Source organism: Oncorhynchus nerka, linkage group LG11 (assembly GCF_034236695.1).
Source record: "Oncorhynchus nerka isolate Pitt River linkage group LG11, Oner_Uvic_2.0, whole genome shotgun sequence".
NCBI classification, from domain to species: domain Eukaryota; kingdom Metazoa; phylum Chordata; class Actinopteri; order Salmoniformes; family Salmonidae; genus Oncorhynchus; species Oncorhynchus nerka.
This window is the reverse complement of record NC_088406.1, coordinates 54,724,254-55,007,514: the sequence shown is the minus strand read 5'-3', so window position 1 is coordinate 55,007,514 and position 283,261 is coordinate 54,724,254. Positions and strand designations below refer to the sequence as shown.

Below are 283,261 nucleotides of genomic sequence, written 5' to 3'. Positions count from 1 at the left end.
GATTAGAAAGGCCTGCTCGCTGAAGTGTTTTAGGGAGCGTTTGACGGTGATGAGGGGTGGTCGTTTGACTGCGGACCCATTACGGGCGCAGGCAATGAGGCAGTGATCGCTGAGATCCTCGTTGAAGACAGCAGAGGTGTATTTGGAGGGCAGGTTGGTTAGGATGATATCTATGAGGGTGCCCCGTGTTTACGGAGTTGGGGTTGTACCTGGTAGGTTCCATGATCATTTGTGTGAGATTGAGGGCATCAAGCTTAGATTGTTGGACGGCCAGGGTGTTAAGCATATCCCAGTTTAAGTCACCTAACAGTACAAACTCTGAAGATAAATGGGGGGCAATTAATTCACATATGGTGTCCAGGGCACAGCTGGAGGCTGAGGGGGGTCTGTAACAAGTGGCAGAACTCTGCAGGCTGTCTCTGCAGTAGATTGCAACTCCACCCCCTTTGGCAGTTCTGTCTTGGCGGAAAATGTATAGACATACAAAGAGGCATTTTTCAGCTATGATTTTACCACTCAGAATCCAGAATGGATATGAAAATGGGGCCAGCACAGGATGTAATACACCCTTACAACAATCTACTTTTGATCTTCCTGACTTCTTATCTGGTAAACTGCTACTGTGTGTCAAGAAAAGAGCCCCGAATTAGGGGTTAGTGTACTCCAGTAGAAAAGGGCTGGTTTAGATTAAAAACTATTGCCCTGTGTCCCTGATCATAGGGGCATGAGAGACTAGTCAGTGGTAGAATTGAGTTGGCACTTTATTGGCCCAAACACCCATAGACCCACAAGGTTGAGGTTACTCATGGACAGTAATTAGTGATAAAAACATGTTTGCATTGATGCATTGTGTCTTCTAACTGTCCAAGAATAGGATCCAAAGTGTTAGGAAATATTTGTTCCCATAAATACAAAGGAGGATGTCTCTCCTCATACCTCTGGCACTTTAGTCAGACTACCAGACTGTGCACCACAGAGCCAATCAGGAGAGAATACATACAGGTCAACAGTGCCAATTGAAAGTCAAGGGGTGTGTCTGTGCCTTTTTGGTTCCTCTCTCTTTACAGAGAACCCCTGTGGTTCAAGTCTGCTCTGCGCATGTCTGAAAGTGACAGAGCCAGCAGCCAAGAGAGTTTTTCACTGTATGTCATAACAAAGTATTACACTTATGAATGTATGTAAAATGCTAATATGTATTAGATCAAGTACAATGGAATAACTAAGACCTGAATTTGAATGCAGCGTGTTCCAATTCCTCTCTCTCCTTCTGTCCAGCAGGGTCAACCAAAAACACTTGGCCTGATGGTTCATGCAGATACTGGGGAAGCAATATAGAAATGTATTGATCCTTTAAATGATTTTACTATTAAATCACTCATATCACAACCCTCATACCTCTTCACAAAAATGTACCTAAATCAATTTTGCTCAACAAGACGTAGGAATTTATTTTCCCAGTTAGAAACAGTAGGCCATGCATCAAATAACTATTTTCATCAGAAAAACGAACCCTCAAATGCAATATTGCATTTTGTAAGTAGTCTGCAGGTGGCTCGTTGTGAATGCACTCAAATATCAAGTCAATATCAGGTTATGTAAACTGGGTTCTAATACTCAACGTAGAAGGATTTGTCTTAATGTACAGTATATGAAAGTGATGCTATGAAAAGGATTCTTCCACGTTATCAAGCTCACTGTGACTGACAAATCACTGCTTATTACTGTGATTAAAAAGAGCATTTGAAACATTGTTTTTCATGAGGCCGACCTGTGCGCCTTCCTTTAAGCACCTCTGTTCGAACACCTCTCCTGTCCTTAATCCATTCCACAAACAGCCATTTGTGGATCTTTTCAGTGTCCATGTGAAAGATAGTTATTGCGAGGATGGAACATTTGTTGACTTAATTATAATTTCTTTAAACACCCATGTAAAATGAAGGCCTGCAAAGCTTACATATTTAAGTCTAATAGCATGAGATGAAAGTAGACAAACATCAGAGTGTGCAATATGAAGGTATAGTCAGTGGACATTCTGAACCTTGTTTGATGTCAGTAGGTCACATGACCAAGGAGCTATTGAAATTCTACATTTTGAAAAAATATTTTTAAATCTTGTGAGATGAAAAATGGACAAACTAAAGGGTGTGCAATATAGAAGGGTAGTGTCAGTGGACATTCCAAACCTTGTTTGAAGTCACCAGGTCAAAGTGATGAAGGAACTTTTGAAATTTGAACGTTTAAAAAAAGTTTGTACTTTGTTTACGCTCCTTAACTAATACAACTTGGAATACAAAATGCTGCTCACATTTGCATATGTTTATTATTAATGTCCAGATCTTGAAAATAAGACCTGTGCAATTGTAGCGGGTCTCTTATGTAGCACATGAGAACCAAGAAATGAAAAGTGACACCATGGCTGTCTTTTAGGCTTTTATGTTGATCTGCCATAGTATTGTGAAAAGACAGGACAGGAACACATCAGTCTCCAAAGCACCATCTGACAACTTGTTCTACACAGGAGCATGAAGAAAGGTAAAACACATATCCTGTCTCACATCCCCAATACATTGCTAGGTGCTTTCAGTGTTGACAGTACCAAAATACAACAACTCATGTACAAAAACACTGCAACATAAACAAGTTACAACGTGAAATCGCCTCTATTCCATTCAGACTGTAGAGGACCAAACTACATCTCCCATAATGCAACGCCAGCACCAGTCGGCAGCTCAGCTAACCGTCTGCATCACAGAAAGGCATGCTAGCTAGCAACAGCAGCACTTTTAGCACTCTGTAAACTATATTAATAACAACAATAAAACTCTGAAAGTTACATGTTTCAATAGTCTCTCACTCCCTTATAACAATATCCACGGCATTAACCTTGGGATGTTTTATTTATTTCACATTACTTCTACAAAGGAGTAATCTGCAACACATAGCTTTCTCTCAGTGTTTTCTCTGACTGAGGAGAACGGGAGCTACAGGGTGTTAGTAGGTGACGCAAGCACCCTGATGAAATAAAATACATTTAATGAAACAAAACCCGAAGATGTTAACATCATTCAGTTCCTGTAGCTGCCTACCTTACATCAACAGGCAGCACCAGTAGCGCAACAATTAAAAATAGACACCAAAAGTAAAGTTCCTGGCGATCATAGCGATCTGACTCCCCCCTTCTGTCTGAACTTGGAATATTCCTGTTCGTGGGCTTTGGCCACTGACCCTCAACCTGGTTGTTCTGTTCTGCGTTGTGTACTATTCTAATCATTTGAAGTTTGATGGAATAACCTTTTTTTATATTTTTATTTTACCCCTTTTTCTCCCCAATTTCGTGGTATCCAACTGTTGTAGTAGCTACTATCTTGTCTCGTCGCTACAACTCCCGTACGGGCAGTGGGCACAGCTGGCGCTGCAGTACAGCGCCCTTAACCATTTTAACTCTACTACACAATGTTGTGTGTTTTTTTCCAACTTCATGACACTTATTTGGAGTATGTGGCTCAAGTGGTTTGAAAAGCTATTGAGGTTTGAAAGCGCGAATATCCAACTTGAAACTGTCTTTACCTCGGTGCACCACTTTCTAACATTAATTTGCATATTTCCTTTAGGGAACCCATACTTTGTGAAGCCTTCCATCTTCTCCCACTACCGGCTATTGGGTAGTAAGTGGAAACGCCAGATGGATGCTTCACATTTTTACATTCTGTGAAATATCTGTCTAATTGTTATATCTGTGATGACATTACATTCACCAAAACAAGAGTTGTTTTGTGCTGTTATTGAATCCCACGATTAAATCGGGTGGGGACTGTGGAACTGTCTCCATCGGTTACGTTATTACTTTCAATATCTCAGACCTGGACCGATTTGGCGGAACCAGGGTGAATGATTCTATTTGTCATAGATGACTTAGCTGGCAAGTCACGAAAACGATGCCCACGCTTCAATGGGGAAGAAGTCCATGAGTTGTTGTGAATCTGAATAGCCAGAGAGCTACCAACAATGACGAGAAACTGCCATGTGGGGAATCATACTGACTCGTTTCAGACAGTTTCATCTTGTTATTGATACCATGTGTTGTTTTGTGCTGTTTTGACTGATTTCAGGTCAATGCTAATATTTCTAGATTTCTAAATTTACTAGCTAGCTAAACAACTGTAACGATGTATTTGAGATATATGTGCTCCTTGTGCAAATGTATTAGTTTTTAATAAATATTTGAGGCGAAATATAGTTATTCTTCTTTAAAAATTGGGTTGGCGGATTGCATCCAACGTTTAAGGTGCATACAGCGCCACCTACTGTACTGGAGTGTGAGGCCAGTCACAGCCTACCTCATTAAATTCTCTTCATTTGTCCTGTTCTAAGAAAGTGAAATAGAGCCCTAGACAACACTTCCCTCCCCCCACTACACCACCCCAACCTCTCTAACCCTTTCACACAATCTCACCCTATCTAGGCCATACCGTTCACAAAATATCAACACATGCTCCACTGTTTCCACCACTAAACACTCATCACACAGACCTGTTTCATGTCTCCCTATCATCCACGACGAGGCATTCAAACCTGTGTGCCCAAACCGTAGTCTACTCCACATAACTTCCTCTCTCCTACATCCCACACTCCCCACCTCTTCCTTAATTGACTGGTGCACGCAATAAAATTGCTTCCCTTTACTACTAGCATCCCACTCCCTTTGCCAAAGATTGAGTTATTTTGCCTGGATCAAGAACTTGACTTCCCTTCGGCCCAACGGGACCTGAATATCTACCCCCTCACTCCACTCTTAGTCACCACATCAGCCTTCTCATTATCCTCCACACCCACATGGGTGGGAACCCAGCAAAAGCTTACCACCACTCCCATCCTCTCCAATCCCATTAAAAGCACCATCATCTCCAGAAACTAGTCTCTCCTGTCCGACCTACCCGTCACACTACTCATCACTGCAGCTGAATATGAGCAGATCACCACTGTGAGTGGTTTCACCTCCTCCACCCATCTCAGACCTATAATCATGGCCATCAACTCAGCCGCAAACACTGACAAATAATCAGTTAACCGCTTACATACTCTAACATTGATATCTGGGATATACACCTCTGCCCCTGCCCTACCGCTGACTGGATCCTTTGAACCATCTGTATATGTCCTTAAAAAATGAATAAAAACGATTATCTATGTATCTCTCCATGCCCCGTCTCACGTCCTCACTCCATTCTCTCCTACCCTCAATCATTTCCACATCTACACTTGGTTTCGGAAACAGCTATGGAGGAACGTTCCCCAATGCAATTGCCGGTCCTATCTCGCTCTCCCCCAGTCCATATTCTACAACTTTCTGCTCAATTGTTCACCCGTACGCCCTCTGCTTACCCACTCCTCGCAGGATGTCCTTTTGTACTCCCTTTCAACCTCGCCAAGTACGCTAATCCAAGTTTGTCCCACCTTATTCTCAGTGGCAGTTCCCCACTATCCACCTGCAATGCCTCAACAGGTGTCGTCCTGAAGGCACCCACACACAATCTCAGGGCCCTTGACTGTATCCTACCGAGGCGCTGTAGTACCGTATTGGCTGTCGATTCATATAGAAAGCACCCATAATCCTTAAAATGACCTGATCAATGCCCCAATCATATACTGCCACTGCCCTCATGAGGTTCAGCACCTTCCTACACTTCCATGTAAGACTCTCCTCAAACCACATACCTACCTATATCAATATAATGTATTTTTAAAGCCCTTCTTACATCAGCTGATGTCACAAAGTGCTGTACAGAAACCCAGCCTAAAACCCCAAACAGCAAGCAATGCAGGTGTAGAAGCACAGTGGCTAGGACAAACTCCCTAGAAAGGCCAGAACCTATGAAGAAACCTAGAGAGGAACCAGGCTATGAGGGGTGGCCAGTCCTCTTCTGGATGTGCCAGGTGGAGATTATAACAGAACATGGCCAAGATGTTCAAATGTTCATAGATGACCAGCAGGGTCAAATAATAATAATCACAGTGGTTGTCGAGGGTGCAACAGGTCAGCACCTCAGGAGTAAATGTCAGTTGGCTTTTCATAGCCAATTATTCAAAGTATCTCTACCTCTCCTGCTGTCTCTAGAGAGTTGGAAAGAGCAGGTCTGGGACAGGTAGCAAGTCCGGTAAACAGGTCAGTGTTCCATAGCAGCAGGCAGAACAGTTGAAACTGGAGCAGCAGCATGGCCAGGTGGACTGGGGACAGCAAGGAGTCATCAGGCCAAGTAGTCCCGAGGCATGGTCCGAGGGCTCAGGTCCTCCGAGAGAGAGAAAGAAAGTGAGAAAGAGAGAGAGAATTAGAGAGAGCATACTTAAATTCACACGGGACACCGGATATACAGTGGGGCAAAAAAGTATTTAGTCAGCCACCAATTCTGCAAGTTCTCCCACTTAAAAAGATGACAGAGGCCTGTAATTTTCATCATAGGGACACTTCAACTATGACAGACAAAATTAGAAAAAAAATCCAGAAAATCACATTGTAGGATTTTTAATGAATTTATTTGCAAATTATGGTGGAAAATAAGTATTTGGTCAATAACAAAAGTTTATCTCAATACTTTGTTAATAAATACCCTTTGTTGGCAATGACAGAGGTCAAACGTTTTCTGTAAGTCTTTACAAGGTTTTCACACACAGTTGCTGGTATTTTGGCCCATTCCTCCATGCAGATCTCCTCTAGAGCGGTGATGTTTTGGGGCTGTTGCTGGGCAACACTGACTTTCAACTCCCTCCAAAGATTTTCTATGGGGTTGAGAGCTGGAGACTGGCTAGGCCACTCCAGGACCTTGAAATGCTTCTTACGAAGCCACTCCTTCGTTGCCCGGGCGGTGTGTTTGGGATCATTGTCATGCTGAAAGACCCAGCCACGTTTCATCTTCAATGCCCTTGCTGATGGAAGGAGGTTTTCACTCAAAATCTCACGATACATGGCCCCATTCATTCTTTCCTTTACACGGATCAGCCGTCCTGGTCCCTTTGCAGAAAAACAGCCCCAAAGCATGATGTTTCCACCCCAATGCTTCACAGTAGGTATGGTGTTCTTTGGATGCAACTCAGCATTCCTTGTCCTCCAAACACGGCGAGTTGAGTTTTTACCAAAAAGTTATATTTTGGTTTCATCTGACCATATGACATTCTCCCAATCTTCTTCTGGATCATCCAAATGATCTCTAGCAAACTTCAGACGGGCCTGGACATGTACTGGCTTAAGCAGGGGGACACGTCTGGCACTGCAGGATGTGAGTCCCTGGCGGCGTAGTGTGCTACTGATGGTAGGCGTTGTTACTTTGGTCCCAGCTCTCTGCAGGTCATTCACTAGGTCCCCCCGTGTGGTTCTGGGATTTGTGATCATTTTGACCCCACGGGGTGAGATCTTGCGTGGAGCCCCAGATCGAGGGAGATTATCAGTGGTCTTGTATGTCTTCCATTTCCTAATAATTGCTCCCACAGTTGATTTCTTCAAACCAAGCTGCTTACCTATTGCAGATTCAGTCTTCCCAGACTGGTGCAGGTCTACAATTTTGTTTCTGGTGTCCTTTGACAGCTCTTTGGTCTTGGCCATAGTGGAGTTAGGAGTGTGACTGTTTGAGGTTGTGGACAGGTGTCTTTTATACTGATAACAAGTTAAAACAGGTGCCATTAATACAGGTAACAAGTGGAGGACAGAGGAGCTTCTTAAAGAAGAAGTTACAGGTCTGTGAGAGCCAGAAATGTTTCTTGTTTGTAGGTGACCAAATACTTATTTTCCACCATAATTTGCAAATAAATTCATTAAAAACCCTACAATGTGATTTTCTGGATTTTCTTTCTCATTTTGTCTGTCATAGTTGAAGTGTACCTATGATGAAAATTACAGGCGTCTCTCATCTTTTTAAGTGGGAGAACTTGCACAATTGGTGGCTGACTAAATACTTTTTTGCCCCACTGTAACAGACTGATCCTAGCCCCCTGACACATAAACTACTGCAGCATAAATATTGGAGGCTGAGACAGGAGACAGACTGAGCCATTCCCACCTTTAACCTTCCTCCTAGAAAACACCAAGCAGGACTTGGCCACAGACATCCTAAAACCTTACGTTAGCGACCAATCCTCCACAGCTTCTTGAATCTTCCTCATCACATATATCACATTCCCACCTCTCTTCCATACAGCCCCATCATCAGCATACAAGATCACACTCACCCCCTGTCCCACATTTTTATATATACAGTGCCTTGCGAAAGTATTCTGCCCCCTTGAACTTTGCGACCAAATGGAGTCATGGTCAGCTTTTCCAAAAGGAGGGCGGGGGAGGGCCTTATATGCGTCGCAGAAGTTAGAATAACAATGATTTAGTGTTTTGCCAGCCCGGGTCGCGCAATCGATATGCTGATAGAATTTAGGGAGCCTTGTTTTCAGATTAGCCTTGTTAAAATCCCCAGCTACAATAAATGCAGCCTCAGGATATGTGGTTTCCAGTTTACATAGAGTCAAATTAAGTTCTTTCAGGGCCGTCGATGTGTCTGCTTGGGGGGGAATATACACTGTGATTATGATCGAAGAGAATAGCTCTCTTTCCTTCCCATATTTCTGGCACTGAAATAGAACATGTTCCACTGTCCTCCCGAATGGCACAGTGGTCTAAGGCACTGCATCACAGTGCACGAGGTGTCACTACAGACCCGGGTTCGATCCCGTGCTGTATTACAACCGGCCGTGACTGGGAATCCCATAGGGCGGCACAAAATTGCCCCAGTGTAGAGTGAGTTAGGGGAGGGTTTGGCTGGGGGGCTTTACTTGGCTCATCATGCTCTAGCGACTCCTTTTGGTGGCCGGGCGCCTGCAGGCTGTCCTCGGTTGTCAGGTGAACCTTGATTCCTCCGACAAATTGGTGTGGCTGGCTTCCGGGTTAACCGGGCGGATGTTAAGAAGCGTGGTTTGGCGGGTCATGTATCGGAGGACGCATGACTCAACCTTCGCCTCCCGAGCCCGTTGGGGAGTTTCAGCGATGAGACAAGATCGAAATATATTGAAAAACGTGTTCCATTGTCTCCATCTCCTCCTGACAATGAGCACCCTCCCAGTCGGATGTTTCTTCGCCAATTTCAATGTACTATTGAGCATTCTGGGTCCCAGTCTCAGCCGTGTGATTACACTTCTCTCTCGGCCTGATGACCTCCCTGACCCAACCTTTTCCTGAATCTTAAACAGGTATCTTCCCTTTCCCTCCCTTTTCCACAACAACTCTTGCCACTGTTTTTATCAACCCCTTGACTTTTCCTTTACTGATTGACAATTCCATCTTAACAATAGGATGTTTAAGAGCCTGCTTGGTGATACCATTCACCTCCTCCTTCCCTTCTACTCCCACATGAGCTGGTACCCAGAGGAACATCACAAATACCCCCATCTGTCTCACCCTATATAAGCACTGAAAAACCACATAGAATACATCCTGTCAAAAAGGCTCATCACTGCTGTACAGGAGTCGGGGCAGGTGACTACTCTGTCTGGCCTCACCTCCTCCACCCACTCTGCAGCCAAGAGTATGGCCTTCAACTCCATTGTGTAAACAGATAAATGATCCGTTTCTCTTTTTGTCACTGCCACCTTAAACTCAGGATGCATCAGTTTTGTTCCTAAACAACCAACCCGTGAATAGAAATCCTTGTCCATTGAGGTCATTTACAAAATTAGACTGATTGGCCAGATGGTGGCGCTATAATAAGAGATTGAAAATGCTTAATTTGACAGGTCAAGGGCCTAACCCCGTTTCACCTAAAGTCTTTCAATTTGGTAGATGTGTTCCTTGTCAGGTGAGGGACCTATGTTCCAAAGACCAGGGACCAATAAGGTTCGCCGTGATGAATTTTCCGCCATTTTGAATTTTGTGAAAAACACTTAAACCGCTACCAAAGATTTTTACAACTGTTCTGTCTGTGACGGTACTCTTCTGGCACCGAATGTCCGATCTGCACGAAAGTATTCACACCCCGTGACTTGTTCCACATTTTGTTGTGTTACAGGCTGAATTGAACATTTATTCACCTTTGATTTTTTGTCACTGGCTTACACACAATACCCAATAATGTAAAAGTGGAATTATGTTTTTTGAAATGTTTACAAAAAATAAAAAAATGAAATGCTGAAGTGCCTTTAGTTAGTAGGTATTCAACCCCTTTTTAATGGCAAGCCTAAATAAATTCAGGAGTAAACATTTGCTTAGCAAGTCACATAATGAGTTGCATGGACTCTGTGGTGTAATAGTGTTTAACATATTTTTGAATGACTACCTCATTTCTGTACCCCACACATACAATTATCTGTAAGGTCCCTCAGCTGAGCAGTGAATTTCAAACTGAAGTGCAACCACAAAAAAAATACTTTGATATCCTTTAGAACAGTAGCCTGGGTTTTTCTAATGACTGCCTTTGCCTGGTTCACCAACTACTTTGCAGACAGAGTTCAGTGTGTCAAATCGGAGGGCATGTTGTCCGGTCCTCTGGCAGTCTCTATGGGGGTTGTCGTGGAAATTTCCTCTATTTACCAAATCATGAGCGCAAACCACACACAAGTCAGAGTTAGTTATCAAAGTCCATCTTTAATTATATTTACATTTAAGTCATTTAGCAGACGCTCTTATCCAGAGCGACTTACAAATTGGTGCGTTCACCTTAAGACATCCAGTGGAACAGCCACTTTACAATAGTGCATCTAAATCTTTTAAGGGGGGAGGGGGTGAGAAGGATTACTTTATCCTATCCTAGGTATTCCTGAAAGAGGTGGGGTTTCAGGTGTCTCCGGAAGGTGGTGATTGACTCCGCTGTCCTGGCGTTGTGAGGGAGTTTGTTCCACCATTGGGGGGCCAGAGCACCGAACAGTTTTGACTGGGCTGCGCGGGAACTGTACTTCCTCAGTGGTAGGGAGGCGAGCAGGCCAGAGGTGGATGAACGCAGTGCCCTTGTTTGGGTGTAGGGCCTGATCAGAGCCTGGAGGTACTGAGGTGCCGTTCCCCTCACAGCTCCGTAGGCAAGCACCATGGTCTTGTAGCGGATGCGAGCTTCAACTGGAAGCCAGTGGAGAGAGCGGAGGAGCGGGGTGACGTGAGAGAACTTGGGAAGGTTGAACACCAGACGGGCTGCGGCGTTCTGGATGAGTTGTAGGGGTTTAATGGCACAGGCAGGGAGCCCAGCCAACAGCGAGTTGCAGTAATCCAGACGGGAGATGACAAGTGCCTGGATTAGGACCTGCGCTGCTTCCTGTGTGAGGCAGGGTCGTACTCTACGGATGTTGTAGAGCATGAACCTACAAGAACGGGCCACCGCCTTGATGTTAGTTGAGAACGACAGGGTGTTGTCCAGGATCACGCCAAGGTTCTTAGCGCTCTGGGAGGAGGACACAATGGAGTTGTCAACCGTGATGGCGAGATCATGGAACGGGCAGTCCTTCCCCGGGAGGAAGAGCAGCTCCGTCTTGCCGAGGTTCAGCTTGAGGTGGTGATCCGTCATCCACACTGATATGTCTGCCAGACATGCAGAGATGCGATTCGCCACCTGGTCATCAGAAGGGGGAAAGGAGAAGATTAATTGTGTGTCGTCTGCATAGCAATGATAGGAGAGACCATGTGAGGTTATGACAGAGCCAAGTGACTTGGTGTATAGCGAGAATAGGAGAGGGCCTAGAACAGAGCCCTGGGGGACGCCAGTGGTGAGAGCGCGTGGTGAGGAGACAGATTCTCGCCACGCCACCTGGTAGGAGCGACCTGTCAGGTAGGACGCAATCCAAGCGTGGGCCGCGCCGGAGATGCCCAACTCGGAGAGGGTGGAGAGGAGGATCTGATGGTTCACAGTATCGAAGGCAGCCGATAGGTCTAGAAGGATGAGAGCAGAGGAGAGAGAGTTAGCTTTAGCAGTGCGGAGGGCCTCCGTGATACAGAGAAGAGCAGTCTCAGTTGAATGACTAGTCTTGAAACCTGACTGATTTGGATCAAGAAGGTCATTCTGAGAGAGATAGCGGGAGAGCTGGCCAAGGACGGCACGTTCAAGAGTTTTGGAGAGAAAAGAAAGAAGGGATACTGGTCTGTAGTTGTTGACATCGGAGGGATCGAGTGTAGGTTTTTTCAGAAGGGGTGCAACTCTCGCTCTCTTGAAGACAGAAGGGACGTAGCCAGCGGTCAGGGATGAGTTGATGAGCGAGGTGAGGTAAGGGAGAAGGTCTCCGGAAATGGTCTGGAGAAGAGAGGAGGGAATAGGGTCAAGCGGGCAGGTTGTTGGGCGGCCGGCCGTCACAAGACGCGAGATTTCATCTGGAGAGAGGGGAGAAAGAGGTCAGAGCACAGGGTAGGGCAGTGTGAGCAGAACCAGCGGTGTCGTTTGACTTAGCAAACGAGGATCGGATGTCGTCGACCTTCTTTTCAAAATGGTTGACGAAGTCATCTGCAGAGAGGGAGGAGGGGGAGGGGGAGGAGGATTCAGGAGGGAGGAGAAGGTGGCAAAGAGCTTCCTAGGGTTAGAGGCAGATGCTTGGACTTTAGAGTGGTAGAAAGTGGCTTTAGCAGCAGAGACAGAAGAGGAAAATGTAGAGAGGAGGGAGTGAAAGGATGCCAGGTCCGCAGGGAGGCGAGTTTTCCTCCATTTCCGCTCGGCTGCCCGGAGCCCTGTTCTGTGAGCTCGCAATGAGTCGTCGAGCCACGGAGCAGGAGGGGAGGACCGAGCCGGCCTGGAGGATAGGGGACATAGAGAATCAAGGGATGCAGAAAGGGAGGAGAGGAGGGTTGAGGAGGCAGAATCAGGAGATAGGTTGGAGAAGGTTTGAGCAGAGGGAAGAGATGATAGGATGGAAGAGGAGAGAGTAGCGGGGGAGAGAGAGCGAAGATTGGGACGGCGCGATACCATCCGAGTAGGGGCAGTGTGGGAAGTGTTGGATGAGAGCAAGAGGGAAAGGATACAAGGTAGTGGTCGGAGACTTGGAGGGGAGTTGCAGTGAGGTTAATGGAAGAACAGCATCTAGTAAAGATGAGGTCGAGCGTATTGCCTGCCTTGTGAGTAGAGGGGGAAGGTGAGAGGTGAGGTCAAAAGAGGAGAGGAGTGGAAAGAAGGAGGCAGAGAGGAATGAGTCAAAGGTAGACGTGGGGAGGTTAAAGTCGCCCAGAACTGTGAGAGGTGAGCCGTCCTCAGGAAAGGAGCTTATCAAGGCATCAAGCTCATTGATGAACTCTCCGAGGGAACCTGGAGGGCGATAAATGATAAGGATGTTAAGCTTGAAAGGGCTGGTAACTGTGACAGCATGGAATTCAAAGGAGGCGATAGACAGATGGGTAAGGGGAGAAAGAGAGAATGACCACTTGGGAGAGATGAGGATCCCGGTGCCACCACCCCGCTGACCAGAAGCTCTCGGGGTGTGCGAGAACACGTGGGCGGACGAAGAGAGAGCAGTAGGAGTAGCAGTGTTATCTGTGGTGATCCATGTTTCCGTCAGTGCCAAGAAGTCGAGGGACTGGAGGGAGGCATAGGCTGAGATGAACTCTGCCTTGTTGGCCGCAGATCGGCAGTTCCAGAGGCTACCGGAGACCTGGATCTGGATATATGAGCTCTATCACAACCCTGTGACTCTCAGATCAATTCAGTGTCTATCCATGAATTCTCTGAGAGCCCCCTCTACATTGCAACTGAGATCATTTAATAGCAAAGAACACACATAGTCAGACAGCATAGACATAATAAATCGTTCAGCTTTGTCTCCTTACTCAAACCCAGAACTATAAACCAATCCTCCATATCAACAGGCATATATCAAATTGTCATTTAGAATAAACCAATTCTAAATACAACCAATCCTGGACAAGCTCACGGGGAGCATAGAATGATTCCAGACACTGCCATCCTCCTCTCCCTGATGGGAAAAGTAGGGAGTGACTGGCACACAGACACAGTGGAGCAAAAGATATGTTTACACATGATGACACCTTGACCTCTCCCCTCTCTGCGGCCCATGCAACTTAGTCTTGACATAGAACGGATAACTGCAACCCCGCCACAGTATTATACAAAAATAACATTCTGATGAGAAGTAACTTACAAACATATGATGAATATAAAACATCTTACCTATGTTACCAACCAATTCTGATTATTCCCCAACAGGGTGCCACAGGGTTCAATTCTCGGGCCGACTCTTTTCTCTGTATATATAAATGATGTTGCTCTTGCTGCGGGCGATTCCCTGATCCATCTCTACGCAGACGACACCATTCTGTATACTTCTGGCCCTTCCTTGGACACTGTGCTATCTAACCTCCAAACGAGCTTCAATGCCATACAACACTCCTTCCTTGGCCTCCAACTGCTCTTAAACGCTAGCAAAACCAAATGCATGCTTTTCAACCATTCGCTGCCTGCACCCGCACGCCCGACTAGCATCACCACCCTGGATGGTGCCGACCTAAAATATGTGGACATCTAAAAGTCCCTAGGTGTCTGGCTAGACTGTAAACTCTCCTTCCAGACTCATATCAAACATCTCCAATCTAAAATCAAATCTAGAGTCGGCTTTCTATTCCGCAACAAAGCTTCCTTCACTCACGCTGCCAAACTTACCCTGGTAAAACTGACTATCCTACCGATCCGCAACTTCGGCGATGTCATCTACAAAACAGCTTCCAATACTCTACTCAGCAAACTGGATGCAGTTTATCACAGTGCCATCCGTTTTGTTACTAACGCACCTTATACCACCCACCACTGCGACCTGTATGCTCTAGTCGGCTGGTCCTCGCTACATATTCGTCGCCAGACCCACTGGCTCCAGGTCATCTACAAGTCCATGCTAGGTAAAGCTCCGCCTTATCTCAGTTCACTGGTCACGATGGCAACACCCACCCGTAGCACGCGCTCCAGCAGGTGTATCTCACTGACCATCCCTAAAGCCAACACCTAATTTGGCCGCCTTTCCTTCCAGTTCTCTGCTGCCTGTGACTGGAACGATTTGCAAAAATCGCTGAAGTTGGAGACTTTTATCTCCCTCACCAACTTTAAACATCTGCTATCTGGGCAGCTAACCGATCGCTGCAGCTGTACATAGTCCATCGGTAAATAGCCCACCCAATTTACCTACCTCATCCCCATACTGTTTTTATTTATTTACTTTTCTGCTCTTTTGCACACCAGTATCTCTACCTGCACATGACCATTTGATCATTTCACTCCAGTGTTAATCTGCTAAATTGTAATTATTCGCCTACCTCCTCATGCCTTTTGCACACAATGTATATAGACTATTTTTTTTCTTTTTCTACTGTGTTATTGACTTGTTTATTGTTTACTCCATGTGTAACTCTGTGTTGTTGTCTGTTCACACTGCTATGCTTTATCTTGGCCAGGTCGCAGTTGTAAATGAGAACTTGTCTCAACTAGCCTACCTGGTTAAATGAAGGTGAAATAAAATAAATAAAATTAAAATAAAAACATGGTCAAGTTATTAATTACACTTTGTATGGTGAAGCCTAGCGGTTAAGAGCATCAGGCCAGGAAAGGTCACTGGTTAGAATTCTGCCATTCTACCCTTGAGCAAGGCAGTTAAGCCACAACAACAACTGTTCCCTGGGCGCCGATGACGTGGACGTCGATTAAGGCAGCCCCCCGCACCTCTCTAATTCAGAGGGGTTGGGTTAAATGCAGAAGACACATTTCGGTTGAATGCATTCAGTTGTGCAACTGACTAGGTATGCCTTTTCCCTTTCCCAATACACCCAGTAACTACAAAGATAAAGGCGTCCTTCCTAACTCAGTTGACCGAGAGGAAGGAAACCGCTCAGGGATTTCACGATGAGGTCAATGGTGACTTTAAAACAGTTACATAGTTTAATGGCTGTGATGGGAGGAAACTGAGGATGGATAAACAACATTGTAGTTACTCCACAATACTAAGCTAATTGACAGTGAAAAGAAGGAAGCATGTACAGAATAAAAATGTTCCAAAACATGCATCCTTTTTGCAACAAGGCACTAAAGTTATACTGAAAAGAATGTGGCCAAGCAATTAACTTTTTTTCCCCCTGAATAGAAACTGTTATTGTTGTGGCAAATTCAATACAACACATTACTCTGTGCCACTCTCCATATTTTAAAGCATAGTAGTGGCTGCATCGTGTTATGGGTATGCTTGTAATCATTCAGGACTGGGGAGTTTTTCAGGATGAAAATTTAACGTAATGGAGCGAAGCACAGGCAAAATCCTAGAGGAGAATCTGGTTCAATCTGCTTTCCACCAGACACTTGGGGAAGAATTCACCTTTCAGCAGGAAAATAACCTAAAACACAAGGCCAAATCTAATCGAATAAATAATACACTGGAGTTGCTTACCAAGAAGACAATGAATGTTCCGGAGTGGCCGAGTTACAGTTTTGACAAATCTACTGGAAAATCTATGGCAACTCCTGAAAAATGGTTGTCTAGCAATGATCAACAACACATTTGACAGAACTTTAAGAATTTTGAAAAGAACAATGGGCAAATATTGCACAATCCACATGTGGAATGCTCTTAGAGACTTAGCCAGAAAGATTCACAGCTGTAATTGCTGCCAAAGGTGCTTCTACATAGTATTGACTCGCATGTGACTACTTATGTAAATGAGATATTTCTGTATTTCAATACATTTGCAAAAATGTTGAAAAGCATGTTTTCACTTTCTCATTATGGGGTATTGTATGTAAATGGGTGAGAATTTTTTTTTTTAATCTATTTTGATTCCAGGTGGTAAAACACAACAAAATGTGGAACAAGTCAAGGGGTATGAATGAAAACTTTCTGAAAGCATCTATGGACAAAGGTCTCTCAAAACACAATATTTTCCAGACTTGTACCTAAAACAACATCATTCATGGGGGTCAACATGTTTACTGTTGACCAATAATAATTCACATGGTCTGGCACATAAATGCATATAAATCTGTCAAGGATATTCATATTGTAACAAAATTTGGTGCACATGTTGCAAACACTGTCAAGACTCAACAAGATTCATATCGACCACATGGTGGCGCATGGGCACAAGCAAGGGCACAGAGTGATGAAATTTTGGCTAACATAGCCCACCTACGAAATATCTCAGACACCACTGGTCTGATTTTGACTAAAAGATGTTGACTAAACGTCTTGTCATAGAGATCCATCATTTACAAAATTACACTGAGTGGCCCAACGGGGGCTCTGCATCATTCGTGGGGGACAACATGTTTACTGTTGCCTTGTTTTTTATTAACTTTGTAAACATTGTCTTATTGTGGTTATTCTCATTGATCATTTGAGCACTGACTGATACCTGTTGAGTAAACTCTGTATTGTTGCAATACAATTAATTAGTACTGTAGTGGGATAGTGGACAGTTCAGTGGAGAATGTTTTTATGTTTTGTTTGTTTGATTTGCTCTTGAATGTGATTTGACCTTGTTACCTTTTGGATTATAAAAGTTTCAACCAATCTAGCTGTTTTCATTAGTGGTTAGGCAGACCAATGGTTGGTCAGATACACTTGCATTGTTGGGCTATAGTATCATTATAGGTCATGACCTAAGTACTATTGCTGGGGTTCTCAAACGTTTCCTTTCTGAGGCCCACTACTTAGTTAGATTTATATTATGGTTCTTCTGTTTCATCTCTGCTTTTTCAGGGACCCCTGTAAACAACTCCTTTGGGCCCCCTATTGAGAACCACTGCTCAATATACATAATTTTTAGGCTATGAAATGCCTAATGATAGCCTAGTGAATAGCCTAGTTCAAAGTAACATTCACACAAGATAATTGTGAGAGTAAAATCCAAATCAGTCAGGAACGTCACACCAAGGGTAGATGATGTCATTCATATATCATTACTTTGAAAGTATGGATGGGATGGGGAGAGCTTACATTTGTATTATCACTGCGCATGGCCAATTCCCAAACTAGCCTCTCCCTTCTACGACCCTTCAGTCTGCGCTTGCGTATTATCAACCTAGCGGCTGCAGGGTAGGGAGAATCGGTGGGAGTTAGCTAGGTGTGTAATGGCGGCTTCGGTGTTGCTGTCTGCGGAGAACACCGGACCGACTTTTGCGGTCGGCAATTCTGGAGTGGTCGGGTCTCCCGGTAATGGAGTAGGGGCACCGGGTCCTGCGTCTTGGAATCGGTCTCTGGACAGGGCATTAGACGAAGCCTCGGCAACTGGTTGTCTCAACCTCAGCGGCAGGAAACTGAAGGAGTTCCCGAGGAGCGTCGCCAACCACGACCTCACAGACACAACTCGGGCCGGTGAGTGGGGATCGAGACTCGCGCAGTAGAATAGATGGAAATGTTTATAATAAATCCGAACAGGCACTTCGACGGTGGCTGTGGGTATCTAGCTAGCCAGCATAGCCTCGAAAATAGACTTGTTTTGACTTGGAGTAGCTACCAAGTTAGCCTGCTAGCTAACGTCACGACACTGTCCGGCCAACATTAGCAAGCTAGCTGACGTTAGCCAGCCAGCTAGCGAGGGTCCAGACGTCTCCAGACAGCGGAGTTGGTCAACACTGGTTTGAATGAGTTACATTTTCTGATGAACGATGTTGCTTGTTTTGGCTGCTAGCAAACTATTTAGCTAATTTAGTTAGCTTACTATTTGCCAACATTAGCAAGCTAGCTGACGTTAGCCAGCCAGCTAGCGAGGGTCCAGACGTCTCCAGACAGCGGAGTTGGTCAACACTGGTTTGAATGAGTTACATTTTCTGATGAACGATGTTTCTTGTTTTGGCTGCTAGCAAACTATTTAGCTAATTTAGTTAGCTTACTATTTGCTTTGGGAAGTTGGCAAAGCATCGCTCAACTAGCTAACGTGTTAAGCATGTCGCTATGTAACAATGCTCCTGTTAATTTGGAGAGTTACTCAGCTAGCTAACGTTAGCGGTAACCTTAAATTAGAGAACTGGCTAGCTAGACCATAACGTTAGTTATTTGACGGGTGGCTAGTTACCTAAGTTATTTACTTGACAGCCTAACTTTCGTCAGCTCATGTTTTCATATGGATGTAGGTAGTTATAACATGCTGAAAATACATTCCCAGGCGCACTCAAAACGTTATAATACGTGGGGCGATAATTGACAGATTTGCACCCTCATGGAATGTGGACTCTTATCAAGAACCAGTTTAGTCACCATTACCTGTTTTTGCAGGTAACTCGTGGCACAGAAAATGAGGGAGGGAATGCGGTGAACTATTTGTTATTGTTTGTGATACGACGTTCATCTTTGGCATGGTGCATTGCATCGTCCCTCACAGCTCATATGAGGTGGGCAGTCATTTGAGGGACTGTGGCAGGCCTGGGGTTGGGCTTTGACACGATGTCGCACATTCCTGAACTCGCTCCAGACTCACTAACGGCCACTAAACACACACATGACATGTATAATTTGGATGGCTCATGCCATACCAGTATTTCTGGCAAATATCGTTTTCCCCTTTTACCCATTTCACGTTTTTTTCTCTGTCTTCTATAGGCATAATGAATGCAATAATTAGCCTCTTATGAGATTTTTTTCCCTCCCCTGGACCCTTACACAGACCCCTACCCCACACACACTTGCAGGGGTTGACTCATAACCCGAAGTCCCCTCAGTTATATCCATGGGCCAGGTGGCTTTAGGGTAATTAACGTGGAACTGACATTATTTTATCAACTTAATCTTATTAAAATCGGTTCATATACACACCAAGAATAATATGACACTTAAAAAATATATATAAATATATATTTTCTGACAAGGGAGCACTTCGACATGGTCATTATCATGTTTTCATAAATTCTTACAATGTTTGGGAATTACCTATACTAAGACATTTGTGAAAATTCTGAAGCAATATAGAGTGGGGAAACAGCCTTGCTTTTGGACAATGAATAGACACTGAAGTAAATAAAACCTAATAAAAACATCTCTCTGGTCCAGCACCGTAGTCTACGCATTACCTGTGCACTATAGTAGGCCTTTATGAAAACAAGCCATTTGTCACAGGCCTGGGATAATTCACTTTGATCTGGACTGTGTGTTTACAGGCAGTTGCAACAGCGTGACTTTAGATAATTAGAAATCATTTGCCAAAAGCCACAAAATACAACTGAATGGATTTCTGCAAATACCAGGAGTCCCTTACATTTGGCAACTTTACAGTCCTTTTGAACAAACAACCATGAAAAGGCAGGCTCTCTTCCTCAGTTACAGTGGGGCAAAAAAGTATTTAGTCAGCCACCAATTGTGCAAGTTCTCCCACTTAAAAAGATGAGAGGCCTGTAATTTTCATCATAGGTACACTTCAACTATGACAGACAAAATGAGGAAAGAAAATCCAGAAATCACATTGTAGGATTTTTTAATGGATTTATTTGCTAATTATGGTGGAAAATAGGTATTTGGTCACCTACAAACAAGCAAGATTTCTGGCTCTCACAGACTTGTAACTTCTTCTTTAAGAGGCTCCTCTGTCCTCCACTCATTACCTGTATTAATGGCACCTGTTTGAACTTGTTATCAGTATAAAAAACACCTGTCCACAACCTCAAACAGTCACACTCCTAACTCCACTATGGCCAAGACCAAAGATCTGTCAAAGGACACCAGAAACAAAATTGTAGACCTGCACCAGGCTGGGAAGACTGAATCTGCAATAGGTAAGCAGCTTGGTTTGAAGAAATCAACTGTGGGAGCAAACATTAGGAAATGGAAGACATACAAAACCACTGATAATCTCCCTCGATCTGGGGCTCCACGCAAGATCTCACCCCGTGGGGTCAAAATGATCACAAGAACGGTGAGCAAAAATCCCAGAACCACACGGGGGGACCTAGTGAATGACCTGCAGAGAGCTGGGACCAAAGTAACAAAGCCTACCATCAGTAACACACTACGCCGCCACGCCAGGGACTCAAATCCTGCAGTGCCAGACGTGTCCCCCTGCTTAAGCCAGTACATGTCCAGGCCCGTCTGAAGTTTGCTAGAGAGCATTTGGATGATCCAGAAGAAGATTGGGAGAATGTCATATGGTCAGATGAAACCAAAATATAACTTTTTGGTAAAAACTCAACTCGTCGTGTTTGGAGGACAAAGAATGCTGAGTTGCATCCAAAGAACACCATACCTACTGTGAAGCATGGGGGTGGAAACATCATGCTTTGGGGCTGTTTTTCTGCAAAGGGACCAGGACGACTGATCCGTGTAAAGCACATATGTCAGAGTCAAGGCCCGCGGGCCACATCCGGCCCGCAAGAAGTTTTTTTACGGCCCCTGGGATGATCTTGATTTATTATTAGAACCGGCCCGCAGCAAGCCGGCAGCCCGCAGATCTTTTACACGCACCAATACTACATTTCCCACAATGCAAAGGTGACGCACCGAGCAGTAGGCTGCTTCATTTCAATATTTATTGGCACAGCAGTCGTCAGCATCACAGTAAAATTAACTTTCAGATACCCATCAAAAATGGCAAAACGGAAGGTGGATACTGAGAACCGGGGGTTTCAAACAAGGTGGGAGTCGGAGTATATGTTCACGAAGGTAGCTGGAAAACCTGTGTGTCTTCTGTGTGGAGAAAGTGTGGCGGTACTGAAAGAGTATAATCTGAGACGACATTATGAAACGAAACACGCGGACAAAAACAAGAATATGGACATGGAACAAAGGCTACAAAAGGCAGAGGAATTAAAACGAGGCCTCAAATCTCGACAGGCTCTGTTCAAAAAGCCAAATCACAAGGCCAGGCTGCTGTCAAGGCCAGTTTTATTTTGGCAGAAGAGATCGCTAAATCAGCCCGGCCATTTACGGAGGGGGATTTCATCAAAAACTGCATGATTAAAGTTTGTGACGAAGTTTGCCCAGAAAAACGGCAACTCTTTTAAATGTGAGTCTGAGCAGAAACACCATTGCCGAGAGAGTAGACCAGTTGTCCATCAATCTAAAAGAGCAGCTTGTGAAAAAGGGAAAAGATTTTATTGCATATTCCTTGGCTGTGGATGAGAGCACCGACATTTCTGACATTGCCCAGTTGTCAATTTTCATCCGCGGAGTGGACTCCAACCTAAGCGTGACAGAGGAGTTTTTGGCTTTACGTCCTATTACGGGGCATGATTTGTATGAAGAGGTGTCAAGATGTGTAAATGAGATGGAGCTGCCTTGGGAAAACTCGTGGGTTTGACAACCGACGGAGCACCTGCGATGTGTGGACACAGGAGCGGACTGGTGGCGAAGATACGGGAAAAGATGCAAGAGGAAAACGCGACAGGTGAGCTGACAGCTTATCATTGTATCATACACCAGGAACCGTTGTGCGGTAAAGCCTTGAAAATGGAGCATGTAATGAGCATCATCACGCGCACAGTTAACTTTATCAGAGCCAAAGGTTTGAATCACCGCCAGTTCAAGGCATTTCTGACGGAGTTAGAAACGGAGCATGGTGATTTGCCTTATCACACAGAGGTGCGATGGCTAAGCCAGGGAAAGGTGCTTCAAAGATGTTTCGAGCTTCGGAGGAGATTTGTCTGTTCTTGGACAGCAAAGGGAAAGACACAACACAACTCCGAGACGAAATGTTTCTGTGTGAAATGGCTTTTCTGTGTGACATTACGAGTCATCTGAATGCAATAAACTTGCAGCTGCAGGGTCGGGATCGTGTCATCTCTGATATGTACAGTACAGTGAAGGCATTTAAAACCAAACTGACTCTGTGGGAGACGCAGATGCGGAAAGAAAATTTGAGCCACTTTCCCAGCTGCCAGACCATGAAAGAGAAGCTCTCTACCAGTGCGTTCGAGAGCACACAGTTGGCTGATAAAATAGGTATGCTTGCCGCTGACTTTCGACGCCGATTTGCTGACTTTGAAGCACAAAAAGCAGGTTGGAACTGCTCGGTAACCCATTTGCTGTTGACGTGGAAAGCTCACCACCAAACCTCCAAATGGAGTTGATTGACCTCCAATGCAATGATGCACTGAGGGCAAAATATGCGGCAGTGGGTGCTGCGGAGTTCGCCCGTTTCCTCCCCGGCACAATGCCCCAGCTGCGCATCCAGGCTGCTCAAACGTTGTCTATGTTTGGCAGCACATACCTGTGTGAACAACTGTTTTCTTTGATGAACCTGAACAAAACATCACACAGAAGTCGACTTACTGCTGAACACCTCCACTCAATTCTGAGGATTTCTTCAGCTCAGAGCCTTACCCCGAACATTGATGAACTTGTGGAAAAGATGGGACACCACCAAGTATCACCTCAACCTCAAACAAGTGAACATTACTGTGCAATCACATATTTAGAGTTTTTACTCAGTTCAAGTAGAAAAGTTAAAATTTAATATTTGTTTTCACTGCATGTTACTTCTCCTTAAACAAAGTGTTGTTTTTGATTAATAGATTTTTGCACTTTATTTTTTTGTATTTCAATCCAATTATATTTTAAAAATATTTCAGTTGAGTGGATGATAGAAAATTGCTATTATTGTTTTTTCTTTGAAGTAAATTTAGCCCACTTTTGCTAAAATAGAAAATATAGTCTACTGATGGTGCCTTGAATACCGGTTTCTTTCATTTAATGTTCATGTTATGGGGATATTTATATAAAGGAAATTTGTCTTTTGTGTCTGTTGAAAATTAAAGATTACTGACAGAGCCATAAGAAAATATTGCTTTATTTATCTGATCATATTGTAATATATTTGTTAGGTTTTCAGTAGGTTCAATTAGGTTCACTAGACTATATGCGTCATTTAAAAATTTTTCAATGAACATTCGAACAGTCCGGCCCTCGTCTTGTAGCTGATTTTTTTATTTGGCCCTCCGTCCATTTGACTTTGACACCCCTGGTGTAAAGGAAAGAATGAATGGGGCCATGTATCGTGAGATTTTGAGTGAAAACCTCCTTCCATCAGCAAGGGCATTGAAGATTAAACGTGGCTGGGTCTTTCAGCATGACAATGATCCCAAATACACCGCCCGGGCAACGAAGGAGTGGCTTCGTAAGAAGCATTTCAAGGTCCTGGAGTGGCCTAGACAGTCTCCAGATCTCAACCCCATAGAAAATATTTGGAGGGAGTTGAAAGTCTGTGTTGCCCAGCAACAGCCCCAAAACATCACTGCTCTAGAGGAGATCTGCATGGAGGAATGGGCCAAAATACCAGCAACAGTGTGTGAAAACCTTGTGAAGACTTACAGAAAACGTTTGACCTCTGTCATTGCCAACAAAGGGTATATAACAAAGTATTGAGAAACTTTTGTTATTGACCAAATACTTATTTTCCACCATAATTTGCAAATTAATTAATTAATTAAAAATTCTACAATGTGATTTTCTGGATTTTTTTTCTTATCATTTTGTCTGTCATAGTTGAAGTGTACCTATGATGACAATTACAGGCCTCTTCTTTTTTTAAGTGGGAGAACGTGCACAATTGGTGGCTGACTAAATACTTTTTTGCACCACTGTATGTACATCAACAAGATAAAAATGAATGCTAGCCAGAGCAAGGTGTGCTAAAATCTAACGAAGTAACATCAGATAAACCCTTTCAAACTTTTTCAGCTAGTTGTCTGTCAAAATTTCACTGAACGATGTGGAATTGTAGCCTACTTGTCCTTCTGCAGCTTGCCTGCACCCAAGCCAGCTGGCTAAAGTTCTTGCTATAGCTAGCTACTTCGACACAAATGAGAACAACCTCACTCTGACCATTTTACTCGCCCTAGAAGAGTTGGTTAGGCTGTTTGTCATGAACTCTCTCGATAACATGTAAACTATTCCTTTTTTGCCTATGTTTACTGACATCGGTCATATTCAGCGGGTGTTTTGCATTTGTAAATTCATCAGTTATTCTGTGCTCTGGCACTCAGAGTGCTCTGAAATTGGAGTAGCGAGCTCGATAGCCAGAGTGAATTTGCAAACAAGATGCTAGCTAACTGGAAAAGTCTCAAGTTCTTCCTAGCTAACCAAATGACTCTTGCATCTCTAGCTGTGTATAGCCACAGAAAAAAGATATCACTTGCCCACTCCTCCAATGACATCTTCCTAGTAGCTCAAGAACCAGTCAAAAGTTTGGATACACCTACTCATTCTTTATTTTGACTATTTCCAACATTATAGAATAATAGTGAAGACATCAAAACTTTGAAATAACACATGGAATCATGTAGTAACCAAAAAAGGGTTAAACATATCAAAATATATTATATTTGAGATTATTTAAAGTAGCCACCCTTTGCCTTGATGACAGCATTGTACACTCTTGGTATTATCTCAACCATCTTCGTGAATTAGTCACCTGGAATGAATTTCAATTAACAGGTGTGTCTTGTTTATTTGTGGAATTTCTTTCCTTAATGCTTTTGAGCCAATCAGTTGTGTTGTGACAAGGCAGGGGTGGTATACAGAAGATAGCCCTATTTGGTAAAAGACCAAGTCCACATTATAGCAAGATCAGTCCAAATAAGCAAAGAGAAACAAAAGTACATCATTACTTAAAAGACATAAAGGTCAGTCAATATGGAACATTTCAAGAGCTTTGAACGTTTCTTCAAGTGCAGTCGCAAAAACCATGAAGCACAATGATGAAGCTGGCTCTCATGGGGACCGCCACAGGAAAGGAAGACCTAGAGCCAAGTTAATTCGTTACCAGCCTCAGATGGGCTCGGTGTTCTTAGCTTGGTACATAAATAGATACGCTAGCCCATTAGACACATTATTACTGACTTGTGATAATTTCCCTTGCTAGTCAGATTTAATTGATATTCCCAGCCTTAATTACATTCATCTGTTTTTGTCCAAAATATTGAGTCAGTGAAACTGAATCCCGAATGGAGGCAGTAAGCAATGTACCAGGCCAGCTGTGATTTAGTGTATGTCATGGAATGTTGAGTCAAATAGAACCTTCAGTACCAGTCAATAGTTTCGACACAGCTACTCATTCAAGGGTTTTTCTTTATTTTTACTATTTCCTACATTGTAGAATAATAGTGAAGACATCAAAACTATGAAATAACACATATGGAATCATGTAGTAACCAAAAGTGTTAAACATATCAAAATATATTTATTTGAGATTCTTCAAAGTAGCCACCCTTTGCCTTGATGACAGCTTTGCACACTCTTGGCGTTCTCTCAACCAGCTTCACCTGGAATTATTTTCCAACAATCTTGAAGGAGTTCCACATATGCTGAGCACTTGTTGGATGCTTTTCCATCACTCTGCTGTCTAACTCATCCCTAACCATCTCAATTGGGTTGAGGTTAGGGGATTGTGGAGGCAAGGTCATCTGATGCAGCACCATCACGCTCCTTCTTGGTTAAATAGCCCTTACACAGCCTGAAGGTGTGTTTTGGGTCATTGTCCTGATGAAAAACAAATGATAGTCCCACAGCGCAAAGATGGGATGGTGTATCGCTGCAGAATGCTGTGGTAGCCATGCTGCTTAAGTGTGCCTTGAATTCTAAATAAATCACTGACAGTGTCACCAGCGAAGCACCATTACTCCTCCATGCTTCACGATAGGAACCACACATGCGGAGATCATCCATTAACCTACTCTGCTCTCACAAAGAAACAAAAATCTCAAATTTGGAACAAAGGACAGATTTCCACCGTTCTAATTGCTCGTGTTTCTTGGCCCAAGCAAGTCTCTTCTTCTTATTTGTGTCCTTTAGTAGTGGTTTCTTTGCAGCAATTCGACCATGAAGGCCTGATTCACCCAGTTTCTGAACAGTTGATGTTGAGATGTCTTACTTGGGCGCCCGAGTGCCGCAGCAGTCTAAGGCACTGCATCTCAGTGCAAGAGGCGACACTACAGTCCCTGGTTCGAATCCAGGCTGAATCACATCCGGTTGTGATTGGGAGTTCCATAGGGCGGTGCACAATTGGCCCGGGTTTGGCTGGGGTAGGCTGTCATTGTAAATAAGAATTTGATCTTAAACGACTTGCCTAGTTAAATAAAGGTTAAAAATATATATTTTTTCGACTCTGAAACATTTATTTGGGCAGTAATCTGAGGTGCAGTTAACTCGAATAAACTTATCCTCTGCAGCACAGGTAACTGGGTCTTCCTTTCCTGTGGCGGTCATCATGATAGCCATTTTCACCATAGCGCTTGATGGATTTTGCGACTGTGCTTGAAGAAACTTAAATTTCCCGGATTGATTGACTTTCATGTCTTAAAATAATGCTGGACTTTCGTTTCTCTTTGCTTATCTGAGCTGATCTTACCATAAAATTGACTTGTTCTTTTACCAAATAGGGTCATCTTCTTTGTACAATTCCATTTGTGAAATATATTTCCTTCTTAATGCGTTTGAGCCAATCAGTTGTTGTGACATGGTAGAACTTTTAACAAGGCACACCTTTTAATTGAAATTAATTCCAGGTGACTACCTCATGAAGCTGGTTGAGAGAATGCCAAGAGCTGTCATCAAGGCAAAGGGTGGCGACTTTTTTCACACTTTTTTTAGTTGCTGCTTGATTCCATGCGTTATTTCATAGTTTTGATGTCTAAACTAATATTCTACAATGTAGAACATAGTACAAATTAAGAAATGCCTTGGAATGAGTAGGTGTCAATACTTTTGACTGGTACTGTAAAACCTCTTTATAAAGTGTGTTTTGTAGCGTAAACTATGAATTTGATATTTTTGACTGATATTATGATTCTATTTCATATATGCAAAGTAGGTAAAATGCTGTCAGTTCCACTTTTATAGCTAAAAGAGAAAACAATACCTTTTAAACAAACCAGAAATGTTTTTTTCTTGTGCAATTTATATCTATAGGCTTTTCTTAAATTATTTATGTTAAATATATCCTATCTGGCATTAGTGCGTACATCTCTAAGCTTTAGGGCCTATAACCGTGTGCATGTTAAATAACCTACACGCCAAATGCTTTGGGGAACAGCAGAAAAAGTGGACATCGTCCACGTCGGAAAATAATCTGAGTTTAATTGAAAAAAAGTAACGCTGCGAAATGGAGAGTTGAAAGTAAAGAGAAGGGAGGGCCAGACGTTGTTTGGGAAAGTAGTAAAAGAGGATGAGGCCAGTCCCAGCTATCTTATATGTGATGATTGTGAGGAGCTACACAAATTTGACAGTCACAAGACAGGGACTTCAAATAGGCCTATGACAGTAGCCTGCTGTTCAGAGGTTAAATGGAAACTGAAATCTGGACACTGACTGTAGGTCTATAACCTTTCAGAGCCTTAATATTAACTCCTGTAGAATGAACCATTTCTTGCAGTAAAATTATACACCAAATGTAGATAAGATTGGGACTTGGGAACAAGAGGTTGACCGATTTTAAAAATGATTTTTCAATACCGATACTGATTATTGGAGAAACAAAAAAAAGCAGATACCGATTAATGGGCCGGTTTATAAAACAAATACAAAAATAAAATATTTTTTTAATTTAGAGGTTTTAGGTTGTAGTTAATATAGTATTTCTAGGACTATTTCTCTCTCTACCATTTGTATTTCATATACCTTTGACTATTGGATGTTCTTATAGGCACTTTAGTATTGCCAGTGTAACAGTATAGCTTCCGTCCCTCTCCTCGCCCCTACCTGGGCTCGAACCAGGAACACATCGACAACAGCCACCCTCGAACCAGCTTTACCCATCGCTCCACAAAAGCTGCGGCCCTTACAGAGCAAGGGGAACAACTACTCCACTACTCAGAGCGAGTGACGTTTGAAACGCTATTAGTGAGCACCCCGCTAACTAGCTAGCCATTTCACACAGGTTACACCAGCCTAATCTCGGGAGTTGATAGGCTTGAAGTTATTAACAGCACTGTGCTGGTGAAGAGCTGCTGGCAAAACACACGAAAGTGCTGTTTGAATGAATGCTTACGAGCCTGCTGCTGCCTACCATCTCTGTCAGACTGCTCTAACAAATATCAAATCATAAACTTAATTATAACATAATAACACACAGAAATCCGGTCGAATCCGGAAACTATAATTACGAAAACAAAATGTTTATTTCAGTAAAATATGGAACCGTTCGCTATTTTATATAACGGGTGGCATCCCTAAGTCTAAATATTCTTGTTTCATTGTACAACCTTCAATGTTATGTCATAATTAAGTAAAATGGGAGCTTGGGAAGTTGAGTCTTAATTTGATCAAGTTACACTTGTGTGAAACTCACTGTTTGCCAGCTATATATCTCATAACTATTAAGTTAATTATCTAAGATGTGCCAAATGCATTCTCTCCAGCTGGGTTTTGCTAATGTTTGCTCAGTGGCTAATGTGAGCTTGCAAGATCAAGCTTCCTGGTAACGGCAGCAGAGACAAACCCCTCCTGGATTGAGATCGCTGCTGCCTAATATTTGTTTTGTGCGTGCTGCAAAATGTGTTTTGAGATACTTCATAACTTAGAGTTGGGTTGTCTGTCCTTGTAGTGAATGTTTGCATGCTCTCGTTAGCAATTGCCTAGCACCCGCTGAGAATACCTTAGTACTTCTTAGAATTTTTTTAGCATTCTGGAAAGGGATGTTTTTGGCCTTTTATTTATTTGAAATGAAATTGCACCCCTTGCACTACCGGTAATACCGTAAATCCCAGGATGGCACAGGCACGGTATGAAGATATGGAAATCTGGTTAACACCCAACCAGTAGCGGTTATTTGCATAACCTTATTTCTATTACAGCATGTTGGATGACTCATTCCATTCACCCAGTTCAATGTAACAGTGACAGGTTTAGGCTACTACATGATATTCAAATTTTCCCTATACCTATCATGAGGTTGCTACAACCAAGCATATGAGAAGTTTACAATGTAGGTGCACACAGGTCGAGAGAAATTTGAAATGACACATGGACAGACGGTGACATTCAATACCGTCTTGCACACACTTCCCTGCATCTAGCTGATATAGGGTGTAATCATTAGTCCAACAGTTGTAAATGAGAGTTTCTATTGGACAAATTCAGGTATGTTTATCCCCGTTTTGTTCTGTTTGCTTCTGTTTAAGAAACGTTTTTCAACAGGAACAGTGGAATGAATACACCCCTGATCACAAGCAAACAGTTCACTTTCATAGCAGCCACGTTGCATTCCTTGTTTCATCTATGCACTCTCCTCCTCAACTCTTCGCTTGTGGACTTCAATGCACAACACATCAACTGTATGTGACCAGGCTCAAAACCCTTTCCAAGCCAAACCATATAACTTCAACACACAGCCTACATCGTTGTAACCATGTTAGCTAAAGTAACGTCTTTGTCAACCTAGCTAATAGAACTAAAGTGTTAGTCAACCCATACAATCATGCTGTGACAGTGTAGTCAGTAAACCGTTACACCGGCAGGCCCCGGTGGCAATAAATGAGGAAAACCAAAAGCTTACCTTGACCTGGAAGAGTTCCAGTGTTGTGATGGATAGTCATATCCAACTAGCTAACATTGCATCCCTCTGTTTGAGCAGGGTGTTTCAGTGGACCGAACTAAGAGGTTTTTTTTTTTTTCACTTTCAATCTCTCTATTTCTCTTGCTTCAACTTTTTGTAACAGTATTTTTATTGGAATTTCACAATTTTCACCCATATTAAGAGATACAGAGACAAAGCACACAGAAAAAAAACAAGAAAAACAGCACCCACTTGCATATTCTTGCTTCTTCTTAATTTTGGAAGAAATTAAGCAGTTCAAAACTGTTCAACGAATGTCTTTCTCTCTTTTGAGTCAACTACTCACCACATTTTGTACACTGCAGTGCTAGCTAGCTGTAGCTTATCCTTCAGTACTAGATCAATTCTCTGATCGTTTGATTGGGTGGACAAGATGTTAGTTCATGCTGCAAGAGCTCTGATAGGCTGGAGGACGTCCTCCGGAAGTTGTCATAATTACTGTGTAAGTCTGGAAGGGGGTGGGAACCTTTAGCCTCCTAGGTTTCGTATCGAATTCAATGTACCCAGAGGAGGACGGAAGCTACCTGTCCTCCGGCTACACCATGGTGCTACCCTACAGAGAGTGCTGTTGAGGCCACTGGTAGATCTTCTTTGCAAAATAGTGTTTTTAATTATGTGGTGGCTTGATTATATTTAGAATAGTTGTATCTTTTTAAAAATGTTTTACAATGCATAAAATAAAATAAAAAGATGGTCCTCCCCTTTCTCCACTGAGGAGCCTCCACTGCACCCAACCCTAGTATGTTCTACATTTTGGGAGATGAGACATAAAAAAGGTATTGTTAGAAAGGTTTAGTTCAAGTCTACGATATGTCTTTTTGGTGTTAGAATGGCCTACCTGTTGGACCAAACCTAAAATGTAAATAGCTAGTTTAAATGGCTCGTTGTCAGAGAGGAAGAAGTCAGCTTTCGTCTTTGTTGTTGAGTGGCAGGTGGGGCTTGGTGTCTGCGAGTCGCAAGGCCAAGGAGACAAGGCCAAAAAGACGGAACGCTTATAAAAATGCAGTAGAGGCATTTGGAACATGCCGCTAAAACATGCGTTCAAATGAATTTGATATATTGCCGTCCCTAACTGTATAGAGAGAGCGAGACAGAGGGGGTATACATGTCCTTGTCTGACTAAGTCTGTAATGCTCTTGCCTGGGCGCTCCACTGATCAGTGTTGTCTGTGTGCACTGACTGAGGAATTGGAGTGTAGTCAATGCAGTGTGTATATGCCCTGCCAGTTTGGCGATGCTTGGGGGCTACATCCAGACACGGTTCACACTGCCAGACCCTTACAAAGGAAAAGAGGAAAACTGAGATCGAGACTGAGGCCTGACTTGGTTAACTTGGCAGAGGCCTCTCTTGTTGTTCTCTCTCCCTCTGTGTTTTGTTCCGCCAGACCCATGTCTCTGTGGCCAGTCCACACCCGGTTATCTAAGGCAGGAGCTCGCTGGAAGAAATTAAATGGGAACTGCACCCACTCATTTGGTATAGTTTCTTTTGGCTTTTTCGAGAAATGCTGGCTGCTGTGACAGAAGCCAAACGTGAGTTGGCTTGGGTTTGTGATTTGTCAGTGTTTCTTGGTTGTGTACTTGCCACCACCAAGACACACCCAGTATACATATGAAGAGTAGGCTACCCTGTAAATTAGTCGTATTTAAAAAGGTTCTGCTCACTTCTGCAGCCATATAAAGAGTAGGCTACCCTGTAAATTAGTCGTATTTAAAAAGGTTCTGCTCACTTCTGCAGGCATATAAAGAGTAGGCTACCCTGTAATTAGTCGTATTTAAAAAGGTTCTGCTCACTTCTGCAGCCATATAAAGAGTAGGCTACCCTGTAATTAGTCGTATTTAAAAAGGTTCTGCTCATTGCATGACATGCTATATGTGCTCGGCCATGCGTTGAACGTTCTTTTTTTGTGAACAGTGATTGAGTTATCTTAAATTATGACTATCCAATCTACTCTTCACATTACGAATAGTTGTCTGTCTTATACAAGTCAGCATGGAATGCATTATTTTAAAGGTGCATTTTTCTGTTGAACATTTGCTTCCCCCAACTTGAACACACCACCTACGCATAGGCTAATGATTTTGTTTGTTACTGGTCTTGTTTGTTGAGGAAAGGTAAATGTGGACAGTTATTCTAACATCTTCAAAGTACCCGGTAAGGACACACGTCATTGCATCCTCGACTTCCGTCTCCTGTTAAGATTAATTACCATATTCTTAATGTCATTTCTGTCACTCTGAACACGCCCTAATCAGGTTATACACCCAATGCATATGGAACCGGTATATTTCTCAAATGTCTGCTGCCACATTTTCAGAATGGAAACTTCTGATGCCTAGTTACCTTGCCCCTATTCATATCTACCTCTATAACTCCAGTATCTCTGCACATTGTAAATATGGTATTGGAACTGACCCTGTATATAGTTACCTTACCCCTATTCATATCTACCTCTATAACTCCAGTATCTCTGCACATTGTACATATGGTATTGGAACTGTCCCTGTAGGTTGCTTACTTTCTCGTGTTTTTGTTTTACCTCATGTTATTTTTGCTACATTGGAAGTGAGTAAGTGTGCACACTTTGGGATGAAGGAGAGAGAATTTGGACTTAGCCCATATTTCTGTCATTGGGCATCTTTCGGTGTGTTTGTCTCTGGTTGGAGGGAGAGCCTGGCTGGGGTAGGAAGCAGACAGTGTTGCGGAGAGCAGCAGCTTCCTGGATCCTCACACAGCTGCAGGGGATAAATATAGACGACTTGGCTGGGATTGCCATCGGGATACTGCAACACTCACTGCAGAGTATTACTGAACAATATGTGACACACATGCAGAAATACTTGCTCGCAGATGATCACAAACTCCTGAAAAAGCTATCCCTTTTTTCTGTCTGTGGCCCAAAATGTTGGGACATACTGGTCAAGTTAACAGGTAGTTAGTTAGCTAATAAGGTAACATGACGGAGCAAAGTGTAAACAAATGGTTAACAACGTTCAAGTAGTTTTAGAACTGCCCACGGCATGGTTTATGAATGGAAAATGCGGTCCCGGCGATCCACTATAGGAAGATAAAAATGAGCTAGGAGGCTCGCTCGGCATTACTTATTTAGACAAGTACAAGAAGAGCTGCTTAATGATACTGAGGCCTTTGCTCTGACTGGAGGGAAAAGAACGTCCCTTTATCTGTCAGCTTGGTGGCTATTTTCAGACGTCACGGGTGTGTGTGACTGTCTCTTGTCTGTGTGTGATGGAAATTGTCTTTTGTGTTGCTGTCTGTAACATAGGCCTACTCTTATTTAAACACCCAACAAAACACATTTAGTCAGAATGAGTGGTCTATTAAAATACCTGTAGTTGTAAACTGAGTACTACTGTAGATACGTTTTCCAGCATTCACCCCGAGTTCTTATCACAGTATTACATCACGATAAGCAGTGGAGAAAGTAAAGACCTATGCTTGGGAATAGGATAGCAAAATCACCAAATCATATCTTTAACTTAAATGTATGTCTTCACTGTACCATATTTTTATGCAGCTAGCATAACACTAAGAAATAACCAGCTTTTAGGCTAGCAAACAGAGTGGACTCAAAAGCTATGTGGATTGAGGGAGGGGATAGGGGTTGAATTTGGCTTTACAGCTGGTGTTCAGGGATGTTTTTTTGTCAGATATTTAGTAGTGATGGGCGTTTGAAAGAATGTCTGTGTTGGAGTACTCTCTTGAAAATAATTTTGAGTACTCGTGTTAGCGTGAAACAGGGCTGAAGGTATTTACAGTGTTGTTCATTTTACTGGTTCTGATACAGCTGAAAGTAAAAATAACAATTTTACTGCATTTCACATACTCCACAGGCAATAAGCACATCTGTTTGACATTCCGACAGTGTTTATAAATGTAACCTGCTAATTGAGTGGACTTGTACATTTAGTATACTTGTATTAGGTTATTGGCAAACCAAAGCATTCGTGATCTCTATAAATAATTCTGATTTACACTTTTGAAAGGAACAAACTAAAATAAATCTGTTTTATTCATTAAGGACATTGACCATTTAGGCCTACAGAACACATGGTAAATGTAACTGCTGTGCAGGGTTTTCCCCTGGACAGTGACTGGGGACACTGCCTGTAAAGGGTGCTGTCCATCAGTTGAGATGACAACCGATGTCCTTACAGATACCATGGCACTTGTCACAGGAGTATGGGTTGGGTTGGGCCCAAATGTCCTGAGTTTTATTCATTAGTGCAGACCAAGTTCAAGTAATCACTCCTTGTTTCAGTACAATTTCTTCTATTTGGTACCGAGTGAATACAACCCTGGCTAGATCCCAACACAGCCTTTCTTGCCGTTGAGAATGTGTTCTTAACCAACTTCAGTTTACCGAATGGCCCTAACACTAGAACACCTACAGGTGTGAAAATAAAACCAGCCAAATCACCTGCTCAAATAAAGGGTTGAATAAATGAAATAAACTGTGGCGTGACGTATATTTCTCTCTCCCCTTGTTTAGATCTGTCCCGTAACCGTCTGCCAGAACTGCCCGTGGAGGTGTGTATGTTTGTTTCTCTGGAACACCTTAACCTCTACCAGAACTGCCTGCGCTCACTGCCTGAGAGTCTTCTCAATCTCCAGGCCCTCACCTACCTGAACATAAGGTAACGGGCGTGCACACACACCAGTGGTGTAAGCTACTTAGTTGTAATATACAGAAATTGCTATGCCAAACCAGGAACTATTTTGGTTACCCCAAAATAAAATAATAATAATAAAAAATCTTGGACCAGAGATGCAAAAACTCCTAAATGCAATTTCCCAAGAAGGAAGTTAGCCCACCAAAATAATAGAAAAGTATCACCTCGAGTGAAATTTGTACAATGAGCTCAATATGAATTCAATACATCAACAGTACAATAGACTTCGATATCGGCTATGTATCCCGCGTCGGAAACGCAAGGGTCTGAAACTTTCCAGTAAATTTCCCATGGGAAGTTCAGCCTGGGAATTCTGGGAATTTTGCTAAAATTCATTTTTTTAAAGTTAGCTTATAACAGTGATTTGTTTTGTGTGTGGGATGGGATACACAAGGCAATTCTAGATATTGTGGCATATTTTGGTTAAACTCCCCAGTTCAAGGGAATTACAACCCTCTGCATGCACAGTGCATTCTTCCATCACATGTACAGCTGATTCTCAAGATCTTGCGCACTAATGAGATACTATTGAGCCCACACTACTACACTGTCTGAGCAAAGGACTACATGCTTTCTGGTAAGTTGAGATTACAATACTGGGCGGGGTAAATATATTTTATGACATACATGATTTTTTAAAACTAGTAAATAGTAGCCTACAGCAAAGTGTGTTTAAATAATTTTTTTACTTGTTAACAAGTTCTGCTAGTTAGTTTTTGTTACCACGTGGGGTTTAGCTTGCTTGAGCCTACTAACTGAGGATTGTTAATTCACCTGTTTCCATACATGTTTAATTTTTAAACATCTCCTTTGTAAGATAATACATTTATCTAATTGCTTAACTATTTATCTGTGCATGGAATTGTGTGTGTGTGTATAAGTAAATATATTTATATATTTTTTTATTTACTTATACACACAATTCCATGCACATATAATTAAGTGATTTTCTAATCTTTACAGGAAAATGCCACGGGCACTATCTGATGTGTGGAGACATTTCGCTGCAGCTAATGTAGAAGGGAAAGCTGTGTACATTTGCAAATACTGTGCCAAATCATATGTGAAGAATGCAACAAAGTTCCCTCAGCGCTCACAACAAGCAACCTCTGACAAAAGTCTGTCTACGTCTATTTGAGGTGAAAATGATGAATCAGACACCTTATCGATAGCAACAGCTCATGGTCCTCCTGGAATCAGAAGTTTTCCAGAAGTTTCCAGAAGACTCAATGGCGGAACGTAGTAAGAGAAATGCTGACTAATGTCTTGCTCAAGCTGTGTATGCATGTTCACCTCTGATCCTCACAGGCAATGTGTGTTGGAAGAGATTTCTGAATGTTCTTCGTCCAGCGTGTACACCCATCCAACCAGACATGCTTTATCTACTAATTTAATGGATGCTTAGTTCAAGTGAAGGTCAAGCAGACTATATTGCAATCATCTCTGATGGGTGGTTGAATGTTTGTGGGCAAGGAATAATTAACTACATCTCCACCCCTCAACCAGTATTCTACAAGAGCACAGACACAAGGGACAACAGACACACCGGTCTCTACATTGCAGATGAGCTGAAGTCAGTCATCAATGACCTTGGACAACCGAAGGTATTTGCACTGGTGACAGACATAATCCTGATAGGTATTAGTCTGGTTTCTTCAGTAATGACCTTAGTGATCACTGTTTTTTACCGCCTGTGTTAGTAATGGCTGCTCAGTGAAACGACCTATCCTGATTTGTCATAGATGCTTGCTAAAAAACTTTAATGAGCAAGCCTTCCTTCATGAACTGGCCTCTGTAAAATGGTATAGAATCAGCTTGATCCCCTCAGTCAAAGATGCTTGGACCTTCTTTTTTTATATTTTCAGTGGTATTGTTAACAAACACGCCCCCATAAAGAAAATGAGAATTAAAAACAGGTTCAGGCCCTGGTTCGACCGTGATCTTGCAGAGCTACTCCACCTCAAATTGCATTTGGCAAAAGGCTCGGCATACTCAGGTTGACTGCCTCACGTTCTGGCAAATGAGAAATAAGAGCACTCAGGCTATACGGAAGGCGAAAGTTAGTTACTTTAAGGAGCAGTTCTCTCTCTGTACATCTATCCCCAAGAAGTTCTGTAAAACAGTTAAAGACCTGGAGAATAAAACCCTCCTCACAGCTGCACATGTCCCTTAAAGTTGATAATGGGGTTGTTACTGACAAGAATCATATGGCTGAGTTCTTTAATCACTACTTCATTAACTCAGGATTCCTATTTGACTCAGCCATGCCTCCTTGCCCGTCCAACATTTCCTCATCTGCCACCCCTTTTAATGTGACTATCCCCAATGCTTCTCCCTCTTTTCCCCTGCCCAGCTAAAAAGTTTCTCCCTGCAGGCAGTCACTGAGTCTGAGGTGCTAGAGGCGCTCCTTAAACTTGACCCCAAAAAAACAGCTGGGTCAGATGGTTTAGACCCTTTCTTCTTTAAGGTTGCTGCCCCTATGATCGCCAAGCCTATCTCCAACCTTTTTAATCTGTCTCTCCTCTCTGGGGAGGTTCCCATTGCTTGGAAAGCAGCCACGGTTTGTCCTTTATTTAACTTCTTGGCGCACCAATCCCGTTAGCGGGATCATTTTCGTCAACATCCGCTTAACAGAACTACAAATTCTAGCTAATTTTAAAAAAAAACAGGCCTGGCTCTTTCTAAAGACTGTTGAGATCTAGTGGAAGCCCTATGAACTGAAATCTTTGAGGTCTTCCTTTTATATTCCCATTCCCAGCCATTGTAATCAGTGGTGAGCTGGGAGAAAAAAATACTTAATGGATTGTCCTCGGGTTTTCGCCTGCCTTATCAGTTCTGTTATACTCAGACATTATTTTAACAGTTTTGGGAACGTTAGAGTTTTCTATTCAATACTACAAATTATATGCATATCCTAGCTTCTGGGCCTGAGTAACAGGCAGTATTCTTTGGGCACCTCATTCATCCAAACTTCCGAGTACTGCCCCCTAGCCCGATGAAGTTAACTTTGTTCTGAACACCTCCAAAACAAAGGTCATGTGGTTTGGTGAGAAGAATGCCCATCCACACAGGTGTGATTACTACCTCTGAGGGTTTAGAGCTTGAGGTAATCACCTCATACAAGTACTTGGGAGTATGGCTTGCACTGTCCTTCTCTCAGCACATATCAAAGCGGTGGGCTAAAGTTACATCTAGACCTGGTTTCCTTTATCGTAATCGCTTGTCATTCACCCCAGCTGCCAAACTAACCCTGATTCAAATGACCATCCTACCCATGCTAGATCTCTTCATTCATAGACTCAATCATGGACACGTACTGACAGTTGTGGTTGCTTTGCGTGATGTATTGTTGTCTCTTCCTTCTTGTCCTTTGCTGTTGTCTGTGCCCAATTATGTTTGTACCTTGTTTTGTGTTGCTGCCTTGCTATGTTGTCTTTAGGTCTCTCTTTATGTAGTGTTGTTTCTAGAGGTCGACCGATTATTAATTTTCAACGCCGGTACCGATTTATTGGAGGACCAAAAAAGCAGATACCGATTAATCGGTCGATTTTTATATAAAAAAAATATATATAAAAAATAATTTAAATGTGTTTTTTTTATTTGTAATAATGACAATTACAACAATACTGAATGAACACTTATCTTAACTTAATATAACACATCAATAAAATCAATTTAGCCTCAAATAAATAATGAAACATGTTCAATTTGGTTTAAATAATGCAAAAACAAAGTGTTGGAGAAGTCGAAGTTTAATATGTGCTAACGTTTCAGTTCCTTGCTCAGAACATGAGAACATATGAAAGCTGGTGGTTCCTTTTAACATGAGTCTTCAATATTCCCAGGTAAGAAGTTTTAGGTTGTAGTTATTATAGGACTATTTCCCTCTTTACCATTTGTATTTCATTAACCTTTGACTATTGGATGTTCTTATAGGCACTTTAGTGTTGCCAGTGTAACAGTATAGCTTCCGTCCCTCTCCTCGCTCCCCCCTTGGCTCGAACCAGCAACACAACGACAACAGCCACCATTGACGCAGCGTTACCCATGCAGAGCAAGGGAAACAACTAATAGAAGTCTCAGAGCGAGTGAAGTTTGAAACACTATTAGCGCGCACTAACTAGCTAGCCATTTCATTTCGGTTACACCAGCCTCATCTCGGGAGTTGATAGGCTTGAAGTCATAAACCGCGCAATGCTTGACGCACAACGAAGGGCTGCTGGCAAATGCACGAAAGTGGTGTTTGAATGAATGTTTACACGCCTGCGTCTGCCTACCACCGCTCAGTCAGATACTTAGATACTTGTATGCTCAGTCAGATTATATGCAACGCAGGACACGCTAGATAATATCAAGTAATATCATCGACCATGTGTAATTAACTAGTGATTATGATTGTTTTTTATAAGATAAGTTTAATGCTAGCTAGCAACTTACCTTGGCGTACTGCATTCGCGTAACAGGCAGTCTCCTTGTGGAGTGCAACTAGAGAGCCAGGTCGTTATTGTGTTGGACTAGTTAACTGTAAGGTTGCAAGATTGGATCCCCCGAGCTGACAAGGTACAAATCTGTCGTTCTGCCCCTGAACAGGCAGTTAACCCACCGTTCCTAGGCCGTCATTGAAACTAAGAATGTGTTCTTAACTGACTTGCCTAGTTAAATAAAGGTATAAAAAAAATCGGCGCCCAAAAATACCGATTTCCGATTGTTATGAAAACTTGAAATCGGCCCGAATTAATCGGCCATTCCGATTAATCGGTCGACCTCTAGTTGTTTCTCTTGTCATGTGTGTTTTGTCCTATTTGTTCTTTTTTTTTTAAATGTATTTTTAATCAAAGCCCCCGTCCCCGCAGATGTCTTTTGCCTTTTGGTAGGCCGTCATTGTAAATAAGAATTTGGTCTTATTAACTGACTTGCCTAGTCAAATAAAAAATGGCTACTGCAAACGTGAAGGCTGCTTGGTCTAAAGTGGAGGAGTACTACCCTCAGGTCATACCCATTGGCTATACCCATTGGCTGTGCTGCTCGTGCATTGAATCTGCTCCTCAAGAACATCATGAATGGCATGGAAAACAATGGATACACTCTACAAGGGAGCCAAGGAAATGGTTAGGTATGTGAAGGGTCATCAAGTTATAGCAGCAATCTACCTCACCAAGCAAAGTGGGAAGAATAAGAGCACCACATTGAAGCTGCCCAGCAACACCTGTGTGGTGTTTTCATCATGTCTGACAGTCTCCTAGAGGGGAAGGAGTCTCTCCAAGAAATTACCATATCACAGTCTGCCGATATGGACAGCCCCATCAAGAGGCTCCTCCTGGATGATGTATTTTGGGAGAGATTGGTAAGCAGCCTGAAACCTATAGCAGTAGCCATTGCATGGAATGAGGGAGACAATGCCACCCTGTCTGATGTTCAGACTCTGCTTGCAGATGTAAGAGAATAAATCTGTACTGCCCATCCAATTCACTGTTCCTCCAAGCAGAGGAAACTGCAGTTCTGAAGGACCAGACAGGTTTTGTAGTGAGTTCTATAAGTAGTTCCAAGGCCTGATCCTTGAGCCATTGCTTGATATGTTTAACCACTCATTTTCAAATACGACCTCCCTCAAACTCTGAGGGATGGTAACATATCACTTATTCTCAATAAGGGGAAATGCCCAGAGTCTTGTTCCTCCAACAGACCTTATTGCCCTTCTGTACATGGATAGGAAATGTCTTTCTAAAATCCTAGCCACACGACTAGTGGACTTATTGCCACATATCTGACAAAATGGTGCCGCCAGGTAGGGCTGCCATGATTCTAGTTTAACTTTTTTTTATTTCTTACATTATTAGCCTATAAAATTTTATTTTACATACAGCCGAGAAGAATTTTTGGATATCAGAGTGGCGGTACCTCACCAGCATTACGACCAGGAATACGACTTTCCGAAATCTGATCCTTTGTTTGTACCCCACAGGGCAATTGAACTGATTCCAGAGACTGACCCAAAACACCGCTGGCGGAGGAGGGGTAGTCGACTTCTAGTCCGACTCGGGAGGCGAGCACACCGCCCACCGCTTCCGAGTATATTACTCAATTTTGTTAAGTGTCTGGATAATAAAGTTGACGATACTCTGTTTCATGAAAACATGGCTCTCTCAGTTCATCGTGAAGAGAGGAATAAATATCTCTCTGGGAAGAAGGGCGTGGGTGTATGTTTTATGATTAAATACTTAGTGTGATTGTGATAACATACAGGAACTCAAGTTATTTTGTTCACCTGACCTAGAATACCTCACAATCAAATGCCGTATTACCTCCCCAAGAGAATTCTCTTTGGTTATAGTCACAGCCGTGTAGATTCCCCCTCAAGCCGATACCACGACTGCTCTCAAGGTACTTAACTGAACTTTTTGCCAACTGAAAACCACATATCCTGAGGCTGCATTTATTGTAGCTGTGGACTTTAACAAAGCTAATTTGAGAAAAACACTACTGAAGTTCTATCAAGACTGACTAGTACTTGAGCTGCGAAAACACTCGATCACTGCTACTCCAATTTCCGGGATGCATACAAGGCCCTTCCCCACCCTCCTTTGGCAAATCTGATCACGACTCCATTTTACTCTATAGCACAGGTACTTCCTGATTGATTTTCTGCGTAAGGACAATTCAATGCTGGTCTGACCAATCGGAATCCACGCTTAAAGATTGTTTTGATTACGTGGACTGGGGTATGTTCCAGGTTGCCTCTGAGAATAATATTGACAAATACACTGATACGGTGAGTGAATTTATCAGGAAGTGTATAGGAGATGTTGTACCCACTGTGACTATTAAGACCGTGGATAGATGTCAGCATTCACGTAAAAATGAAAGCGCGAACCATCTAATTTAACCATGGTAAGGTGACTGGGAATATGTCTGAATACAGTGTAGTTATTCCCTCCGTAAGACAATGAACATGCAAAACATCAGTGTAGAGACATAGTGGAGTCACAATTCAACGGCTCAGACACGAGACGTATGTGTCAGGGACTACAGACAATCACGGACTACAAAGGGAAAACCCAGCCACATCGCGGACACCAATGTCTTGCTTCCAGACAAGCTAAACACCTTCACCCGCTTTAAGGATAACACTGCCACCGACGCGGCCCGCTATCAAGGACTGTGGGCTTTCCTTCTCCGAGGCCGATGTAAGACATTTAAGTGTGTTAACCCTCGCAAGACTGCCGGCCCAGACGGCATTCCTAGCCACGTCCTCAGAGCTTGCGCAGACCAGCTGGCCGGAGTGTTTGAAAATGTCCGGAATCTCCCTATCCCAGTCTGCTGTCCCCACATGCTTCAAAATTTCCACCCTTGTTCTTGTACCCAAGAAAGCAAAAAGTTAAATGAACTAAATTAAAATAGCCTCATAGCACTCATTTCTGTCATCATGAAGTGCTTTGAGAGACTAGTCAAGGATCATATCACCCCTACCTTACCTGACACTCTAGACCCACAGACGATAGATCCACAGACAATGCCATCGCACTGAACACTGCCCTATCCCATGTGGACAAGAGGAATACCATTGTTAGAATGCTGTTCATTTGGCTCTCGCTCAACATTTAACACCATATACACCATATATATACTCTCAAAGCTCATCATTAAGCTCGAGACCCTGACCCCCGCCCTGTGCAATTGGGTTCTGGACTAATTGACGGGCTGTCCCCCGGTCGTGAAGGTAGGAAACAACACCTCCACTTCGCTGATCCTCAACACTGGGGCCCCACAAGAATGGGTGCTCAGCCCCCTCCTGTACTCCCTGTTCACCCATGACTGCGTGGCCATGCACGCATCCAACTCAATCATCAAGTTTTCAGATGATACAACAGTAGTAGGCCTGATTACCAACAATGACGAGACAGCCTACAGGGAGAAAGAAGGTGAGGGCCCTGGGAGTGTGGTGCCAGGAAAATAACCTCTCACCCAATGTCAATAAAACATAGGAGCTGATCGTGAATGTCAAGAAACATCAGAGGGAGCAGCCCCCTATCTACATCGGGATCGCAGTGAAGGTGTAAAGCTTCAAGTTCCTCGGGGTACACATCACGGACAAACTGAAATGGTCCACCCACACAGACTGTGGTGAAAATGTATTTTTTTGAATATTTTGAGAGGTTGCTGAAGAAATTTGTCTCGGCACCTAAAACCCTCACAAACTTTTACAGATGCACTATTGAGAGCATCCTTTCGGGCAGTATCGCTGCCTGTTACGGAAACTGCACCACCCGCAACCTCAGGGCTCTCCAGAGGGTGGTGCAGAATGCCTAATGCATCACCGGGGGCAAACTACCTGCCCTACAGCACCCGATGTCACAGGAAGGCCAAAAAGATCATCAAGGACAACAACCACCCGAGCAACTGCCTGTTCTCCTCGCTATCATCCAGAAGGAGAGATCAGTACAGGTGCATCAAAATGGACGAGAGACTGAAAAACAGCTTCTATCTCGGCTATCAGACTGTTAAATAGCCATCCCTAGCACATTAAAGGCTGCAGCCCTATATACATAGACTTGAATTCATTGACCACTTTAATAATGTTTACATTTTGCATTACTAATCTCATATGTTTCTACTGTATCTTAAGTCTATGCCGCTCTGACACTGCTCGCTCAAATATGTATAGATTCTTAATTCCATAACTTTGGATATGTGTGTATTGTTGTGAAATTGTTAGATATTACTTGTTAGATATTACTGCAATGTTGGAGCTGGAAACAAGCATTTCGCTACACTGGCAATAACATCTGCTAAACACGTGTATGTGACAAATAGCATTTGATTAGATTTTTTTAATTGTAAAAGGTGACCAAACTGGCTTTGTTAAGGGCCGTAACTGATGTAATAATGTCAGGCGTATCTTAATGTTATTCAAGACTAAAAACGAAGGCTGCTATCCTTACTAAGGTCAAATAGCTTCTCCACACACCGGGGTACCAGACAGGGCTATCCTTATTCCCCTCGCCAATTTGCGCTCAGTATGGAACCATTGGCCGAGGCCATCAGAGTAACGCCTGCTATACAGGGACTGCTCATTGGTGACGTTTGTCAAAAAATAAGCTTGTATGCTGATGCTTTGATATTCATCTCGAGCCCCGAGACTTCAATTACATATCTTGTTAATATTATTGAATTATTCAGTGTATTTTCAAGCTACAAGATTAATTTAACTAAATCATAGTCTATGCCACTTGGTTGTCTTAGCTTTGTACCTACTACCGCTCCCCCATTTCCTTTAAAATGGTGCCCTTCAGGTTTTATGAATCAAAGTATATTACTCCCAAATCCCAGCAAAAGTATAAAGCTAATTTTGTTACTTTATTTGACACAATAAGACACATCTGGAGTGTGGAACTCTGCTCTGTTTCATGGTTGGGTAGAATGAATTTTTTTTTAAATTTTTACAAAGACTACTCTACCCAATCCAAATGATCGAAATCTTACTTTCCAATAAGATAATAACAGATTAAAATGGCTGGTTAAGTTCCTTTATGTGGAGTAAACACAAGCCAATAGTTAAGATGGCAATATTGCACTTGCTAGGTTCTCAGGGGGGTTGGATCTGCCCAATATTGGGTTTTTATCAGTGGTGTGCCCACTTAAGTTATATTTCTGAATGGATCACGAATGACTCCTCTATTTGATTAGATATTGAGACTTTTTAATATATTTTTTTACCTTTATTTAACTAGGCAAGTCAGTTAAGAACAAATTCTTATTTTCAATGACGGCCTAGGAACAGGTTAACTGCCTGTTCAGGGGCAGAACGACAGATTTGTACCTTGTCAGCTTGGGGGTTTGAACTTGCAACCTTCCGGTTACTAGTCCAACGCTCTAACCACTAGGCTACCCTGCCACCTACTTATTTTTTATATATATATATATGTTTTCTTCCCAGAAGCTTCAAATCTGTGTAAGATTACTGCAATAATCCCATTCTACTTAATGCACTCAAAGCATGGAGGAGGCCAGTTCAAAGTGTTTTGGGAAGGTCCAAACTAACCTCTGCTCTTACCCCAATTCTTAACAACTCATATTTGTATCAGGATTGCTGGATGCTGTCTTTAACGTTTGGCTTAATAAGGGCATAGGCAGACTAAATGATTTTGTCACTGATAGGATTGAATTGTTATTTGAGCAGAAGGTTGAGAAATATCAACTCCATAAGTAGGACTCTTTTCACTTTCTACAAGTTAGACCTATTTTGAAGAGCACCACCTTCGTTGTCAACACTGATGTCTTGTCATTGAAATAATTATTTTATGATGCTTTAAGGTCCATTTCTACTGTTGACACACAGGTGGTCAAGCAGGTGTGGGATAAATTATTGTCTGTTACTATTGACGAGGAGATGTGGGAGGACATTTGGAGATGTGCAAAAACAATATCTATCTGTTATGGTACTTGAGCAATCTAATTAAGAATAATACACAGATTGCATATATCCCAGAATGCCAGACATGCTTTTAGCCCCCCCCTCGTCCTCTCCTCAGTGTCTTAAATGTACAACTTATACAGGCACCCTAACACATTTATGGTCATGTTCCAAATTACAAAGGCACTGGTCTAATGTTCTTTAAGAAATGGAAAAATAATCTAATTAACGGACATATACACACACAACTGTGCTACATCAGTGTTGTCATCAATAGCCAGGGACAAATGCTCAGCCTGATTAAGCCCTGTAGAACAATCCTATGCACATCATCCACCAGTGCATGGACGTGGCGGCCTGCTGTTGATGCAGACAGGGCCACCTGTTTGACAGTCTCAATTATGCTATCCATAGACTTGTCCGTAGCCAATTCCACCAAAGCTGTCACCATGCACTTTTTAAACACCTCCACGTCTGTGATGGGCATGTTGTGTTGGGTTAGAACCCAGGACGCTTTTAATGGAGGCACTTGTGACCTTCTGTTGTTGAGTCAGGTCACAAAGGAGGATTCTGCTTCTGTGTGTTAACTCTTACATTTTTCTACATCATGCCTCTCTCTGGAGTGGGAAGACCACTGAAAGTACCTCATAATAATAATGATTTATGAGATTGAATTCTTTGCAAACAATATTTTTGTTGCAAATAACCCACAGGCTTGGCATTGGGGGTTATGTTTATTCTCCAACTTTTGATAGTTGAGATTAAAATTTCCTCTTGCTAGTTCGGGATCGGCGTCCCGTCAACAGGACCGTTGTAAATCATGCAGCGCCTTTTCACGATCGCAGATTTTAGAGAAACAATAAATGTTGGTACGTATAAGTGTCTTATATCGGCTGAAAGCTCAAGTTCTTGTTAATGTAACTTCACTGTCCAATCTACAGTAGCTATTCGAGCGAAAAAATGCCATGCTTTTATTGTTTGAGGAGAGCTCCTAACAACAAAACTTTTCACAGCGATATGTTTGATAAATTCACCTCTGAAGGTGAAATGTGTGCTTACATTCTGAAATCGAAGGGTCCCAGAGATAACATGAAGTGTTGTTTTGTTGGATAAAATAATTGTTCATATCCTAAAAAGGTCCATTTTGCATGCACCATAGATTTTGTATTTCCACTCGTTCCATTTGCAAAGAAAGGAATCTGAAAATCTAACCCTAAACGTTGTTTCAACCAGTCAAATTACATTCGTATGTATTCCTCAGCGATCATAGAACGTAACCAGACTTCACTGTATCATTAGTGGTGTAGTATATCCTATAGAACACCATATCTGGTCAGAAAGCAACGCCTTCATGGCACGCCGATGACGCAGGCGGTCTTCACCTGAACGACTAAAACTGTGTCAAATAAGCACCAATCGGTGTCAAACAGAGCTAGTTAGATCGCCAATGAGCTGGGCTTTATGGGAGCATCCGGAAACCCTGTATCTGTTGTAAAATGTAGCTACTAACCTTGTGCGACAGCGTACCTTTTCCTTTTGGGCAAAAGTTATGAAGTTATGAAAACTGGTTTTGCAAATGTTGAACTTATAATATGGCTACTAATACTGGAAAAGCTAAATCAAAGTCCAAGTATACAGATTTGACGATATTCTTTCAGAAAAATGTAATATGAATACAAATGTCTCCTACACGATTTGCCCAAATGTACCTGGGTGACTTCACACTAAATGTCATGTAGTTCGCTCATCCGTCTGAAACTTTGCACATACACTGCTGTCATCTTTTGGACACCATCGGGAATTACAACCAGAGTGATGGCTAGAACTGGGACCTTTCTGTTGCCTTTAAATAAATAAAAAACGTTTTTTTTTCTCTTTGTATTTTCTTCTACCAGATCAATTGTTATATTCTTCTACATTCCTTTCACAATTCTGCATTTCAGTGTTTCAAATGGTACCAAGAATATGCATATCCTTGCTTCAGGGCCTGAGCTACAGGCAGTTAGATTTCATGTCATTTTAGGCAAAAATTGAAACCATTCATCCCTTAAACTTCAATTTTTATTCTCCACCTTTTGATGTTTGAGATTAAGATTTCCTCTTGCTAGTAAGCTAATTGTTTTTAACAAATGTTGATGTTAAAGTATTGTACACTTGTTTTTCCCCACCAATGTATTCAAAATAATAATTGAATTGAGACATTGGTGATTTTGAGTGAAATCAGATCGAAATTATTGGCATTGAATTTATGTTCTAGTCAGAAGTGTTAAAAATGTAGTGTATGTCTATTAATTGTGCTAATATTGTATGCTAATTATGTTCTGACGTACCGACTATTAGCTCAGAAAACATTTGGCCCAAGGCCAAACCTAGTTGATGAACGAACTCTGGTGTTGAGCGTCATTGTACCATCTAAACCACTGTGAAATACACTACAAAAGTATGTGGACACCCCTTCAAATGAGTGGATTCTGCTATTTAATCTCAGTGATTTATAACATGGCACCGTCATTGGATGCCACCTTTACAACAAGTCAGTTTGTCAAATTTCTGCCTGGCTAGAGTTTCCACGGTCAACTGTAAGTGCTTTTATTGTGAAGTGGGTACGTCAAGGAGCAACAATGGCTCGGCCGCAAAGTGGTATGCCACACAAGCTCACAGAACAGGACGACCGAGTGCTGAAGCCTGTCCTATGTTGTAACACTCACTACCGAGTTCCAAACTGCCTCTGGAAACAACGTCGGCACAAGAACTGTTTGTCGGGAGCCTCAAATGGTTTTCCATGACTGAGCAGCCGCTCAAGTGTCGCCTGGAGCGGTGTAAAGCTCGCCTCCATTGGACTCTGGAGTGATGAATCACGCTACCTGCCCCAATGCATAGTGCCAACTGTAACATTTGGTGGAGGAATAATGGTCTGTGGCTGTTTTTCATGGTTCGGGCTAGGCCCCTTAGTTCCAGTGAAGGGAAATCTTAACGTGACAGCGTACAATAACATTCTGTGATTCCAACATGGTGGCAACAGTTTGGGGAAGGCCCTTTCCTGTTTCAGCATGACAATGCCCCTGTGCACAAAATGGGGTCCATACAGAAATGTTTTTTTCAAGATCAGTGTGGAAGAACTTGACTGGCCTGCTCAGAGCCTGACCTCAACCCCATCAAACTGCTCAGGCATTACAGCAATATGGTCCTATATCAATAGAACATGTTGTCATCCCTACTGACACTGATTTGGCAGACTCACTTAACACAAATTCTGTATTTGTAAATGACGTCTGAGTGTTTGTGGCCCCCTCTGTCCATAAATTGCTTAATATAAAGAATTTGATGTATGGCTTTTACTTTTTAAAAATGATGTCAGTAGAGTACTTTCTCCACCACTGTACTTAAGTACATTTACAACCAGATACTTTTAGTCAAGTAATACTTCACTAGGTGACTCGCTTTTAATTGAGTCATTTTCTATTACTTTTACTCAAGTATGACAGTTGAGTACTTTTTCCACCACTGACACTCACATACCTGAACATATGGTGATAAACACAGAGTGAACTCTGATGGACACATCTATTTACAAATTTGACATAACACTTGTACACTTAACCATAGAAAGAGGGCCTATGCATGCATATTACACACACCTGTGTGAAGATGTGTGATGCCTTTAAACAGATGGTCAGCATCCCAAAGGCACCCTATTCACTATAATAGTAGTGCACTAAATATGGAGTAGTGTGTCATTTGGAACAAAACCCATGTTCATTCATAAACCAATATTAAAGCGATCTGTTTTGGGCATAGAGAAACGTCACAACATATCTGATTAACAGGTTTGAAAGATTTTTGGTCTGTAACATCAACCTGTTTGGTAGGAAGTGTTCCCAATAGCAAAAGAATGCCAAGAACATCATTGGAACATTGGAACTTTGTTTAATAATAAACATTTGCCATCTTGCCAGTACACAACTATTTGAATGGACATAAATCTACTAAGCTTTAGTCAAAAACCTCTCTTACATTTTCTTTCCGCCCTCCTGTTGGTCTGTTTTTCTTTCATCTGGATTTCAGTCGAAACCAGTTGTCGACCCTGCCCAGCCCGGTGTGCAGTCTGCCGTTGAAGGTCCTGATTGCCTGTAATAACAAGCTTGTCTCCCTTCCCGAAGAGCTGGGCCAACTACTACAGCTCACAGAACTGGTCAGTACAGACACACACACACAGTTTTGGCTTAATTGACCGTGGGTTTTAGTGTCAAAACCACCATGTTGATTTGCCTGTTTTTACCCCCTTATTGGTAGTCTTTGTGTTGTGGTTTGATTACTGTTTAACCAGGTCATCCTTTCCTCTCCTCTCTCTCTCATCCCTCTCTCCAGGACGTGAGTTGTAATGAGATCCAGACACTCCCTCCTCAGGTTGGTCGACTGGACTCGCTGCGAGACCTTAACATCCGCCGCAACCACCTGGCCCGCTTGCCCCCAGGTCAACACACACACTCAACCACCTGGCCCGACGCAGTGTCTGCACTGCTCAACACACACACACACACACCAGTGGCGCGCAGTGCTGTTTAAGATGGGGATGATTTTTTTTAATGAGCATGGCCTTATTTCTATGACAGCATGTTGGATGACTCCCATTCATATTCCATTCACCCAGTACAACATAGGTGCACACAGGCTGAGAGAGAATTTGAGGTGACTTTGAATACCGCTTTGCACACTTTTGCTAGCATCTAGCTGATATAGGGTGTAATTATTAGTCCAACAGTTGCAAACAAGGTTCTATTGGAGAAATTCAGGTATGTTTATCCCCGTTCTGTTTAAGAAAAGTTTTTCAACAGTATCGGTAGAATGAATAGAGTTCACTCTCATAACAGCCACGTTGTATTCTTCTTCGCTTCGCTTGAGGACTTCAATGCACAACAAATCAGCTGTATGTGACCAGGCGAGAGAGAAACTTTCCAAGCCAAACCATATCATAACTTCAGCACACAGCCTACATCGTTGTAACCATATTAGCTAAAGTAACGTCTTCGTCAACATAGCTAATAGCACTAAAGTGTTAGTCAACCCATACAATCATGCTGTGACAGTGTACAGTCAGTAAACAGTTACACTGGCAGGCCCCGGTGGCAATAAATTAGTAAAACCAAAAGCTTACCTTGACTTGGAAGAGTTCCAGTGTTGTGTTGGATAGTCATATCCAACTACCTAACATGGTATCCCTCTGTTTGAGCAGGGTGTTTCAGTAGGGCGAACTAGTTAGCTGTTTTTTTTTTGTTGTTCACTTTCAATCTCTATTTCTCTCTTGCTGCTTCTTAATTTTGGAAGAAATTAATTAGTTCAAAACTGTTCATCGATTGTCTTTCTCTCTTTTGAGTGGGGTGGGGCGGCAGGTAGCCTAGTGGTTAGAGCGTTGGACTTGTAACAAGGTAAAAAAGCTGACCAGGCAAAAATCTGTCGTTCTGCCCCTGAAAGAGGCAGTTAACCCACTGTTCCTAGGCCGTCATTGAAAATAAGAATTAGTTCTTTACTGACTTGCCTAGTTAAATAAAGGTAAAATAAATAAAATTGTGTACACTGCAGTGCTAGCTAGCTGTAGCTTTTGCTTCAGTACTAGATTAATTCTCTGATCCTTTGTTTGGGCGGACAACATGCCCCCTTTCAGGTAACCCACTTTTCCTAGGCCGTCATTGAAAATAACACACACACACACAACCACCTGGACCACACACAAAAGTATATTTTGAAATAAAAAAATACCATAATTGCTTGATTAGATAAATCTGGCATGTTAGAGCTTGACAGGTTTAAGGATTTTTAAGCCTTGAGACAATTGAGACATGGATTGTGTATATGAACCATTCAGAGGGTCAATGGGCAAGACAAAATATTTAAGTGCCTTTGAACTGGGTATAGTAGAAGGTTCCAGGTTTGAGAGTCAAGAACTGCAGCGCTGCTGTGTTTTTTATGCTCAACAGTCTCCCGTGTGTATCAAGAATGGAAGCATTGGAGACATGGACTCTAGGGGATTAAAGTTAACCTGTGTGTCCTATGTCCATACAGAGCTGTCTGAGTTGCCCCTGGTGCGTCTGGACTTCTCTTGTAACAAGGTGACATCCATCCCTGTGTGTTACCGCAACCTGCGCCACCTACAGAGCATCGTGCTGGACAACAACCCACTACAGAACCCACCTGCACAGGTAACACACGGACACAGTCTGACTATACAAACACACCTTTTGCTCCGAGTCAGTGACTAGGATACACACTCAGCTTGACAAAACAGTTGACCTGCACCACACGTGTTAATATAACCTAGTGAAACTGTTCCTTCTATTGTCTATCATGTGTTTCTTGTCATTCCCAGATTTGTATAAAGGGGATGATCCATATATTTAAGTATCTGAACAATGAGGCCAGCAAGACTCCACCTGAGCTCCCAGACTACGACAGGAGACCCCTCCCCTTCGGATCCTGGTGAGACACACTTGCACACACACGCTTCCACTGCCAATAATAAGGCAGAAGCCAGTCCTGGAAGCAGCTGTGTGCAGAGGAACAGCTGGAGAGAGGCAGAAAGAGGGGGCACTCTTTCCTCTACATATCCCTGCCCTTTTCTGCCAGTATCTCTACTTTTATCTCTCCCTCATCATTTTTATATTTTGTGCTCTACAATTGCTCTTGCTTTCTCAGAGCCCTCTGTAGATGTTAAAAGGTACTTTACTAGAAACTGTTTGGGGAGGAGAGATAGAAATTGAGATCAATGGGGAAGTGACGGAGTGTTAAAAAGAGAAGGTGGAAAGGTGGGTAGAGTTTATGAGGGGAGCACAGCTGAAAAAGGGAGTTGAGAATGGGAGGTACCATAACAACAACCTTGCAAACACTCAGAAATACAAAATGAATCATGCTCACTGGATCCCAGGGGTGTATTTACTAGAAACCAAGCAGGTCAAAACAGGGAGGGACCAACCTGAATTTGTCCAATAAGAAAACTACATGTCCTTGCAAATAATTTTCCAATTCAAAAAGTTCTGCGACAGGTGGGTGTTGTGGACATTCTTACACAGGGACACTCAAAGTCAAACTTAAATGAATCATTGCTTATTATCCGCGCGCTGGAGAGGTTCCAACTAACTTGATGCACTATAGTGAATGTCTGTCAGGAGCACAAACAGGCCAGTCCCGTTTAGTTCCCTTATATAGGCATATTTCATAGAGTTGGTTCTGGCATTTCTGGCACCGTCTCCTATCTTAACTTAAAGAACATGTTATGGGCTTTCTGCCAAATAGTTTAAAGGAGGAGGTCATGACAGCCCCTCATATCTTTACCAGGCACAGGCAGGAACCAAGGAATGTTTATGACACCAAAGACAAGATGCACAAAGTAACATTTCCTTTACATAAGCTAACCAAGCAACTCACAAGTTTATTTATCCAGACCTGCATTGTCACTCTAGTAGTTTTACACACACACCTTTCCCTTCAGTCACACAATAAACAATAAAAAAACAATCCTCCCTTTTTCAGGACCCTGTCTTCAAAGATAATGAGTAAAAATCCAAATAATTTCACAGATATTCCTTGTAAAGGGTTTAAACATGCTTGTTTAATGAACCATAGACAATTAATGAACATGCACCTGTGGAACGGTCGTTAAGACACCAACAGCTTACAGACGGTTGGCAATTAAGGTCACAGTTATGAAAACGTAGGACACTAAAGAGGCCTTTCTACTGACTCTGAAAAACACTAAGAAAGATGCCCAGGGTCCCTGCTCATCTGCGTGAATGTGCCTTAGGCATGTTGCAAGGAGGCATGAGGACTGCAGATGAGGCCAGGGCAATAAACTGCAATGTCCGTACTGTGAGACGCCTAAGACAGTTCTACAGGGAGACAGGACAGACAGCTGATAGTCCTCGCAGTGGCGGACCACGGGTGACAACACCTGCACAGGATCGGTACATCCGAACATCACACCCGCAGGACAGGTACAGGATGGCAACAACAACTGCCCGAGTTACACCAGGAATGCACAATCCTTCCATCAGACTGTCCCCTATAGGCTGAGAGAGGCTGGACTGAGGGCTTGTAGGCCTGTTGTAAGGCAGATCCTCACCAGACATCACTGGCAACAGCATCGCCTATGGGCACAAACACACCGTCGCTGGACCAGACAGGCAAAAAGTGCTCTTCACTGATGAGTCGCGGTTTTGTCTCACCAGGGGTGATGGTCGGATTTGCGTTTATCATCGAAGCAATGTGCGTTACACCGAGGCCTATGCTCTGGAGCGGGATCGATTTGGAGGTAGAGGGTCCGTCTGGGTCGGTGTGTCACAGCATCATCGGACTGAGCATGTTTTCATTGCAGGCAATCTCAAAGCTGTGTGTTACAGGCAAGACATCCTCCTCCCTCATGTGGTACCCTTCCTGCAGGCTCATCCTGACATGACCCTCCAGCATGGCAACGCCACCAGCCATACTGCTCATTATGTGTGTGATTTCCTGCAAGACCGGAATGTCAGTGTTCTGCCATGGCCAGCGACGTGCCCTGATCTCAATCCCATTAAGAACATCGGGGACCTGTTGGATCAGAGGGTGAGGACTAGGGCCATTCCCCCCAGAAATGTCCGGGAACTTGCAGGTGCCTTGGTGGAAGAGTGGGGTAACATCCTCACAGCAAGAACTGGCAAATCTGGTGCAGTCCATGAGGAGGAGATGCACTGCAGTACTTAATGCAGCTGGTGGCCACACCACATACTGTCTGTTACTTTTGATTTTGACCCCCCTTTGTTCAGAGACACATTATTCAATTTCTGTTAGTCACATGTTTGTGGAACTTGTTCAGTTTTAGTCTCAGTTGATGAATCTTATGTTCATACAAATATTTACACATGTTAAGTTTGCTGAAAATAAACACAGTTGACAGTGAGGACGTTTCTTTTTTTGCTGAGTTTCGGAAAGTATTCAGACCCCTTCCCCTTTTCCCCATTTTTGTTACATTACAGCCTAATTCTAAAGTGTATTAAATACATGTTTTGCCTCATCAATCTACACACAATACCTCATAATGACAAAGTGGAAACGGTTTAGAATGTTTTGCAAATGTATTACAAATAAAAATAACAAAAATACTTTTTACGTAAGCATTAAGACCCTTTGTTATGAGACTCGAAATTGAGCTCAGGTGCTTCCTGTTTCCATAGATCATCCTTGAGATGTTTCAACAACTTGATTGGAGTCCACCTGTTGTAAATTCAATTGATTGGACATGATTTGGAAAGGCGCACACACCTGTCTAAGGGCCCACAGTTGACTCTTCCTAGAGCTGTCTGCCCGGCCAAACTGAGCAATCGGGGGAGAAGGGCCTCGGTCGGGAAGGTGACCAAGAACCCGATGATCACTCTGACAGAGCTCCAGGGTTCGTCTGTGGAGATGGGAGAACCTTCCAGAAGGACAACCATCTCTGCAGCACACCGCCAATCAGGCCTTTATGGTAGAGTGGCGAGATGGAAGCCACTCATTAGTAAAAAGCACATGACAGCCCACTGAGTTTGCCAAAAGGACTCTCAGACCATGAGAAACCAGATTCTCGGGTCTGATGAAACCAAGATTGAGATCTTTGGCCTGAATGCCAAGCGTCACATCTGGAGGAATCATGTCGATATCCCTGCCATAAAGACCTGATTGGTGGTTTTGGAGAGATGGTTGTCTTTCTGGAAGGTTCTTCCATCTCCACAGAGGAGTTCTGGAACTGTCAGTGACCATCGAGTACTTGGTCACCTCCCTTCTCCCCCGATTGCTCAGTTTGGCCGGGCGGCCATCTCTATGAAGAGTCTTGGTGGTTCCAAACTTCTTCCATTTAAGAATGATGGAGGCCACTGTGTTCTTGGGGACCTTAAATGCGACAGACATTTTTTTATTACCCTTCCCCAGATCTGTGCCTCGACACAATCCTGTCTCGGAGCTCTATGGACAATTCCTTTGACCTTATGGCTTGGTTTTTGCTTTGATATGCAACTATGGGGCCTTAAAAATACAGGTGTGTGCCTTTCCAAATCATGTCCAATCAATTGAATTTACCACAAGTGGACTCCAATCAAGTTGTAGAAACATCTCAAGGATCATCAATGGAAAGAGGATGCACCTTAGTCTCATAGCAAAGGGTCTGAATACTTATAAATACACTTATTTTTTGCATTGTCATTATGGGGTATTGTGTGTAGATTACAGAGGAATGTTTTTTGTAATTTAGTCCATTTTAGAATGCGGCTGTAACGTAACAAAATGTGGACAAAGTCAAGTGGCCTGAGAAGTTTCCAAGTGCACTGTAGATACTATCGCTGTCCCCATTCTCTGACAGACAGACATATCCACTCCTCAGTGACACAAACTGTACCTGGGTCAAGGGACTTCCTTGATTTTGCACTTGTACTGCAACTCAATAAATTGCTTTGTTTCAAATGATTGTGTTTTGCTTTTAGTGTTTTGTTTCCTGTTGATATATTGTGTATATAGGTATGTTAAGTGTAATGTTGTTTATTGATGTGTTCATGCAGGGCTCATCTGCAAAAGAAACCGTGATCTCTGCATGACTCCCTGCTAAAGTAAAATAAAAGTATAGCGCAGCTCAAGTGTCTGAAATCATTTGATGTTGTGTTTTGACCCACGTCCTGTTCTCAAGGTGATCTTATCTTCTGTACTCTTAGTGTGGAGGAGCTATACACTGGCCGGCCGTACGGCGCACTGGACTCTGGCTTCAACAGCGTGGACAGTGGAGACAAGAGATGGTCAGGCAACGAGGTGAGAATGAGCACACACACACACAAGATGGTCAAGCAACGAGGTACGGCACAGACACACAAGATGGTCAGGCATCTAGGTAAGGCACACACACACACAAGATGGTCAGGCAACTAGGTAAGGCACAGACACACAAGATGGTCAGGCAACTGGGTAAGACACACACACACAAGATGGTCAGGCAACTGGGTAAGACACACACACACACAAGATGTTCAGGCAACTAGGTAAGACACACACACACAAGATGTTCAGGCAACTAGGTAAGACACACACACACACACACACAAGATGTTCAGGCAACTAGGTAAGACACACACACACACAAGATGTTCAGGCAACTAGGTAAGACACACACACACAAGATGTTCAGGCAACTAGGTAAGACACACACACACAAGATGTTCAGGCAACTAGGTAAGACAGACACACAAGATGGTCAGGCAACTTGGTAAGACACACACACACACACACACACAAGATGTTCAGGCAACTAGGTAAGACACACACACAAGATGGTCAGGCAACTAGGTAAGACACACACACACACAAGATGGTTAGGCAACTAGGTAAGACACACACACACAAGATGGTGTCGTGTCTTTGGCTATGCCGGATAAAGTGATATGACATGCTATTCTATAAAATAATTTCTCCATAATTAATATTACCTGATTGAGCTAATCATGTAAATGTAATTAACTAGAGAGTCTGGGCACCGTGAAAGAATATTTATAGAGCTGTTTTCTTCCGAATAAACTCTTAAAGACCTAGTAATATTTTACATCAATAGCAGTCAATATTAATTGTCACCTTAATTCTGTCTCATCTGAAAGTTGTAAATTCTTGGTTATCTGCCCGAACCCTGGCTAACAAATTGAATCAGCAATACAAAATTGGGTTTAATTATTTATTTACTAAATACCTAACTAATCACACGGAATTACATATACACATAATTAATCATAACTGATTACAAATTACGTCTTAGAGGAAAACGTCCCTAGCGGGCGGAACATATGACAGCTGGTTACACAAAAGAAAGGGGGCTGGGTTTGAGTGAAAGAGCGGGAAGACTGAGGGATACCGGGAGAAGCTGTGCTATCGTAAATACACTCTGATGCATTCTAAATGACCTCCCATTTGGTAAAGGAAAATGCAATAAATATTTACTCTGAGCTGCGCTTCGGGAAAGGTTGGTTGTAGATGGAAGGCCATGTTGCCCAACCAAGTCCTTTGAAGAATGTCTCTGCTGGTAAATTGGATACGTTGTAGTAACGTTGTTGTGTGGTAGACGGGATACTCTGTCTGTTCCTTCCTAACCTGCGTTTGCAGCTGCTGTTGCTAACACAACGGTTAGGAGGTATCACTTCTGTAGTGAATAAGAGTTCAAAGTTCATACCATTTGCAACCAAAGCTCATGCTTATGTTGGCTTCATTCTGTAGTTATTATCTGAACCATTCTGACATCGGACCGTCGTCCTCACATCCTCGGAACAGCAGGTTACATTGTCGTCAAGGCTTTATATAGGAAGGGAGAGGAGGGCGTGTTTGAAAAGTTTTATAGCCCATGTCCCTTCACAGGGGTGGGCCACTGATTGAGCAGGGCCCTATCTTACATTTTAGAAGCTAAAATCACATTTCATCCCATCACGAATAATTTAATATTCAAACATTTAAATTGAACAACAATTCCATGTGAATCCGATAACTCTGATGTGTAGACTTTCCACTGTAGAGTTTGTCATCTTATTATTAATGAGAATGTCTCAGATGACAACAGAACTGACATCATATTCATTAAGTACCACCGCATATGTTCAATTGGTCGGATTACCAGAATATAGTTCATTTCCCCCCACCTTCTGATGTTCCCAGAATCTCTATGTTAACCAAGGGTTTTGCAAATGTAATATCAGTAGGGTAGAGAGAGGAAAAAGGGGGGAAGAGGTATTTATGACTGTCATAAACCTATCCCCAGGCCAACGTCATGACAGTAGACAACGGCTTGGTGTAAACCTGGGTTCCAAACTGTCATGGTAAAAACATATTGATGCAATGGTAGCTAAGATGGGGAGAAGTCTGTCCGTAATAAAGTGTGGCTTTTCTTTCTTGACATTGCTATCAACAAAAGTCCTACAGGCCCTAATTTTGTCACCTGGACCAGTCATATGGTCAAGTGGTGGTCAAGCAAATATGGTCAAGCAAATTACACTTGGCCCAGAACAAAGCAGCATGTCTGACCCTTAAATGTACACAGAAAATGAACATCAATGATGTGCATGTCAACCTCTCCTGGCTCAAAGTAGAGAAGATACTGACTGCATCAGTACATGTCTTTGTTAGAGGTATTGACATGTTGACCACACCCAGCTGTCTTTTCAAACGACTAGCACACAGCTCAGACACCCATGCATACTAGACATGCCACTAGTCCCTTCACAGTCCCCAATTCTAGAACAGACTCCAGGAAATGTACACTACTCCACAGAGACATGACTACATGGAACTCTTTTCCATATCAAGTTTTTACATGTAATGACACTGCTGAAGGTTCTTAGTGTGTCCCAAATGACAGACGGATTGAGTTCCAAGCGGTCAAAACCATTACATTTTAAGACAGGGGTGCCTCCAAAGCTGTGTTGTCGCTAATTGTCAAAGATGCATTATATTGCATTACAAGCGCAAAACAATTAACAAAGATGACAATTATGACAACTGTGGTGATATACATTATCCAAAATTCCATAATCATCACAGCCCGACACCACACACGTGCACACGTCAGTTATCATGAATGGAAACAAAGAGCAATCACAAAGGTTCTATGATTGCAAGGTAGTGTAATATTTCAGTTATGTTGAAGCTAATCTCTCCATTCATGTGTTTATTCCTCTCCCATCCATTTTCGCTTTCATTCCTTGTGTACCTACAGCCCACAGATGAGTTGCCGGACCTGCCACTGCGTGTGGCAGAGATCACCAAAGAACAGAGACAGCGGAGGGAGAGGGAGGAGCACAGGACAACTGGCTCCCATCCTGTTACCAACGGCACATGTGAGAATCAAGGCCTGTCTGTGTGTGAACTGTACTCTAGTGTATCTCCAGTATTATTCTATGGTTTTCTAGCTTGGGAACCAGTCTGTTGGTTTAGCATGTCTCTCCCTGCCACTCCTTGTCATGCCAGACTTTTTGGCATATGACACGGAGTACAAGGAGTGGAATGGTAGCACAATGGGCCTGGATTTCAGGCTAATAATATTATACATCTGTGGAAATATACACTGAACAAAAATATAAATGCAACATGCCATGTTTCATGAGCAAAAATAAAAGATCCCAGAAATTTTCCACACGCACAAAAAGCTTATTTCACTCCAATTTTGTGCACAATTTGTTTACATCCCTTTTCGTGGGCATTTCTCCTTTGCCAAGATAATCCTTCCACCTGACAGGTGTGGCATATCAAGCAGCTGATTAACCTTTCTAGCGCAACCTTTTTACAACATTCCGCTGAAATACATTTTTTTTTTTGAAATATGTAACTTTCACACATTAACCAGTCCAATACAGCAAATGAAAGATAAACATCTTGTTAATCTAACCACCATGTCCGATTTCAAAAATACTTTACAGCGAAAGCACCACATATGATTGTTAGGTCATAGCCAAGTTGAAAAAACAGCCATTTTTCCAGCCAAAGATAAGAGTCACAAAAAGCAGAAATATAGATAAAATGAATCACTAACCTTTGATGATCTTCATCAGATGACACTCATAGGACATCATGTTACACAATACATGTATGTTTTGTTCAATAATGTGCATATTTGTATCCAAAAAGCTCAGTTTACATTGGCGCCTAACGTGCAGTAATGTTTTGATTCCAAAACATCCGGTGATTTTGCAGAAATATAATAAATATTGATAAAAGATACCATTGTTATTCACAGAATTAAAGATAGACTTCTCCTTAATGCAACCGCTGTGTCAGATTATTTATTTTTTATTACGGAAGAAGCATAATCTGAGAACGGAGCTCAGAACCCAAAACAGCCAGAGGAATATCCGCCATTTTGGAGTCAACAAAGTTAGAAACAACACCATAAATATTCACTTTGATGATCTTCATCAGAAGGCACTCCCAGGAATCCCAGGTCGACAATAAATGACCGATTTGTTCAATAAAATCCATCATTTATGTCCAAATAGCCACTTGTTGTTAGCGTGTTTTTTTATTTTATTTTATTTCACCTTTATTTAACCAGGTAGGCTAGTTGAGAACAAGTTCTCATTTGCAACTGCGACCTGGCCAAGATAAAGCGTAGCAATTCGACACATACAACAACAGAGTTACACATGGAATAAACAAAACATACAGTCAATAATACAGTAGAACAAAAGAAAACAAAAAGTATATATACAGTGAGTGCAAATGAGGTAAGTTAAGGAAATAAATAGGCCATGGTGGCGAAGTAATTGCAATATAGCAATTAAACACTGGAATGGTAGATCGGCAGAAGATGAATGTGCAGGTAGAGATACTGGGGTGCAAAGGAGCAAAATAAATAAATATATATTAGTATGGGGATGAGGTAGGTAGATGGATGGGCTGTTTACAGATGGGCTAAGTACAGGTGCAGTGATCTGTAAAATGCTCTGACAGCTGGTGCTTAAAGCTAGTGAGAGAGATGTGAGTCTCCAGCTTCAGAGATTTTTGCAATTTGTTCCAGTCATGGGCAGCAGAGAACTGGAAGGAAAGACGACCAAAGGAGGAATTGGCTTTGGGGGTGACCAGTGAGATATACCTGCTGGAGCGCGTGCTACGAGTGGGTGCTGCTATGGTGACCAGTGAGCTGAGATAAGGCGGGGCTTTACCTAGCAGAGACTTGTAGATAACCTGTAGCCAGTGGGTTTGGCGACGAGTATGAAGCGAGGGCCAACCAACGAGAGCATACAGGTCGCAATGGTGGGTAGTGTATGGGGCTTTGGTGACAAAATGGATGGCACTGTGATAGACTGCATCCAGTTTGTTGAGTAGAGTGTTGGAGGCTATTTTATAGATGACATCACCGAAGTTGAGGATCGGTAGGATGGTCAGTTTTACAAGGGTATGTTTGGCAGCATGAGTGAAGGATGCATTTTTGCGATATAGAAAGCCGATTGGAGATTTAATCTTGGATTGGAGATGCTTAATGTGAGTCTGGAAGGATAGTTTACAGTCTAACCAGACACCCAGGTATTTGTAGTTGTCCACGTATTCTAAGTCGGAGCCGCCCAGAGTAGTGATGCTGGACGGGCGAGCAGGTGCGGGCAGCGATCGATTGAAAAGCATGCATTTAGTTTTACTTGCGTTTAAGAGCAGTTGGAGGCCACTGAAGGAGAGTTGTATGGCATTGAAGCTCGTCTGGAGGTTAGTTAACACAGTGACCAAGGAGGGGCCAGAAGTATACAGAATGGTGTCGTCTGCGTGGAGGTGGATCAGAGAATCACCCGGAGCAAGAGCAACATCATTGATGTATACAGAGAAGAGTCGGCCCGAGAATTGAACCCTGTGGCACACCCATAGAGACTGTCAGAGGTCCGGACAACAGGCCCTCCGATTTGACACACTGAACTCTATCAGAGAAGTAGTTGGTATACCAGGCGAGGCAATCATTTGAGAAACCAAGGCTGTCGAGTCTGCCAATAAGAATGTTGTGATTGACAGGGTCGAAAGCCTTGGCCAGGTTGATGAATATGGCTGCACAGTATTGTTTCTTAACGATGGCGGTTAAGATATTGTTTAGGGCCTTGAGCGTGGCTGAGGTGCACCCATGACCAGCTCTGAAACCAGATTGCATAGCGGAGAAGGTATGGTGGGATTCTAAATGGTCAGTAATCTGTTTGTTAACTTGGCTTTCGAAGACCTTAGAAAGACAGGGTAGGATAGATATAGGTCTGTAGCAGTTTGGGTCTAGAGTGTCACCCCCTTTGAAGAGGGGGATGACCGCGGCAGCTTTCCAATCTTTGGGAATCTCAGACGATACGAAAGAGAGGTTGAACAGGTTAGTAATAGGGGTTGCAACAATTTCGACAGATAATTTTAGAAAGAGAGGGTCCAGATTGTCTAGCCCGGCTGATTTGTAGGGGTCCAGATTTTGCAGTTCTTTCAGAACATCGGCTATCTGGATTTGGGTAAAGGAGAAATGGTGGGGGCTTTGGCGGGTTGCTGTGGAGGGTGCCGGGCAGTTGACCGGGGTAGGGGTAGCGATGTGGAAAGCATGGCCAGCCGTAGAGAAATGCTTATTGAAATTCTCAATTATGGCGGATTTATCGGTGGTGATAATGTTTCCTAGCCTCAGAGCAGTGGGCAGCTGGGAGTTCAACCCAGTAATCCATCTTCATGAGGCGCAGGCACTTCATCCAGACAATATCTCAAAGTTCCATTACAGTCCTTTAGAAACATGTCAAACGATGTATGGAATCAATCTTTAGGATGTTTTTAACATAAAATATCAATAATGTTCCAACCGGAGAATTCCTTTGTCTTCAGAAAAGCACTGGAACGAGAAGTAACTCTGTTGGGAGCGCGAGTCATGAGACCGAGGCTCTCTGCCAGACCACTGACTCAAAGAGGTCCCATGAGCCCCTCCTTTATAGTAGAGTCCTCATTCAAGTTTCTAAAGACGGTGACATCTAGTGGAAGCCATAGGAAGTGCAACTTTATCTATATCTCAATGTGTATTCAGTAGGCCAAGAGTTGAAACTACAAACCTCAGATGTCCCACTTCCTGGTTGGATTTTGTTTTAGTTCTGTTATACTCACAGACATCATTCAAACAGTTTTAGAAACGTCAGAGTGTTTTCTATCCAATACTAATAATAATATGCATATATTAGCATCTGGGACAGAGTAGGAGGCTGGGCACACTATTCATCCAAAAGTGAAAATGCTGCCCCCTATCCCAAAAAGTTTAAACATCATTACACAGGTGCACCTTGTGCTGGGGTCATTAAAAGGCCACTCTAAAATGTGCAGTTTGTCACACAAAACATTGCCACAGATGTCTCAAGTTTTGAGGGAGCGGGCAATTTTCATGCTGACTGCAGGGATGTCCTCCAGAGCTGTTGCCAGATAATTGAATGTTAATTTCTCTCCAACGTTGTTTTAGAGAAATTGGCAGTACATCCAACCGGCCTCACAACCGTAGTTCCATGTGTAACCATGCCAGCCCAGGGCCTCCACATCCGGCATCTTCACCTGAGACGAGCCACCCGGACAGCTGATGAAACTGTGGGTTTGCAGAAGCAAAGAATTTGTCAGAAACTGTCTGAAACTGTCTCAGGAAAGCTCATCTATGTGCTCGTCATCCTCACCATGGTCTTGACATGACTGCAGTTCAGTGTCGTAACCGACTTCAGTGGGGAAATCACCTTTGATGGCCACTGGCACGCTGGAGAAGTGTGCTCTTCACGGATGAATCCCTGTTTCAACTGTACCGGCAAGACAGCGTATGGTGTCATGTGGGCGAGCGGTTTGCTGATGTCAATTTTATGAAAAGAGTGCCCCAATGTGGCGGTGGGGTTATGGTATGGGGAGGGAAAAGAGGTCAACGAACACAATTGTATTTTATCATAGGTCATTTTAATGCACAAAGATACTGTGACGAGTTCCTGAGACCCATTGTCATGCCATTCATCCGCCCACATCACCTTATGTTTCAGCATGATAATGCACGGCCCCATGTCGTAAGGATTTCGACACAATTCCTGGAAGCTGAAAATGTCCCAGTTCTTCCATGGCCTGCATACTCACCAGACGTCACCCATTGAGCATATTTCCATCCTCTGGGTAGACGTGTACGACAGTGTGTTCCATATTCAACAACTTTGCACATCATTGAAAAGGAGTGGGACAACATTCCACAATCAACAATCAACAGCTTGATCAACTCTATGCAAAGATGTCGCGCTGCATGAGGCAAATGGTGGTCACAGCAGATACTGACTGGTTTTCTGATCCACACCCTTACCTTTTTATTTGGTAGGTATCTGTGACCAACAGATGCATATTTGTATTCCCAGTCCTGAAATCCATGGAATAGGGCCTAATTTTATTTCAACTGACCAATTTCCTTATGAACTGTAAATCTTTGAAATTGTTGCATGTTGCATTCATATTTTTGTTCAGTGTATATTCGACATCTTTCGTCATCTTTACTTTGAACTGGTGGTAATCTGTCTTTCTGTTGTGTCTGTCTGTAGTAGAGGGAGAGCTGGAGCAGATAGACTTTATAGACAGTTGTGCAGGAGAGGAGGAAGAGGAGGGTAGGAGAGGAGAAGTAGCAGAAACCATCAGCCTCAGCTCCCAGTTCATGGCATACATCGAGCGCCGCATCACTGGAGAGGTAAGTGTGTGTGTGTGTGTGATATAAAATAGAATATATGCCATTCATCCAATTGGACATGTTTGTATGGGTGACCCCAGTGGGAATCACTCACCCGTACAAGCGCCATACTCCGCCAACTGGAACAACTGTGTGTGTGTTCATGAGTGCGCTTGTGCGTGAGACTGGCCAGTGAGTACAGGACTGTATGTAGAAGGCTGTGGGCCTGTTCATCACGACAGAACAGTATGCCATGTTTAATTCAACAGAAACTGCCTCCCGAGTGGCGCACCAGTCAAAGGCACTGCATCGTTGTGTTGTGGCGTCACTACAGCCTGAGGTTCGATGACCGGGAGTCCTATAGGGTGGCGCACAATTGGCCCAGTGTCGTCCGGGTTAGGGGAGGTTTTGTTGGGTGGGCTTTACTTGGCCCATCGCGTTCTAGCGTCTCCTTGTGGCGGGTCAGGTGCCTGCAAGCTGACTTCGGTCGTCAGTTGAACAGTGTTTCCTCCAACAGATTCACGCAGCTGGCTTATGGGTTAAGCGAGCGGGTGTTAAGAAGCGAGGCTTGGTGGGTCATGTTTTCGGAGTACTCATGACTCGGACCTTCTCCTTTCCCAAGCCCGTTGGATTTGTAGCGATGAGACAAGATCACAATTATACATCATGAGGGAGAAAAAAAATATATATATTTTTAAATAATTCAACCGAAACTACTGTTCTGAATGACCAGTTGAAGAACCTGATTATGGTGACCAGGAAGCCGTAGTGTATGGTGTTCTGCATGAGTTTTGCAATTTGTATTGATCAGGCCACACTCTCCAAACAGGAGCAAACGTACCTCCAAAAGGCTGTTGAAGAATGGTGCGCATCGTTTTAGGGAAACGTGTCATTCAGGGCAAGTCTTCACACAACATAGTAAACATTGAACCAAACTGAACACACTCCGTCTGTGTGTGCACGTTGGTGGTGTGTGGCATTACAGCGAGATCGTGGCTGGTGTATTGATGACTGTCTCTTTGTAGAGCTCTCTAGTCAAGTCCAACTCCTCCAGAGACTCAAGGACAGACGACCCGAGGCGACACAATTCTCTGCAGAACAGGTAGGGAGACGTGTGTGTACACACACCCTATCTTTCTTGTAACTTGACCTATAGCAGTGTTGTATGTGACATATAACACTCTCACACAAACACATGAGCCAATCTCTATTGCAGATTCTCAGCCTGTGTTACTGTCGTGTCTCTGTTTGGTTTTTAACAAAACAAATTGACTTACCAAATGACTGTGCTCAACAGACCATTCAGTCTCCAGTCTAAATAAAGATCCCTAATCTAATCTGTATTTAGTTAGATCACACATCTAACCCCCTCCCTCCCTTCCTCCCTCTGTCTCCCACCCCCTCCCTCAGGACTGTCCATGATCCAACCTCTTCTACCTCTCATAATCAGGTAACCCGAGTATGTCTAAATGCTGGGTACAGCTTCCAATACTGTTTATTACTACGTAATTACTATCATGTTTTTAATCTTGATGTATTGAGTCTAAATGTTGATACCGCCTCTCTTCAACTCCGCTCTTCTCTTCCTCGTTCCGCCTCCTCTCCCTCTGTTTCCCCCTATCTTCCATCCTTCATCTTTCTCCTCTCTCTTGGTTTCTCTCCTCTCGCTGTGTTTCCTTCCCCTTCCTCTCTCCCCCCCTCCCTCTTTGTGTTCAGAGAGGGTCAGGGGCTGGGGTTGGTGCAGGTCCGAGCGTGGAGCGCGTGCGGAGGATGGCCCAGTTGGCCGCCCTGCGGTACGAGGAGGAGAGGCAGAAGCCACGCTCAGTGCAGCGGGACGCCGTCATGACCTACGTCAAGGTTCCTCCGACTACTATTCAGTTTTATTGTTGATTTATGTCTTGCTCTTGTATCTCTGTTAGTGGTGGATTTAGTGGGGGAGTTGGTGGAACATTATTGGAGTTTACACTGATGCTGTGTATGTCTGCAGTAGCCTTATGTTAAAAATGTTTAAAGTAAAAGATAAATATGAATGGCCTCAAATGAATGACATTCTCTAGCGCTTTTTCTAAGTAGACCTGTTGGAGAGCATTGTGTATGACTGAGACTGGTCTCTCCACAGCACAAAGTGTCTCAAAGTCCTACCAAGCTGAGTCCCACAGAGAACGAGGTGAGTCCACACACTGCGCTCTCTAACTCGCTCTCTCTCTCTCTCTAACTCGCTCTCTCTCACCTCTTTCCTCTGTTTTCTCTCACTCTAAAGGTCTCGCCATGCTGAGTTAATGTATGTGTTGGCATGAAAGGTTCTAGAAAAACAACAAAAAGCACAAGTTTTAATAAAATTTCACAGGGGCTCTCTGTTAACATGACTACGCATTTTCTTCAGCAGTCATGTCCGGTGTTCATTCCCCCCATGAATTCTATGTCATCCCCCTTTCAATTGTCCTCCATTAATCCTCTACCTCACCTCACACACACACCCCTCTCTTTTGCTCCTATTGTGGTCACGTGCCTTCCTTCACACTCCCTCCCCTTCAGTTATACCATCACTGATTCTTGAGGGTAAAGACGAAACATCTACGACCCCAGCAATGTATTGTTGTTTAACAATAACAGTAAGACGTCTTTTTTTGTGCCTACTTTAAAATAGGCAGAGCTCTAGACTGCAACCATTTAGTCGCATCTTGCGACCCTTTAACCTCGCAGTGCGAGTTACGTTTTTTATTGGTCGCACATTCTACCTGGACACCTCAATCAAAACGTCCTATTTTATGGGAGGATAAAACCATAAATTTGTTAAACAATAAAGTGCATTACCCTCATCATGTCTGCCCTGCTGCTGGTACAGCCTGTTTCGTTGGGGCACTCGCTCTACCCCCTTGTGGGCTCGCTCTACCCCCTTGTGGGCCTCTTGTGATTGTATTACATTGCAATATGCAAATACGGGGAGCAACTAGTTGTCCATATTAAAGAGAGGAGGGTCTGAATGCGGTACAGATGACATTATTGTGGGAGCACCTTTTCTCAGAGTATGAATTGGGTTTGAATCCTAAGCAACCTGCATGCACATTGTTTGAAGTACAGTAGACTAACATAGCTACTGTAGTAGGTCAAAACTGTGTGCTAGAAACCCCTGGTAGAGCATGGGGAGGGGAAGGCATTGTGGTGCTCATATTAATCATGTTTTGGCTTCAGACCAATGCCTACGTCTCACTTCAAACAGTTTTTAATTTCCATGTTTTTTTACACTTTAGGTGATTGTCCAGCATGACACCAATACAAATCAAGTAAAATTACACAGTGACAAATGGCAACCAAAGTAATGTAGTTATTAGTAATTATTTCATATTAACAGTTTATTTTCCAGAGGGAGGTGAAAAAACAGAAACCCATTGAAGCCAATATGGAGTAAACTCTTTTAACAAGCCAATCGAGAGAGCTCCTGGAAAATACAGAAATAATAAACAATAAATAAATGTAGCCAACCCATTATTTATTTACTTTCATTATTGACTGTCACATTAGGTGGCTCGGAGAGCAATGCATGAAGTGACACAAACTGCTCAGTGTTCTGCGCCAGCAGAGGGCCTGTGCTACTTCTCCCTCGGTGGAAACGACTTGGGACATGCCAAGGGGACGGCACTGGTGCGGCACATGCAGAGATTTACAGATGGTCATCCGAATGTTTCCCTGGACAAAGGTGGTCTGATATCGCACAGCGGAGAAGCTGGATGTCCCAGTGGGACCAGAAGTGCATGGAGGTGGCCTGGCGCTCAGTCAATCAGCAGGGAACACAATCCGCCACCCCACCCTGGGATGTAGGAGTGGAATGCATCTGACGGAAGAGGGCAATGACGTATTCCTTGAGTTGGTCTCAAGTCTACACCATTCCCTCCATAGTAGCAAGATGGAGAATGGTGCAATTGCAGTCCATAATTCGGGGCGTTCCTGCGTATGGGCATTCCTGCATCTTTAGGGCTCCCGAGTAGTGCAGCGGTCGAAGGCACTGCATCTCAGTACTACAGACACCCTGGTTCGAATCCAGGCTGTATCACAACCGGCCGTGATTGGAAGTCCCATAGGGCGGCCCACAATTGGCCCAGCGTCGTCCGGGTTTGGCCGGTGTAGGCCGTCATTGTAAATAATAATTAGTTCCGCCTAGTTAAATCAAGGTTTCATTAAATCTGAAGGAATCTCTCATACTTCTATTGGTCCATTTTTAAGCTGGGACTCGGGGACACAGGCGGGAGCGCTCCAGTACAGTAGGTGGCGGGAATGCACCATCACATTGGATGCCAACTGCTGATAAACCCCACAGAAGAGGAGGCACGGGCGACATTGCCGGTAGCTAGCTAGGAGACTGTCCTTCGCCCCCGAAAAACTCAGATAATACTTGTATTTCCCTTTTGACGTAGACAATCGGGGGAAATCCCGACTGCAGAAACCAATGGGATGCTCGGGGTGGGCCGCAATCTCACACTATTGGCAAGACGCTCGCAGTAGTAGACACCACTGTCCCTGTCTGTTGCCACATTGGCCTGCAAGCATACACCGTGCCTGCGGGCCAATATGTGTGTCGGGAGAATGGTCAAAATGTCCTGAACCCAAGACCTTCAGATTGGTTGCCACAGTCATAAACCCTGCCTATTTCTACCATTTCTCTTCAGTGGAACTGAAACCATTTATGAAGTAAGGGACCTTTTTAAATAACCTAATACGATCACCAAGCATGTCCCAAACCCTAAAATTACAAGAACTTGAAACTCTCACGGACCGACAGAGCACGGCCATCGTTAACTCGGTGAGGTCATCTTCGTGTTCACGTCTTACTGACGGCTTCTTTAGATGGCAGCTAGCTCATAATGGCTTCAACAGAACCAGCTCAACAGATGCGTCAATGGGGACTTACTGTATAGCCCCAGGCTTAAGTAATGTACTTTACACAACAGAGGGGTCCACTAACATGCCCTACCACTCAAGTGACATCAGTGTAGCGACAGTGGCTGTGAAGCATCAAAGCCCACCTGTTGTCCCTGGAGTCAGATTTAGCGGTAATAACTAAACAAACTTGTGTACACACGGTTACTAAAGGTATGAGCAGTTACATGTTCTCTATGCATTAACACATAATTTAGTGCCAGGGAATTAACAATGCTACAGATATACAGTGGGGCAAAAAAGTATTTAGTCAACCAACAATTGCAAGTTCTCCCACTTAAATAGATGAGAGAGGCTTGTAATTTTCATCATAGGTACACTTCAACTATGACAGACAAAATGAGGGAAAAAAATCCAGAAAATCACATTGTAGGATTTTTGATTAATTTATTTGCAAATTATGGTGGACAGTGCACCTGTCCACATACATACAGTGTCCATAGTTCTCCGAGACAGGATTGTGTCGTGGCACAAGGATACCAAAAAAGGATACCAAAAAATATCTGCAGCATTGAAGGTCCCCAAGAACACTGTGGCCTCAGTCGTTCTTAAATGGAAGAAGTTTGGAACAATCAAGACTCTTCCTAGAGTTGGCCATACTGAGCAATCGGGGGAGAAGGGCCTTGGTCAGGGAGGTGACCAAGGACCCGATGTTCACTCAAACAGAGCTCTAGAGTTCCTCTGGGGAGATCGGAGAAGGACAACTATCTCTGCAGCACTCCACCAATCAGGCCTTTATGGTAGTGGCCAGACAGAAGCCACTCATCAGTAAAAGGCACATGACAGCCTGCTTGGAGTATACCAAACACACCTAAAGACTCTCAGATCATGAGAAACTAGATTCTCTGGTCTGATGAAACCAAGATTGAACTCGTTGGTCTGAATGCCAAGAGTCACGTCTAGAGGAAACCTGGCACCATCCCTACGGTGAAGCATGTTGGTGGCAGCATCATGGTGTGGGGATGTTTTTCAGTGGCAGGGACTGGGAGACCAGTCAGGATCAAGGGGAAAGATGAACGGAGCAAAGTACAGAGAGAGACCCATGATGAAAACCTACTCCAGAGCACACAGGACCTCAGACTAGGGCAAAGGTTCACCTTCCAACAGGACAATGATCCTAAACAGACAGCCAAGACAACGCAGGAGTGGCTTTTGCACAAGTCTCTGAATGTCATTGAGTGGCTCAGCCAGAGCCCGGACTTGAACCCAATCGAACATCTCTGGAGAGACCTGAAAATAGCTTTGCAGCTAAGAATGCGAGAAACTCCCCAAATACAGGTGTGCCAAGCTTGTAGCATCATACCCAAGAAGACTCGAGGGTGTAATCGCTGCCAAAGGTGCTTCAACAAAGTACTGAGTAAAGGGTCTGAATACTTATGTGAATGTAATATTCTTTGTATTTATTATAAATTTGCAAACATTTCTAAACGTTTTTTGTTTTGTCTTTATTGGGTATCATGTATGTTTGTAGCCGGTTCTGGACCGCAACCTTTCTGCGTTGTGTTCTGGTGAGGTGTAGGTGGAAGGGAAGGACACAATTCTGCCGGTTGTCTTTTAATTACTGCATAGAATGGATACAAATGCAAGGCAAACTTTAATGCTGCCATCTGGACTCCCATACACAAGTATATTTGCCTCTCCTCATCACGTCTTGAGCAAACTCTACATGAACAAAAAATGAATTGTACAAAATGTACATGTTAATATTTTCTAAAGACTCACATTTTCGTTTTATAAACGTTGTACACCAATACACCCAACAATTTGCAATTCAGTGCCAAATATTTATTGGAGTGTACCTGAGGCATACTAATGAGGCAGCAACGGCATTTTTGACATGACCGGACAGGTAACAAAATGAACAACAGCTAACTTAACACAAACAGCAGGGGTACAAACTTCACAACCCAGTGCTTACATTTGAATATAAAAATGGATTTTGACAAACAGAACTATGCTCAATTCTATCTCTGGGACCCTCAGGATGACAAATCGGAGCAATATTACTGAATGCAAGTACATTGTATTCCTTCAGAGGTCAACGTATCAAACCAGTTGCTGTGATAAAAGTTTTGTTGTTGTGCACTCTCCTCAAACAACAGAATGGTATTTTTTCACTGTGATAGCTACTGTAAATTGGACAGTGCAGATTAACAATAATTTAAGCTTTCTGCCCCCAAAAAACATGTCTATGTCCTGGAAAGTTGGATGTTACTTACAACCAGGGACATCACTAGATATTCATGGATAGGGGGCTAAGCTTCTTTTAGGGGGGTCTGGGCATACTCCCCCAGGATTTGTTTTAAAGCCTCCAAAATGTGTTTTCATCATGTATTTTTAGATAAGCAACGGGTGTAAAATCGATCAAAATAAGGTTATTTTTGGACGAGGTTGGCTAAAGGTATACTGGTCTCAGTTTGTGTTTGACACTGATCTAATATGACTTACTTAATTTCTTTATTTGGATAGAATAAAAGTCCTCTCTGTCCTCATCCCTCAAACAACAACAAAAGGCACAAAAATGGCTGAATATTCTAGCCAAAATACTTTTTGGATGTTATTTTGAGAGAGAGACATGCAAGGTCATATTATACCACTAGAAAAAAATATTTAAGTTAAACACTTTTGTTAATTGTTTCTCAAAATTCATGGGTCTTTGCAACGCACTTTAGGCCTGCTATACCCTCTCATTTGGAGTTGCTGTCGCGTTTGATGGAGTATTGTACCTTTGCAGGAAAGGGTTAAACTCCTTCAAAAGCTCCATACATTCAAGAAAGTTCCCTCTTTGTGCTTTCACTAGATTCATCATTGGCACGGAAAGAGAGTCCCTGTCTTCTTAACATTGAGGTGACTGCAACAATTCTCCTCAGATACTCCCTTCTCTCTGCAATATCACTATCACTAGCACCATGACTGCTAGTTGCCTGGTAGCTTTGCCATGCCACAACACTGTCTCTGTGTTTGTGCCATTTCATGTTTACCTGAAGATAAACAAAGCTTTTTCCAATTTTTGCAGCCATTACTGACAAAATAATCAAATGGAATGTTTTTTCCACGAACTCTACATGGAAAGCTGCGTTTTTTTGAACAGAGTACTCTACCCAATTGTATTTCTCAAACCAGCAGTGCTGAAATGCCCTTTTCTGTGTACCAAAACCTTAGTGTGGGTAGCTATTCAGCTTCACTTGTCTGGGCCCAGTGTCTTTATCCCTTAAATCGCTCTCATTTCTGGAAGGAGTTGCTGCAGCGGCTTCATTTCTTTCTTTCTCTGGATCTGTTTGTTGTCCCTCCCTCCCTGTCTGGATCTGTTTGTTGTCCCTCCCTCCCTGTCTGGATCTGCTTGTTGTCCCTCCCTCCCTGTCTGGATCTGTTTGTTGTTCCTCCCTCCCTGTCTGGATCTGCTTGTTGTCCCTCCCTCCCTGTCTGGATCTTTTTGTTGTCCCTCCCTCCCTGTCTGGATCTTTTTGTTGTCCCTCCCTCCCTGTCTGGATCTGTTTGTTGTCCCTCCCTCCCTGTCTGGATCTGTTTGTTGTCCCTCCCTCCCTGTCTGGATCTGCTTGTTGTACCTCCCTCCCTGTCTGGATCTGTTTGTTGTTCCTCCCTCCCTGTCTGGATCTGCTTGTTGTCCCTCCCTCCCTGTCTGGATCTGTTTGTTGTCCCTCCCTCCCTGTCTGGATCTGCTTGTTGTCCCTCCCTCCCTGTCTGGATCTGTTTGTTGTCCCTCCCTCCCTGGATCTGTTTGTTGTCCCTCCCTCCCTGTCTGGATCTGCTTGTTGTCCCTCCCTCCCTGTCTGGATCTGTTTGTTGTCCCTCCCTCCCTGGATCTGTTTGTTGTCCCTCCCTCCCTGTCTGGATCTGTTTGTTGTCCCTCCCTCCCTAGATCTGTTTGTTGTCCCTCCCTCCCTGTCTGGATCTGTTTGTTGTCCCTCCCTCCCTGTCTGGATCTGTTTGTTGTCTCTCCCTCCTTGTCTGTATCTGTTTGTTGTCCCTCTCTCTCTGGATCTGTTTGTTGTTCCTCTCTCTCTGGATCTGTGTGTTGTTCCTCTCTCTCTGGATCTGTTTGTTGTCCCTCTCTCTCTGGATCTGTTTGTTGTCCCTCTCTCTCTGGATCTGTTTGTTGTCCCTCTCTCTCTGGATCTGTTTGTTGTCCCTCTCTCTCTGGATCTGTGTGTTGTTCCTCTCTCTCTGGATCTGCTTATTGTCCCTCCCTCCCTGTCTGGATCTGTTTGTTGTCCCTCCCTCTCTGGGCATGCTTGCTCTTTCTCACTTATACAGCTCGCATGTTGATCTCCGCCTTGCAGAGAATTCTCTCTTTCTGCATGACCCTTTAAGTTATCATGAACATAATTTATTTATGCCTAATAAAAGTAAGACATGCTGTACACATTTAACTGAAAGCTTAAACCATTTTTCTCACTAACCTTCATCAGACATGCTCCCTCAGCCCTGTCAGCCTCCAGCTTCTTTCCCTCATTCGTGTCTGCTGTGTTTTTACATGTATTGTTATTAAACTCATATTTACAATAACTCGAGGCTTAATAGGTGATTAATCTTAGTCTTAATTTGTTTGTGTGAACTGGTCAAATCTTAATTTCTCACCGGATTGGCCTTCGGCAGAGGTGCTGGCACTGCCTCTCTTGAAGAATTTCTGTATATCCATCTGACGTTAGTCGTTAGCTAGCCTACAGTTGAGAAATTGAGGATAATACAATGACATTGTTAGGGACAGCTGGGAGGGACAACTGTCACCTTTTCTACACATGACCCACTGAATTGTTTTGCAATGGCCTACTGAATGAAAGCAATTGAGAATGAAAAAACATGTGCATGATTTTACGTGGACACAGATCCAGTAGAGTTAACCTCTGAAGGATCGGACCCTTTTTCTTCTTCAATTTTCACCTAAAATTACGTACCCAAATGTAACTGCCTGTCGCTCAGGCGTGAAGCAAGGATATGCATGTTCTTGATATTATTTGAAAGGAGACAATTTGAAGTTTGTGGAAATGTGAAATGACTGTAGGATAATATTTTTTTTTTACTGAACCTTTATTTAACTAGGCAAGTCAGTTAAGAACACATTGTTATTTACATTGAAGGTCTAGGAACAGTGGGTTAACTGCCTTGTTCAGGGGCAGAACAACAGATTTTTACCTTGTCAGCTCTGGGATTCAATCTGGCAACCTTCCGGTTACTAGTCCAATGCGCTAACCACTAGGCTACCTACGCCCCAAATATAACACATTAGATCTGGTAAAAGATGATACAAAGAAACAAACATGCTTTTTATATATTTTTTTGTACTATCTTTGAAATGCAAGAGAAGGGCCACAATGTATTATTCCAGTTGTATCAAGACTGCCCAATTGTGCCTAATTGGTTTATTAATAACTTTTCATGTTCATAACTGTGCACTCTCCTCAAACAATAGCATGGTATTATTTCACTGTAATAGCTACTGTAAATTGGACAGTGGCGTTAGATTAACTTCTTGACGCACCCATTCCGTTACCGGGATCATTTTCATCAACATCCGCTGAATTGCAGCGGGCCAAATTCAAATTAGATGACTAAAAATATTTAATTTTCATGAAATCACAAGTGCAATATAGCAAAACACAGCTTAGCATGTTGGTAATCCACCTGGCGTGCCAGATTTCAATAAAGCTTTTCGGCGAAAGCATACCAAGCGTTTATCTAAGGACATCTCTCTCAGTAGACAAAATATTACAAGCAGCTAAGTAGATTGGTCACGAAAGTCCGAAAAGCAATAAATTAATCGCTTACCTTTGATGATCTTCGGATGTTTGCACTCACGAGACACCCAGTAACACAATAAATGTTCCTTTTGTTCCATAAAGATTATTTTTATATCCAAAATACCTCCATTTGGTTGGCACATTTTGTTGAGTAATCCACAGGCTCGAGCGACCACAACAGGGCAGACGAAAATTCCAAATAGTATCCGTAAAGTTCGCAGAAACATGTCATATGTTTTTTATAATCAATCCTCAGATTGTTTTTACAATAAATAATAAATAATATTTCAACCGGACCGTAGCTTTTTCAATAGGAGAGAGAGAGAAAATGTCTGCTCCAAGCTGTTGCTCATGCAAAACTCTGCTGGCACCCAGCCATCCACTGATGCGATGTGTCGTTCTCGCTCATTTTTCAGAATAAAAGCCTGAAACTATGTCTGAAGACTGTTCACACCTTGAGGAAGCCATAGGAAAAGGAATCTGGTGGCTATCCCTATGGAGGGAAGGCATGCAATGGAACAGAGAGCTTTCAGGAAAAATAGCACTTCCTTATTGGATTTTCCTCAGGTCTTTGCCTGCAATATCAGTTCTGTTATACTCACAGACAATATTTTGACAGTTTTGGAAACTTGAGTGTTTTCTATCCTAATCTGACAATTATATGCATATTCTAGTTTCTGGGCCTGAGAAATAGGCAGTTTCAATTGGGTACGTTTTTCAGTCAATCATGAAAATACTGCCCCCTACACTCAACAAGTTAACAAGAATTTAAGCTTTCTGCCCATATCAGATATGTCTATGTCCTGGAATTTTCTTGTTACTTACAACCTCATGCTAATCGCAGTACCCTACATTAGCTCAACCGTCCAGAGGGGGACCCACCAATCCTGTGAAGGTTAATGAATGAGTGACGACGGACGTAGTCAATATAACTGTGTTCAGCAGATTTGAAATGTTAAGTGACCGAATGCAGAGGGGGGATATCAGCACATAATGAAACCTCTTACAATATTAGATAATGACATCTCTCTAAAACAAGTTATAGGCTACTCTGCACCGCTTAGTCAGATGAGTACCGATACGTTTTCGTTTATTCATTATTTATCTTCATATGACAAGGATTAAAAAGGATTTGCCAGTAGATTGTCGACTTGATTTATGATGATGACTGTTAGCTAAGACTTTGAAAGTAAGATGTTGACATGATCAGTCCAATCAAAGCTACTGTACAAATAACGTGATTTGACATCATTTCTGTGGCCAATGACCTTGAGCCTCCTTGGATGGACACTTCTAATATACATTTTCTAGCTCTAACTTTAGACTTGTACTGTCCCATGAGTGGTAGAAAACTGAGTCTACGCAACGCTCTGTATTTTCTGCTGGCCCGCCCCACCACCACAGAAAGCCCTGAGCTAGGCTGAAACACCTGCATTTTGGAGCTGCCTTACTCAAGAAAACAAAAATGAGACTAAGTTTGTATGGGGCTTTATGAACTCAATGAATGTTTGTTTTTATTTTAATTTTAAATTGTTTGAAAACTGATGTGGCAGGTATTAATGCCAAAAAAAACAAGCAAATCAGCCCCACATGCCCTGAATGACGGGTCGCCACTGGATACCTTATACGTTTCATTAACGGTTGCACCTACAAACGTATTCAATCCGAAAGGTGGCAAGTCTGATGCTCATTTTATGGACGCTGTGGACTCGTATGAATCCGACGTCTAGAATTTGAGCTATGTTTTTTTTATTTTATTGTCTGACGACCCTAATGCTAACGGTCAAAGATCCGGTATAGTGGTTCCCGCCAACGGCCGGACAAATCATGACCAGAGGCGTGGAGTGTGTTGTGTACCGCCAAACAAGTTAATTTGCTCATTTTCATCGACATTGGTGTCATATTGGTTTTAGATATGATGGTATGTAAATTTGAATGTAACATTGAGCTTCAACCAATGCATATACTATAACCCAATAATATTAGAGCACATCAAGACAAAAAAACATCTGAATTCTGGAGCCCTATAGTGACAGTAAAATATAACAAAAGTAGCTTAATTGTCAACCCAAAATTCCTGACCATCACTGGTTTAGGGTTGTAATATCCCCGTATTTTGTTATCATGCATTCCTGCTTGGACATGTTAGATGTAGTAACTTATTTATTGAATGCCATCTCTGTAGTCTGACACTAATTAATAAAGCATTGTAAATGACTTTATAATGACTTAAGATGCTGACTCAAATGTATTCTGGTGTGGGACACTGCACAATTATTTTGGGGGGGGGGGTGCCACCACATCATGTGCTGGTGCCACCAACTAAAAATGTTTGTGCCACCAGGGGAAAGTGTTAGTCTAGAGCGCTGGCTATATATCCTAGCGATCTCCCCCTCACCCCCTCTCCATCCTCACCTCCTGTCTTCCCTGTGTGTTCTTGTCCTCATTCCCCCTCTTCCACTCCTCCCTGCCAGAACGCGTACCCCTCCAGGCGTTCCACCCACACGGACGACTCGGCCCTCTTCATGGTAAGGCCCCGTTGCTGTGCTCCCCTTCTCTTCTTCCCTAAGCCAACAAGTGTGCACTACTTCACTCTCTCTCCACTAATTTTAGAACAGTGGTCAATTTAGATTTTTACATCAACAAATGACCTTAAATTCATTGCATTTTCATCTCTTATCAAAATGAAAAGAAACCAATAAATACATATATTTTTCGAGGTATCTTTTTCAAAAACGTATCATTCCATACAATAATCTGTCATGTTAATTTAGAAATAATACTTGGCGACCCCATCTGCAGTTCCCGGTCGGCCACACAAGGGGTCGAGACCCCGACTTTGAATAACACTGTTTTAAAAGGGAGCAACTGGGGAAAGATATATGGTAGCCCATGGCATGCTTACACCAATCTAAAGCTGTTCTGGGGGAATTTTTTTATATATATATTTTTTAACAAATGAATCTTTATGCTTCTAAACATTTGTGGCGGAGTAAACAAGTGCCCACGTTAGGAAAACAGTAGGAAATGGGAACACGACCTGTGTCTCACCTGCTCTCTATCCACCCTCTACCCACCTGTCAACACCCAATAACCTTTCATAGTCCTCCCCCTCCATCTCTAACACTCTTGTCTACTGTTTGGTTATATAGCTAAACACATTCACACGAGAATGAATCTATGGACTTTCAGGTAACTGCTCAAAAAAAGGAAACGTGAGTAAATGAGGTGCCTCCACACACATGTGGTTCCTGAGTTAATTAAGCAATTAACATCCCATCATGCTTAGGGTCATGTATAAACATACCCAGTTGCCCATTATTTTGGCTACCATGGTTAGATGAGATCTTGATGACTTTGAAAGAGGGGTCTCAAAGGAGCATACAGAGTTTAAAGGGTGTTTATCTCAGTCACCAGATCTCAACCCAATTGATCACTTATGGGAGATTCTGTAGCGGCACCTAAGACAGCTTTTTCCAACACCAAATGATGGAATTTTTCATAGAAAAATGCTGACTCATCCCTCCAATAGAGTTGTAGACACTTGTAGAATCTATGCCAAGTTGCATCGAAGCTGTTCTGGCAGCTCGTGGTGCCCCAGCGCCCTACTAAGACGCTTTCATTTGGACTTTCCTTTATTTTGGCAGTTACCTGTGTGTCGTCATGTGCCTGTGTGGAAATCTGTTTTTTCTGATTGCATCTAACAATCTGTTGGTCAGTGAGCGATGCGTTCCGCCATTCACTGCCACTGTAAAAGAAGTGGCGTTTGACATCATTAACTGGGTCGTGTTCGTTACGCACCAAATGGAAGAAAGCGGATTGAACTTCCATGTGGGACTAGGATAAAACTCACATTTTCTGTCAAGTGCCCTAATGAACACAACCCTGGGTATTATAACTTTTTCACAGTAACGTTCCTCCGACCCAAACTCTACCCCTCTGGCTCACTTTTCTCTGAGCACAGTACAGTGTAACTCAAGTATAAGCCTGCTTTTGTTACACATGGCTTATTTACAGCCTGGTTTGGCGTGACTTGTTTATTTTACAACAAAAACTTCAAGTAGTCAGAGCACTTTCATTACAGTCCTTCGTCTTGAAATGTTAAACTGTTGACATGCAGAATTTGTGACTGTCAACAGTAGACTAATGAACAAAATACACATATTTTTTTGTATAATGTCCCTCTAAAAGGGGGCTGGCATCAGATACCTAATCGGGTGCATGGAAGGAAAATGGAAATATCTTCACCAGCATGGTATGGTTTGGGTCAGCACGGTCGTGTGAAAACGCTGTTAGTTTAGTTATGAGATGACCTGCTGCTTGGTTCTGGGTTTCAGCTGGCTGTTGGAATCCTTGCCTGTCCCCTTGCTTTCTGACTTTTTCACTAACCTGTTCCAGAGACAGGAGTTGTGTCCCAAATGGCACCTTATTCCCTATATAGTGCACTACATTTTACCAACGCCCGTAGGGCATAACAAATAGTCCCTTTTTCCTGGTGCATTGTACCTTACACCTGTCCTGGCTTAACCCCTCTTCTCCTCCTCCACTTCTTTCTCTTCTGATTCCCCTCTTTCTGTATGTGTTTATTTTCTGCCTCTCTCTCTCTCTCTCTCTCTCTCTCTCTCTCTCTCTCTCCCTTCTCCGGCTGGTTCACTGTTAGAGCGAGTATCAGCCTCGCATGGTGTTTGAGATAGACACTGACACCAACACCATAAAGAGGAAGCCTGGCACTCACAAGCAGGTGAAACACTCCTTTGGTTACAGTCCTACACATATACACATTTGACTTGTTTCACATACACATTTAGGGAGCAACTATGTGTGCACAGCATACACACAGTCGCACATTGTTGGAGCACAGCAATACATACAAACAAACCAACCAACCAAGTCATAGGCACTTAACCCAAATTGCTCCTTTAATTTGCTCTAGATAAGAGCGTCTGCTAAATTACTGAAATATAAAATGATATACGGGCTGTCTGCAAACATACCATCCCACACACATACATGCACACAGTTGTTGTTTTGTGGCCTGTATCTGCAGCATGCTGTGTGTGCACTGTGCTTTACTCAATTAACAGAACAGTACTCGATTTTCCAACTCTCTCTGCTTATAAATCTCTCCATTATTCTCTTTTTATTTTCTTTCACACTTCCTTGTTACTCTTTCTCCTCAATTGTAATTTTATTTTATTTTTAAATCCCTCAATCCACCTGTTGCCATTCCTTCCCTCGTCTCTCTCCTTATTTCTCCTTATGTTTTTGTCCTCCTGCACTCTTTCTCTCCAACCACCTCCCCCCAGTCTCTTACTGTGTGTGGGATGTCCATAGATGGGTGTCTCTCCTATCCTGCCGATATTGCCCCAACTTGTCTACTGCAGGTACTGCAACCTTGCACGTTGTCTTTTCAGAGCAACCTCCCTTTTCTGTCTCTCTCTCTCTTTTTATTTCCTTATGCTTTGGATTTTGGAGCATGCTGTTAAACACTGGTCCAGGGCCAGTTTAGTGATGGTTAGAGTTTGGCTCGTGCATGTGTGGTGCGCTCCCCTGTGCAAAGTGCCTGCTGTGGCACCACCCAGGTGTGAGCTACACTTTGGCTGTGGATGAGGTGAGTTTCCCCTGCATAATGGAAACGCGTTGAGCACCTATTAGGAAAGCACTAGGTGTCTATAAATCTAATCCATGAATATATCATTATAAGCTGACCCTAAGGGGCTACCTGCAGCCAGAGAGTCTGATCCATGGCTCTGTGCCCACAGTCCACCCTCTTCTCTGTAACAGTTGCCCATCTTTGATGTAGTGGTAAAAGATAGGTTTGTTAACACCAAACAGTAAAAGATGAATGCTAATGCTAACAGCGCTAATGTTGGTGTCCAAAGGTGCTCTCGTGATATTTGCGGGCCTTTACTCTCCCTCATTACATCTCTGGTGCCAACAGAGGTGTGATATATACCTGAGTATTGTTGAGAGAACCGTATGTGCATGAATGCCAGAGTTTCACTCCTGACTCCAGTTGAAAGTGGGATGAAATGAACCCTCTCTCTCCCTCTGTTTGCTCTCTGCCGGGACTTGACTGGCCACCCAGCAGGGCGAGGATCGCTGCTCCTCCCTGTCTCCCACAGGTAAGACACCAGTCACACTATTCCTGCTGCCCTTCACTGCTAGGTGCAGCTAGTCCCATTGGCTTCCAGGGAAACCAGAGTGTAAATGGCTGTGAACGAGAGCAGATTCCCACACACCCTTCCCCTCTCCTTAATCATTTTCTGTATCCCAAATTGACTACAACTCCCTAGACGTTCCTGTGGATCTGAAAGGGTTTTATAACACGCCATATTCACTCTACCACTCTCCCACCTGCTCACTTCCTGTTCTGCTTGCAGCCCTCCAATCACCTTCTTACCCCGGCCCTGTTACTCCACCCTCCTGCTGTGGAACCGCCCAGCGGCCGGACAGCTTCTTGTTTCGCCTCAGCCAGAAGGAAGAGCAGAGGAGAGGTATGTCACTGGATCACAACCTCTGGATCTTGGCTGCATGGCCTGGGGAGCTTTCAGAAGAGAGTGTTGGTACCTCCTGAGTGTGCAATGCGCATGTCGCAATTGAGTGTCATGTGACATTGCTCTGGTAACTAGCTGGGCTGATAGACACGTCTGGATGGGATCCTGCACAGTCACTGAGCGATACTGTGGATAGTCAAACAAAATAGATGCTCCACACCCTTAGAATTAATTTGGGGGTCGGGGATGGGGGTAGTAGTATTAGATCACTTTGCGTATGGAAAGATTTTTATGTTTTAAATAGGGGAGGGGATATTGTTGGCTTTTGTTTTGACTTATGTATGCTGGTCTGCTCTGTTGGTTTTGTGATCCCATCTATGACTTTGAATTCTGTCTGTCTATAGGTCAGAGTTTTGTCTGTTTGGTTCAGTGACTAACATGCATCTGTGGCTTATAGTTTCGTAGCTCAGTTTTCTGTTGGTTTTGTTCCGACTCTCTATTACTTCAAGTTCCTTCTGTTGCTGTAGTTCTATCTGCTGTAGTTTGCCTTCTGGATTGTTTGCCAGCCGTCTGGTCATGCACTTGTATCCGTAGAGCTGGACTTTCCTCGTCTTCAGGATCAATGATTAGCAGCCATTCTGCTTTCACCAGCTTTTGATCTTGTGTGTGTATGTTTGAGCCTGTCTGGTTCTGCCTTCCTCGCCAGGTGATGGTGCCGCCCCCAGGCCAGAGCCTGAAGATGTGACCCCTACCCAGGCTCAAGGCCCTATGGGAGAGGAGGCTGCTCTGGTGGAGCAACTGCGGAAGGTGAACAGATTATCCCCCCCTTTTGAACAAGCCATTAGGGCCTGGAGTTTCTACTGGGTTCCTTGGCCCGTATTCATAAAGCATTTCAGAGTAGAAGTGCTGAACCAGAATCAGTCTTTCCTTTCAGATCGTAATGAGTACAATTATATGAACACGGGGACCTGATCCTAGATCGGCACTCCTACTCTCAGATGCTTCATGAGCCCAGGTCAGATCACAAGGTCAGGAAAAACTCCAGTCCCGACATGTGCTGATCCCCCTGTAATTGTGTCCTGCTCTATTTTGTAGAACATAGAGTCGCGTCTGAAAGTGTCCTTGCCAAGCGACCTGGGAGCAGCACTGACCGACGGGGTCGTCCTCTGCCATCTGGCAAATCACGTGCGGCCACGATCCGTACCCAGCATCCATGTGCCCTCCCCTGCTGTGGTGAGTGTTTGTGTGTTTGCTCACTTTGTGCGTGTGCTGTGCGTGCAAACCATGTGTGCATTGGTGAGATATCAGTTTTAGAATACATTTTGTCAGTGTGTCTTTCTCTCAGGAACACTACACCAAGCATATCAATACAACAATGCTACTTTTTTGCATTTGGGTTATGATCAGACACTGCTTACATCCCAAATGGAACCCTATTCCCTATATGCTGTGACATAGCCCTATAGGCCCTGGTCAAAAGTAGTGCACTTGACAGGGAATAGGGTGCCATTTGGGACACACCGCTGTCATTGTGCTTACCATTGTCCCCGTTCTGTCTCTGTCCATCAAGCCCAAACTGACGATGGCCAAATGTCGGCGGAACGTGGAGAACTTTCTGGAGGCGTGTCGCAGGATCGGGGTTCCACAGGTAAGACTTTCACACTAGTTGAATAAAGGACTAGCATACTCAACTCACTAGTCTTCATGCTAAAACGTCTGTGTGTTTGTGATGGGTTAGAAAAAGCATATGATCCAAGAGAACCTTTACTGACTGACTGTTCTTCAGATTTTAATTTGCTAGCAGCAGGCAGTGACCTCAACAAATGAATGAAATACCTGAAGGCTATTTTCAGACAGTGCAGGTTTTTCTCTTCTATCATAAGATGTTTTGTTCATAGTAGGAGACAGACTCCCTCTACTACTCTGCTTTTTGTATCAACCACAGTTTAGCCTACTTCTCTGTCCCTGCTGTTTATCAGTTGACTCCAGCTAACTCAAATGACAAATGGGCAACCTGCATAGCTTTTGTAAACCGCTTAATAACAGTGACTTTCTCTCTCTCTCTTTCCGTTCCTCCGCTTCCCTCTCAAATGCATCTTCCATCCAAACACAAAACTCCCCTATCTGTGTGATCTTATCCTTTGCCCCCCCCTTCCCCCCCACACCTAACCCCTTCCTCCACCATTCTCTTCCCCCACTTCACCTCCCGTGGGACAGGAGAGGCTGTGCACAGTGGAGGAGGTTCTGGATGGCCGGGGAGGCTGTGTTTACGGGACGCTGGGGGTCCTGCTCTCCATGGCTCCTCCCCCCCTCCTAATGCCTTCTCCTCCGGCCCAGCTGGCAGGCTTCGCCCTCTTCTATCTGTCCATCATGTCTGTACTGTGTGCCCTGTACTGCCACCTGGTGCCCCACCTCTGAACTGTCTGTCTGGACAACACAATCCATTTCTCACATTCCTCGTCCCACAACAAACGGACTCTCTACCACTTGTGCACACACATCTCAAACACACACCACTCGCACACCTCTGTGCTTCTCATTTCATATTGCGGTATTTTCCATCACTGCAGCATTATCTATTCAGACACAGCAGTCAGCAGAACTCAACAAGGGAAAACACAAGAATGAGTGGACCACTCCCTCTCTGTCCCACTCTGCCTTAACAAAGAGGAGCGCTCGCCACTGCCTGGTTTGTCATCCACTGAAACGGGCACAACTCCATATGCCAAATACCATATAGTAGGTTTTATCTTTTGTTGTTCCAGTTGTTTGTTGGGGAAAGGTTACTTGCGTCTCCTCAAGGAGTGGCAAGGTGGACCTTCAATGCTCCCTCGTTACCCTTCTGTCATGTACTGGCACTCCCCCCATTTGAGAGAGACAGCGAGACCCTGGAGGTGGCTGTGTTGTCACTGAACTGTCCGCTACTGTACCAACCTACTGAACCTCCGTCTGTGCCTTAAGTTTGTCCGCCTGCCAACGTGTGTGTTTTAGATGGAACATTCCCACCCGAAGCCACTTCCATTGCACTAATAACATCAATCAAGTCGGAGTGCTTGTCCAATGTAGCCTACGTGCTGCTTCCTCCCTCCTCCTGTCCCTGAGAAGAACCAACCACGAGTAATCTGACTAATGCCAAGCGCTTCTCTTCTCTCCTGACTCTAGCACAGCTTAGCCTAAGCTGCAAAGTCAGTCTGAAGTTTTAGCCTAATCAAGAGAGCAGGTCGGCGAGGGTCATGTTAGCCTTTGAGTCTTTGCTGACGCACAATCAAGTTTCCGACAGGAACCCTTTTTATTTCCTTGACTGTCTGTGATCCAGCCCCCCTCTGTCATAATGCTCCGGCTCCGGGGAGATGTTTCCGCTAGATACAGATCTAGGATCAGCTACACCTCCCCAATCCTAACCTTTTAAAGAGGAACTGAAACGCTCAAATCACCCTACATTTTACAAGGTATGTACCCTGTTGAAGGTGATGTTCTGAAAATACTTTTAAAACATAATATGATAGATTCGTAGAGTGCCTAGCACAAGCTTCTTCTTCAAAAAAAAATATTTATTTAACTTGGCAAGTCGGAGAGATATATCTGCTGGAACGTGTGTTTCAGGTGGGTGCTGCTATGGTGACCAGCGAGCTGAGAAAAGGGGGGACTTTACCTAGCAGGGTCTTGTAGATGACCTGGAGCCAGTGGGTTTGGCGACGAGTATGAAGCGAGGACCAGCCAACGGGAGCGTACAAGTCGCAGTGATGGGTAGTATAAGGGGCTTTGGTGACAAAACGGATGGCACTGTGACAGACTGCATCCAATTTGTTGAGTAGGGTATTGGAGGTTATTTTGTAAATGACATCACCGAATTTGAGGATCGGTAGGATGGTCAGTTTTACAAGGGTATGTTTGGCAGCATGAGTGAAGAAAGCTTTGTTGCGAAATAGGAAGCCAATTCTAGATTTAACTTTGGATTGGAGATGTTTGATGTGAGTGTGGAAGGAGAGTACAGTCTAACCAGACACCTAGGTATTTGTAGTTGTCCACATATTATAAGTCAGAACCGTCCAGTGATGTTGGACGGGCGGGCAGGTGCAGGCAGCGATCGGTTGAAGAGCATGCATTTAGTTTTACTTGTATTTAAGAGCAATTGGAGGCCACGGAAGGAGAGTTGTATGGCATTGAAGCTCGCCTGGAGGGTTGTTAACACAGTGTCTAAAGAAGGGTCAGAGGTATACAGAATGGTGTCGTCTGCGTAGAGGTGGATCAGAGACTCACCCGCAGCAAGAGCGACATCATTGATGTATACAGAGAAGAGAGTCGGTCCAAGAATTGAACCCTGTGGCACCCCCATAGAGACTGCCAGAGGCCCGGACAAAAGGCCCTCCGATTTGACACACTGAACTCTCTATCAGAGAAGTAGTTGGTGAACCAGGTGATGCAATCATTTGTGATACCAAGGCTATCGAGTCTGCCGATGAGGATGTGGTGATTGAGTCGAAAGCCTTGGCCAGGTCAATGAATATGGCTGCACAGTATTGTTTCTTATCGATGGCGGTTAAGATATTGTTTAGAGCCTTGAGCGTGGCTGAAGTGCACCCATGACCAGCTCTGAAACCAGATTGCATAGCGGAGAAGATACGGTGGGATTCAAAATGGTCGGTAATCTGTTTGTTGACTTGGCTTTCGAAGACCTTAGAAAGGCAGGGTAGGATAGATATAGGTCTGAAGCAGTTTGGGTCAAGAGTGTTCCCCCCTTTGAAGAGGGGGATGACCGCAGCTGCTTTCCAATCTTTGGGAATCTCAGACGACACGAAAGAGAGGTTGAACAGGCTAGTAACAGGGGTGGCAACAATTTTGGCAGATCATTTTAGAAAGAAAGGGTCCAGATTGTCTAGCCCGGCTGATTTGTAGGGGTCCAGATTTTGCCGCTCTTTCAGAACATCAGCTGACTGGATTTGGGAGAAGGAGACATGGGGAAGGCTTGAGCGAATTGCTGTGGGGGGTGCAGTTCTGTTGACTGGGGTAGGGGTAGCCAGATGGAAAGCATGGTCAGCCGTAGATTTTTTTATGAATTTATTTGCAAATTATGGTGGAAAATAAGTATTTGGTCAATAACAAAAGTTTATCTCAATACTTTGTTATATACCCTTTGTGGCAATGACAGAGGTCAAACGTTTTCTGTAAGTCTTCACAAGGTTTTCACACACTGTTGCTGGTATTTTGGCCCATTCCTCCATGCAGATCTCCTCTAGAGCAGTGATGTTTTAGGGCTGTTGCTGGGCAACACAGACTTTCGACTCCCTCCAAAGATTTTCTATGGGGTTGAGATCTGGAGACTGGCTAGGCCACTCCAGGACCTTGGAATGCTTCTTACGAAGCCACTCCTTCTTTGCCCGGGCGGTGTGTTTGGGATCATTTTCATGCTGAAAGACCCAGCCACGTTTCATCTTCAATGCCCTTGCTGATGGAAGGAGGTTTTCACTCAAAATCTCACGATACATGGCCCCATTCATTCTTTCCTTTACACGGATCAATCTTCCTGGTCCCTTTGCAGAAAAATAGCTCCAAAGCATGATGTTTCCACCCCCATGCTTCACAGTAGGTATGGTGTTCTTTGGATGCAACTCAGCATTCTTTGTCCTCCAAACACGACGAGTTGAGTTTTTACCAAAAAGTTATATTTTGGTTTCATCTGACCATATGACATTCTCCCAATCTTCTTCTGGATCATCCAAATGCTCTCTAGCAAACTTAAGACGGGCCTGGACATGTACTGGCTTAAGCAGGGGGACACGTCTAGCACTGCAGGATTTGAGTCCCTGGCGGCGTAGTGTGTTACTGATGGTAGGCTTTGTTACTTTGGTCCCAGCTCTCTGCAGGTCATTCACTAGGTCCCCCATGTGTGTTGCAGGAATTAAATTCCTCTGTTTTAATAATGCTTCTAATGTTAACATGCATAAAACCAAGGCTATTACGGTTACAGAAGTCATCAAAAGAGAGCGCCTGGGGAATAGGAGTGGAGCTAGGCTCTGCAGGGCCTGGATTCACCTCAACATCAACAGAGGAGGAGTAGGATAAGGGTACGGCTAAAAGCTATGAGAATTGGTCGTCTAGAACATCTGGAACAGAGAGTAAAAGGAGGTTTCTGGGGGCGATAAAATAGCTTCAAGGTATAATTTACAGACAAAGATATGGTAGGATGTGAATACAGTTGAGGGAAACCTAGGTATTGAGTGATGATGAGAGAGATATTGTCTCTAGAAACATCATTGAAACCAGGTGATGCCATCGCATGTGTGGGTGGTGGAACTGAAAGGTTGGATAAAGGTATAGTGAGCAGGGCTAGAGGCTCTACAGTGAAATAATCCAATAAACACTAACCAGAACAGCAATGGACAAGGCTTATTGACATTAAGGAGAGGCATGTTTAGTCGAGAGATCATAAGGGTCCAGTGAGTAGTGAGGTTGGTTGGGGTCACGGCGATTCAGACAGCTCGCCGGGCTGGTAGCAGGCTGGCAGAGAATGGAGGTCTGTTTTTGCCACCTCGTGCATTTCCGTGGGTAGATAAGTGGGGTTCCGTGTGGTAGAGGGGATCAATCCAATTGGCAAAATAGATATAGTTATGGTGACCCAGGTAGAAATTGTCCGATAGACCTATTCAGATAGCAGCCGATAAGACAGCTAACGATTAGTGGGCCGCAGATGGGCGTTCAGGCAACGTCGCGATGGAGGGGCCAGTTGGATATCTCCCTCGGGCCGATAACGTCTGTAGTCCAGTCATGAAGTTCTGGTGAACTAGGTGATTGTAGCCCAGGAGTGACTGATTGAACTCTTCAGCTGGCTAGCTCCGGAATAATTGATGTTTGCTCCGGGATCGACGTAAGCCAATAGTCACATGGATAGCAGCTAGCTAACTGAAAAGAGGAGCGACCCAGGGATGTGTGTCCTTTAGGGACCTTTATCAGAATGTGAGACTGGCAGCACGGGTGTTGTATGTGGAGGATGAGGGCTGCAGTAGATATCTCAGATAGGGGAAATGAGGCCTAAGAGGGTTTTATAAATAAGCATCAACCAGAGGGTCTTGCGAAGGGTATACAGAGATGACCAGATTACAGAGGAGTATAGAGTGCAGTGATGTGTCCTATAAGGAGCATTGGTGGCAAATCTGATGGCCGAATGGTAAAGAACATCTAGCCGCTCGAGAGCACCCTTACCTGCCGATCTATAAATGATGTCTCCATAATCTAGCATGGGTGGGTTGGTAATCTGATTCAGGGTTTGGCAGCTGGGGTGAAAGATAGAGAGAACTAATCCTGCAGCTTGGAAATGAAAACATTCTCAATAAAGCTACTAACATACATTGTAATCTGGGCTGCCTGTCAGATGAACCATTCAAGTGATGTCATTTATGGCGGCACGCATTAGTCAATGAGACAATTTTCTAATGTTTTTTCAGCTACTTTAAGGGTAGGAACTTGCTTCTTTACCACATTTGACTTAATAAAATGTTTCAGTTCATCTTTAACCATTAGTAGAGAAAACTGACCCACGATCAGTGTCTGGAGGCAACTTCAACCTACACCCATTTTAGCACTTGCCTGATCCCAGGTCTGTTTGTGTGTGAAAACAAATCTGTGACCAGTCTTGGTAGGCACAAGCTGTGGTAAAAATCAGCCCCAGGATATGACTGGACTGCCTTAAGAAAGTATTCACACCCTGTGACCTTTTACAAATTTTGTTGTCTTACAAAGTGGGATTAAAATGGATTTAATTGTCCTTTTTTTGTGTCTACGATCTACAGAAAATACTCTGACAAAGTGGGGGGGAAATTATGAAAGATCAAACCCTAATCTTGATTAGGTAAGTATTCAATACATAAGTCCAATGCTTGTTAGAATCCCCTTTGGGGGGCCTCCCGAGTGGCGCAGTGGTTAAGGGCGCTGTACTGCAGCGCCAGCTGTGCCATCAGAGTCCCTGGGTTCGCGCCCAGGCTCTGTCGCGACCGGGAGGTCCGTGGGGCGACGCACAATTGGCCTAGCGTCGTCCGGGTTAGGGAGGGCTTGGTCGGTAGGGATGTCCTTGTCTCATCGCGCACCAGCGACTCCTGTGGCGGGCCGGGCGCAGTGCGCGCTAACCAAGGTTGCCAGGTGCACGGTGTACCCTCCGGTGCGGCTGGCTTCCGGATTGGATGCGCGCTGTGTTAAGAAGCAGTACGGCTGGTTGGGTTGTGTATCGGAGGACGCATGACTTTCAACCTTCGTCTCTCCCGAGCCAGTATGGGAGTTGTAGCGATGAGACAAGATAGTAGCTACTACAACAATTGGATACCATGAAATTGGGGAGAAAAGGGGGTAAAATAAGAATAAATAAATAAAGAATCCCCTTTGGCAGTGATTACAGATGTGAGCTCTGTGTAATTGGATGTTGATCATTCATAGACATCCAATTTCAGGTTTTGCCATAGATTTTCAAGCAGATTTAGGTCAACTATGCCACTCAGGAACATTCACTTTCTTCCTTGTGTTTTAGGTTATTGTCCTGTTGAAAGGTGAATGTATCTCACAAGTTTTCACCTGTGCTTAGCTCCATTCCATTTATTTTTTATCCTGATAACTCCCCAGTCCTTAATTATTACAAGCATACCCATAACATGATGCAGCCACCACTATGCTGGAAAATATGTGGAGTGGCACAGAATAATGAATGCATTGCAGAGTAATGTATTCAGGACAAATTGTGTATTGATTTGTAATTTTTTATGCAGTATTACTTTAGTGCCTTGTTGCAAACAGGATGCATGTTCTGGAATATTTTTCTGTACAGGCTTCCTTTTCACTGTCAATTAGCTTAGTATTGTGGAGAAACTACAATGTTGATCCATCCTCAGTTTTGTCCTATCACAGCCATTATTAAACTGTTTTAAAGTCACCATTAGGCTCATGGTGAAATCCCAGAGCGGTTTCCTTCCTTCCTGGGGCGTTGTGTGTTAGGAAGGTCACCTGTATCTTTGTAATGACTGGGTGAATTGATGCACAATCCAAAGTGTAATTAATAACTTCACCATGTTCAAGGGGATATGTAATATCTGCTTTGTTTTATTTTACCCTTTTACCAATAGGCGCCCTTCTTTGGGAGGCATTGGAAAATCTCCCTGGTCTTTGTGGTTGAATCTGTGTTTGAAATTCACTGCTCAACTGAGGGACAGATAATTATGTGTGTGTGGGGTACAGAGATGAAGTAGTCATTTAAAAATCATTATCAACACTATTATTATACACAGTGAGTTCATGCAACTTAATATGTGACTTGTTAAGGACATTTTTACTCCTGAACTTATTTTAGGCTTGCAATAACAAAGGGGTTAGAGATATTTCAGACTTTTATTTTGTAAAAAATCAAATTTTGACATGGGGTGTTGTGTGTAATCAGTTTTAAATTCAGGCTGTAACACAACAAAATGTGTAAAGTCAAGGGGTGTGAATAGTTTCTGAAGGCACTGCATATTGCAATGAGTGCTCTTATACTGTTCTATAGACAAAGCACATATTCTGAGAAAGAGCGAGCAAGTGACTCTGGGTTTGTTCCAAATGGAACCCTATTCCTTAGTGTACTTTGATCTGAACCCTATGGGCCCCCTGGTTAAAAGTAGTGCGCTCAATAGGGAATAGGGTGCCATTCGGGGCACAGGCTGCGTGTGTAGTTTGTTGTTGGTCTATGCTGGAGTAATGTCTCCTTTGGCTCTCAAGAGTGGTGTGTATGTTCTCTGTGTCAGTGGTCTGTTTGGTTAGAGGATGTGTACCCACGTGCCGATCTCTACTGTTGTTAACCTTTCAACTCTTTCCCAGAGCTCCTCCTTTCACAATAAAATCAACCAAATATTTGGTGTTACTTCCTTTCTCTCTGCAGTCTGTCTTCTCTCTGCGCTACTTTAGATTGTGTTACCACATTTTCTCTCACTCACACTTGTATTTGCTCCTGTGGGATATGTTGTTCAGTGGGTATCTCAGTGCACCAGTCCCTACTTATTGTAATCACACCTCTGCTCCTTTTCCATGCTCTCCTCAAGGTCATGCCTTTGGATCCCATTCACCTTTTCCATGCTCTCCTCAAGGTCATGCCTTTGGATCCCATTCACCTTTTCCATTATGTTGCGTTTGATGTCTTTACATTTTTGTTGATGATGATTTCTGTTATCTTTTGGTGGTGGTTTTTGATATTATTATTTACCCATCCATTGACATATCCATTTTTGTTCTCCCCTCTCCTGTTTTCCATCCTCCTTTTGCCTTGCGTGTGTGTTTCTGTGTGTGTGCGTGTGTGTTTTTATGTATGTGTGTGCATGTGCTCTTCGTCTGGCCCCAGACCCAGCTGTGCCTGCCCCTCCACATCCTGGAGGAGAGAGGGCTCCCCCAGGTGGCCGGGACGGTGTGTGCGCTCCTGGAGCTGGCCCCGCCCAAACACACAACTTCCCCCGCCACGACCATTACTACCCCTCTGGCCATTTAGTGCAGCGGAGTTCCACATTCACTCTCATGGATGGACAGACACAGGACCCACTCTCTCCCTCTCCGAGGGTATGTTACATGACTTTCCCTCTCGACCACCCCTGGCACAAGGGTGTGAAGAGAAGACACCCTAAAAAATGCTACCCCATTTTCCCCCAGCCTCCTCAGCCATACAGGGGCACCCCAGCTTTCCCAGACAGGTCTTCCCCAATGGAGAGAGAGAGAGAGAGAGAGAGGGAACACAAGTAGGTAAAAGAAAGGGTTGACTGTCTTTCCCCCAGTGTCCCCACACAGACTGCTTACGACTTGCAGCCTCTAAAGAGAGACAGACAACCGAGATTGTTCCAGACAAACGGTCAGTTGGACGGCAAGGAAGAGGGTTCTTTTATTGTCTAATATTAGTCAGTTGTCTTCTCTCACTTCTCTCTCCATCCTCCTTTTACTGATGTTCACCAGGGATTGTTTTATTTTACACCATTACTATTATTATTGCATCTCATTTCTCATATTCATTTTACTGTCACATGTCAGATCCTTGCAGGTCAGCGGGGTCAGGTAGGGGGAAGGGTTCGGAGACTAGGAACTTGTCGGTTGTCTAAGTAACACAGTCATGTGAGCAACAGTCACGTTGATGCTGCCAACACTTACAATGGCTGTTATGAAATGAACCCGTCTTCTCCATTTTTTATTATGTGGTCAAATCACAAGCTAGCTGATTCAAAAGCGATGCTGGAGTAGAAAGAGAGAGGGAGCTCTGGGAATCTCTGTTTTATTCTTTCTCACAATGTTGTGTACAAATATATACTGAGTGAACAAAACATTAGGAACACTATCCTAATATTGAGGTGAACCCCCTTTTACCCTCAGATCAGCCTCAATTTGTTGGGGCTGAGGGATGCTGGCCCATGTTGACTCCAATGCTTCCCACAATTGTCAAGTTAGCTGGATGTCCTTTGGGTGGTGAACCATTATTGATAAACACAGGAAACTGTTGAGCATGAAAAACCCAGCAGTGTTGCAGTTCTTGACACTCAAATCGGTGCGCCTGGCATCTACTACCATACTCAGTTCAAAGGCACATAAATATTTTGTCTTGCCCATTCACCCTCTGAAAGCCACACATACACAATCCATGTCTCAATTGTCTCAAGGTTTAAAAATCCTTATTTAACCTGTCTCCTTCCTTCATTTACACTGATTGAAGTGGATTTAACAAGTGACATCAATAAGGGATCATAGCTTTCACCTGATCAGTCTGTCATGGAAAGAGGTGTTCCTGATGTTTTGTACACAGTGTATATGGGTCATTATATAGAAGTGGTGCAAATTGGGGGTTGGAAAAAAATTCACATTTGTATCCTATTTTCCCCAAACTTTCTGCACACGTCTTCCAGCATATGTCAGGGAGATATGTATACATACACACACACACACTACTCACACTTTGTATTGCATATTTGAAATATTTACCTTAACACTAGATGTCATTTCTGGAACACAGTGTAAAAGGGAGAACCAGCACAGTAGTGATAATTTTGATTAACCTTATTACACATTCATTTGAGAAATGATTTGCATACCAAATTAACAAAATAACCTGTTTCAGTGTCAATAGAGGACTCAGATGGATATAATTTGTTTTAGTATAGACATTGCTATTGAGGGCTTCAACCATTTAAAAGTAGTGAACTGGGTGTGTATTGCTATGGGTTCGGAGTTCAGCCAATGATCAGACAGCATTGTCTTCTTCAAATTGAAAACCAAAGACGAAAGTAATATCAAGGAGCCAAGACCGATATTTATACCAGGACATTGGTCCCAAGATCCAGACCCAGTGAGTTGAGACGATGACAAATAAAGACCAAATTTGTGGTCTTGAGTGTTTTATGGGGAGGCTCAGTCTGGCTTTCAACTTACCCCTTAAAGTCGTAGTAGTGTATTGCACAAGGTGCCATTTTGAAAGTGGATAGTGCAAAAGCAGTTTCTCTTGTCATTGCAGACTTTAGAGAGCTGTCTATGTCAGAAATGTCCAGATCAACTAGCCTAAGTCAGCTAAAATATTTTAGCAATGTTTTTTAGACTATTGATTTGCAGGAAATAGGATTTTAAATGGCAAAATGTTCTCTCAGCCAACAAGAGGGGTGTGAACAGTTTGTCAGTAATGTTCTTGTGCCACAGATGTTCCCCAATGCTGGAAGGGGGCCTGAGTAAAAAGTTTGGGAACCCCTGCAGTAGAGCATAGTACATTATAGACGTTTATGTTTTGGCTAAATCGATGCTAATGTTTGGGGTCTTGGATGGTTGGATCGCCCTGCTGGATATGCATCTCAATACTCTACACTTTTTCATAAAGTGTGGACTTGTCCCCTACCCACATGGTGGTCCTCTTGTAGCTCAGTCGGCAGAGCATGCCGCATGCAACTTTAAAATGGAGATAGCCTCAATGGCACTGCCCATGCTGTCAGACGCCATAATGGTACAAAAACGAGACCTCTATATAAACATCCCTTTTTCAGGACCCTGTCTTTCAAAGATAATTTGTAAAAATCCAAATAGCTTCACAGATCTTCCTTGTAAAGGGTTTAAACACTGTTTCCCATGCTTGTTCAATGAACCATAAACAATTAATGAACATGCACCTGTGGAACAGTCGTTAAGACACTAACAGCTTACAGACGGTAGGCAATTAAGATCACAGTTATGGAAACTTAGGATACTAAAGAGGCTTTTCTGCTGACTCTGAAAAACACAAAGAAAGATGCCCAAGGTCCCTGCTCATCTGCGTGAACGTGCCTGAGGCATGCTGCAAGGAGGCATGAGGACTGCAGATGTGGCCAGGGCAATAAATTGCAATGTCCGTACAGTGAGACGCCTAAGACAGCTCTACAGGGAGACAGGATGGACAGCTGATCATCCTCGCAGTGGCAGACCACGTGTAACAACACCTGCACAGGATCGGTACATCCGAACATCACACCATCACACCTGCGGGACAGGTACAGGATGGCAACAACAGCTGCCCGAGTTACACCAGGAATGCACAATCCTTCCATCAGTACTCAGACTGTCCGCAATAGGCTGAGAGAGGCTGGACTGAGGGCTTGTTGGCCAGTTGTAAGGCAGATCCTCACCAGACATCCCCAGCAACAATGTAGCCTATGGGCACAAACCCACCAATTTGTAAGTCGCTCTGGATAAGAGCGTCTGCTAAATGACTTAAATGTAAATGTAAAATGCAAACCCACTGTCACTGGAAAAGACAGGACTGGCAAAGGGTGCACTTCACTGACGAGTCACGGTTTTGTCTCACCGGGGGTGATGGGTCAGGTTTGTGTTTATCGTCAAAGGAATGAGCGTTACACCGAGGCCTGTACTCTGGAGCGGGATCGATTTGGAGGTGGAGGGTCCGTCATGGTCTGTGGCGGTGTGTCACAGCATCATCGGACTGAGCTTGTTGTCATTGCAGGCAATCTCAAAGCTGCGTTACAGGGAAGACATCCTCCTCCCTCATGTGGTACCCTTCCTGCAGGCTCATCCTGACATGACCCTCCAGCATGACAATGCCACCAACCATACTGCTCTTTCTGTGCGTGATTTCCTGCAAGACCGGAATGTCAGTGTTCTGCCATGGCCAGCGAAGAGTCCGGATCTCAATCCCATTAAGAACATCGGGGACCTGTTGGATCAGAGGGTGAGGACTAGGGCCATTCCCCCCAGAAATGTCCGGGAAGTTGCAGGTCCCTTGGTGGAAAAGTGGGGTAACATCTCACAGCAAGAACTGGCAAATCTGGTGCAGTCCATGAGGAGGAGATGCACTGCAGTACTTAATGCAGCTGGTGGCCACACCAAATACTGACTGTTACTTTTGATTTTGACCCCCCTTTGTTTTGAGACACATCATTCCATTTATGTTAGTCACATGTCTGTGGAACTTGTTCAGTTTGTTGTTGAATCGTGTTATGTTCATACAAATATTTACAAGTTAGCTGAAAATAAACACAGTTGTCAGTGAGAGAACGTTTCTTTTTTTGCTGAGTTTATATGGTGTCAATGGTTTTGGTTGTGACTGTTTCGGACTTCAAAGAATCCCCATAGCTCTCTAGATGTACATCCCACCAAACATGTAATTAATGACACTAATTCAAAATAGATGATTTACCAACTTGCTCACTCATTTTCTCCAAAATGTCTGCAGATGGACTACTCACCATATGGCCATGCTGGAGAAGGGTGCAATCCCATCACCTGGTGATACTTGTAGGGGTGTGGCTTAAGGTACATTCATTCTAATTGTCTTTTAATGTGTGTTTCGGTAGTGACATCAAAATGTGGGACAGCATTTTTTATAGAAAGATGTTTAGTACAAATGAGATCAGTATCTTTCAATGTAATAATAGAACCATTCAAGATGTTCTATTGAAATAATAAAAACTACTTAAATGCTTTATTTTCAAACATGACGTTTAGGAATCGGTGTAGGACAGCCAACTCAATAGAAATAGGTGTATAAAAAATGACTTTGTACTATATGAATTGAACTATATTTGTTATTGCCTTGGATTGAAATACAACATATCATTAAGTAAATAAAACATTTTTTTATATATATATAGTTTTTGGGGGGTGGGACTGCAATTTGCACCACTTCTGTAGAATCACTCGTATATAAAGCTTCAATTTATGTGTTTTGCCACAAGGAGTTGCAGTCTCGTGTAGCTAGATTAATTGGACACTGCACCCCAGGGTGTAGGTAGACACTGTCCCTAAGTGCTGTGCCAGGGCAAGTCAAATAAAAAGTTCTATAAGAAAACAAGCCTCTTAAAAGGTTTGTGTTTTTTAGTGGGATTGGTTCAAGCTGATCCTAAACCAGCGTTTACAGGCAAGTTCTTCCTTGAGTGCAGCTCAATCAAGTCTCTTATCAAGGGCCTATGTATGGGCAAGTTGACTGACAACATGACATCATAGCCTGCACCTTTGCATTCGTCTCCGTGTTTCTATCCTGAAGTAACGGTTCTTACTTATTATTGTCCACTCTAGTGATGAGCGGTTGGGGCTGGCCAGGGTCTGGGGCTAAACATACACTAACTTTGTAGAAAATAAAAGTCTGTTTTATTTTTGTATTTTTTACAAACCACCTCATCACCTTCACAGTTGAGTTTAACATGGAGAGTTGAGACCATAGACAAGTAGTAGTGAATAGGACACTGTCTGCATCATGCACGGAACTCATCTTTTATCACTACATGTTGCTAAATTTGCATGAGATTAAAAGCGGTCTATAGATTTTGCTATTGACAGTGTTCAAGACACCCTTCCGATTCTCATGATCAAGTTGTTTTTAGTGTATGGTTCAATCATTTTTTTATGGACACAAATGTGGCTCTTGCTGCACACGTTGCTAAGTTGGTCTGTTCATTAGGCGCCAAACAGAAGATTAAAAAAACAGGGACTACCTGTTTTTGTCCAATAAGAAATGTTCATTTTTGTTACCCATTGCAAAAGATTTTCAGTTGCAGTGTTACCTACAGAAAGACAGGTTAACGGACTGACTCTTAGTCCTGAGGCAGACACAACCTCTCGTTCCCAGGGAGGGGGACGAGGGAGTGCTAGCCACAGAGCTGACAATAATACTGGTCAGGGCTGACCCGAGGACAACTGATTGAATGGGCTCTTGTTGGCAGATTCCCAGCCTCCCTTTTCAGAACTCGTAGTCTATCGAAAATCAAGTTAAAATGGTGATATCTCTATGTAGGCAGCCTACATAGCTTTTACTGTAAGGATGTGCATCGATGTAGGCTGGGATTCTGCCTACATAGCTTCTGAAGGGAAACAAATATCATTGGTATGTTTTTACCATGAACTTTATTTTGGATAGACTGAGTTGTGAAAAGGGAAGTTAAAGGTGTATAAATATAAATGTTTTGTATAGATATTTTAGTGTTTTCCCCCCTGCCTGACTTGGACTTTCTCCAGCAGAAATCATGTGCCCCTACTGCTGGGTCTGAACCCTGTGACATTTGTACAGTAAAATAGATGCATTCCATTTGTTTACAAGTATGTACTACTTCCCACATACAGAGAGGACCTTTTTAATGACCGTAACATGGTCTTTACATTTTTACAGTTTGCTGAAATTGTCCCCGAAAACTGAATTATTTTCTGGAATTAATATTTGTCTTTATCGTTAAAGTGCATTAATAAAAGTTTCCCATTTCAGTCTCCTGATTGTGCTTCTTTATTACCATTCTTGCCCTTGTTGGACTGTGAGGACCTTGTTGGACTGTGAGGACCTTGGTGGTAGTCGTATTCAAAATAGCCATGCCAACTTTATACTCTAGATCAAAGAAAAACAGCAGTTCTCATTGAATATATATTTAACTACAGGCCAAGTGTCGAATTCGATTGTCTGTAATCAGGAATTCAACACTGAAAAGTAATATGTCTGTATTGGGATCAATACTTTTTTGGAGTTTACTTTCACTGGAACACCTGAAGCCTGAAAACTTCACTTTTTCTTTGCTTTATTGGACTTGAGCTACTTGCTTTTCTTACAGGGGCCCAGGCTGCGTCGTACTAACATTCCTCTCCACCGCGACTGGATCTGCAGGCGACAGACAGGGAATAAGACTGTTGGGGTGTAATAAACAAAAAAGAGGACAATTGTGACTTATTTTTTGCTTTCAGAGAATAAGAGCTGAAAATACTTGGTAGAGGGAACATGCAGTTCAAGTCGGAAGTTTACATACACTTCGGTTGGAGCCATTAAAACTCGTTTTTAACCACTCCTCACATTTCTTATTAACAAACTATAGTTTTGGCAAGTCGGTTAGGACTTTGTGCATGACAAGTCATTTTTTTACGTAGATTATTTCACTTATAATTCACTATCACAATTCCAGTGGGTCAGGAGTTTACATACACTAGGTTGACTGTGCCTTAAAACAGCTTGGAAAATTCCAGATGATGTCATTGCTTTAGAAGCTTCTGATAAGCTAATTGACATCATTTGAGTCAATTGGAGGTGTACCTGTGGCTGTATTTCAATGCCTACCTTCAAATTCAGTGCCTCTTTGCTTGACATCATGGGAAAATCAAAAGAAATCAGCCAAGACCTCATCATTGGGTCTGGTTCATCCTTGGGAGCCATTTCCAAACACCTGAAGGTACCACATGTACTATTGTTTGTACACATGAACAAGTATAAACACCATGGGACCACGCAGCCGTCATACCACTCAGGAAGGAGACGCATTCTGTCTCCTGGAGATTAACGTACTTTGGTGCGAAAAGTGCAAAACAATCCCAGAACAACAGCAAATGACCTTGTGAAGATGCTGGAGGAAACCGGTCCAAAATATCTACAGTTGAAGTCAAAAATGTACATACACCTTGGCCAAATACATTTAAACTCAGTTTTTCACTGACATTTGATCCTAGTAAACATTCCCTGTCTTAGGTCAGTTAGGATCACTACTTTATTTTAAGAATGAAATGTCAGAATAATAGTAGAGAGAATTATTTATTTCAGCTTTTATTTATTTCATCACATTCCCAGTGGGTCAGAAGTTTACATACATTCAATTAGTATTTGGTAGCATTGCCTATAAATTGTTTAACTTGGGTTAAACATTTCTGGTAGCCTTCCACAATAAGTTGGGTGAATTGTGGCCCATTCCTCTTGACAGAGCTCGCAAACTGAGTCAGGTTTGTAGGCCTCCTTGCTCGCATGCTTTTTCAGTTCTGCCCACATTTTATATGGGATTGAGGTCAGGGCTTTGTGATGGCCACTCCAATACCTTGACTTTGTTGTCCTTAAGCCATTTGCCACAACTTTGGAAGTATGCTTGGGATCATTGTCCATTTGGAAGACCCATTTGTGACCAAGCTTTAACTTCCTGAGTGATGTCTTGAGATGTTGCTTCAATATATCCACTTAATTTTCCTCCTCATGATGCCATCTATTTTGTGAAGTGCACCAGTCCCTCTAGCAGCAAAGCACCCCTACAACATGATGCTGCCACCCCTGTGCTTCACGGTTGGGATGGTGTTCTTCGGCTTGCAAGCCTCCCCCTTTTTCTTGCAAACATAATGATGTTCATTATGGCCAAACAGTTCAATTTTTGTTTCATCAGACCAGAGGACATTTCTCCAGAAAGTACGATCTTTGTCCCCATATGCAGACTTTTTTATGGTGATTTTGGACCAGTGGCTGCTTCCTTGCTGAGCAGCCTTTCAGGTTATGTCGATATAGGACTTGTTTTACCATCACGAAATATATGGCATCATGAGGAAGGAAAATTACGTGGATATATTGAAGCAACATCCCAAGACATCAGTCAGGAAGTTAAAGCTTGGTCGCAAATAGGTCTTCCAAATGGACTTTGACCTCAAGCATACTTCCATACTCCGACATCAACTGTAGCAACAATAAGCCATTCATCTAAACAAACAAACAGTAACAGGAGGGAATAAACATGTGGCATTGGTTATCCCCTTTGAATTCAGAATGTTTTTGTTTGGTCAATAGTGTCATAAAATAAAAGATGGATTGCATAAAACACTGCACTGCCACTAGATGTGATAGGCTTTAAACCACACTTGTCTAGCAAGGAAACCTATGTCCCAAATGAAACCATATTCCCTACATAGTGCACTACTTTTGACCATGACCCAATGGTTATTAAAGAGTGTTTAATGATTACCTTGGTGGCTGCGTCTCGCTCCATGTGTTCCTTCTCCAGCTGCCTGTGTAGAGCCTCTTTCTCCATCCTGTCCTTGATGACCACCTGCTCACTGTCTCTGTACTGGAACAGTAGAAAGATCAGAGTCAATATCCAGTGTACAATTTCAGTTCCATACAGGTATACTTTCTTAAAGTGGCAGTTTTCATTCAGTTTTAGGAAGAAGCTGAAGGATAGGGCTGGAGAGAAGTAACGAATCTCAAATTCATAGACGGCTATGTATGCAAGGACTGACCATCCATGATATCAACATTATATAGTTGACCATGTTTTGTACAGTGTTTGTTTACTTTTAAAATGTTTACAAACATTGGACTTAATGAAGTCATGCACATTTATAAGTTATTCTTAGAGAATCAATGGGTATATACACATGACCAAAAGTATGTGACACCTTCTCATCGGACATCTCATTCCAAGGTCATGGTCATTAATATGGAGTTGTTCCCCCTTTGCTGCTTTAACAGCCTCCACTCTTCTTGGAAGACTTTCCACTAGATGTTGAAACATTGCTGTGGGGACTTGCTTCCATTCAGCCACGAGCATTAGTGAGGTTGGGCACGGATGTTGGGCGATTATGCCTGGTTCACAGTCGGCATTCAAATCAAATCAAATGTTATTAGTCACATACACATGGTTAGCAGATGTTATTGCGAGTGTTGCGAAATGCATTCCAATTCATCCCAAAGGTATTGGATAGGGTTGAGGTCAGGGCTCTGTGCAGGCCAGTCAAGTTCTTCAACATCAATCTCAACAAACCATTTCTGTATGAACCTCGCTTTGTGCATGGGGGCATTGTTATGCTGAAACAGGAAAGGACCTTCCCCAATTTGTTGCCACAAAGTTGGAAGCACAGGATTGTCTACAATGTCATTGTGTGCGTGCAACTCAACATTAGAAAGGTGTTCATAATGTTTGGTATACTTAGTGTACATTAGGCCTACTATGCTATTTATTCCCTAGTGTCAGTGCCCTGAACAGTATACTCCAGAGAGCAATGGGTTGCAAAACATGCAGACCAGGGCTGTATTCATTCAGGCACACCATAGAAACACATTATGCAACGGAAAACAAATTAGCGTTTATTTTTAGAAAAGTCCAGGTGGTCCCTCCCTGTTTCAGTCAGTTTTTCCCTGTTTGGTGCCTAATGAAATCGACCCAGGTGATCTGTCCTCACCTTCTTGGCCAGCTCCTAGAGCTGGAAGATATTGTTAGCCTTGTTCTTCCCCAGGTTGTTGATCTCCTGCTGCTTGTCGTCCATAGCTCTCCATCTACACCTCCAGCTTCTCCCCCAGACTGAGCGGCACACACAAACACATATTACCACTTGTTGCAGCTTCACCTAACAGCCAAACATGGCTCTGCTGACGACTGCTGTCCAATGTTCTGTGGTTTTGAATGTCTGATTTTGTGGTGATTTGATGGCCTGCTGTCCGTGGTGCTGAATCTCAGCGATGGCCGTTATTGCTCTAAACAAGGGCTCATCAATTTCTTGTACGGCTCCCTCAGTTCTTGTTTCTCGTGTACTTTTGAAAAAAGAAAAATTATTGTTGTAAAGGTTGCCAACCCCTAAATAGGGGCTAGGGATTGATTTTGGGATTCGACTATCTCAATAAAATGACAGCATTACAGAAGTTTTAGGATGGCAGCCTAAAGAATGTAATAAGTCACCATACTACACCCAATATACAGTTCCAGTCAAAGGTTTGGACACCTACTCATTGAAGGGTTTTTCTTTATTTTTACTATTTTCTACATTGTAGAATAATATGTGCTATTTCATAGTTTGTCTTCAATTTTAATGTAGAAAATGGTTAGAAATAAAGAAAAACCCTTGAATGAGTAGGTGTCCAAACTTTTGACTGGTACTGTATATGTCACACAAGTTCAATTATTCTCCTATTCACGAGTCATGCCAATTTCCAACCATCTCTGAGGAAAGTCTGCTCTTCTCCTCCAACCTCTCCTGCTGTAGCTGAGGACAGAGGAACAATGATTACGCAGATGCACATGTAGTGGTAACTGTCTCTGTACGGCCAAACCTCAGTTACTACAAAGTCTGTAGCCAAGTCACACCAAAGGCTCTGTCCAGAAACACCCCCAGGCCCTTAGCCACTTGTGTAGATCTGAAAGGATGGGATAGCTACAAGAAATGTGTAGATATTTGCAAAAAAGCATTTAATAAACTCTGTTTAAATTTGAATGTGAGTTTGCATGACCTAGGCCTATCAGAAAACCTGGCCGGCCCATCTTGGTAGGTAGGCTGGTTGTTGCCCACTGATCAGCCAAAGGCTCATTATAGATTAGTTTAAATCTTAAAGATCCAACTTTTTTTTCAATTTTCGCCTAAAATGACATACCCAAATCTAACTGCTTGTAGCTCAGGACCTGAAGCAAGGATATGCATATTCTTGATACCATTTGAAAGGAAACACTTTGAAGTGTGTGGAAATGTGAAATGAATGTAGGGGAATATAACACATTAGATCTGGTAAAATATAAAACAAAAAAACATGCTTTTTTTGTATTGTATCATCTTTGAAATGTAGGCCTCAATGTATTATTCCAGCCCAGGTGCAATTTAGATTTTGGCCACTGGAGTAGTGTATGTGCAACGTTTTAGACTGCTCCAATGAACCATTGCATATCTGTTCAGAAAGCTGTATCATGACTGCCCAAATGTGCCTAATTGGTTTATTAATACATTTTCAAGTTCATAACTGTGCACTCTCCTCAAACAATAGCATGGTATTCTTTCACTGTAATAGCTACTGTAAATTGGACCGTGCAGTTAGATTAACAATAATTTAAGCTTTCTGCCCATATCACATATGTCGATGTCCTGGGATTTTCTTTGTTACTTACAACCTCATGCTAATCACATTAGCCAATGTTAGCTCAACCGTCCCGTGGGGGGGACACCGATCCCATGGAGGATAACAGAGAAATTGCACAAGAATCTGTACAACAAATCTTAACAGGCCCATGGGCCGCCTGCCATGTCACCTTTTTTATTTATTTTTGTGTCAATGTCAACCAGCCCACCCAACAACAAAAAAATTCCAGCCCATCTATATGCCAGATGGCCAATCCGCCCCTGCATGAGGCACTTAGGCTGCATTTAAACAGGTAGCCCAATTCAGATTTTTCGCCATTGGTCTTTTGTTTGCCACTAATTGGGCAAAAGATCGGAATTGAGCTGCCTGTGTAAACACAGCCTTAGGAGCTAGGGAATTATTCTGGACAGCGCCACAAAGACACACACACACACACCCTGATCTCATCCTCCAGATGCTTCTCAGTGTGTTGATCTTCTGTCCCTGGTACACCAGGAGCTCCGCGCTGCTCTTCACATACTTCCTCTTCAGGCCAGTCTTAGCCTTCATCTCCTGTAGTTGGTCTTTCAGGTGGGCAGTCATTTCCTCCCGTCACTAAAGGGACGACATCAAGACAGTTTGCTCCAAATATTATTTAAGTTGCCAGTCCTTTAATGCATTTACCCGAGATCGAGAAACAGAGAGGCTAATTCTCACCCCGATTTTCAAAGACATCAACATCTGACACCCTCAAGAAACTTCTCCCTGCAATACACACAGACCACAATCAGGCCCAATGTGTAAGCGTGAGTAGTCTGACCCTATCATATCTATAAAGATATTCAAAGCAGAACAGAATGAGATGGCACAATCAAAGTGCTGCCTTAAAATTAAATCTAAAATGGGATTAAATTAGATTTTTTCCCCCCTAAAGATCTACATAACCTACTCAACTTTTTCAAAGTAAAAGAAAGTTATTGAAGATAACCCCTCAAATGTTTTTATCATACTTGGATAAGTCTTCACACCCCAGAGTTAATCCTTGGTGGAAGCACCTTTGGCAGCCATTACAGCTGGGAATCATTTTCATTTTCAACTCTTAGGACAACATCCACTGAGTGTACAAAACATTAGGAACACCTGCTCCATGACAGACAGACTGACCAGGTAAATCCAGGTGAAAGCTATGATCCTTAATTGATGTCACCTGTTAAATCCACTTAAAGCAGTGTAGGTGAACTGGAGGAGACAGGTTTAAAGAAGGATTTTTAAGCCTTGAGTCAATTGATACATGGATTGTGTAAGTGTGCCATTCAGAGTGTGAATGGGCAAGACAACATGTTTAAGTGCCTTTGAACAGGGTATGGAAGTAGGTGCCAGGCACACCAGTTTGAGTGTCAAGAACTGCAACGCTGCTGAGTTTTTCATGCTCAACAGTTTCCTATGTGTATCAGGAATAGTCCACCACCCAAAGGACATCCTGCCAACTTGACAACCGTGGTAAGCATTGGAGTCTACATGGGTCAGCATTCATGCGGAACGTATTCTACACCTTGTAGAGTCCATGCACTGACAAATTGAGGCTGTTCTGAGGGCAAAAGGGGGTGCAACTAAATATTAGGAAGGTATTATCCATTGTTTGTCAAAATTGTTCAAGCTCATTTTACATTTGGTTTGGAATCATTGATGGACAGCAATACGCAAACCATGTCTCTGATTTTCAAGCAAATTTGACTGAGGACTGAGAATAGACCACTTAGGAACACTCATCACCTCTTGGAGAGCTATTCTGGTGTGTCCTTGGCATTAACATTTGTGTAATTGTCTTGCTGAAAAATACTATATACTATCCCAGGGTTAGTTTTTCTGAAGACTGAGGCGGGCTTTGCTCCTTTAATATGTATTTTTATCCTAACATTCTCCCCCATCCCTGCCGTTGACAAGCATAACCATAACATGATGCTGCCACCACTACTTGAAAATAAAAAGGGTCTCACTCTGTGCTCTATTGGATTTCACCTAGCCTCGTTGAAAAACAGGCTTCCCGGGAATGGGAAGCCCATAGCCCAAAATCAGCAAAGAAATTGTGGAAAATCGGTGACGCCACACAACACATCAGACCAACCAAATGCCTTGCTTGGGTGGAGCACCAAAGGTGCACTCTAAGTTAAGCAACAGTGCATGAGAATGGCCATGAAATCGGAGAGTAAAACTCCATCAAAATATGTTGATGTGTGCCGTGTTTGTGTATGGCTGTAACAGGAACAAACAACCTTTTGCAAGGTAAATCGTCTTTATTGCAATCGGACTACACATTGGCTTTAGAAGAGATAACGGGACCTGCCACACTGACTGAGTTTTTCAAAAGCAGGGTGTGGTCCTGTCACAATCTTCTACTCATTTAAAAGAAGTGCCAATGACGTTGAAAGAATTGTCTGTCCTGTTTGTAATAGAGCAAATTCTAGAGTTAGAACAAAAATATATCGCCGGCTGTCTTGACCCCCAGAAGTACCAAATGACTGTTTGTTGAAGAAAGCAGAGTCCGTCGAGACTAAGCCTATTTATGGACCCTGAGACAGATGATCAGCCGCCAGATATAGGAATTCAAACGCTACAAGCACCATTTTTTGGTGCATCATCGGCTGTGATAACAACGAAAGTGATCACCGCATCATTGCAAGTGCTCTACCTTGGAACAACATCGCTATCTACAGCTACCTTTGGTCACTACAATAGGCCATATAGCTAGAGGTTGTTTGATTGTTTGATATTAATCCCAGTATTAATCATTGCAAACTTCAGACTTATCATATACAGTAGGTAGACAAATGTTGCACAAGTCCTAGGCTCACATTGTAGAATGCATTTAATAATATCTTTAGTTGATCATGGCGACAATTTGTAGGCTAGATCATTTATACAGTTAGTGTTTTTTCTTGACAGTGAAGTAACTGATAAAGCCATTTTATGTGGCACATACAAAGTGTATGATTGCAAATGTATTGCATAATGCATGACGAGTCGCAGAAATTATTCTTTGATTTAAGGTCACTCTTACTTCTATTTCTGGAACAAAGTCTTGGATACAAAGAGGTCATTTGGAAGGAATTGGTATGTCTTCAAGGTAATTCACCCAGAAAAATACCAAAGTATTTGAAGGAAGTTCCAGGTTTGTCACAAGTTTTTATCAAGCAAGCACTGAATATTGTGGGTGATGAGTGTATAGGATTGGCCAGTATTAAGGTGGACTCAATACCGCAACAGTTCCTTAGCACTGAGAGTGTTCATGGGGCACTTTCTCCATGGCTGTGGCTACAGGAACAAGGAAGAGGCCTCCAGACTGCGCAAAGAACTGCACAATGGCCGTGGCAGGTGCCACCCTTTTAAGAGCAGGTTCGAAATGTATGTGTGCACTAATGTTTCGTAATGCGCTTGTCATGCATCAAGATGGAATGCTTTGAACAACTATCCACACTCACTGTCTGTCTGTTCAGGAAGAGTACAATGACAAAATGTAAACAGATTGGCGAGTCATGGGATGAGAAATGTCTCCAGGGGAAGAGAGATATGGAGGGTCCAGGTCCAGACTGCAGGGAGTGTAGCTTGTCCTGAAAACACGATGATTGAATGGCACGTACAGTGACTTATTCATGTCCCTTGACTTGTTTTACATTTTGTTGTGTTACAGACTGAATTCAAAATTCCAATCTACACACAATACCCAATAATTACAAAGTGAAAATGTGTTAATTAAATACAGAAATATCTCATTTACATAAGCATTCACTCCCCTGAGTCAATACATGTTATAATCTCTGGGTAACATGCTGACCACACCGATCGCATTACGTGTGCGAGTTTTGCAAAATAAAATGTACACATCAATCATGTCATCCAAACTCACGATCGTCTGCGTAGCCAGGTGCTAAAATAGAACTTGGTTCTAGTTTTTTATACGCATGATGGGCTGCAAGTCCTGCCTCTCCCATCTCATCATTGGGTTTTAGGAGCATATACCCACGTGGGTGATTGAAAGCTGAACTGGCTTCAGTCCAGTTGGTGGTGGTAATACACCTTAAAGTTGTGTCGTGTCTTTGGCTATGCCGGATTAAGTGATATGACATGCTATTCTATAAAATCCTTACTCTGTAATTAATTTTACCTGATTGAGCGAATCATGTAAATGTAATTAACTAGAGAGTTGGGCACCACAAAATAATATTTATAGAGCAGTTATCTTCCGAAAAAAATCTTAAAGACCTGGTAATATTTTACATCAATAGCAGTCAATATTAATCGTCACCTTATTTCAGTCTCATCTGAAAGTTGTAAATTCTTCACAATCTTCACAAACCCTGGATAACAAGTTGAATCAGCAATACAAAATTGGGTTTAATTATTTATTTACTAAATACCCAACTAATCACACAGAATTACATATACACATATTCACAACCAAAGCTCACGCTGAGGTTGGCTTAGTTCTGTAGTTATTTCTGAACCCTTCTGACATCGGATCGTCATACTAATGTACCCGGAACAGGAGGTTACATTTTCGTCAAGGGCTTATATAGTGGAGGGAGAAGGGTGTGTTTCATAGTTTACAACCTATGTCTCTTCACGTGAGTGGGCCACAGAGTCGGGCCTAATTCACTCATGAAACCCAATTCTCACATTTTAGAAGCTAAAATCACATTTCATCCTATCACGAATAATTTCATATTCAAACATTTAAATTGCACAACAATTCCATGTGAATCTGATAACTATATTGTGTAGACTTTCTACTGTAGAGTGTATGTCATCCTATGATTGATGAGAATGTCTCAGATGACAACCAAACTGACATCATATTCATTAAGTACCAACGCATATGTTCAACTGGTTGGATTACCAAAATATAGTTCATTTCCCCCACTTTCTGATGTTCCCAGAATCTCTATGTTAACCAAGGGATTTTCAATAGTCACATCAGTAGGTTAGAGAGAGGAAAAAGGGGGAGAGGTATTTATGACTGTCATAAACCATACATTTTCTCATCCTCCATCTCACTTTGACCAGCGTATGTGGCGGCGATCCCTTGAGAGTTAAGAACACTAACCTGATCCTCAGTTATTGACATCTGAGAAACTACTATTACCAATGAATTCTCCACTTTCATTTTCAATAAATCGCAGACTGCCAGCCACAGTTGATACACTAAACATTTACCAAAACGTCTCTTTTCTTTGGTAAATTAGTGTTAACGCAGAGGAGCTGTAATGCCTTCATCGACTATTTAAGGGATAATGCCCTCGAAGCCGGTGTTTGGATGATATATTCGTCTCGGCTGGCAAACCGTGCCAATATAACGTAAACTCACCCCATTCCGTACAAATGTGCACAACTGCAACATTCATGCGAGGCTGCAAAGAAAAATAATGGGACTGTAGCAACTGTGTTGACTTCAAAATCTGGGATGTGAACTGTTTCTATTAAAGCATTGATCGACATGGTAATGGCTCTATAGTATTGGAGAAAAGTTCAAAAAACGGACCCTCTGTTACATCGTGACGTGCCGTAACGTACAGCAGGCATAAAGCAGCTATCTCTTTCTTACAATCTCTCTCCACCAGGTGTAGCACTTCTCATCGTTTAAAAACAAGAAATGGACAATGACGGGGGGTAGGGGGATACCTAGTCATTTTTTTCGTCATCATTGCATGCGATCATCATTCTCAAAGCCGCTGTTTACTTCTAAGATCCCTTTAGCACTGCCCTAAAAACCCAATTTCAAATTCGACACAAACCTTCAAATAGGTATGTAATGACACATTATATAAACTCTTTATAGTGTTTTATTTACATTTTAGAGGTGATAAGTTGGACAGATCGAGTGAAAAAAAGCAATTTTCCCACACAACTCCTCTCCTTCTCACTGTCACGTATTAGTTTCGCTTCCCCACCCGCCATTTTTAAAAGACCCTATGGAGCTCATTGCCTTCTTGAATCATGCAGAAATGGGCATCGTGGAGGTCTCGGCATGGAATTTGTTGGAAAGGGGAGAAATTGTGCTTTACAATGGTATTGACATTACAGTTGATCTGGAAGTATTACGTTTTTTGGGCGCTAAAATAAGGTCAATTGTACGGACCAAGGCGATGTACAAAAGTGCGTGAGTTTACGTTATCCTGCAAACACCGGCTTCCGAGGGCATTATCTGTTTTATACAATATACATTAAAAGCTTTATTTTTATTAATTAATTCATACTATTTCATACTTTGACGTGACTGTAAGTTAGTCGAAGTTGGCTAGCTAGCAAACAAAATATAGTCCCGATAGGGTTGCTACCCAAACTGGCTGGTCATTCCTGCTATCGGTTCGGTTGCTAGAGACGCGACCCTGTCGCTCAGTATCTATGAACGCGACCCAGTCGTTCGTTCTAAATGTTCCATACTGGCTGGCAACGTTCTTATTGCTTGCTAGCTAGCCAACTATGGCTAACTTACAGTCACGTAAAACAGTACAGCCAGAATGTTTAAGCTGTTTTCAAGTGACATTTATTTGGATGCTCTCGTCCTTCAGGGGAGCTACCCAACAAAACTTTTTTTCAAACTTTTATTCCACTAGGTAAGTCAGTTAAGAACTAATTCTAATTCATGCTGGTGGACTACTGGGGAACTGCCTTGTTCGTTGGCAGAACGACAGATTTTTACCTTGTCAGCTCAGGGATTCGAGCCAGCATTCTTTCCGTTATTGGCCCAATGCTCTAACCACTTGGCTACCTGCCGCCCCACATCGACCACAATCTTTTCAAATTGAAGCTGGAAAGACTGCAAACTAGCTGTACTTTGTTTCATTTGACCTTTATTCAATTTACATTTCTTTGTATATATCCATAAAAATGATGCCAGCTGATTCATGATTTCGACCAGCTGAGAAACGCAGCCCGCCTGTCTGTCTCGTCCCGACACGTTCATTACTATGGGACAGAAGGAGATCAAATTTGAATATTGAAACCATGTTGCAAATGTCGAGAGACATACAGCAAGGTTTATACAAATCTTCACTGTTAAACTAAATGTTAGTCTAAAATAAACGTGAGAATGTCTAAATGCGTTTTATAGTAAATATAAAGTGCCTGGCTGGGCTGATGAGACAGTGGATTGCACAGTCAGATAGAACAGAGTAAATATGCATTTTAACATCAGAGTTCATTTGTGGAATAGATACCTGGAATGTGCTTTTAACCAATCAGCATTCAGGATTAGACCCACCTGCTGTATAATTTGTGTATAGAGCATCATTCAATTTCCCCCCCATTTTATCTTCAATGTTCAGCAATGTTGCAAACTAGCTAGCATATGGAACAATTTTCTACAAAATGTTTCCTACCGGTCGGTGACAGTGACGAACATGTACCACCAGACAGAAGACTTAATGGCTCTTCATGGTTAATCTGATGTCTGCATTGGCTGTGCAGCATTTACAGTGATATGGCCTCTGCGTTGTGCCAGTAACCGAAAGGTAGCTGGATCAAATCCCCGAGCTGACAATGTAAAACTCATTCTGCCCACGAATAAGGCAGTTAACCCACTGTTCCCCGGGCTCCGAAGACGTGGATGTTGATTAAGGCAACCCCCCGCATCTCTGTGATTCAGAGGGGCTGGGTTACACATTTCAGTTGAAGGCATTCAGTTGTATAATTGACTTGGTATCCCCCTTTCCTTTCACCCAGAGGCGGCACTCCTAGTGGCCGGGGACTTTAATGCAGAGAAACTTAAATCCGTTTTACCTCATTTATACCAGCATGTGCAACCAGAGGGAAAATAGCTCTGGACCACCTATACTCCACACACAGAGATTCGTACAAGATCTTCCTCACCCTCCATTTGGCAAATCTGACCATAATTCTATCCTCCGGATTCCTGCGTACAAGCAAAAACTAAAGCAGGAAGCACCAGTGACTCGGCCAATAAGGAAGTGTTAAGATGACGCAGATGCTAAGCTACAGGATTGTTTTGCTAGCACAGACTGGAATATGTTCCGGGATTCTTCTGATGGCATTGAGGAGTACACCACATCAGTCACTGGGTGACCGTACACTCGTACCCCAACCAGAAGCCATGGATTACAGGAAACATCCGCACTGACCTAAAGGGCTGCCGCTTTCAAGGATTGGGACTCTAACCCGGACGCTTATAAGAAGTCCCGCTATGCCCTCAGACGAACCATCAAACAGGCAAAGCATCAATTCAGGACTAAGATTGAATCGTACTACACCGGCTCCGACGCAACATTCACAAGGCCGCAGGGCCAAACGGATTACCAGGACGTGTACTCGGAGCATGTGCTGACCAACTGGCAAGTGTCTTCACTGGCATTTTCAACATGTCCCTGACTGAGTCTGTATTACCAATATGTTTCAAGCAAACAACCATAGTCCCTGTGCCCAAAAACACTAAGGTAACCTGCCTAAAGGACCACCGACCCATAGCACTCACATCTGTAGCCATGAAGTGCTTTGAAAGGCTGGTCATGGCTCACATCAACACCATTATCCCAGAAACCCTAGACCCACTCATATTGAATTGTTACATTTATATGCACTTTGTTTATATATAAAAAAAGTATTACCTTCAATGCACATGTGTAATAGCATCCTTCTTTTTTTACATTTCTTTAAATTTGTGGGATGCTGCAATTTTGCAAATTGTTATGTATTTTTCTTTGATATGGTGCAATATTCTATGTTGTATTCATTTAGAATGGTTAGATTTATACGCACTTTGTTTATATACATGAAAAAGTTATACTTTAAATGCAAATGTTTAATAGCATTCTTTTTCATAACAAACCAATGCATTTTAAATACATTGTGGTTAAGGTAGTGTTTTAATTGAATAATTTAATTAGAATTGTTTAACACCAATCATAGTCAAACTATCCCAAACTGTTTGACTTAAAAAATACAAAACATTGTTTTTTTTAAAGAGCCGTTTGAGAGCCAAGAGAGACGGCTCATTTTGGTGAGCTGAGCCGAACAAGCCGGCTCACTGAAAAGAGCCGGAATACCCATCACAATCATGCGCCTCTGTCGTCACCGACTACGTACATTTCCCAGCATTCCGTTCCGACTTCCTTTTCCTCCATTTTTCTTACAGTGCAGGTGAGAAATATAAAAAGTCAATTTTCTAAAATCGAAATGTCAACGTTATTAAGTCTACTTCTGGCATAAATGTACGTCATTTTAACGATAAATATACTTACGCTTGTCATGTAGTCTGGTTTTTGAGTCCGAGAGGGTGTGATGACTAAGATATAACTTAGATAGTTTTACGAAACTAATGGGCAAGCGCCGGACTGCAGGGATGAGGTTAACGAAATGCATCTCTAGTTAGCCTAAGTATTTCAATGTTAATTAGGATACAAAAGTATTCCCTTATTTTGTGTGTTGGTGATTTAACGGACAAACACTACCACTGTGGCTAGTTAGCGACAGCCATTAGGACCCAATGAGATCTCGTCAATGTCCTAGTCTAACGTTTTTGTAGCTAGCTAACGTAAGCTATGTAGTGTTCTAAGTTATCACGTTCACGTCGAGACCATACTACATTACATTTTTTCTCATTAGGTTTTGCCGTGCCTGGGAATAGACTCAAGATGCCAGGAAGGTGAGTAGCCAATGTTAGCCTACCACTAATGATACTGCGTTGTTTAGGGCTGACCCTATTTGGTTGATAGGCTGTTGGTCGACCGAGATTTCTTTAGTCGAGCATATTTGAGTGAGCAAGACCCCTGTCTGATTCTCGCCTGTCTCAGTGGACTAATGCATTGTGGGTGGCACAGGCCATCACCAAGATATGTGGTACTGAATAGTATAGATTATGTAAAAAATAATGGTGTAACACTAAATATTATTTTCTAACAAATAAGCTTACCCAAACCGGACGCTTGTGCCAAATTTGATTTTGTCCCCCCACACCAAACGCGATCACAACATGCAGGTTGAAATATCAAAACAATCTCAACCAATTATATTAATTTGGGGACAGGTCGAAAACCATTAAATTTACGTAAGCTAATTTGTCTTGGGATATAAACGTTATTTTAAAATGAAATGCACAAAATCCTATACACTGACTATTAATCCACACATTAAACAGTCAACCGAATTGTTTCTAGTCAAATCTCCTTCTAGGCCTTTTCTTTTGGACATTATATGGCAATTGGCAACTAACTTTCATACGGTGTATTACCACCACTGACCTCCGTTCATCTTTCAGTCACCCACGTGGGTATAACCAATGAGGAGATGGCATGTGCGCAAACGCTTCTAAAAGCCAATGAGGAGATGAGAGGCAGGACTTGCAAGCGCGTTCTGCGCCACAAATAGAAGCAACCTCTATTTTTGCGCCTGGTAGGGCAGACGCTCGCAAGCTGTGTGGGTGCAATGATTGAAAAAATATGTTTATGTTAATTTATTTTTGCAACACTTGCACACGTGCCGCAAGCAGTGTGATCAACATGTAATTGTCTAAGACAATTGAGGACAGTGGAAACCCCAATTTATTTATGTCTATAATTAATAGCCTAATGCTTATTTATTTAACTAGGCAAGTCAGTTAACCTCTCTGGGATATGTGGAGCGTCCCACCTGGCCAAAAGCCAGGGAAAATTCAGAGTGCCAAATTCAAATAAATGACTATAAAAATCTATCTTTCATTAAATCACACATGCAAGATAGTAAATTAAAGCTACACCTGTTGTGAATCCAGCCAACATGTCAGATTTCAACAAGGCTGGTCCAAATGTCAGTTGTGAAGCTAATAGCAGTGATGCCCAAACCAAGTAGCTCATGGATGTGCGTTTCAACAGTACTGTGTAACGCCGGTAGGGCAACATCTGAAAAATAGCGCCTACTTGCTAGTGTTTACCAGTGCTCGACCATTCGGCGAAAGCCAACCTCATCCTAGGCAGAGAACGGTTGATTGTCAAAGGCAATGATTTCCATTATCTTGGCGTTAAAGGATTTCGCCTTTGCGTTGTCTCGCTGAAATGTTCTTAATTTTTCAAATGACTGCTGCACTTGTTGACTGCTCGATCCACACAGCAGACATTTTTGGCTAGGTTAGGAATGCGGTGTTGCGCGTGTCGCGCTATATTTGTCGTGGCGTTATTAGGTCATGGGCCTACGTTATATAGGTATGCACATCAGCTTTGACATTGGTTTTGCCCATCAGCGTTAAACTGGACATCGGACCGATGTTGGCATTTTTAGCTAATATCGTCCGATTCTGATATGTTTACCGATATATCGTGCATCCCTTAAACAAATCTAAATATATTTGAGATTCTTTAAAGTAGCCACCCTTTGCCTTTGACAGCTTTCCACACTCTTGGCATTCTCTCTACCAGCTTCACCTGGAATGCAATTCCAACAGTCTTGAAGGAGTTCCCACATATGTTGAGCACTTGTTGGTTGCTTTTCCTAACCTCTGCAGTCCAACTCATCCCAAACCATCTCAGTTGGGCTGAGGTCGGGTGATTGTGGCGGCTAGATCATCTGAAGCAGCACTCATCACCCCTTGGTCAAATATTCCTTAAACAGCCTGGAGGTGTGTCTTGGGTCATTGTCCTGTTGAAAAACAAATGATAGTGCCACTCAGCGTAAGCCAGGTGGGATGGCGTATCGCTACAGAATGATGTGGTAGCCATGCTGGTTAATTATACCTCGAATTCTAAATAATTCCATGACAGTTTCACCAGCAAATTACCCCTATACTGTCATAACACCTCCATGCTTCACCGTGGGAACCACTCATGTGGAGAGAATCCGTTCACCTACTGTCTCAAAAGACACGCCGGTTGGAACCAAAAATCTCAAAATTGGACTCAATAGACAAAAGGACAGATTTCCACCAGTCTAATCAATCACATGTATTTATAAAGTCCTCTTTACATCAGCAGATGTCACAAAGTGCTATACAGAAACCCTGCCTAAAACCCCTAACAGCAAGCAATGCAGATGTAGAAAACTGGCTAGGGAAGTTCTTCCATAAGAGTACATGGCCACATAAGGCCAGATTGTTCTTCGTCATGTACATAGCGGGCCAGCAGCATCATATAATAGTGGTAGACAGTCATTGTAAATAAGAATTTGTTCTTAACGGACTTGCCTAGTTAAATAAGAGAGGGTCTACCTCGGGAGTAAATGTCCATTGCTCATGTTTCTTGGCCCAAGCAAGTCTCTTCTTCTTATTGGTGTCCTTTAGTAGTGGTTTCTTTGCAGCAATTCGACCATGAAGGCCTGATTCACAGTCTCGTCTGAACAGTTGATGTTGAGATGTGTCTGTTACTTGAACTCTGAAGCATTTGTTTGGGCTGCAATTTCTGAGGCTGGTAACTAATGAACTTAACCTCTGCAGTAGAGGTAACGCTGGGTCTTCATTTCCTGTGGCGGTCCTCATGAGAGCCAGTTTCATCTTAGCGCTTGATGGTTTATGCGACTGCACTTGAAGAAACGTTCAGAGTTCTTGACATTTTCCGGATTGACTGACCTTCATGTCTTAAAGTAATGATGGACTGTCGTTTGTCTTTGCTTATTTGAGCTATGCTTACCATAATATGGACTTGGTCTTTCACCAGATAGGGTCATCTTCTGTATACCACCCCTACCTTGTCACAACACAACTGATTGGATCAAATGCATTAAGAAGGAAAGAAATTCCACAAATTAACTTTTAACTCGGCAGACCTGTTAATTGAAATGCATTCCAGGTGAAGCTCAACCTCATGAAGCTGGTTGAGAGAATGCCAAGAGTGTGCAGAGCTGTCATCATGCCAAAGAGAGGTTATTTTGAAGAATCTCAAATATATAATATATTTTGATTTAACACTTTTTTTGGTTACTACATGATTCTTCTATACGTGTTATTATAGTGTTGATGTGTTCACTATTATTCTACCATGTAAAAAAAATTGTGGAAATAACCTTTGCATGAGTAGGTGTCCAAACTATCTACAGAAATAAGATGGATCTTGCTTCTGTTGCCTGTTTGAGTGTTTAGTAGCCTACTGGTTCCGTGGCAGAAAGCCTAGGATAAAGTAATTTCACAGATTTGGCTGTTTAATCTTTGCTATGTTGTAATAAAGGCTTTGCAAAATTTCTTGTTGCCCACATTACAACAGACTGGTATCCTAGTGGTTAGAGCATTGGGTCAGTAACCGAAAGGTAAAACTGCCGTTCTGCCCACCCCTGTAGGCCGTCATTGTAAATAAGAATTTGTTCTTAACCGACTTGACTAGTTTAACCTTCTTCTTTTTTTAAATTTTTTTTTATTTATTTTTTTATATAAATTTCCACAACTAAGTCAAACGTTTTTTTAAAAACCTTTATTTAACTAGGCAAGTCAGTTAAGAACAAATTCTTATTTTCAATGACGGCCTAGGAACAGTGGGTTAACTGCCTGTTCAGGGGCAGAACGACAGATTTGTACTTTGTCAGCTCAGTGGTTTGAACTTGCAACCTTCCGGTTACTAGTCCAACGCTCTAACCACTAGGCTACCCTGCCGCGCCAAATGTCTAACACAGATCTGACTTCCCCTTTTACCACCTGAGCAACCAGTAAACATTAGCTTGTTTGTTTCTCGTCCTCCGCATCCATTTTGCTGTCGACATTACTGTGTTATAACTAATTTAGTGATATCCCATAATGACAAAGTGAAAACAGGTTTTTAGAAATGTTTGCAAATTTATTAATAAAAAAATATGCCTTGCTTACACAAGTATTCAAACCTGAGACTCGATATTGAGCTCACAGCAAAAAACAGCCATTAAGTCGAAGCAATTGTCCATGGAGTTCCGAGACATGATTGTGTCGAGGCACAGATCTGGGGAAGAGTACCAAAAAATATTTGCAACATATAAGGTCCCCAAGAACACAATGGCCTCCATTATTCTTAATTGGAAGAAGTTTAGAACCACCAAGACTCTTCCTAGAGCTGGCCGCCCAGCTAAACTGAGCAATCAGGGGAGAAGGGCCTTGGTCACGGAGGTGACCAAGAACCCGATGGGCACTCTGACTGAGCTCCAGAGTTCGTCTGTGGAGATGGGAGAACCTTCCAGAAGGACAACCATTGTTGCAGCTCTCCACCAATTAGGCCTTTATGGTAGAGTGGCCAGAAGGAAGCCACTCATCAGTAAAAGGCACATGACTGCCCGCTTTACGTTTGCCAAACGGCACCTAAAGGACTCTCAGATCATGAGAAACAAGATTCTCTGGTCTGATGAACCCAATATTGAACTCCTTGGCCTGAATGCCAAAAGTTACTTCTGGCGGCACCATCCTTACGGTAAAGCATGGTGGTGGCAGCAGCTGTGGGGGATGTTTTTCAGGGACTGGGAGACTAGTCGGGATCGAGAGAAAGATGAACAGAGCAAAGTACAGAGATCCTTGATGAAAACCTGCTCAGCCCCAGTCAGGGGTCCTAAGGTTCATCTTCCAACAGGACAATGCCCTTAAGAACACAGCCAAGACAACACTGGAGTGGCTTCAGGCCAAGTCTCTGAATGTCCTTGAGTGGCAAAGCTAGAGCCCGGACAGAACATGAACCTGATCGAACATCTCTGGAGAGACCTGAAAATAGCTGTGCAACGACACTCCCCATCCAACCTGACAGCGTGAGAGGATCTGCAGAGAAGAATGGGAGGAACTCCCCAAATACAGTTGTGCCAAGCTTGTCGCGTCATACCCAAGAAGACTCAAGGCTGTAATCGCTGCCCAAGGTGCTTTACCAAAGTACTGAGTAAAAGGGTCGGAATACTTATGTAAATGTTATATTTCACATTTCTAAAACCTGTTTTTGCTTTGTCATTATGGGGAATTGTGTGTAGATTGAGAGATGGGAAAAATGTATTTAATCCGTTTTAGAATAAGGCTGTAATGTAACAAAGTGGAAAAGGGCAAGGGATCTGAATACTTTCCAAATGCACTGTAGGTCAAGCCCTATTGGTCACGTAAAGAGAGCAAGGATTGAGGCAATAAATAATATTTTTTGTAAACCAATTTAAGGATTTCGATAACCAAAGAAACAAACTAAATGGCTTAAATTGTTTTAGCTAAAGCATAGCCAGCGCAATATACACTTGCTGTGGTGCCTTTTAGCTGCAGTAGGGAGGAGAACGAGACAACCTGCGCCAGTCACACAGGCACTCACCTTTTCTTTCTTTTTTAAGTGTGACCATTGGGCTTTTAAGTAATTTGTGTCCATGATCATTAATCAGTGTGCTTACGCTAAGCTTGTCTGATGCTTTGTTTTTATTTTATTGAAACAGTGTCTGTGTATATATGTTGAAACATTTAGACCAATCGATTGGTCAAGAGCACAGGACAACGACTGTCGACCAATATTTTTTTGTTGCTACTAGACATATTTGCGAGTCAGTACTTAGCTTAGTACGGTAAATGTTTCAAGCTAGTTTATACTGAATTTTAAATGTAGTTTGTTTAATTGTGAGTTGTTTGATTCTGCTGAGTGTTTAGGGTATATGGTTGACTGACTGGATTACTATGGACTGATAATACACCGGTTGAGTGCTCTGGTTTATGTATTCTTTTAATATTTCAGACTGTGGAGCAAGGCCATCTTTGCCGGGTACAAGCGCGGCCTAAGGAACCAGCGGGAGCACACCGCCCTGCTGAAGGTGGAGGGAGTGTACACACGGGAGGAGGTTGACTTCTACCTAGGCAAGCGCTGTGCTTACGTCTACAAGGCTAAGAAGTAAGTTTTACATCTTCTGTTTCATTGTGAATTTCAACTAAGGACACGGTAGTTTTTTAACAAAAAGACGGGCTTTTGCGTTTCCACCTCCATGGCCTGCCTCCAGTGCGTCACATGGCCTCAGTGGACCTGCTTTGACTTGGGGCTGCTGGTACTTTCAACTGGCATTTACATAACATTTAAATCGCTATGTACACAGTTTCCCAAAAATAACAGGACCCCATAGAATTATAGAATGCTGCTGTAGATTACTGAGAATAAGATAAAGCTCATTTTCTCAAATTACAATTACAAGTTAACTTAGTTTTAAAGGGCACAACCTGTTCTTTAATAACAATTTGAGTAAATGTCACTAAATTGCTCACTTAAAATGTACCAAATATTTTATACTTGTAATATTTTTAAATGTAAATAATAATTATAATGTGACCAGAGGACAATATTCAGAAACTATTTCAAAACCCACACAAAGTAGGATATTTGATTGACTGCTATTCTTACTTCTGTAAAAAAATGCAAACAACTATTCAGAGACTATTTCAAAATGTAGATAACCTCAAATATATTTAGTATAGACTAGGCGTGACACAATGTTGAAATAGTAGCCTACTTTGACAACTCAGTGAATATAACAAGTATTAGAGACCGATTTAAAGAGATAAGATACAAAACACAACTGTTCAGAGACTAAAGATTTGTAGGACAAATACATATTTCACACTGTCACTTTGCATTCAGCGTACATGTCATGGAAGTTCTGGGAGCATGGTCCCACCCTGCAAAGTGGCACTTAAGACTAGCCAAAGGAGGTTTCAACATATCTCGCTCACTCTTTGACATGCGTCCACTCAGGATGCACATCACATACCCTCTAACAAGCGTATTTTTAGTTCATTTGTTCTTGTTTTAATTTAGTTCCATGACACAAGACTGATTCTGCTCACTGTCTCCTTCAATCTCATCAGGAACACAGTGACTCCTGGTGGCAAGCCCAACAAGACGCGGGTAATCTGGGGCAAAGTCATGCGTGCTCATGGCAACAGTGGAATGGTGCGGGCCAAGTTCAGCAGTAACCTCCCAGCAAAGGCCATGGGACACAGAGTCAGAGTGGTGAGTGGTACCTTCTTCTGCTCTCCGCTGATGATTAAGCGCAAGGTTTCTTCCAGACCCAGCAGACAGTCCAGTTTTGTTCTAGCCCTGCACAGCCCTTTTTTTGCGCTGTGCTGGGTTCGAGCAAAAACTAATACAGCTCAAAGGAAGTGCTGCGAGCCAACAGTGTAGAATATTTTATCCAACCCTACCCGATTTTGAAACTACACAGCTAATCCGTAGACTTTTGATTACTTAATTCAGGTGTGCTTTTTGTAGGGCTTGAACAACAATGTCTAATATCAGAGGTACTTTAGGAATGAATTTAGATATACTTTAACTTTTGTTAGTTCAAGGAACTACCATGAAATTCCAGATCCCCTCTTAAAAAATATTTTGTCAGGGGAAAAGGCCTTCTGTTCATTGGTTTAAACTTTGGATGAAAAGTATGTGACTTTGTATGCAACATCCATTACAAATAACTTGTAGAATGGCAACGTGCTTCATTTCCCAAATTTGGTTGGTTTGGCACGTTTGTTTTTTAACCACCTTTGAGCAGGCAAATCACTTTACTACACTTTACCTGCCCATAGTTGTTTAAAATCACATGATGCACTCTAGATGTCTTCAGTATCTCTCGATAATGTCATTGTGTAACTTGTTTTCTATCTTTTTGACTATGAAAGATAGAATCCCACTGTTTCCTGCAGCTTATTAACCTGCCCAGTCTCGCTGCAGTCCGGTTCTGGGCTGCAGACAGTGGCCATGTCCGAATACCCATACCAGCGCAGGGCTCGACATGTTGAAAGAATATAGATTGAAGGCTAAACGCCAGTCATGTTTGAAAAATGTAAGGAGGGTTAATTATCATTAATGTCGAAAAGCTTGATTCATTCGACATACTCGAGGCATGGTTCATTTAGATCAAATGCTCATCACCAGAGACTGAAGGACAGTGTTTCCTGATAATGGCATTTTGGAACATTCTCGCACAGCCAATGTGTGCATTGTTAGGCTTATAATATGAAGAAATTTAAACTTGATCAATAAAAGCCTCATTGCTTTTAACATTTTACATAGTTCTATGAATTTTGTATCTGTCGTTCCAGTCTATTTATTTCAAATGTTGTTGTTGTTTTTTTGTCCCAGGGATGACGGAACGCCGCTAATTTTGAGCTTGGAGGGAATTATTTTACGGAATTGTTTTAAGATGGTCATACTGTGGATCGTTTAGCTATTTGATTTTCAATTTTAGCACCCCTTTAGGTAGCCCAAAAGGATTTGATAAAATATTGAATTTGGCTTTTACTACTGTAGTCTATAGAAATGCATTGAATAAACATTCATAAATGGTAAAAGACAGTCAAAAAATATCCTTAGGAACAAGTTTGTTTCTGTCCTATACCTAGGAGATATAAGAAAGCTCAGGATTTTTTAAATGTAATTTCTTTACACTATTTAACAACCCTTTTTTGGTTAGGCACAAAACTACCTCAATACTTCCATTTATTATTCTTTTAACTGTAACCTTAAAATGAGTCCCGTGACACTTGTGGGGGGTCATAGAGCAAAACTGAGGACACCATTGTGTTTGTGAGTCTCCCATTTTCCATATTAGTAGTCATAATAGTTTTGTAGGCCAAACTGTTCATACAGTATATGTTTTCGTGAAAATGCTTATTTTTTAGGACTCCTCAGTCTGACAAACACTGTTTTTGCTCGGCTGCCTTCCTCTGCAGATGTGGAAGGCTGCCATTGGCAGATGCGAATTGAGACAGCCCGTTCAAAGAAACATATCTCTAACTTAAACTGACGGATTTGTTAGTGTTTTTTTGATTGACGCACTGGTCCATCAATCGACTCTATAGGGGTTTTAAAGGGGCAGTTGTTGTATTTTGAGACAGGCTTGAATATGCAAATCCAATAAGCAGAGTGTAGCCTTCATTTTTGTCTGATTTCCTATGTTAAATAGTAGGAAAGTGGTTCCCTGCATCATACAATGATGTAAAAATTGTATTGCGGACCATTTTTTGTGGGTTAGGGTTAGTGGACAAGTTTTAAAAAAAGTTCTGTCCTCTGGATAAGTGGCAAAAGTTAATTGTCAAGCCCTGTAGGGTACTAAATTGTGTGAGTATATATTTTTTTATTTATTTTACCTTTATTTAACTAGGCAGATTTTTACCTTGTCAGCTCGAGGATTTGATCTTGCAAACATTCGGTTACTAGTCCAATGCTCTAACCACTAGGCTATCTGCTGCCCCATATGCGCTGCTTATCGGCTGTTGTCAAGGCATGGGAGTTGGTAAAGACTAGTTAATTCTACTACATCAAACGCCAAAACGAGTATGCAGTTGAAGTATATTGTACGCTTGTATGGGTATTCGGACATGTCCAGTGACTGGTTGTGCTGGTTGTGTATGAGGCCAGCTGGGAGATGCTGAGATAAAAATAAAGTTTTCAGATGTTGGGGTGGTGCTGTAGATCATACATTTTATGTTGAGAAAGGGTAGGATTTCCCTGAAAGGCACGTCGGTTTCCTTGAAATGTTTCATTGGCAGCGTTACACCGTGGGGCACTACTTATTATTGTTGTGGGGAGAAACAACGTACTACTGATGCTACAAACGCTGTGGGAAACCCACTGCTGAAAAATAAAGGATCTGTTTTCCTTACAAAAGTTCAAGCAAAGAAATCACTAACCTTTTCATTAGGTTTATTTAAATGCTACTTAATGGATTGTTTTTAGTGATAAGAATGATGTAGGCCCCATTTTAATACTTACCCTCTCCACCTTTCCTACATGACCACTACATATTGGGCAAGTGCTTGGAAAAACATCTGGAAGAGCCTATTTCCCACTCACTGTATTGCTGTGGTTTGTATTGATTTGGTGCCTATGAACTCTACTCACTGCTCTCTCTGCTTTTCTTTCAGATGCTGTACCCATCTCGTGTGTAATGTGCTGTTTTTGTGTACATACAATAAACAAGTCAGGTCCACAATTGGTGTTCTGTGTTCTCTTGGCAGTTGGGAGGGTGGGAATCCATCACTGGCCTCTACGGTAGCATGGCATGGGGGAGGGGTGAACACATTTTCGAATAATGTTATTTTCAGGGCTTTACAATATTTATTGTTTAGTTAACCTTCATTCTTTCTTGACCAGTCAAGTGTTTTTACACATAAACAAGTTACTGTTGTGCTTCCTGAATAGTGCTGGATTTTGAGGATTAAAACTCAAGAAAATTAAGATTGGACAAAGGTATAGGTCAATGTCTTTTTTTGTTTTAATCGGGAAATAATTTTGCCTTGCTAATACATTTTTCATATGCACAATTGGGTAACAGGGTCTCAATTCTAAACCTCAGGGATGGCTATTTCATAGTATTAGTTTAAAACCTCAAATGTTTTAATGCCGGACAGGGTATTCTTTGTGTACAGATCTAAATTCTGTTCCTCAGTGTTTCAAAGCCGGCTATGGTGTCAAAAACATACAAAAATATATTGACAAAACACGGACGCCCAGCTGCACATTCAAAAGGTATACATATGAAAATATTACAAGAGGAGCAAACCACTGTTTAACTCCAAATCAAACTAATATTGTATTTTTGATGACAATTTTACTGAGATACAGTTAAAATAAGCAAATCTGTAAAGGCTCTTATCTATGGATTTCACATGACTGGGCAGGGGCGCAGCCATGGGTGGGCCTGGGAGGGCATTGGCCCACCCACTTGAGAGACAGGCCCAGCACATCAGAATGAGTTTTCCCCCACAAAAGGGTTTTATTACAGACCGAAACACTCCTCCAGTTTCATCAGCTGTCCCGGGTGGCTGGTCTGAAAACCCTGCAGGTGGAGGTCCTGGGCTGGTGTGGTTACATGTGGTCTGCGGATGTGAGGCCGGTTGGAGGTACTGCCAAATGTTCTAAAACGACATCGGATAAATGGCGTGGGTCGTTTGTAGCGTAGAAATGTGAGATTATGACCTTCATAATGCTAAATAGACTAGCTAAAGATTTAGTTAATAATGTATTGGGCTGAAACTAAGGTTTCAGTCAAATGGGATATATATTTAACAATTGCAGCCTACCTGTTTTCGATCGCATATAGGACTATGATTTCAAGAGGGAATACTGCGGCTCCCATAGAGCCAACCTGGTTTTAAGAGCGTTTCGTATTCTGTATGTAAATCCGAGACACTTCATTGGATATGGTTGCACAAGACCGGTGGTTACTTAAACCAGAAATGAAAGGAAGATGGTTGGTCAGGGCATGTGTATAAGGTCTGGGTGGATGGGCGTGCGTATAACGCGAACATCTTGTAACCCAAAGGTTGAGAGTTCGAATCTCGTCACAGACAACTTTATCATTTTATGCCATTAGCAACTTGTCAACTACTTTCTACTTTGCAATGACTTAGCATGTTAGCTAACATGTACTCTTTAACCTAACTCCTAAACGTACTCCTAGCCTAGCTAACTTCAGCCACCTAGCTAGCATTTGTAACATAAACGCTTAGCAAATGTTAACCTATAATACGAAATGGGTGATGGACATCCACAAATCAATAAATACTATAACTGAACATATCATACTAAATGGAGTATCTCGGATTTACATACAGAACAATACGAAATGCTCTGAGGCCAGGTTGGGAGGACATAAGGTGAGTCAAAAGGAACACAATATAAATGGGCAACATGGCGAATATGACAAATACAACTTTTTAAATAGATTCTAATGGCTAAAATACACTACTCGGTGTTTGTGAATTTACGCTCTTTTGCACTCAAAACGTTGATGCTGTTGACGGCGTCTTTCCGTGTGCCTTAAATTGTCAAAATAACGGCAAACTGCCTAAGTATGCAGCGCACAAGGACCCAATTTGTGCCAAGGAGATCAACCGATGGAAGTTTATTCGCAATCCCGGAATAGAAAAATAAACATTTGTTGAATGAATATTCTACTTCAATGTGCCAATGCAGCATCCAGACCACAGGGGCAGGATGATAGCAGAGCATAAATTACACCTACAATTTCTGTGCTCGCCATCAAGCGCACTTGGGAACTGTAGTCTCCTGGATTGTAGCCACCTCTTCCCGTAAATTATTAGGTATTTTTCTTGAACTACATTTCCGTTACAGTAACACAGCGACTGCATCAAAGAGCAGCTTTATAAATAAATTGTTATTCTGTGGCCACTGATCGGGTTCTGCTGGCTGACAACGAGACGCAGGTATTTGTCAACGAGATTCTCATTTTATTCACTTAAAAATATATATATTTTTAGACGTACAAGATTGTATAATCGGTAGACTTCATATTTTATAGTGACATTTTGCATGCTTACGTTTTATAAAACCTAAACGTTTTGCGCATAGTAGCATAGTCCTGAAAAGGTTGATTTGTTAATGCCGTCAATCGGGTTCTGCCAAAGCGGCCATACATAATTAGATGATTTTAGATATTTGAGGATGCTTCTTTTGCAACGATGCTCAGGTTGTACAGCTCAGTCCGAAGCGGTGTCGTATGTCACGGGGTTCGTGAAGAAATGGTTGTTTTCCCTTTTAGTTTTTTAGGTCGATTTTATAAATAGAGGACAAATTGAAGAATCGTGTGTTGACACTATGAAGTTGGCTTACATAATGTCCTCAAATGTATAAATTCAAATGGCCACATCGACATTATTGAATCCTCCGATTATGTCACGTATCCCCCCCACCCTAATACAAATAATAATCCGGAACTTCATGTACCCTTCTGTTTTTTGTAATATATGGGCAGGGAATCTGACACATGCGTAGCAAGAAAGCTTGGAAATAGACGAGCTTTTCAAAAATACCCCCCTAATCCATGTCGGAAATAGCTGGCCTAAAAACATTTGAGGATAACCCTTCTAGTTTGCAGTTGGCCCCTCTTCAACATCTGTATATATTTGGGACAGTATCAGTGGTAACCGGTACAGCCTCTGCATCACCAGTTATATTGCTGTGCTATCGAAAAAAACATGAGCATTTCTGAGTCATCCATCTCCACTCGCTCACCCCATACCAGGCAGCCTAGAAGGCTCATGGATAGGATGGGATCATCGTTCCTGTCCTTAATTGGAAAATACCCTATTTGATGGTGAGGTGCTGACCATTTCATCAAAAACCTGGCAAATGCAACCAAGCAATCCAACTTAACATTGTTAATAACAATACTGATTGTCTAATTGTCCATGTTTTCCAAACACGACTCCCCTTGTTCCATATCAATTAGTTGAAAACAAAGCACAGAGTGGAAACGCCAGTCAGCTCCTATGTTGGTGAAAGAAGATGAAAGAGCATGATTTGGGAAAGGACTACCTGGTACCTGGGCCTGTGTACCGGGCCGTGCCGAGCAGAGACACTACTTTACCAGGCACAGAGGTCACCCCATACCAGCTGGAGCTCGCCAAGATCCAGGTGAGTCTGTGTGGTGGTAGTTGAATGTTTGTGATGCTCTGTTATCATAATGGCCAGGATGAATTAGATGTTTCTTTCTCTGCACAACTTGTCACTCAGACTGTGTGTGTTTGAGTAATTGCAATAAAATATTGAATACTTTGAAAAGCACATGCTATTTAACTTGTTTGTTTTCTGCATCCAAGTTTAAAGCACCCACTGTCTTGTTTGTGGCATAAGGGTAATGAGCCTGAAGTTGATGTAGTTGAGGTCCTGGGAGAGGTCTGTAGAATTGTGAAGAGTCAGCTAAACATCTTGCCATTATTCAAATATCCCAAGTGTTGGCGGTTGTCCTAGTCATAACATAGTCTTTTCTCAAGCTTAGTTCTGTCACAACAATTCTGTGGCACCTTATTTGACATGATTCATTATTGCATTTCATTATGGCATGTCGTGAACTGTTATTCATAATCATCCTATCTTTTAAATGTTAATTGTTTAGTGGGGACAGTGGCTGTTCTCGCCTCTTGGCGGGGTCGTTTTGATGATGATGATGATGGGGGAGAATGACCCCTTTTGGGAAAAACAAATGTCATCCTGACAAATGCACATGCGGAGTGGACCACCGTGATAAGGACCTGTGTCAGTTCCCCGTTAAAATGGAGGAACAGCTGTTTTGTCGCTCTAAGTGCTCAACCCTTTGTGTTTGTTCATTTTTACCACCCCCCCACCCCCCTCCTCGTTCCCTGTCAGCATTAGTCAGCAGGATAGGAAAGGGGTTTCTCTTACGTTTTCATGGTAAATTGTACAAAGTATTTTATTTTGTTCCCTGTCCTTTTTTATCTCCATCTCTCTGTCCTCAACCACACTAGATCTCTCGACATACTCACCAGTATATTATTCGTTGTTCTCTATCTCTAGCAGCCCCTACATCCCCCTGCTGCCTGGCTTAAATTGTTTACATAATTTAGACCCTCCCACTTACAGCCTCACTGGCAGTGGCAGCCAATAGCATGTTTGCTTCCTGTGATGCAGGGGACTACTAGGCACCCTATTGGCTGTGGGTTGGCTGAATGGCTATAATGGCTGTTTGTCCAATGTGAGAGTAGAAACGTGAGCTGTGGGTGATTGGGAAGGGGAGGGCACACGTGCAGAGAAGCGCTTTGATGAAACTGACACGCTATGTGCCACATTCATTCAGGCAGATTTAAATATAGATTTTCACAACAAGGTACAGTTTTTTTCATGACGGGGCATTAAATCTGCACATCACTATGAGGTTATTTGAGGTTATTTAAGCTGGGCATGCCCCCTCTTTCTATATCCCCTCCTTGGCCTATGTTATCTGATTTAGAGGAGTAGATACTGGGTGGGTATTTCCTTGGCTTCCTCCACCGCTACAACGCAACATTCTTCAACCCTATTCCTGTTTTGTACCATGTGGTTTGAGATATTTGAATTCTTTTCCCAGTCACTATTGTAAAGTGTCTTGGGTCTTTTTCAAAGTGTTATATATACTCACTACTGTTCAAAAGTTTGGGGTCATTTAGAAATGTCCTTGTTTTTGAATGAAGAGCAACTTTTTTTGTCCATAAAAATAACATCAAATTGATCAGAAATACAGTGTAGACATTGTTAATGTTGTAAATGACTATTGTAGCTGGAATATCTACATAGGCGTACAGAGGCCCATTATCAGCAACCATCACTCCTGTGTTCCAACAGCACGTTGTGTAAGCTAATCCAAGTTTATCATTTTAAATGGCTAATTGATCATTAGAAGAAAACCCTTTTGCAATTATGTTAGCACAGCTGAAAACTTCTGATTAAAGAAGCAATAAAACTGGCCTCCTTTAGACAAGTTTAGTATCTGGAGCATCAGCATTTGTGGGTATGATTACATGCTCAGAATGGCCAGAAACAAAGACCTTTCTTCTGAAACTCAGTAGTCTATTCTTGTTCTGAGAAATTAAGGCTATTCCATGCGAGAAATTGCCAAGAAACTGAAGATCTCGTACAAATGCTGTGTACTACTCTCTTCACAGAACAGCACAAACTGGCTCTAACCAGAACAGAAAGAGGAGTGGGAGGCCCCGGTGCACAACTGAGCAAGAGTCTAATGTACTTGTCCTATCAAGTTTGAGAAACAGACGCCTCACAAAAGTCCTCAAATGGCAGCTTCATTAAATAGTACCCTCAAAACACTAGTCTCAACGTCAACAGTGAAGAGGTGACTCCGGGATGCTGGCCTTAGAGGCAGAGTTCCTCTGTTCAGTGTCTGCTTTTTTGCCCATCTTAATGTTTATTTTTATTGGCCAGTCTGAGAGATGGCTGTTTCTTTGCAACTCTGCCTAGAAGGCCAGCATCCCGGAGTCACCTCTTCACTGTATATGTGTGTGTGTATATATATATATGTGCGTGTGTGTATATATATATATATATATATATATGCACACTTTAACTGATTCACATAAAGATGGGGTGTATTTTTCACGCCCACCCATGTTCAATCTGAAAGCCACCACTAACCTATGCTAACTCACTACAAAATGGAGATTGCCTTGTTACAACAGGGTAGGGAGCTGAAGAACACCACATTCTCTATTAATGAACTATTTCCTCATGAAATAGTGGGGAGACGACGTGCCCTGTGCCCCACTTTCAAAAGGCTCCGAGCAGAGAAGCAGAATTATCGACCACTAGACGAACAATTGTACGTAAACAACCAAAAGTTCAAGGACTCGAAGACTACAACGTGGCTATGAATGGTAGCTAGCTTTTGCTGAAGCAGTACCCAATACACCTTTGCACCACATTACAGTTATGGATACATTTATGTATTTAAAAAAAAAAAAAATTATATATATATACACACACATACATACAGTTGAAGTCAGAAGTTTACATACACCTTAGCCAAATACTCAGTTTTTCACAATTCCTGACATTTAATACGAATAAAAATACTCTGTCTTAGGTCAGTTAAGATCACTACTTTAATTTAAGAATGTGAAATGTTAGAATAATAGTAGAGAATGATTTATTTCAGCTTTTATTTCTTTCATCACATTCACAGTGGGTCAGAAGGTTACATATACTCAATTAGTATTTGGTAGCATTGCCTTAAAATGATTTAACTTGGGTCAAATGTTTTGGGTAGCCTTCCACAAGCTTCCCACAATAAGTTGGGTGAATTTTGGCCCATTCCTCCTGACAGAGCTGGTGTAACTGAGCTGGTGTCAGGTTTGTAGGCCTCCTTGCTCACACACGCCTTTTCAGTTCTGCCCACAAATTTTCTATGGGATTGAGGTCAGGGCTTTGTGATGGCCACTCCAATACCTTGACTTTGTTATCCTTAAGCCATTTTTCCACAACTTTGTAAGTATGCTTGGGGTCATCGAAACTTAAATCAGTTCTACCAAATTTCTATCAACATGTTAAATGTGCAACCAGAGGGAAAACCATTCTAGATCACCTGTTCGAGGACGTCATCCCCACAGTGACTGTACGTACATACCCCAACCAGAAGCCATGGATTACAGGCAGCATTCACACTGAGCTAAAGGGTAGAGCTTCTGCTTTCAAGGTGCGGGTCTCTAACCCGGAAGCTTACAAGAAATCCTGCTATGCCCTGCGACGAACCATCAAACAGGCAAAGCGTCGATACAGGGCTAAGATTGAATTATACTACACCTGCTCTGACGCCAGTCTTATGTGGCAGGGCTTGCAAACTATTACAGACTACAAAGGGAAGCACAGCCACGAGCTGCCCAGTGACACGAGCCTACCAGATGAGCAAAATCACTGTTACTGTAATTTAATTATACCAATGTGTTTTCATTAATTGAATTCCCTTAATCTATTTCATGAGAATTTGTAAGATTCTTGTTTGCATAAAATAGACGGAGATCAGTCTTCTCAATAATAGGTAACATAATTTATTCTCGGAGCGCGCTGCCACGTTCCCACGAGCAACAGTTTATATACAATAACATGATGTCATTTCATTGCTTAACCAGTTGCTCCTACCCTCTACTTTTTTGAACATTTTGTTAAAAATCGCGCAACATTTCAGCGCCCTGCTACTCATGCCAGGAATATAGTACGTTCATATGGTTAGAATGTGTGGATAGGAAACCCTCAGACGTTTTTAAAACTGGTTAAATCACGACTGTGGCTATAACATAACGTGCGTTACATCGGAAAGCGCAGGAAAACCTGATCACAGAAAATGGAAATAAATATCCTTGCGCCACTTCCAGCAATTGTTCACAGTGAGCCGAATTAGATAAGAATGAGGATTCAACTCCCACAGCATCCCCATGTTGTCTAGAGTCTTGTGAATTGAATCATCTTTGATTCTTGGTTGAACCGAAACAGGGGCACCACTTACCTCCAGTCTCCGCCCAGATCATTCTGGAAGAGCTCTCTCGTGAAATTTTTTCCAAGACGACAGCTAATGATTTTTATCGCTTATTAACGTTTACTAATACCTAAAGTAGCATTACAAACGTATTTCAAAGTGTTTTGTGAAAGTTTATCGTCTACTTTTTGAATTTTAAAAAATGACGTTACGTTGTGAAATTGCAGTTTTTTTTCGTTTATCACACAGTCTACATATAACGATATCTTGGCTTTATATGGCCCGATTTAATCGAAATAAAGACCCAATAGTGTTTATGGGACATCTAGGAGTGCCAACAAAGAAGATGGTGAAAGGTAATGACTGTTTTCTATTTTATTGTGCGGTTTGTGTAACGCCGAAATGCTAATTATTTTGTTTACGTCCCCTGCTGTGCTTTTCTGTTGTAGTGTATTGGTGCATGCTATCAGATAATAGCTTCTCATGCTGTCGCCGAAAAGCATTTTAAAAATCTGACTTGTTGCCTGGATTCACAACGAGTGTAGCTTTAATTCGATACCCTGCATGTGTATTTTAATGAACTTTTGAGTTTTAACTAATACTATTAGCATTTAGCGTAGCACATTTGCATTTCCAGAGCTCTAGTTGGGACGCAAGCGTCCCGAGTAGAGGGAAGAGGTTAACAGAATCCCCTCCTCTCGACCGGGACAAAGTGACGTTAATAGTTAATTCTAACTTACTAACACACACACAGGTCACACAACGTAACTGAATTAACTTTTGACCCATCAACATTATCGATCACCACTTAGTTGACAGTTCTAATAAACAGAGAACCTAGGAATGCACTCACAGCCTTATCTAAAACACCCCAGAGCTCAGTTTCGTCGGTTCAACCATAGGTTAGCTACTTTATCTGTTTACTTAATCCACAAACCATTTCTTCCTTCCTAGTTGGAATGGTGTTCATTAACTTTAATTACTCCTTGTCTGTATCACACAATCCCTTCTTATGAACTCATATTGTTAATCAGATATAATAAAACAGAGTATAAGTTTACTTAGTTACAGTTCCATTTAAAATGATTTGTTCAGTCATTTAATCATAATTTTCCCAACAATCACTTCTATGCTCACTTTGAAGCAAGCAACACTGAGGCATGCATGAGAGCATCAGCTGTTCCGGACGACTGTGTGATCACGCTCTCCGTAGCTGATGTGATACACAAGGCCGCGGGGCCAGATGGATTACCAGGACGTGTGCTCCGGGCATGTGCTGACCAACTGGCAGGTGTCTTCACTGACATTTTCAACATGTCCCTGATTGAGTCTGTAATACCAACATGTTTCAAGCAGACCACCATAGTTCCTGTGCCCAAGAACACAAAGGCAACCTGCCTAAATGACGACAGACCCGTAGCACTCACGTCCTTAGCCATTAAGTGTTTTGAAAGGCTGGTAATGGCTCACATCAACACCATTATCCCAGAAACCCTAGACCCACTGCAATTTGCATACCGCCCAAACAGATCCACAGATGATGCAATCTCTATTGCACTTCACACTGCCCTTTCCCACCTGGACAAAAGGAATACTTATGTGAGAATGATATTTGTTGACTACAGCTCAGCGTTCAACATAATAGTACCCTCAAAGCTCATCACTAAGCTAAGGATCCTGGGACTAAACACCTCCCTCTGCAACTGGATCCTGGACTTCCTGACGGGCCGCCCCCAGGTGGTGAGGGTAGGTAGCAACATCCTCAACACTGGAGCTCCCCAGGGGTGCGTACTCAGTCCCCTCCTTTACTCCCTGTTCACCCACGACTGCATGGCCAGGCACAACTCCAACACCATCAAGTTTGCAGACGACACAACAGTGGTAGGCCTGATCACTGACAGCGACGAGACAGCCTATAGGGAGGAGGTCAGAGAACTGGCCGGGTGGTGCCAGAATAACAACCTATCCCTCAACGTAACCAAGACTAAGGAGATGATTGTGGATGACAGGAAAAGGAGGACCGAGCAAGCCCCCATTCTCATCGACGGGGCTGTAGTGGAGCAGGTTGAGGGCTTCAAGTTCCTTGGTGTCCACATCAACAACAAACTAGAATGGTCCAAACACGCCAAGACAGTCGTGAAGAGGGCACGACAAAGCCTATTCCCCCTCAAGAAACTAAAAAGATTTGGCATGGGTCCTGAGATCCTCAAAAGGTTCTACAGCTGCAACATTGAGAGCATCAATGACTGGTTACATCACTGCCTGGTACGGCAATTGCTCAGCCTCTGACCGCAAGTCACTACAGAGGGTAGTGCGTATGGCCCAGTACATCACTGGGGCAAAACTGCCTGCCATCCAGGACCTCTATACCAGGCAGTGTCAGAGGAAGGCCCTAAAAATGGTCAAAGACCACAGCCACCCCAGTCATAGACTGTTCTCTCTGCTACCGCATGGCAAGTGGTACCGGAGTGCCAATTCGAGTACAAAAAGGCTTTTTATTTTTATTACCCACAACAGTTTTTACCCACAAGCCATAAGACTCCTGAACAGGTAATCAAATGCCTACCCGGACTATTTTTGTGTGCCACCCCCAACCCCTCTTTTTACGCTACTGCTACTCTCTGTTCATCATATATGCATAGTCACTTTAACCATATCTACATGTACATACTACCTCTCATCAGCCTGACTAACCAGGGTCTGTATGTAGCCTCGCTACTTTTATAGCCTCTACTGTATATAGCCTGTCTTTTTACTGTTGTTTTATTTCTTTACTTACCTATTGTTCACCTAATACCTTTTTTTGCACTGTTGGTTAGAGCCTGGAATTAAGCATTTCACTGTAAGGTCTACACCTGTTGTATTCAGCGCACGTGACAAATAAACTTTGATTTGATATGTGTGTGTATGTGTATATATACATGTGTATTTATGTATGTATATGTACAGTGGGGCAAAAAAGTATTTAGTCAGCCACCAATTGTGCAAGTTATCCCACTTAAAAAGATGAGAGGCCTGTAATTTTCATCATAGGTACACTTCAACTATGACAGACAAATGAGAAAAACAAATCCAGAAAATCACATTGTAGGATTTTTAATGAATTTATTTGCTAATTATGGTGGAAAATAAATATTTGGTCACCTACAAACAAGCAAGATTTCTGGCGCTCACAGACCTGTAACTTCTTCTTTAAGAGGCTCCTCTGTCCTCCACTCGTTACCTGTATTAATGGCACCTGTTTGAACTTGTTATCAGTATAAAAGACACCTGTCCACAACCTCAAACAGTCACACTCCAAACTCCACTATGGCCAAGACCAAAGAGCTGTCAAAGGACACCAGAAACAAAATTGTAGACCTGCACCAGGCTGGGAAGACTGAATCTGCAATAGGTAAGCAGCTTGGTTTGAAGAAATCAACTGTGGGAGCAATTATTAGGAAATGGAAGACATACAAGACCACTGATAATCTCCCTCCATCTGGGGATCCACGCAAGATGTCACCCCGTGGGGTCAAAATGACCACAAGAACGGTGAGCAAAAATCCCAGAAACACACGGGGGGACCTAGTGAATGACCTGCAGAGAGCTGGGACCAAAGTAACAAAGCCTACCATCAGTAACACACTACGCCGTCAGGGACTCAAATCCTGCAGTGCCAGACGTGTCCCCCTGCTTAAGCCAGTCCAGGCCCGTCTGAAGTTTGCTAGAGAGCATTTGGATGATCCAGAAGAAGATTGGGAGAATGTCATATGGTCAGATGAAACCAAAATATAAATTTTTGGTAAAACCTCAACTCGTCGTGTTTGGAGGACAAAGAATGCGGAGTTGCATCCAAAGAACACCATACCTACTGTGAAGCATGGGGGTGGAAACATCATGCTTTGGGGCTGTTTTTCTGCAAAGGGACCAGGACGACTGATCCGTGTAAAAGAAAGAATGAATGGGGCCATGTATCGTGAGATTTTGAGTGAAAACCACCTTCCATCAGCAAGGGCATTGAAGATGAAACGTGGCTGGGTCTTTCAGCATGACAATGATCCCAAACACACCGCCCGGGCAACAAAGGAGTGGCTTCGTAAGAAGCATTTCAAGGTCCTGGATAGAAAACCCCATAGAAAATTTTGGAGGGAGTTGAAAGTCCGTGTTGCCCAGCAACAGCTCCAAAACATCACTGCTCTAGAGGAGATCTGCATGGAGGAATGGGCCAAAATACCAGCAACAGTGTGTGAAAACCTTGTGAAGACTTACAGAAAATGTTTGACCTCTGTCATTGCCAACAAAGGGTATATAACAAAGTATTGAGAAACTTTTGTTATTGACCAAATACTTATTTTCCACCATAATTTGCAAATAAATGTATTAAAAATCCTACAATGTGATTTTCTGGATTTTTTTTCTCATTTTGTCTGTCATAGTTGAAGTGTGCCTATGATGAAAATTACAGGCCTCTCATATATTTAAGTGGGAGAACATGCACAATTGGTGGCTGACTAAATACTTCTTTGCCCCACTGTATGTATACGTGCCGTGGGGAGAACAAGTATTTGATACACTACCGATTTTGCAGGTTTTCCTACTTACAAAGCATGTAGAGGTCTGTAATTTTTTATCATAGGTACACTTCAACTGTGAGAGCTGGAATCTAAAACAAAAATCCAGAAAATAAAATTGTATGATTTTTAAGTAATTCATTTGCATTTTATTGCATGACATAAGTATTTGATCACCTACCAACCAGTAAGAATTCTGGCTCTCACAGACCTGTTAGTTTTTCTTTAAGAAGCCCTCCTGTTCTCCACTCAATACCTGTATTAACTGCACCTGTTTGAACTCGTTACCTGTATAAAAGACACCTGTTGACACACTCAATCAAACAGACTCCAACCTCTCCACAATGGCCAAGACCAGAGGGCTGTGTAAGGACATCGGGGATAAAATTGTAGACCTGCACAAGGCTGGGATGGGCTACAGGACAATAGGCAAGCAGCTTGGTGAGTAGGCAGCAACTGTTGGCGCAATTATTAGAAAATGGAAGAAGTTCAAGATGACGGTCAATCACCCTTGGTCTGGGGCTCCATGCAAGATCTCACCTCGTGGGTCATCAATGATCATGGGGTTGGTGAGGGATCAGCCCAGAACTACATGGCAGGACCTGGTCAATGACCTGAAGAGAGCTGGAACGACAGTCTCAAAGAAAACCATTAGTAACACACCGCCGTCATGGTTTAAAATCCTGCAGCGCATGCAAAGTCCCCCTGCTCAAGCCATCGCATGTCCAGGCTCGTCTGAAGTTTGCCAATGACCATCTGGATGATCCAGAGGAGGAGTGGGAAAAGGTCATGTGGTCTGATGAGACAAAAATAGAGCTTTTTGGTCTAAATTCCATTCGCCGTGTTTGGAGGATGAAGGAGTACAACCTCAAGAACACCATCCCAACCGTGAAGCATGGAGGTGGAAACATCATTCTTTGGGGATGTTTTTCTGCAAAGGGGACAGGACGACTGCACGGTATTGAGGGGAGGATGGATGGGGCCATGTATCGCGAGATCTTGGCCAACAACCTCCTTCCCTCAGTAAGAGCATTGAAGATGGGTCGTGGCTGGGTCTTCCAGCATGACAACGACCCGAAACACAGCCAGGGCAACTAAGGAGTGGCTCCGTAAGAAGCATCTCAAGGTGGCCTAGCCAGTGGCCTAGCCAATCTCCAGACCTGGACCCAATAGAAAATCTTTGGAGGGAGCTGAAAGTCCATATTGCCCAGCGACATCCCCGAAACCTGAATGATCTGGAGTAGGTCTGTATGGAGGAGTGTGCCAAAATCTCTGCTGCAGTGTGTGCAAACCTGGTCAAGAACTACAGGAAATGTATGATCTCTGTAATTGCAAACAAAGGTTTCTGTACCAAATATTAAGTTCTGCTTTTCTGATGTATCAAATACTTATGTCATGCAATAAAAATGCAAATTAATTACTTAAAAATCATACAATGTGATTTTCTAGATTTTTGTTTTAGATTCCATCTCTCACAGTTGAAGTGTACCTATGATAAAAAATGACAGACCTCTACATGCTTTGTAAGTAGGGAAACCTGCAAAATCGACAGTGTATCAAAATACTTGTTCTCCCCACTGTATGCTGCTAAATGCATATTGGGGAAACACTGCCATGTATTAATATAATTGACTAATTAAAGGCATTTTCACACTACAGTAAAGGGAAACTCAAATCTAGCAAACAATCCATATTCTGCAATAATTTATCCTTAAAAATGACCTCTCTGATTTCTACCTCCCTCTGTTTCCTTCACTCTGAGCAGTGTGAGTTGACATCTTTGCTGTCCCTCAGTCGTTCCCCAGGCCTCCTCTGTGACAGAATTACTCAATCAGGGCTGAGTCATAGCTCAGCTGGCGCAACAAATTACCCTTTTTGTCTTTGTCTTTGCTGGTTCAAAAAAAAAAAAAAAAAAAAAAAAGTTGTGCAAGTATTACATACTGCCTCGTCACATGACATGTGTTTTAGTGATTGTGTGTGTGTATTTATTCATATTGAACTTGACGGGGAAAGTGTGCGTATCTCCATGCCCAGCTCCGGCCACGCGTACGCAGAACTTCTAGTGGTTGAAGAATTGTATCGCAATCAAATATTGTTGTTTTTGGATAATGGAGTTGTTTGATGCACAGGAATTGTAATAATGGTAGGCTAATAAAACCATTAAAACGTCATGATAAAGCAGATTAATTTTCCAGTGGTACGGAGGTCAGATTACATAGAAAAGTCAAATTAACATATTAGGCTATCAGCTTAAATCATCACGACTGGTTTATTCCCGCTACCCAACAAATACAGTGAGCTACAAAAGTATTGAGAGGGTGACACATTTTTTAAATAGTTTTTGCTTTGTATTCCAGCACTTTGGATTTGAAATGATACAATGACTGAGGTTAAAGTACAGACTGTCTGCTTTAATTTGAGGGTATTTGCCATCCATCTTGTGTGAACCATTTAGAAATTACAGCACTTTAAAAAAATATATATATATTTTTTACATAGTCCCCCATTTTAGGGGAGCAACAGTTTTGGGACTAATTCACTAATGTGTGTATTAAAGTAGTCAAGTTTAGTATTTGGTCCCATATTCCTAGCATGCAATGTTTACATCAAGTTTGTGACTCTACAAACTTGTTGGATGCTTTTGCTATTTGTTTAAATTGTGTTTCAGATTATTTTGTGCCCAACAGAAATGAATGGTAAATAATGTATTGTCATTTTGGAAATAAGAACGTGTTTCTAAACACTTCTACATGAATTGTGATAAATGAGTGAAAGTTAGACTCACTAATATCCTACCCCAAGACATGCTAACATTTCACCATTACAATAACAGGGGAGGCTAGCTTTTTTGAGGGGGGGTGGGATATTTGTACATCTAACTTTTTAACTTATCATTATTCAGTCTTCATTCAGGATTATCAATAATCATGGTTACATGCACATTAATGTAGAAGTGTTTAGAAACATTCTATTCTTATTTACAATAAAATGATGGGACCATATACAAAACGTGCTGTCATTTCTAAACGGATGACAATACCCTCAATTAAAGTAGACAATTTGCACTTTAAACTCAGTCATTATTTTATTTAAAATCCAAACTTTGAGTATAGAGTCAAAAGAAAAAAATGCTTCACTGTCCCAATAATTAGGAGGGCACTGTATTAGGTTACCATTGCGCCATCACTCATTCAAATGCTAAGCATGCTCGAAAGTAAGTGGACCGGTAGCCTAGATGGTATGGCCAAGCTACATTATTGCTGTGAGATAGGAGAATGACATCATAGCCTCTTTAAACTTGGAGCTGATACCAAGACCAACCTGGTCTCATAGACTAGACGTAACATAGTAAATGCAAATCCGGGACACTTAAATTGGCAAGTTACGTTTGGTATGGTTGCATAAGATAAATGGTTACTTAAGGCAAAAACGAAGTAGGGTGGTAGGTCAGAGAAGATGGGTGTGCGTATAAAGTGCATGTCAAGCAACCCAAAAGAACCATTCTGGCCACACCTTTACAGTAATGTGATAAAATTTGCTATTGCGATTTCTTTTAGAAACTGACATTGCCCAATTCCAACATTTCCCAATCATAAAACATTGTCAAATCTCAATCCACGGAGGGCTGTGTCTCTGTGGGTTTTTGCTCCTCCCTTGTACTTGATTGAATAATTAAGGTCACAAATTAGCAGAGGTGTAAAGTACTCAAGTACAAATACTTTAAAGTACTACTTAAGTTGTTTTGAGGGGTATCTGTACTTTACTATTTATATTTTAGCTGACGTTTACTTAACTACATTCCTAAAGAAAATAATGAACTTTTTACTCCTTACATTTTACCTGAGACCTCAAATGTACTTGTTACATTTTGAATGCTTATCAGGACAGGAAAATGGTCTAATTCACACACTTATCAAGAGAACATACCTGGTCATTCCTACTGCCTCTGTTCTGGCACTCACTAAACACAAATGCTTTGTTTGTAAATTGTGTGAATGTTGGAGTGTACCCCTGGATATCTGTCAATTTAAAAAAAATAGTGTGGTCTGGTTTGATTAATATAAGAAATGTTGAAATGGTTTGAGCAATTCCATTTACTTTTGATGCTTAAGTATATATAGATCCGTTTCGGACCGAAAACGGTGTCAATAAAGCGGTGAATTGGGAGCTTTAATTAACAGTATATGGCCAATATACCATGGCTTAGGGCTGTTCATACCCACAACGCAACACGGAGGCCTTATTTCTAGTATAAACAGGTTACCAACGGAGTTAGAGCAGTAAAAATAAATGTTTTATCATACCTGTGTTTGTGGATGCACCGTGGCTCTCGTGTTTAATCTGCCGGGGGGCTTTTTTAAGGACGGCTCACATCTATACTAGAACCTAGTGCACTATTTTTGACTAGGGCTATGGTCAAAAGTAGGGGCACTATGTAGGGTTTAGGGTGCCATTTGGGATGCATGCTACAATGTTCTGCTTTCTCTGCTCTCTAATGACCTAATACTTGATGACTGTCGACCAGTATTTTCCTCTCAAGTCATGTCTGAGTGAATTTATCAAATTTACTGTCATCAAACTAGGACTGATGCAACAAAAATAAATGAGTGCAAGTGTAACGGATGGGAATTTGTAAACTCACTCCTGAGCCTGATGTATCCACTTGTTGCTTATTTGAATCCCTTTTGGTGGCGCAACTGGCTAAGGAAGTTTTAGGAGGTGGTCACATGTGTTTGGATGAAAAGGTCCCAGGCTCTAGTCTCAGTGGGAGAAAGTGGTATGGCTAGCACTGTAACATCCGCCATAAGCTAAATGCATCCAACTCTTGATAATTCAACATGTCAATGTTTTAAAATGTATCTGCTCTTATCGACAATACTTTTATCTCAATCAATCCCAGGATGCTTTGGAGACGGCAGCAAGGGCAGAGGGCGGTTTGTCCCTGGAGGGTGGCGCTCCCTACATGAAAGAGCTGGAGGAGGAAGCAGTGCGGAGCAAATACCTACACAGCGTCGGCGTCCTCAAACCTATCCGCTCCACCAGCAAGTAAGCAAGCAGCACCACCACTGTTGGTAAGGCCTATAGTTGTTCCTTGTCAGGCCAAGTGGTCAGGAAAGACTGGGTCCTAGTTATAGGTGCTCTCTCACCTCTATTGAAATAGCCCTTTTTAAAATAATATTTGTCACACAGTTCTTTACAGTAACCCGGCCTAAACCACCAAAGAGCAAGCAGCAACATGGTGGCAAGGGATAACTAAGCAGGAAATCTTGAGGGAGACTCCTCTTGCTGTACCAGTGTAGATGTTCCTCTCTCTAAATGATCTGTCCTCCACAACTCTTTCCCCCCACAGGCACGAGCACCCAGTGGACAACGCGGGCCTCTTCTCCTTCATGACCTTCAACTGGCTGACCCCGTTGGCCGTGCACGCCCACCGCAAAGGCCAGCTACTGCTGGAGGACGTGTGGTCCGTGTCCCAGTTTGAGAGCTGCGAGGTTAACCACCGCAGGTCAGTACAGATCGCTGTATATACGGGGTCAAAAAGGTCACCCTTCCAAGGACAGTTTATTGAAAAATACCACGATTGTGCTTGGCCTGGGTCTCTGCCTCGGTCTTATTTCTCAACGTTATAACCGGTCTTGTTCTCGTTACACCTGAGTTTTGGTCTTAAGGTTTTAGGTCGGAGATCTCGACAGTTCCAGTTTATGAACTGTGATAACCAGAATGTAGAGGAAGACCGAGACAAGGCTGAGACGGGATTTGTATCCATTTGTGGTGCCTGACTCCGGCACGACAGTTCCAGCCAGTGATTGTTGGTCGACTGTGGTTTGATCGCCTGTGTGTGCGCAGGTTGGCCGGGCTGTGGGAGGAGGAGCGCAGGGTGAAAGGGGACGAGGCCTCCCTGTGCGGTGTGGTCTGGGCCTTCTGTCGGACGCGCCTGCTTCTCTCCATCCTCTGCCTCATGGTCACCCAGCTAGCCGGCTTCAGTGGCCCAGTAAGTAACGCCATCTCACCCTCCCCTGGGGAGGCTTTTGTCGTTCAATAGCTCGCTCTTGCTCTCTCTCACTCTCGCTCTCTCAAATGTTATTAGCAGGGTGTGTCAATCCCCTGCCTCTGTCCCCTTCCCTCCATCAAGGCTGAGGCCTACAGGTGAGTGTTACATGTGTTAAGATTCTTCTGTCTCAATGTTAACCCTTTACACTCGTCGTGGGAATTGGCCTATATGGATGGGGCTCAATTGAAATGTTTCTTACAGAAATATGAAAAGCATAAGCATGGTAGCTATTGAAAGGGAAGAGTTTGGACCAAAGTTGAGTACACAATCTTTCACCAGACACCAGACTGAATCCAAACATTACACTGTTGATTTTATATGCATTTAATATTTACTGTATTTTTCACCCATATTTGTTGATATCAAAGTCTGAAAAAACTCTGGTTACATTCAGTAACATGATAAGAATATTCATGGGAAAGTTGGGGAAGATGCAACATGACAAGGGTTTGAGTGAGGGGTCTAACTAGTGTTTCCAAGGGGCCACACACCTCTCCAAAGTGGGCAGTTCCTAGATGATTTCAATGCACTTTTATGACTCAAAGAATAGTATTTTTGAGCTTTCCTAAATGTGCCATTGATGAACTAGAGCAAGCACACTTATATTTATTTTGTTTGGAACACAAACCTGCATCCCTGCCATCACACAATTACTGTTGTTTACACAATCCGGGTCAGGTGGGCATCATTTGATAGCTTGTTCTGCTGGCAACATGACTAGCTAAGTTATAAAATAAGATCTTAGTGTTAGGCTTTCGCTAGGCAATTCAGAGAAACAGATGGTCATTTTAGTGTGTGTAGAAAGGAGTCGGGAGTGCATCCAGGTGTATATTCTGCAGTGAATTTTCTCCACAATAGATAAACTTAGGCTCATTCTGTTCAGAACAACCCATGGTATGATGTCGCGTCACCTTGGAACTGCACGTCAAACATAGTCATCAAAACACTATATATGATATTGAAATGTGAAGTGCACATTTGGACTCACGGGTGTTTGGCTTGACAACAAAACGGTATTTATAATCCTCAGAGTCCTCTTAATTTACAGCATTCCCCTCACTCCGACAACTATTTTATTTGATCAAAAGTTGCGCAATTAGCGGGAGGGGTGGGGGCCAACTTCTTGTCGAGGCTGTCAGTCAAAACCCACACAGCGTTGGGAAGCTCCAACGTCATTTATAAACTGGGTGGTTCAAGGCCTGAATGTGAATGCTGATTGACTGACAGCTATGGTTTACGGTCTGATATACCACGGCTGTCAGCCAATCAGCATTCAGGGCTCGAACCACCCAGTTTATAAATGCCGTAAAGGTTATGACAAAACATGTATTTTTACTGCTCTAATTACATTGGTAACCAGTTAATAATAGGAAAAAGGCACCTCATGAGTTTGTGGTATATGGCCAATATACCACGGCTAAGGGCTGTGTCCAGTTACTGTACAGCCACTGCGTTCCAATTTAGGTGCTTAACAGTGTCCAACTCTGCCATTTTCAACCCGTATACGGTTATGAGTGTAAAGGGCTACACTGGGCTCTTAAAATTGCCTTACTGACGACTCATTCGAAACAAATGAACTGGATACTGGAGGAGAGTTATTGGGTAGGGTATTGTTTTTGTGTTTTTACCAGTCCCACTCAGTTTCTTTTTGATTCAATGGTGGCATCTTGGATCCATTGTGTGGCTTAAGGAGATGTTAAGGAAATGTTCTGGGTTATGGAAATTGTGAATCTTTGTTCTTTAGTTAACAACACCTAGTCAGAAACTGTACTCCTGTCTGTCACCCTCTGGAGGGTGTCTGTGAATAGATAGATGACACTTGTTGCAATTGTCCATCCTACAGCTGTTTTTTAATGTTATTCTGGTATTTGTAGGACTGTCCTAGATGAGAACAGGTGCTTTAGAGGGAAGGGTTGTGTTCATTAGGTACCAAATGGAAGAAAACAGAGAAACAGGGAGGGACTACCTGGACTTGCCCAATAAGAAATGCTAATTTTAGTTTTCTGTTGCAAAGTGCTTTCTGTTGCGTGTCCTAATGAACACGACCCAGGTGTTAGGGTTAATCAGTTCCATTTTTCCTAGGATAGCCTCTGTCATCCTCCTCTCTTCCACAGGGAACACAGTAAGCCGTCTCTACCTCTGTGCTGTGAAGGGTTGCTAAATTCTGAAACTGAATTTTCATGAAAACCTAGGAACTTTGGGAAAGTTTCAGGAATTGTGCAACCCAACTACTGTCTCATCTGCTCTTACTATAGCAGCACAGCAACACACCTGTGTCTCTCACCCAGGTTAAATCAACCCAGCTAGCACAGAACGTTCCTGTAACGTTTCCTCGTGGTTCTCCTTTGGTAATTAGAAAAACAATTTGCCTACAACGTTTTGGTAACGTTATGTTGGCTCAGGAACCTTCCCACAACCTCGTTTTTTTTCCTTCCTAGAACGTAAACCAAAATTTGTTAGCCGGGAAGATAATATGGATGGGCAGTTAGGGGTGGGGTGAGGGCATGGCATACAAGTGTTTGTGCTCACTGCTCCCCCCATGCAAGGTGGCGTGTGACAGAGGCTGTTCTTCAGATTCCACAGGGTGTCCGTTTAAACCCCTCGGCGAGAAATAGAGAATGAAGCGGGCAGAGACCCTGGGGGAAGAAAGCCGGAGAGGTAAGGGCATGTTTCTCATGCAGGGATGGATCAAAGTTATCTTTCTCTGAAACGCTTTTGTCTCTTGCTCGCTCTCTCTTGCTTTCTCTCTCTCTCTCTCTCTCTCTCTCTCTCGCTCGCTCTCTCTTTCGCTCTCTCTCTTTCGCTCTCTCTCTTCCGCTCTCTCTCTTCCGCTCTCTCTCTCTCTCTTCCGCTCTCTCTCTCTCTCTCTTTCGCTCTCTCTCTATCGCTCGCTCTTGCTCTCTCTCTCCCTCATATAAAAATGTATTCATAAAAATAATTGATAGGTTACCACAATGCACTGTAAAATGCTGTTCGATGTTAACATTGTTTTTATTTTGATGTTTATTTCCAATGTCCAATGCTGTTTTGTTTTATTGCTGATAAAAAATCTACTGTTAACCTGAAACTTTCACCCAAATGATCAGTCAGACTTTCATATTAGTGTCTCAGAGAATCGGACCGGTTTTCCCCTTAAATGCGAGGTGTTGTTGGACTGTTTAACCTCTCAGGCTGGGGGGGGGGAAAAAGTACTTGACTTGTATCAACAGACTCTACCTCTCACTAAAAGCCTTGTTGGCCTGGTCCGCTGTTGGAACACAATTCCTGTAGGATCAGTGCCAGTGAGGCAGGGCAGAGGGGCTTCGGCCTTCCTCCTCTCTGGATCTTTGGACAATGACCTAAGGGGAGACGCAACTAAATATGAGATGTCACTTATCTCAACCCAGAGGACTAGAAACGTAAATAAATAAAAAAAAACTGAGGCTGAACCTTACAAAAGACTCTGTTGACCTGAACTTGTGCCTCTAAATGTGAATTGCGTTTATTACTCTTTCCTCTTGGATCTGATCAGCTAATTATTATTTTGACATGAGTGCTGTTTGTGCAATTAAAAAAAATAGTTTACACATGGTTTCACGGTTTCTTTTTGCCTATTTCAATAAAACATGCATTTATCAACAATGTAGGTTTGCTGACACTCCCTGTTTGTGGACTGATTCACTTTACTGTGGAATTGATTGTTGGTCCATCGTATGTGTGTGTGTCAGTATGTGTGTGCGAGATTCAACACTTTTTCCCCATATTCGTTATGCTTTGTCGCTCTCCGTCTGTATAGTCTGCTGCCGTTAACTTCCAGACCTTTTAAGCATAACTGAATGGCCCCATACCCGCTGTGACTGTAGGTATAATGTCTGAAGGTATCATCTCTGAATGTTTGGATCCGCTTACATGATGATGCAAACAATAGGAAATGATATGTTGGAATGGGATTCTGTGTCTGTGCCAAAAAACAGCCGTGTCAAAATCTTTCACTGTTTCTCTCGTTCTCTTTTAAAGGATCTTATCAAAATCTTAGTAAAAGGACAACAGAGGTAAAGGGTGAGAGCTGAAACTAAAGGAAAATTGTATTTATCTCAAATCAGTAGAGCCTCTTCAGATGATTATCGGTAGTCATGGCATGACGGCTTTAGCTAGTCTTGATTTGGTAGATGTCCATGATAATGACTGCAGTGGTGGTTATGTAGATGTCTCTTGGACATGGTACTGCTGTCAGTCATGTGGCCTGTGCTCTCATCTTTCCCTCTCCTCATCCCCGTCCTCTCCTGCCCTCTCTTCTCCTGCTAGGCCTTTGTGGTGAAGCGGCTGTTGGAGTACACAGAGCAGGCGGAGCCCGACCTGCCCTACGGCCTGCTGCTGGTCGTGGGGCTGCTATGCACCGAGCTGGTCCGCTCCTGGTCACTGGCGCTCACCTGGGCCCTCAACTACCGCACAGGCACCCGCCTGCGGGGAGCCATCCTCACCATGGCCTTCCACAAGATCCTGCGGCTCCGCAGCATCCGAGACAAATCCATGGGACAGGTGAGTTCACCGGACAGGGTTCACGCAAATGTTTTTTCTTTAAGAGAACTGGGCAGGTGAGATGGGGTGGTTGGGAAATGGGTGAGATAATGGTCAGGCTCACAATAATGCTAGCTCCCATTTAGACTAAGCCGTGTTTCGGGTTTTCAGATGTTGCTTATCGTTAGTGTGACTGAGAAAGTGCCAAGCACTCCTTTTATTGTATTTGAGACACACCTTAAATACAATGCTAGCAAGGGCAAAACAGTCTGCTGTTGTTGCCAAAACACATGATTTGCAACACAGTACATGTGCATGCAGAGTAAGAGATAAAGATGGTGTAGTTCTGTACTGCTGTAAAGTGTCTCTCGCTTTCTCTGTTGCTCTCTCTGCAGTTGATCAACATGTGTTCTAATGACGGCCAGCGGATGTTTGAGGCGGCGGCTGTGGGCAGTCTGCTGGCAGGCGGGCCTCTTATTGCTGTGCTGGGGATGGGCTTCAACCTGGCTATCCTGGGGCCCACCTCCTTACTGGGCTCTGCAGTCTTTATCCTCTTCTACCCTGCTATGGTGAGCAGCCCACTTGCATACATACAGTACCAGTCAAACGTTTGGACACACCTACTCATTCCATGGTTTTTCTTTATTTTTACTATTTTCTACATTGTAGAATAATAGTGAAGACATCAAGTAGAAAATAGTAAAAAAAAATAAAGAGAAAACCCTTGCATGAGTAGGTGTGTCCAAACATTTGACTGGTACTCTACATGCATGCAGACTTGGATATTAACAAACACAAAAACACACACACAGAACAGTGAAAAGACAACCTTTCTCTGTGTTCCCTGCTGCAGATGTTCAGTTCGAGGCTGACGGCCTACTTCAGGAGGAAGGGCGTGGCCGTGACGGACCGCCGGGTCCAGAAGATGAACGAGATACTCAACTACATCAAATTCATCAAGATGTATGCCTGGGTCAAGGCCTTCTCCCAGGATGTGCGCAGTAAGTGCCGTGTGTGAGATTTAATTGAACAATTAGCTGGTTGATTATTTACTGACTGAATGACGAGTGGTATTCCATGTAAACTTTGATGTGATCTGGTGTTTTAATCTCAGGTCAATGTTCTTAGATGAAGACTAGTGACTGACGGACTGGCTGGCTGACTCATTGGGCGCATTCGAGCTGTTAAGTTTTGTGAAGTCTGTGCCCAACGTTGGTCACCGCCTTGCAAAGTTGCGTTGCATTATAGGGATAAACAATTAGCAAAATGTACCTCTCCTGTCGACTTCCATCTGTAGTCGTATGCATGCGATACGACCATTATTTTACTGACTGACTGATTTATTGTTTGACTGGCTGGCTGGCTCGTTGATGAGTGACTGACTGAGTCATTGTTTGATTGACTGACTAACTGATTCATTGATTGGCTGGCTGTCTTATTCATTGGCTGGCTGGTTGGCTGACTGACGGACTCGTTGTTTGACGGACTCGTTGTTTGACGGACCCGTTGTTTGACTGACGGACCCGTTGTTTGACTGACGGACCCGTTGTTTGACGGACGGACCCGTTGTTTGACGGACGGACCCGTTGTTTGACGGACGGACCCGTTGTTTGACGGACGGACTGACGGACCCGTTGTTTGACGGACTCGTTGTTTGACGGACTCGTTGTTTGACGGACTCGATGTTTGACGGACTCGTTGTTTGACGGACTCGTTGTTTGACGGACTCGTTGTTTGACGGACTCGTTGTTTGACGGACTCGTTGTTTGACGGACTCGTTGTTTGACGGACTCGTTGTTTGACCGACGGACTGACTGACGGACCCGTTGTTTGACTGACGGACCCGTTGTTTGACTGACGGACCCGTTGTTTGACTGACGGACCCGTTGTTTGACTGACGGACCCGTTGTTTGACGGACGGACCCGTTGTTTGACGGACGGACCCGTTGTTTGACGGACCCGTTGTTTGACGGACGGACCCGTTGTTTGACGGACGGACCCGTTGTTTGACGGACGGACCCGTTGTTTGACGGACGGACCCGTTGTTTGACGGACGGACTGACGGACTCGTTGTTTGACGGACGGACTGACGGACTCGTTGTTTGACGGACTCGTTGTTTGACGGACTCGTTGTTTGACGGACGGACTGACGGACTCGATGTTTGACGGACTCGATGTTTGACGGACTCGATGTTTGACGGACTCGATGTTTGGCGGACTCGTTGTTTGACGGACTCGTTGTTTGACGGACTCGTTGTTTGACGGACTCGTTGTTTGACTGACTCGTTGTTTGACGGACTCGTTGTTTGACGGACTCGTTGTTTGACGGACTCGTTGTTTGACCGACGGACTGACTGACGGACTCGTTGTTTGACCGACGGACTCGATGTTTGACGGACTCGTTGTTTGACGGACTCGTTGTTTGACGGACTCGTTGTTTGACGGACTCGTTGTTTGACGGACTCGTTGTTTGACGGACTCGTTGTTTGACCGACTCGTTGTTTGACCGACTCGTTGTTTGACCGACGGACTGACTGACGGACTCGTTGTTTGACTGACGGACTCGTTGTTTGACTGACGGACTCGTTGTTTGACTGACGGACTGACTGACTGACGGACATTGTTGTTTGACTGACTGACTGACTCGTTGTTTGACTGACGAACTGACTAACGGACTCGTTGTTTGACAGCCTGACTCGTTGTTCGACTGACGGACTAACTCATTGATTGTCTGACTGACTGATATATTTGCCCCTGCAGGGATTCGAGAGGAGGAGCGCATCATCCTAGAGAGGACTGGCTACTTCCAGAGCATCACAGTGGGCGTGGCTCCCATCGTCGTGGTGATCGCCAGCGTTGCCACGTTCTCCACTCACATGTTGCTGGGCTACGACCTCACCGCCGCTCAGGTAGCTTCCAGGTCTCTGGTCCAACCCCAGAATGCCTCCCAAATGGCATCCTATTCCCTATTTAGTGCACTAGACTTGACCAGGGCTTTACTTTGGTGCACTAAATGGGGAATAAGGTACTGTTTGATTCTCCCTAGACACTCCAGTAGATCTGAGAGTATTGAAAGCAACACTCTAACCCTGCCAGTGAGAAGAAAGGCATGTTGAGGTGATGACCATATTGCTTGATACAGCCAACATTTTGGGGGGGGTTGTTCTCCAGGACAGGATTTGATGGATGATTTGAATGACAGAAGCTGGTCAACCAGGTCTCTGCACTACTGAAACAAATCATGGACGGTATTGGATCTTTCTTCCCCTCGCAGGCATTTACAGTGGTGACTGTTTTCAACGCCATGACCTTTGCCTTGAAGGTCACCCCTTTCTCTGTCAAGTCCCTGTCAGAAGCATCAGTAGCCATGGAGAGGTTCAAGGTAAGATCTCTCCCCTTTTCTTTCTTTGTCTGTTGCTGTCTTGTTTGGATGTTTCTGTCTTGTTTGGATGTTGCTGTCTTGTTTGGATGTTGCTGTCTTGTTTGGATGTTGCTGTCTTGTTTGGATGTCGCTGTCTTGTTTGGATGTCGCTGTCTATTCGGCTGTCGTTGTCTATTCGGCTGTCGCTGTCTTGTTTGTCTGTCGCTGTCTATTCGGCTGTCGCTGTCTTGTTTGTCTGTCGCTGTCTATTCGGCTGTCGTTGTCTATTCGGCTGTCGCTGTCTATTCGGCTGTCGCTGTCTATTCGGCTGTCGCTGTCTATTCGGCTGTCGCTGTCTTGTTTGTCTGTCGCTGTCTTGTTTGTCTGTCGCTGTCTATTCGGCTGTCGCTGTCTTGTTTGTCTGTCGCTGTCTTGTTTGTCTGTCGCTGTCTATTCGGCTGTCGCTGTCTTGTTTGTCTGTCGCTGTCTATTCGGCTGTCGCTGTATTGTTTGTCTGTCGCTGTCTATTCGGCTGTCGCTGTATTGTTTGTCTGTCGCTGTCTATTCGGCTGTCGCTGTATTGTTTGTCTGTCGCTGTCTATTCGGCTGTCGCTGTATTGTTTGTCTGTCGCTGTCTATTCGGCTGTCGCAGTATTGTTTGTCTGTCGCTGTCTTGTTTGTCTGTCGCTGTCTATTCGGCTGTCGCTGTCTATTCGGCTGTCGCTGTATTGTTTGTCTGTCGCTGTCTATTCGGCTGTCTCTGTATTGTTTGTCTGTCGCTGTCTATTCGGCTGTTGCTGTATTGTTTGTCTGTCGCTGTCTATTCGGCTGTCGCTGTATTGTTTGTCTGTCGCTGTCTATTCGGCTGTCGCTGTATTGTTTGTCTGTCGCTGTCTATTCGGCTGTCGCTGTATTGTTTGTCTGTCGCTGTCTATTCGGCTGTCGCTGTATTGTTTGTCTGTCGCTGTCTATTCGGCTGTCGCTGTATTGTTTGTCTGTCGCTGTCTATTCGGCTGTCTCTGTATTGTTTGTCTGTCGCTGTCTATTCGGCTGTCGCTGTCTTGTTTGTCTGTCGCTGTCTATTCGGCTGTCGCTGTCTTGTTTGTCTGTCGCTGTCTATTCGGCTGTCGCTGTATTGTTTGTCTGTCGCTGTCTATTCGGCTGTCGCTGTATTGTTTGTCTGTCGCTGTATTGTTTGTCTGTCGCTGTCTGTTTGTCTGTCGCTGTCTATTTGGCTGTCTTGTTTGTCTGTCGCTGTCTTGTTTGTCTGTCACTGTCTTGTTTGGATGTCGCTGTCTATTCGGCTGTCGCTGTCTTGTTTGTCTGTCGCTGTCTTGTTTGTCTGTCGCTGTCTATTCGGCTGTCTCTGTATTGTTTGTCTGTCGCTGTCTATTCGGCTGTCGCTGTATTGTTTGTCTGTCGCTGTCTATTCGGCTGTCGCTGTCTTGTTTGTCTGTCGCTGTCTATTCGGCTGTCGCTGTATTGTTTGTCTGTCGCTGTATTGTTTGTCTGTCGCTGTATTGTTTGTCTGTCGCTGTCTTGTTTGTCTGTCGCTGTCTATTCGGCTGTCGCTGTATTGTTTGTCTGTCGCTGTATTGTTTGTCTGTCGCTGTATTGTTTGTCTGTCGCTGTCTATTCGGCCGTCGCTGTCTTGTTTGTCTGTCGCTGTCTATTTGGCTGTCTTGTTTGTCTGTCGCTGTCTTGTTTGTCTGTCGCTGTCTTGTTTGGATGTCGCTGTCTATTCGGCTGTTGCTGTATTGTTTGTCTGTCGCTGTCTATACGTCTGTCGCTGTCTTGTTTGTCTGTCGCTGTCTTGTTTGGATGTCGCTGTCTTGTTTGGATGTCGCTGTCTTGTTTGGATGTCGCTGTCTATTCGGCTGTCGCTGTATTGTTTGTCTGTCGCTGTATTGTTTGTCTGTCGCTGTCTATTCGGCCGTCGCTGTCTTGTTTGTCTGTCGCTGTCTATTTGGCTGTCTTGTTTGTCTGTCGCTGTCTTGTTTGTCTGTCGCTGTCTTGTTTGTCTGTCGCTGTCTTGTTTGTCTGTCGCTGTCTTGTTTGTCTGTGGCTGTCTATTCGTCTGTCTGTGGCTGTCTATTCGTCTGTCTGTGGCTGTCTATTCGTCTGTCTGTTGCTGTCTATTCGGCTGTCACTGTATTATTTGTCTGTCACTGTCTTGTCTGTCGCTGTCTTATTTGTCTGTCGCTGTCTTGTTCGTCTGTCGCTGTCTTGTTCGTCTGTCGCTGTCTTGTTCGTCTGTCGCTGTCTTGTTCGTCTGTCGCTGTGTTCGTCTGTCGCTGTCTTCGTCTGTCGCTGTCTATTCGTCTGTCGCTGTCTATTCAGCTGTCACTGTATTGTTTGTCTGTCGCTGTCTATTCGTCTGTCGCTGTCTTCTGTCGCTGTCTTGTTTGTCTGTCGCTGTCTATTCGGCTGTCGCTGTCTTCGTCTGTCGCTGTCTTGTTTGTCTGTCGCTGTCTATTCGGCTGTTACTGTATTGTTTGTCTGTCGCTGTCTTGTTTGTCGGTCGCTGTCTTGTCTGTCGCTGTCTATTCGGCTGTCACTGTATTGTTTGTCGGTCGCTGTCTTGTTTGTCGGTCGCTGTCTTGTTTGTCTGTCGCTGTCTATTCGGCTGTCACTGTATTGTTTGTCGGTCGCTGTCTTGTTTGTCTGTCACTGTCTATTCGGCTGTCACTGTATTGTTTGTCTGTCACTGTATTGTTTGTCTGTCACTGTCTTGTTTCTGTCACTGTCTTGTTTGTCTGTCGCTGTCTATTTGTCTGTCGCTGTCTATTTGTCTGTCGCTGTCTTGTTTCTGTCACTGTCTTGTTTGTCTATCGCTGTCTATTCGTCTGTCACTGTCTTGTTTGTCTGTCGCTGTCTTGTTTGTCTGTCGCTGTCTTGTTTGTGTCACTGTCTTTGTCTGTCGCTGTCTTGTTTGTCTGTCGCTGTCTATTCGGCTGTCACTCTGTTTGTCTGCCACTGCCTGTTTGTCTGGCGCTGTCTGTTCATTTGGCTCTGTGTGGTATGTGAGTGTCTGTTGGTCTGGTTGGCTCTGTGGAATATAAGTGGTGTGTGTTTGAGTCTGGGTATGTTGGCAGGACAGTGTTTGTCCTGGACCAGGAAGGGGCTGTGTTTCTCCTAATCCCCCTCTCGATCATCTGAGAAACACACACACACCCACATTAATTCATAACACACATTCACAGACACACAGCAATTTAGCACCTCCCTGAACTATGGGCAGGGGGCGATGCGGTGCCAAGCGGCTGTAGATGCAGTGGAAAGAAAGAGTTTTACATAAACCAAATAGATAGGTTTGAACTGCTTGAACCTTTACATCAATGACCTTGACATTGCTACATGCATGTGAGCCTGTACTGTGTGTGTTTGTTCTGACACCTCTCTCCTCTCTCCCTGGCCTACTAGAGCCTGTACTGTGTGTGTTTGTTCTCGGACACCTCTCTCCTCTCCCTGGCCTACCAGAGCCTGTACTGTGTGTGCTTGTTCTCTGACACCTCTCTCCTCTCTCCCTGGCCTACCAGAGCCTGTTCCTGATGGCGGAGGTGGAGATGATCCGGGACAAGCCCCTGAACCCCCAGGTTGCAGTGGAGATGATGGGCGCCAGCTTAGCTTGGGAGACGGCGGGTCACAGTGCCCAGCCCACGCCCCGCGGCACCCCCTCGGTTGGCTCCACCCAGAGGCACGGGCGCCGGAGGCCCGCCCAGGAGGACGAGGCAGGGGAGCAGGCAGGGCGTCTGCTGAAGGTGGGGGAGATCCCTCCCATCCCCTCCGTCAGCCAGCGGCTGCAGAGGACCCTGCACTGTGTGGACCTCACCGTTCGGCAGGTAGCTAACTAGCCGCGGGACGGGAGTGTATGGTTGTGAAAGGACAGAGAACATTTCACGTACAGTAGTACACAGTGCACACATTCAAGGGTTTGAAGCAGGTGGTGGAGGTCAAAGAATATGGGATGCGTCCCATTTGCTACCCTATATAGTGCACTTCTTTTGACCAAGGCCCGTACAGTAGGTGGGGAATAGTGTGCCATTTGGGATGCATCCCATGTTCAGCAAAAAGTCAAATAAGACTGTGGTCTTCGTATCTATGTGTGGTTGAAAGGCCAATGGGCTGTACAGTTTGAAGATTTATTGTGGTTAACTGACCAGGGAAATTCAGGTCTCTATTTATAGGCTAAAACTAGGGGTAAGAAAACATCATAAACTTGAGTTAGTTTTATTGTGCACTGTGATTCGTCTTTTCACTGCCAATGTGTACATTGTGTTAAGTTCATGTTTTAAGTATCCCTATATTTCTGTTAATACGGGGCTATCACTCTGTCAAGAGTGCGCCTGCGCAGAAAGTTTGGTTGTCAATGGACCTAGCCTTGAGTGGGATGGCTACCTTGTAGGGTGTTCATACGGTATAGTGCACTTTGTTAAACTGGAACCTTGTCGTTGGGTCATTTCGAGGTAACACATTGTACAACACAAATATCCACCATACTACCCTGTGTCTCCAGGGGAAGCTGACTGGGATCTGTGGAAGCGTGGGCAGTGGGAAGACCTCTCTGATCTCTGCCATCCTTGGACAGGTAAGATGCGTCTAACAGGCCTGCTACACTGGACGTGTCATTTTTGCAGAGCGTTTAGGCGCCCCTATTCATTCAAATGAAACCTGGCTGTAAGCAGGACAGTTCCGTGAGAGGCTCGAGCTGCTCAGCGTAAAATTGCGCTCCGGTTCTATGTTTAAGAATCCGACGGTGCAGCTCACGTCTGAGAGAACTTGATAAAGTGATATGCGCTCTGCTCAAACGGCAAACGATAAACGTACTGTTTTAGCAACGGCCCCCTGTTGTAAGAAATATGGTGTAAACTCTTGTTGGCCCATGAGTACACCAATTTGATAACAGGCACACACTGCAGCCCCTGTGGCCCTCCCTTACTCTATAGACACCCGCTGACGAAGCTGGATGATGCCCTGGGGCATGTTGGAGAGGGTGCAACTTTACTGAACGTTATACGTAACTGTGTTATGTAGAGCACAAGATTGCCTTGTCCGGTAGACTGGGGAATTGTTGGCTCTATCATTCACATTTCTATCTGAACGTTTCACTTCACTCAATACAACCCCCGGGTGTGAATGGTTTTAGGGTGAAGTTGCCCCTAGATGCTGATCTGGGGTCAGTTTTGCATTTGCCCCACTAATGATTAAGGTTCAAATTAGTGGAGTGGAAGCTGATCCTAGATTTGTACATAGGGGCAAACTTCACCGCGGAGCAAGTGAGTGATTGGCGGATGACCTGTAGTGACCTGTGACCTTTATGACCTTCAGATGACCCTGCTGGAGGGCAAGGTGGCGGTGAACGGGGACTTTGCCTATGTGGCCCAGCAGGCCTGGATCCTCAATGCCACGCTCAGGGACAACATCCTCTTTGGGAAAGAGTACGAGGAGGAGAGGTAACGGAGCAGTTTTTTTTGAGGGGGGGGTTCAAGTATATCTTTATTTCATTGAAGTAGGACAGTGAAGAGGAGACCAGAAATCTCAGTGAGTTTGCGAGTCAAAAGGGCAGAGGTTCGGATTCAAACCCATGCCTACACTGGTAGCCTAGGCTGCCTGTACATGGGTACTGGGCTCCACAGCACTAACCACTGGTGCACACAGGCCACAGGAATGATACTACTGTGAGAATCGATTGGATTCATGTACATAGTGATTTCTAAGGCGCTCCTCTACTACCCAATGTAGCTCTGAAGTATAATTCCACTGTGTATTTTCCAGGTTCCAGGCTGTTCTGAGTGCATGCTGTCTGAGACCTGACCTGGCTATCCTGCCCAACGCCGATCTGACTGAGGTGAGCATTATGAATTGTTTATCCACCATGGAAATACTACTTTGGGATTCATTTTGTCTAGATGAGAAAAAATGTTATAGTCCGTACTAAGGCTGTTGTGGCGGTCATGACATTTTGTCACAGTAATTCATTGAATTAAATTAATATCAACACGTTTAGCATCTCCAGGCCTCCACGCATTCAGGCCTCATACAAGCCACTAATGAGGGCCTTTTGGAACATCTATATTTTTTTAAAGTCTAATAAATCCATTTAATATAAACCATCACAATAAATCCATTATTTATTTTAGGCAGATCTAAAGAAACATGATATGAGGACAATGTGTTTTAGAAGAACAGAATGAGTTGACCTTAATGTATGTTGTCTGGCTATGTGCCATGCTGTAGGCTAGTTAATTTAGCAGATAGGATATACTTATAAGTCCCGTGCCATTATTTTATATTATATGATTTTATAATAAGAAGAATATACTTGAACTCAGCTAAATAAAATAGAAAGGATATTTGTCCCATTCCGGGAGCGAGTATGCATATGAAGTGGCTGTGTTGAGTGTAAAAGTGATAATTTGAAACAAGTCCTATATGCTAGATTTAGAGTTATTTGGCAACTTTAGTGAATGATACAAACCTTAGAATGACTTAGAAATCAAAACATATATATATGGGTCTTTCTATAAACTAGGACACCATTGAGGATTTCCTACACTGGACCACTTGTTACAACTGTTGATAAGTCATTGATAATAATCTGCAAATGTTTTTCATGTCATTACAATAAAATAGGGGGTCATAGCTTTGTATATTCAATACAATTCACAAGTTGATTTAAAACCTATGTTTAAGCTTTTATCATGCTTGGTATCCTGATTTGTCCAAAGAGTTACTCTGGCCAATGTCTGTTCTTTTTCCCATTTTAATCTTATATTTTTATTGGCCAGAGATATGGCTTTTTCTTTGCAACTCTGCCTAGAAGGCCGGTGTAGTGTCTTAGCTCTTATTACTTATTTATATAATAAGAAAGACTCTGAATACAAGATATTGAACTGGAGCTTCACATTTACTAAAACGAGTTAGTAGCAGAATAACATAGAACAACACTGCGCATGACCACGGGTGATCCATCCTTAAAGGGGACATCAGTAATTAACAGAACATATCATTCCTTCTCTTATACAACCAGAGTTACTTTTACCAAACCACAACTGAAACATTTCACAGAACTTGTTGTAGTTATTTTGCATCTTTTGATTTGAACTTGAACAGTTAGTTTTTGTTTGTTTGTTTATTAGTCCAGTCTGTCTGGTGGACGGTGCCTTCGTTCTGGGCAGTGCCTCGGATTGTCTGGAGGCTCCTGAACATCCTCAGTGTGTGCTTGTTCCATTATAGCTTCTGCTATAGCAGCACCTTCATCAACACGTTCCCTTCTTTCAGCCTGGGGTCTCTTTACTGCCCCTCCATCCTCTACAGTTCCTTGTGTGTCACTCTCAGGAGCTCTCTGTGCCTGTTCTCTCTCGATTGTTGTGCTGTTTTCTGTGGAATGCATTTGGTTAATGTGACGCCGCCAGATTATGTCTGGGCTCACTTGAACCTGGTAAGTTCTGGGTCCCGTTTGTGTGTGTACGGTCCCTCTTGTCCATTTCCCTCTTCTGTAGTCTCGCAACATCACTTCCTGTTCTGTTTGGAGATGGCGCTCCCGGCCACCGGAGAGCATCTTGGCCTCATGATGTCCAGCTGTGTGCGGAGAGGCCTCCCAAACATCAGTGCGGCTGGGCTTTCATTAGTCGTGGGGTGTTTCGGTAGGAGGCCAGGAACTTGGCCAGTTTTGTTTGCAAAGTCCCTTCGTCTCGTTTTGCTGCTCGCAGTCCTTGCTTTAGGGTTTGCACAAAGCGTTCTGCCAGCCCATTGGTGGCAGGGTGGTACGGAGCTGAGGTTGAGTGTTTGATTCCATTTTCTGACATGAATCTTGTAAACTCGTCACTTACAAAAGCTTGTGCGTTGTCACTTACCAGCTGTAGCGGCAATCCGAAGTGTGCAAACGTTGTTCTGAGACACTCTATCGTCTGAGCTGAGGTGGAGGAGTCAGTGCAAAACACCTCTGGCCAGTTGGAATGGGCATCAACTATAACCAGAAACATGTGTTTTTCAAAGGGACCAGCGTAGTCCACATGAATTCTCTGCCATGGCTCTGCGGGCCATTCCCATGGGTGGACTGGGACAGGAGCAGGCATGTGGAGGGTTTCCAAACATCCACTACAGTTCTTCACCATGTTTTCTATCTGTTGATCCAGACCTGGCCACCAGAAGTGGCTCCTCGCGAGCAGCTTCATTTTGACAATTTCAACATGACCTTCATGTAGTTCCTGCAAAACCTGATGTTGGCATTTCTGGGGTATCATGCCTCTCATTCCCCACATCAAACATCCTTGGTACGTTGTAATTTTGTTTCTCCGCTGGAAATACGGAGTCAGCTCCTTTCTGCCAGTAGCTGACCATCCTGACATGGTGTAGGTGTACACTTTTGACAAGTTTGATAACTGTGCTTGTGACCGGTAGTGCCTCGAGCTGAGCGGTATGGAAAATGTCCACTGCATCCACACTCCTTTGTCTTTCTCTTATACACGCCGGTCTGGATAATCCATCTGCATTTCTGTGGAGGGACGACGGCTTAAACTCAATGTCATACATATGACTGGCAAGGAACAAGGCGTATCGCTGTGACCTGGCTGCTGTCAATGCCGGAATGCCTTTCTTTGGACTGAAAATGGAAAGCAACGGCTGGTGATCCGTAACCAGTGTGAAACGCTTGCCATACACAGTGGGGCAAAAAAGTATTTAGTCAGCCAACAATTGTGCAAGTTCTCCCACTTCAAAAGGTGAGAGAGGCCTGTAATTTTCATCATAGGTATACTTCAACTATGACAGACAAAATGAGAAAAACAAATCCAGAAAATCACATTGTAGGATTTTTAAGGAATTTATTTGCAAATTATGGTGGAAAATAAGTAGCGCGCATCCAACCCGGAAGCCAGCCGCACCAATGTGTCGGAGGAAACACCGTGCACCTGGCAACCTGCAACCTGCGCCTGGCCCGCCACAGGACTCGCTAGTGCACGATGAGATGAGGATATCCCTACCGGCCAAACCCTCCCTAACCCAGACGACGCTAGGCGACCTCCCGGTCGCGGCCGGCTGCGACAGAGCCTGGGCGCGAACCCAGAGTCTCTGATGGCACAGCTAGTGCTGCGATGCAGTGTCCTGGACCACTGCGCCACCCGGGAGGCCATCTTCCTCTCTTTCTATGAGCTCCATCTGCATTTGTGATGCACACTGCAGGTAATCATCCTCGTCGCCATTGTAGTGTCTTAGCTCTTATTACTTATTTATATAATAAGAAAGACTCTGAATACAATAAATTGAACTGGAGCTTCACATTTTCTAGAGTTAGTACCAGAATAACATAAAACAACACTGCGCATGACGAGGTGTTTCTTCCTTAAAGGGGACATCAGTAATTAACAGAACATAACAGCCGGCATCCCGGAGTTGCCTCTTCACTATTGACGTTGATACTGGTGTTTTGTGGGTACTATTTAATGAAGCTGCCAGTTGATGACTTGTGAGGAATCTGTTTTTCACTAATGTACTTGTCCTCTTGCTCAGTTGTGCACCGGGGCCTCCCACTCCTCTTTCTGTTCTGGTTAGAGCCAGTTTGTGCTGTTCTGTGAAGGGAGTAGTACACAGCGTTGTACGAGAGCTTCAGTTTCTTGGCAATTTCTCGCATGGAATAGCCTTAATTTATCAGAACAAGAATAGACTACTGAGTTTCAGAAGAAAGGTCTTTGTTTCTGGCCATTCTGAGCATGTAATCGTACCCACAAATGCTGATGCTCCAGATACTCAACTTGTCTAAATGAGGCCAGTTTTATTGCTTCTTTAATCAGAAGTTTTCAGCTGTGCTAACATAATTGCAAAAGGGTTTTCTAATGATCAATTAGCCTTTTTAAAATGATAAACTTGGATTAGCTAACACAAGGTGCCATTGGAACAGAGGAGTGATGATTGCTGATAATGGGCCTCTGTATGCCTATTTAGATATGGACACGTGGATTTTTACTGCGGTCATGACTCATGTGGCTGGTGTGGAGGTAATACTGTCACCGCAACAGCCCTAGTCCGTACTTAGAAATGTCACAAAGTGTTGTTTTTCACTGCATCAGGATAGCATACACATACGTTTTGGCTTAACAGTGTTCAGTGTGTAGGTTCAACATTTAAACAGCATTTATATGGAACACAATTGAGCAACAGGTGCTTCAATCAAGGTAGTTGCCAGTCAGGGATGTTGGCTGTACTCAATATTGTTTTTAAAGGATGTAATATTATCTTCAACTGGAGCACCTTCATAAGGGCGGAGTGGGACAAGAATCTGGCCCTGGCATTTTATCCACAACAGCCCACATCACTGCACACGCTGCCAACTCACCCCCCATACACACATCCATTCCCCACACATATAACCTACACTCAGACCCAAGACAACCCTACTTGAGCAGGCAGCAAACACAAAACACACACACATCTATATTGACTCCACACACATTCACTCTTTCACACTCTTCCCATATGATGCTGCCACTCTGTTCATTATCTATCCTGATTGCCTAGTCACTTTTACCCCTACCTACATGTACATATTACCTCAACTACCTCGTACACCTGCACATTGACTCGGTACCACAACTCCTTGTATATAGCCTCCTTGTTGTTCTTTTATTGTGTTACTATTTCCTTTTTTATACTGAACAAAAATATAAATGCAACTTGCAACAATTTCAAAGATTTGACTGAGTTACAGTTCATACAAGAAAATCAACCAATTGAAATGAATGAATTAGGCTCTAAACTATGGGTTCCACATGACTGGGAATACAGATATGCATCTGTTGTTCACAGATACCTTTAACAAAAAGGTAGGGGCATGGATCCAGTGGTGGAAAAAGTACCCTATTGTCAAAAGTAAAGATACCTTAATAGAAAAATTACTCCAGTAAAAGTGAAAGTCACCCAGTAAAATACTACCTGAATAAAAGTCAAAAAGAATTTGGTTTTAAATATACTTAAGTATCAAAAGTAAATGGAATCGCTCAAATGTACTTAATAAGTATCAAAAGTACAAATCAAATCAAGTACAAATCAAAAGTATAACTCATTTCAAATTCCTTCTATTAAGCAAAGCAGATGGCCACATTTTCTAGTTATTTATTTATTTACGGATATCCAGGGGCACGCTCCAACTCGGACATAATTTACAAATGAAGAATATGTTTAGTGAGTCTGCTAGAACAGAGGCAGTTGGGATGACCAGGGATGGTCTCTTGATAAGTGTGTGAATTAAACCATTTTCCTATCCCGATAAGCCATAATTCCTGTCCTGACACTTTTGGGTGTCCGGGGAAAATGTATGGAGTAAAAAGTACATACGTCACCGCATTCCTGAAGAAAATGAAGAGTAAAAGTTGTCAAAAATATTAATAGTTAAGTCAAGTACAGATTACCCCAAAAAACTACGTAAGTTTTTACTTAAGTACTTTACACCACTGCATGGATCAGAAAACGAGTTGTCTGGTGTGACCAAGATGTGTCGAGCTCATGCAGTGTGACATTTCCTTCACATAGTTGATCAGGCTGTTGTTGATTGTGGAATGGTGTCCCACTCCTCTTTAATGGCTGTACGAAGTTGCTAGATATTGTCGGGAATTGTAACACGCTGTCATACACTTCGATCCAGAGCATCCCTAACATGCCTAATGGATGACATGTCTTGAGTATGCAGGCCATGGAAGAACTGTGCCGTTTTCACCTTCCAGGAATTCTGTACAGATCCTTGCGACATGGACAAATGGCCTCAGTGTCTCGTCACCGTATCTCTGTGCATTCAAATTGCTATTGATAAAATGCATTTGTGTTCGTTGTTCATAGCTTATGCCTGCCCTGCCCTGCCCTGCCCATACCATAACCCCACCTCCACCATGGGGCACTCTGATCATAATGTTGACATCATCAAACCGCTTGACCACACGACGGTTCTGAGGTCAGTTATACTTACTGCCAAATTCTCTAAAATGATGTTGAAGGCGGTTTATGGTAGAGAAATTAACATCCAATTCTCTGCCAACAGCTCTGGTGTAAATTCCTGCAGTCAGCATGCCAATTGCACACTCCCTTAAAACATATGTGGCATTTGCACATTTTAGAGTGGCCTTTTATTGTCCCCAGCACAAAGTGCACCTGCGTAATGATCATGCTGTTTAATCAGCTTCTTGAAATGCAACACCTGTCAAGTGGCTGGATTATCTTGGCATGGGAGCAATGCTCACTAACAGGGAAGTAAACACATTTGTGCACAACATTTTAGCAAAATTGGCCTTTTTGGTATGGAACATTTCTGGGATATTTAATTTCAGCTCATGAAACATGGGACCATTGTTTTGGAAAGGCCTCTTAAGTAAGCATTTCATGGTGAAGTGTACACCTGTTGTATTTGGCGCCCGTAAGAAATAACATTTTTAATTGACTTGACTATATCTTTATGTGCACTAACTAATATCATAGGCTAGGTAGGGGTTCATCACCCAAGGAAGTGAAAACTCAAAACATTAACTAGATAGCTAACTTCTAAATAATACCCACTGCTGGTCGTAGTCATGCGTTCATCCATCATTACATTCGTGGTCCTAAAAAACTTTGCAGTTGTAGGCTACTACCCATGGCACCTACAGGTCTATGCCCTCACAATGGCCGTTGTTTCTTGTGAGCGCCGCTCCGTATCTCAAAGCCATATCAAATATCTTAGTTGTAAAATAGTAGCTGTTGAGAAAAATATATATCTACAGCAGGCACCAGCAAAACAGGCACAAGGGCAGGGCACCATCTTCCATTACAGCAATCATGTGTGACCAAATCATGGTTTTAGCTGCCCAAACAATAGTACATTTTGAGTGACAATGTAGAATGTGCTTTTTCTAAGTTCATAGGCACCCTTTCCGTTGTTTTTACGGTCCATGATCTTGGCTGTCTAACCGATTACAGTCGGAGCAGGTATTTTTGCTGATGCCATGTTTGACTTTGAAAATAGACTTTGTGTGAGCTCAGCCTATCAGAAGAACGGAACGGCCCATCTTGGTAGGTGGGCTGGGTGTTGCCTACTGATCAGCCAAATGCTCATTATAGATTAGTATAACAGAGATTTGAGCAACAAATTGGAAAACAGATCTTGATACACTGCTTGCTTAACCCGGAAGCCAGCCGCACCAATGTGTCGTAGCAAACACCATACAACTGGCGACTGAGGTCTGTGTGCAAGGAGTCGCTAGAGTGCGATGGGACAAGTACATCCCAGCCGGGAAAATCCTCCCCTAACCCAGACGACGCTGGGCCAATTGTGCGCCGCCTCATGGGTCTCCCGGTCACGGCCGGCTGCGACACAGCCCGGAATCGAACCCGGATCTGTAGTGATGCTTCTAGTACTGCAATGCAGTGCCTTAGACTGCTGCGCCACTCGTCAGGTTTGTTTGTCCATTTTTAACCAGCCTACCCAACTGAAAAATGCCCCAGCCCATCTGGCATTTGCCTCAAATGCCAGATGGCCAATCCACCCCTGCACCTTCATATGTGTTGTTATTATATTAACCGATCAATGAGTCCGTTATGTCTCCTCAGATCGGAGAGCGTGGCGCCAACCTTAGTGGCGGGCAACGCCAGCGGATCAGCCTGGCGCGTGCCCTGTACAGTGACCGAGCCATCTACATCCTGGACGACCCGCTCAGTGCACTGGATGCCCACGTGGGCAACCACATCTTCAACAACGCCATCAAGAAGCAGCTCCGCCACAAGACCATCGTCTTCGTCACTCACCAGCTGCAGGTGAATACATAATACATTTCATATTGTTTGCAAAGCACTACATAAGATATACAGTGGGGAGAACAAGTATTTGATACACTGCCGATTTTGAAGGTTTTCCTACTTACAAAGCATGTAGAGGTCTGTAATTTTTGTCATAGGTACACTTCAACTGTGAGAGCTGGAATCTAAAACAAAAATCCAGAAAATCAAATTGTATGATTTTTAAGTAATTCATTTGCATTTTATTGCATGACATAAGTATTTGATCACCTACCAACCAGTAAGAATTCTGGCTCTCACAAACCTGTTAGTTTTTCTTTAAGAATCCCTCCTGTTCTCCACTCATTACCTGTATTAACTGCACCTGTTTGAACTCGTTACCTGTAAAAAAGACACCTGTCCACACACTCAATCAAACAGACTCCAACCTCTCCACAATGGCCAAGACCAGAGAGCTGTGTAAGGACATCAGGGATAAAATTGGAGACCTGCACAAGGCTGGGATGGGCTACAGGACAATAGGCAAGTAGCTTGGTGAGAAGGCAACAACTGTTGGCGCAGTTATTAGAAAATGGAAGAAGTTCAAGATGACGGTCAATCACCCTTGGTCTGGGGCTCCATGCAAGATCTCACCTCGTGGGGCATCAATGATCATGAGGAAGGTGAGGGATCAGTCCAGAACTACACGGCAGGACCTGGTCAATGACCTGAAGAGAGCTGGGACCACAGTCTCAAAGAAAACCATTAGTAATATACTACGCCGTCATGGATTAAAATCCTGCAGCGCACGCAAGGTCCCCCTGCTCAAGCCAGCGCATGTCCAGGCCCGTCTGAAGTTTGCCAATGACCATCTGGATGATCCAGAGGAGGAGTGGGAGAAGGTCATGTGGTCTGATGAGACAAAAATAGAGCTTTTTGGTCTAAACTCCAATCGCCGTGTTTGGAGGAAGAAGAAGGATGAGTACAACCCCACCAAGAACACTATTCCGACCGTGAAGTATGGAGGTGGAAACATCATTCTTTGGGGATGTTTTTCTGCAAAGGGGACAGGATGACTGCACCTTATTAAGGGGAGGATGGATGGGGCCATGTGTCGCGAGATCTTGACCAACAACCTCCTTCCCACAGTAAGAGCATTGAAGATGGGTCGTGGCTGAGTCTTCCAGCATGACAACGACCCGAAACACACAACCAGGGCAACTAAGGAGTGGCTCCGTAAGAAGAATCTCAAGGTCCTGGAGTGGCCTAGCCAGTCTCCAGACCTGAACCCAATAGAAAATCTTTGGAGGGAGCTGAAAGTCCTTATTGCCCAGCGACAGCCCTGAAACCTGAAGGATCTGGAGAAGGTCTGTATGGAGGAGTGTGCCAAAATCCCTGCTACAGTGTGTGCAAACCTGGACAAGAACTACAGGAAACGTATGATCTCTGTAATTGCAAACAAAAGTTTCTGTACCAAATATTAAGTTCTGCTTTTCTGATGTAATTACTTATGTCATGCAATAAAATGCAAATGAATTACTTAAAAATCATACAATGTGATTTTCTGTATTTTTGTTTTAGATTCCTTCTCTCACAGTTGAAGTGTACCTATGATAAAAATGACAGACCTATACATGCACTTGTTCTCCCCACTGTATATATATATTTGCTTGTTAGGACTTCTCTCATGGATAGGTTGGGCCCCACCTTCACTTATGACTTTCAGGGTGGGAGAATTAAATCTCTGTGTGTATGTGTAGTACCTGGTGGACTGCGATGACGTCATCTTCATGAGGGAGGGCAGCATCACGGAGCAAGGCAGCCACGAGGACCTGATGCGTCTCAATAGAGACTACGCAGCCATGTTCAACAACCTACAGCTGGGAGAGACGCCCTTCGTGGAGGTGAGAGGGACAGTGTGTGTGTGTGTGTGCATAGACTGTTATGCTAAACAAAATGTCCACCACAGATGTCTTGTTTAAATTTAGTTTGCATATGTCATGTACACTGCTCAAAAAATAAAGGGAACACTTAAACAACACAATGTAACTCCAAGTCAATCACACTTCTGTGAAATCAACTGTCCACTTACTAAGCAACACTGAAATTATAGGCAATTAGCAAGACACCCCCAATAAAGGAGTGGTTCTGCAGGTGGTGACCCCAGACCACGTCTCAGTTCCTATGCTTCCTGGCTGATGTTTTGGACACTTTTGAATGCTGGCGGTGCTTTCACTCTAGTGGTAGCATGAGACGGAGTCTACAACCCACACAAGTGGCTCAGGTAGTGCAGCTCATCCAGGATGGCACATCAATGCGAGCTGTGGCAAGAAGGTTTACTGTCAGCGTAGTGTCCAGAGCATGGAGGCGCTACCAGGAGACAGGCCAGTACATCAGGAGACGTGGAGGAGGCCGTAGGAGGGAAACAACCCAGCAGCAGGACCGCTACCTCCGCCTTTGTGCAAGGAGGAGCAGGAGGAGCACTGCCAGAGCCCTGCAAAATGACCTCCAGCAGGCCACAAATGTGTCTGCTCAAACGGTCAGAAACGGACTCCATGAGGGTGATATGAGGGCCCGACGTCCACAGGTTAGGGTTATGCTTACAGCCCAGCACTGTGCAGGACGTTTGGCATTTGCCAGAGAACACCAAGATCGGCAAATTCGCCACTGGCGCCCTGTGCTCTTCACAGATGAAAGCAGGTTCACACTGAGCACGTGACAGACGTGACAGAGTCTGGAGACGCCGTGGAGAACGTTCTGCTACCTGCAACATCCTCCAGCATGACCGGTTTGGCAGTGGGTCAGTCATGGTGTGGGGTGGCATTTCTTTGGGGGCCGCACAGCCCTCCATGTGCTCGCCAGAGGTAGCCTGACTGCCATTAGGTACCGAGATGAGATCCTCAGACCCCTTGTGAGACCATATGCTGGTGCGGTTGGCCCTGGGTTCCTCCTAATGCAAGACAATGCTAGACCTCATGTGGCTGGAGTGTGTCAGCAGTTCCTGCAAGAGGAAGGCATTGCTATGGACTGGCCCGCCCTTTCCCCAGACCTAAATTCAATTGAGCACATCTGGGACATCATGTCTCGCTCCATCCACCAACGCCACGTAGCACCACAGACTGTCCAGGAGTTGGCGGATGCTTTAGTCCAGGTCTGGGAGGAGATCCCTCAGGAAACCATCTGCCACCTCATCAGGAGCATGCCCAGGCGTTGTAGGGAGGTCATACAGGCACGTGGAGGCCACACACACTACTGAGCCTCATTTTGACTTGTTTTAAGAACATTACATAAAAGTTTGATCAGCCTGTAGTGTGGTTTTCCACTTTAATTTTGAGTGTGACTCCAAATCCAGACCTCCATGGGTTGATAAATTTGATTTCCATTGATCATTTTTGTGTGATTTTGTTGTCAGCACATTCAACTGTGTAAAGAAAAAAGTATTTAATAAGAATATTTCATTCATTCAGATCTAGGATGTATTATTTTAGTGTTCCCTTTATTTTTTTGAGCAGTGTATATTGAGTGTGGTCTGTATTGTGGTTGAATTGTGGTTCATGTTACTTGTAACATGTCATTGTTCCTCAAAAGGTGCCAACTAACAAGTCTGGGAACTCCTTAAAGAAACCCCCTGAGAACACAAAGTCTGGATCTGTAAAGAAGGACAAGCCTGTTAGCAAAGACAACGGTATGGAACCATTGTACTAGCCACAGAGTGTGTGGGTTCATATGTGTGCATGCATGCAGACTACTGCTGTGTGTGTGCTCGTGCTTCAGGGATGTGTGGGGCTGTATCTCAAATGTTTTAATTGGCTTCCTGTCCTCAGCTTCTTTCCCTTAGTCATAACCACAAAGTACTTGATGAATGAGAGCCATGTGGTGGAATGCTATCCATCCTTTATACCTTCTAGTGCTTTAGTAGAAAAGGAGACTGTTAAGGAGTATTGACAGAGGACAATGCATTATGTCTGCAAAACCGTCCTCACAAAGCCACGAGCAAAGTTGACCAAAATAACCATCACACTTGTAATACACAAGACAGCATTTAATACACAACTTGTTTATTAGGTAAATAATTGTTGTCCTGTCATGGACATATGAGTGAAGTTCATAATTCTTTCCACAATTAGTACCGGTATTAACGCTTTTCCCCAGAGTTCAGTGCTATTCTGTCAATTAGAAAATGTCACCCACCATAACCTCGTCCCCAGCTGCAAGGTGGACGGATGTGTCTGGGAACGAGATTCCACCCAGCGCAACCTCTCTTACTCAACCTCCCTCCTTGTCCCCCAGGCCAGCTGATGCAGGTGGAGGAGCGTGGGCGGGGCTCAGTTCCCTGGTCTGTGTACGGCGTCTACATCCAGGCCTCGGGTGGAGCGCTGGCTTTCCTCTTAATCCTGGCCCTCTTCGTCCTCAACGTGGGCAGCACGGCCTTCAGCAACTGGTGGCTCAGCTACTGGATCAAGCAGGGCAGCGGGGTGAGTGGCATTGGGTGGCAGGGTTTGCATCGAGTGGCAGGGTTGGGGGAGGGTCATTGTAATTTCAGTGTAGTTGTCGATTCTGGAAGAGAATTAGATTTGAGAGTAGAAAATCTGACTGGAAAGTGAATGGCACTTTTGAATTTCAATGAATCCATTTGATATACTCTGGGCACTGATTTGAGTTGGAACATTTAAAAAACATAAGTGATGATTTGGAAAATCAACTTTATTGTTTACAACGGTGTTGCCTTTGATCCGTCCGTTTTAAATCAATATGCAGATATGATAGTGATGTGAAACCCAATGCCGATGGTTGTGGGTCAATTCCTTTTCTATTCAGTCAACTTAGGAGATTCCAATTCCTTTTTAAGAATTGGAAAGTGCCATTCTCTTTCGAGGTGGATTTGTCAACACGAATTCTATCTTCAAGAGAGAGCCTGATTACTTACCGAGATTAGTTTTTTAGACTTTGTTTAGGCCTAAACCTTTGGGGGGAGGGGGTGTAAGTTGAACATTCTGGAAAACTACCAGAAAAGTACAAACTGAACTTGTCTTTGTTAGAAACTGTAACAACAATAACTCAGAAGTAGTAGTCGTTAAACTCCCCAACACAATTAACTGACAGTTCTCACACACTAGTGTTGTGTGTGAGTGAGATATGGACAAGCTACTCAACTAATCAGTGGTGAGAGCAGGTGTAAGGGGAGCGGTATACTTAAATATTGAATGTGTAAATTTGACCTTGATCATTAACTGTGTGTGCGTGGTGTTGCTGGGGGGTTAGGTTTAGTATATTCTTATCTGTGTACACCACCAGTCAAAAGTTTGGACACCTACTCAGTCCAGGGTATTTTTTCATTTTTGCTATTTTCTACATTGTAGAATAATAATGAAGACATCAAAATAAAAATAACACATGGAATCATGTAGTAACCAAAAAAGTGTGAAACAAATCTAAATATATTTGAGATTCTTCAAAGTAGCCACCCTTTGCCTTGATGACAGCTTTGCACACTCTTGGCATTCTCAACCAGCTTCACCTGGAATGCTTTTCCACATATGAGTTCCCACATATGCTGAGCGGTTGTTGGCTGCTTTTCCTTCACTCTGCAGTCCAACTCATCCCAAACCATCTCATTTGGGTTGACGTCGGGTGATTGTGGAGGCCAGGTCATCTGATGCAGCACTCCATCACTCTCTGAGGAGACGGACTGTTTACCTTGCCCTTTGAACTGAATAACAGCTCGCTGGATGGGCAACTTAAGGGTCAGTAGACAAACTGCTCTTCCAAGGACTTCCCAAGGCCTCTACCAGAGCCGCTCCCCCATGCATTCACCTGCCAGAGAGAGAGGCTGTTAGAACAATTCATTTGTTTCATATAATGCTTTTCCAGATGCTCCTCTAACCATTTGTCATTCAGTGCTTTTAGGGGTTAGGGGCCTTTCAAAGGCACAACAGCAGAAGATACCTGGGGTCAGAAGCCATTAGCCTGGGCCTCCCAAGTGGAGAAGCAGTCTAAGGCACTGCATTGCGGTGCTAGAGGCGTCACTACAGACCCGGGTTCGATCCTGGGCTGTGCCGCAGCCGGCCGTGACCAGGAGACCCATTAAGCGCTGCACAATTGGCCCAGTGTCGTCCGGGTTAGGGGAGGGTTTGGCCGGCCGGCCGGGATGTCCTTGTCCCATTGCGCAACCCCTGGGCGCATGCACACTGACATGGTCGCCAGTTGTACAGTGTTTTCTCCGACACATTGGTGCGGCTGTCTTCCGGATTAAGCGAGCAGTGTGTCAAGAAGCAGTGTGACTTGGCAGGGTTGTGTTTTGGAGGACGCATGGCTCTTGACCTTCGCCTCTCCCGAGTCCATATGGGAGTTGCAGCGATGGGACAAGACTGTAACTACCAATTGGTGTCACGAAATTGGGGAGAAAACGGGGTAAAAAGTAACCAAAAAAAGCCTGCTTGTCGCCAGGTCAACTCCCACCTTTATTGATTGACCTGGGATTTTAACCATCAACCACCCCCCAGAATACTCCCTTATCTGAGTATTGAATATGCTGTCCTGTGTGTGTGTAGAATACCACAGTGTTGGTGGGGAACAGTTCGGTGGTGAGCGAAAGCATGAGGGACAACCCCCTGATGCAGCACTACGCTGGAGTCTACGCCTCGTCTATGGGTGTCATGCTGCTGCTCAAACTTCTGCGCGGCATCATATTTGTCAAGGTAAAGGATCAGATAAGCATTTCACTGTGAGGTGAATGTGACAAATCAAATTTGATGTGGTTTTGTTGTGCTTGTTATGTCTGGTATTGTGTGTTTGTGTTAACCCCAGAGAGATTACTCCAAAGGACTGATGGATGAATCTTAGTGAACTAAACTACTTAACTAAAATAGATAATGTATAAAGTACACTGATCAAAAATATAAATGCAACATCAAAGATTTTATTGAGTTACAGTTCATTTAAGGAAATCAGACAATTTAAATAAATTCATTAGGCACTTATCACCTATAGATTTCACATGACTGGGCATAATATGCATCTTTTAAATTTTTTTTTTTTTAAGTAGGGGCATGGATCAGAAAACCAGTCAGTATCTGGTGTGACCACCATTTGCCTCATGCAGCATATCCTTCACATAGAGTTGATCAGGCTGTTGATTATGGTCTGTGGAATGTTGTCCCACTTCAATGACTGTGCGAAGTTTCTGGATTTTAACGGGAACTGGAACACACTACTGTACACTTTGATCCAGAGCATCCCAGACATGTTCATTTTGTGACATGTCAGGTCAGTATGCAGGACAAGAACGGGGATATTTTCAGCTTCCAGGAATTGTGTACAGATTCTTGCGACACATGGCCGTGTATTAACATGCTGAAACATGATGTGATGGAGGATGAATGGCACAACAATGGGCCTCAGGATCTCGTCACGGTATCTCTGCATTCAAACTGCCATTGATGAAATGCAATTATGTTCATTGTCTGTAGCTTATGCCTGCCCATGCCATAACCCCACCATGGGCCACTCTGTTCACAACGTTGACATCAGCAAACCGCTTGCCTACACGACACCATACACGTGATCTGCGGTTCTGAGGGCGGTTGGACGTACTGCCAAATTCTCTAAAATGACGAAGGCGTCTTATGGTAGAGAAATTAACAGCTCTGGTAGAAATTCCTGCAGTCAGCATACCAATTGCACACTCCCTCAAAACATGAGACATCTGTGACATTGGGTTGTGTGACAAAACTGCACATTTTAGAGTGGTCTTTTATTGTCCCAAGCACAAGGTACACCTTTGTAATCAGCTTCTTGATATGCCACACCTGTAAGGTGGATGGATTGTCTTGGCAAATAATACATTCTCACAAACAGGGATATTTATTTTACCTTTATTTAATGTAATGTAAACAATTTTGTGCACAACATTTGAGAGAAATATACTTTTTGTGTGTATGGAACATTTCTAGAATCTTTTATTTCAGCTCATGAAACATGAGACCAACACTTTACATGCTACGTTTCTATTTCTGTTCAGTGGAGTATGGTCACATCTGTCTAAAACATTTGAGCTATGTGATATAGAAAAAGTGTTGCTTTAAAAATCCCAAAATGGAATGACTACTATTATTGTACCCTCAGGGCACTTTGCAAGCTTCGTCCAGGCTGCACGAGGAGCTCTTCAGGAAGATTCTCCGCAGCCCCATGAAGTTCTTTGACACCACGCCCACTGGACGGATCCTCAACCGCTTCTCTAAAGACATGGACGAGGGTATGGACCACCTGGAGCAGTCCTCTGACACGTACTTGGGTTGTGTTCATTAGGCATCAAACGTTAGAAAACCGACTGAAACAGGGGGGGACCACCTGGAGCAGTCCTCTGACACGTATCTAGGTTGTGTTCATTAGGCATCAAACGGAAGAAAACCGACAAACAGGGAGGGACCACCAGGAGCAGTCCTCTGACACGTACCTGGGTTGTGTTCATTAGGCATCAAATGGAAGACAACCGACAAACAGGGAGGGACTGGCTGGAGGTCGCTCATTTTGATTTTCTGTTATAAAATGTTTCAAATTGCTTTCTGGCGCATGCCCTAATGAACACAAACCTATTGTACTGTACGAATCTACAAACCCGCAAATGAAAAAGCATAACAATAAAAGGGACAGTTTGATATTTTGGCAATGAAGCCCTTTATCTACCTCCCCAGAGTCAGATTAAGTTGCGGATACCATTTTTGTCAATGCGTCCAGTATGAAGGAAGTTTCTCAAAACAATGCTAACTGGTGTTAGCGCAGTGACTGGAAGTCTACAGCAAGGTTTTTTCAATCGGAGGTACTGCAGGGGGCCCGAAAAAAAAAAAAATGTTGACACATATGAATATTACATCCCACTTAAATGCATAATATACAGTACTGTTCAAAAGTTTGGGGTCACTTAGAAATGTCCTTGATTTTGAAAGAAAAGCACATTTTTTATGTCCATTAAAATAACATCAAATTGATCAGAAATACAATGTAGACATTGTTAATGGTGTAATTGACTAGTGTAGCTGGAAACGGCTTATTTTTTTAAATGGAATATCTACGTAGGCGTACAGAGGCCCATTATCAGCAACCATCACTCCTGTGTTCCAATGGCACGTTGTGTTAGCTAATCCAAGTTTATAATTTTAAAAAGGCTAATTGATCATTAGAAAACCCTTTTGCAATTATGTTAGCACAGCTGAAAATGTGTGCTGATTTAAAGAAGCAATTAAACTGGCCTTCTTTAGACTAGTTGAGTATCTGGAGCATCAGCATTTGTGGGTTTGATTACAGGCTCAAAATGTCCAGAAACAAAAAACTTTCTTCTGAAACTTGTCAGTAATCTTGTTCTGAGAAATGAAGGCAATTCCATGTGAAAAATTGCCAAGAAACTGAAGATCTCGTACAATACTGTGTACTACTCCCTTCACAGAATAGCACAAACTGGCACTTACCAGAATAGAAAGAGGAGTGGGAGGCCCCGTTGCACAACTGAGCAAGAGGACAAGTACATTAGTGTCTAGTTTCATAAACAGATGCCTCACAAGTCCTCAACTGGCAACTTCATTAAATAGTACCCACAAAACACCAGCCTCAATGTTAACAGTGAAGAGGTGACTCCGGAATGCTAAGACTAGTGTTTTGCGCGTACTATTTAATGAAGCTGCCAGTTGAGGACTTGTGAGGCGTCTTTCTCAAACTAGACATTCTTGTCCTCTTGCTCAGTTGTGCACCGGGGCCTCCCACCCCTTTTCTGTACCCAATTTCGTGATATTGAATTGGTAGTTAGTCTTGTTCCATCGCTGCAACACCCTATGGACTCGGAAGAGGTGAAGGGGTAGAGCGTCCGCCGAAACATGACCCTGCCAAGCCACATTGCTTCTTAATGCACTGCTTGCTTAACCCGGAAGCCATCCACACCAATGTGTCGGAAGGAACACCATCTCGTGGGTCTCCCAGTCATGACTGGCTGTGACACAGCCTGGGATCAAACCCGGGTGTGTAGTGACTCCTCCTTAGAACGCTGCGACACTCCAGCGGCCTGCCGTGGCAAATATAAAAAACATATACAGTGGGGCAAAAAAGTATTTAGCCTGTCGACTAAATGGGGCCCGCCCTAATTTGCCAACACATGGCTAACAGATGCTCGTAGGGAAAATGTTTTTGGAGTTACCTTTCTAGTTAATAGGCTAGAGGCATGTTTTTCATTTATTTTGTCCCTGGGCAAGAAAAGGTTGAAGACCCCTGGTCTACAGGAACAGCTAGCATGCTAGCTGTTCCCATAGAGTTCCAGTCATTGCGTTAACGTTAGTTAGCATTTGCACTAATTCTTATTGGCAACTTCCTTCAAACTGCACAGCAGAGACGTAAAAATGTTATCCATAAGTTCATCTGGGAAGTAGATAAAGGTCTTCATTGCCAAAATCCCAAACTATCACTTTAACATGAAGCTGCTATTGTACTTGTGCATTACACGAAATACACAATGTATATGAACAGATTGTTCCTTACAGAGCAATTTCCTAATGACTTTGTAACAGTAATGATAGTAATGAAGTTGAGTGTTTTTAGTGATTACACAAGTGGAATAAGTAACAGTCACTGACTGAACCATCTGTCTTCTTGTCTTTTCTCTCTCCCCCCTCTTCCTCCCTCCCAGTGGACACGCGGCTGCCGTTCCAGGCGGAGATGTTCATTCAGAACGTCATCCTGGTCTTCTTCTGCCTGGGCGTGATCGGCAGCATCTTCCCCTGGTTCCTAGTGGCTGTGGGCCCCCTGGTGCTGCTCTTCACCGTGCTCCACATGGTGTCGCGCGTGTTCATCCGCGAGCTCAAGCGCCTGGATAATGTCACCCAGTCGCCCTTCATCTCTCACATCACCTCCAGCATCCAGGGCCTCTCCACCATCCACGCCTACAACAGGGGCCACGAGTTCCTGGACAGGTGAGCTGTCGAGGTATAGGGTGAAGTTGCCTCTAGACACTAATCTTGGATCAGTTTCACATTTTTTCCACTAATTGTTAAAGGGATAGTTTGGGATTTTGGCAATGAAGCCCTTTATCTACAGTACTTTGCCAGAGTCAGATGATGTGGATACCATTTTTATTTATCTGCGTCCAGTATGAATAAAGTTGGAGGTAGTTTCAAGAGCCAATGCTAACTAGCTTAGCTCAAAGACTGGAAGTCTTTGGGTACAGCTAGTATTGCTAACGCTAATGCTAGTTCACATTGGGTTGCAAAACTAAGTAACTCTATACCAGAGATGTTGAGTCACATGACTTGGACTCTGATACTACTCGAGTCACACATTTTGAGACTTGAAACTTTGACTTTGCGAAAAGATAAAGCACTTGCCACTCGACTTTGACTTGAGCATCTATGACTCGTGACTTAACTTGAGCTGTATGACTCGAGACTCGGGAGACTTGTTTAGATTTCCCCATCCCAAAATGGCATCCTCTTGCAGCACCTTCTGTTATTAGCCAACCAATCTCCACAGACTTCAACGCGGCTCCTGTGGGCAGGGGGGGGAAACAACAACACTCGAGCAACACTCGACTCTAATTGGAGATTTTTAGCTAAAGTGAGGTAATGTTCTCGAACTTGCTAGCTTGCAATGGGTCACCCCTATCATTAATGTCTGAAGTGGATAGCAAGTTCAGATTTTTGTTTTTAACATTATGTATCATGCATCATGTATCAAATCAAGCTTTATTTATTCAGCACATTTCAGACATGGTAATTTCCAATAAAGTTGCATTCATCAAGGACTCGTCAAGTCAATTAGTCTTCAGCACAAGGGAGGAGGTTTGGGTGCAAAAGAGAATGTGAAGCAAGACGGCTCCTGATAAAGTTCTCAGAGGCTATTTCTGGGCATTCACCCAAGAAAATCAATGTTCTATCCTGGGTATTGTCTGCACGCACGCACTGACTGACTGACTGACTGACTGACTGACTGACTGACTGACTGACTGACTGACTGACTGACTGACTGACTGACTGACTGACTGACTGACTGACTGACTGACTGACCGACCGACCGACCGACCGACCACAAAGGGAACTAGTTATAAAAATATTTATTACATTATAGCTACTAATACCAGTGGTGAAATTTAAATCTTGGTGGGGCAAACAAAATAAAGTGTGATGCCTGCCAGAAAAGCCACTACAAAACACTAAACAATACATTAATTGCACTATAACGATGACAAACGGTGCCGACCAACTGTTAGGGCCTACATATAGCTGTCGCAACAGCAGTCCCAACACTTACACCTGGCTATCAGCGGAGACTTGTCTGGCAGTGAAAACCGTTCATTCAGCCTCATTTACTGCCTATTAAAAAAACATAGCTGATATGGCTGACCACACAAATGTGGTTTCTCCTGACAATTGAGATTTACAAACTATGGCATAAGGGGACGACAAGCAGGATAAGAGGCAATCTGTAATTTCAAATGGCAGAAATGTTCGATGTCTACTTTTACTAAGGACTTACACTTGGCCTGTGACGTAGTGTCCCCATGAGTGACCGAACACTGAGGCAATCATGGCGCAATGCTCCCATTTCCTGCTGGCTTGCCCTACCACCACAGAAAGCCCTGAGCTAGGCTGAAACACCTGCATTTTGGAGCTGCCTTACTCAAGAAAACAAAAAAGAGACCATGGTTGTATGCGGCTTTATTAACTTAATTATATATATTTTTTAACATTATTTGCAAACTGATATGTGACACGTATTAATGCCAAAATAACATGCAAAATAGGCCATTGTAAAGTGTGCTCGCCATCTGGTCTTGGTCAGTACCCTGCAGCATTCTGTAGGTTTTGCAGTTGACCAATGGCTTTCTTGGGTAGACCAGGCAGGAGAACATTACAGTAGTCAAGCCTGCTTGTAATAAAAGCATGGATGAGTCTCTGTATCAGTCTGAGAGAGAAACAGTCACACCTTGGCAATGTTCCTCAGGTGGTAAAAAGCTATTTTAGTCACATTCCTAATGTGTGTGATTTGAAATTGAATTCAAAATCTAAAATAACACCAAGATTTTTTACCTGTAGGCATACTGTTAAAACATTTTTAAATAGAAATGGATCTAAATACATAAAGACAAATTACCTACTGAATAATTAGGTTTCTTAAATATGATTTCAACAAAAAATATGGTGAGATGATAAAATCTCCATCATATAACAAAATGTTGCAATTTCTTTGTTTGAAAGGTATTTTCTAGCTTTGAATACCAGAAGAGTGAGATGATCAGCAGTGAGCCTCAGCAACTTCACATTTCCAACTTCTGTACAACACAAACCATCCACAGCAAAAAGCTATCACCAATTCCATAATGTCAGACCTGATTGTGGATTGTAACATGCCCCTGTCAATAAGTGAACACGAGCTTTAAGTCACTTTTTGATAGTGGTTGAAAGCAAATACACCCAGTCTGTCACAGAGCCGTAACCTCCAAGATTTACTATCTGGTTGCCGACAGGCAGGCACAACTCAAAGACCAGATGACACAAGCTAACCGCGTCTTTGTCACGGTAGACATATGATCTGACAGAAAGTTGAGAGGATTCCTTGGGGTCACCGCCCACTGGATTGAAATGGAGAATGAAGTCCAATCTGCTGGAATGGAATCGCTTTAGAGGATCACACAACGGGAGCGAATATGCAAGCAGTTTGAAGGCATCTGTGACGAGTATGGGATCAACCACAAGCTAGATTGCACGATGTGACAATGCAGCTAACATGAAAACGGCGTTTACAGTGTGCTTCTCAAGTGAAGAAGAGGCTGTCCATGATGATCACCACCTAGATGATCCAGACATATGGAATAACCTGGAAGTTGAAGAACAGGGGACCATCGACAATACTTTCAGTAAAAATTGTCATCAACAACATTTAAAGTGATTTGCACATAAATTGCAACTAGTGGTGGGGGACGGGTTGAAGGAGACTGAAGTTTTCTGTCCAGCTCATTCTAAAGTGTCTAAGATTAGCTCATTGCTCCACACTAGCACCACTTTAACAGAGGCTTTTGGAGTGAGGGGAACTACTGCTACAGTGAATATGCTGGAACTCCACGCTAGCACCATTTTAACAGAGGTGTTTGGAGTGAGGGGAACTCCTGCTGCAGTGAATATGTTGGAACTCCACACTAGCACCACTTTAACAGAGGTGTTTGGAGTGCGGGGAACTACTGCTACAGTGAATATGTTGGAACTCCACACTAGCACCACTTTAACAGAGGTGTTTGGAGTGAGGGGAACTCCTGCTGCAGTGAATGTGTTGGAACTCCACACTAGCACCACTTTAACAGAGGTGTTTGGAGTGAGGGGAACTCCTGCTGCAGTGAATATGTTGGAACTCCACACTAGCACCACTTTAACAGAGGTGTTTGGAGTGAGGGGAACTCCTGCTGCAGTGAATATGTTGGAACTCTACACTAGCACCACTTTAACAGAGGTATTTGGAGTGAGGGGAACTAATGCTGCAGTGAATATGTTGGAACTCTACACTAGCACCACTTTAACAGAGGTGTTTGGGGGTGTTTGGAGTGAGGGGGACTACTGCTGCAGTGAATGTGTTGGAACTCCACACTAGCACCACTTTAACAGAGGTGTTTGGAGTGAGGGAACTCCTGCTGCAGGGAATGTGTTGGAACTCCAGACTGAGGCAGGTGACAGCAGTGCTCCCATTACAACTGCCTCAAGTTTTCGGATGCTTGAAGAGGAGGAGCATAAGGAATTCATATTTTCTTTCAGTGTACTGAAAGAGTTGGGCGACTTTCTTCAGCCTTTTGCAGAAACCACAGACATTACCCAAGCACAGAAGTTGTCACAATCAGTGCAATGGTTCCTTGCATTCTTTCCCTACACCATCATCTGGAGATGCAGAAACCACAAGTGAGCTACCTTACTGACCTGGTTCGAAGTCTCCAAGCATCACTGAACAGGAGATTTCTTTGAATCTTCATCCATGTCAAGATAGCACCCTTCTCAGACCATGTCCATCTTCAAGCAGCTGTGCTAGATCCATCCTTTACACTGATGTGGCTGGAACAACACGTTCTGGTGGGATGATGGAATTAAGGACAAGGTGACTGAAATGGTGAAAGGTGCGTGTCTTTTTATCATAAAAACAGTCAAAGTTTAACCATATAATTAATACTTAGCTTAATTCATTTAATTTACACAGCATTTTAATTTAAATGGTAAACTACTAAAAATAGTAAGTCTAACCATTTTTGTTTGTCTTCATTTAAAAAAAAAATGTAATTCTGCAAGAGGCTTCAGAGACTAAGGAACCTGTGGATCCAACCACCACTGAGGAGGAGGGGGACTGTTGTCTGGGAGAGGAGTCAGGGCTGTTTTCAGCATATCGCTAAAGACAAAGGAGAGAACTGTGTGGCCTCTCCAGCATCTCAGTGGCCACTCCAGCATCTCAGTCACTAACTTGACATTTGCGAAGGACAGAACAAACTCTGGGCTGTTCAGAAACACAATTCTTCCACTGTTCTGAGTGGCGATGAGGGTCTTGGCAGTTCCTGCATTAGTTGCTCCTGTGGAGAGTGTGTTCAACCATACTGCGGCCCTTTCGCTCACAAACGGATGATTGACTCTTGGGCAATTTCATATTTTTCAAAAGCAATGCATTGTCAGAGAGAGAGGAAATGAATGATGATAATGTAGCATAAAAGTCCTTAGAGGACATGCAATGGCTGCTCTGAAGGTTGCAGTCACAATACAACTTTTTGGATCTTTTGTTGTTGAAAACTAAAGAAACTTAAGACTAAAATGATTGCCATTGGTGCCATTTGTATTGCCTTTCTATCAGTAATAGAAATTATTTAAAAAATTATAACAAACAAACATGAAAAATTATATAACAAACATGATCTTTGACTCAAGTTTGTTATATAGTGTACTAGTAGTATAAGAAAAACAGGAAATAAAACAATTGCATTGAAATTAGCATAAAAGACTTGAGTGCAGAGACATAAAAATGGTGTCCACGAGATAATCTGACTCGGGGGAGAAGTTGAAGGTTAGTGTGAGGTGAGTGGAAGCTGATCCTAGATCTGTACTGGAAAACATGCTCCACCGAACCCCTCAGATCAGTCTCGTTAAAGATGCACTATGGAAGTTTAGTCTATAATTGTTTACGTCATATGTTCGCCTGAATGTTGAAATCACACACCCTCAGTTCGAGGCAAACCAATATGCCTTTGTTCATGAGTATGGGGAGGCTTTACCTTTTCTGTACAGTGGGGTCATTATTGTGTCTTCTGTCCGTTTAGGGCATCAGTTTTGGCTCAAAAGCACCCCCAGAGACAAAGTTCCACACAGCACATAGTATCTTAGTTCCTTGATGACTTTTTCTCAAGGTTCCCGTCTGTCTGTCTGGTTGTGGCCTCCAGGTATCAGGAGCTCCTGGATCAGAACCAGGCTCCCTTCTACCTGTTCAGCTGTGCCATGCGCTGGCTGGCCGTGCGGCTGGACGTCATCAGTGTGGCTCTGATCAGCATCACCGCGCTCATGATCGTCCTCATGCATGGCCAGATCCCTCCGGCCTACGCCGGCCTGGCCATCTCCTACGCCGTGCAGGTCAGTGCTTCTCCTATTTCCAAATCTGTCACTACGGGAGGGGGTAATCTTAACTTTCACTTAAATTAGTTAGATGCTAGCTATCTAAAAATCAATGGGGAATGATGGGGGCATCCATACAATTTTCCCAATTTCATGGCCAAATCAACTGAAATAATGTTCGGTTTGACGTTACTTAAAGGTGATTTGGTCTTTTTTTTCCCCCTATTCTTTTTTACGTTGCACTGATGCCCTTATCACTAAGCAATGCATAGGTTGTACGTTCAATTCATGCAGTGATCACATTTACATACAGTATGCAGTACATTCAAAGTACTGTAAATGGTTTAGGGTAAAAGTGTCTGCTTAAGTGGCAGATATATTATAAAATACATGCTTTTCTCTTACAACCACAGCTCTCCTCTGCCTTCTTCCCCTCACTTCTCTCTTCATTTAGCAGTATTAATCCCCTAGTCTTTCTCCTTTACTCTCGGTTACTTCCTCTATCTTCTCCTCTGTTTCTGTCACTTTTCTCTTCACTTAGCAGTATTACTCTCCTAGTCTTTCTCCTTTACTCTCTGTTACTTCCTGTCTCCTCTGTTTCTTTCACTTTTTTCTTCACTTAGCAGTATTACTCTCCTAGTCTTTCTCCTTTACTCTGTTACTTCCTCTGTTTCTGTCACTTTTCTCTTCACTTAGCAGTATTACTCCCCTAATCTTTCCCCTTTACTCTCTGTTACTTCCTCTATCTTCTCCTCTGTTTCTGTCACTCCACTTTCCCTTCCATTCCTCACTCATCTTTCCCTTGATTGGTTGTTATATATCTAAGCAGAGCTGCGTAGATCCATTATATTATACGTACTTGGTTAAAAGAGGAGTACATGGTTACAGTAGTAGAGATGACATTAATGCGTTTAATTTGATAAATGTCTTCTCCCTCTCCCCCTTCTTCTCTCAGCTCACAGGGCTGTTCCAGTTCACAGTCAGACTAGCCTCTGAAACGGAGGCTCGCTTCACTTCTGTGGAGAGGATTCACCACTACATTGAGGTTACTGCACTACTAATACATGGCACTGCACTCTCACTGCATATGTTGTCTCACGACACTGTGACCTACAGCGTGTTTTCATCATTCTCAAACTAGGAAACTCTAAGAAGACACATCTTATAGCCGAGGCCTAGAGTTTCAGAGTTATTTTAAACTTTGTTTTTAAAGCCTATTGGGCCGCACTGTATACATTTGAAAGGTGCTAAAGAATTGAAGTGCAGTATTATTATTATTATGAACCCTAAAGCGGTCTCCTCTGCCTTCCCCCAGTCTCTAGCGCTGGAGGCCCCGGCCCGCATCAAGAACAAGGCGCCCCCGCCAGACTGGCCCCAGGAGGGCGAGGTGGTGTTTGACCAGACTGAGATGAGGTACAGAGACAACTTGCCGCTTGTTCTCAAGAAGGTGTCCTGCACCATCCGTCCCAAGGAGAAGATTGGCATAGTGGGCCGGACGGGCTCAGGTCAGTGGAAACAGTCAGTGAAACATCTCTCGAAGCCGTGCGCTGTTTGATCATGTATCTGAAAATTCTACTTATCCATAATATGATCTTGTGTTATATATCCAGGACCGAGGTCAATTTCACTTCATTCCTATTGAAACCTACATTTCAAATTTAGCTCCGCATTTGTTTTATGGCTGGCGAATGTTACATAATTGTACAGCGTATGTCCCCCCTGCTCTGTCCACAGGGAAGTCTTCTCTGGGCGTAGCTCTGTTCCGTCTGGTGGAGCCCTGTGGCGGCTCCATCAAGATGGACGGCATCAACATCTGTGACATCGGCCTGGCCGACCTCCGCAGCAAGCTGTCCATTATCCCTCAGGAGCCTGTGCTGTTCAGCGGCACAGTCAGGTGGGCACGCCACTCAAACGCTCGCTGTACTATTGTGACTGTAAATGAACAAGGTCACTCGCCTGATGGTCCCAGATGTGGTTGTGTGGTTTTGCTGAGTTGCCACGAGGGATTTTCCCTTTAGTCCCATCCACTGATCAATGTAATCTGGTGACTGTCGATGCATTGTCTTGAAGTTGTCCTTGTCCTGTATCCTCCCCCAGGTCAAACCTGGACCCCTTTAAACAATACGCCGAGGAGCTGATCTGGGACGCTCTGGAGCGGACACACATGAAGGAGTGTGTGAGTATCCGGAACTCGGTTGTCCAGAGTAAGAGACTACACGAGAGAGTATGCTCATACTAGATGACTGGTTTTTAGAAAGATGCTTGTGTGCCAGCAGGTGGGGTGGAGTTATAGGCACAGAGGCTCAGAAGGGAAGAGGTAACACAGGACTGAGAAATTAGATCCATGTTTAATTTCCTGTCTTTGATTCAGTACTCTCTCCCTCTCTGTCCATCCCTCCAGGTGTCTCAGCTGCCCCTGAAGCTGGAGTCAGAGGTGGTGGAGAACGGAGAGAACTTCTCCATGGGAGAGAGACAGCTGCTCTGTGTTGCTAGAGTCCTGCTCAGACAGTGCAAGGTACCCTACAAAATGGGAATTGAGAGAATTGTAATTTTCATGTGTGTTGACGTCCCAATAGTTTTCTGGGTAGTCAACCTTGTGGGTAGAAGGAGAACTTTAAGTCTTCTATGGTCACAGTGCTTTTCTGACTTAGCTCTCGGTGACCCCTCCCCCTGTCAGGTTTTGATCTTGGACGAGGCAACGGCAGCGATGGACTCTGAGACGGATTCTCTGATCCAGGAGACAATCCGCAATGCCTTTCAGGACTGCACCACCCTGACCATAGCCCACCGGCTGCACACCGTACTCAACTGTGACCGCATCATGGTGCTCAACCAGGGACAGGTACACACAACACAAGCTCATCTACTGTACACTCACTCGCCTAGTACTATTTGTGTTGCAGAACTAGCTAGCTAGTGAGTCCAGAAGCTGTGTTGCCCTGTAGCTCAACCTTAGCATGGTTTTAGTAGGGCAGGAAGCTGCTTTGTGGTCGCAAAGTTGTTTCAAACAAGGGTTCGAATCTCGGGTCGGTCATACGGAGACGGACAATGAGGTTGCATACATTCACATTTCCTGTCTCTACAACAGGCTAATGGGCTTGGGAGGCTTTTAGGTCTTACTAAATCAACATGTATGTAGTGATACCCCACATTTATGCTCCAAGGAATCCCTAAAGCCTTGTTTTGTTTTCTCCATTTCTTTTAGGTGGTGGAGTTTGACGAGCCGGCCAACCTGCTGGCCAATGAGAACTCTCGATTCTGTTCCATGCTGGCTGCCGTGGAGAACAAGATCTCTGTGAAAGGCTAAAATGGGTACAGGAGGCACAGATGTGCCCTGGAGACGAGGAGAGGGGAGGACGCTCCCAAAGGGGTCCAGCCATCTGACCTCTTCCTCTGCGTACCCACCCTGAGCTTACCGCTCAGCCTGTGGAGGAGTGCAGCATCAGACCATGGAATTAGAATTCTACGGTTGCATCAGGTCCTTGGTATAAGGCAAGGGCTGCCCTGAGGAGATGCTTGCTCAGAAGCCATTTCAGCTGGAATGGTCAGGGAACCACTGATACTGTACTGTCTTTAGTAATATATAAGAAATAAAGCTTTACATGTAGCTATATTCATAGCATAACTGGTCTGTTTTATAGGATATATCTATATATACATATATTTACAGTGGTAAAATATGCTTTATTTTCTACTGACTCTATGTACAACGTAGTTGTATGAAATGTATTATTGTATATTCACTCGTGTTTTACCATCATTGCTGTCTAACTTCGCTGTTTATTTTTTTTGCGGCTTGAAACATCTGTAATCCTTTCTCTTGTGACTTGAACCCACAAGCCCTTAAACCCTGGACCCTGGCACAAGTGGTGGATCTGTGGGGCCTAGTGGGATATAAGACTCTAAGAGAGAAATGGTGCTGCTTGTCCTCAGTGTTTTCACTGGGCAATCAAAAGGACGTGCTTAAAGGTAGAAATAACCCTGCTTAAAGGTAGAGGGTATCACCCCTTCTTAAAGGTAGAAATAACCCTGCTTAAAGGTAGAGGGTATCACCCCTGCTTAAAGGTAGAAATAACCCTGCTTTAAGGTAGAGGGTATCACCCCTTCTTAAAGGCCTTGTATGTCTGCAGCCTAGTCCCTCTCTTAACTCTCTTTCTACTGACTTGTTATTATCATGATTCTTTTGACTGCTGTTAACTTCAGTTTGTTGTTACTGTTTGTCACAGCCCTTTTGCACTGATGGTGAAGCTACAGGGGGTCGCCATCTGCTGTTGGGGAGGTCCTGCGACTGTTCTACATTATTATTATTATTATTATTATTATTTATGGTGACATAAAAGATGCCTGTTGAGCACAAGGTCTTTGTGATTTGAACAAGATTTCATTCTCTTTGCCCTGACCCAGTGAATCTTTTATGTGTGTGTTGTCAATCTGCTCATTGACACTGTTTGGACCAGAACCACACAGATTATAACACTCCTGCACTGGGTGTAGTAGGGAACCTCTATCCTGTCTTTGCAGTATTGAGGTGATGCTCATACTGTAACTACAAATAACCTCGGCAAGCCTTGCAGAATGTGTGTCGTTCTGTCATTTCTATTACTTTTTATAGCCTTAGCATGACTTCATTATTGCCTTGTTAACAGGGTAGGATGAAGTGGAAAGGGATCGCTTTGAAATATTCTGTCAATAAAACTATTTTAGGTTTACCTGTGTGTTCTTTGTCAGTGTTGTTGATGGGTGAGGGAGAAAATGATCATTATTTTTTTGGGGGGAGGGGTGGGGGGTTACAAGTGGCAGCAACATGCTGAATTGGGAGTACAATTTACATTTGAATATTGACATTTGTAATACTTAAACACAGAATATGTGGGAGAGGGGTGGTAGGCTATGCTTGATGAAGGGAGAACATAATATCTACAATAAGAGGCAGGTCCTGCCAGATTGAATACTGACCTACCCAATCAGGGGGTCTTAAAATATGTATATTGACACAGTAAAAGTTTGGACACACCAAGTTTTTTTTCTTTCTTTTTACTAGTGAAAACATCAAAACTATAACATAACACATATGGAATCATGTAGTAACCAAAACCAAACAAATCTAAATATATTTGAGATTATTCAAAATAGCAACCCTTTGCCTTGATGACAGCTTTGCACACTCTTGGCATTCTCTCAACCAGCTTCATGAGGTAGTCACCTGGAATGGATTTCAATTAACAGATGTGCCTTGTTAAAAGTACATTTCTGGAATTTCTTTCCTTAATGCGTTTGAGCCAATCAGTTGTGACAAGGTAGGGGTGGTATACAGAAGATGACCCTATTTGGTGAAGGACAAAGTCCATATTATGGCAAGAACAGCTCAAATAAGCAAAGAGAAATTACTTTAAGACAGTCAATCTGGAAAATGTCAAGAACTTTGAATGTTTCTTCAAGTACAGTTGCAAATACCCTCAAGTGCTATGATGAAACTGGCTCTCATGAGGACCGCCATAGGAAAGGAAGACCCAGAGTTACCTCTTCTGCAGATAATACGTTCATTAGAGTTAATTGCACCACAGATTACAGCCCAAATAAATGCTTCAGAGTTCAACAGACACATCTCAACATCAACTGTTCAGAGGAGACCGAGTGAATCCGGTGTTCATGGTCGAATTTCTGCAAAGAAACCACTACTTAAGGACACTAATAAGAAGAGACTTGCTTGGGCCAAGAAACATGAGCAATGGACATTAGAGCGGTGAAAATCTGTCCTTTTCTGTGAGTACTAATTTGAGATTTTTGGTTCCAACCACCGTGTCTTTCTGAGACGCAGAGTAGGTTCGTGGATGATTTCCGCATGTGTGGTTCCCACCGTGAAGCACAGAGGAGAATGTGTGATGGTGTGGGGGTGCTTTGCTGGTGACACTGATTTATTTAGAATTCAAGGCACACTTAACCGGCTCCTGTATCACAGCATTCTGCAGATACGCCATCCCATCTGGTTTGTGATTAGAGAGACTATTATTTGTTTTTCCACAGGACAATGACACAACACACCTCCAGGCTGTGTAAGGGCTATTTCACCAAGAAGGAGAGTGATGGAGTGCTGCATCAGATGACCTGGCCACCACCCACACCTGACCTCAACCCAACAAGTGCTCAGCATATATGGGAACTCCTTCAAAACTGTTGGAATAGCATTCCTCATGAAGCTAGTTGAGAGAATGCCAAGAGTTTGCAAGCTGTCAACAAGGCAAAGTGTGGCTACTTTGAGGAATCTCAAATATAAAATATATTTTGATTTGTTTTAACACTTTTTTTAGTTACTACATGATTTCATATGTGTTATTTCATTGTTTTGATGTCTTCACTATTCTACAATGTAAAAATAAAGAAAAACCCTTGAATGAGTAGGTGTGTCCAAACTTTTGACTAGTACTGTATATATACTTGATTTGTTGGTTTTATTGTCTACTGGCTAATAAGAACGATTAAATGCAGAAAAAGATTACTGGGATATAATGGGTTACATCGCAATCATATCGTAAATCACAAGCTCATAGCCTACAGTCGGGAAGCCTGCAGTTTGCACAGCGTACGCGAAGCAAATATGAAATGGCTGATTGCAGCTGTCAGTGAGTAGCATCTAAAATATCCCTAGGCACAGTGGTGACCCGTCATTCAACTTTGTAGGGGTTGCCTGTTTTGCATGTTATATTGACAATAAGTGTCACACATCAGTTTGTAAACCATGTAAAAAATAAAAAAATGTTACAAAGAGTTAATAAAGCCACATAGTAACTTGGTCTCTTTTTTGCTTAAGGCAGCTCCAAAATGCAGGTGTTTCAGCCTAGCTCAGTGCTTTCTGTGGTGTTGGGGCAGCCAACGGAAATGACGGACCGTAGGGGTAGGTAATGTTCTCTAGTTGTGCCGTGATTGGGCATGTTCTCTATTTGCGCCATGATTGGCTCAGTGTTCTGTCACTCATGGGGACACTATGTCACTGCCAAGACAATGGCGCCAGAGGAGATGGCTGCCCTTTTACGGACTCCTAACCAATTGTGCGATTGTGTGTGTTTTTTTGCGTTATTTGTAACTTATTTTGTACATAATGTTTCTGCCACTGTCTCTTATGACCGAATAGCTGCTGGATATCAGGACAACGATTACTGACTTCGTACTGGACAAAGATTTTTTCTTTAACGAGTCGGACACGAAGGATTTACTTCAGACACCTGACAAGGCCCAAATCCCCATCATTCGCTTGAGAAAGAGACAGATATCGGTGACGTAGGTCATGTTGCCTTGTAAGGATCCGATGGCGAGTGGGTAATCTGCCTCTACAATCAGTCCTATTAGCCAACGTACAATCATTGGATAATAAAATAGACAAACCACGATCACTTATATCCTACCAATGGGACATGAAAAACGGTAATATCTTATGTTTCACAGAGTCGTGGCTGAACGACAACACGGATAACATATAGCTAAAGGGGATTACGCTGCATTGGCAAAATAGAACAGCTGTCTCCGGTAAGACAAGGGGTGTCTGTCTTTGTATATTTATAAACACTAACTGGTGCACGAAATCTAATATTAAGGAAGTCTCGAGGATTTGCTCGCTTGAGGTACAGTATATCTCATTATAAGCTGTAGACCACACTATTTACCATGAGAGTTTTCATCTATATTTTTCGCAGCTGTCTATTTACGAACACAAACCGATGCTGGCACTAAGACGACACTCAATGAGCTGTATACGGCCATAAGCAAACAGGAAAACGCTCATCCAGAGGTAGCGCTCCTAGTGGCCGGGGACTTTAATGCAGGGAAAATTAAATCTGTTTTACCTAATTTATACCAGCATGTTAATGTGCAACCAAAGGGAAATAAACTCTGGGCCTCTTTTACTCCACACACAGAGACACGTACAAAACTCTTCCTCACCCTCCATTTGGCAAATCTGTCCATAATTATATCCTCCTGATTCCCACTTACAAGCAAAAACTAAAGCAGGAAGCACCAGTGACTAGGTCAATAAAGAAGTGGTCAGGTGACATAGATGCTAAACTACAGGACTGTTTTGCTAGCACAAACTGGAATATGATCCAGGATTCTTCCGATGGCATTGAGGAGTACACCACATCAGTCACTGGCTTCATCAATAAGTGCATTGATGATGTCGTCCCCACAGTGACCGTACGTACATACCCCAACCAGAAGCCATGGATTACAGGCAACATCCGCACTGAGCTAAAGGGTAGAGCTGCCGGTTTCAAGGAGCGGGACTCTAACCCGGACGATTATAAGAAATCACGCTATGCTCTCCGACGAACCATCAACCAGGCAAAGCATCAATACAGGATTATGATTGAATCGTACTACACCGGCTCCGACACTCATCGGATGTAGCAGGGCTCGCAAACTATTACAGACTAAAAGGGAAGCCGTGGGCTGCCCAGTGACACAAGCCTACCAGACGAGATAAATGCTCGCTTCAAGGCAAGCAATACTGAGGCATGCATGAGAGCATCAGCTGTACCGGACGACACACCGCACCACCCTCTGGAGGGCCCTGAGGTTGTGGGCGGTGCAGTTGCCGTACCAGGTGGTGATACAGACCAACAGAACTTCCTAATTGTGGACTACAGGAAAAGGAGGACAGAGCAGGCCCCCATTCTCATTGACGGGCTGTAGTGGAGCAGGTTGAGAGCTTCAAGTTCATTGGTGTCCACATCAACAACAAACTATCATGGTCCAAACACACCAATACAGTCGTGAAGAGGGCACGACAAAGCCTAGTTCCCCTCAAGAGACTGAAAAGGTTTGGCATGGGTCCTCAGATCCTCAAAAAGTTCTACAGCTGCACCATCGAGAGTATTCTGACTGGTTGCATCACACCCTGGTATGGCACCTGCTCGGGCTCCGACCGTAAGGCACTACAGAGGGGAGTGCGTATGGCCCAGTACATCACAGGGCCAGGCTTTCTGCCATCCAGGACCTCTATACCAGGCGGTGTCAGAGGAAGGCCTTATAAGTTGTCAAAGACTCCAGCCACCCTAGTCATAGACTTCTAGGAGACCTCTGTGTGTGTATTAACACCTGTTTTGAGTGTTGTGCCCTTCAGACACTATTAAAAGGCGGAAACTGCCTACATTCATACATACTCCTCGTGTCTGGGCCCCACCTGGCTATCTGAGGTTCTGAGAATACGACTGGTTTTCTGAGAACACAAGGCTGCCGCAGACCTGATGAAAACAGTCACCTGTCAGAAGATGCTTGGACTCGTTCACCTTGTTATGACCCTATACTTGTCAAGTTTTGGTCAAACCCACTTCTGAGCTTTTAATTGCTGACAAGATGGTTGCTGCTGTCAGGGGAGGTTAGATTTATTAAAATATTGTTGCCAGAGAAAATCACGCAAGGAGGACTGGGAGAGGCTATATGAGTTACAGGATGTCTTAGACATTTTGCAGAACCTGGGGAAAGCGATCATATACTGTACTCTGTACCAACTTCTGCTTACAATTGTATTACTAAAGGATCATTTTAATACTTAAACAAAGAGTCTGTGTTTCCTTTCCATTACTAATGTATGTTTGATAATTATATAGACCTGATCATTTGTTGAAGAAATTGACCAACAACCCACAAGCCATAAGACAACTGAACATCTAATCAAATTGCTACCCAGACTATTTGCATTGCCCCCACCTTTTACACCGCTGCTACTCTCTGTTGTTATCGTCTATGCAAAGTCACTTTAATAACTCTACCTACATGTACATATTACCTCAACTAACCTACACTACTGCTAATAACGGGCTTCTCAAGGGGCATTTCTGGTGTTTCTTGGTCACATTTATCCTGTGTTATGTGTTAAATTATGCTATTTGATTGCAAAAATGTTCACGTAAATATGTCAGGGTATTTTGGCTGGAAAATGTTGGCCCAGTCACTTTTACTTATGCCCAGCCATACAGTAATTTCTGCCTATGTCGCTGTTTACAGACAGGTCAGTGACCTGGTAGTGTGGTGCCAGGACAAAAACCTCTCCCTCAACGTCAGTAAGAGCAAGGAGCTGATCGTGGACTCCAGGAAACGAGCATGCCCCATCCACATCGACGGGGCTGCAGTGGAGCAGGGCGAGAGCTTCAAGTTTCTTGAAGGGCTTAAAATGGTCCACACGCACAGTCATGAAGGCGCGACAGCGCCTCTTTCTCCTCAAAACATTCTACAGCTGCACCATTGTTAGCATATTGACTGGCTGCATCACTACTTGGTATGGCAACTGCCCCGTCCTTGATCGTATAACGATACAGAGGGTGATGATGCACACTCACACAGACATTTGCTCACACACACACATAACTACTGACAACACAAATGCACACACACAATCAATATAATATATATATCAATATTCAATCAAATTCCCGAGTTGATTTGAAACCTATGTTTATCCCATTATGATGGTTGGTGTCTTGAGGGAATTCTCCATCCTGGATCTAGCTGACAGACAGGTTTTTGTTTAGAGATCTCAGAAATGCAGTGTAACTAGATAACATTGTGTCTCATGTTACAGGGTGAAAAAAAGTTCATGGGCACACAAATCCAAAATAATAAATGCGATTTCAAAATTGAATGCTTCTAACCGAAAGAGTCAAATCAAATCGTATTTGTCACATGTGCCGAATACAAGCTTACAGTGAAGATTTTTTAAAAGTATTTACTAAAATAAACTGAAGTAAAAAAAATAAATCAAATTAAAAATAACAAATAATTAAGGAGCAACAACAAAATAACAGCAGTGAGGCTATCTACAGGGGGTACCGGTACAGAGTCAATGTGTGGAGGCACTGGTTAGTCGAGGTAATTGAGGTAATATGTACATGTAGGTAGAGGTAAAGTGACTATGCATAGGTAAAGTGACTATGGATAGGTAAAGTGACTATGCATAGGTAAAGTGACTATGGATAGGTAAAGTGACTATGGATAGGTAAAGTGACTATGGATAGGTAGAGTGACTATGGATAGGTAAAGTGACTATGCACAGAAAGTAGCAGCAGAGTAGAAATGGGGGGTGTGGGACAATGCTAATAATCCAGGTAGCCATTTGATTAGCTGTTCGGGAGTCTTATGGCTTGGGTGTAGAAGCTGTTAAGAAGCCTTTTGGACCTAGACTTGGCGCTCCGGTAGCAGAGATAACAGTCTATAACTAGGGTGGCTGGAGTCTTTGGCAATTTTTTGGGCCTTCCTCTGACACCGCCTGGTATAGAGGTCCTGAATGGCAGGAAGCTTGGCCCCACTCACCTTACCGTGATGCTTAAAAGATAAAATGATACCGTCATATCTGTGGTTCTTCAATAACGATGCATAATACTTGCACATTTGGTGTCCAGCTGATTAGTTACGCCATATTTTCACACATCATCATCTGATCCATCGAGGAATTTTCCTAAATCAAGTGATGAACAGCTGTTGTGATAGTGCACGCAATGCTGGAAGTGCTGGAAGAAATATTTTGCGAGGAATGTCCACAATATTTGGTGTTTCTTTCATTATGCCGGCGAAGACTGTTGTGCCTGTATCCAGGTTTGATATATACTGAACAAAAATATAAACGCAACATGCAACAATTTCAACAATTGAAGTTCATTTGAGGACATCAGTCAATTGAAATAAATTCATTAGGCCCTAATCTATGGATTTCACATGACGGTGCAGGGGTGCAGCCATGGATGGGTATAGGTAGGCCCACCCACTTGGGAGGTCCTGGGCTGGCGTGGTTGCACATGATCTGCGGTGTTGAGGCCAGTTGGATGTACTGCCAACTGTGTTGGCATTGTGTTGTGTGACAAAACTGCTTAAGTGGCCTTTTATTGTCCCAAGCACAAGATACACATGTGTAATGATCATGCTGTTTAATCAGCTTCTTGAGATTTAATTGTATTTATTTATTTCAGCTTTATTTAACCAGGTAGGCAAGTTGAGAACAAGTTCTCATTTACAATTGGGACCTGGCTAAGATAAAGCAAAGCAGTTCGACACGAACAACAACACAGAGTTACACATGAGTCTGGAAGGAGAGTTTACAGTCTAAACCAGACACCTACGTATTTGTAGTTGTCCACATATTCTAAGACAGAACCTTCCAGAGTAGTGATGTTGGACGGGCGGGCAGGTGCAGGCAGCGATCGGTTGAAGAGCATGCATTTAGTTTTACTTGAATTTAAGAGCAATTGGAGGCCACGGAAGGAGAGTTGATTGCCACACCTGTCAGGTGGCTAGATCTTGGAAAATGAGAAATGCTCACAAACAGGGATGCAAAATAATTTGTGCACAAAACTTGAGATAAATATCAAGCAAATGTATTTATATAGCCCTTCTTACATCAGCGAATGTCACTAAGTGCTGTATAGAAACCAAGCCTAAAATCCCAAACAGCAAGCAATGCAGATATAGAAGCATGGTGGCTTGGAAAATTGGAAAATCTCCCTAGAAAGGCCAGAAACCTAGGAAGAAACCTAGAGAGGAACCAGGCTATGAGGGGTGGCCAGTCCTTTTCTGACTGTGCCGGGTGGAGATTATAACAGAACATGGCCAAGATGTTCAAATGTTCATAGATGACCAGCAGGGTCAAATAATAATAATCACAGTGGTTGTAGAGGGTGCAACAGGTCAGTGCCTCAGGATTAAATGTCAGTTGGCTTTTCATAGCCGATCATTCAGAGTATCTCTACCACTTCTGCTGTCTCTAGAGAGTTGAAAACAGCAGATCTGGGACAGGTAGCACGTCCAGTGAACAGGTCAGGGTTCCATAGCCGCAGGCAGAACAGTTGAAACTGGAGCAGCAGCACGGCCAGGTGGACTGGGGACAGCATGGAGTCATCATGCCAGGTAGTCCTGAGGCATGGTCCTAGGGCTCAGGTCCTCCGAGAGAGAGAAAGAAAGTGAGAAAGAGAGAGCATACTTAAATTCACACAGGACACCGGATAAGAGGAGAAATTCTCCAGATATAACAGACTGACCCTAGCCCCCCGACACATAAACTATTGCAGAATAAATACTGGAGGCTAAGACAGGAGGGGTCAGGAGACACTGTGGCCCCAACTGACGATACCCCCGGACAGGGCCAAACAGGCAGGATATAACCCCACCCACTTTGCCAAAGCACAGTCCCCACACCACTAGAGGGATATCTTCAACCACCAACTTACCATCCTGAGTCAAGGCCGAGTATAGCCCACGAAAATCTCCCCCACGGCACGAACCCAAGGGGTGGCGCCAACCCAGACAGGAAGATCACTTCAGTGACTCAACCCACTCAAGTGACGCACCCCTCCTAGGGACGGCGTGGAAGAGCACCAGTTAGCCAGTGACTCAGCCGCTGTAATAGGGTCAGAGGCAGAGAATCCCAGTGGAGAGAGGGGAACCAGCCAGGCAGAGACAGCAAGGGTGGTTCGTTGCTCCAGTGCCTTTCCATTCACCTTCACACTCCTGGGCCAGACTACACTCAATCATAGGACCTACTGAAGAGATGAGTCTTCAGTAAAGATTGGTACCGGTTGAGGCCGAGTCTGCGTCTCTCACATGGATAGGCAGACCATTCCATAAAAATTGAGCTCTATATGAGAAAGCCCTGCCTCCAGCAGTTTGCCTAGAAATTCTAGGGACAATAAGGAGGCTTGCATCTTGTGACCGTAGCGCAGGACCAAATCGGAAAGATAGGTAAGAGCAAGCCCATGTAATGCTTTGTAGGTTTGCAGTAAAACCTTGAAATAAGCTCTTTCCTTAACAGGAAGCCAGTGTAAGGGAGGCTAGCACTGGAATAATATGATCAAATTATTTGTCTCTAGTCAAGATTCTAGCAGCCGTGTTTAGCACTAAATGAAGTTTATTTAGTGCTTTATCAGGGTAGCCGGAAAGTAGAGCATTGCAGTAGTCTAACATAGAAGTAACAAAAGCATGGATGAATTTTTCTGCATAAGTTTTGTCCAAAACAGTTTCTGATTTTTGCAATGTTATGTAGATGGAAAAAAGCTGTCCTTGAAATAGTCTTGATATGTTCGTCAAAAGAGAGATCAGGGTCCAGAGTAACGCCGAGGTCCTTCACAGTTGTATTTGAGACGAATGTTCAACCATCAAGATTGATTGTCAGATTCAACAGAAGAACTATTTGTTTCTTGGGACCAAGAACTAGCATCTCCGTTTAAAAGTAGAATACGCGTTTTGTGCGTATGGAAAATGTCTGGGATCTTTTTTTCAGCTCATGAAAAATGGGATCAAACTTTCCATGTTGCGTTTATATTTTTGTTCAGTGTAATTTATCAATAGGGTCCATGTGACATTTTAGCTATTGTAAATTAGCTGGGACGCCCGAACGGGGTCTCACATTTCATCACAGCTACAGTTGCAATGTCGATACAACAACCTCCATATGTTGTTTGCCCTGAAAATGTTGAAAGATGGGCTTGAATGTGGATCGTGGAAAAACTGGGGCATCATCTGGTTGACGTTTCGTCGTCATGCGCACCGCGGCATCCCCTCCATCGTCCTCCTGTAGAATTCCGGTCGGGAACACCCCTCCCCCCGCGTGCCCCCTGCAAACCGCTGAGCGCAAGCCAAGGACACCAACAACATATCCAGGGCAACGAGGAAACAATTACGAATAAAGGTTATCTATCCATTGTAACTACTCTCATGGGATGGTAGTTTCCGGCTTTGCAAACGGATACCCATTGATACAAAGTATCACATTTACACTATGGCCGTCTACCTTTCTCTGCCATGAGTGTGAAATATGTATCAGTTTCCTGCATAATGCATGTCACTCACTGGTGCAACGCCAATTTGATTTCCATTCAATGACTATTCGCTCCGTGGAATATGCGTTTTGTTAACGTCGAGTTAGAGCTGATGCTAAGGCTAATTAGGCTAAATGATGCTATAGGCTATGTTTAGGCTACCTTGCTGAGTCCACTCTCGTCTCTGTAGCGCCCCCCTACAGCTCTAAAACTTTCCTGTCTCAAATATTTCCTCCCTCTTTTTTTTACTTCCTGTTTTCTACGGGAGTCACATAGCCCAAGCTCCTTTCATTTCAACTGTATGTTCACCCTTTTCTTTTTCTTTATTCGCGCTACATTGTTTTTCACAAGTCTGTATAACCGGCTCCCAGATTCTTCTCTCTTTGCGCAAGTCGAGGACTTGGAAATGCACAACTCGTTCAACTTTGGTCCCGATGGATTTGACATATTTTTGATGTATTTTTTCTCTACTGTTTTTTGTTGGTAATGTCACTCTGGAAGTAGTTGCTCAACCAAAGCCCCTTTTCTACAAAGTAACATGTCGGCAGCTAGCTCATTAGCTATGTGGCAGCTACTCTGGAGCTGACATATCCAGCTAATTTGCACATTTTATACGCTTCAACTACGGTTGTTGTTCCTTTTTGCGCGTTCATTTATTCCTCACGGGAAGTTATAATGGCCCAATTCCAGCGTCCGACACTGTGTTGCTGCCGCAAAGTGCTCACAGTGCCTAGCAAGTCGTGTGAGGGCGGCCAAGGTCTGGGTCAGTGTCGCCTCGTCGACATCGCCTCTGCGTCCAACTTCCACTGCTTCAAGCTTCGCCACTTCCATCTCGACCTCCGCCTCAACTTTGCCGTAAAGGAGATCACTGGGTGGCAAGTCCTGGAACTTGTGGCTATCCAACCAGGAGTGCAGACTTTGGTTCTGGACACTCACCCATCCTTGCTAATTCAGTCCATAGACTGCAAGGTGCCTGGCACCACCGGTGCCCAGGACATTTCCCCGTCGCTCATCTACCGGGTAGACCCATTCACAGACTATGGATCTTCGCTGAATATCAGCCTCCCAGCCTACGCGATACGGCCGCATCGGGCTTTCCAGATCACCGTTCGCTACACAACAACAGACGGTCCTGCGGTAAGGTCACTTTAAAGGTTGAGTCTAGAGCGCACAGTTCAAATTAACTTAGGATCATTTTTAAACTCTCCATTGTTAACGTAGTAAGGCGTACTAAGTAAGCAATATATGTAATTGTATTTTCTAAAACAATTTAATGAGTATGCTTCATTGTCATATGTTAAAGGCGCCCACCAGAGGGCAATGCCGCCCCTATTTCAACGTCATGTTTGCCCTAGAACGGAAATGCTTGTTTAGGTTCGACTTCCAAAGAATGACGTAGGCTACTTATACATATTCACGAATTGGGGTGGGGAAAGAACATCATGGTGATTTCCACGTGGAGTGGAGAAACGTCAACAAATAGGGAACTGACAGCTTAGCTAGCTATCCTCCTAAACGTATCTAGCTAGCCAATATTGTCTATTGTTTTAGTTTTTAATTTTTTTTACTACACCGTATTAAAAAGATTAGCCATCTGTCTAGGCTGGTTCTGGAGCTGGATTTGTCATAAGCATTTAGGGAAAACGTTGCCATAGATGGAAACCAAACCAGTATATTTAGCTTTGCCATTTATTGTTATCTTCAAAGTATTGACATTGTAATGGACAAGGCGCAACCTTTGGTAGGTAGGCTGCTGGCAGGCTTTTCTGCAGTACAGCAAAGTCAGCCCGTGTCCAGGGTTCTCTGGGTTCTCAAATGGGAAGTGAAATGATAGGCAAACAATAACTTTTCTCATGATACACTTTGCAAAGGACGTGAAAACACCCTGAGCGCATCGTTCACCAAACTCAAATGTAACAGCAAAATAAAATAAATAAAGAGGTTCCTTTTAATATTATTTTTGCAGGTACCTGTTCATTATAGAAGAGAGGCCTATCATTTCACACTTTGGTTTAGTTGCACCAATCAGAGCAGTGAGGCATGACTTTAGTGGTCAAAACCATTCCCTAGCTGAAGGCAGAACAGTTGAAACTGGAGCAGCAGCACACCCAGGTGGACTGGGGACAGCCGGGAGTCATCAGGCCAGGTAGTCCTGAGGCATGATCCTAGGGCTCAGGTCCTCCGGGAGGAGACAGAGAGAATTAGAGGGAGCATACTTAAATTCACACAGGACACCTGATAAGACAGGAGAATTACACCAGATATAACAGACTGACCCTAGCCCTCCGGCAAATAGACTATTGCAGCATAGATACTGGAGACTGGGACCAGGGGTGGGTCGGGGGACACTGGCCCCGTCCGACGATACCCCCGGACAGGGCCAACCAGGCAGGATATAACCCCACCCACTTTGCCAAAGCACAAGCCCCCACACCACTAGCACTAGAGGGATATCAACAGACCACAAACTTACTACCCTGAGACAAGGCTGAGTAAAGCCCACCCTGATCTCCTCCACTGCACGAGCCCAAGGGGGGAGGGCAAAACCGGACAGGAAGATCATGTCTGTGACTCAGCCCACTCAAGTGACGCACCCCTCCGGCATGGAAGAGCACTAGTAAGCCAGTGAGTGACTCAGCAGGCCAGGCTTAGACAGCAAGGGTAGTTCGTCGCTCCAGTGCCTTGCTGTTCACCTTGCACCCCTGGGCCAGACTACACTCAATCATAGGACCTACTAAAGAGATGAGTCTTCAGTAAAGACTTAATGGTTGAGACCGAGTCTGTGTCTTTCACATGGATAGGCAGACCATTCCAGAAATTTGGAGCTCTATAGGAGAAAGCCCTGCCTCCAGCTGTTTGCTTAGAAATGTTTTGCTTCTGGTCAGGATTCTAGCAGCCGTGTTTAGCACGAACTGATTTTTTTTGGTGCTTTATCTGGGTAGCCGAAGAGTAGAGCATTGCAGTAGTCTAATCTAGAAGTGACAAAAGCATGGATTTGCTTTTCTGCATCATTTTTGGACAAAAGTTTAGAATTTTTTGCAATGTTACGAAATTTGAAAAAAGCTGTCAATGAAATATTGATATGTTCGTCAATAGAGAAATCATTGTCCAGAGTAACACCGAGGGCTTTCACAGTTTTTTTGAGATGACTGTACAACCATCAAGATTAATTGTCCTATCCAACAGCAGATCTCTCTTGTTTCTTGGAACCTAGAACTAGCATCTCTGTTTAAACTCGGACAAAACAGATACTATTTCCAGGTCCCACGAAACAAAGAGATCTGCTGTTGGATCTGACAATTAATCTTGATTAGGAATGCACCGATATGACATTTTTGGCTTAAACCGATATATCCAATATTTTCCTTGCCAAAAAAACACATACCGATGTTTACTGTTTTAGTGGCCTTTTAAGCATTCGAGTACAGTTAAATAGTTGAAACATATACACACACACACGCACACTGACCAAACAGTTATTTTGTTGGCATTTACGTATGTCCCCATTACCAGTAAAACATCATCTAATCCTATTTACTGTACTTACTTGCTGTTTCGCTGTTCATTTGTTCATTCTCAACCAGGATTTCATCATACATATGAAGCAGTGAAGTTTCAGCTCTGTCTGTCTGTGGTCTCTCTTCCTCAGTGCACACTGTCACTGTGTCTGTTTCCATCTTGTCCAGATGTGTAGGTAACATTTACCGTAAACCCAGTTTCTTGTCTGCATCAATGTAGCGGTCCTTGTACCTAGCATCAAACATGATGGCGACACAGTAGAAGCTCAGAAAGAATGTCACTGAATTGCTTGTTCACGGCCTCTAGTAGAGTACTTTTCCAAATTAACTTCCGACATGGACAGTGGGGTTTTGTTGAGCAGGTGTTTCAATACCATGACAGAGGGTATCACGTCTGCTGCAGATGCAGTTGATGAGCTTATTTCTCGAGCCAGTTGTCAGCCCCATGAGCATGCTGACATCACTGGTCCAAATGTCAGTCGTGAAGCTAATAGCAGTGTAGCTCACGGATGTGCGTTTCAAGAATACTATTGTAACTCCGGTAGGGCAACATCTGAAAAATAGCGCCTACTTGGCAGTGTGTACCGGGGCTCGAGGTGCTCGACCAGTCAGCGAAAGCCAACATCATCCATGTCAGAGAATGGCTGATTGTGAAGGGCAATGAATTCTATTGTCTTGGCGATAATGGATTTCAACTTTGAGTTGTCTCGCTGAAATTTTCTTACTCTTTCAAATGACTGTTGGACTTGTTGACTGCTCGATCCACACAGCAGAAATTGTGGACTAGGTTAGGAATGCTGTGTTGCACGTGTAGAGCTATATTTTTTGTGGCATCATTACGTCATCTACCTAGGTATGCACGTCACCTTTGACATCGGCGTTAAACTAGACATTGGGCCCATGCTGATGTTGGCATTTTCAGCTAATATCGGCCAATTCTGATATGCTTATCGATATATCGTGCATCCCTAATCTTGATGGTTGTACAGTTCTCTCAAACAATGAATTATTGAATTCAATTGTTATGCAACATTGTGGGTAATCACTGGGGATCGTCTTTCAGTAAAAAAAGTGAATGTCTGCTTGTGGTACATTCATTATTTTATATTACACCAATTTGCCCAATGTGGACAGTTACTACATTACACAAGCTCACATTTTTACCACATAAAATGTTGTGGAATTACACAATATTTTGCTTCTTTATAAAAGTTTATAGTCATCACAAGTATATTGAATTGATTGCTTTAAACAGATTCATACAGTTGAAGTCGGGTAGTTTACATACATCTTAGCCAAATACATTTAAACTCAGTTTTTCACAATTCCTGACATTTAATCCTAGTAAAAATTCCCTTTCTTAAGTCAGATAGGATCACCACTTTATTTTAATAATGTGAAATGTCTGAATAATAGTAGGGAGAATGATTTATTTCAGTTTATTTTCTTTCATCACATTCCCAGTGGGTCAGAAGTTTACATCCACTCAATTAGTATTTGGTAGGATTGCCTTTAAATTGTTTAACTTGGGTCAAACGTTTAGGGTAGCCTTCCACAAGCTTCCCACAATAAGTTGGGTGAATTTTGGCCCATTCCTCCTGACAGAGCTGGTGTAACTGAATCAGGTTTGTAGGCCTTCTTGCTCACACACGCTTTGTCAGTTCTGCCCCCAAATGTTATATGGGATTGAGGTCAGGGCTTTGTGATGGCCACTCCAATATCTTGACTTTGTTGTCATTAAGCAATTTTGCCACAACTTTGGAAGTATGCTTGGGGTCATTGTCCATTTGGAAGACCCATTTGCGACCAAGCTTTAACTTCCTGACTAGAGGTCGACCGATTATGATTTTTCAATACCATTACCGATTATTGGAGGACCAAAAAAGCAGATACCGATTAATTGGGCAATTTTTAATTTTTTTATTATTATTATTTTTTACATTTGTAATAATGACAATTACAACAATACTAAATGAGCACTTATTTTAACTTAATATAATACATCAATAAAATCAATTTAGCCTCAAGTAAATAATGAAACATGTTCAATTTGGTTTAAATAATGCAAAACAAAGTGTTGGAGAAGAAAGTAAAAGTGCAATATGTGCCATGTAAGAAAGCTAACGTTTCAGTTCATTGCTCAGAACATGAGAACATATGAAAGCTGGTGGTTCCTTTTAACATGATTCTTCAATATTCCCAGGTTAGAAGTTTTAGGTTGTAGTTATTATTGGAATTCTAGGACTATTTCCCTCTATACCATTTGTATTTCATTAACCTTTGACTATTTGATGTTCTTATAGGCACGTTAGTATTGCCAGTGTAACAGTATAGCTTCCGTCCCTCTCCTGGCTCGAACCAGCAACACAACGACAACAGCCACCCTCGAAGCAGCGTTACCCATGCAGAGCAAGGGGAACAACGACTAGAAGGCTCAGAGCGAGCGATGTTTGAAACGCTATTAGCGCGCGCTAACTAGCTAGCCATTTCTCTTCGGTTACACCAGCCTCATCTCGGGAGTTGATAGGCTTGAAGTCATAAACAGTGCAATGCTTGACGCACAACGAAGAGCTGCTGGCAAAACGCACGAAAGTGCTGTTTGAATGAATGTTTACACGCCTGCTTCTGCCTACCACCGCTCAGTCAGATACTAAGATACTTGTATGCACTTATGCTCAGTCAGATTATATGCAATGCAGGACACGCTAGATAATATCTAGTAATATCATCAACCATGTGTAGTTAACTAGTGATTATGATTGATTGTTTTTTATAAGATAAGTTTAATGCTAGCTAGCAATTTACCTTGGCTTACTGCATTCGCATAACAGGCAGTCTCCTTGTGGAGTGCAACGAGAGAGAGGCAGGTCGTTATTGCATTGGACTAGTTAACTGTAAGGTTGCAAGATTTCTCCAAAAAGTATGATCTTTGTGCAGTTGCAAACCGTAGTCTGGCTTTTTTATGGTGGTTTTGGAGCAGTGGCTTCTTCCTTGCTGAGCAACCTTTCAGGTTATGTTGATATAGGACTCGTTTTACTGTGGATATAGATACTTTTGTACCTGTTTCCTCCAGAATCTTCACAAGGTCCTTTGCTGTTGTTCTGAGATTGATTTGCACTTTTCGCACCAAAGTACATTCATCTCTAGGAGACAGAACGTTTCTCCATGCGTAGTCCCATGGTGTTTATACTAGCGTACTATTGTTTGTACAGATGAACGTGGTACCTTCAGGCGTTTGGAAATTGCTCCCAAGGATGAACCAGACTTGTGGAGGTCGAAAAGCACAGTTAACTTAGTGTATGTAAACTTCTGACCCACTGGAATTGTGATACAGTGAGTTATAAGTTAAATAATATGTCTGTAAACAATTGTTGGGGAAAAAATGACTTGTCATGCACGAAGTAGATGTCCTAACCGACTTGCCAAAACTATTGTTTGTTAACAAGAAATGGGTGGAGTGGTTGAAAAATGAGTTTTAATGACTCCAACCTAAGTGTATGTAAACTTCCCACTTCAACTGTATATTTGGCTTGGTACTGTTGATTTTGTATGCATCTGTCCGTCGCAGGACTATGAACGCCGTTATAATTTGAATGCTTGAAATGGCACAGAAAACTTGGGGCACTCTCTGTATAAAAGCCGATAGCCGCACGCCAATACACCGATTTGAGGGTCAAACTATCACCTGAATAACAGCCAGCCCTAGTCAGTGTTGATATCCTGTGCCGGGTCGTAATTCGTTGAAGTTAAGTAACAAAGCAACTGACTTGTTTCTGGCCCGTTTCGGCAGCCTCCCAGAATCTCCATCTAGATGACTGTTCAACAAATTCTCTTCTAACCAGTGATGTAAAAATGAGTGTTAATGAGTGGTAATCTCTTTCATGGATATCATATTGAAATCAATGTAACAGGAGGCAAAGGTTTTGGGTGTATGCTCCACCGGCGGGCCACCCATTAAGGGCGGTGCCCCACTTGTGATTGGTCACCAAATATTTGTCATAAAACATTAGCAGTCTAATCCATTTGCTTTTGTCTTGTTTGTTAGTTTTTGTTCTAAATGTCGATCTTTTCTCGCACATCCCTCTCCTTTTTCCTGCCTGACTCCCTCCTTCCCTTTTGAAACGGCCTATGTGGTATCGATATGAGTCAGACATTTATTCTAGCGCCCGGGAGGCCCGGTTCTGAAATGAATGCAATCACTTTTCACCCGGGTCAAACTCCTCCCACCGGGGTAACCTGGGCCAGATAAATGAATCTCCTCATCGGATGGGGCGCTGTTATTTCATCGCCACCAGACCGTTCAAATCAAAGGATCACAGCCGTTTGAGACTGAAAAGTGAGTATACCGGTAGCTAGACCATAGACTGCTGGTTATGCATATTTTGAGAATCATTATCACTATCATCGCTAGCACCGTCACCGGCCTCAATCTAATCCAATTTGGAGCCAGTCTGTCTCCATCTGTGCAGCATAGAATTAGCTTCCAAACGCAGCTCAAGAAATAACGTAATCATGTTTATAATTGAGGGACGATAACCGTCTTTGACCCTGTTTTTCTGTTAGACCAAGTGCACAGTTGGGTGCCAAACTGATCCCCTGGTCATGAACGGATGCCGGGACCTACCAAAAGGAGCAAAGTTGGGTATCATAACATGTCCAGCAATGTGATTGGAATGGTTTAGGGACCTCCAAAAAAAATGATTTCATCCACTGTTCACTTGCTATTTTCACAGCTTGTCAGGCAAGACCTCAGAATAAAAGTGTGTCATGTGACACAAGTACCCTTGTGACACCTCTGTTGTTGCCTGTTGGGAACCAGCCTGATTACTGTGTTCACCACATAATGTCCAGGGTATAGCCTAGCCTGATGGAACCAGCCTGATCACTGTGTTCACCATATAATGTCCAGGGTATAACATAGCCTGGTGGAACCAGCCTGATCACCATATAATGTCCAGGGTATAACCTAGCCTGGTGGAACCAGCCTGATCACCATATAATGTCCAGGGTATAACCTAAGCCAGGGTATAACTAGCCTGGTGGAACCAGCCTGATCACCATATAATGTCCAGGGTATAACCTAGCCTGGTGGAACCAGCCTGATCACCATATAATGTCCAGGGTATAACCTAGCCTGGTGGAACCAGCCTGATCACCATATAATGTCCAGGGTATAACCTAGCCTGGTGGAACCAGCCTGATCACCATATAATGTCCAGGGTATAACCTAGCCTGGTGGAACCAGCCTGATCACCAGTTCACCATATAATATCCAGGGTATAACCTAGCCTGATGGAACCAGCCTGATCACCATATATTGTCCAGGGTATAACCTAGCCTGGTGGAACCAGCCTGATCACCATATAATGTCCAGGGTATAACCTAGCCTGGTGGAACCAGCCTGATCACCATATAATGTCCAGGGTATAACCTAGCCTGGTGGAACCAGCCTGATCACCATATAATGTCCAGGGTATAACCTAGCCTGGTGGAACCAGCCTGATCACCATATAATGTCCAGGGTATAACCTAGCCTGGTGGAACCAGCCTGATCACTGTGTTCACCATATAATGTCCAAGGTATAACCTAGCCTGATGGAACCAGCCTGATCACCATATATTGTCCAGGGTATAACCTAGCCTGATGGAACCAGCCTGATCACCATATAATGTCCAGGGTATAACCTAGCCTGTTGGGAACCAGCCTGATCACTGTGTTCACCATATAATCTCCAGGCTATAACCTAGCCTGGTATAACCAGCCTGATCACTGTGTTCACCATATAATGTCCAGGGTATAACCTAGCCTAGTGTAACCAGCCTGATCACCATATAATGTCTAGTGCATAACTTAGCCTGGTGGAACCAGCCTGATCACTGTGTTCACCATATAATATCCAGGGTGTAACCTAGCCTGGTGGGAACCAGCCTGATCACTGTGTTCACCATATAATATCCAGGGTATAACCTAGCCTGGTGGAACCAGCCTGATCGCTGTGTTCACCATTCTATCTCACTTCACATTTTATTATATCTGAAGTGAAATAGAAAGGTGAACGCAGCCATCGGGTTGGTTCTCCCAGGCTACTCATAACCACCATTTATAATGTAATTGGTGCTCTGTGTGTGTTTGTGTGTTACCAACCAGTATCTTTGAGGGACTAGGAGCTGATCTTTGCTGCTATGCCCATCAATAGGGCTCTGTCAAAGACCTCACCTCCAGCCTCACCTCAATGGGGAGAACAGAATTAGGAAGGTTTAGTCTGACCTGTTCAAACTCCAACATAGTACCTGTTTGTGTGTCAGATATCACCTATCCCTTACTGCCATTGGTAATAGAACAGTGTGTGTGTATGTGTTCACAGAAACATGTATGGAGCCAGCACATGGAGACTTGCAAGATGATGCGATGAAGTCCAGACGGGCTTGATCCTGATGTGTATGAACGGAGATAAAACTGGCACTCGGCATAAACATTTTACTAGACACAACTTTAACTTGCATTGTCTTTTTTTTAAATGATTGAATTGGTTGATATCAGTCAATATGGGGAGGGAGAAACCTTGTGTATTGTGCACTAGGATCAGGGAACTCCGGTTGTATATGGGACACCATACAGGAAGGTATGACCACTCTGACATGTTTGCCAAGGTAGCCCCATTACCACCTGACAAAATGCAGATAGGCACAGTATCTGTATCCGCTGGGAATGACATTGAAATATGAAAGGTGCGCATTGTTATATTAGTAGAACACTGATTCTATGGCAGGGGTGTCAAAGTCAAATGGACGGAGGGCCAAATAAAAAAATCAGCTACAAGACGAGGGCCGGACTGTTCGAATGTTCATTGAAAATTTTTTAAATGACGCATATAGTCTAGTGAACCTAATTGAACCTACTGAAAACCTAACAAATATATTACAATATGATCAGATAAATAAAGCAATATTTTCTTATGGCTCTGTCAGTAATCTTTAATTTTCAACAGACACAAAAGACAAATTTCCTTTATATAAATATCCCCATAACATGAACATTAAATGAAAGAAACCGGTATTCAAGGCACCATCAGTAGACTATATTTTCTATTTTAGCAAAAGTGGGCTAAATTTACTTCAAAGAAAAACAATAATAGCAATTTTCTATCATCCACTCAACTGAAATATTTTTAAAATATAATTGGATTGAAATACAAAAAAATAAAGTGCAAAAATCTATTAATCAAAAACAACACTTTGTTTAAGGAGAAGTAACATGCAGTGAAAACAAATATTAAATTTTAACTTTTAAACTTGAACTGAGTAAAAACTCTAAATATGGATTGCAGTAATGTTCTTGTTTGAGGTTGAGGTGATACTTTGGTGTCCCATCTTTTCCACAAGTTCATCAATGTTCGGGTAAGGCTCTGAGCTGAAGAAATCAGAAATGGAGGTGTTCAGCAGTAAGTACTTCTGTGTGATGTTTTGTTCAGGTTCATCAAAGAAAACAGTTGTTCACACAGGTATGTGTGCCAAACATCAATGAGCAGCCTGGATGCGCAGCTGGGGCATTGTGCCGGGGAGGAATGCGGGCGAAAGCACCTCACTGCCGCATATTTTGCCCTCAGTGCATCATTGCATTGGAGGTCAATCAACTCCATTTGGAGGTTTGGTGGTGAGCTTTCCACGTCAACAGCAAATGGGTTACCGAGCAGTTCCAACCTGCTTTTTGTGCTTCAAAGTCAGCAAATCGGCGTCGAAAGTCAGCGGCAAGCATACCTATTTTATCAGCCAACTGTGTGCTCAACGCATAGCTTCTCTTTCTGTCTGCAGCTGTGTGGCTCAAAGCATCTCACAGAGTCAGTTTGGTTTTAAATGCCTTCACTGTACTGTACATATCAGAGATAACCCTGCAGCTGAACATTGCATTCAGATGACTCGTAATGTCACACAGAAAAGCCATTTCACACAGAAACAGTCTCGGAGTTGTGTTGTGTCTTTCCCTTTGCTGTCCAGAACAGACAAATCTCCTCAAATGAAACATCTTTGAAGCACCTTTCCCTGGCTTAGCCATCGCACCTCTGTGTGATAAGGCAAATCACCATTGTTTCTAACTCCGTCAGAAATGCCTTGAACTGGCGGTGATTCAAACCTTTGGCTCTGATAAAGTTAACTGTGCGCGTGATGATGCTCATTACATGCTCCATTTTCAAGGCTTTACAACGCTTCCTGGTGTATGATACAATGATAAGCTGTCAGCTCACCTGTCGCGTTTTCCTCTTGCATCTTTTCCCATCTTTAGGTGCTCCGTTGTTGTCAAACCCACAAGTTTTTCCAAGGCAGCTCCATCTCATTTACACATCTTGACACCTCTTCATACAAATCATGCCCCGTAGTTGTGCCATGCATAGGGACGTAAAGCCAAAAACTCCTCTGTTTAGGTTGGAGTCCACTCAGATGAAAATTGACAACTGGGCAATGTCAGAAATGTTGCTCTCATCCACAGCCAAGGAATATGCAATAAAATCTTTTCCCTTTTTCACAAGCTGCTCTTTTAGAAATGGACAACTGGTCTACTCTCTCGGCAATGGTGTTTCTGCTCAGACTCACATTTAAAAAGAGTTGATCTGGGCAAACTTCGTCACAAACTTTAATCATGCAGTTTTTGATGAAATCCCCCTCCGTAAATGGCCGGGCTGATTTAGCGATCTCTTTGCCAAAATAAAACTGGCCTTGACACCCTGGCCTTGTGATTTGGGAACAGAGCCTGTATTTGAGGCCTCGTTTTAATTCCTCTGCCTTTTGTAGCCTTTGTTCCATGTCCATATGTTTGTTTCATAATGTCGTCTCAGATTATACTCTTTCAGTACCCCACACTTTTCCACACAGAAGACACACAGGTTTTGACTTCGTGAAAACTCCCACCTTGTTTGAAACCCCGGTTCTCAGTATCCACCTTCCGTTTTGCCATTTTTGATGGGTATCTGAAAGTTAATTTTACTGTATGCTGACGACTGCTGGGAATAAACATTGAAATGAAGCAGCCTACTGCTCGGTGTCACGTGTAAAAGATTGCTGCGGGCCGGTTCTAATAATAAATCAAGATCATCCCACGTAAAAACCTTCTTGCGGGCCGGATGTGGCCCGCGGGCCTTGACTCTGACATATGTGTTCTATGGTATTATGTAAAGGGTTGTTAATTCTACAGGGACCTGTTACGACATTTGAAAGTTATCAAAACACTTAGTTTCGAATCACTACATAAATTCAGCAATCACATTCTCATATTACTCTGTTGGCTACTCATATTCAATGGTTCCTCCAGCATCACACCATACATCAGTCTGTAGTTGTTGAACTCAACTTGCAGGAGGTTTGTTTGTTGTGAATGAGTGTGGGGAAACTGGCCACCCTTGCCTTCGCCGCCAGAATGGTTGTGCGCCATGTCTATCATGTTAAACACCTATCAACGATTGTGAGATCTTGCATGCTTCTGCAGTGTAGTCAGCCTAGAACCCATCATTTACCATTTTCTCAATGTCGTGTGCAATGCCTCTTTTTAAAGGGACAGTTCACTCTAAAATCAGAAGTGGTCTAATGTTGATACATGTCAATGTTGCATAGCATCTGTTGCATTGAGCTATATGCCAAATGAAATGGAAAGATAGGCTTGTAGTCTAATTTCCTGATTTAATTTGGAGAATACACAAAGCTTGTAATTTGGACATTTCAACGTTCGACCAAACATTGACTTCGAGAGTGTACTATCACTTTAAGTTGAACAAATGTATGTTTCTGATTGGTTCCTGGGCCCTCTAGATCTGGTGGCTGGACGCAGAGCTGACGTGTGGTCAGACTCGCCCGCTAGTCTTCACTCAGGGCCACTCTGTCTGCAACCGATCCTTCTTTCCCTGCTTCGACACACCCGCCGTCAAGAGCACCTACACCGCTACTGTCAGGGTGAGTGTCAACTGTCACACCTCTAGTGCTGGTTTCCAGAGAAACCTGAACCTATTGTTTTGATATTGACATAACATAAGCCTTTGTGTTGAAAATGTGAATGTAATACACCTCGGCCGTCAAGAGCACCTACACCGCTACTGTCAGGGCAAGTCACCTCTCAAACCTGGGTTGTGTTGATGTAGATATTGTTTATTTAACCTTTATTTTATCAGGAGCTGAACCAAGGTCTCTTTTACAGATGAGCCCTGAATTACAGAAATGACTGAAAATACACACATCAAAATATAAATACAAAATGCAAGCAGAAAGAAAACAGTCATAAAACACATTCATCATAAGGTCCTCAATTAGCTTTCTGAATTGCCCGAGAGGCACCGGAATATCACATTTAAAAACATTTTGAGGATTGTTCCAAAAGTTCCAACTAAAAGCTGATTTACCACCTCCGTAGAGACCAAAAGGTCTCATCCCTGAGACCAGGTGTGGTAACTCCTTATGTCTAAAGTTTAGTAATGATGCTAGGAACAGTGGGTCTATTTGTAAAAGGGCTTTATACATGAAAACATAGCAATGTATTTATCTACGTGACATCAAAGAGGGCCAACCAACTTTCTGGTAGAGAATGCAGTGATGAGTACTTAAACTGTCACCTGTAATAAAGCACAGTGCTCTATGATAAACTGCATCTAACGGCTTTAATGAAGTGGCAGTTGAGTTCATATAGATGACGTCGCAATACTCTAGGACCGATGGGAACTTCGACTGAATAATCTGCTTTCTATTATTTAGCGAGAGGCAGGGCCTGTTTCTATAGAAGAAGCACATTTTTATTCTCAGCTTCTTAAAAGACCGCTTTTAATCTATCCAGAGGCCCAGATATTTGTAAGCAGGGAGATGGTCAATATGGACACCATCCAAAGTACATATGCTTCAATCATCAGAATGATTTGTATGCGCTGTAGAGAACAACATATACTTAGTTTTACCTGTATTCAGTACTAATTTACGGTCATTTCTGTAATACAATGAAGGCAGACTATAGTTCAGAGAGAGCCTGGTAAACCGTGGGGGCAATAGCATACACAACAGTATCATTGGCATCAAATTGTGTTGGTCACATACACGTGTTTAGCAGATGTTATTGCGGGTGAAGCAAAGTACTTGTGTTTCTAGCTCCAACAGTGCAGTAATATCTAACAAGTAATATCTAACTTTTCCACAACAATACACACAAAGCTAAAGGAATGGAATCGGCATACAAGTGCAGGTACATTGTTTTTTACAGACAAGTTGATATTGTTCATGTAAAAAGTACAGGACCCAGAATTGACCCCTGCGGGACACCTTTTGTGATATCCAGGAAACCTGATTTAATGCCGTAAATAGATATACATTGAGTTCTGTCTGTCAAGTAATTTTAAAACCAGTTACATGCAGTCTGTTCTAGGCCATTTAAGGAAAGCCTCAATTAGCGGTGAGGGATCAACCGTATCGAGGGCAGCACAATGTTTATTTTATCCATACAGTTAAAACTAAAACCACATTTAAAACTAGGGATGCAACAGAGATAGTGCTACGATCTGGTCTAAAACTCAACTGATGTACATTTAGAATACATTTCAAAGATAAGAAATATCTTAGCTGAGAATTAATCAAAGATTCTAATATTTTAGCGGGGCAAGAAAGTTTAGAAATAGGTCGATAATTATTAGGTCACAGGGGTCAGCACCTTTTGTGAAGGGGGAGTACATAGGCCGCCTTCCAAACCTTGGGGATAGTACCAGATATAATCGTCAGGTAAAAAACATTGGTTAATGATTCATCAATTGGGGGCAGAATTGCAGCAAAAATGGATCAAGCATATCAGCTTCAGTGGATTTTTTTAAACATTAATCTTACGCAAGGCATCTAGCACATCACAGATAGTAAATTGTTTAAATAAAAACCAAAGATTTACTGGAAGTTGACAGGTTAACCGTTGAACCATCTAGTTAGTAGAGGCTGGCAGAGGGTAGAGCAGTCGATTAACTGACGTAGAGTCAATTACACCACCGTTTCTCTCAAATAGAAAGCCTGCAGAGATAAAATGATGATTTAAAAGCATAACTTATCTCTTCTCAGTTATGATGCCAGAGTCAGACAGAACTTAGGCAGGTACGAAGAGGAATTTGTACTCTTCAGTACATTTACTGTTTTCCAACATTTAGAAGGATCACCAGCAGAGTCAGGGAGACAGATCTTAAAAAGTAGCTTGATTTAGCATTGTTAATTCAGATGGTACATATTTTTCTCAATTGTCTGAAAGATTACAGTCAGTTTTCTTTGCTTTGGCCCAGGCCTGATTTCTCCTCTGAATGAGCACAGGTAATTCCAAAGAAAACCAAAGGTTCAATCTATCTTTGATTCTGAATTGTTTAAAAGGGGCATGTTTATCTTCCAGAGTAATAAATATGGAGGATATATTTTCTAGACCCAACTCAGTGTCAGGAATACAGGAGACCGTGACTAAATCAGAGTAGAACATGTAAAATCTTTTAAAAATGTCTCTTCTTAATTAAATGAGGATTAGTATGTTGCTGTTTCGTATCTAATACCATACTATGGGACAATGATCACTGAGATTATATGAAAATACTCCACTAGACAAATATTTATGGGGGTTACATAAATATTGATTGTGATTGCCAACAAGGGTTTTGCCACCAAGTACTAAGTCATGTTTTGCAGTAGGGGTCAAATACTTATTTCCCTCATTAAAATGTAAATCAATTTATAACATTTTTGACCAGCGTTTTTCTGGATTTTTTTGTTGTTATTCTGTCTCTCACTGTTCAAATGAACCTACCATTAAAATTATAGACTGATCATTTCTTTGTCAGTGGGCAAACGTACAAACTCAGCAGGGGATCAAATACTTTTTTTCCTCACTGTATATTCAGAGATGACCTATCAGATATAAGAATTTGTTGGTGGGCCACTGGGGTGGTCAATCACCTTTTTTCTTTTACCACAACATCACTGGTAAGAAAACCCTGGCTCGGTGATATCAGCTTTGCATTGCTCTGTTGATCTGTCTCTGTCTACCTGTCTTTCTCTACGTTTTTCATTCACCCCACTGTTTTTGATTCAATGTAAATAATTGTATTGGTGGTGTTTCAAACTGTAGCGTTAATTCTGTAATTTGTAGTTTATTACATTTTTGCTGATAATTTTGTATTTGTTGTATTGTTGTCCTCATGAGAATTGAGACACTGGTCTCAATGGGTTTCCCGAAATAAGTAAAAGTTAAATAAAGAAAAAAATTATACTGTAAATCTCACTTGGCATTTTAATATAATTCCCAATGCTAATCTCTTGTTATAATCTCCCTTTCACCCCGTTAATCTCACTTTGTTGTAATCTTAATCTGGTTTATTTGCTCCCACCCTCTGTCTTGGTTTCTCTCCATTTTAATCTGTTTTGTCTAAATAAAATGGCTTTTATAGAATTACACCACTGTTTCTTTAATCTCACCCTGCTTTTCACAATCTACATCTCAATTTCCCTTCTGTTGTCTCGTTATAGCACCCATTTTCCTGAAACTCCTGCTTTAACATAATCTCCCTTTGTCAAAATGAGTTTCATAATATGTTTCTGTGCGAGCGTGTGTACGTTCATGTCTGTGTGTGTACGTACATGTCTGTGAGCCTGTTTGTGTGTGTGTGTGCAGGTGCCGGAAGGTGTGACGGTGTTGATGAGTGCCTCCCGTAGTGCCTACTCCAAGCAGGACAGGGTGTTCCAGTTCTCCATGGAGTACCCCGTCCCAGCCTACCTGGTGGCACTGGTGGCAGGAGACCTGCAGCACGTCGACATCGGCCCCAGGTCAGTGGGAGTGACCTGACCGAGGTCCAGTACATGAATATTAAGCATTATTTCCCATCCCTTCACTGATTTGAAAGGAAATGACTGGCATATATCGTGGACACTCCAACTAGCCAATGCCTCCACCAATCCAATGCTTTAAGATTTGTGAGAAGTAGTGAATGAGGAGTGTCGACTTCAGGAGAAAGATACTGTATTAGAGATATTATTGTGATGCAACCTTTTGTCATGGATGTGTCAAACTCCAGACCTTGAGGCCTGCAGTTACTGTTGGTTGTCATTCCTCCCTTACCTTTTAATTGATAAATGAAGTCATTGATTAGCAAGGAAGTCCACACACCATTGTTTCCTAGGTGTAAATCGGACACCAATATAAAGGAAAGAACAACATCCAGCTGACACTGTGGCTCTCTAGGACTTGAGTTTGATGCCCCTATACTGGTGCTATGCTTCTGCATATTATCATGTGTCAATGTCCAGACCTTCACATATTTGCAATAGTGACCAAATCAGCAGCATCACATGATATTTTCATATGCAAGGGGCCGATTCCACGCCAGCGTGGACAGTAAATATTTTTGGTGTGTCAGATTGTTCTGGCAATTCTCACATAAAAACTTAATTGGGAGGAAGGATGTTCAATGTGCTTTTTACATCTGTATCACAAACTATTTTTCAAAAATCATGATGTAAGTGGCATTTTAGACCTATACATGCCCTCCTGTAAGACCCTATGATGTGTGAACCGTACATGATACAGACAAAATCTAGTCATTATACTGTAAGACCCTATGATGTGTGAACTGTACATGATACAGACAACATCTAGTCATTATACTGTAAGACCCTATGATGTGTGAACTGTACATGATACAGACAAAATCTAGTCATTATACTGTAAGACCCTATGATGTGTGAACTGTACATGATACAGACAACATCTAGTCATTCTACTGTAAGACTCTGATCTGTGAACCATACATGATACAGACAACATCTTGTAGTCATTATACTGTAAGACCCTATGATGTGTGAACTGTACAGACAACATCTAGTCATTATACTGTAAGACCCTATGATGTGTGAACCGTACATGATAAAGACAACATCTAGTCATTATACTGTAAGACCCTATGATGTGTGAATCGTACATGATACAGACAACATCTTGGAGTCATTATACTGTAAGACCCTATGATGTGTGAACCGTACATGATGCAGACATCTTGGAGTCATTATACTGTAAGACCCTATGATGTGTGAACCGTACATGATACAGACAACATTTTGTAGTCATTATACTGTAAGACCCTATGATGTGTGAACCGTACATGATACAGACAACATCTTGGAGTCATTATACTGTAAGACCCTATGATTTGTGAACCGTACATGATACAGACAACATTTTGTAGTCATTATACTGTAAGACCCTATGATGTGTGAACCGTACATGATACAGACAACATCTTGGAGTCATTATACTGTAAGACCCTATGATGTGTGAACCGTACATGATACAGACAACATTTTGTAGTCATTATACTGTAAGACCCTATGATGTGTGAACCGTACATGATACAGACAACATTTTGTAGTCATTATACTGTAAGACCCTATGATGTGTGAACCGTACATGATACAGACAACATCTTGGAGTCATTATACTGTAAGACCCTGATGATGATACAGACAACATCTTGGAGTCATTATACTGTAAGACCCTATGATCTGTGAACCGTACATGATACAGACAACATTTTGTAGTCATTATACTGTAAGACCCTATGATGTGTGAACCGTACATGATACAGACAACATCTTGGAGTCATTATACTGTAAGACCCTATGATGTGTGAACCGTACATGATACAGACAACATCTTGGAGTCATTATACTGTAAGACCCTATGATCTGTGAACCGTACATGATACAGACAACATCTGTCATTATACTGAGACCCCATTATACATGATACAGACAACATCTTGGAGTCATTATACTGTAAGACCCTATGATCTGTGAACCGTACATGATACAGACAACATCTAGTCATTATACTGTAAGACCCTATGATGTGTGAACTGTACATGATACAGACAACATCTTGGAGTCATTATACTGTAAGACCCTATGATGTGTGAATTGTACATGATACAGACAACATCTAGTCATTATCCTGTAAGACCCTATGATGTGTGAACCGTACATGATACAGACAACATTTTGTAGTCATTATACTGTAAGACCCTATGATGTGTGAACCGTACATGATACAGACAACATCTTGGAGTCATTATACTGTAAGACCCTATGATTTGTGAACCGTACATGATACAGACAACATTTTGTAGTCATTATACTGTAAGACCCTATGATGTGTGAACCGTACATGATACAGACAACATCTTGGAGTCATTATACTGTAAGACCCTATGATGTGTGAACCGTACATGATACAGACAACATCTTGGAGTCCTTATACTGTAAGACCCTATGATGTGTGAACCGTACATGATACAGACAACATCTTGGAGCCATTATACTGTAAGACCCTATGATCTGTGAACCGTACATGATACAGACAACATCTAGTCATTATACTGTAAGACCCTATGATGTGTGAATCGTACATGATATAGACAACATCTTGGAGTCATTATACTATAAGACCCTAAGATGTGTGAACCGTACAGACAACATTAGTCATTATACTGTAAGACCCTATGATGTGTGAACCGTACATGATGCAGACATCTTGGAGTCATTATACTGTAAGACCCTATGATGTGTGAATTGTACATGATACAGACAAGATCTAGTCATTATCCTGTAAGACCCTATGATGTGTGAACCGTACATGATACAGACAACATCTAATCATTATACTGTAAGACCCTATGATGTGTGAACCGTACATGATACAGACAACATCTAATCATTATACTGTAAGACCCTATGATGTGTGAACCGTACATGAAACAGACAACATCTAATCATTATACTGTAAGACCCTATGATGTGTGAATCGTACATGATACAGACAACATCTAATCATTATACTGTAAGACCCTATGATGTGTGAACTGTACATGATACAGACAACATCTTGGAGTCATTATGCTGCTTATAGTGTGCTCTAAAATATGGAGAATGTCTAGATCCTGAAATGTCACAAATGTATTCAACTTAAAAAAAATAGGAATATCTCAATTACCCGTTTTGATTTTGTTCATTTTTAGACATATTGTTTAAAACTATGAACCTACAAGTACATCACATTTCCAGAGTGGGCTGGTGTGGAATCACCCACATAGCATGTTTATTATCTCATCTATAGGGGAAATGTTTCACCTCACTAGGAACCAAATGGAAGCAAACGACTCGAAACTGGGAGGGACCTACTTATAAGAAACATTTTTGTTGTAAATGTTTTTGCTATGGTTTGCACTAATGAATACATCCCTGCTATCTTCCTCTGGCAGGAGCCGGGTGTGGGCAGAGCCGTGTGTACTGACCTGTGCTGTGAGCAAGCTAGGGGGTAGCGTGGAGCGTTGGCTGAATGTGGCCGAGGACCTTTTCGGACCCTATGTGTGGGGAAGGTTAGAGCAATACATTTATTTTTGCCTCACACAAAGAATCTCAACATCAAATATAGAACGATGCATTAAGGGTACAGGTCAAGTCTTTTGTGACATACTTATGCGTAACACACACTTCAGCTACTCTATCCCTTAGGTCTGGGTAAGTTGGAGTGTCTATGTTTGTCCATGGCCTCTGTAGTATTTTGGTCGATTTGGTTTAGCTAGCCATACCAATTAATAATATAGAGTACAGACAGAACACACACAATCCCCAAAATACACTTAGAGTAAGTGCCAAATTCACATGGCTAGACAGTCTTCAGATTTAAATTGTACAGTGTTCGCAGTTACAGATACAAATCCAATTTGTAAGTCGCTCTGGATAAGAGCGTCTGCTAAATGACTTAAATGTAAATGTAAATGTAAATTCTCCATATCTACAATTTTACATGAATTGTTAACTTTACAGGGCTTTTAAGTCATGCTAGGGAGATGGAAGATGGAGCTGAAACCATACAAAACATGCTATAAAAGAGAACAAACCAGAAAACTGTCCCACTCAGTCAATTGAGGAGGTACACTTCCTGTCTACTCATACATTGAAAAAGTTATGTTATGTCCTAATGAGAGTTGTATAATTCATGAATTGAATTTCAATGCACTTATCGGCCTGTGTCCCAAATGGCACCGTGTTCCCTATCTGGTGCACTACTTTCACCCTATTCCTTATATAGTGCACTTCGTTTGACATCAATAGTATTGCACTATATAAGGAATAGTGTGTAATATTGGAAGCAGTCCTGAATTAACCACACGACAACCCTCGTATCATTCTGCCACCCTGGTCACACACAGGTACGACATAGTGTTCCTGCCTCCGTCGTTCCCCATCGTGGCCATGGAGAACCCCTGCCTCACCTTCATCATCTCCTCCATCCTGGAGAGCCGGGAGTTCCTGCTGATCGACGTCATCCACGAGATTGCCCATGGCTGGTTCGGCAACGCGGTCACCAACGCCACCTGGGAAGAGATGTGGCTGAGCGAGGGACTGGCCACCTACGCACAGAGACGCATCACTACCGAGGCCTACGGTGTGTATACATACGCACGCTCACGCACGCTCACACACACACCTAGGCACAAAGGCATATATATATATTTAAAAAAATGTTACCTTTTATTTAAGTTAAGAACAAATTCTTATTTAAAATGATGGCCTACCGGGGAACAGTGGGTTAACTGCCTTGTTCAGGCGCAGAACGACAGATGTTTCCCTTGTCATCTCGGGGATTCGATCCAGCAACCTTTCAGTTACTGGCCCAATGTTCTAACCACTAGGCTACCTGCCGCCCCACATGGTGGATATGGTGTGTATATACAGCATACACACCTAAGTACAGAGGTGTATCACTACAGACAGAAACACACACAAACAAACATGCCAACAGCTAATCCCTCATCCATGTGTTTCCCAAGGTGAGGCCTTCACCTGTCTGGAGACGGTGTTCCGTCTAGACGCCCTGCATAGACAGATGCGTCTCCTAGGAGACAACAACCCTGTCAGCAAGCTGCAGGTCAAATTTGAGCCAGGTAGGGGTGATACAGTGGGGAGAACAAGTATTTGATACACTGCCGATTTTGCAGGTTTTCCTACTTACAAAGCATGTAGAGGTCTGTCATTTTTATCATAGGTACACTACAACTGTGAGAGACGGAATCTAAAACACAAATCCAGAAAAACACATTGTATGATTTTTAAGTAATTAATTAGCATTTTATTGCATGACATAAGTATTTGATCACCTACCAACCAGTAAGAATTCCGGCTCTCACAGACATGTTAGTTTCTCTTTAAGAAGCCCTCCTGTTCTCCACTCATTACCTGTATTAACTGCACCTGTTTGAACTCATTACCTGTATAAAAGACACCTGTCCACACACTCAATCAAACAGACTCCAACCTCTCCACAATGGCCAAGACCAGAGAGCTGTGTAAGGACATCAGGGATAAAATTGTAGACCTGCACAAGACTGGGATGGGCTACAGGACAATAGGTAAGCAGCTTGGTGAGAAGGCAGCAACTGTTTGCGCAATTATTAGAAAATGGAAGAAGTTCAAGATGACGGTCAATCACCCTCGGTCTGGGGCTCCATGCAGGATCTCACCTCGTGGGCCATCAATGATCATGAGAAAGGTGAGGGATCCACCCAGAACTACACAGCAGGACCTGGTCAATGACCTGAAGAGAGCTGGGACCACAGTCTCAAAGAAAACCATTAGTAACACACTACGCTGTCATGGATTAAAATCCTGCAGCCCACGCAAGGTCCCCCTCCTCAAGCCAGTGCATGTCCAGGCCCGTCTGAAGTTTGCCAATGACCATCTGGATGATCCAGAGGAGGAGTGGGAGAAGGTCATGTGGTCTGATGAGACAAAAATAGAGCTTTTTGGTCTAAACTCCACTCGCTGTGTTTGGAGGAAGAAGAAGGATTAGTACAACCCCAAGAACACCATCCAGACCTGGACCCAATAGAACATCTTTGGAGGGAGCTGAAAGTCCATATTGCCCAGCGTAAGCCCCGAAACCTGAAGGATCTGGAGAAGGTCTGTATGGAGGAGTGGGCCAAAATCCCTGCTGCAGTGTGTGCAAACCTGGTCAAGAACTACAGGAAACGTATGATCTCTGTAATTGCAAACAAAGGTTTCTGTACCAAATATTAAGTTCTCCTTTTCTGATGTATCAAATACTTATATCATGCAATAAAATGCAAATTAATTACTTAAAAATCGTACAATGTTATTTTCTGGATTTTTGTTTTAGATTCCGTCTCTCACAGTTGAAGTGTACCTATGATAAAAATTACAGACCTCTACATGCTTTGTAAGTAGAAAACACTGCCGATTTTGCAGGTTATCAAATACTTGTTCTCCCCACTGTTGGTGGATAAACGCACGCACGCACACACACAAATAGTCTGTGTAATTGTGCTTCACAAATAAAATGTTAGTTTTTAAATGAGGACAACTCTGTTTCCTTGTCTTTCATTTTCTCTCCCTCATCTGTTTCTTGTCTACCCTTAGGTATTAATCCCAGTAGTCTGATGAACTTGTTCACTTATGAGAAAGGCTTTTGCTTCGTCTCGTACCTCTCTCAACTCTGTGGCAATGTCAAGCGCTTCGACAGCTTCCTGAGGGTAAGCGCATGAACACACAGATACACACACACACACAGACACAACACATCACTTGAAAGTGTGTCATGTTCTCTCAGGCCTACATAGAGCAGTTTAAGTTCAGCAGTGTTGTGGCCCAGGACCTGCTCGATTTCTTCTTGTGCTTCTTCCCGGAGCTGAAGGAGAGCTGTGTGGCACAGAGAGAGGGTGAGTCTGTCACTCACATTACCAGTTCATGGGAAAAGGACATTTTCTTCCACCAAACTTGTTCAAGTGCTGGATAGCATTGTCAAATTATTCTCTGTTTTTGTGTGAACCTACAGAACTGAAAATGTATATACTTGTTCCTCTCTCTTCTCCCTCTCAGGGTTGGAGTTTGAGCGGTGGCTGAACGCTTGTGGCCCCCCTCTGTGCGAACCGGACCTCTCGGCCGGGGGGGTTCTGACCGGTCCCGTCCAGAGTCTGTGTGACCTGTGGGCCAGCGAACCCCCGGACCCTGAGGCCATTGCAAACTTTAACCTCTCCTCTTGGAGCACCTTCCAGACCGTTCTCTTCCTGGACAGACTGTTGGACCGCTCGCCCCTCTCACACGGTAGGTACCAGACCATCGTGTTACTGTAGGACCGCTCGCCCCTCTCACACGGTAGGTACCAGACCATCGTGTTACTGTAGGACCGCTCGCCCCTCTCACACGGTAGGTACCAGACCATCGTGTTACTGTAGGACCGCTCGCCCCTCTCACAGGGTAGGTACCAGACCATCGTGTTACTGTAGGACCGCGGGCCCCTCTCACACGGTAGGTACCAGACCATCGTGTTACTGACCAGGACCGCTAGGACCGCCCCTCTCACACGGTAGGTACCAGACCATCGTGTTACTGTAGGACCGCTCGCCCCTCTCACACGGTAGGTACCAGACCATCGTGTTACTGTTGGACCGCTCACCCCTCTCACACGGTAGGTACCAGACCATCGTGTTACTGTTGGACCGCTCGCCCCTCTCACACGGTAGGTACCAGACCACCGTGTTACTGTAGGACCGCTCGCCCCTCTCACACGGTAGGTACCAGACCATCGTGTTACTGTAGGACCGCTCGCCCTTCTCACACAGTAAGTACCAGACCATCGTGTTACTGTAGGACCGCTCGCCCTTCTCACACAGTAAGTACCAGACCATCGTGTTACTGTAGGAGCGCTCGCCCCTCTCACACGGTAGGAACCAGACCATTGTGTTACTGTAGGACCGCTCGCCCCTCTCACACGGTAGGTACCAGACCAGCGTGTTGCTGTAGGAGTGATTTAGGATATGCTTTTCCTTTCAGATAATAATAAGTAAGACATGGACGGGGGGACCTGATCCTAGATCAGCACTCCTACTCTGAGACGCTTTATTTATACGGGCCCTGGCTTCAAACACATGAGCGCTGTGTATTTCTGCATCTTTTGGGACTATTCCATTGGTTCCGTTGTACCAAGTGAAATGTTGCGTAAATCAAGCTACAACAGAGAGTGATGGGATGCTTGTTTGTGTGTGTCAGAGGTTATGGGTCAGTTGTCTCGCTGCTACTCGGCCCAGCTGGATGAGATGAACGCTGAGGTGCGGATCCGCTGGCTGCAGATCGTGGTGCGGAACAGCTTCTACCCGGACCTGCCCCGCATCCGCGGCTTCCTGCACAAACACGTGAGTGGTGACTGAACCAGGCGGAGGGGGCACGCCCCAAATGGCACCCTATTCCAATTTTTACAAATTGACCGACGTCGGTTCAATTATTTGAATTCTATTTCATTCTGTTTTTTTCCTGTGAGCTCAATGTGCAGTTTCTGTAGAGAGAAATCTGAACAAATTCCAAACTGAGCGATGCTGCTGGCAGCGGAATCCAATACAGCAGGGGGTTCTTACCACAATGCAACTCAAACACAAACGCCATGGATATCCCAATGGCCCATCTAATCCCTGATTGTCTGCGAATGGATTACAAACCCAAATGCAAATGTGGAAAACGCAGGGGAATCAGACAAAGACTTAAAAAATTGAAGAACAAACTTCCCTTACCCACCACCTTGCTGATTAATGCCCAGTCACTGAGGGGGAAAGCGGATGAGCTGTCAGCGAATTTGCACTTCCAACACGAATATCGGGAGGCCTGTTTGCTGGCGTTTACTGAGACTTGGCTGGATGACAGAGTCCCGTACAGAGAAGAGAAGTTCACTCTGGTCAGAGCGGACCGTGATCTGACAGTCACAGGGAAACTTCACGACGGGGGTGTCTGCCTGCTTGTCAGGGACCAGTGGTGTAAATGGATCCTGGTAAGAGAGACACTCTGTACCCCCGACATTGAACTGCTGTCTGTGTCACTGCGACCTTACTCTCTGCCCCCGTGAGTTCCCCCAATTGTTTGTTACTGTTGTGTACATTCAACCTAAAGCTAATATAACAAAGGCATCAGAGATTATTTATAATCTGTCACAGAAACTGGAATCCATCTCCCCCGACGCACCCACATTTATTTTAGGGGATTTTAACAACTGTACCTTGCACAAAGTCCTGCGCACATACCACCAGTATATGAAATGTCACACTGGAAAAAATATAACTCTTGATTTGTGCTATGGGACAATAGCAAATACGTTCTCTGCCACCACCAGACCTCCCCTGGAGACATCAGACCACAATGTGGTCTACCTCAGGCCAACCTACTGTCGGCTCCTGGAGAGGGAGAAAGCCACAGTTAAAACTGTCCAGATCTGGAATGACAACAGTATCACTTGTCTCCAGGGGTGTTTTGACTGTACTGTGTGGGAGGTAGTTGGTCTCCAGGGTGTTTTGACTGTACTATGTGAGAGGTATTTGAGGACAGCAGCTCTGATCTTGATGAACTCACAGATGTTGTTTCAGACTATGTGAACTTCTGTGTTGAGTCAGTTGTGCCTCATAAAACCTGTAAAATCTTCCTTAACAATAAGCCTTGGGTATCAAAACATCTAAAATCACTACTTAATAGGAAGAAGGCAGTTTATGCTGAGGGTGATAGACATGCTTTAAGAGATGTACAACGTGAGATCAAAAGACATATAGTGGCGGACAAGGAGGCATACAAGCAAAGGGTGGAGAGGACCCTCCTCAGGAAACGCAAGGGTGGCCTGGCAAGGGATTAAATCCATGGCTATAGTGCCCCCCCATATAGGCAGGGGAAAAACCAGTGCTGACCTTGGGGGATATGAGGGCCAGAACATGGCTAATCAACTGAATGTTTTCTTCTCACGATTTGAATCAGACAACTTTGTGTCGGAGATAAAAACAAATGGAAGCATCATTACAAATGTTTGAGAGAGTTGTTGTTTAACAGTCTGATGATGTTTTAAAGTTGTTCAGGGGATGTAACACATACAAAAGCCCAGGCCCAGATAAAATAAGTGGACATGTGTTAAAGCACTGTGCTGAAAAATTGGCTGGTGTTTTTACAGACATTTTCCAATCCTCACTTGACCAGAAACACGTGCCAGTATTGTGGAAAAACTCAATTATACCCATTCCTAAAGCACCTAATCCCTCTGTGCTGAATGACTACCGCCTTGTCGCCTTGACATCCTTAGTAATGAAATGCCTTGAGAAACTTATGAAAAGTCATATTCTCAGCATCACCCAGAAGCTTCTCGACCCATTTCAGTTTGCCTATCAGCCTAGCAGAGGAGTTGATGAGGTCATTCTTACACTCCTTAACATGGTCTATAGACATCTAGAGCCAAATCCCATGTCTGGGTTCTGTTTGTTGACTTTTGTTCTGCCTTCAACACAATCCAGCCTTACATTCTGGCACAGAGACTCATTCGGGACTTCTCCTTAGATGGGGGGCTGGTTTTGTGGCTGTTGGACTCAAAAAGCTGGGATCTTTTAATGTAGATTGTACTATACTGGCTCTGTTTTACAAATCTTTCATTGAGAGTATTTTCACTTTTTGTATTGTTTGTTGGTTTGGCAATGCCACTGTCAGCTAGATAAATATGAAGGATTATTACCACAGCAAGCAAAGTACTTTGAGTCAAACGGACAGGCCTGGATGAGATCTTTAAGGTCAGGGCCCTCCGTAAGGCTCATAAAATAATTTTAGACCCAAGCCACCCCCTGTAGCTGGACTTTAAACTACTCCCCTCTGGGCACAGGTATAGGGCACCCCTCAGCAGGAAAAACAGAACTAGACAACCATTGGTGCCAGGTGTGATATCCCTCATAAATAGCTTGGGCTATAATGTTCCTATCGACTCCGTAAGACCAGGAGGCTAGTCCCTTTAAAAGTTATATTTCTTTATTATAATTATTATTTAAAAAAACATTTTGGTATGTAACTGTTATGAAAGTTGTATTGTCAATTTTGTTTTGTATTTAAACGCCACTTTAAATGTGTACATGACACTGCAACAAAATTTCCCCATAGCGACAATAAAGTCAGTAAAGTAGTAGGGAGTTGTAGTTTCCAACAGCCAATATTCTACATACACTATACACGATTAGTGCCTGGTTCGCATTCGGCGTTCCAATTCACCCCAAAGGTGTTCAATGGAGTTGAGGTCAGGGCTCTTTGTAGGCCAGTCAAGTTCTTCTACACCAATCTCGACAGACCATTTCTGTATAGACCTCGCTTTGTGCACAGGGGCATTGTCATGCTGAAACAGGTAAGGGACTTCCCCAAACTATTGCCACAAAGTTGGAAGGAAATAATCTTCTAGAATGTCATTGTATGCTGTAGTGTTAAGATTTCCCTTCACTGGAACTAAGGGGCTTAGCCAGAACCATAAAAACATTATTTCTCCTGCACCAAACTTTACAGTTGGCACTATGCATTCGGGCAGGTAGCGTTCATCCGCCAAACACAGATTCGTCTGTCGGACTGTCAGATTTTTAAGCATGATTTATCACTCCCGAATGCGTTTCCAGAGTCTATTGGCAGCGAGCTTTACCCACTCCAACCAACGCTTGGCATTGCACATGGTGATCTTAGGCTTGTGTGCGGTTGCCCCGCCATGGAAACCCATTTCATGAAGCTCCCGTCAAACAGTTGTTGTGTTGACGTTGCTTCCAGAGGCAACTTTGGAACTCTGTAGTGAGTGTTGCAACTGAGGACAGACGATTTTTATTCACTCGGCGATCCTGTTCTGTAAGCTTGTGTGGCCTACCACTTCAAGGCTGAGCCGTTCTTGCTACTAGACGTTTCCACTTCACAATAACAGCATTTACAGTTGACCGGGGCAGCTCGAACTGACTTGTTGGAAAGGTGGCATCCTATGACGGTGCCACGTTGAAGTCACTTAGCTCTTCAGTAAGGCCACTCTGCTGCCAATATTCATCTATGGAGATGTGATGGCCGTGTCCTCAATTTTATACACCTGTCACCAGAGGTGCAACTTTGGTTTAAGACATGGGGGAGACATAATAAATAAATAAATAAATGTACAGTACCATTCGAAAGTTTGAACACACCTACTCATTCAAGAGTTTTTCTGTATTTGTGCTATTTTTTACATTGTAGAATAATAGTGAAGACATCAAAACTATGAACTCATGTAGTAACCAAACAAGTGTTAAACAAATCTAAATAATATTTTAGATTATTCAAAGTAGCCACCCTTTGCCTTGATGACAGCTTTGTACACTCTTGGCTTTTTCTCAACCAGCTTCATGAGGTTGTCACCTGGAATGCCTTTCAATTAACAGGTGTGCCTTGTTAAAGAAGTGGAGTTTATTTCCTTAATCCATTTTGAGCCAATCAGTTGTGTTGTGTACAAGGTAGGGGTGGTATACAGAAGATAGCCCTATTTGGTAAAAGACCAAGTCCATATTATGGCAAGAACAGCTCAAATAAGCAAAGAGAAACCATCATTACTTTAAGACATGAAGGTCAGTCGATGCAGAAAATTTCAAGAACTTTGAAAGTTTCTTCAAGTACAGTTGCAAAAACCATCAAGCGCTATGAAGAAACTGGCTCTCATGAGGACCGCCTCTGGAAAGGAAGACCCAGAGTTACCTCTGCTGCAGACGATAAGTTCATTAGAGTTGATTGCAGCCCAAATAAATGCTCAAGTAACAGACACATGTCAACATCAACTGTTCAGAGGAGACTGCATGAATCAGGCCTTCATGGTTGAATTGCTGCAAAGAAACCACTTCAAAAGGACACCAATAATAAGAAGATACTTGCTTGGGCTAAGAAACACGAGTAATGGACATTAGACCGGTGGAAATCTGTCCTTTAGTCTGATGAGTCCAAATTTGATCTTTTTTGGTTTCAACTGCTGCGTCTTTGTGAGGCAGAGTAGGTGAATTGATGATCTCCACATGTGTGGTTTCTACCGTGAAGCATGGAGGTGTGATTGTGTGGGGTGCTTTTCTGGTGACACTGTCAGTGATTTTATTTAGAATTCAAGGTACATTTAACCAGCATGACTACCACAGCATTCTGCAGCAATGCGCCATCACATCTGGTTTGCGCTTAGTGCCACTATCATTTGTTTTTCAACAGGAGAATGACTCAACACACCTCCAGGTTGTGTAAGAGCTATTTGACCAAGAAGGCGAGTGATGCATCAGAGGACCTGGCCTCCAATCCCCCAACCTCAACCCAATTGAGATGGTTTGGGATGAGTTGGACTGCAGAGTGAAGGAAAAGCAGCCAAAATAGTGCTCAGCATATATTAAATATATTTAGACTTGTTTAACACTTTTTTGGTTACTACATGATTCCATATGTGTTATGTCATTAGTTTTGATGTCTTCACTATTATTCTACAATGTAGAAAATAGTAAAAATAAGTTAAACCCTTGAATAAGTAGGTGTGTCCAGTCGGATCAACACTCCAAACAACCTTCCCGACCAATCGAAGCCATCCGCATGGTCCTAAAGCACACCGTTGCCTAGTTTTGTATCACATTCCGATGATAACTGGGGGGGACAAAAATGCAATTTCAGAATGTTTAAGCAGCGCCAGTGAAAGTTGCGCCCCTGCCTATCAGCAACGGGTGTGGCTGAAATAGCCAAATCCCCTCATTTGAAGGGGTGTCCACAGTTTAGCGCAGTAAAGGTAATTAACTACAATGACCATAATCCATTCAAGATCTGTAATTCATTCAATAAGGTAGAATCTGCAGCTAGATTTTTGTCAGTCAACTAATAGGGCTCCCGAGTGGTGCAGCAGTCTAAGGCACTGCATCTCAGTGCTAGAGATGTCACTACTGGCCCTGGTTCGATCCCGGGCGCTATCAAAACCGGCCGCGATCGGGAGTCCCATAGGGCAGCGCACAATTGGCCCAATGTCGTCTGGGTTAGGGGAGGGTTTGGCCGGGGTAGGCCATCACTGTAAAATAAGAATTTGTTCTTAACTGACTAGCCTAGTTAAATAAAAAAACAGGGTAAATAAATGCATGTAAGGCAGGACCAAGCTCGGTCCTGGGGCCTCCCAGGGGTGCACATTATAGTTTATGCACTAGCACAGCTGATTCAAATAATCAAAGCTTGATGATATGTTGATTATTTGAATCAGCTGTGTCCTGCCTTACATGCATTCTTCCACTCACTATATTATTGTGCAATTACTGATTTACTATGTAACAACATGTTAATACAATAGTGACTACACAGATTTTTCACCTAGTCATCTCGGGGATTCGAACCAACGACCCTTCGGTTACTGGTCCTTGTCCAACCCTCTTAACCTCTAGGCTACCTGCCGCCCCAAATTAAATAAATGTAATGAGAGTATTAAAGGGGAGGGATGGGGATTGAGGGAACAAGTAAACTAATGTTTTCTAGAAGATAGATTGACTTAGATTCCACTAGTCTCCATTCAGAAATACCTTTTGGAGTAAATGTAGCATTTATTTATTAAAATGTAACTTAAATGTATTACAACAACACACATAGAAGGCCCTTCATTTTCATTTGAGCATTTTCTTAAAAATTGCAAGCTGAGTAACCCAGGCCATTCACTCCAGTTCTAGGAAGTCAAAGCAGTGAAATTACCACCATCATGCAGTCTGTGGACACTTAAGTATTTCTTTGTATGAGTGTTAATGGGTGACAAAAAAACAGTGGTGATTTCTCAGTTGCGCATTACAAAAGAGCTACACAGAGGCATCAGGAACAGTGGGGGTTTTACCTGCTACACTGCACCTGTAACTTTTGGCTAACGCAAGACGGTTGTTCTCGAGCTGCACCTCAATCTTTAAAATAGAACCAGAGTGTAATTCTGAACTGAGCAGCGTGAGGCTCTCATAGAGCCAGCATGCTTACGCCCAGGGAATTATTTTTATTTATTTTTATTTTTATTTCACCTTTTATTTAACCAGATAAGCCAGTTGAGAACAAGTTCTCATTTACAACTGCGACCTGGCCAAGATAAAGCAAAGCAGTGCGACAAAAACAAAGACACAGAGTTACACATGGAATAAACAAACGTACAGTCAATAACACAATAGAAAATATGTATATTGTACAGTGTGTGCAAATTAAGTAAGGAGGTAAAGCAATAAATAGGCCAATAGTGGCGAAGTAATTACAATTTAGCAATTTACACTGGAGTGATAGATGTGCAGATGAGGATGTGCAAGTAGAAATATTGGTGTGCAAAAGAGAAGAAAAACAAATATGGGGATGAGTTACAGTTGAAGTCGGCAGTTTACATACACCTTAGTCAAATACATTTAAACTCAGTTTTTCACAATTCCTGACATTTAATTCTAGTGAAAATTCGCTGTCTTAGGTCAGTTAGAATCACCTCTTTATTTTAAGAATGTGAAATGTCAGAATAATAGTAGAGAGAATGCTTTATTTCAGCCTTTATTTCTTTCATCACATTCCCAGTGGGTCAGAAGTTTACATCCACTCAATTAGTATTTGGTAGCATTGCCTTTAAATTGTTTCACTTGGGTCAAACGTTTAGGGTAGCCTTCCACAAGCTTCCCACAATAAGTTAGGTGAATTTTGGCCCATTCCTCCTGACAGAGCTGGTGTAACTGAGTCAGGTTTGTAGGCCTCCTTGCTCGCACACACTTTTTCAGTTCTTTCTGCCCCCATTTTCTACGGGATTAAGGTCAGGGCTTTGTGATGGCCACTCCAATACCTTGACTTTGTTGTCCTTAAGCCATTTTGCCACAACTTTGGAAGTATGCTCGGGGTCATTGTCCATTTGGAAGACCCATTTGTGACCAAGCTTGAACTGATGTCTTGAGATGTTGCTTCAATATATCCATGTAATTTTCCTCCTCATGATGCAATCTATTTTGTGAAGTGCACCAGTCCCTCCTGCAGCAAAGCACCCCCACAACATGATACTGCCACCCCCGTGCTTCACGGTTGGGGTAATGTTCTTCGGCTTGCAAGCCCTCCCCCTTTTTCCTCCAAACATAACGATAGTCATTATGGCCAAACAGTTCTATTTTTGTTTCATCAGACCAGAGGACATTTCTCCAAAAAGTACGATCTTTTTCCACATGTGCAGTTGCAAATGGTAGTCTGGCTTTTTTATGGCGGTTTTGGAGTAGTGGCTTCTTCCTTGCTGAGTGCCTTTCAGGTTATGTCGATATAGGACTCGTTTTTACTGTGGATATAGATACTTTTGTACCTGTTTCCTCCAGCATCTTCACAAGGTCCTTTGCTGCTGTTCTGGGATTGATTTGCACTTTTCGCACCAAAGTACGTTCATCTCTAGGAGACAGAACGCATCTCCTTCCTGAGTGGTATGACGGCTGAGTGGTCCCATGGTGTTTATACTTGCGTATTGTTTGTACAGATGAATGTGGCACCTTCAGTCGTTTCAGAAGCTTCTAAAGCCATGATGTCATTGTCTGGAATTTTCCAAGCTGTTTAAAGGCACAGTCAACTTAGTGTATGTAAACTTCTGACCCACTGGAATTGTGATACATTCAATTTTAAGGGAAATAATCTGTCCTAACCGACTTGCCAAAACTATAGTTTGTTAACAAGAAATTTGTGGAGTGGTTGAAAAACACACTTAGGTTGGAGTAATTAAAACGTATGTAAACTTCCGACTTCAACTGTAGGTAGCCTTTTTGGGCGAGCGGGTGCGGGCAGCAAATGGTTGAAGAGCATGCATTTAGTTTGACTAGCATTTAAGAGCAGTTGGAGGCCACTAAAGGAGTGTTGTATGGTGTTGAAGCCCATCTGGAGGTTAGCTAACACAGTGTCCAAAGAAGGGCCAGAGGTATACAGAAGGGTGTCATCTGCATAGAGGTAGATCAAATAATCACCCGCAGCAAGAGCGACATCATTGATGTATACAGAGAAAAGAGTCGGCCCGAGAATTGAACCCTGTGGCACCCCCATAGAGACTGCCGGGGGTTCGGACAACAGGCCCTCTGATTTGACACACTGAACTCTATCAGACAACTAGTTGGTGAACCAGGCAGGGCAATCATTAGAGAAACCAAGGCTGTTGAGACTGCCAATAAGAATGTGGTGATTGACAGAGTCGAAAGCCTTGGCCAGGTCGATGAATACGGCTGCACAGAACTGTCTTTTATCATTTACATTTAAGTCATTTAGCAGACGCTCTTATCCAGAGCGACTTACAAATTGGTGCGTTCACCTTAAGACATCCAGTGGAACAGCCACTTTACAATAGTGCATCTAAATATTTTAAGGGGGTGAGAAGGATTACTTTATCCTATCCTAGGTATTCCTGAAAGAGGTGGGGTTTCAGGTGTCTCCGGAAGGTGGTGATTGACTCCGCTGTCCTGGCGTCGTGAGGGAGTTTGTTCCACCATTGGGGGGCCAGAGCAGCGAACAGTTTTGACTGGGCTGCGCGGGAACTGTACTTCCTCAGTGGTAGGGAGGCGAGCAGGCCAGAGGTGGATGAACGCAGTGCCCTTGTTTGGGTGTAGGGCCTGATCAGAGCCTGGAGGTACTGAGGTGCCGTTCCCCTCACAGCTCCGTAGGCAAGCACCATGGTCTTGTAGCGGATGCGAGCTTCAACTGGAAGCCAGTGGAGAGAGCGGAGGAGCGGGGTGACGTGAGAGAACTTGGGAAGGTTGAACACCAGACGGGCTGCGGCGTTCTGGATGAGTTGTAGGGGTTTAATGGCACAGGCAGGGTTTTATCGATGGCGTGGCTGAGGTGCACCCATGACCAGCTCGGAAACCAGATTGCATAGCGGAGAATGTACAGTGGGATTCGAAATGGTCGGTGATCTGTTTGTTCACTTGGCTTTCGAAGACTTTAGAAAGGCAGGGCAGAAATTATTGAAATAATAGGGGCGTCTCACTCTGTAAAAGTTAGGAGTCTCGTGGAGCAGGCCAGATTCTTGTGTCGTGGCCAAATGGCGTCTTCCCTCAGCTGTTAACGATCTCTATGAGCTTGCTGGACTGTGTATAATGACACTGTGTGTATTGCTATTATTTATGTTGTATGTCTAATATTATTTCTTTCTTTAAGCACATCTGTGTCAGCTTTTTGCAGATGCATGGGAATAATTTGATAATATCTTGCCAATATCGTATAAAAATATGTCTTCAAGCTTACGTGTCGACCTCTAGGCAGCAGAGCTTTTATGTCACTTTTGACCTTTTACCTACCTGTAAGTGCCAAAGACAAATTACATTTTGTTTTAAATGTAACGCACAGCAATACAATTGAAACCTTATCTGGTATTTTTTTTATCTCATCAGACGTCGAGGATGTACACAGTCCCGTTGTACGAGGACCTTTGTTCCGGGGTGATGAAGTGCTTTGCAGCTGAGGTGTTCTACCAGACACAGGCCCGCCTCCACCCCAACCTCCGACGGACACTCCAGCAGATCCTGTTCCAGACCAGCGCCTTATCCACTCCCACAGGCTCTGTCCCCTCCCTACTACACCCCATCCCCTCGTCACCCAGTCCCACCCCCAGGGACCAACTGGGGCCCGCCGACCCCCCCACGACTGGTACTATCGCACTACGTGACGTCAACGTGTCCGCCTGAGTGGCCGGTAGAAGAGAAGAGAGACATACATACACTGTGAGAGAGGGGGGTGGCATGTTGAAAAAGGTGAAGAACTGTAAGTCTTGAAATGACTGCAGTTTCAGCCAGACATCATCTGTGCTTGACTGAGACTGACAGTGAGTGACGAAGGACCACCGGGTTCATACACATGCACACACAGTTACACACTAATGCACACTGTGTATGTACAGTGCATTCGGAAAGTATTCAGACACCTTGACTTTTTCCACCTTTTTGTTACGTTACAGCCTTATTCCAAAATTCATTCAATTGTTTTTTTCTCTCATCTATCTACACACAATACCCCACAATGACAAAGCAAAAACAGTTTAGACATTTTTGCAAATGTAAAAACAAATATAAAAACATAAGTATTCAGACCCTTTTACTTAGTACTTCGTTGAAGCACCGTTGGCAGTGATTAAAGCATCGAGTCTTCTTGGGTATGGCGCTACAAGCTTGACGCCTGTATTTGGCTAGTTTCTCCCGTGATGTTGGATGGGGAGCGTTGCTGAACAGTTATTTTCAGAACTCTCCAGAGATGTTAGATCGGGATCAAGTCCGGGGTCTGGATGGGCCACTCAAGGACATTCAGACACTTGTCCCCAAAGCCACTCCTGTGTTGTTTTGGCTGTGTGCTTAGTGTCGTTGTCCTGTTGGAAGGTGAACCGTCGCCCCAGTCTGAGGTTCTGAGCTCTCTGGAGAAGGTTTTCATTAAGAATCTCTCTGTACTTGGCTCCGTTCATCTTTCCCTTGATCCTGACTAGTCTCCCAGTCCCTGCCACTGAAAAACATCACACACCACACGCATGATGCTGCCACTACCGTGCTTTAGTGTAGGGATGATGCCAGGTTTCCTCCAGATATGTCGCTTGGCATTCAGGCAAATAGTAAAATTTTGGTTTCATCAGATCAAAGAATCCAAGCTGGCTGTCATGTGCCTTTTAATGAGTGGCTTTTGTCTGGCCACTCTACCATAAATGCCTTATTGGTGGAGTGCTGCAGATATGGTTGTCCTTCTGGAAGATTCTCCCATCTCCACAGAGGAACTCTGCTCTATCAGAGTAGCCATTGGGTTCTTGGTCACCTCCCTGACCAAGGCCCTTCTCTCCCGATTGCTCAGTTTGGCCGGGCAGCCAGCTCTTAGTGGTTCCCAAATTCTTCCATTTAAGAATGATGGAGTCCACAGTGTTCTTGGAGACCTTTCAATGCTGTAGACATTTGTTGGTACCCATCCCCAGATCTGTGCATCATAATCCTGTCTCTGAGCTCTACGGACAATTCCTTCAACTTCATGGCTTGGTTTTTGCTCTGACATGCACCTGTCACCTGTGGGACCTTATATAGATTGGTGTGCCTTTCCAATCAATTGAATTTACAACAGGTGGACTCCAAGTTGTAGAAACATCTCAAGGATGATCAATGTAAACAGGATGCACCTGAGCTCAATTTTGAGTCTCATAGCGAAGGGTCTGAATAAGGTATTTCTGTTTTTTGGGGGGTGTTTTTCAAAAGAATCCCCAAAATCTGTTTTCGCTTTATCATTATTGTGTGTAGATTGATGAAGAAAACATTTTATTTAATACATTTTAGATTTAAGGCTGTAACGTAACAAAATGTGGAAAAATCAAGGGGTCTGAAAACTTTCTGAATGCACTGTATATGCGTATTTATATGTTGAGTCTGATTTTTGTAAGCTAACCGTTTGAAACCTCTCTGGGAAGGACAATGTTGTGTGTGTGTGTGCGCGCGCGTGCGTGCGTGCGCATGCACTTCATGAATGGAGGTAACCATCTATTGACTGTTTGCACACATGTTGTGTGTCATGCTTAGCGCTGGGATTATGGCTTCATGAGCCTGCAGCTTGTGCCCTAGACTAATTTACAGGGAGAGTGAGCCACCAAATGTCCCTCTGCCCAGTCTGTAGTCTGAGAGAGGAGAGCCCTGCTGTCCCCAAATGGCACTCTATTCCCTACATATTGCACTCCTTTTGATCAGACTGCATAGGGCAGTGGTTCTCAAACCTCTTCGGGGACCCCCAGACATCTCACAAATTAGTTGTGGCCCTGAACTAGCTCACCTGATTGACATAGTCAAGGGCTTGATGGTTAGTTGACAAGCTAAGAGTCAGGTGAGCTAGGTGTGGAATAGATCAAATGCATAGAATGGCTGGGGGTCCCTGCGGAGAGGCTTGAGAACCGCTACCATAGATGGGGCTATGGTCAAAAGTAGTACACTATGGAACCCAGGGCCATAGCATTTGGGACGCAAGCCTCTGTTTGCTACATTCAACACTACACACTTTAACCCTACCTTTTAATAATTACAATTGATTATTTCCACATTTGGAATATCCAACAGGAAGGCTTTATCCAGCAATAGATGTGGAATACCCCCTGCTCACTCTCTTCCCTTTACACCTGGGCTGTGTCTCAGTAGTCTAAACAGCCTTCCTCGCCTCGTCTCCTTGCCCTCATCTGTACTTATCTGAAAGAATTGAACATTTACTGAAATGAAAGTCCAGTCTGCTAAATGATGGAGTGTGCTTCTTTGACAACTTTGCTTTTACTCATCAACTCCCTTAAGTAGGGAAGGTTGGTAGGCCTACTACTTTACACTATTGAGACGCAGCCCCCACAGTGCAAAACCCTCTCCCATAGGGCTGTCGTGAGAAGGGAGAGGGTAAGGCCACACGTGCCTTCAAACTGGAGCTCTGCTATTCATCTGGGTCACGTTCAGTCCTGTAACGTGCATCCACCTACCCAGGTGGCGTGCAACTTTACAGGACCTTCAGATAGGAATTTATTGAACAGACATGTTTCTTTGTCCTGAAGAATAGGGAATCGTTGTCAGCTATATAGAACGTGGCACCCTCCTGAATGCAACCCTTGTCAACAGTGTCTGCCTTCTGGACTTCTCTCGTTCAGGCTTGACTGACATTTCCAAAGCTACAGATCATTTTGATTCTGTGATTGACTAAAGAGAGGGGTGGGGTGTGTATGTCAGTGACGTTATTAATGAATAGCTGGGCAGAAATGTTAACCACACATTTTGTTTTAATGTTTCCTCCCAACATTATTATTTATGAATTGTGAACGGGCTGTACCTCTCAGCATAGAAATGTGAGGGGCAGAATGTTTGTTTTGATGATAACATGAGATTACATTGTTAAACAGTGACAGTCTTCAGCTATCCTCTGATGCCTTACTTAATGTACAGTATTGTTACTGTACAACACAGAGGGGATAGACTAGCAGGTTTGTCTCCAATGTTTTACAAGTAATAAAAAAGCCTTGAGACTCAACATTGACGTTTGCCTCTAGACTGGTGGTTTTTAAAACCAACTGCCTTGATATTGTGAGTGAAAAGGAAAAGGTGTCGACTCAGGTTATTTAGGCCTGTTAGTCCACGAGGGCGCACTGATGGGTTTTATCCTATAGGCCTCGTGTTGGCATCTGTATGGCACTTGGGCCCAGTTTCCCAAAAGCATCTTAGCCTTAAATTCATTGTTAGAACCTTCGTAGGAGCATTGTTAAATCTTCGAGCTGTTTCCTAAAACCGTTGTTAGTAAAGTCGCACTTAAATAAAGGGTGCATATAAGCAGACAATGAAAGCTCTTACAATATTTGATGATTACATTTCTCTAAAACAGGTTATAGGCTACATGTGCACCACCAAGTCAGAACAGTAGGCTAAATTAAGAGGGGTAAATAGACCAAATTATTAAGGTGAGGCACATGGGCTACTAACAGCTTACTACACAACATACACTTAGAATGACTTTCTTAGCTACAGTATACATATCTCCCTGGCATATTACATCATTTATGCAGCAGGATACAATACATTTTGGACTGTGCTCACTTGAACAGGAAGTTGGGGCAGCGGTCCTTTTGGGCAAATTTTGTCATCAAAGTCTGGCATTCTCTAGATAAACATGCAACACCATGGGTCAGAAAAATTGGAATACATTGGCCATTCTGTCAATCCAGCATGACTTCAGTGAGATCAAGACAACTTGCAACTTGAAAAAAAACAAGGTTGAATCATGACGTCAGTGTTCTTCAGGTCGGAGCTCTAGAAAAACAACAACTAATTAAATCCAGGCAAACCGTAGTTATCATAACATATCATAGACTGGCTAGTCAGTTGGTTTGCTAAGACAATGTTAAGTCGTCATAGGTTGATCAGGTGGCAGTGTGACCTTTCCTCGAGTTCTGCGAGCAAAACCGGAGGAAGCAGTGGTCTAAAATGTCCAACTTAACATTGGAGGGGGCCTGTTTTTATAACCATGTCTCCAGAAGATGGAGCATTGCTTACCAGCATGAGAGAGCAGTTAAAACAACTCAATCTATTGCCTGGCCTACTGGGTGAGGTTGAGGCCTTAGTTTGTCTCGTGCTCCATAAATTACATGTAAACAACCAAATGTTCAAGGACCCGAAGATTACAACGTGGCTGATAGCTACCTCCTGTTGAAGTAGTCCCCGATACATATTTGCACCGCATTACACAGTACAAATATAGATTCATTTGTTTTTTTTTACCCCAATATTTTTTTGCATGAACTAGGTTAATATTATTATTTTAATATAAATGTTGTACATTCATGCAGTATGGAACCGTGGACTTAAAATAAGGTTTGGTTTATGGTAATGTAGAATGGGTATGATTTATGGTCATTTAGAATGGGTATGATGAATTTATCCTTTTTCTATTCAGGCAATATGGAACTATGGACGATATGGACGTAATATCAGGTTTTGATTTAGGGGAAGGCGAAGATGGGTTAGGCTGACCTTTTTTACTTAGATTTTTTATCATTTGATTTGAAAAATGTACATTAGAAATACCAAGTTATTTTTTAAATTTTTTTATTTGATATGGCCTAATTGTAGAGGTCAGGTATATTACGACTTAAAAGCTGTTATATAGTGCAGCCCTTGTTCGCCGATGTGAATCGTTGTGTTTAAAGATAAAACGTAATAAATATGAATAGATGTATTATAGGGTTAAATGATTATATCATTAAAAACCTGCATAGGTTCTCTATTGGAATAGGCCTATATGATCCTAAAATAATTGGTGTTATTACCTTTTTACATTAAAAAAAATATTCTCAATCTTAAAAATGTATATGATTATTCTTCCGATACACACAGGCAAATGGATGGATTAGGTATTCTCAACAGGGTTGTTGTCTCTAGTGTGTTAGTTAATGGTAGAACTGATACAATAACTGGCTTATGGAAGAACTTCTCTTAGCGAGAGAAAGGTATATTATATATTTCTATATAAGCTAGTTATGCTACCTTTTTATATTCTTTATCCTAATGATATAGGCCTAGGTGTAAAACAACCGAGCTGATAGAGCAACGACCCTGGAATAAAAAAAACTAAATGTGCATGGGTGGAGGGTTGGTTTTACAGGTTTAATCGCTCTGGATTGTCAGTACTGCAGGTGTTCTTGGTTGTCGTGCCATGACTGTGTTGGAGTCGATTGTGAGTTGAACTTGGGTATGCCCTTCCATGAAGGGGTGCCCGGGTTTGGCTTGCAGTCGGCTCTGGCACAGCCATGGCACAATACAACAGGAATACAATAGGATATAATGTGATGCCTGAGACACATTTTTACTTGCAGTCATTAGCGGCCGTTAGAATATTTTTTCCTTCTTCCTTTTTTTGGTCGGAATTACATCAGGATATAATGAGGACAACATGACATATATCTTGCATGTAATGGACATAAAAATAAAAAAAAAGGACTGGTCTTGCGATATATTTAGGTTGTTTTGTCTTCATTTTATCCAAAAATGTTAAAACAATTGAATCCAATGAAGTGAGCAGGCTGGGCTGACATGCTTACAGCCAATCAGATCCAATGAACTGAGCAGGCTGGGCTGACATGCTTACAGCCAATCAGATCCAATGAACTGAGCAGGCTGGGCTGACATGCTTACAGCCAATCAGATCCAATGAACTGAGCAGGCTGGGCTGACATGCTTATAGCCTTGCTAGGACTTTATAAATATGAGCATGCATTTATAATATTGTACTGTTATTATTTATATTAATAGGATTTTTTCTGAATGTTTTCCATGTTATTTGGTTAGTTGTCTTTAAGCAGCCTCAGGTATTTATGTTATCATGGGACTGCTCATATTTCCCTCTGGCCACCGCCAATTGTCGGCCAAGGGTTTGCCTTAGGACGCAAATGTGTGTCAATAGTCAGGGAGATGGTCTGATGGTCTTAGTGACAATAGACCTAGATATGGGGGAGGTTTTAGTGGGTGGAATATTAGGACAATTGGAGGTTTACACAGATGCAGCTACAGTATCTTTAACATTGCAAATGATTATGGTACAGCTATATGGACACTTAATCATCATGGTGCTTTTTAATGGTAAGTTTACAAACATTGGTTGTGGTAAGTATAATTGACACTTGGGTATTGTTATGGTAAGTGGGGAAATAAGTATAGCAAGTTATAATTGTAATGGCTTAGCAGATCATAAAAAAAGAAGATACATTTTTACCTGGCTAAAAGAGAAAGAATATCATATCTATTGTTTACAGGGAACTCATTCTACAAATATAGATGAGGTTGGGTGGAAAAAGGACTCGGAGGGAGAAATATATTTTTGTCATCTGCAAAGAAACTCAAAAGGGGTGATTTATACTAATTAATACACATTTTGATCCGACTGTGCAAACTGTGGAAACGGATTCACAAGGAAGATTGATTATTTTAAATATGCTATTGGACCAAAAACAGGTCTGTCTAATTCATCTATATGGGTCAAATAATGATGATCCACACTTAAAATATATATATATATATATATAATAATCTATTGAGCTCACAAGCAACGTATGAATCTATTATTATGGTGGGAGATGATAATGCGGTTTTAAGCACCTCAATGGATCGTAAAGGAAATCACACTACATACTATCACACTCAAGCACTGAAGGAGATCGCAAAGATCATGGATACATTAGAACTAGTGGATATATTTAGGCTGAAAAATCCTGACCTAGTGAGATATACATGGAGAAGGCTTAATCAAGCTAGCCATCTTGAATACTTCCTGGTCTTGTTCTTGCTGGCATCAAGTCAAAGTATTAGTAGGAAACCGAATGCGATCTGACCACAATCTAATTGGCCTCCATATAATGCTTACAGAATTCCCACGTGGATGGGGATATTGGAAATTTAAAAGCCGGATGACAATTTGTTCTTAACTAAGACAATTTATAATTGACTTTTTTTTGTACAACATAGGTACAGCAGATCCCCTTATTGTATGGGACACTTTCAAATGTACTTTTAGAGGCCATTCAATACAATACTCATCATTAAAACAAAAGCAGTTTAGGTCAAGAGGTTAGACTAATAGAGGAAATAGAGGAAGAAACAGCACAGGTAGATGTAATGGAAACTGTACTATAGAGACAAAATAGGTTAGAGGAAAACAAAACGTATTGGAGGTACTTATTCAAGAATGATCAAGTGTAATGTATTACAAAAAATAAAGCGAATTGGATGTAAAATGGTGAAAATGCACAACGTTTCTTGATTCTTCAACATCGAAATTCTACCAAAAATAATTTACAGAAACTCGTTACAAATGGAGTTATCCATGATTCACCAAATTATATTTTGAAAGAGGAAGCAAAATATTTTAAGTGTATGTTTTCTTTTCAGTCTCCATTTCAACTGAATGATGTTAACTGTGTGGATTTCTTTCCTAATAATAATAACACATTTACAGAAAGACCTGTGTGAAGGCCAACTTACAGAAGAGGAACATTTTGAGGCAATAAAATCTATTCCGCCTGGAAAAACACCAGGGCTCAGACTTTTTTTGATGTACTCAAAGATCCATTATTAGCATGTTTCAATGACTCTTATACAAATGGTAGACATTCAGGTACGCAACAATAAGGTCTGATTTCATTACTACTAAAACAGGGTCCACTGGGTAAATATAAAGATCCAGTCCATTTAAAAAAAACTGGAGGCCTCTAACACATCAATGTTGTGATGTGAAAATCCTGGCAAGGTTTTACCAGATATTGTTCATCCTGATCAGACAGGTTTTTTACATGGACAATATATTGGAGATAATGTACGACAATTACTTGAAACAATTGAACATTATGAAACATTGAAGACACCAGGCCTGGTCTTCTTAGCAGATTTTGAAAAGGTGTTTGACGTATGACTAGAATTTATATATAAATGACTGGTTTACTTTAATTTTGGTGAATTGCTTATACAATGGGTTAAAGTTATGTACAGAAACCACATATGTAAAATAGTAAATAATGGTTACTTAGAAAGTATTGAGCTTTTAAGAGGAGTGAAACAAGGCTATCCGTTGTCTCCATATCTATTTACTATGACCATTTAAAATGCTAGCTATTAGAATTAGATCTTTGATGATTGAGAGAATGGCAAGAGTGTGCAAAGCTGTCATCAAGGGGAAGGGTGGCTATTTGAAGAATCTCAAATATAAAATATATTTTGATTTGTTAACACTTCTTTTGATTACTACATTGTTCTATATGTGTTATTTCACAGTTTTGATGTCTTAACTATTATTTTTGTAAAGAAAAGAAAAACCATTGAAAAGAAAAATCCTTGAATGAGTAGGTGTTCTAAAACTTTTGACCGGTAGGGTATTTCTACTTCACCATCCACCCATTTTATAGGTAAACTATAAGGTAGTGTAAAAAAAATTTTTACGATCCAATACGTAACATGGTACACTTGTCATAATTAGGTTTTAATCCAGAGAGGCTAGAAAAGTGATCAAGATCTTCAATGAGACTGTGCAGGGATCCAGATTGCGGACTGAAGAAAAAACTAGAATCATCAGCATACATGAACACTTTTTTTTATCCCCAGGATTTCTAACCCCTTGATGTTCTTGTTGGATCTAATTTTAATATCGAGCATTTAAATGGCCATAATAAATACATTTGAAGTCGTAAGTTTACATACACTTAGGTTGGAGTCATTAAAACTTATTTTTCTATCACTCCACACATTTCTTGTTAACAAATTATAGTTTGTCCATGACACAAGTAATTTTTCCAACAATTGTTTACGGACAGATTATTTCACATATAATTCACTGTATCACAATTCCAGTGGGTCAGAAGTTTGCATACACTACGTTGACTGCCTTTTAAACAGCTTGGAAAATTCCAGAAAATGATGTCATGGCTTTAGAAGCTTCTGATAGACTAATTGACATCATTTTAGTCAATTGGAGGTGTACCTGTGGATGTATTTCAAGGCCTACCTTCAAACTCAGTGCCTCTTTGCTTGACATCATGGGAAAATCAAAAGAAATCAGCCAAGACCTCAGAAAAAAATTGTAGACCTCCACAAGTCTGGATCATCCTTGGGAGCAATTTTCAAATGCCTGAAGGTACCACATTCATCTGTACTAACAATAGTATGCAAGTATAAACACCATGGGACCACGCAGCTGTCATACCACTCAGGAAGGAGACTCATTCTGTCTCCTAGAGATGAACGTATTTTGGTGCGAAAAGTGCAAATCAATCCCAGAACAACAGCAAAGGACCTTGTGAAGATGCTGGAGGAAACAGGTACAAAAGTATCTATATCCACAGTAAAACCAGTCCTATATCGACATAAATTGAAAGGCCGACATGTTGAATGCACTGAGCTGTCTGAACTACTGGCATACAGCTCAGGCACCCATACATAACACACAAGACATGCCACCAGAGGTCTCTTCACAGTCAGAACAGACTATGGGAGGCGCACAGTACTACATAGTGCCATGACTACATTAAACTTTATTCCACATCAAGTAACTCATGCAAGCAGTAAAATTAGATTTTAAAAAACAGAAACACCTTTTTGGAACAGCAGGGACTGTGAAGCAACACAAACAAACACACGATAACATACGCACTATACACACACGTACACATGGATTTTGTATTGTTGATATGCTGTAGGAAGAGTAGAGGCCTGAGGGCATACACCTAATGTGTTATGAATTAATTGTAATGTTTTAAAATTGTATAACTGCCTTAATTTTGCTGGACCCCAGGAAGAGTAGCTGCCAAGGCAGCAGCTAATGGGGATACATCATAAATACAAATATTATTGAGAGTTCAGGCAATGTCAGACCAATCCAATAGAGCCTGTTGATGGCCATATTAGAAAATGTGTACCATATGGATAAACCAGCAATAGCTAGGCATCATTGTTTAGACATTTCCCAGCTTTATGTAAAGTTTGCACTCATTATGAAGGCATTTTGCGAAAATGGGTTACCTGTACTTCTTTGCTCAATGTTATCCATTCCTATGGGATTTCATATAGAATGCAATGTAAGGGGCGGGTTTCACATGACATTTCTTGATGTTAACAATTTATGGAATCATATCATTTTTATCTGTGAATGTGAGTTTTAATGTAATGTGAAACGACTTCACAATTCAGACAGTTTTTTGACTTATTTTTACCACTATTCTGGTAATATTTTGCTAAATAAATATAACTGACATACTTGGGCCATAATTGTCATTACGAATAGATGTCATTACGAATTAATTTGATTCATACCTTAATTGGTGTTGTATTATGAAGTTAACAATACTGTGTATAAATTACCTTAGTATGAGAAGATGTCATCTCAATCCTGTTGGCCCAACTAATTGTATAGGCGTCATAACATATAATACAGTGATAACCACATTTTAGCTACCTTCGATAAGTGGTAATGATACCAAAATATAATTCACAGACATGGACCTTAATAAAAATCAACATTATACTTTTAAAAATTGTACCTTTTATTTAACTAGGCAGGTAAGTTAATAACACATTTTCATTTTCAATGACCCTAGTGGGTTAACTGCCTTGTTCAGTTATGGAATGACAGAGATTTACCTTGTCAGCTAGGGGATTCGATCTTGCAACTTTTCGGTTACTAGTCCAATGCTCTAACCACTGGGCTACCTTCTGCCACAAAGTGGACAAATGTGTGCCTCTGGCCCATGGACTATTATGCCCACCCAAAAATATAATTCCTTTCTCACTACTAGATTTTATATCATATCCAGTATCCCTGCATATGTTGACACAGAGCACTTTTGATACTGCCATTTATTATCGGAGGAATAGGAGGAGGTTGCTCATGGATGCTGATCTAGTAAATTTTTTGCATTCCCCTTAACGATCAACTTTTTTTCCATTTTTGTCTAAAATGACATACCCAAATCTAACTGCCTGTAGCTCATTCTCTGAAGCAAGAATATGCATTTTCTTGGTACCATGTAAATGTGAAAGGAATGTAGGAGAATATAACACATTAGATCTGATAAAAGATAATACAAAGAAAAAACAATCGTTTTTTGTATATTTTTGGTACCATCTTTGAAATGCAAGAGAAAGGCCATCATGTATTATTCCAGCGCAGTTGCAATTTAGATATTGGCCACTAGATGGAAGCAGTGTATGTGCAAAGTTTTAATCTGATCCAATGAACCATTGCATTTCTGTTCAAAATGTTGTATGAAGACTGCCCAAATGTGCCTAATTTGTTTATTAGTAACTTCATGTTCAAAACTGTGCACTCTTCTCGAACAATAGCATGGTATTATTTCACTGTAATAGCTACTGGAAATTGGACACGGCAGTTAGATTAATACGAATTTAAGCTTTCTGCCAATATCAGATATGTCTGTTCTGGGAAATGTTCTTGTTACTTATACCCGCATGCTAATCGCATTACCTTACGTTAGCTCAACCGTCCCGCAGGGGACCCACCAATCCTGAAGAAGTTTTAAAGGATGTTGGGAGAGTAAGCTCATCCTAGATCTGTGCCTAAGGGCAGGATTTGAATAATGGGTGGCCATACGTGTTATTTTGATGTTGAAGTTCCAGTCCACTATTTTTAGGGCACCTGACCCCAAAGAGTCAATGGGTGAACCTCAAAGGCTTTTCCTTGATTCCTTGCATCCTCTCTCCTTGCCTCCTTATCAAAATGTCAAAGGGGGGCGAGGTCTTCTACTCCAATGCTCTGTAGACGTCACTCTGACACTATGAAGTAGGCGAAGAGAGAGGTTGTGAGAAATCAAAGACAAGTGATTCTGAACCTTGAGCAGAGCCATACTGAGGTGGCCTGGTTACACAACCACCATAGTTGAACCGTGCTGGAAAGAAAATATCGGACCCAGCACAGTTTGGTTCAGGTCGGCACATTGTGTGAAAAGGTAATTATGTACTGTATGACATTATTGATTATATTAATTGATTAGTATTGATATTGTTATTAGGACACACCATAGCAAAACATTTTGCTTACAAAAAACGGGTGTTTTGAAAAATAATTTGTCTTTCTTATTGGACAGGTCCAGGTACTCCCTTCCTATTTCAGTCCGTTTTCTTCCATTTGGTGCCTACTGAATACTACCCGGTTGACCTCTCCTCTCTTCTGCTTGTCTGGCGTCCTCCTCAGGTGGTAGGTTGAATGTTCACATGTGTCCAGAGCGGGAGCCGCGGCGACCGGAGCTGGCGAGGTACGAGAGCTCGTCAACGCTGATGAGTTCTAAGCTTCTTCGACTCTGAAGACGGTGATGCATCCAGTCGGTGAGCACCACACACAAACACTGATGAATCGATATATTTGGAGTGGAACATCCCTTTAACACGTAGAGATCACCTCGAGGTTGTTCATTGCTGCCAATGTTGGTTGCAATAGACCCTGAAGGGTTAGAGCCAAGAGGAAGTGGTAGGGAGGTGATTGACTACTCATTCATTCATACTCACACTCACATACCTGTACCCAAGACACAATAAAATGTGTCCTCTCACATGACAAAATGGACCACGTTGCGCATCCACTTGATGCATACACTCTACGTGATTGCTACCAATTCTTATTAAAGCTCCCACAAATCATATGCTCTAGAAAATCCACACTAAATACTGTTGCTTTTCTCTTTCAGCTCAATGGCCACATTTATGTTTGGCTCAAATGTATAGAGTCACATGTGGCCATTTAACCACTGGCAGATGAATGTACGTTGTGTGTCATGTCACCTTTGTGATGTCATCACCCACAGGTTCAGTGGTTCCACGGAGAAGAGCACGTCGTCGAGGCTCGTGAGACGATATTGGCGGCGACGGCGGAAACCCAAAGCGCCACGGATGGAGAGGGTAAGACACACACACACACACAGACCACACAGATGCCAGTTTGCTTTGTATTCAGTGGTCCTTGTGCATGTCCTCACCTCTATCTCTTTCAGTCATTCCTCTACTCCTCCCTCTCCTCCTGTCCAGTCGAACATCACCACTGTCACTTTAAATATGGGTGAGTAGTACAGTTAGCCTATATCTGTGTAATGTATATAACTTTACGTCCATATGATATTTTATATATATTTAGTGACTTATGCCTTGACTTAAAGATTCAGAGATCACACACTGGGCACAGACGTCAGCTTAACGTCTCATTTTGATTTACATTTGGTTGAGCTGTCAACTACCATGAATTTAACCTGAAATCAACAACACATTTCACCATGGATTTAGGTTAAAAGTTGGGTGAAAAAAGACAATGCCCTTCCCACAGTGTTTCAACGTCATCACATTGTTTCCACGTCATTCAACCCCAAAAAACAATGTTGATTCCAGCAGTAGATCAGAACTCCTTCTCTGAGAAGCTTTGTGAATACGAGACCAGAGTCCAGACTCCCTTTTTGAAGAGGGATTCATGTTTCTCATTCACTCTGTTGGCGAAGGTATCCTTTTTTTGTTCAACACACTTTCTTTCTCTTGTAATTGCTTTTCCTTCCTCCTCTCCTCCTTCTCCTTCCATGCAGAGAAGTATAACTTCCTGGGCATCAGTATTGTGGGTCAGAGTAACGAGAAAGGAGATGGAGGAATCTACATCGGCTCTATCATGAAGGGAGGGGCAGTGGCCGCCGACGGACACATCGAGCCTGGAGACATGCTGCTGCAGGTGTGTGTTAAGAGTGTGTATGTTTAACAGTGGTGGAAAAAGTACCCAATTGTCATACTTGAGTAAAAGAAAAGACACCTTAACAGAAAATGACTTATGTCAAATTAAGTCAACCAGTAAAATACTAATTAAGTATCACAACTAAATGCAATTGATCAAATATATTGAAGTATCAAAGTATAAATCATTTCAAAATCCTCATTATGCAAACCAGACGGCACGATGTTGTTGTTTTTAAATTATGGACAGCCAGGGAACACTCCAACACTCAGACATAATTTACAGAAAGCCAGGGGTACACTCCAGCACTCAGACATAATTTACAGATAGCCAGGGGAACACTCCAGCACTCAGACATAATTTACAGATAGCCAGGGGAACACTCCAGCACTCAGACATAATTTACAGATAGCCAGGGGAACACTCCAACATTCAGACATAATTTACAGATAGCCAAGGGAACACTCCAACATTCAGACATAATTTACAGATAGCCAGGGGAACACTCCAACATTCAGACATAATTTACAGATAGCCAGGGGTACACTCAGACATAATTTACAGATAGCCAGGGGAACACTCCAACACTCAGACATAATTTACAGATAGCCAGGGGAACACTCCAACACAGACATAATTTACAGATAGCCAGGGGAACACTCCAACCCTCAGACATAATTTACAGATAGCCAGGGGTACACTCAGACATAATTTACAGATAGCCAGGGGTACACTCCAACACTCAGACATAATTTACAGATAGCCAGGGGTACACTCCAACATTCAGACATCATTTACAGATAGCCAGGGGAACACCAACACAGACATAATTTACAGATAGCCAGGGGAACACTCCAACACTCCGACATCATTTACAGATAGCCAGGGGAACACTCCAACACTCAGACATAATTTACAGATAGCCAGGGGAACACTCCAACATTCAGACATCATTTACAGATAGCCAGGGGAACACTCCAACACAGACATAATTTACAGATAGCCAGGGGTACACTCAGACATAATTTACAGATAGCCAGGGGAACACTCCAACACAGACATAATTTACAGATAGCCAGGGGAACACTCCAACACTCAGACATCATTTACAGATAGCCAGGGGAACACTCCAACACTCAGACATAATTTACAGATAGCCAGGGGTACACTCAGACATAATTTACAGATAGCCAGGGGTACACTCCAACACTCAGACATAATTTACAGATAGCCAGGGGTACACTCCAACACTCAGACATAATTTACAGATAGCCAGGGGTACACTCCAACATTCAGACATAATTTACAGATAGCCAGGGGAACACCAACACAGACATAATTTACAGATAGCCAGGGGAACACTCCAACACTCCGACATCATTTACAGATAGCCAGGGGAACACTCCAACACTCAGACATAATTTACAGATAGCCAGGGGAACACTCCAACATTCAGACATCATTTACAGATAGCCAGGGGAACACTCCAACACAGACATAATTTACAGATAGCCAGGGGTACACTCAGACATAATTTACAGATAGCCAGGGGAACACTCCAACACAGACATAATTTACAGATAGCCAGGGGAACACTCCAACACTCAGACATCATTTACAGATAGCCAGGGGAACACTCCAACACTCAGACATAATTTACAGATAGCCAGGGGTACACTCAGACATAATTTACAGATAGCCAGGGGTACACTCCAACACTCAGACATAATTTACAGATAGCCAGGGGTACACTCCAACTTTCAGACATCATTTACAGATAGCCAGGGGAACACCAACACAGACATAATTTACAGATAGCCAAGGGAACACTCCAACACTCCGACATCATTTACAGATAGCCAGGGGAACACTCCAACAGTCAGACATAATTTACAGATAGCCAGGGGAACACTCCAACATTCAGACATCATTTACAGATAGCCAGGGGAACACTCCAACACAGACATAATTTACAGATAGCCAGGGGTACACTCAGACATAATTTACAGATAGCCAGGGGAACACTCCAACACAGACATAATTTACAGATAGCCAGGGGAACACTCCAACCCTCAGACATCATTTACAGATAGCCAGGGGTACACTCAGACATAATTTACAGATAGCCAGGGGTACACTCCAACACTCAGACATAATTTACAGATGGCCAGGGGAACACTCCAACATTCAGACATAATTTACAGATAGCCAGGGGAACACTCCAACATTCAGACATAATTTACAGATAGCCAGGGGTACACTCAGACATAATTTACAGATAGCCAGGGGTACACTCCAACACTCAGACATAATTTACAGATAGCCAGGGGAACACCAACACAGACATAATTTACAGATAGCCAGGGGAACACTCCAACACTCAGACATCATTTACAGATAGCCAGGGGAACACTCCAACACTCAGACATCATTTACAGATAGCCAGGGGAACACTCCAACATTCAGACATCATTTACAGATAGCCAGGGGAACACTCCAACACTCAGACATAATTTACAGATAGCCAGGGGTACACTCAGACATAATTTACAGATAGCCAGGGGTACACTCCAACACTCAGACATAATTTACAGATAGCCAGGGGAACACTCCAACACTCAGACATCATTTACAGATAGCCAGGGGAACACTCCAACATTCAGACATCATTTACAGATAGCCAGGGGAACACTCCAACACTCAGACATAATTTACAGATAGCCAGGGGTACACTCAGACATAATTTACAGATAGCCAGGGGTACACTCCAACACTCAGACATAATTTACAGATAGCCAGGGGAACACTCCAACATTCAGACATCATTTACAGATAGCCAGGGGAACACTCCAACATTCAGCCATAATTTACAGATAGCCAGGGGAACACTCCAACATTCAGACATCATTTACAGATAGCCAGGGGAACACTCCAACATTCAGACATAATTTACAGATAGCCAGGCTTACACTACAACATTCAGATATAATTTACAAACAAAGAATTTGTGTTTAGTGAGTCTGCCAGATCAGAGGCAGTAGGGTGTGAATTGTACCATTTCCCTGTCCTGCTAAGCATTCAAAATGTAATTTTGGGTGTCAGGGGAAATGCATGGAGTAAAAAATACATTATTTTCTTTAGAAATGTAGTGAAGTAAAAGTAAAAGTTTAAAAAATAAATAATAATAGTAAAGTACAGAAACTAATTAAGTAGTGCTTTAAAGTATTTGTACTTACGTACTTTATTCCACTGGTGTTTAAGTGACAAGACAGTGAGAATAAGAGGGATGGTTTGAGGTCTTTAATTGGACATGGTTGGTAGGATTGCCTGCTTTCTTTCCCTCCCTTTTCTACATCCCCCATCTCTCATTCCCTCTCTTCTTCAGGTGAATGACATCAACTTTGAGAACATGAGCAATGCTGATGCAGTAAGAGTACTGAGGGAGATTGTGCATAAGCCAGGGTAAGGAGCAGTCTCTCTCACACTGAAACCTACTGAGTATCGCACAGTGCTGATGCAGTAAGAGTACTGAGGGAGATTGTGCATAAGCCAGGGTAAGGAGCAGTCTCTCACACACTGAAACCTACATGCTGATACGTGCTGAGGATCACACATTGCTTCTGGTATGTTTGTGTGTGTGTTATAAACTGTGTTAACTGAGTGTTCGCTGTGTGTAATTGTTGACAGTCCTATAACTCTGACTGTGGCTAAGTGCTGGGATCCTAACCCTCGAGGATGCTTCACACTGCCGAGAAGTGAGTATATTATATATGGATATATTTTCCTCTTGGGAAGATCAAATGTCACCTCTAAGATTTGACATTCTTTCATTTGCTTTCATTGGGGGGGAAATCGATGTAAATGTGTTTCATCATTACTTAGTCTTCAAGATAGATCATGTTCCACAGAGGCGATACACCCCTTTCTCTGTGTAGGTGAGCCGATCCGTCCCATAGACCCTGCTGCCTGGGTGTCCTACACTGCAGCAATGACAGGGGCGTACCCAGTGTGCGGTATGAGTCCTTCTATGAGCACCATTACCTCCACCAGCTCCTCCATCACAAGCTCCATCCCTGAGACTGAGCGTAAGTCACCCCTCCCTTTCCCTCTCCACCCTCCCCAGTGGGCAAAAGTTGGCATGGGACAACCTAATGACAAAAGGTTGTGGTTGGAATGTGGTTGTGACGTCAGATAACCAGATTACAACCAGCTAAAAATTTAATTTTCACAACGACATCGACCCCTGGTGGAAAAAAACACATTTTGGTCTAAGCAACGTCAAGATTACAATTTTTAATTTTTTAAATTTTAAAGTCAGTTAAGAACACATTCTTATTTTCAATGACGGCCTGGGAACAGTGGGTTAACTGCCTGTTCAGGGGCAGAACGACAGATTTGTACCTTGTCAGCTCGGGGGTTTGAACTCGCAACCTTCCGGTTACTAGTCCAACGCTCTAACCACTAGGCTACGCTGCCGCCCCGATGTATTTTTCTGGTCTCTAAAAAGACATGTAGAGAAACGTGTCCTATTCCAGTCAGTATAACCTGTCCATGATGACATGATAAAATAAATACCTGCTGGGTCGTTGCACGACCGCCACTTCTGCTTACCTCAATTCCCGCTTGCTTCTGCTGCTGAATGAATGAAAGGCTCCCTTTGTGTTTCCCAGTGGACGAAACTGGTTGAAATAATGTTATGATGTAATTTCAACCAGTTTTGCTCACTTTTGCCTGCTGGGTTGTTTCACTACTGCAGCTATCAGACTGTTGCTCTCTTTCCTTCTTTCCCTCCCAGGGTTTGATGACTTTCATCTATCCATTCACAGCGACATGGCAACAATCGCTAAAGCGATGGCCAATCCAGAGTCTGGTCTGGAGGTGTGAGACAGGATGTGGCTCAAGATCACAATCCCCCCGCCTTCATAGGTATTCTTTCTCTCTTCACTCTCTCCTCTGTCTGTATTGTCTCGCTTTCATAGGGACTCTTGTTAAGGTCTCTCTCACCCTCTCCATCTGTCTGTCTCCGTCCCAGGATCGGATGTGGTGGACTGGCTCTACCATCACATGGAGGGCTTCACTGACCGTCGTGAGGCCAGGAAGTACGCCAGCAACCTGCTGAAGGCCGGCTACATCCGGCACACCGTCAACAAGATCACCTTCTCCGAGCAGTGCTACTACATCTTCGGAGACCTCTGTGGCAGTGAGTCTTAGTATCTCTTTCTCTTCCACAAGATAGCTTTCTTTATGACTCTTCACCTCTCCATCTTCGGAGACCACTGCGGCAGTGAGTCTCATTATCTCTTTCTCTTACATAAGATAGCTTTCTTTATGACTCTTCACCTCTCCATCTTCGGAGACCGCTGTGGCAGTGAGTCTTATTATCTCTTCCACAAGATAGCTTTCTTTATGACTCTTCACCTCCATCTTCGGAGACCTCTGTGGCAGTGAGTCTTATTATCTCTTCCACAAGATAGCTTTCTTTGACTCTTCACCTCTCCTTTACTCTTTCTTCTTTTACAACGTATTTTTTATGTTGAAGTTAAGAGTAATGTTTATCCCTTTTTACTCCTTCCACCTATCCTACTTTCTCTCCTCTCCCTCATCTTCTCCATCCATTTTCCTTCCTCCCATCTCTCTCAGATATGGCTAACCTCTCCCTGGGAGACCACAATGGGTCGAGTGGGGCGTCCGACCAGGACACCCTTGCTCCTCTGCCCCATGCCCCCTGGCCTTCCCCTACCAGTACCCCATCCTGCACCCCTACAACCCACACTCTCTGCACGAGCCCCCCCGAAGCCAACCTGGAGGGAGGGGCATCCTCCATGCTGATGAGGAAACCACTAGTTATCGTTGTAGTATTTTCAGTGGGGCAAAAAAGTATTTAGTCAGCCACCAATTGTGTAAGTTCTCCCACATTTATTTGAAAATTATGGTGGAAAATAAGTATTTGGTCAATAACAAAAGTTTATCTCAATAGTTTGTTATATACCCTTTGTTGGCAATGACAGAGGTCAAACTTTTCTGTAAGTTGAGTTTTTACCAAAAAGTTATATTTTGGTTTCATCTGACCATATGACATTCTCCCAATTTTTTTCTGGATCATCCAAATGCTCTCTAGCAAACTTCAGACGGGCCTGGACATGTACTGGGGGACATGTCTGGCACTGCAGGATTTGAGTCCCTGGTGGCGTAGTGTGTTACTGATGGTAGGCTTTGTTACTTTGGTCCCAGCTCTCTGCAGGTCATTCACTAGGTCACCCCGTGTGGTTCTGGTATTTTTGCTCACCGTTCTTGTGATCATTTTGACCCCACGGGGTGAGATCTTGCGTGGAGCCCCAGATCGAGGGAGATTATCAGTGGTCTTGTATGTCTTCCATTTCCTAATAATTGCTCCCACAGTTGATTACTTCAAACCAAGCTACTTACCTATTGCAGATTCAGTCTTCCCAGCCTGGTGCAGGTCTACAAATTTGTTTCTGGTGTCCTTTGACAGCTCTTTGGTCTTGTCCATAGTGGAGTTTGGAGTGTGACTGTTTGAGGTTGTGGACAGGTGTTGTTTATACTGATAACAAGTTCAAACAGGTGCCATTAATACAGGTAACAGGTCGAGGACAGAGGAGCCTCTTAAAGAAGAAGTTACAGGTCTGTGAGAGCCAGAAATCTTGCTTGTTTGTAGGTGACCAAATACTCATTTTCCACCATAATTTGCAAATAAATTCATTAAAAATACTACAATGTGATTTTCTGGATTTTTTTTCTCATTTTGTCTCATAGTTGAAGTGTACCTATGATGAAAATTACAGGCCTCTCATCTTTTTAAGTGGGAGAACTTGCACAATTGGTGGCTGACTAAATACTTTTTTGCCCCACTGTATGCCTGGAGCAAAAATGGTGAGCAAAGATTTGAGTTTTTAACAATCTATTCTGAATATTACTATCAGCGCAAGATCAGGAGTGCTACTCAAGGAAACTCACATTAAGCTCTGTGTCTATTCACTAATTGACCACCGTGGGGAAAACTCAGGGGGGTTCTCATAGGCTGCCAGCAAAAATAGCCTCTATTTACAGGTTGCTTTTGACTGCATTTCACACCACTTTTAGATTATAATTGTAAGGCTTGCTTGAATCTCCTGTCGCAAATCAACTGCTTTATACTTAAAAAACACGTCAACCAATAAAATGCTCTGGCTTTAACATCAGACTGACAATGAGGTTGTACACTAAGTGTATGTCAAATTGGCCCATAACTTCACCTAACAATAACATAGACCTACTGTAGGACCCATAACTTCACCTAACAATAACATAGACCTACTGTAGGACCCGTAACTTCACCTAACAGACCTACCGTACGACCCATAAATTCACCTAACAACAACATAGACAGAGGACTATAAATCAGTTAATATTTCAGGTGAAACATGGAAACTAAAATGTCTTTGTCATGACATTTCCTAACCTGATCACCAGATAATTTTGTGAATAATCCCACTATGCTACTCTGTAATGTGTTGTCATTCTAAATGTCCTGAATAAAGGAAAATAGCTCTGTGTGTTGAACAATAGCTAATCAATCAAGGAACCATTCTCTACACATTATGAGTAAAGTATCTCTGTGTCCAAACAGACTAACGACAACCTACTGTAAATCAAGCAGACAATAACACATTATAAACACCAATTTGTTAGGGATGTTGGATCCAACGTAGAGCACGGCATAACTGTCTTTACCAGAGTAATGAATGAAGAAGCACTTTGGTTGTTGTTGGTTGTTTTGTGGTGTTTGTCATTTGACTGTCCAAAAAATTCTCTGACAGCAAGATCCAGTATTTAAATTCATCATATGACGAGCTTAATGTTATGACTATAACTACTGTTCCCTGAAGGAGGGATACTAAATGAAACGGCCCCTGGCAGACCACCCAGACCTAACCCCACAAGGTGCGTCAGTTTTATCAATTTATTCATTGTCTTTCATTTGAAACACTCCTCTCAATGTTGAGTAAGGACGCACAACTAATTACACATATAGAAGTAGGATTAGTCTACCTGGCATGTGTGCAAATGTAGGCCTATAAATGTGCCCATTTGGGGATGTCTGATAGTATTTCTGATTGTCTTAACACTGAACCACTAATGAGTTCAGGAGTTTCTCAAAGTATTTTTTCTTCTTCAACTCAAACAGCAAGTCTTAATGAAATCCACTCGTAATGAGAGTGGTTATACATTTCTCCAGCCCCCATCTCTCAGCTGTTTACCAAACCAAGTCTCTGGGCAGATATTTTGTTTCTGTTTAAAACCTAGGTCGTCCCTTTAAATAAGCCACATAAATCAATCAACCAACTTGCAGTTGAAACAATAACAAAGTTGTAATGCCTCCACTGTTTTGCTAATAAGAGAAATTGAGAAATGTAACTACTCTCAAATTCATAGACAGACCTATGTATACAAGGACTGACCATCCATGATATCATCATTATAGTTTTAACCATGTTGAGGCTATACAGTGTTGATTTACATTTTTCTAAACATTGGGTCTTAACATAGACCTTTCTCAAATATCTATCGGCATGTTGTGATTTTCATGTAGTGATGATTTACTACACACCGTGCCCCCCAATAGTGCCATGTGAGAGTTGGGTTGGCTACACCAAAGATTATGGATATACTGACAAGATGTCTCTCTGCCCTGACAAGGGGAGTCATTGTCCACAAAGCGGCACTGCAAGTTGTCTAGCTCCCGCCTATCCTTTCTTTGGATTGGTGGATACTTCTTATTATTGTAATCTATTGTTTATATTCTGTGAGGGTTGTTGTCCTCAACCGCCTGTATTCAATGGAGAGATATGCTAAGCTACTAGCATGAATATGCATAGCAATCTGAAGAAAACTCCTATAGTGTTTTATTAGAACAAATCAAATCAAATCAAATTTATTTATATAGCCCTTCGTACATCAGCTGATATCTCAAAGTGCTGTACAGAAACCCAGCCTAAAACCCCAAACAGCAAACAATGCAGGTGTAAAAGCACGGTGGCTAGGACAAACTCCCTAGAAAGGCCAAAACCTAGGAAGAAACCTAGAGAGGAACCAGGCTATGTGGGGTGGCCAGTCCTCTTCTGGCTGTGCCGGGTAGAGATTATAACAGAACATGACCAAGATGTTCAAATGTTCATAAATGACCAGCATGGTCGAATAATAATAAGGCAGAACAGTTGAAACTGGAGCAGCAGCACAGTCAGGTGGACTGGGGACAGCAAGGAGTCATCATGTCAGGTAGTCCTGGGGCACGGTCCTAGGGCTCAGGTCCTCCGAGAGAGAGAGAGAAAGAAAGAGAGAATTAGAGAGAGCATATGTGGGGTGGCCAGTCCTCTTCTGGCTGTGCCAGGTGGAGATTATAACAGAACGTGGCCAAGATGTTCAAATGTTCATAAATGACCAGCATGGTTGAATAATAGTAAGGCAGAACAGTTGAAACTGGAGCAGCAGCATGGCCAGGTGGACTGGGGACAGCAAGGAGTCATCATGTCAGGTAGTCCTGGGACATGGTCCTAGGGCCCAGGCCAGTTGAAACTGGAGCAGCAGCATGGCCAGGTGGACTGGGGACAGCAAGGAGTCATCATGTCAGGTAGTCCTGGGGCATGGTCCTAGGGCTCAGGTCCTCCGAGAGAGAGAAAGAAAGAGAGAAGGAGAGAATTAGAGAACGCACACTTAGATTCACACAGGACACCGAATAGGACAGGAGAAGTACTCCAGATATAACAAACTGACCCTAGCCCCCCGACACATAAACTAATGCAGCATAAATACTGGAGGCTGAGACAGGAGGGGTCAGGAGACACTGTGGCCCCATCCGAGAACACCCCGGACAGGGCCAAACAGGAAGGATATAACCCCACCCACTTTGCCAAAGCACAGCCCCCCACACCACTAGAGGGATATCTTCAACCACCAACTTACCATCCTGAGACAAGGCCGAGTATAGCCCACAAAGATCTCCGCCACGGCACAACCCAAGGGGGCGCCAACCCAGACAGGCCGACCACAACAGTGAATCAACCCACCCAGGTGACGCACCCCCCAGGGACGGCATGAGAGAGCCCCAGTAAGCCAGTGACTCAGCCCCGTAACAGGGTAGAGGCAGAGAATCCCAGTGGAAAGAGGGGAATCGGCCAGGCAGAGACAGCAAGGGCGGTTCGTTGCTCCAGAGCCTTTCCGTTCACCTTCCCACTCCTGGGCCAGACTACACTCAATCATATGACCCACTGAAGAGATGAGTCTTCAGTAAAGACTTAAAGGTTGAGACCGAGTTTGCGTCTCTGACATGGGTAGGCAGACCGTTCCATAAAAATGGAGCTCTATAGGAGAAAGCCCTGCCTCCAGCTGTTTGCTTAGAAATTCTAGGGACAATTAGGAGGCCTGCGTCTTGTGACCGTAGCGTACGTGTAGGTATGTACGGCAGGACCAAATCAGAGAGATAGGTAGGAGCAAGCCCATGTAATGCTTTGTAGGTTAGCAGTAAAACCTTGAAATCAGCCCTTGCTTTGACAGGAAGCCAGTGTAGAGAGGCTAGCACTGGAGTAATATGATCAAATTTGTTGGTTCTAGTCAGGATTCTAGCAGCCGTATTCAGCACTAACTGAAGTTTATTTAGTGCTTTATCCGGGTAGCCGGAAAATAGAGCATTGCAGTAGTCTAACCTAGAAGTGACAAAAGCATGGATTAATTTTTCTGCATCATTTTTGGACAGAAAGTTTCTGATTTTTGCAATGTTACGTAGATGGAAAAAAGCTGTCCTCGAAATGGTCTTGATATGTTCTTCAAAAGAGAGATCAGGGTCCAGAGTAACGCCGAGGTCCTTCACAGTTTTATTTGAGACGACTGTACAACCATTAAGATTAATTGTCAGATTCAACAGAAGATCTCTTTGTTTCTTGGGACCTAGAACAAGCATCTCTGTTTTGTCCGAGTTTAATAGTAGAAAGTTTGCAGCCATCCACTTCCTTATGTCTGAAACACATGCTTCTAGCGAGGGCAATTTTGGGGCTTCACCATGTTTCATTGAAATGTACAGCTGTGTGTCATCCGCATAGCAGTGAAAGTTTACATTATGTTTTCGAATAACATCCCCAAGAGGTAAAATATATAGTGAAAACAATAGTGGTCCTAAAACAGAACCTTGAGGAACACCGAAATTTACAGTTGATTTGTCAGAGGACAAACCATTCACAGAGACAAACTGATATCTTTCCGACAGATAAGATCTAAACCAGGCCAGAACATGTCCGTGTAGACCAATTTGGGTTTCCAATCTCTCCAAAAGAATGTGGTGATCGATGGTATCAAAAGCAGCACTAAGGTCTAGGAGCACGAGGACAGATGCAGAGCCTCGGTCCGTTGCCATTAAAATGTCATTTACCACCTTCACAAGTGCCGTCTCAGTGCTATGATGGGGTCTAAAACCAGACTGAAGCATTTCGTATACATTGTTTGTCTTCAGGAAGGCAGTGAGTTGCTGCGCAACAGCCTTCTCTAAATTTTTTGAGAGGAATGGAAGATTCGATATAGGCCGATAGTTTTTTATATTTTCTGGGTCAAGGTTTGGCTTTTTCAAGAGAGGCTTTATTACTGCCACTTTTAGTGAGTTTGGTACACATCCAGTGGATAGAGAGCCGTTTATTATGTTCAACATAGGAGGGCCAAGCACAGGAAGCAGCTCTTTCAGTAGTTTAGTTGGAATAGGGTGTGGACTGTATAGAACACACCGTTCTATACAGTCCACATGGTAGAGGTTCATATCTGACAGAGATGAAAATCTCTCTTATAAACTTAGAAAGAGGGGGTGTCTAAAGCTGCAACAACTAGGATTGTGCCTTTTGGCTTCTGGAGAACGAAATAATGTTGATATGAAAACTAATAGAACAGGAGAGAAATGGCATAGTGGTGAGTCTAATAAAACAGGAGAGAAATGACATAGTGGTGGGTCTAATAAAACAGGAGAGAAATGACATAGTGGTGGGTCTAATAAAACAGGAGAGAAATGACATAGTGGTGGGTCTAATAAAACAGGAGAGAAATGACATAGTGGTGGGTCTAATAAAACAGGAGAGAAATGACATAGTGGTGGGTCTAATAGAACAGGAGAGAAATTACATAGTGGTGAGTCTAATAGAACAGGAGAGAAATGACATAGTGGTGGGTCTAATAGAACAGGAGAGAAATGACATAGTGGTGAGTAATAGAACAGGAGATAAATGACATAGTGGTGAGTCTAATAGAACAGGAGATAAAGGGCATAGTGGTGGATCTAATAGAACAGGAGATAAATGACATAGTGGTGAGTCTAAAAGAACAGGAGAGAAATGACATAGTGGTGGGTCCAATATAACAGGAGATAAATGACATAGTGGTGGATCCAATTGAACAGGAGAGAAATGACATAGTGGTGGGTCTAATGGAACAGGAGAGAAATGACATAGTGGTGGGTCTAATAGAACAGGAGATAAATGACATAGTGGTGGATCTAATGGAACAGGAGAGAAATGACATAGTGGTGGGTCTAATGGAACAGGAGAGAAATTACATAGTGGTGGATCCAATAGAACAGGAGAGAAATGACATAGTGGTGGGTCTAATAGAACAGGAGAGAAATGACATAGTGGTGGATCTAATAGAACAGGAGAGAAATTACATAGTGGTGGGTCTAATAGAACAGGAGATAAATGACATAGTGGTGGATCTAATGGAACAGAAGAGAAATTACATAGTGGTGGATCTAATAGAACAGGAGAGAAATGACATAGTGGTGGATCTAATAGAACAGTAGATAAATGACATAGTGGTGGATCTAATAGAACAGGAGAGAAATGACATAGTGGTGGGTCCGACGGGTAAATAAACTGCATTGATGAGACACACAGTGTGGATGAACGATCAGTAGTGAACAGGGTAAAAATAGCACTGCTAAAGAAGATGCATTTTCCAGTTAGATACCAATTTGAAAGAGGGATCTTTAGCATAAAACCCACATGGAAAACTGAGATTTGGCAAATAACAGAGGCTTACTTGACACCAAACCAACAACAGTAGTTCCTAAAACATAAATTGCTAATGTATGATTTAAAACGTGGATTTTATGATGTAATGTCAACTTTATACATTTCTATCCCAGGACCACTCAATTTTCAAATTCTCCAAAAATCTGCTGTGGATTACCCAGAATCCCATACCTTTATCGCTGAGTCTATTACACCGAGTGTAATGTAAACACACGAGCAGCGCAGCGGTCTAAGGTATGGCATCTCGGTGCTAGAGGCGTCACTACAGACCCTGGTTCAAATCCAGGCTGTATCATAACAGGCCGTGATTGGGAGTCCCATAGGGCACGGCACAATTGGCCCAGCATAGTCTGGGTTAGGGTTTGACCGGGGTCGGCCGTCAATGTAAATAAGAATTTGTTCTTAACTGACTTGCCTAGTTAAATAAAGGTTAAATATATTTAAAACATGTAGCTTCATTACACCGTTACACTGGCATTCAAACTCAGTTAGCACAGAGTAGATCATCCATATGACCTTGGGAAATAGTGCATTGTGGGTAAGTTCTTAAGATTTCCCGAAATCAGTTAAAAAATATGTAATAACGCAAAAACATAACTGTTTGTACTCATAGGTAACCATATCGTGACTACAACTAGCTTACTAAGTCTTTAACCAGATTGTATTGTTACACTGGTGAGTAAAAACTAATGCTCCCTACACTTTAACTTGTTGTCTGAAGATAAAATATACATTTGACTCAACTGCGTTACCCTTTCCAGTCAGCAGATGGCGGTCTGGGAATTTAAGGTTATGCTGGTAGTGTGACGTATAATCTAGTGGACGGAACGCTTCTTTCAACAGCAGCAACAACAGATAGTCAGACACCTCGGTAGCTTCCTAGACAAAATAGCCGAACCAATATAGCTCTTTAGACGCTTTAGTGTATATTAGCCACTGTGTTTTAAACCCACTTCTATCGTCTAGTTAGTTAACCGATTTAATTTAGTATTTACGGTGTTGTTTTTAGTCAGCTAGCGGGCTGGTTGTTAGCATTAGCCTAGCTAACATCCCCGACCATGCGGTCACTAAGCCACTCCCTTGCTAAAGGAGAGGAGGATATCACAGTAAAACAAGAAGTAGAGGGTGAGGCCGTTACTGTGAAAGAAGAGGGAGACGCGTTCAGAGTGAAAGAGGAGGATGTTATAGTAAAAGGAGAGGAGGATGCAGTTTATGGAGTGAAAGAAGAGGGAGAGATAACTGTTACATCGAAAAAGGAGGAGGGGGAGGAAGAAGAGGAGGAACATGGATATCTGGTCCCGGTTTCCCAAACGCATCTTAAGGCATCCAATGGTTCTAACGATGCATTTAGCCATAGGATGGTTTTGAGAAACCGTTCCCTGATTAACACTAGTAAGTACTGTCTTACAAACAGGCACAACCTCTGCAGTTGTTGAACTGATGTTTGGTGTTAAAGGGGAAATCTGCAATTGATACATCCATATTGTGACTTTTAAATTATTTATTTATAGCCATTGATTCTTGGAAAAATATACCACATGCCTCATGAGCTTATTTCAACTGTTGTACCCCATTAGAACCCCAAATAAGCTTTTAACCACTCTCAAATTCATAGAGAAAGCTATTGTAGCAACCGTAACCCTACACCTCGTCAAGAAGTTCAGAAATCTTGGCGTAACAGTTATAAGGTGTTGACTTGACAGTTGCTGGACCCAGGTTTGAGCAGCTCAGGGCTACCCCCTGAATTCACTACACTATGAATACAAGGACTGGCCATCCATGAGGTAAAAATTATCGTTTTAAACCGATTTTGAGGCTATATAGTATATTCTATAATTGCCAGTGAAGGTTTCCTGTGGGGGCAAATTATTAGAGCTGTTGATAAGTCGTTGTATAATATTCAGCCAATTTTTTTTCATGCCATTACATTAAAGGCAAGACATACTTAGATTCAATTACAGTCATGAATTGGTTTGAAACCTTTGCTTTAAACCCTTCTCAAAGTTGGTGCCTTGACGGATTTGTAAAAAATGGTTTGTCATGAAACACTATTTTATTTATTTATTTAAATGTAACCTTTATTTAACTAGGCAAGTCAGTTAAGAACAAATTCTTATTTACAGTGACTGCCTACCCCGGACGACGCTGGGCCAATTGTGCGCCACCCCACGGGACTCCCAATCACGGCCGGTTGTGAAACAGCCTGGATTTGATGCCTCAAGTACTGAGATGCAGTGTCCGCTGCGCCACCTGGGGACCCCAAAATCATGTTCTAGTGCTGTCCCCAACTAAAATACATCTTGGTCAACCAAAAGTCATCTGTTCTTTCTACCAATAGCCCCATGTGTTTTTATAAAATCAAATATCCGTACTGAACTTGTCTGGTGCTTTAACCTGTCTGGCACCAGTGGGACGGTAGCGTCCCACCTCGACAACAGCAAGTGAAATTGCAGGGTGCCAAATTCAAAACAACAGAAATCCCATAATTAAAATTCCTCAAACATACAGTGGGGCAAAAATAAGTATTTAGTCAGCCACCAATTGTGCATGTTCTCCCACTTAAAAAGATGAGGCCTGTAATTTTCATCATAGGTACACTTCAACTATGACAGACAAAATTAAGAAAAAAACCCAGAAAATCACATTGTAGGATTTTTTATGAATTTATTTGCAAATTATGGTGGAAAAAAAGTATTTGGTTAAATAACAAAAGTTTATCTCAATACTTTGTTATGTACCCTTTGTTGGCAATGACAAAGGTCTCCTTCACCCAAATCCAGATAGCTGGTGTTCTGAAAGAGTTGCAAACCTTTACAAATCAGGTGGTCTAGAAAATCTGGACCCTCTCTTTCTAAAATTATCCGCCGCCATTGTGGCAACCCTCATTACTAGTCTGTTCAACCTCTCTTTCGTATCGTCCGAGATTCCTAAAGATTGGAACTCTTCCGCGGTCATCCCCCTCTTCAAAGGGGGTGACACTCTAGACCCAAACTGTTTCCAAACTATTTCGCAGCAAAGCCTCCTTCACTCACGCTGCCAAACATACCCTCGTAAAACTGACTATCCTACCAATCCTTGACTTCGGTAATGTCATTTTCAAAATAGCCTCCAACACTCTACTCAGACTGCATCCGGTTTGCTATCACAGTGCCATCCGTTTTGTCACCAAAGCCCCATATACCACCCACCACTGCGACCTGTATGCTCTCGTCAGCTGGCCCTCGCTACATATTCGTCGCCAAACCCACTGTCTCCAGGTCATTTATAAGTCTTTGCTAGGCCGCCTTAACTCAGCTCACTGGTCACCATAGCAACACTCACCCATAGCATGCGCTCCAGGAGGTATATCTCACTGGTCATCCCCAAAGCCAACACCTACTTTGGCTGCCTTTCCTTCCAGTTCTCTGCTGCCAATGCCTGGAACGAATTGCAAAAATAGCTGAAGTTGGAGACTAAAATCTCCCTCACTAACTTTAAGCATCAGCTATCTGAGCAGCTTACCGATCGCTGCAGCTGTACACAGCCCATCTGTAAATAGCCCATCCAACTGCCTACCTCATCCCATGTTTTTTACTTTTTTTTGCACACCAGTATTTCTACTTGCACATCATCATCAGCACATCCATTGATGGATACGCTATTATACAACACACAGAGCTATTTTCCTATATTTGTTGTTCGGTGAAGTTATTGGTCCTACAGTAGGTCTATGTTAGGTGTTGTTATGGGTCCTACAGTAGGTCTATGTTGTTGTTAGGTGACGTTATGGGTCCTACAGTAGGTCTGTGTTGTTAAGTGAAGTTATGGGTCCAACAGTAGGTCTATGTTGTTGTTAGGTGACGTTATGGGTCCTACAGTAGGTCTGTGTTGTTGTTAAGTGAAGTTATGGGTCCTACAGTAGGTCTATGTTGTTGTTATGTGTCCTAGAGTACACTATGTATGTCATGCAACAACAACCAAAGTGCTTCTTCGTTCATTACATAGGTATACTTGTTGTTAGGTGAAGTTATTGGCCAATTTGGCTAACAGTGTACTAATCCTCATTGTCAGGTTGATGGAAAAGCTAGACAAAGGGCATTTTACTGGTTGAAGTGTTTTTTAAATACAAAGCGGTTGATTTGCGATGACACAAACATTATATTAAGCAGGACATTCAAACGAGCCCTACAATTATAATCCAAAGTCTTGTGAAATGCACTCATAAGCAACCTGGACATGGAGGTTACTCTCCTGAGTTTTCCCATATTCACATTCAGAATGCACTGTGAAAAACTCAAATCTTTGCTCACCATTTTTGCTCCAGGCAGATATACTACGTCTGTAACTAGTGATTTCCTCATTAGCAGGGAGGAGTTTCTGCAACCAGATATACTACATCCATAACTAGTGGTTTCCTCATTAGCAGGGAGGAGTTTCTGCAGCCAGATATACTACATCCATAACTAGCGGTTTCCTCATTAGCAGGGAGGAGTTTCTGCAATCAAATTGTATGTGCATTGTCCTCATGCCGCAATTTTATTAAACACAGAAAGGGGCCTATATTGGAGACCAAAAGTCGTCTGGCACACTGCTTAGAGTTTCAACAACATAAATAACTTATTTCTAGCCTACAATCATCGATGTTACTACTAATGTGAAAACAAGACAAGATTCGACTATTGTTGCTCATTTTAAGACAAATGTCAAATAATTTTAACATTCATTACAGGCGTCAATTATTGTACAACATCATGGCTAAGCTGTTGGCATCACCTTTTACAGTGGATTTCTGCTGTTGTGGTCCTTTAATCATCTGTCTGACTTTGTTGTTCACACAGGAGAGATATGGGACTATCGTGGATCCTCTGAGGAGCCTCAACAACCTCATGATGCTGAAGAGGCAGAGAAGAGTCTCTCCAGATCAGAACACCTCAAGAAACACCTGCAGAGATCCACAGGGAAGGGAACTCACTGCTGCTCTGACTATGGGAAGAAATCCACCTCATCGGGCATTAAAATTCACCAGAGAACACACACAGGAGAGAAATCTTATAGCTGTGGTCAATGTGGGAAGAGATATACTTCATCTGGCTCACTGACTATACACTATAGAACACACACAGGAGAGAAACCTTATAGCTGTGATCAATGTGGGAAGAGTTTTAGTCAATCTGGAGATCTGACAGTGCACCAGAGAATACACACAGGAGAGAAACCGTATAGCTGTGGTCAATGTGGAAAGAGTTATGTTCAATCTAGCCATCTGACTCTACACCAGAGAATTCACACAGGAGAGAAACCTTATATCTGTGCTCAATGTGGGAAGAGATTTGCTGCATCTGGCTCTCTGACTATACACCAGAGAACACACACAGGAGAGAAACCTTATAGCTGTGGTCAATGTGGGAAGAGATTTGCTACATCTGGCTCGCTGACTATACACCATAGAACACACACAGGAGAGAAACCTTTTAGCTGTGATCAATGTGGGAAGAGTTTTAGTCAATCTGGAGATCTGACAGTGCACCAGAGAATACACACGGGAAAGAAATCTTTTAGCTGTGATCAATGTGGGAAGAGATTTGCTGCATCTGGCTCTCTGACTCTACACCAGAGAATTCACACAGGAGAGAAGCCTTATAGCTGTGATCAATGTGGGAAGAGATTTGCTGCATCTGGCTATCTGACTCTACACCAGAGAACACACACAGGAGAGAAACCTTATAGCTGCGATCAATGTGGGAAGAGTTATGTTCAATCTTGCCATCTGACTCAACACCAGAGAACACACACAGGAGAGAAACCTTATAGCTGTGATCAATGTGGGAAGAGTTTTGTTACATCTAACCAGCTGACATTACACCAGAGAACACACACAGGAGAGAAATCCTATATCTGTGGTCAATGTGGGAAGAGTTTTGTTCGATCTGACCAGCTGACATTACACCAGAGAACACACACAGGAGAGAAACCTTATAGCTGTGCTCAATGTGGGAGGAGTTTTACTACATCTAGCTCTCTGACAGTACACCAGAGAACACACACAGGAGTGAAACCTTATAGCTGTGCTCAATGTGGGAGGAGTTTTACTACATCTAGCTCTCTGACAGTACACCAGAGAAAACACACAGGAGAGAAATCTTATAGCTGTGACCAGAGATAGTCTTATAAAAGATCTCTGGTCAAATATTAGAAAATACACACATATGAAGGAGTTGTTTCATGATTTCAATGAATTAATGTCACAATGTAGAATGTTTTAACATTGTAGTTGGAGTATTATAATGACGTCACAATGTAGAACCCTAAACGTTGGCCCCCCTTATGAATTGATTTCAACGTGATATGGATATTAGCCTCGGGGGAAAAATCCAGGCTCTGAAATGGAAGAGTACTATTTATGTGATTTAACAAAAATTGACAAACAAAAAAAATAGTTCAAATTTATTTATATAGCCCTTCTTACATCAGCTGATAGCTGAAAGTGCTGTACAGAAACCCAGCCTAAAACCCCAAACAGCAAGCAATGCAGGTGTCGAAGCACGGTGGCTAGGAAAAACTCCCTGGAAAGGCCAAAACCTAGGAAGAAACCTAGAGAGGGACCAGGCTATGAGGTGTGGCCAGTCCTCTTCTGGCTGTGCCGGGTGGAGATTATAACAGAACATTGCCAAGATGTTCAAATGTTCATAAATGACCAGCATGGTCAAATAATAATAATCACAGTAGTTGTCGAGGGTGCAACAGGTCAGCACATCAGGAGTAAATGTCAGTTGGCTTTTCATAGACAATCATTAAGAGTATCTCTACCGCTCCTGCTGTCTCTAGAGAGTTGAAAACAGCAGGTCTGTTGAAAACAACTGACCCTAGCCCCCCGACACAAACTACTGCAGCATAAATACTGGAGGCTGAAACAGGAGGGGTCAGGAGACACTGTGGCCCCATCCGATGATACCCCCGGACAGGGCCAAACAGGAAGGATATAACCCCACCCACTTTGCCAAAGCACAGCCCCCACACCACTAGAGGGATATCTTCAACCACCAACTTACCATCCTGAGACAAGGCAGATTATAGCCCACAAAGATCTCCGCCACGGCACAACCCAAGGGGGGCTGCCAACCCAGACAGGAAGATCACGTCAGTGACTCAACTCACTCAAGTGATGCACCCCCCCCCCCCCTAGGGACGGCATGAATGAGCACCAGTAAGCCAGTGACTCAGCCCCTGTAATAGGGTTAGAGGCAGAGAATCCCCGTGGAAAGAGGGAAACCGGCCAGGCAGAGACAGCAAGGGCGGTTCGTTGCTCCAGAGCCTTTCCGTTCACCTTCACACTCCTGGGCCAGACTACACTCAATCATATGACCTACTGAAGAGATGAGTCTTCAGTAAAGACTTAAAGGTTGGGACCAAGTCTGCGTCTCTCACATGGATAGGCAGACCATTCCATTAAAATGGAGATCTATAGGAGAAAGCCCTGCCTCCAGCTGTTTGCTTAGAAATTCTAGGGACAATTAGGAGTTGTGTTACACTTACCATGTTGGTGACCCACTTGAATCAAAATGCAACACTTCAAAATGTGGCGAGCTGTTTTCTACAAATTGTCCTCTAACCAGGGATGTACACATTACTCCCAGATTCTGTGTGGTTTTTGAGCTGTTAGTTTTAACAGGACGTGCAACCTCATCTCTCTCCTCGCACAATTGATTTTAGCATGATATCGATGAGTGATGACAAATACTTATTGCATTCCCTTGTTTAGCGACCCCTACATTTAAATGCACCACTCCCAAATGTAGCTGACTCTTCTGCAGGTTGTCCTTTAACCAGTGAGGTAAAATATATCTCCCATTTCCATGTGTTTGTTTTTGTTGTGTCAGTTTCAACAGCACGTACAACCTAATTTCCCCCCTAATCGATATCAGTGATTTATTGCTACTTGTCAAAACAACAGCGTTTTTGGTGCTTGTGCAGTTTATAAGGAGCTTGTTTTAATGTAAAAATACAAGTAATACGATTGTTGTGGCAGGTGTTTGTGTATATAGCACATGTTATGTTTTCAATTTATCCCAAACTGTTTCTGCATATTGGTTATTGATTTGGACACGTTAAAACTGTTTTGACATTGGGCTATCCCACCAAGCAAAATGTAATTGAAAAGACGTTGAAAATAAGACTATGCAATCAAATATTTCATATTTACATTTCATGTAACATTTGGTAGTGATATTTATTCATGCAACCAACTGACAATTTTTTGGTACAATTATATTGACATTGTTGCCCTGCTTTTAGAACATCAGGGTTAATTCTCACATGTGCCAACCCAAATGTACTAAAGCATGACATTGGGGACTGGGCCCCGATCCAACAACATGCCTATTGAGTGAACCCTGAGAAGAGAGAGAAGCTTCGCAGTGAGGTGGAAAGTTACTACGGATATCGCAGGAGTTTCCTCTAGAAATCAGACATGTCCATGGCAAGGACAACTTGGTTGCTGATTATCTCTGGGGTGGGCTGTCAAAAATATTTGTGTTTTGCATTTAGCCAGTGTGTTACCATGATCACAATTTATTTGGAGTTTTATCTCTTATTCTTTTCCGTATTGAAACTGCACTGTTGGTTAGGGGCTCGTAAGGAAGCATTTCACTGTTGTATTCGGCGCATGTGACTAATAGAATTTGATTTGAGTTTTGTTTGGGCTCATTCCAAGGGGACGAGAGTTCTCGAAGCTAGTGAGTTTTAGGATTCTATAGAAAAAAATAATACGATTGTTTATTATTATTTAGGAATAGGTGTTTTTTCTTGTTTTTAATTGTTGACAGCCAGTAGACACCATGTTTATATTGGTGAATGTGAAGCACTGTAGTTGATTATAATGTGAAATGGAAGTTGTTTTCTGTTGGTGGTGAGCAAACTTGTCCAACAAAAATATAGGATATATTTGTTGTCTTAAGGGGGAAGGTGTACAAGGCTTTGGTTTTTCCATTTATGTTTTGAGGTTGGACTTTAGCACGTGTAGCTCATTAGCACTGATTGGTGTCACCTCGTTAGTCAGTATGTGTTACACCTGTGCTGGCTTGTCCATCTCGTTAGTGGGAAGGTGTTTCACCTGAGCTGGTCCAGGTTCTATTTAAGAGTGTCTGGTCCAGTGCTCTAGTTGTCTAGATAGATGTGGAGAGTCAACACCTTTAGTTGCTCCACCTTTTTGGATAAAGATGTGGGGGGACAGCCTGCCAGGCTTCCTCGAGGTCGAAATGAGGGATTTGGTGGAGGAGTTAGCGGGGATGGGACGTTGTGTCTCCCCGCTACCTCCTTCACCAAAGAAGAAAGGGATGAAGAGGGGGCTTGGCAGGAAGTGAGAGGGGGGGTAATTTGTCCTCCCGGTTTGCCTCAGCCCCTTGCATTTTAGTGGATGACTCCAGTGAGGAGTCGGTGGGCTGTTTGCTAGAGGGATCCCAACTCCTGTTTGGGGAGATGGGGTCCCCTACATGCAGCCCCGAGGCAAAAAGGGAGGGGGATGGTGGGTGGGGAGGGAGGACCCAACACACTGCCTGGGTCATGGGTTGGGATGGAGGACGGGGGGACGTCAGGAGAGGAGAGGACGTCCCCGCCGGTGGAGATGGACCAGGGAGCATCGGGTGAGTCTCCTGTTTTTTTTTAGTTTTGGGGGTTTTATTTGTTGTTAATAATTAAATGAATAGTTCTGTTTCTTTTTTTTTAGTCTAAATGTTAGGGGTTAAGGAATAATGTTAAAGGGGGGCGGTTTTTGTTATTTAGAGGGTGTGGGGTTTGATTTATGTTTTTTACAGGAGGTTCACCTGAGGGATGGTGGGGATGTGTGTAGATTTAAGAGGGAGTGGGATAAGGGGGAATCTTTTTGGGGCATAGGAGGGGTGCACTCAACAGGAGTAGGGATTTTGTGTGGGCATAGAGAGGTTAAAATAGAGAACACTTTTGTAATAATGCAGGGTAGAGTTTTGGGGATAGATGTTAAGTTTAGAGAAGCTAGATATAGGTTAATTGGGGTGTATGGGCCACAGGTGGCGGCAGACAGGAGGGAGATGGTGGACTGTCTGGCGCCTCTGTGTGTTACAAACAGGCACTTGGTGATAGGAGGAGACTTTAATATAGATTTAGGGGTAGGCGGTGATAGCAGTGCAGGTGCCATCTCTGGGCTAATGGCTTGCCATGGTCTGGTTGATGGTGGCCTGCACACTACTCCGGCAATGGTCGGTCTACATGGCGCAACTCCAGGGGTTGCGCGGAGGCTCGACTACATTTTTGTATCCAGGTCTTTGGGTCAGTTGTCTGGGCGGTTGTTGCCTGTTTTCTTCACGGATCACGACGGGGTGTTCCTGCAGGTGGGGTCGCCAGTCTGCCTCTTCGGTAGGGGGTACTGGAAGTTAGATCGGGATATACTGGAGGAGCAGGCTTTCGTTGACGCATTTTTTTTTTGTTTCTTTCGGAGGCTTGACGGCCTCCGGTCCATGTGCGAGGGGGTGTTAGAGTGGTGGGATTTAGTTAAGGTGAGGATTAGGGCTTTTATAATAGGATATTGTAGAAGGAAAAAAAGGGAGGAAAGGAGGGAGGTGGATCGTATCCAAAGGTTAATTGAACTCGAGTACGAGGCAGGCAACCTCGGCGGGTCGATTGACTGGGAGAGATTCGCAGCCCTAAAGGCGCAGCTCAGGGAGCTGCAGGAGCAGAAGGCTCGAGCTTTCCTGGAGCGTGCGCATAGTGGCTTTCTAGAACATAATGAGACTTGTTCCGCTATGTTCTTTAAGTCGGTTAGGGCCAGGCAGAGTAGGAAGGTAATGCATGGAGTTAGGAAAAAAATGGTAGTATAGTAAGTAAACCAGAGGAAATGGTCAGGGTGACAACTGATCATTTCCAAGGTTTATTTAAGGAAAGGGAAATAGATGTAGAGCAGGGAAATGTGTTTTTAGAACACTTGTCCCGGCGGTTGCCAGAGGACATTAGAGACGTGATGGAGGCCCAGATCTCACTAGAAGAGGTTGAGAGCGCTCTTAGGAGGATGGGAAAAGGGAAGGTGCCTGGGATGGATGGGCTGCCGGCTGAGTTTTACCTCAAGTTTTGGGGTATACTTGGACCAGTGGTTCTCGAAGTCTTGAAGGCCATCCTTGAGACGGGGTCCCGGGGGATCAATGGCTGTTGGTGTGCTGTCACTTCTTTATAAGAAGGGGGAAGCAACTGACCTTGGCAACTGGCGGCCATTGACCATGCTGTGCGTAGATTACAAGATTCTTGCAAAGGTTTTAGCAGACCGGTTGCGCACAGCCCTTCCCTACGTCGTCCACGAGGATCAGACGTGCGGGGTAGAGGGTCGCTCTATAAGATGGAACCTACAGTTGATCAGGGATTCCATCGCTTGGGTCGAAGATAGAGGGCTGCCTTTAATGGTAGCAGCGCTAGATCAGGCGAAAGCTTTTGATCGCGTGAATAGATCTTTTCTATTCAGGGTGTTAGGTAGATTAGGATTTGGGGAGAAGTTTATAGGATGGATCCGTACTTTATATGTCGGAGCGGGGTGTCGAGTTAGTGTAAATAGTCACTTAGGTGACGTTTTTGACCTCTCGTCTGGGGTCAGGCAGGGATGCCCACTCTCGGCTCTCCTCTTCATACTGTACATGGAGCCTCTGGGGGCTGCCATTAGGGCAGACACAGGGGTGGAAGGCTTGTTGATCCCTGGAAGTGGTGGGCTGCGTGTTAAGATGACGCAGTACGCCGACGACACTTCCTTGCTGTTGTGCAAGGACTCGTGCCTGACAAGGTCCCTTGCCATCTTTGGGGATTTTACCCGAGCGTCGGGAGCAGTTCTGAACCATGCAAAGTCTTCCGTCAAGTTTTTCGGAAGATGGCGCGGTAGAACGGATGTGCCTGGGGGGTTATCTCTCTGTGTAGGGGCCCAGAGGATTCTCGGGGTTCATTTTGAGACCTCCGGCTCAGCGACGCTAAACTGGAACATGCGTATCGCAGTGGTACAGAGGAAGCTAGCAATGTGGAAGGCTAGGTATTTGTCTTTTATGGGCAAAGTCCTGGTCCTAAAGGTGGATGTGTTGCCGTCTCTTTTGTATTTGGCATACATCTACCCATTGCCGGCTTGTCTGAGGAGGCCTCTAGTGAGGCTTGTGTTTCAGTTTATGTGGAGTGGCAGGTGCGAGTGGGTCGCCAGGGCACGCATGATCTGTCCCATCGGGGAGGGAGGTAGGGGGGTACCACATTTCCCCCTCAAGCTGGACTCAATTTTTGTTTCTTTCTTGTTAGCGGAGCTTGCTCAGCCAGTGATACACCCGTCCGGTTACCTCCTGCGGGTGTTCTTCTCGTACCAGGCGAGAAGCGTAATGGTGTGGTCTAACGCGGGTCCTCGGGCGGAACAGCTGCCGTGGCACTTTGGCCATGCGGCCAAGTGGCTGCGTGCGCACCCGAGGTTGAAGTTGCCCGAGTAGGTTTAGACCACAGGCACCTGTACGAGGAGGTCAGGCAGGCAGGGAGTCCTGCGCCTGTAGCGGGCATCTCGTCAGTGGTCTGGGAGGGAGTGCAGGCGCGGGGCCTGGACAACGGGCTCAAGGACCTGAATTGGTTGAGCCTTCATAAGCGCTTGCCGGTACGTTCCATCTTGTACCGGTATAGTTTGGTGCAATCCCCCACCTGTCCAAGATCCTCTTGTGGCAGGGAGGAGACTGTGCGCCATGTCTTTTGGGACTGTGCCTTTGCCGGACTAGTCTGGGCTAGGGCACGGGTGATGCTAGGTGTGGTTAGGAGTGATTTTGTTTTGACATGGGCTAGGCTAGAGAGGCGTAGGGAGAGCAAAGGGAACGGATAGGGACAGGTTTCTGCTCTGGCTTCTCATGAGTCTCTTTAAAAAGGGACTGTGGGAAGCCAGGAAGAATTTTGTCAAGACAGGGAGAGATTGGGGGGTGGAAGGGATAGTGAGAAGGGTGGAAGGTGATTTGAGGGGGAGGATGAAGAGGGAGGAGAGGAAGTGGGGGAAGCATGCGGCACGGGAGAGGTGGAAAGGGGGTTTAGGGCTGGGAGTGTTAGAGTGAGTTTGGTAAGGGGATAGATTAGGGAAGGGGAGATAGGGAAAGGGTTAGGTATTGGTTAGGTATGACGGGGAGGGACGATGCTCCCCTGAGGTTTGTTTTTGTTTGGTGTTTGGTGATTTGGTTTTGTAAATATAAGTAAGTAATTAAGAATGAATGAGAGATATGATTTTGTAAAGTGTGAATGGTATTGATTGTAAATAAATTATTTTAACCACCTTTTTGGATAAAGATGTGGGGGGACAGCCTGCCAGGCTTCCTCGAGGTCGAAATGAGGGATTTGGTGGAGGAGTTAGCGGGGATGGGACGTTGTGTCTCCCCGCTACCTCCTTCACCAAAGAAGAAAGGGATGAAGAGGGGGGGGCTTGGCAGGAAGTGAGAGGGGGGTAATTTGTCCTCCCGGTTTGCCTCAGCCCCTTGCATTTTAGTGGATGACTCCAGTGAGGAGTCGGTGGGCTGTTTGCTAGAGGGATCCCAACTCCTGTTTGGGGAGATGGGGTCCCCTACATGCAGCCCCGAGGCAAAAAGGGAGGGGGGGATGGTGGGTGGGGAGGGAGGACCCAACACACTGCCTGGGTCATGGGTTGGGATGGAGGACGGGGGGACGTCAGGAGAGGAGAGGACGTCCCCGCCGGTGGAGATGGACCAGGGGAGCATCGGGTGAGTCTCCTGTTTTTTTTTTAGTTTTGGGGGTTTTATTTGTTGTTAATAATTAAATGAATAGTTCTGTTTCTTTTTTTAGTCTAAATGTTAGGGGGTTAAGGAATAATGTTAAAGGGGGGGCGGTTTTTTGTTATTTAGAGGGTGTGGGGTTTGATTTATGTTTTTTACAGGAGGTTCACCTGAGGGATGGTGGGGATGTGTGTAGATTTAAGAGGGAGTGGGATAAGGGGGAATCTTTTTGGGGCATAGGAGGGGTGCACTCAACAGGAGTAGGGATTTTGTGTGGGCATAGAGAGGTTAAAATAGAGAACACTTTTGTAATAATGCAGGGTAGAGTTTTGGGGATAGATGTTAAGTTTAGAGAAGCTAGATATAGGTTAATTGGGGTGTATGGGCCACAGGTGGCGGCAGACAGGAGGGAGATGGTGGACTGTCTGGCGCCTCTGTGTGTTACAAACAGGCACTTGGTGATAGGAGGAGACTTTAATATAGATTTAGGGGTAGGCGGTGATAGCAGTGCAGGTGCCATCTCTGGGCTAATGGCTTGCCATGGTCTGGTTGATGGTGGCCTGCACACTACTCCGGCAATGGTCGGTCCTACATGGCGCAACTCCAGGGGGGTTGCGCGGAGGCTCGACTACATTTTTGTATCCAGGTCTTTGGGTCAGTTGTCTGGGCGGTTGTTGCCTGTTTTCTTCACGGATCACGACGGGGTGTTCCTGCAGGTGGGGTCGCCAGTCTGCCTCTTCGGTAGGGGTACTGGAAGTTAGATCGGGATATACTGGAGGAGCAGGCTTTCGTTGACGCATTTTTTGTTTCTTTCGGAGGCTTGACGGCCTCCGGTCCATGTGCGAGGGGGTGTTAGAGTGGTGGGATTTAGTTAAGGTGAGGATTAGGGCTTTTATAATAGGATATTGTAGAAGGAAAAAAAGGGAGGAAAGGAGGGAGGTGGATCGTATCCAAAGGTTAATTGAACTCGAGTACGAGGCAGGCAACCTCGGCGGGTCGATTGACTGGGAGAGATTCGCAGCCCTAAAGGCGCAGCTCAGGGAGCTGCAGGAGCAGAAGGCTCGAGCTTTCCTGGAGCGTGCGCATAGTGGCTTTCTAGAACATAATGAGACTTGTTCCGCTATGTTCTTTAAGTCGGTTAGGGCCAGGCAGAGTAGGAAGGTAATGCATGGAGTTAGGGAAAAAATGGTAGTATAGTAAGTAAACCAGAGGAAATGGTCAGGGTGACAACTGATCATTTCCAAGGTTTATTTAAGGAAAGGGAAATAGATGTAGAGCAGGGAAATGTGTTTTTAGAACACTTGTCCCGGCGGTTGCCAGAGGACATTAGAGACGTGATGGAGGCCCAGATCTCACTAGAAGAGGTTGAGAGCGCTCTTAGGAGGATGGGAAAAGGGAAGGTGCCTGGGATGGATGGGCTGCCGGCTGAGTTTTACCTCAAGTTTTGGGGTATACTTGGACCAGTGGTTCTCGAAGTCTTGAAGGCCATCCTTGAGACGGGGGCCCCGGGGGGATCAATGGCTGTTGGTGTGCTGTCACTTCTTTATAAGAAGGGGAAGCAACTGACCTTGGCAACTGGCGGCCATTGACCATGCTGTGCGTAGATTACAAGATTCTTGCAAAGGTTTTAGCAGACCGGTTGCGCACAGCCCTTCCCTACGTCGTCCACGAGGATCAGACGTGCGGGGTAGAGGGCCGCTCTATAAGATGGAACCTACAGTTGATCAGGGATTCCATCGCTTGGGTCGAAGATAGAGGGCTGCCTTTAATGGTAGCAGCGCTAGATCAGGCGAAAGCTTTTGATCGCGTGAATAGATCTTTTCTATTCAGGGTGTTAGGTAGATTAGGATTTGGGGAGAAGTTTATAGGATGGATCCGTACTTTATATGTCGGAGCGGGGTGTCGAGTTAGTGTAAATAGTCACTTAGGTGACGTTTTTGACCTCTCGTCTGGGGTCAGGCAGGGATGCCCACTCTCGGCTCTCCTCTTCATACTGTACATGGAGCCTCTGGGGGCTGCCATTAGGGCAGACACAGGGGTGGAAGGCTTGTTGATCCCTGGAAGTGGTGGGCTGCGTGTTAAGATGACGCAGTACGCCGACGACACTTCCTTGCTGTTGTGCAAGGACTCGTGCCTGACAAGGTCCCTTGCCATCTTTGGGGATTTTACCCGAGCGTCGGGAGCAGTTCTGAACCATGCAAAGTCTTCCGTCAAGTTTTTCGGGAAGATGGCGCGGTAGAACGGATGTGCCTGGGGGGTTATCTCTCTGTGTAGGGGCCCAGAGGATTCTCGGGGTTCATTTTGAGACCTCCGGCTCAGCGACGCTAAACTGGAACATGCGTATCGCAGTGGTACAGAGGAAGCTAGCAATGTGGAATGCTAGGTATTTGTCTTTTATGGGCAAAGTCCTGGTCCTAAAGGTGGATGTGTTGCCGTCTCTTTTGTATTTGGCATACATCTACCCATTGCCGGCTTGTCTGAGGAGGCCTCTAGTGAGGCTTGTGTTTCAGTTTATGCGGAGTGGCAGGTGCGAGTGGGTCGCCAGGGCACGCATGATCTGTCCCATCGGGGAGGGAGGTAGGGGGTACCACATTTCCCCCTCAAGCTGGACTCAATTTTGTTTCTTTCTTGTTAGCGGAGCTTGCTCAGCCAGTGATACACCCGTCCGGTTACCTCCTGCGGGTGTTCTTCTCGTACCAGGCGAGAAGCGTAATGGTGTGGTCTAACGGGTCCTCGGGCGGAACAGCTGCCGTGGCACTTTGGCCATGCGGCCAAGTGGCTGCGTGCGCACCCGAGGTTGAAGTTGCCAGTAGGTTTAGACCACAGGCACCTGTACGAGGAGGTCAGGCAGGCAGGGAGTCCTGCGCCTGTAGCGGGCATCTCGTCAGTGGTCTGGGAGGGAGTGCAGGCGCGGGGCCTGGACAACGGGCTCAAGGACCTGAATTGGTTGAGCCTTCATAGCGCTTGCCGGTACGTTCCATCTTGTACCGGTATAGTTTGGTGCAATCCCCCACCTGTCCAAGATCTTCTTGTGGCAGGGAGGAGACTGTGCGCCATGTCTTTTGGGACTGTGCCTTTGCCGGACTAGTCTGGGCTAGGGCACGGGTGATGCTAGGTGTGGTTAGGAGTGATTTTGTTTTGACATGGGCTAGGCTAGAGAGAGGCGTAGGGAGAGCAAAGGGAACGGATAGGGACAGGTTTCTGCTCTGGCTTCTCATGAGTCTCTTTAAAAGGGACTGTGGGAAGCCAGGAAGAATTTTGTCAAGACAGGGAGAGATTGGGGGTGGAAGGGATAGTGAGAAGGGTGGAAGGTGATTTGAGGGGAGGATGAAGAGGGGAGGAGAGGAAGTGGGGGAAGCATGCGGCACGGGAGAGGTGGAAAGGGGGTTTAGGGCTGGGAGTGTTAGAGTGAGTTTGGTAAGGGGATAGATTAGGGAAGGGGAGATAGGGAAAGGGTTAGGTATTGGTTAGGTATGACGGGGAGGGACGATGCTCCCCTGAGGTTTGTTTTTGTTTGGTGTTTGGTGATTTGGTTTTGTAAATATAAGTAAGTAATTAAGAATGAATGAGAGATATGATTTTGTAAAGTGTGAATGGTATTGATTGTAAATAAATTATTTTAACCACCTTTTTGGATAAAGATGTGGGGGACAGCCTGCCAGGCTTCCTCGAGGTCGAAATGAGGGATTTGGTGGAGGAGTTAGCGGGGATGGGACGTTGTGTCTCCCGCTACCTCCTTCACCAAAGAAGAAAGGGATGAAGAGGGGGCTTGGCAGGAAGTGAGGGGGGGGTAATTTGTCCTCCCGGTTTGCCTCAGCCCCTTGCATTTTAGTGGATGACTCCAGTGAGGGAGTCGGTGGGCTGTTTGCTAGAGGGATCCCAACTCCTGTTTGGGGAGATGGGGTCCCTACATGCAGCCCCGAGGCAAGGGGGGGGATGGTGGGTGGGGAGGAGGACCCAACACACTGCCTGGGTCATGGGTTGGGATGGAGGACGGGGGACGTCAGGAGAGGAGAGGACGTCCCCGCCGGTGGAGATGGACCAGGGGAGCATCGGGTGAGTCTCCTGTTTTTTTTAGTTTTGGGGGTTTTATTTGTTGTTAATAATTAAATGAATAGTTCTGTTTCTTTTTTAGTCTAAATGTTAGGGGGTTAAGGAATAATGTTAAAGGGGGGCGGTTTTTGTTATTTAGAGGGTGTGGGGTTTGATTTATGTTTTTTACAGGAGGTTCACCTGAGGGATGGTGGGGATGTGTGTAGATTTAAGAGGGAGTGGGATAAGGGGGAATCTTTTTGGGGCATAGGAGGGTGCACTCAACAGGAGTAGGGATTTTGTGTGGGCATAGAGAGGTTAAAATAGAGAACACTTTTGTAATAATGCAGGGTAGAGTTTTGGGGATAGATGTTAAGTTTAGAGAAGCTAGATATAGGTTAATTGGGGTGTATGGGCCACAGGTGGCGGCAGACAGGAGGGAGATGGTGGACTGTCTGGCGCCTCTGTGTGTTACAAACAGGCACTTGGTGATAGGAGGAGACTTTAATATAGATTTAGGGGTAGGCGGTGATAGCAGTGCAGGTGCCATCTCTGGGCTAATGGCTTGCCATGGTCTGGTTGATGGTGGCCTGCACACTACTCCGGCAATGGTCGGTCCTACATGGCGCAACTCCAGGGGGGTTGCGCGGAGGCTCGACTACATTTTTGTATCCAGGTCTTTGGGTCAGTTGTCTGGGCGGTTGTTGCCTGTTTTCTTCACGGATCACGACGGGGTGTTCCTGCAGGTGGGGTCGCCAGTCTGCCTCTTCGGTAGGGGGTACTGGAAGTTAGATCGGGATATACTGGAGGAGCAGGCTTTCGTTGACGCATTTTTTTGTTTCTTTCGGAGGCTTGACGGCCTCCGGTCCATGTGCGAGGGGGTGTTAGAGTGGTGGGATTTAGTTAAGGTGAGGATTAGGGCTTTTATAATAGGATATTGTAGAAGGAAAAAAAGGGAGGAAAGGAGGGAGGTGGATCGTATCCAAAGGTTAATTGAACTCGAGTACGAGGCAGGCAACCTCGGCGGGTCGATTGACTGGGAGAGATTCGCAGCCCTAAAGGCGCAGCTCAGGGAGCTGCAGGAGCAGAAGGCTCGAGCTTTCCTGGAGCGTGCGCATAGTGGCTTTCTAGAACATAATGAGACTTGTTCCGCTATGTTCTTTAAGTCGGTTAGGGCCAGGCAGAGTAGGAAGGTAATGCATGGAGTTAGGGAAAAAAATGGTAGTATAGTAAGTAAACCAGAGGAAATGGTCAGGGTGACAACTGATCATTTCCAAGGTTTATTTAAGGAAAGGGAAATAGATGTAGAGCAGGGAAATGTGTTTTAGAACACTTGTCCCGGCGGTTGCCAGAGGACATTAGAGACGTGATGGAGGCCCAGATCTCACTAGAAGAGGTTGAGAGCGCTCTTAGGAGGATGGGAAAAGGGAAGGTGCCTGGGATGGATGGGCTGCCGGCTGAGTTTTACCTCAAGTTTTGGGGTATACTTGGACCAGTGGTTCTCGAAGTCTTGAAGGCCATCCTTGAGACGGGGTCCCGGGGGATCAATGGCTGTTGGTGTGCTGTCACTTCTTTATAAGAAGGGGGAAGCAACTGACCTTGGCAACTGGCGGCCATTGACCATGCTGTGCGTAGATTACAAGATTCTTGCAAAGGTTTTAGCAGACCGGTTGCGCACAGCCCTTCCCTACGTCGTCCACGAGGATCAGACGTGCGGGGTAGAGGGCCGCTCTATAAGATGGAACCTACAGTTGATCAGGGATTCCATCGCTTGGGTCGAAGATAGAGGGCTGCCTTTAATGGTAGCAGCGCTAGATCAGGCGAAAGCTTTTGATCGCGTGAATAGATCTTTTCTATTCAGGGTGTTAGGTAGATTAGGATTTGGGGAGAAGTTTATAGGATGGATCCGTACTTTATATGTCGGAGCGGGGTGTCGAGTTAGTGTAAATAGTCACTTAGGTGACGTTTTTGACCTCTCGTCTGGGGTCAGGCAGGGATGCCCACTCTCGGCTCTCCTCTTCATACTGTACATGGAGCCTCTGGGGGCTGCCATTAGGGCAGACACAGGGTGGGAAGGCTTGTTGATCCCTGGAAGTGGTGGGCTGCGTGTTAAGATGACGCAGTACGCCGACGACACTTCCTTGCTGTTGTGCAAGGACTCGTGCCTGACAAGGTCCCTTGCCATCTTTGGGGATTTTACCCGAGCGTCGGGAGCAGTTCTGAACCATGCAAAGTCTTCCGTCAAGTTTTTCGGGAAGATGGCGCGGTAGAACGGATGTGCCTGGGGGGTTATCTCTCTGTGTAGGGGCCCAGAGGATTCTCGGGGTTCATTTTGAGACCTCCGGCTCAGCGACGCTAAACTGGAACATGCGTATCGCAGTGGTACAGAGGAAACTAGCAATGTGGAAGGCTAGGTATTTGTCTTTTATGGGCAAAGTCCTGGTCTTAAAGGTGGATGTGTTGCCGTCTCTTTTGTATTTGGCATATATCTACCCATTGCCGGCTTGTCTGAGGAGGCCTCTAGTGAGGCTTGTGTTTCAGTTTATGCGGAGTGGCAGGTGCGAGTGGGTCGCCAGGGCACGCATGATCTGTCCCATCGGGGAGGGAGGTAGGGGGGTACCACATTTCCCCCTCAAGCTGGACTCAATTTTTGTTTCTTTCTTGTTAGCGGAGCTTGCTCAGCCAGTGATACACCCGTCCGGTTACCTCCTGCGGGTGTTCTTCTCGTATCAGGCGAGAAGCGTAATGGTGTGGTCTAACACGGGTCCTCGGGCGGAACAGCTGCCGTGGCACTTTGGTCATGCGGCCAAGTGGCTGCGTGCGCACCCCGAGGTTGAAGTTGCCCGAGTAGGTTTAGGCCACAGGCACCTGTACGAGGAGGTCAGGCAGGCAGGGAGTCCTGCGCCCTAGCGGGCATCTCGTCAGTGGTCTGGGAGGGAGTGCAGGCGCGGGGCCTGGACAACGGGCTCAAGGACCTGAATTGGTTGAGCCTTCATAAGCGTTTGCCAGTACTTTCCATCTTGTACCGGTATAGTTTGGTGCGATCCCCCACCTGTCCAAGATCTGCTTGTGGCAGGGAGGAGACTGTGTGCCATGCCTTCTGGGACTGTGCCTTTGCCGGACTAGTATGGGCTAGGGCACGGGTGATGCTAGGTGTGGTTAGGAGTGATTTTGTTTTGACATGGGCTAGGCTAGAGAGCGGCGTAGGGAGAGCAAAGGGAACGGATAGGGACAGGTTTCTGCTCTGGCTTCTCATGAGTCTCTTTAAAAAGGGACTGTGGGAAGCCAGGAAGAATTTAGTCAAGACAGGGAGAGATTGGGGGGTGGAAGGGATAGTGAGAAGGGTGGAAGGTGATTTGAGGGGGAGGATGAAGAGGGAGGAGAGGAAGTGGGGGAAGCATGCGGCACGGGAGAGGTGGAAAGGGGGTTTAGGGCTGGGAGTGTTAGAGTGAGTTTGGTAAGGGGATAGATTAGGGAAGGGGAGATAGGGAAAGGGTTAGGTATTGGTTTGGTATGACGGGGAGGCACGATGCTCCCCTGAGGTTTGTTTTTGTTTGATGTTTTTGTAAATAGAATTTTATTAAGAATGAATGAGAATTATGAGTTTGTAATAGTATGAATGGTATTGATTGTAATAAATTATTTTAACCACCACCTTTTTGGTTTACTTCCTGTCTTTAAGTTTGGTGTGGGTTTTTCTTTTGTTTCCCTCTTATTGGGCAGATTTTGTGGGTCTCATGGTGGGTGTCTTTTAGGTCCCAGTTGTTGTTACTAGTCAACTCCCAGTGGACACCCCTCCTAAAAAACAAGCTAATATTTTGGGTTGGATATTTCATCCAATTAATATTTTAATCAATGGAATTTCCTTAATGTTCATTAGTCTTTCAGTTGTTAATCTTCTGTTTGTTGTGTACTAAATATTTGTTTATTTTCATTTAGTTTTTTTCCTGTGAAGCCATTGTGTTGCATCCATGTCTGAAATGTGCTGTATAAATAAAGCTTGATTTGATTTCAACAAATGAACCCAACGACTGACCAATCAACAGACTCTTGGTCCCTCTTAGTATGAAGAACAGTATCAATCCCACCTTTCCAGCCTGCTGAAGGAGTGGTAAACACCAAACACCACTACCCGGCTCTACCAGGGGATTGACGTTGTCTCGCACAGCACTGCTTTTCTTGACTGCCCGGCAACACAGAAACACATATTAAACACTCAAACTAATGGATATGGAGCATCTATGACCTCAGTTACACCTGGCACCTAAATGTGACATCTGTCATCCGATCACTCCAAGCTACATTAGGTTCAGATCTACCAGGATGGGCTTTTGACATAGTCTGGATGAAGTCAGGCCACTGAATATGCATCAGCAATGTAAAGAGATGGGGTGAATGAGTAGGGAAAAGTACATTTGACACAAATTACCTTCATAATATCAAATGTGTGTGCCTGAGAGGAAATTACACCAATATCAGTGGACAATTTGCACTAATGTAAATTAACATGGATGATGGATCATATTACCTTTTGCTTACGTGATGAACCACTAAGGGGACATAAATATTTACCATCTAAACCATGTGTGACCTCTCTGGCTGTAGAAGTGTTCTTCCTAACCAGTCCCTCAACAGCTCTCTGACTGAGCTCCACCCTCACTGGGTCTTCAGAGGAGAGGAAGGCTGATGAGGGATGGAAGGATGAATGGATCAGTCAGTCAATAAATTGTAGAGCTGCTGTCTGACAAAATCACTATTTTAGTAGTTCGTTAAAGTAAATTGGGCTTTATGACTGCAGAATACCAACTATAAATCACTTAGATCATGTATTTTCAGGTAGAGATACATCCTTGGGACGTCCCTAGCCCGTTGAAGTTGACATTTAAAATGGTTACGGTATGGATGTCTCAAGGATCCCAGATTGCATTGACCATCATGCATTCTTCCACTTTTACATAGCAGGTGTAAAATAAACAGACAAGACAAGTAGGCATGCAATGCATTATGGTCATTGTAGTTCAATTATACCAATGGCTGATGGAACATATTCCTTTTTTTTTCTTCCTTTATTTAAATTGACAAGTCAGTTAAGAACAAACTCTTATTTACAATGACGGCCTAGGAACAGTACCTTTCTAGACAATGTGCTGGACGGTAATTATTTATGTGGCCCATGTACCCAGTGTAACTTTACGAGAAAAAACAACAACTTTTGTTCACGGACTGCAGGCGACAGGCTCAGGACACGGTTGATTGGCTATCAGACAAGGTTCATTACGCTGCAGCTGGTAGGACTGCTTTGATGGATTATACTATAGCTGAGATCCCAATACCCATGTAGACATAGCTTACTGACAGAACAATGAGGTTAGATCCCAATACCCATGTAGATATAGCTTACTGACAGATCAATGAGGTCAGATCCCAATACCCATGTATTGCGAACAGGTCGATTGTAGCGTTAGTCGTTTTGATGGCGACGTACTTTACAGTTATTTCGACCGCGGTGGTTATTGGAGTCGTGGTTTCCTGGAAGAAACCGTTGTTGTGCATCATCTTTCAACGCTCCAATACCTGATAATGACCAAACCTGTATCGGCTATTTGGGAATTAAACTTTAATAAACCTGAAAGCGTTTCTTCATAGTAGAAACATCTGTTGGGTTGGTAGAATGTGGAAAGATCCACCTCATTGGTTAATATGCACTGTAGTAGAAACATCTGTTGGGTTGGTAGAATGTAGAAGTAGGTTTTAAATTCATACTTATTACAAATCTGCAGTTGTCTGACTATTATATTATTATTTAATAAAGAAAAATGCACTTTTTGTCTGGAAATATAATAAAGATTTATCTGCGTTGCCCACTCCAGTCAACAGATGGCGATGTGCGTCTTTTAGGTTCCGGCGACGCTGCCAGTGTGACGTATAATCTAGTGGACGGGACGCTACTTCAACAACAACAGCTAGTCAAGACACCTCGGTAGCATCCAAGCCGAAACATTCAAGCTGTTCAGACTGCTTCGGTGTATATTTGCCTCTGTATTTGAAACATAATTATGTCTTTTAACTAGTTTCCCCGTTTAATGTCATATTTCCGTTTAGTCAGGTAACAGTAGCTGGCTTGATAAATTAGCCTATCACTAGGCTAGTCGCTAACTAGCTATGTTGGCAGGCTAACATCACTGACCATGAGTTCACCAAGCTACTCTCCTGCTGAAGAAGAGGAGGTCTGCTGGACGGAGAAAGAAGGTATTTGGCTGAACATTGTCGTGAAAGAGGAGAATGAAGGGGAGGATGTTACAGTAAACGAAGAAGTAGATGGCGAGGCTGTTACAGAGAGAAAGAAGAAGAAGACTCGTTCAGAGTGAAAGAGGAGGAGGATGTTACAGTAAAAGAAGAGGAGGAAGAGAGGGAGGAGGATGCAGTTTTTGGAGTGAAGGAGATAACTGTCACATTGAAGGAGGAGAAGGAAGAACAGGAGGAGGAGGAGGAGACATGCGATCTGATTAAGACTAGTAAGTACTGTCTTAAAAACAGGAGCACAAACTATTGTTGAACTGGTGCATGGTTTTAAAGCAGCACTCTACTGAATGTTTATGGTTGAATGTGTTATTATTTAATGTAGGAATTGATAACTACACTGTAAGATGTGTATACCACCAAAGAGTGTGTCACCAACAAAACCTTAACAATGGATTAGCACATTCACAACTTTAATGTCACTCAGAACTGACAAACAAGATAGAAATGACAGGGGATGTGTGTTACTATAGTAACCTGTGGGGGGTGATGCGTGTTGCTATAGTAACCCGTGTGGTGTGGTGATGTGTGTTACTATAGTAACCTGTGGGGGGAGTGAACACCCAGATAGTGGACATCTTTGAAAACAAAACCAGGAAGAAACTTCATCGTAACCCAGAAAGGATTTGATGTTGAGATTAAAAACGGCTGCTGTTGGCCCTTTAATGTAAGATACATACGGCTTCTTATGTGTTTTACGCCTAACCAACACCACTGGTCCCACTGTGGAAAGTGTTTTAGGTGGTTAGGGAGCCTGAAAATTCACGAGAGAATACATACAGGAGAAAAGCCCTACCACTGTTCCCACTGTGGAAAGAATTTCACTCAGTTTGGGGCCCTAGTTGGGCATGAGAGAACACACACAGGAGAG

At 43.3% G+C, this 283,261-nt stretch overlaps 5 protein-coding genes, 3 long non-coding RNA genes and 1 pseudogene across 16 annotated transcripts; 8 read left to right on the top strand and 1 right to left on the bottom strand.

The window, feature by feature from the left end:
* The first annotated feature begins 17,994 nt into the window (after window positions 1-17,994).
* LOC115137168 (DISP complex protein LRCH3-like) lies at window positions 17,995-94,918 on the top strand. Of its 2 annotated transcripts, none has more exons than XM_065024669.1 (20): window positions 17,995-18,297; window positions 34,965-35,109; window positions 49,622-49,748; window positions 49,925-50,030; window positions 51,617-51,753; window positions 51,921-52,030; window positions 56,260-56,353; window positions 59,289-59,409; window positions 64,600-64,742; window positions 65,747-65,823; window positions 66,132-66,171; window positions 66,438-66,578; window positions 66,841-66,888; window positions 77,890-77,943; window positions 81,507-81,540; window positions 81,799-81,912; window positions 82,619-82,719; window positions 83,008-83,145; window positions 83,483-83,560; window positions 92,261-94,918. In XM_065024669.1, exons 1-20 carry the CDS (start codon window positions 18,054-18,056, stop codon window positions 92,402-92,404), a joined length of 2,196 nt encoding a protein of 731 aa, XP_064880741.1. In that variant the 5' UTR covers window positions 17,995-18,053; the 3' UTR covers window positions 92,405-94,918. The 2 variants fall into 2 exon arrangements, with proteins under 2 accessions (XP_064880741.1, XP_064880740.1); XM_065024668.1 differs by having other exon boundaries at window positions 81,504-81,540.
* LOC115137169 (uncharacterized) lies at window positions 36,394-41,278 on the top strand. Its single transcript, XR_003864768.2, has 2 exons — window positions 36,394-36,749; window positions 41,108-41,278. It is a non-coding gene; the product is annotated as an uncharacterized LOC115137169 (long non-coding RNA).
* Window positions 94,919-113,056: 18,138 nt separating the features above from the next.
* Window positions 113,057-123,814, top strand: rpl35a (ribosomal protein L35a). 2 transcript variants are annotated; one of them, XM_029673287.2, is made up of 5 exons: window positions 113,057-113,110; window positions 113,576-113,615; window positions 119,572-119,724; window positions 120,690-120,834; window positions 123,747-123,814. In XM_029673287.2, exons 2-5 carry the CDS (start codon window positions 113,605-113,607, stop codon window positions 123,768-123,770), a joined length of 333 nt encoding a protein of 110 aa, XP_029529147.1. In that variant the 5' UTR covers window positions 113,057-113,110; window positions 113,576-113,604; the 3' UTR covers window positions 123,771-123,814. The 2 variants fall into 2 exon arrangements, with proteins under 2 accessions (XP_029529147.1, XP_029529148.1); XM_029673288.1 differs by lacking the exon at window positions 113,057-113,110 and adding an exon at window positions 113,158-113,181.
* Window positions 123,815-125,944: 2,130 nt separating this feature from the next.
* Window positions 125,945-185,109, top strand: abcc5 (ATP-binding cassette, sub-family C (CFTR/MRP), member 5). 6 transcript variants are annotated; one of them, XR_003864767.2, is made up of 31 exons: window positions 125,947-126,050; window positions 126,869-126,940; window positions 127,076-127,260; window positions 141,056-141,201; window positions 141,506-141,661; window positions 142,003-142,147; window positions 146,492-146,725; window positions 147,100-147,273; window positions 147,558-147,705; window positions 149,465-149,613; window positions 149,979-150,086; window positions 153,605-153,907; window positions 154,582-154,653; window positions 155,394-155,518; window positions 155,841-155,913; window positions 163,635-163,838; window positions 165,560-165,703; window positions 167,388-167,484; window positions 168,090-168,274; window positions 170,351-170,497; window positions 171,924-172,053; window positions 174,469-174,751; window positions 180,232-180,418; window positions 181,356-181,445; window positions 181,716-181,905; window positions 182,135-182,294; window positions 182,498-182,576; window positions 182,677-182,717; window positions 182,802-182,915; window positions 183,078-183,242; window positions 183,606-185,109. XR_003864767.2 is itself a non-coding variant. In XM_029673283.2 (30 exons), exons 3-30 carry the CDS (start codon window positions 127,132-127,134, stop codon window positions 183,705-183,707), a joined length of 4,239 nt encoding a protein of 1,412 aa, XP_029529143.1. In that variant the 5' UTR covers window positions 125,948-126,050; window positions 126,869-126,940; window positions 127,076-127,131; the 3' UTR covers window positions 183,708-185,109. The 6 variants fall into 6 exon arrangements, 3 of the variants coding, with proteins under 3 accessions (XP_029529144.1, XP_029529143.1, XP_029529145.1); XR_003864766.2 differs by having other exon boundaries at window positions 182,772-182,915; XR_003864765.2 differs by lacking the exon at window positions 182,677-182,717 and having other exon boundaries at window positions 182,498-182,604.
* Window positions 185,110-192,743: 7,634 nt separating this feature from the next.
* LOC135574003 (uncharacterized) lies at window positions 192,744-195,210 on the bottom strand. Its single transcript, XR_010465110.1, has 2 exons — window positions 193,609-195,210; window positions 192,744-193,321 (listed from the first exon to the last, which is right to left on the bottom strand). It is a non-coding gene; the product is annotated as an uncharacterized LOC135574003 (long non-coding RNA).
* Window positions 195,211-195,454: 244 nt separating this feature from the next.
* On the top strand, window positions 195,455-234,566 carry rnpepl1 (arginyl aminopeptidase like 1). Of its 2 annotated transcripts, XR_003864763.2 has the most exons (12): window positions 195,455-196,332; window positions 208,512-208,652; window positions 212,365-212,516; window positions 216,002-216,118; window positions 216,956-217,191; window positions 217,577-217,690; window positions 219,183-219,295; window positions 219,373-219,481; window positions 219,642-219,866; window positions 220,812-220,954; window positions 221,092-221,580; window positions 230,948-231,036. XR_003864763.2 is itself a non-coding variant. In XM_029673282.2 (11 exons), exons 1-11 carry the CDS (start codon window positions 195,871-195,873, stop codon window positions 231,239-231,241), a joined length of 2,106 nt encoding a protein of 701 aa, XP_029529142.1. In that variant the 5' UTR covers window positions 195,458-195,870; the 3' UTR covers window positions 231,242-234,566. The 2 variants fall into 2 exon arrangements, 1 of the variants encoding a protein (XP_029529142.1); XM_029673282.2 differs by lacking the exon at window positions 221,092-221,580 and having other exon boundaries at window positions 195,458-196,332; window positions 230,948-234,566.
* On the top strand, window positions 196,387-205,204 carry LOC115137165 (uncharacterized). The gene is made up of 3 exons (XR_003864764.2): window positions 196,387-203,049; window positions 203,277-203,350; window positions 205,079-205,204. It is a non-coding gene; the product is annotated as an uncharacterized LOC115137165 (long non-coding RNA).
* A 6,306-nt stretch (window positions 234,567-240,872) lies between the features above and the next one.
* LOC115137513 (segment polarity protein dishevelled homolog DVL-3-like) lies at window positions 240,873-251,685 on the top strand (annotated as a pseudogene).
* Window positions 251,686-259,180: 7,495 nt separating this feature from the next.
* Window positions 259,181-265,428, top strand: LOC115137163 (zinc finger protein 883-like). Its single transcript, XM_029673281.2, has 2 exons — window positions 259,181-259,735; window positions 263,161-265,428. Exons 1-2 carry the CDS (start codon window positions 259,402-259,404, stop codon window positions 264,483-264,485), a joined length of 1,659 nt encoding a protein of 552 aa, XP_029529141.2. The 5' UTR covers window positions 259,181-259,401; the 3' UTR covers window positions 264,486-265,428.
* The last annotated feature ends 17,833 nt before the right edge of the window (window positions 265,429-283,261 follow it).

Bases quoted from the DNA above. Each gene is read 5' to 3' on its own strand.
- rpl35a (XM_029673287.2), top strand. The intron at 119,725-120,689 runs GTAAGTTTTACA...CAATCTCATCAG, and splicing joins TACGTCTACAAGGCTAAGAA to GAACACAGTGACTCCTGGTG. The intron at 120,835-123,746 runs GTGAGTGGTACC...CTTTTCTTTCAG, and splicing joins TGGGACACAGAGTCAGAGTG to ATGCTGTACCCATCTCGTGT.
- rnpepl1 (XM_029673282.2), top strand. From the start codon at position 195,871: ATGGCCCAATTCCAGCGTCCGACACTGTGTTGCTGCCGCAAAGTGCTC. The intron at 216,119-216,955 runs GTTAGAGCAATA...GGTCACACACAG, and splicing joins GGACCCTATGTGTGGGGAAG to GTACGACATAGTGTTCCTGC. The intron at 217,691-219,182 runs GTAGGGGTGATA...GTCTACCCTTAG, and splicing joins GCAGGTCAAATTTGAGCCAG to GTATTAATCCCAGTAGTCTG.
- LOC115137168 (XM_065024668.1), top strand. From the start codon at position 18,054: ATGGCGGCTTCGGTGTTGCTGTCTGCGGAGAACACCGGACCGACTTTT. The intron at 65,824-66,131 runs GTAGGGAGACGT...CCCCTCCCTCAG, and splicing joins CACAATTCTCTGCAGAACAG to GACTGTCCATGATCCAACCT. The intron at 66,579-66,840 runs GTTCCTCCGACT...GTCTCTCCACAG, and splicing joins CCGTCATGACCTACGTCAAG to CACAAAGTGTCTCAAAGTCC.
- abcc5 (XM_029673284.2), top strand. From the start codon at position 127,132: ATGAAAGAGCATGATTTGGGAAAGGACTACCTGGTACCTGGGCCTGTG. The intron at 142,148-146,491 runs GTAAGTAACGCC...TTCTCCTGCTAG, and splicing joins TAGCCGGCTTCAGTGGCCCA to GCCTTTGTGGTGAAGCGGCT. The intron at 182,577-182,801 runs GTGAGTATCCGG...CCATCCCTCCAG, and splicing joins GGACACACATGAAGGAGTGT to GTGTCTCAGCTGCCCCTGAA.
- LOC115137163 (XM_029673281.2), top strand. From the start codon at position 259,402: ATGCGGTCACTAAGCCACTCCCTTGCTAAAGGAGAGGAGGATATCACA. The intron at 259,736-263,160 runs GTAAGTACTGTC...TTGTTCACACAG, and splicing joins CCGTTCCCTGATTAACACTA to GAGAGATATGGGACTATCGT.